Genomic DNA, 283,424 nt, shown 5'->3' with positions numbered 1-283,424 from the left:
GCTCCTTTTACACACAGCAGAGCTGTTTTACACACATGAGAGCTGTTTTACACACATGAGAGCAGTTCTACAGACAGCAGAGCAGTTTTACACACATTAGGGCAGTTTCACACACAGCAGAGCAGTTCTACAGACAGCAGAGCAGTTTTACACACATTAGGGCAGTTTCACACACAGCAGAGCAGTTCTACAGACAGCAGAGCAGTTTTACACACATTAGAGCAGTTTTGCACACAGCAGAGCTGTTTTACACACAGCAGAGCTGTTTTACACACAGCAGAGCACTTTTACACACAGCAGAGCCCCCTGCTTCCAGGGCAAAGCTGCAATTCCCACATGCCCCAGTCTGTAGTGAGTGCCTTGCTGTCTAGGAAGGCTCCCCCAGCCAGATGTTCACCTCCTTACTTGTTGGACAGATCCCTGGCTACTTTCCATCCTTTTCTTCTTGGAGATTGCTGGATTCCAGTGACACACCAGGCTGTCATTTTGAACACTGTAGTTCTTGTTTCCAAGAAGCCAGTAGGTTTTCATTTTCCCTTTGCCCTGGACAAGAAAAGGAGAGAGAAGAAAACAGCTCTTTTCATGCAGTATGAAGCAGAGCAGGGATCACCATGGCCAGAGCTACTCCCTGTCCTGCATTTCTTATCTCTCCTTCTCTCATAAGTGGCTGCTGGTCAGGGAAAGAATTATAATTTATGTGCAGTTTGAGTGCTAATAATCTCTTCTGTTCTGTTCTCACTGCCTTGCTGGTCACTGGCAGGGTTGCTAAGGGTTTAAAACAAGCCTCAAACCCATGTGTCTTTGACTGAGTCCTTACACTTTGGGCCATACTCATGTGGTTCCAGGCAGGTGCAGACACAGCAGCCACGTTTCAAAGCACACAGAACACCTTTTCTTCAACTTTGAGGAGCAATGTGTAGCCACTTCCAACTGAATTAGCAGAAGAGCCTTGGGGACACAAAGTTGATGTGCTCTTCACAGAAGAGCAATGGCCAAACCTATAAGCTCCTCCCTATCCCATTAAATGCCTTTATTGTGATGAAGTTACAGAAAAACTGTTACCTTGACTTCAATTTCTCCTCTCAGCTCAATTTCGTATGCATCATCTGTGCGAAGGGCTTCATATGTAGCAGAACTGATGTGGATCTTCTGTGCTAGGATTCAGAGCAGAGCAGGAATTAATGATTCCCTGAATCCCAGAGAAAACACACCAGCCCTCCTGCATTTATCAGCCCAGTGCTTCCACCTCCTCCTCTGGCATTAAGGGATGTGACTCCACATGCCCATGGCAATCCACAGGAGTTTCTCTTGTCCATTTGGTAACTGGTGCCTGTGCAGGAGCAGTGGGGATGGAAGTGCTGCCCTTCCCTGCCCAGCATCACTCAAGGCTCCCTCCTCCCAGAGCTCTCTGGATTCCCTGGCTGGGGCCTCACAGCAGCTCCACCTGCCCAAGAGGGACCCGAGTGCACACTTTGAAGAAAGGTGCCTTAAAATGAAATTCTCTCCACTGCATTTCTTTCCATGTAATTACTGTGACTGCTGCTTGAAGCTGCTGATCAGGAGCAGCTCCTCTAATGAAAAGCCATGAATAGATGATAATTAGTTCTCTAACTAATTAGTTGGTCCCAGAGTGTGCTCCTTCTCCTCCAGAGACCTCATTTCACACTTGGCTGTGCCTGATGTGAGGGTGTTTGGGGATTTCCTTGCACTCCAGTGCCCCAGGGGTGCAGAGTGCAGCGCGGGCCTGGCTGGGTGCGGGGCACTCACGCAGGCTGGTGGATTCCATGCGGGAGGCTGTGTTCACAGTGTCCCCAAAGAGGCAGTAACGAGGCATTTTGTACCCCACAACTCCAGCTACACAGGCTCCTGAGGAAACACAAGGCAGACAGACCCCAAAAAGAAACAAGCGGTAAGAAGCAGCGAGAAGTGCAGGGCAGTGTCAAATGCCAGTGCCTTTGCCAGCCACTCTATCCCCAGAGAGACGTGGTGGCTGGGAGTCTCTGTGCAGCTGGGGCCTGGCTGGGCAGCGTTTACTGCATGAGAGAAGCCACAGTTTGATTCGTGGCTTCTGGATTGCCAAGCAAATTGTATTCTATTTGCCATCTGTATGGCAGCTGTCTTCTGTTCATTGGGCAGTTGTCCTTATCTCTTCCACACCCACTCCTCCCTCTGGGGAGACACCTGCTGATAGCAGGCTATTGAATGTCACTGCATGGCTGATAAGAACTGCAGCATCCCATTGGGAGAGGCTCTGCCCAGAGGGAGGAGCCAAGCATTCCTACCTGGATATAATCTGAAGGTTCTAGAACACCAGCACAGCTTCTCCACTGGATTCCCAGAGGAGCAGCTGCCTCTTCCACTGGATCTTCAGAGGAAGATTACACCCTTCTCCAGGATCCCTGCTCCAGCAGAACCACCCCTGACACTCCAGGAGGGCTGCAGCCACAATTCCAATGGGACTGCTGCCAGCACCCTGACCCACAGGGTGTCAGGCTGAGTTCTGACTCTGTCACTGTTGTTTTGGTTTACTACATTGTTTATCTTTTTTTTTTTTTTTCCCTACTAAAGAACTGTTATTCCTGCTCCCATATTTTTGCCTGAGTGTCCCTTAATTTCAAATTTATAGCAATTCAGAGGGAGGGGGTTTACATTTTCCATTTCAGGGGAGGCTCCTGCCTTCCTTAGCAGGCACCTTTCTTTCCAAACCAAGACAATTAGCTGTAGCTATCTGGTGGTGACATCACCAATACTAAATTACCTCCCAGACCTTTCCACACTGATACAGGCAAAACTCAGCAAAACTCATTTCACCCCCCTGTTCCTGCTGGAACCAGGAGAAATATTCACCCTGAGGTGCGGGGAGAGGCAGGGGCTCGCACGGAAGTGCAGAATTCCTTTCTCCTCACATAACTGACTGTGCACCATTCTGTTCTTCTGCTGCCCTCCCCTCAGCCCGGGTACCTGTGTGTATCCCTGCCCGCAGCTCCAGCCTGCCCGATGGCATGTGAGGGATCACAACCTGCCGCACTGCTGCCACCAGGTCCAGGGACATTTTGGCAATCTCATCGGCGTGTTTGCTGCCGTTCCTCTCTGGCAGGCCGCTCACCACCATGTAGGCATCCCCAATGGTTTCCACCTGATGGGAAGGGGCACGTGTCACCAAGGGGCAGGCACTGAGCTTGAGAGTAGAGCGATGAAATGTTTCTAAAATCATGGAATGTTCAGGGGAGGTGGAAAGGAAGGATAGGCCTGGTAGGCCCTGGGAAAATGTTAAGGTGGGACCTGGGAAAATGTTAGGCTGCACCTGTATAATCATGCAATGACTATGATGAGTGATAGGATTGTTAGATGGGATGATTGTTTGGTAATTGGATATAATTATTGTTTAATCATAGCAAGAATAATGAGAAACAATATTTGTGTGGTTTGATGGAAATTACAAAAATCCCTGCTTGGATGAAATCAATGTGTACAATAAAACAATACAAGTTTAATAATTAATATGTAGTTATAGAAAGATAAGGGTATAAAAACGTGCTCATCCCAAACCCCTGTTGGGTCAGACTTGGGTCTGTACCCCTGAAACCCAGAGCTCTTCAATAAAAGCACCTGCATATAATCAGGGCACTGTCACATTTTCTGAAAAATCCCTTCGCCAGGATTTCTTCTCCTGGGAAGTTGAGAAGCCTCAGAGAAAAATGCAAATAATAATTATCTGATTCTCTTCTCCTGTGTTTGCTGCTTTGGAGTATGGTCTGGAGGTTGTTTACCAACAGGTCATTATTTCATTGGTTTCATGTGAATTGTTTTTACTTAATGGCCAATCATGGCCAGCTGTGTCGAGGCTCTGAGGAGTCACGAGCTTTCATTATCATTCTTGTTAAGCCTTCTGATGTATCTTTTCTCTCTTTCTTTAGTATTGTTTTAGTACAGCATTCTTTAATATAATATAATATCATAATATAATAAATCAGCCTTCTGAGAACAGGGACTCAGATTCATCTCTTCCCTCATCCTGGGGACCTCACAAAAACCACATAATCATTCTGTGACTATGTGTTCTTGAACACCAACAAGCATTCCTTTGGAAAGAAAATCAGAGTAAAATCTATTTTAGCTCTCCAGCACTTGCCAAAATGTGGTGTAGAGTCCCTGTAGGATGGCAGGTCTTGTATTTCATGGATTTGAACTCCTGGCATGAGGTATTTGATATTCACCAGAAGACAGAGTAAGAAAGATTTCAGCAGCTTGCAGGTTCCTTTCCTGTGGATCTGTACTCACCTTGTACACGTCGTAGGACTCAATCCTGGTGTCAAAGCAGACGTAGAGATTGTTGAGCATCTCAACCACTTGCAAGGGAGTACAGGAGGCAGCAATGCTTGTGAACCCCACGATGTCAGAGAAGAAGATAGTCACCTGTCACAGGGAGAGGGAGAGCCACAGTCTGCACCAGTCTTGCACAGCTCAATAGAAACAATCCTAAATTAACAGGGTCTGACTCTGATTTGTGTTCTACTACTTAGAAAGATAAAATTATTCTTATCTCCAAAGTTTAGCACCTGCACTTCTGTGAATACCTCATGCTAATGGGAGACTGAAAGTCAAATGCTTTGAATCTCGTGAGCAGGGATCAAGAGAATTCTTGTAGAAGTAGGGTCTCATTTTCCTTTAAAAGTGATTTAAACTGTGATAGGGATAAAACTAGGTACCTAACACCCTGTGAAATAAAATCTCAGTTGCTGGCTCTGCTCTTGTTGAATTAGAAAATATTAACTGGGTTTTGTTTCATTTTTAAATGATGTTTGTCATGATCAAGAAATTTACAGAAAAAAAATCACTTTTAAAAAATCAAACTCATAAAAGAAAGAATAGAATTGAGGAAGAGAAATGTGTGTTGCAGCTGTTGGCAAAGAATTTTCTTCTCTGTGCTGTCTGAATTGTGTCAGTGTTTAAACTCAAATCATCCTTGCTAATACCAATTAATCTGGAACCTTTTCACTCTGCCTTGGTTCAGCACTTTTGATGTCATGACTATTGTGGATTATAATTAATTGTGCAATTACAGGTTGTTGTTTTGATAATGATGCCTACAGATTAAATGCAAACATTCAGTGCTGTGTGTCACAGCTGAAAGTAAGGGGGTGGCCAGGGAAAAAGAGAGAATAGAATTGCAATTATTGTAGCATCAGGATTTGGGCTGCGGGCTATGCAGCACAGCTGCTAAATTCAAGCAGCAATTCTTTTATCCTTCATGTTTTACAGGGAGGAGATTGATTTCTTCCTATGAACTCATGATCCAGCGGTGCTGGCTGGCTGTTGTGGGTGGGCTCCTAAACACCAAGACAATTTGCCAGTAGAGGATATTTGATGTTCCAAAGCTATGAATCTGGAAATCTCAGCTCTTCTTCCTTCCCCATCAGCCCAGGTGCTCCGTAGCACACTGCACAGCTCTTTCCAAAAGCCACCAGGAACATTTGGATTTCCATCCACGCTCGACTCCAGGTGCAAACCCAGGATCCCCCAGGCTGTGACAAGGTAGGTGCTATTTTAGGGGAATACTTTTCTCCCCGTTTGCTAACCTGGTCATAGTTTTCTGCCTCAACTTTTTGGCATTTCCTCAGCTGCTTGGCCACAGACTTTGGCAACATCTGGTGCAAGAGGTCCTCAGCTAGGCGCCTCTCCCTTTTCAAGTCCTCTGTCTTTTCCTTGAGGTTCCTGGCATAACTGTGGATCCAGTCTGTCATTTGCTTGAAGGACATCAGTACAATGGGGTAAATGAGACAGGCAACCACCAACAGACTGATCTTGAGGCTTATTGTGGACAGGATTTCCCTGGATTTCCTGTGCAGCTTTTCCTGCCCCTCCTGCAGCAGACAGCTCTGTGCAGAATGCAGTCCTCTCCCCGTGGCTTCCAGGGACACAGAGTCACCCAAGCCCAGGAGTGGGGTGAAGAAAGTGATGCCTTCAGAGCAGGTGAAATGAAGTGACAGATTGACATTATCTGTCCAGCACTTCTGTGCAGTCTCTGAGGAGAAGAGAGCATAGCTCAGAGTGACAAAATGCTGGTGCAGCGTGGTTTGGAGGCTCACAGGTGCTGCCACTGGCTGGGCTTTGAACACAGCTTCTCTGATTTGGAGGAAGAGTTTGAAAGCCACAGTGTCTGCCCAGTCAGGATTGTGCCTCATGGCTTTGAGGTCCTCGTGGGGACTCCTGAAACGCTCCAGCAGCTCAGAGATCGCTCTGGACAGCACCTGCCTGGCTTCAGTAACCCCTGAGACGTTCAGTTTGTGTCTCAGATCAGTTAGGTAAAATCTACAAATGGAGATTTTCTCCTCCTTGCACTGGCAATTCTCACAGTACAGCTCTGCTTCACCTGCCATACAGAGGGAGCTCAAATTCCCCAGGAGCTGAGAATGGAATGAGCTATTCCTCGTGTCTGCTGCCGGGAGCAGCCAGCTGTGCCTCTCCTCCTGCAGCAGAGAGATGAGCTGAGCAGCCCAGAGGTTTTCACAGGAGGCAAGTTCCTGAAGGGCTTTGCCTGTGTTTCTCCATATTTCCAAGCTGTTGCTCAAATCAAAAGAAATGGCCCCAAGGAGGCTGCAGAGGGAGACCATGCATGCTGTCAAAATCCTTTGAACTGTTTTTCTACCACCAGCATTAGAAGAGGGAAAACACCTAAAAAAAATTAAAAAAAAATATTAAAAAACCCAGTGGCATTGTCTGATCCTGAGAGTGTTTCTTCCAGCTCCTGAAACCACAACTGGATCTAGCAGTGATATTTAACAATTCCCATGCATTCTGAGACAAAGCAAAAGGAGCAAGCATGATCTGAATGTTTTTTAAGATACATTTTATTATATTTTGTTCCACCTGATATTAATTTTAAAAGAAAAGCTGTATTTAAGAGACTGCTTCCCTGACACACTCTGATCTGAAAAAAACAGATGAATGATACAGTTTTTCTATGAGAAAAAAAGCTAACATAACCATTTTCTGTAGGTTTTATTCTCTGTGATACTTCTCTCCAAATCTAAAGGAAGGTCATGAAAAGATGGGTTACTTATTCCCCCAGTGATTCCAGTGATCTCAAACTGGAACTCTTGATTTTTTAAAATCAGACTTTGGGAATTTGTTCTTAATAAGCATTTCCATATGGTGAGTAATTTCTGTTGATATGTTCAAACGAGCTCAGACATTTTTTACAGTATTGCCTGTATATTTCAGATGGGAAATTAATCACATTTCTGTTTTCAGTTTTTACTGAAGCATTTGCACATCCAATTTTTATTGTTTGAGCTTCATGATTACCTTTCTGTCTGTCTTTCATCCTGCACATACTGGACATCCATGCTCCATACAGCAAAGGGACCTCTAGTGATTTTAATTTTCAAAACTATTATTCCATTATTTACAATCTTACTCTAAAAATACTCATGAAAAAAACCCCAGGATGTTATGCTGGAGCTGATGACTCCTGAATCACTGGGTAATCCTTATTTCCACTGATAAAGAACAAAGTTCTGCACAGCAAAGCTGATTGAAAAAAGCCTTCCTCAGATCCCCTGCTCTTTCAGATATGGGAAACCACACTTTTAGTCAGGCAAATAAAATCCAATAGAACCTATTATTTCTCAGCAGAGGCTGATATTAAGCAAAACAAATTCTTGCTGGGCAGAATGGTGATCAATGGTTGTAAAGTAGAAGAAAAGTGATAACAATACTGTCCCCAAAGATGATAGACAGCCATGCTTTCTCTTACTAATTTAATACAATTTCTGTTCAATAATATATTTACTTTCAGTCCAAAGGTTAACATCTGCAAAATAGCAAGCTAAAAGGAGCTGCAAGCCTAGAAAGTGTATCTCTGAGGATTTCTGTTCTCACATCAAACTTCCAACCTTTTCCTTACTCTACCTACTGCTACCTTTGGGTCACTTGCCCTCCATTTATAATCACTGCTTTCGCTTTTGGAAACATCTAGAACATGCCAGGGGGAGAGGAAAAACACAACAAAAACCCACCTTGATTTTATACTACCTATCTTCTATAACAAAGTAAGTATTAAGAGGGCCTTTAATTGAGTGCTGAGCTAAAAGTGGGGATTCTGCTTTGCCAAAACCCCACATTTGTGCCAGCGTGGCAGCTGCCAGCGACCACTCTGAGCTGAATGGGTAAAAAAGGAGCAGCAGGGCCATGGAGGAGACAGGTTTGCCCTCAGAGCTGGCCCTTGCCCTTGCTGGCTCCGAGGTGACGGGGTAAAGGCTCTGTGTAAAAGAGCTCAGTGCTCCATGTGCCAGGGGGAGAGGAAAAACACAACAAAAAACCACCTTGGTTTTATACTGCCTATCTTCGACAAGAAAATAACTATTAAGAGGGCCTTCAATTGAGCTAAAAGTGGGGATTCTGCTTTGCCAAAACCCCACGACTGTGCCAGCGTGGCAGCTGCCAGCGACCACTCCGGGCTCTTCACCTGGATGGGTAAAAAAGGAGCAGCAGGGCCATGGGGGAGACAGGTTTGCCCTCAGAGCTGGCCCTTGCACTTGCTGGCTCCGAGGTGACGGGGTAAAGGCTCTGTGTAAAAGAGCTCAGTGCTCCATGTGCCAGGGGGAGAGGAAAAACACAACAAAAACCCACCTTGGTTTTATACTGCCTATCTTCGACAAGAAAATAACTATTAAGAGGGCATTTAATTGAGTGCTGAGCTAAAAGTGGGGATTCTGCTTTGCCAAAACCCCACGACTGTGCCAGCGTGGCAGCTGCCAGCGACCGCTCCGGGCTCTTCACCTGGATGGGTAAAAAAGGAGCAGCAGGGCCATGGGGGAGACAGCTCTGCCCTCAGAGCTGGCCCTTGCCCTTGCTGGCTCCGAGGTGACGGGGTAAAAGCTCTGTGTAAAAGAGCTCAGTGCTCCATGTGCCAGGGGGAGAGGAAAAACACAACAAAAACCCACCTTGGTTTTATACTGCCTATCTTCTACAAGAAAATAACTATTAAGAGGGCCTTCAATTGAGCTAAAAGTGGGGATTCTGCTTTGCCAAAACCCCACATTTGTGCCAGCGTGGCAGCTGCCAGAGACCACTCCGGGCTCTTCCCCTGGATGGGTAAAAAAGGAGCAGCAGGGCCATGGGGGAGACAGGGCTGCCCTCAGGGCTGCTCCTGCTGTAAGAATCCCTGTCTGGACGGGCTGTTTGGGGGGAAAAGGGGAAGACCATGTGGTGATAGGATACAAATCATGTGAACGGTGCAAATTACCAAATACCCAGCGCAAACAACTAAAGAACTCTTTAGTGCAATGCAGCACCTTGCTGGCTCCGGGATGACGGGGGTAGAAGCTCTGTGTGAAAGCATCGCGCAGCGCTCCCGCACTCACCTGCAGGGACCTGCTGCCTCCTCTGCCGCCTCCCCTCCGGCCATGCCCAGCTCCCAGGAGTGCCAGCCTCAGCTCCTGCTCCCTGCCTCCAGCCCCCGGTGCCTCGCTGTGCGCTCCTCCCGAGCCCCGCAGGTGCTGGGTGATGCTCTGACTCTTCCCAGCAGAGCGGGCTCGCACCTTCCCCCGGGACAGGCTGGCAGAGCTCCAGCCCGAGGCAAGGGACAGGGAAAATATCCAGTGTGACCCCCAAATACAGGATCTGGGCTTGCCAACAATCAGGGAAAAGTGACAGACACGTTTTGCTTTTATCTTGCAAAAAATATAGTTTATTTCACTAGTGTTTGGTTTAACGCTTGTGTTGTTGAAAGCGTATTTTCCCAGTTCTTTTTGGTCAAAGGTGTCACGATTATGACTTTATTCAAACTGTTTTGCTTCTTGGCATCTCTCATCCAGGTCTCAGTGGATTAGTTGGTTGCCATAACCTACAAAAATGTAAAACAAATGAAAAATCAGATCATGAGATGCAGGAATTTGTGAACAGTATATGGTGTGTCCAAGTCACAGGATTTAAATAAGTGAAATAAGATTTTTGCTTCTCAGTCAAAGTTTATATTAAATTAAAAGGCGTTTGACGTTCCAGACTTGAGCTGCATGTGCTGCCTTTTAGGATGCAATTGCAACAATCAGTGTATTGATGAATGCAAATTTGAGTACTCACTTCTGAAATATATGGTAAATCTTTATGACTACAATAAAGCTCTAGGATAAAGGGAGAATGCATTCCTATTACCAAGACTTATTTGAATAAGTGAAAAAAAATTGATATTGATTGATAAGAAATTGATACTTTCAATTGGTAATGGTTGAACCAGGAGTGACACAGCTCCCTTAGCAGGGGCAGAAATCCCAGTGAGAGAGCCCCAGCCCAGCCAGGTGTGAGCGTTGTGCAGCAGCAGCTGCTCACCTGCTCGATCCAGCTGTTGTAGGCAGAGACCCGGGTGAACACAGAGGGTTTGTGGTAGAAGTTGCAGCCGAGAGAGGAGCCAAAGCTGACGATGCCGTGCACTTCCCAGCGGCCATCAGCCCCTTGGCAGTTCAGTGGGCCCCCAGAGTCGCCCTGGGAGGAAGGGGAACATTGTCATAGTGTGAGCAGCTCCTCTGTGGGGTTTTTAACCTTTCCTTCCCATCAGGCCTGTTTGTCTTGTGTAGCCACATTTCTCTTCACAGAGAAAAGCAAGGCACAATTCTTCCCAAGAATATTTCTGGGTTTCACATTCTCTGAACCTCAGAGAAAGGAAAAACAATTCTTGTCATTTGCTGTGCCTGTGTTTGTGCTAGAGTAGAATGCAACATGGAGATTGTTTACCCAGAGTGATGGAGTTTTGTTTCCTTGGCCTGTCAGGGCCAGGTGTGTGTGTGTGTGTGTGTGTGTGTGTGTGTGGGGACTGTCGGGACAGCCACGAGATTCTGGGCAGTGTGTGCTGTGGAGTGCTTGGCAGATTCAGTTTAAGATGTAATGTAATATAGTATAGAATAATCTAGTATAATAAAGCAATTAATTAGCCTTCTGATAAGATGGAGTCCTCCTCATCATTCTCTCCCCTCGTCGGGGCTCCCTGCAAATTCAATAACCTAAACCCTGAGAGTGGACTCACATTGCAGCTGGAGATGATTCCATCCCCACCAGCACAAACCATGGTGGGTTTCACTATCTTTCCCCACCAGGAAGGTTTGGAGCAGGTTTCATAATCCACCACCAGCAGAAGGCCTTGCTGCAGGTCATCAGGAAGGGGTCCATTCGCTGAGAGAGAACAGAAACAGAGTCATGGTACCAGCTGGCACTGAAGGGAGAATAAAGCTGCTCTGCTAAATGGTTTCTGGGTACCATCACTCCAGGTAAAACACTCCATAGGGGCTATATTAAAGGAGAAGCTGTTTCAGGTATGAATGTCCCTTAGTTCCATTCTTTCATATACGCCTTAACTTACTAAAAATTAGCATTCCATTAAAAAACATCTCATTGTGAAAGAATAAAGGGCTACTCTATCTTCAGGAGTTTGCAATTTACTCATCCCTCAAGGAATTGCCTCCTGAGCCAAGCTGACACCTCTGCTCAACTCTGAGATTTTCTTCACATCTGTTCCCTTACGTGCCTTCAGCTATTCAGCAGGTGTGTTGGGATGAGCAAATGCACCTGTCTGCACACTATCAACATCTGCATTACAATAGCTCCTAAAAGCTCAATAAAGGCCCCTCGGGTGCATTACCAGCTCTGTTATAAGGAAAATAAATTTCAAAGGGAAAAATCATAATGTGTGAGTGAAGTGGGGCCTGATATAATAAACTACCTCACTACACGGAGTTTTGAGGGGATCTTGAGCACCATGAATAGTCTCTGCCATCAATCTCAGAGGAGAAGGAACTTCTGAAAGGTGGGGTTTTTTTATTTCATGGTTTTGCAAATAGCCAAGTACTCACTCTGCAGTCTTCCCCAGCCAGTCACATAGCAGGCAGTGTTGGAGGCCAGGATGCTCTGGGCAGGGGGCAGGCAGGCCAGCTGGATCTGGTCACTCAAGGTGACGTGCTCAGAGAGTTTGATCATAGCAATGTCGTACCTGTGGTCACATGTGTGGGAATCCGTACAATCAGAGGGTTTTGGGAAAGCTGCAAAAGGCAGGCAGGCCTCAGAGACAGCAGAACTGATTGGAGCTAGTAGCCATAAGATTGACCAGCAGAAAAATTATGTAAGAAGCAGAAAAGTAAGGACAGGTAGAACAATGGTCTGTGTATTAATGCTTGTCTAGAATAACTCCTTAAGCTGCAGAAAAGTATATCTAGTGAGATATTAGAAAGTTTTAAGTTTAATAATGGAGCTCTGTGCATTGTGTTTTAAGGCCTACAAGCAGGTATTGTATTTGAAATAAGCAAGCATTGTTTTAACCAAAGGGATGTGTGCTTGTAGTGGTTGGATGGAACTGCTGTCAGTGTGCTTTTGCTTTGTGTGATTGGTCAAAAAAGTTTTAAAGTTATAACATTAAGTTCTTGGTCTGCTGCCTGGGATGTGAGCTGATGGCATCTTCCCATTGTCATAACCACGTAATGAGGCTGATGCTGGAAAATAAAACAGCTCAAGACATGTTCCTAGCAGTCCTGTCCCATTTGTGATTTGTACACAGCCCCCAGCTGGTGATAAAATGCACACGGTGGGGAGTGGGGAGAGAAAGGGAAGGTGAAAAAGTTTCCAAAATGGATTAAGACACAATAGCCTGGGTACTCAGCAGTTACACAGCACTTGGCCTGCTCCAAAGAGAAGCAGGGGAGCAAAGGCCAGTGCACAAGCAGCAAAGATTCCTGCACCCCAAAGCAATAGGGGAGTTCATGGACTGGAAGGCTGCTCCCTGCAGAACTGCCTGTCTTCCTGATGGAAGAGAGCTGTCTTTTATAGGGTTTTTTTCACCAAAACCAAGCATATTTTAGGACTCACTCCAAGGACTGGGACTGAGGGGGTTTCTTTGTTACTGCCCTCAGCCTGCAGCAGGACACAGGGATGGATGTTAGTGATCCACAGTTCTGTGTCTCTGCTGCTGGTAGGAGGGCTGCAAAGAGTGCTGTACAAAATGCTTCATTCCCTTTCATTGTACAAGAGATATTGCACATAACAGTTTCCAAACCAAGCAAGAACATGCAAAATGGCTTCTGGAAACATTATTAATTAGAAAGGTATCGATTTTGTTAATGGCTTTGTATTCTCTTGAGGGGGAAGGTAGAAACTGGACACTGTAACAGGAGGCTCTAAACATGAATTAATTACCATAACTCCAGATGGGTGGGATTCAGGCAGTTTGACTTTTTACCCTCCACCTAAAAACTGAAAAAATACCTGCCACCAGCTTACCCATTTGCAACATCCTGTGGATTCCAGTTCTTGTGAACAACGATCTTTTCTGGAGGAAGTGCAATTGATCCTTTCTCCTCAGCTGCAAGGTTGTATTTTCCAAGAAGCACTCGATATGTCAAAGAAGAACTGGGCAAGAAAAGGATGGACACTCAGTTATGCAGCTGCCTCTTTGGCTCCTGAGAGATTCTATAATCCCCTTGACTGTTGTCTCTCATCACAGGCAGGGTTTGTCTGGAGCTGAGCCAGTGATTTGCTAAGGGCAAAGATTGTGTTCTAGACTTCATAACCACTTCATCTCTAAGCTGTCCTCTCAACTCCTGCTCAAGGCTTCTTTAACAAACTCAAGGTGCCCCCAATCTTTGCAGGATTCAGCTCTCATTCTCCAATGCAGTAACAATTTGGACTTTTTTTTTGACAGCCATAAATAGCCTCAATAATAAACAACTGTGGGATTAGATATAATATGCAGGATTTATAATAATAACATGCAGCCAATCCTTCGTGTTTCATATTGTGATATTTGCTACAAATTAATGTTACAATAACCATATGCTACCAGAGCAAAAGGGGGCTGCATTTGTGGAAGCAGTTTTGATGATGCAATGATATTGCTGTACCTGATAATTTATTTGTTACACTGCCACGCAGTATGAAGAGTTTACTGAAAATGATTGGTATATTCAAAGTACTTGTGATTATCTCTTCAGGGAGTGGATTGATTAGTTAACTTGTGGATCTCACTGACATATTTTACAGAAACAGGCAACACAGCTGAATTTTAATAGCAACTTGAAAACAGAAAGATGTTTGTAGTTTGTTTATGGAAATGAATTCAGGTAACTGGGTTTTTTCCCCTTTTACATTAAGAAAATAAAAAAATGTCATTCTTCTGACTTTTAATCAAAAGATATGATGCAAAACTCAGATCTTTCAACTGGAGAAGGGAGAACTGGCTCTGGTATGGTTTTCATTCATCTCTTTCTCTCGTGTGCTGCTTCCTGGGGCAGATTTGTCTTCATAACTTACCTGATGCAGTGGGCAGCTGTCAGTACCCAGTTGGTGGCAATGAGGGTTCCCCCACAGGTGTGATACCACTTGCCATTGGAACTGTATTGAAGGGAGGCCTGGGAATCAAGGAACCAAGTGAGGCTCAGGCTTTTAGTTATTCATGTTTCATTATTGTGCTTTGTTCCTGCACCCAGAACACAACTTGCTGATGGTGGAAGGCTTTGAAGTTCCCAACTCCTGGACACAGAAAGGCTTTCCCTCCTCCCATATCATCCAAAGCTTGATTTTTAAAATACATCTTGATTAAATAGCCCAAGTCTACTTGACTTAAAATGAGAGCCTGCATGACTGTCACAGCATGTGCTGCAGTCAGTAGGGCCACAATATAGAGTATCACCATGCAATTTCAGAAGCTTTAAGCCTTCTCCCATACACAGTAGCACCAAACCACATCAGAAGGCTTCAAACATCTGCCCATACACAGCAACATCACACCACACCAGAGAGCTTCAAGCTCTGCCCTTCTTGATCTTTAGCCCAGCCTTTGATACCCCTCATGTTGATGCATTGCACCCCTCTGTTCCCTTTGGTCTTTGGTCAGTACCTGGGCACTCCATGGCTCACTCCCTTCAATGCTGCTTCAATACAATTCTCTATTCTTCAATACTGTTCAATAGGGCTTCAAGCGTGTGCCCAGAGTGACATCATACCACAGCAGAGAGCTTCAAGCATCTGCCCTTCTTGATCTTTAGCCCAACCTTTTATACTCCTTCAAACATCTGCCCTTCTTGATCTTTAGCCCAACCTTTTATACTCCTTCAAACATCTGCCCTTCTTGATCTTTAGCCCAACCTTTTATACTCCTTCAAACATCTGCCCTTCTTGATCTTTAGCCCAACCTTTTATACTCCTTCAAACATCTGCCCTTCTTGATCTTTAGCCCAACCTTCTATACTCCTTCAAGCATCTGACCTTCATGATCTTTAGCCCAACCTTCTATACTTCAAGCATCTGCCCTTCTTGATCTTTAGCCCAGCCTTTGATACCCCTCATGTTGATGCATTGCACCCCTCTGCTCCCTTTGGTCTTTGGTCAGTACCTGGGCACTCCATGGCTCACTCCCTTCAATGCTGTTCACCTGCTTCTCACAGCTGTACCCACCGGGGATGAGGCTCAGCCCCACTCCCAACGACCACAAACTGTGCACCTACACGTTACCAGCAAAATGCAGCACATTCAGAGCTTTTTTAAGAAGACTGGAAACTTTAGGATTGATCAGAGGAGAAGAGTCAAAACAAGTCAGGCAAGATGCATCAGGTGGAATGTTAGAGGTGGTTTTGGTCAGTAGTGCTGTGCAGAGGTGGCACAGCCCCAGCTGTTCCAGGGAAAGCACAGAATGACCAACCTGCCAGGGCCAGCTGTAGGGCCTTGCATTTTCCCCTCCAACAACTCTGGACACAAGAGGTGGGTAGGCAGGAACCCCGCAGCCAAAGGCTAGAAGACATACAAATAGGATGTGTGTTTTGAAAGTAGGTTTAAAAAAGCATCTGTAAGATATCAAATAGCACAGCACCCAGTCACTCTTTTGAGAGACACTCGTCTCTCTGACGAGTGAACATCCTCTGCTGTACATTTCTCTTTGATGCAGATTGTTCAATTTGTCTAAAAAAGGAAAGTTGGTTTTAGATTTTAATTGCCTTGATCTTTTAAAACTGAAGCAGAAGTTGGACACGTACCTGCAGATGCCACAGTTAACACAGCAAAGAGGACTCCAAGCATGGTGCCAGCTCCTGGGTGCTGCAGGCTCAACTCCATGCCATTTTATAGTGTCCTTTATCTCTGCAACACATGACTTTCCATGCAGGGCTATTCCAATACTAATGGAAAACTTATATCACTGTGGGATAATTCTTTATATACATAAGTTGCTAAAAGATCCCCATTTAGGTGGACCTTGGATCCAGGCTATATAAACAACTCAGTTAAAAATAGTTCCAAATTAGTTGCTTATTATCTGTAGCAGCTGTTTGTGTTTCCACTGCCTTGAAATTTCATCACAAAGGTGTTCACAGAAGGAAAATGTTAAATTAATTATTCCAACAGTTGGTGGTAGGTCAGCATTAAGTGTCTGATCTATTGCACAGTGACAGATTCAGATGTGTTGGTGGGGTTGCATTAGTTGATCTCTAGAGGCTTCCCTCCTACCTTAGTTATTGTACAATTATACAATTCCTTGGGATTTTATTTTGGTCTGGGGTCTGCTTTTCTTTTATTTTGTTTTGTGTGTAACTGAACGGTGTCTACCACATTGTACTGACTGGAAACCTGTACCTTCTTTCCCAGATGAAGTTGCATGTGCTTTAGCATGCCAGACTTCTTCAGGAAACCAGACTCCAATCACTTTGAAGTGGAACATGCTTCAAGCCATACAAAGAAGCAGCTGTCCATGATGAAGCAGAAGTCCTGGTATGCTGTGGTGAGTCAGACTCCGTTCCTTTCCTGTTTCCCTTTGTTAGATCAGTAGCCCTGAAGAGAACAGGGTTCCCTGCAGCATTGCAAATGAGCCTGCGTACAGCCCAGAGCAGAGCTGAGCTGTGCTATAACACATTGTGAGCTTGTTAATGAGAAGAGCAAAGCACTTCTACCCACAGGACAAAGCAGGCAAGAGAGGCACTTACACCACTCCAGAGATGCTGCCACAAAAGGAAGTGTCCTAATTCATTACTGGCATTTGAGATCAGTGACCAGATATCAGTGCTTACCCTTGTCTCTTTTTGTCTTTTTATCTTCTACTACAGGAATTTTCCATCCTCTGCCACCTTTCCATCCACCAACCACTGAGAAACTGTGGCTGGTTGTTTGGAAAGCAAACATCTCCATCCCATAAAACAGGACATTCATAGGGAACAAACTTACTAGAATGGAAACAAATATCATAATGCCAGTTTTACAACTTACACAGACAAGGGGTTCAAAAATGCTGAAATAAATCCAATGTCTAATGTCAGCATTAATAAGCAGCAAAATCCCTGATTTCCAGAGCTTCCATTCAGCAGTAGGTACTGTGCTGGATGAAAGATGCCTGGAGCACACACGTGGAAGGCAGAAATATAGAATGCCTTGCTGTTTTATCTGCTTCTCAATAATGTATTTTCTGACCCAGACACTAGCACTTGAGAAAGCTGCATTTTGAATTGCAAATTGCATCAACCAAGCTCTGTTCTGGCATCTTGTATTTATTATCTGACAAAAGCAGAAACCAGGATTAACAGTGCAGGATTGAGATTCTAATTTTTTTCCAATAATTTGTTGGCTCTTTTCTTAGTGTCTGAATTTACAAGCTAAACAACATTATGCTGCTCACTTTAACTTCCATGTCACTATCATTTTCACTGAATTCCAACTAGAAGTATAAATTTGGGATGGTCAGTTACTATTTTAACTTGTTTTGTTTGTTGTGTGCTTGTAAATGTGGAATTTTCTTTAGTTCTTTAAGCATTTCTGCATTTCACAAATAAAACCTTCTGTTCTCTTGCATACTGTAAATAGAGAAACGCGGTTTCTTTTTCCCCTTCTTCATGGAGGAATTCTGAAACAGTTCTTTCGTTATGGAGGAAATTCTCATAGGAATCCTAATATATTTAATGTAAAACACTCTCAAAGCTGTTTTGTTTTTTGGTTCTATTCATGCTTTCTGTGATGGTAGCTTATCCATCTTTTCCAGGCCTAAACAGTCTTCCTTGGACTCCATGGGTGTCACGCTGCTGGCAATTCTGCCAGGAGACATCAAATGGCTCAGCCTGCAGCTGATACCCTGGTGCCTTGGAAACAGCCCCCTGGAAGCTCTTATCATCTTCATGCCAGATGTTTCACAGAAACTAAGCAGCTCATGGAACTTTGGTGAGAAAGAGAAGGAGCTTCTGGTATGTTCTGTTAAAGCAGGATAGCAAATATCTCCTCAATACACAATGTACCTGTGTACCACCTAAAATGGACTCTGCTGTTCCCTGTCTTTATTCCCTTGAAGGGCAGTAACTCTGCTACGCTAATTAGGAAATGGAATTGTCTGCAGAGAAGTTAGACACTGGAATCTGCTTTCCTGAGGGATGTTTTCCATCTGCAACTGGAATCTGCTTTCCTGAGGGATGGTTTCCATCTGCAGCCAGACAATAACCCCTCTGAAAATTTGAAGTTAAATCCTGACCCAGATTTTCCTTGGGACCACCAACTGTGCCAAATTTATTGCTTGCTGGGTGGCTGTTAAATCTGCTGCTTGATGGCTACCTGGGATCGTGTCTGTGTTCTTCAAAGTAAAGCTTGGCCTTCATTCCTCAGGATAGAACAAGGTTATACTGAGCAAGGAAATGGAGATGAGCTTTACCCTGTGTGTTTTTGTCACTTGTTGTGCCTTCCAAATTGTCTTATATCTGGCTTATATCCATTTATATATTATTTTCCACACTGTATTTGCAGTCCATACTGGCCACAGATGTAACAAAGGCTCTGCTTATCTCAACTGGGTGGGGAGCAAGGGCAGGAGAGAACAGAAACAAAACCAACCAAAACCCCAACCACACTTCAGCAATCAGATTAGACTGAAAGATATTTATTTAGAAACAACAGCTTTGGTATTTTAAAACCAAACAACCTGTAAGTCACTAGAAAGTGGGGTGTCTTCCCCCATAGCCAAAACAAGTCAATGCACAAAGTCTCAACAGGCTTAGAACAGGAAACGTGTAGATCAGCATTTCCAAGTGCATACCCAGAAAACAATTTCACTGAATTGATTTTGCACTCTACAGTCATAAAGGCTGAAACACCTGTTATGAGAACTTATCGACAGTTAAGATTGTTAGATATCGACAGTTCAACAGACTGTTACTGAAGTGGAGGAAAAATTAACATACTCCCCCTCCCCCAAGCAATAAATTACAAACTGTATACCAGAAAGGAAGTTACACTCAAGTTTTCTAGTTAACTCTCAGAAGGGAATCATAATCCTTTATTTTTCTGTAGAATTAAAAAAGAAAACCAGATCAAAATATCAAAGGTCTTAATATATCTTCAAGTATTTTCACCAAATGGATTACTCCTAGGGAACTGAACAGCTTACAGGGAAAGGGAACATCTGTTACACAAGCTTCTGGGATAAACAATTGAATCACCACACCTTCCAAGTCTCAGATTCCTGTAATAGCAAGGCACAAAAGGATTGTTGCTTTCAAAGAGTCCTCGTTCTCAGCTGCAGTATTGCCAGGTGTCTTGTGCAAATGGAGGCTGAAAGCAGGACTAAGTTCACTCGGACACGGGGATGTTCCCATTCAATTGATGGAACAGGGTGTTGTTTCAAGACCATCTATCTTGCTTACTGCTACAGATTCTGAGCTTCAGCTGGCTTCCACTTCTTCCCTGTTTCTGGAATCAAGTTCTGCATCACCTTCATTTGAAGTAGGTCCGACTGAGACGAGCAGCAGAGCTGTTTGCTCCGCAGTGCCCAGGAGGATGAGGCGTGGGTCAGCTGCGGCTGGGAGCCTCTGGGCACTTCAGCGGGCAGAGTCGGGGACAGCCACCTGCAGCAATGGTTAACAAGTCACTCGGTAAAAGGCAGAAGGCAAGGCTTGGAGATGACAAAGGCAACTGGATAGACAACAGTGAAAGGACATAATTACATCATTCCAAGGACACATTTCAGGCGCAGCTGTTACACAATTACTGACATCACCTTCTAACCCTCCCTTGCACTGCGGTTCTGATCATGATCAGAGGCTTGTAACTGCAGTTGTCTGATGGACATTTCTAGCCCACCTCTTCCTAGGTCAGTTTGTCTGGCTATGAGCACCTCCCACTCAATCTTTTATTGGATCACAGGTATTCAGACCTGCTTGGGATCAGGCTTGATCTCCAGTGCTCAAAATGACAAAACCAGTGAGCTGACAGGGAAACTTCCAGCTCACCTTAAAGACCCCTTACGTACCAGCTATCAAGTTTAGTTCAATACCTTCTGTTCAGCCTTAGCTATCCAAAACCAAATTTGATTTTATAATTTGGAATGACAGTACAATCTATAGCTAGAACTTTTCCTCTGACAGCTGTTTAACTATCATCTCCTTTTTTTTCTAAAGGAAACCTACATTTACCTCAGTTCAGCCCTCAGGAGGGAAGCCTCTGAACAGCACAACTAGCTCACACAGCAAATCCTGTCTGGTCTTGCATTTCCACTTCATATCAACACACCATCAGGAAGTCCCAGTACTAAGAGCAGAACTCACCATCTACTGTCTATTCTGTGCTAAGTTTTTACAGCAAATAAATTTTCCAAGGCAACTCAAAATAACTTGAAATTCTTTACACCCAGGTAAGATGATCTTGGAGTCTGGCTCCAGAGCTTGGAGCCAGAACCTTCAACTTACAGTAAAAAGCACTCAGTACTTTCCTTAACACAGCTTTGTATTTTGTCTGACTGGGAGAAACACCAATTCAGCATCCTCCCAAAATGATGGTGGTGTGGTTAGATGGAGGGCTGCACAGTGTCTACAATAGGAACATGTACCACAAGCCCCAGCAAGTCAGCACCTTCACCTCCAACAGCAGCCTGCCTTCGGGTGCTGCTGGGTGACACCTCTCACATTCAGAGCAGGCAGGCAGGTGTGCAGGTCTCCACACAGCAGCACAGACACGTACAGCAGCTCTCTCATGTGCTTTCTGGTGCTGAGCAACAAGAAGCAGCATCTCATGACAACTGCTGGCCTAGAAACAAGCCATGTCCTACAGTGATGTGTGGGAAAAGGACAAAGCTGTGTCTGCCTCCACCTGCAGCCTCACAAACGTCTAAGGACAGATGATGAGTTTATCTTTTCTAATGATTTTGAGCCCTACTGCTCCAATCCCTGCCCTAATCCTCCTTGCAAGAAGAGGTCACAGACTGCTTGTTTCAAGAGAGACTGAAAATCCTCACAGTCCAAGAGAGAGCCTGCCCAGGCACAGCTGACACAACATCAGGCTGACAACACTCAGTGGACAGCAGGCAGAAGCAGCAGCCTTATACCTTACTCCTGAAGAGGGGCTTGGCTCCCGGCCCACAATACTCGTTGTAGATGAGTTTGAACAGAAACAAATGAAACAAAGTAATTAAGGAGGCCACACTGAACCAGAACAGGAAGGGTAAGCCTGGGTATTGCTTGGCCATGTGTTCCTCGTGAGCCAGAATCGCTTTTAGGTGGAGTGTGTGTCTTAGGTCCTGCAAGTGGACCAAGTCTGTTGATATATAAAGCAGTGGTGTGATGGGCTGGGTCACCATGACGGGGAAGGTGTGGCCTCGTGCCTCTGAGGTGAGCTCCACAGGCTCGTTCATACAGCCTGCCTCACACGCATACAGTCTGACAGGCTTGTCCTGGAACTTCACGGACACGTGCAGGAAGGGCTTTCCTTCAGCATCCAGGAGAACAGCTAAACTGATCAAGTCCTTATTGTAATGGATGCCACGTAAGGAATAGCTGTTGTGAAGTACGTCAGGGTCGGCCTGAAACTGAAGATGGTTTTCTGTGAACTGCAGACCCCCAAAACTAAGCACCATTCCCTGCATGAGTCCGTGCACTCCAGCTGTCACGAGACCCTTGCATCCCCGTTTCTGGAGAGTCAGCTTCCACAGGTCAGAGAGCTGCAGGATCTGGGTGACACTGGTCAGCCTGGGTGGCCACAGGTTCTCGGCGTGCATGGTGGCGTGGCCGCTGAAGCAGTGGTCGGCATAGTTCAGGCTGGCCTCAATCTTCTCCCTGTCCTCACCAGCAAGGAGCGGGTCCAGCAGCGGGGCTGGCACAGTGGACAGCACGTAGTACAGGGTCATGTTGACAGTCTCACTGGATGGGGTATGTGCATCTGTGATCTTTCTCATTTCAATCCCTGCAGCAAAAGAAAACAACCAACAGTGAGAAATCAACTAGGAGGAAAAGGAGATCAAACATGCACACTGATGTTCAATACGGTGTTCTTTATGGCATTTAAGAAACCCGTGTCCATAAAACACCAAAGTGAAATGTTTCCTTGTGTTTGTCTAAGAAGATACTCTCTCTGCTACTTGGGAGTTTGGAAGCCAAGCTCCCACTAAGACAAAGCTAATTTAATATACAGATGCCTTACAGGCCTGTTGTCATGACTCTGCAAGAATTATCTGCCAAAAGACTGCAATATTTTTATAAAATAACAAGTTCTACATTATCTGGTCAGCTACCCTTTTATGTAAGACATTAAAATCTTAAGAAAAAACATCTTTGTAGAACGGCCCTTAGCCTCCATGCAGAATCTGCCTTTTATGCTATCACTAAAGGTCAACTTCATTTCCAACCGACATGCAGGGCAAACCAGTGAAGTTCCTGAAGCCACCAAAAGCAGCACACGCAGAATAATGATTATAAATGTTCTTCTATCACTTTATAAATATAGTCAGGTGTACTCCACTTTGTAAGGTAAGCTGGGTTCCAAACCAGAAACCCTGTTTTACTGTCCCACAACCTCTCAGGAAGACCAGAGCCTCTGGAGACCTTACAGCAAGCAGGACACTGAGCTTTCAGACACCCTCTAAAGTAACCCCATGAAGCTGAGCATCACTTTCCTCACCTGAAATGAACAAGTCAGACCAGGTCTGCTGGTGCTCCTGGAAAAGATCTTCCACCCCCATCTGCATCACCTCCAGCATCTCTTTCTTGGCTGCCTCCCTCAGCTTGCTGAAGGTCTCCTCCAGCTTGGACACCTCGATGGGCTCCGAGGTGTACACCACGGACAGCACAGTCTCGTCAAAGTGCGACTCGGGCGCGACCTGCACCCGGCTCACGAGTTTCTTGGCGGCTACCACCACCAGCACCACCTTGGGGCTGCCGGCCAGCAGCAGGCGGCCGGAGGAGAGCAGGAACTGCCGCTCCTCCACCTTCTCCAGGCTGGTGGTGAAGCGCCCGCCCAGCGGGGGCGCGGCGGCGGGAGCCGAAACCTCGAAGGCGGCCACCCGCACGGTGGGGTTGGCGATGCGGATGCGCTGCAGGTAGAGGTGCGGGCGGCTCCGGTGGGCCACCACCTCCTCCCGCACCGTCACGCAGTCCCCGGCGCCGGCCCCGGGCCCGGTCTGCACGCAGCGCAGCCTCCGCACGGCCCCGTCCCGCAGCGCCGCCAGCGCCGCCCGCGCCTCGCCGCGCCCGCCCAGCGCCCTCAGCCGCACCAGCGCCGGATACTCGGTGGCGAGAGCCGGGCCCGCGGCGGGCCCCGCGGGCCGCACCCACAGCCGCCCGGCGGACACGTCCAGCAGCAGGAACCCGTTGCCCGCCACCGCCAGCCCCGGGGCCCCGCTGGCCCCGGCCGGCTCCTCAGGCAGCGGCAGCGCATCGCCGCGCTGGGTCTGCTCCCGCCAGGCGCCCGAGGCCGCCTGAAGGCACAGGGCGGCGGGTCCCCAGGGCTCGGCCCCGCGCCCCCCGCCCCGCGCCCGCGCCGCGCCCAGGTACCAGTAGGCGACGAGCAACAGCACCAGCAGCAGCAGCAGGCGCCGCGCCCAGCTGCTGGACAGCAGCCCCGGCAGCCCCTTCAGCCGCTGCTGCAGCCACATGGGCGGCGGCGGCGGGGGAGCCCCGGCCCAGCCCGTCCCGGCCCCGGCCCCGCCGCTCCGGCCCTAGGCCGCCATCGCCGCCGCGCCCCGAGGCGGCTCCGCCGCGACTGGCGGCGCTGTGCAGCGCTTTGCGACTCCGCGCTTTGCGACTCCGCGCTTTGCGACACCCGCGCTCTCCGGCCCTCAGCGGGGGCTTGGCCGGGAGACGCGGCCCGGCCCGCTCGGACCGCCCCGGAACCGCCGGAACCCGGCTCCGAACCGCCCCGGAACCGCCGGGAACCGCGGCTGCCAACACCCGGAACCGCCGGAACCCGGCTCCGAACCGCCCCGGAACCGCCGGAACCCGGCTTCGAACCGCCCCGGAACCGCCGGAACCCGGCTCCGAACCGCCCCGGAACCGCTGGGAACCGCAGCTACCAAACCCCAGAACCGCCGGGAATCCCGGCTGCCAACACCCCCGGAACCCGGCTTCAAACCCCCGACTTGCAAAGCCCGGCTTCCAACCGCCCCGGCTTCCAAACTCCCCCGGCTTCAGGTCCCCGCCGGCTCCTGGCCCCTCCCGTTACCGGGACCCCTCTCGGCTCCGAGCCTCCTCAGCTCTGGGATCCCCGGCCCCGGGATCCCCGGCTTCCAAGCCCCCGTCTCCGGGCCCGCTCCCTCTGCGGTATCCGTGGGTGCCCTGCAGCAGCTCCAGCCCAGGGCTGAGGTTCCGTGTCTCCTCCCCGGGTCACTGCACCGACCGAAAAGGCCCGGAGGGGTTTTCCGTAATTCCCGTGGCAGTTTACTGGCTTACCACCGCAGAGACTATGCGGAAAAGGAAGTTCTTTCTATCAAACTGTGTCCCACTGTGTCGTAAATAGAGGAACAAACTTTCTCACGTGCCTTAGGTGTGCACAGGAAAGCTTTGTATCCGAGGCAGTGCTCGAAAGACAAAACCAGAAACACGGTTTCAAGCAAGTCAGGCAGAAACACTGTGAGTTAAAGTGAAATGTGAAATTCTCCACCGGGTTGAGGCAATGAACCAGCTCAAATAAAGGGAAACAGAGGAGACACGTTAATTTCTTCCTGCGAATGAGCTGCTTGACTGGGGGGTGGGGAGAGCACTGGGATCCCAAACGGTGGGTGAGACCCCATTCCTTGCAGGACTCAGTGGGCTGGTGGTGGCAGCTTTGAGGCTGCTGTAAGAGCAGAGCTCTGACCCTTGCAGCTTTCAGCAGCTCTCAGGAAGCTGCTGCTCTGCCTGGAGCACGTGTTGCACGTACTCACTGGAACATCTGCATTGGCAGCTGGCTCTGTTTAAGAAGACAGGCAGCCGGCTGCAGCCAGCACACAGAGCAGCACAAACACACAAAGAGGGGAAATGTGCTTGCTGGGTTGGCATAGCTGCAGAGTACAAAGCTGTCAAACAGAGACAGCCCGGGTACAGCAGCATAAACAATGAGGCATTCATGATTTGGAGTGTGCAAACCCGCTTTCGTTTTAGACTGGAGAGATTTAACTTCATTAAAATGAGAAACTTGCGGTTTTAAAAATCCATGTTGAGTTGCAGATCTCAGTCTGAGGTCTGAAGGTGAAGGATGGAACATCTATGCTGTGTCTCCTGCCTTAAACTGCTGAAGCTGCTACAGATTTATCACGGGCTTTGTCTGAGCCTGCAAAGTACTGAAGTAATCTAAAGCACTGAAGTATTCCAAAGTGAAAGTATGTTCTTTTTCTTTCTTTGATTTAGGGAAACTGGCAGCTTTGCAAAAGGAAGTTTTCTGAAATCCTCATCTTAGAGAGAACTAGGGCTGTTGGCTGGAGTGCTCATGGCTTCAGCATGACAACTGTTCTGTTTGCCTGTTAATTATGAGGGAATTCCTGCACGGGGCAGAAGGAATGGAAGGAACAGTGCTTTGGACACACTCAAGAATATTCTCAGTGAACAAACAAACAGTAATGGGAATTCTTTGGGATGATGCTGTTATGGATCATGGAGAATATCTGTTAGCTGCAGTGTAACCCTTCTAATGTGCTTGATTTTTTTTTTCCTCCTCATGCCTTCTTCTTTTGTGTTTGTTTGTTTTTAAGCTGAGCCCTGTTATATCTGTGATTTCTGTTAATTTAAAGAGATGATTTACTGACAGGCCTCACACAGGATCTGTGTCAGCAGTAACTCATCTGGAGTCCTGCAGGCTCACAAGGGTTTCCCTACATCTGAAACTTACATCCTCTGCAGTGTAGAAGTGACCATAAGGCAAATGTTAATTTTAAGATGTGTAACTTTCTAAGACAGGATTATTTTGCTTATTCTCAAGGGCAGAATGAAATAGAAAAAGATGCTCAGATAAGTGATCAGGGCTACAGCAAGAAAACCCAGCACAGGGCCACAGAGATTAAGGTAAGACTTGAAGATGTGTATGAGGCCAGAGAAAACCAGCTACCCCAGGAAACAAAACCACTGCAGATTTTGTGTTCACCAAGGAAATATGAGAGGTGACAGGTAGGAAGAAGGTATGAAGAAGGTATTTAATAAGGCTTCCAGTTTCTAGAGCTGTGCATAACATTATAATCCATTTCTGGTTTGCTTTTTATACCTAAATATCCCATAAGTGTCAGCCAGCTGCAGCCCAGCAGTAGCTGAAGCTGGCCAGAGGGTGACTCCTCCTGTACTGGTGTTTGCTCAATGTGGGGGTCCCAGCTGTGGGTTTCTCTGGGTCTGGACTGAAGGCACTTGAGACAGTAGCTCATGTTCAGACCCAGGTGTTTATTATTTCTTATCAGTGAAACAGTCTCACCACTGGGAGTTCAGCAGCTTTGCATTACAAGGCACAAAATGGCCAACAATCTCTTGTTCCAAGGTCTTTGAAGACTAAACTGCCCAATTAAGAGCTGACACCTGGATTATTTTCCCTTTTAAGTGATCCCAAAGAGCCCCAATGTGGGCTTTGCTGCCCAATTACAAAATGCCACCCAAACCCATGGAGAAGGAGGAAGAAGCAGCATGAAGAAGAAACCCAGGATGACACCCTGTGCCCTCCAGCTTGCTCCCATCCACAACACACTAAACATCCCAGAACCTCAATTTCTCCCCAAGTGACACACCTACACTGCTCTCTGTAATCTATTTCACACTTTTGTGGATTCCAGTCTATCTTGCAGTCCAGAAAACTTTCTCCGTGAATGAGGGTCACAGTCAGTGCTCCCCTGGGGGTCAGGGCACCCCAGAGCAGAGAAATATTCCCGGTGCCCTGGGTTTGCACAGCTCAATGCCTGTTTGTCCCTCTGCTCATCCACTGCCGGTGTCCCAGGGCTGTGGGTGCCCCGCAGGCAAGCCCCGCTGGATCCCGCACCCCGGGCAAAGCCGCTGCACCCTGGGAACAAACCCACGAGCTCATCTCCCCGCTCCCTCGCTTTCCACGGGTCTGGGATGAAAACCACGAGCTCATCCCGCTGTCCCCTCGCATTCCACGGGTCTGGGATCAAACCCACGAGCTCATCTCGCCCTTCCCTCGCGTTCCGCGCGGTCCCAGCGCGTCTCCCAGCCCTGGCCCGGCTGCCCTCCCGCCTCTTGCGGGGGCCGGGGCTGCCGGGAGGAGGAGCCACCGCCTCCCCGCTTCCTCCAGGGCGGGTCTGGTGCGTGGCACAGCTCCGGCAGCCCCGGTGCGTCCCGCAGGCGCCGCTGCCGCTCGGTGTCCGGGCAGAAAGTCGCCTCCATGGTGCCTCCGGCGGTGCTGCTGCTCTGGGCGGTGCTGGCGCTGCTCGGGGCGGGGGGTGGCCGTGCCTCGCCGCAGGAAGGTAAGGGGGGAATGCTCGGGGCACGGGGGGCGCCGGCAGCACGGGGAGCCGGGCTGATGGACACGGGGCACGGCCCCCCTGGGTGCCTCCGCTGGCTCCCCAGCCCTGCTCTCGCTGCCCGGCATTGCCCGAGCCCAGCCCACGGCGCAGGGTGAGCCCCTGGGCGGCACCTGGAGCCTGGGGCAGCTCACGGCTCGGAGTTTGGTGAGACAGCATCCTTTCAGCCCGGTGAAGAACTGTCGGTCCCGTGGGTTGCATCCCACCTGGGTCAGCCCCTCCTGCTTTTGAACTTGGGAGGGTCAAGATTTGGGTTACCGGAGAGCGTTTGGTTCCAGACTGGCCGCACTGTGACTCAAGATCAGAGATGCTCCTAAAATAGCATCAGTCTGTCTCCCCCCGTACACAGTCGGTAGAAGCTCTAGAGTAGCTGGTGAACAGCAGAGGATTAGGGCAGCTTCAGAATGTCAGCTGCACTGACAGAGTGGGTCATGCACTGTCACTCTGCCAAGAAGTTTGGATAATTATCTCTGCCTTCATTAGAGGAGCGGTAATTAGGAGGAGATTTCATCTTGTTGCATGTAATATTTCCCTTCACAGTGAGATTCTGGTATAACTGTCTTTATGTACATTACTTAATGCAGTTAGTGTGCATCTATGGGGTGTTGGGAGTTCCTTAGCTGTAGTGGCATAATTAAAACAAAGAATCTCTGTGCTGTCCTGCCTTCCTTGCACATCTCAAATCTTCCATGGTTTTAGTAAGGTTTTAGAATGCATTAGAGATATAAAACTGAGGGCTGGGGAAGAGAATGAGGTAAATTGGTTAGGAAGAGGAATTTGGAATTAGCTGTTTTCTGAACCATCACTTTTGGCATGGCTCAAAGAGAAAATGCTTCATCTTTCCTGCGCCTCAGCTTCCCCAGAGTAATGTGAGCTGAGAGTGATGATACCTGTCTTCTCTCTTGGATGTTCTTTTGTATCTGTGCAAAAGCTCTCAACATAGTTATTTGTAGTTGATAGAATTTTAAAAAAATCCTTTTGTAAATGTAATACAGAGATTATATTATCCACTGTTAAATTGTGCACTGGTTTTTTTTGGGTTTTTTTGTTGCTTTTTTTTCTATTTGATCCCCATATTAATGGTATTTTCTTAGACACTGTCTTAACAGGAAGTGACACAGTAAGGTTTCCCAAATCACAGCCTAAGGATAAATTCATTCCTTGTTCTAAAGTGCAGCTGCAGCTGTGCTTTCCCTGCAGACTTAGGGCAGAAATAAATAACTTTAATTTTTTTGTTACTGAACTCATCTGGTCTCTGATTTTTATTCTGTATAAAAACTTAGTTGTTTACTGAATCATTTCATTGTGATCTTGGTATCAAGGTTCCTGATCCAGTGCTTTGTTCTTACAGAATCCTTTTCATCTGTAGAGCTCTAAAACCTTCACAAAAGAGGTAAATGTCCTCTTCTATCATTCTACAGATGGAAAAACAGGGATAGCAGGATTAGCTCCTTGTTGCATAGCAGAACCAGCACTACAGTCCAGCTCCCCTGGTTCTGAGTCCAGTGCTTGCTTTGTTAACCATCATGTGTTTGTATTTTGCAGCCATGCCATTACTAAATATATTTATACAATTCCCAATTGTTAGTGTGGCCCAGGGAGCCTCTGGGCCCAGGAGGCCTGGCTTAGCAGAACAAGCTGCATTTCTACATGTGGAAATTGACTGTGATATGGGAAACAGGGATGCATCGATCTGTTTAGGGTGTTTTGAAAAGTTTGCATGTGATATTGAAAGTAAGGGAGTTTACTGCTCTGTCCTTGAAAGTATCTGTCAGCTGCTTGAGTGTTCAGCGAAATCTTTGGGAGAGAGAGGAAAGGGTTAAAGCAGAAGGAGTGGAGGCAACATAGCTCAGCACAAACTTCCAGTGCTGGGCTGAAGGAATGTCTCCTGGGATGGAAAGCTATGGCTACTGCGGAGAGTTCTTAGAACAGAAACTGAGCTTAGCGTCTCTCTGTGTCCTGCCCCACAGGGAATCAGTAACTTGGAATTCTGCTGGGGATGAGAGGGGTCTTTGTGCTGGTTTTTCATGCTCCTCTGAGTTCACAAACTGCATGGGGAGAACTTTTCTGTTGTAGAAATAGGACACTGCTTCCTGTTCTGTGTGAGCCTTTAGCACTCATCCTGTCCAGCAAACTTTTGGCAGTCAGGTCATAAACAGTGTGTGGCTTTCTTGGGATGGCTGCACGAAAATGAATTAGTGATTTTTTTGATGTGAGATGCCTGAGATTTTGGGCTGAAATAATTGCATAGCAGTCAGGATCCTTTCTTTCTTTCCTTCTTTCATTCTCTTATCATTATCATATGCTTTCTCCCCTCATGTACTAGAATTTGAGGGTTGTCTACATTCCTCTCTGACAAACCCATGCTTGTCCCCCTCTTCCTTGGCAGTATGATCCTCACCTTCTCAGAATCCATGAGCTCAGGGATCTCCCCAAAGCTGCCATGGCTTTCTGTGTGCCATCATATGGCTAGAAACGTTAATGGTTTTAACATATTCCCTGAGGATATATGTATTTTACTCATTTGTTTTTTTCCTCTGACTGGGCTGGACACAAGGCACTGGAGTGTGCTGGAGGTGCTAGATTAGGAATGCACTTCTTATGTCTAAAAATCTGCCCTTAAAAACTGCACCTATAAGGGATTCATTTTCTTTTATTTATTACTTTGTGCATATGTCTAATAAATACAATTAGGCCTGGCCTATTGATTGTTCTCAATCCCTCTTCTCTTTTTTATTCTGATGCAGGTAAAGGATTTGAGGAATTTCTTTGGTAATATCTTCTTTCTTCCTGACTTGGAGTCTTACACTTATTTTTCACTTTTGCTGCCTTTGTAAGGTCCATCTAAAACTCCAGCTTCTAGATCCTTCCTCTCTAAGACTAGACAGAATATCAGTGTGGGTACATGAGGGAGATACATCTGGTACATCCATTGAAAAAAAATCATTGTTCCAAAAAAAGCCTGCTGAGGCCAAGAAAATGTGCTTTCAGTTTTCCTGGTATTTTCTGATGTTTAAAACGGATGGCCAGAATTTGCATTTAAGCAATGTTGCCAGAGCCTATACAAATTCCTGCTTCAGCAGAACTGTTAAGGTGAGGTATAACATTTCATCATTGCAATGAGCAAAGCAGAACTTCCATGTAAAAATCATATTCCAAGGTACTACAGAAAAACTTCTGAAAGAAATCTTCAGGATTAACTTGTATCATTTTTAAGGGACTGGAAATGAAAAGCAAGTTTGGGAGGAGAATGTAAATTAAAATTATAGCACAATTAAATTCACATTGAATATGTATGAAAAACTGGAACATGCCCCAGGAGTGGAGTAGAAAATTGAAGCAGCCATGGAGAGAGAAAAATAACATTTAGTCTAATTTTGGTTTTTCTACATCCAGTCAATACTGAGTGACAAAAAAGCAGCTCTGTGGGAAACAGAAAGTCAAAACTGCATTAAATTGATGACTTTCAAATGGGCATTTTGTAGTAGTTCTATTTTTTATCTTCAAGTTTAATTTCTTCTGTCCCCTGTGTGAGAGAAGAGAATTGCATCTTTCACTAGCAGGGCAAAAAACCCACTAAATACATTTTATTTTCTTTTTTTAGCTCATACTCGGGCAATGAAATGGTATCTTTACATTATCTCTCATTTTATACCCACAATCAAGTTAGGTGTGGAACAGCAGGTTGTGGAAACCACACAAGTTGAGTATCTGTTGTGCTTTCCCCTCTGTGCAGAGAAACTGCTGGTTCTGACTGTTGCCACCAAGCAGACTGAAGGATTCCAACGGTTCAGAAGATCAGCCCAGTTCTTCAACTACAAAGTCCAGGTGATGTCCAGCAGCTTCCATGGTGGTTGGTTATTGGATTTTCAGGGAAATCCCCGATGAAGGAAGGAATGATGCATCTGACTCCATCTTATCAGAAGGCTAATTAATTACCTTATTATACTCTATTATTCTATACTATATTACACTATATTATATTACATCTAAACTGAATCTGCCAAGCACTCAACCCTGCACACACTGCCCAGAATCTCGTGGCTGTCAGCTGACAGTCCCCACACACACACACACACACACCTGGCCCTGACAGGCCAAGGAAACAAAACTCCATCACTCTGGGTAAACAATCTCCATATTGCATTCTGCTTTGGCACAAACACAGGCACAGCAAATGACAAGAATTGTTTTTCCTTTCTCTGAGGTTCAGAGAATGTGAAAACCAGAAATATTCTTGGGAAGAATTGTGCCCCTTGTTTTTCTCTATGAAGAGAAATGTGGTGACAGTTGGTCAAAGGGAATTTCAAATTGTGGAATGGATCAGACTTGGTGCCACAGTGATTAAATAAAAGCTCAAGGGAGGACGCACATCTTCTTAACTGGTTGAAAAGTACTGTGCCTGGGTCATTTCTGCAGCATCCTGAGTGTTGGCTTGGGGTAAGATCCATAACTCCTGCTCAAGGGAGCCTCATGGCGCTTGTCCATTGCACTGCCAAGACACACAGTGCAGAGCGTGCTCCGTCCCTGTGGCCAGGAGTGCTTTGTCACTGTGTCATGTGGTGACACTGATTGTCCAGCCCAGAGACTGGATCAAAGGCTGCCTAGTCCATTTGTCCTGCAGCTGTTACTTTTGCTGCGATTTGCACTGGGAGTTATCAGGACCACTAAGTTTGTGGGTTCTGGTTCTTTCCTGTGAGCCTTGCTGGGAAAGTGCCCTGTTGAGGTGACCCTGTGTGGCATTCACATTTTCTGAAAAATCCCTTCACCCAGGGTTTTTCTCCTGGGAAGCTGAGAAGCCTCAGAGAGAAAGAAAACAATTGTTGTCTCATTTGCTTCTCCTGTGTTGTCCTCACATGTGGAATGTGTTTGGAGATTGTTTACCACAGGTGATTGTTTCATTGGATTCTGTTGTGAGTTGTTTTGACTCTTTGGCCAACTGGGGCCAAGCTGTGTCAGGGCTCTGGAGAGAGTCACGAGTTTTCATTATTATCTTTTTAGCCTTCTGTAAGTATCCTTTCTGTATTCTTTAGTATAGAGTATAGCATTCTTTAATATAATATAGTATCATACAATAATAAATTAGCCTTCTGAGAACATGAAGTCAGATTCACCATTCCTTCCATTGTCTGGAGGCAATGCAAAGACAATAACCCTGTGCCTGTTGCTGTGTAGGTGCTGGGGCTGGATGAGGAGTGGAGGGGTGGAGATGACCAGCAGCCAGCTGGAGGTGGGCAGAAGGTCCGTCTCCTGAAGTCAGCTCTGAAGCAGTACGGGGATAAGCAGGACTTGATCATCCTTTTCGTAGAAAGGTAATGGCTGCAAAGAGTTTGCCATGAACTGGATCTTACAGTGGTTTGGACAGGTTCTCACTGAGAAGAAATGAACTGTGAAATCCATTTCTTTTGAAAAGTGTGTCCAGATCTCTGTTTTTTTTCCTTGAATGCTCTGTAGTTTTCTGGGAATCGCTCAGAGCTGCATCCGTGGCAGTTGGGAAGGTCTGCTCTGAGTAGGCTGATGCCAATTCCTGCATGAAGTTGATAGTGTTGTACCTGATTCTGCCACCGTGGAATTTGGCTGCCTCTATCTGCAGAGAATGAGCAGACAATTCCTATGGAACTAGGCAGGCCTTTTTACCAGAGTTATTTGTTTTATAAGGTGAGGTAGGCTGCAGCACATCCTGAGAGCCAAGAATTAGTCTCCAGAGAGGTGAAGAGAGAAAAGGATGGGTTGGAGTCTCGGTGTCTTTTCATATGCCCAGCATACAAATAAGACTACACTTTAATTAGTTGCATTACCAAAAATGTAATACTGTTAAAACAGAACTAAAAGAAAGGGATTCCCAAAGAATTAGCTGTTTCTAGAAACCTTTCTCAATGACATGGTTTTCTGACTCCATTCCTTTTGTCCTTTTTTTGTCTGTCTCTCTCCAGCTATGATGTGCTCTTTGCTTCGGGCCCCACAGAGCTGCTGAAGAAGTTCAAACAAGCCAAAAGCAAGGTGGTTTTCTCAGCAGAGAATTACATCTATCCTGACAGAAGGCTGGAAGCCAAGTATCCTCAGGTGCGAGATGGAAAGCGCTTCCTGGGTTCTGGAGGTGAGACACAGAGCTTGCTTTCAGCTTTCTCCTCCTATTTGACCTGTGGGAGAAGTGGCAAAGCAAACTGAAAGTTGATGAGTCTCTGCAGTAGCACAGGGTGTTGTGAGATTTCATGTGAGAGAAGTGAAAGTACATGTATGCAGGGATACTTCTATTTTTTGGTCATCTGGGTTGAAACACCTCTTCATAATTATTCCCACAGGCTTCATAGGTTATGCTCCAAACCTGAAGAAGCTTGTGGAGGAGTGGAAAGGACAGGATGATGACAGTGACCAGCTCTTCTATACAAACATATTCTTGGATCCAGAAAAAAGAGTAGGTGTATCTAGATTCTGGGATTCTGAAAATTTGCATTCTAGCCAGTACCCCCATTTTCTGCTATTAGCAGTTTTTATATTTAAGCATAAAATGTTAATGGGAAGAGAGGTGTCTGAAAACAAGTCCTGCTGGAGGCTCATACCACTATGTGTAGGTGCTGGTGTTTAAAGCCATTGAGTGTGCAGGAACTAACCAGCCTCCTCCCAGGGGATGTGAAACTGCAGAGTGCAGTGCTGACTTAGAGACAGCCAACCTAGCACTGGAGTACATTTTAGGAAAATGCCATGTACCATCCTACAGAAGCCTGGAATGGTCCCTGGAAGCAGCATTGTGATTCCAGCACTGTGTAGTGCACTGGCCAGACTATCCAGCCCACAGGTCATTCTGGTTCTGGTGTCCCTGCCCAGCTGTGCATTACAGAGGCCAGCCTGTCCCTGGGGACAGACCAAATGCATGGAGAGCTCAAACTGTAACAGCAATTGAATCAAGAGGAAACATTTGAAATAGGGAGCTGCTATCAGACTAGAGAGACACTTGCAATTTTTTTGCCAGCAAGGCTGGTAGAAAATTTAGAACAGCTGGACTTTCTTATTTCCCCAAATCTGAGTATGGCCTGTGGTACTTTAACATGGACAGTCCCTTTAATGTTCTCATCTGCAGATCTGGCCCTGTGCCACGCAAAGGCTGAGTAATTCCCCTGACTTGGCACTCAGACAGCGGATGTGAGCACCCTGCTGTCCTTTCCAGTCATCAGTCTTACAGATGCCTGCAGGGACACAGAATTCTGTTTGGTCAGAGCTGCATTTTAGTCCCACTCAGTCAGAGTGTGACTTGCAGGAGGGGATAAAAACAAAGATTGCTCAAGCTGATTTTGCACCTTACTGTCCTCTGGTGTTACCTGGGGTAATGCTCGGGGTCACACTTGCCCTGTGGACAGAAGGCAAGAAACTTTTCATAGCAGATGGTTTTTCTATCTGGTATTCCTGTGTATTAAATGTATTGTGGGGTTTGTATGACTGTGTGTAAGTCTACTGCATTCATATGATGCAGATTTATTGACACCCCCACAGCAGCTTTAAAAGAGGGGGAGAGGAGGTTTGCATAGTCTTGCCTAATAGAATATATTTAACTTGTTCAATAGAATATATTTAACTTGTTCTTGAAAATGGTGAATTGTCCCAGATTTGAATGAAAATTATGATTATCTAGGAATGTTTAAGGCTTCAGAGTTTGGAGAGTTTGCAAATGACTACAGGAATGGGATATATCTTCACTGAGCATAGGGTTATATGTAAAGAATGGATGCCTTTTGTGTTCTAATTAAGGTTGTTTATCTAATTATTTTAAAGGAAAATATCAACATCAGTCTAGACCACAGAAACCGGATCTTCCAAAACCTAAATGGAGCATTAGGTGAGATGGAGGAAAGAAGCTCATTTCTCCTTGGAATGCAACTTGCATGTTGCCACCAGAAATAAATTTCTGGCTGAAGGGATTGTATTTCAGAAATGGCTGTCCCCACAGAAAAAACTTTAGTGAAAGTCTCTGCCAGAGTTCTGGGATTTGTTTGCAATTCCACTGAGACCAAATACGTTCTCATTGCAATTCCTTCTCCACTTCAGGGAATGCAGGTCAGGTTTTTCATCTTACACCTCCTTGCCACTTTGATCTCCAGGCATGTCGGATTGCATTAGCCTTGGGGATTGAAACTGGGAGGGACTTCCAGTGCAAGTAATAACACAGAGCCCTGCCTAGGGCTCGCCTGTCTTTCCGCTTCAGAGCCATGCTGGAATGCCATGGGAGGTGAGAAGCAGCCAGATATGCCTGTGAGCACTCACTGATTGTACCAGGCTTCTGACCTGACCTGCTGATTGATTTTGCTAGTCCTGGCAAGAGGGATTCACTTACTTTCCTGTCAATGCTGCCTAATGTTTTCAGTCTTGCACCATTCCATCTTTATTCTGGTCAAGTAAAATGTGATAATGGCAGAGTAGTTTTTGGCTGCTGTGCTCATTATATCAGTGATACACTGCAGCTTGTATCTGTGCTAGTCTTTTTTCCAAAGGGTTTTGTAGGGTTTTGTATGGTTGTGTTGAGGCAATGTCCTCGATGATCTCTGCCAGGAGGATGGACTTCTGTGAGGGGTGACAAAGAGAGGCATCAGGTGCACAGAACACTTAGGTGAGAAGGGCCTCCCATCAATAGCTGTCCCTGTCATCAGTAGCTGCTCCTCACTGCCAGTTTTGAAAGAACCTTTCAGTATGGCTTCTGCCAACTCCCAGTCATTGTCCAGCTTCCCAGGTATCCTCCTGTTACTTCACAGGCTCATTCTGAATTATTTTTTTCTCCTTTAAAGATTTCATCTGTAGCCCTTAAACTACTTGTGCACGGTTATCCATTGCCCACACTTTTCATCTTTCAGCAGTTTTTCTGTATAAATGAGGCATTGTGCTTCTAATTATCAATAAAAGCCTTAACATGATGATAATGTCATTTCCAGATGAGATAGTCCTGAAGTTTGAAAACTCACGAGTGAGAGCAAGAAACTTGTTATATGACACTCTGCCTGTGGTGATCCATGGAAATGGACCCACCAAGGTAAGTGGACTGTCCTGAGAGAAGGATTTGGTCTGTCTTTGTTGCAAAGTGACCCTTTAGGCTCAATGGATCAGGTTACTGCCTCCACATGTCCTGACTTTCCCTGTGTACATTTACATTTGAGAAACAATAAGCAGTCCAGGCCCATAGCAGCAAGATGGACCTGGTTCAAAGACCCACATGTAGTTGGATGGTCAGGCTGTCCCGTTTTTCAGATTCTTTAGTTCATGGAGAAGGTAAACAAAGTTCAAATGTGACCCCACAGTGGGGGTGCACACAAAGAAACTCCCCTGCCCTGTAATGCATAATCTGGCAAACTTCCTTTTGCAGCTGCAGCTGAACTACCTGGGAAACTACATTCCTCAAACATGGACATTTGAGACTGGCTGCACGGTGTGTGATGAAGGTCTGCGAAGCCTCTCGGGCTTTAAGGTAAGGCTGCTATGTTTATCCAAAGCCTTCAAATCAAGTCTTACAATTGTTATGTGTCTGATGTTAAACATGGCTCACCACTGCTCTCCTCTTGTCCCTGAATGCAGGATGAGGCATTGCCAATGATCCTGATTGGCATTTTCATCGAGCAGCCCACCCCATTCCTCTCCCAGTTTTTCTTGCGGCTTCGTAACCTTCATTACCCACAGCAACGAATCCAGCTCTTCATTCACAACCATGTAAGTGAAGTTGGCTTGTGATGGTCTTAGCAAATGTTGGGAAAATGTACACCTCCTCCTCTATCCTAGGCACTTCTGCGGCCTTGGGCTGCACTTCCAGGCTGTGTAATCACAGTACTTATCTGCAATGGCACCCACAAGATTGCAATCTTATCTGCAGCGACATGCACCCAGCTGTGAACCTGTGGAAGTGGGCTTCAGAGCTGTTGGCAGGCTACTCATTTTCAGGAGCAGGAGGTTGAGTGGCCTTGATGAGCCCATCTTAAGTGTTTTTCCTTACTTTTGGAATAGGAGGAACATCACTTGATGGAGGTGGACTCTTTTGTAGAAGAGCATGGCAAAGAATATCTTGCTGTCAAAGTGATCGGACCAGATGATGAGGTGGAGAATGCTGAGGCACGTAACTTGGGCATGTAAGTGAAGAGGCCATACCTGATAGCTAGCAGAGACAGCCTGTGTCCAAACTAAGACATCTGTTTGTTCTGAGGATCATCCCTGTCAAGTGATTGCTCTTCTTTTCTCAGTCACCCTTTCAGTTTTTCTAGCATTAACTCTGATGCCCTTATATATTGGGAAAAAACCAGCTTCCATACCAGCTCACTTTGTCCAGTTTCAGAAACTAAGTTCTCACTGGTCCTTTGTTCTGACAGAAGGATAGCCCTGTATCTCCTGCCCTCATCTGTATACCCAGTCACAGAGCACAAAGGATATGCACCCCTATCTCTGAAGAGGAGGAGTGCTGTACCAAAACTAAGAATTAGTGGGAGAGATGTCTGTGATCAGGAGTTTGAGCTCAGGTGTGGATTTGGGCCAGCTGTAAATGGGAAACTCTTCAGTTTGAGCTGAAGAAACAGTTTGCTAAATGTGACTTTGGCTGTGTCTCAGTATCTGTTACTGGATACTGAATCTGATGTGCTTGTACTATGCTGGCCCTCTGGGTTGTTACATTAAAGCAAACTTCTCTGAGTGTAGGAATTCTCAGTGCTCTGTCCTTTGTCTTCCTCTGATTTAGGATATGACTTTCCTTTTCTCTGGCTGTAGGGATTTGTGCAGGAAGGATCCTGACTGTGACTATTACTTTAGCCTGGATGCTGAGGTAGTTCTGAAGAACACAGAGACTCTGAGGATCCTGATTGAACAGAACAAGTGAGTTCTTTGGTCTGAGCAATGCTTACTGGTCATCTCACATGAGGAATTCAGTGCACATCCCTGAGATGTTTAGGGAACCAGGAGAGCTCTGCCAGAGATAGGATGTTAGCCAAACACTTCTTATGCGTTTTTGTTGTTGTTGTTGTTTGTTTGTTTGTTTGTTTGTTTTTTCCCCACTGTGGTTGTAATCTGTGGATTTTAGGCAGGGGATGTAGATCATCCTTAGCTTTGTTTTTATATAGTCACTAGAACAAATCAGATTCTAACAGACCTGGTGCAGGGTGTAGTTAGAGAGAAGATTTGGACCATCTTTACCCTATCTTATGTGGCATTTCATTCCAACAGAGTTAACAAAACAGCAACTCTGTAAGTGAGGGTGTGGTGTTTGTGGGATCCCCAGGACTAGGGAAGAGATGAATCTGACTCCATGTTCTCAGAAGGTTGATTTATTTTTTTATCATATTATATTAAAAGAATGCTACACTAAAATTATACTAAAGAAAAAGAGAAAGGATACATCAGAAGGCTTAACAAGAATGAATAATAAAAACTGGTGACTGACTCAGACAGTCTGACACAGCTGGCTTTGGTTGGTCATAAAGTTAAAACAATTCACATGGAACCAATCAAACATGCACCTGTTGGTGAGCAACCTCGAGACCACACTCCAAAGCAGCAAACACAGGAAAAGATAATCAGATAATTATTGTTTTCAATCTTTTCTGAGGCTTCTTAGCTTCTCAGGAGAAAAATCCTGGGCAAAGAGGATTTTTCAGAAAATATCATGGTGACAAGGGAGGAAATCGCTCTTACAGTACTGTGGTTTGTAAATATTTTCCTTTTCTTCCTGTGGTAACATCCTTTTCCTGCAATTCCTTTTTCCTTCATGCTTCCAGGCTGGTGATTGCCCCCCTGGTCAGCCGTCACGAGAAGCTGTGGTCCAATTTCTGGGGAGCACTGAGCCCAGATGGATACTACGCCCGCTCGGAAGATTATGTGGATATTGTTCAGAAGCGGAGAGTGTGAGCGTGCAAAGAGAGCTTTTCACTGATAAAATCCCTCAAATGTAAAGCTTGCTGCAGCACATTATCATCAAACTCGTGTCCAAGAACCAGAGAGTGCAAATGTCTCTGTGTATAGGAAAGGAAAAGAAGTCTCTGCTCCCATTTGGAAGTTGCTTTATATTCTCTCCTGAGCAGAGACAAGAACATACTTGGGGCAGACTTTCTTATGATCAGAGTAAGGGTTTGAGGGTGCTGACTGCTGAAATCATCTCATTTTACTCATGTCATGTTTTCCCACCTGGGGATTATAGTTATACAGTGGGATTATATCCCACTGTAGAATCCTTAAAATCCTATAAAGTGCTGTGTAATCTCTGTCAGATCAATTTTCAGGTGGTCTTTGAATGGAAGATTCCCAAAATTGAGTTGTTGATTCATTCATATTCTTGAGGGACCCTCTTTTTTATAGGCCATTGTATGTGCAGTAAATGCTGGAAATCAGCTTATGCACTTTTGGCTGGTTCAGTTTCTTTAAATCACTGGAAAAAATATGTTGATCTCTCTGGGAAGAGATTCAAGCCACTAATTACGTCCCTAGCAAAAACACACAGTAGCAATTAATTGCTTTCCTGGTGGACTAGCATTTGTGCAGCTTAAAAGCTGTGGGCAACATAAGTGATTTTTTCTGGAATGCCAATCTCTATTGGTATGGTTTTTTCCTGCTGTTCTGAGTTGGCTCATTTAGGCAAGCCTGGCTGCTGCTGCAGTGCTGCCTGTCATCCTGTCAAGTGCAGCAGTATCTGTCTTAGTGCTATTTCAAGTCTCACTTTTCTTCTGCTGTGTTTCAGTGGGCTTTGGAATGTTCCCTACATCAGCAGCGTTTACATGGTTAGAGGCAAGGCTCTGCGCTCGGAGCTGGGCCAGGGAGATCTGTTCCACAGCGGCAGGCTGGATGCTGACATGGCTTTCTGCCACAACATTCGCAATCAGGTCAGTCGAGGAGAGAGCCTGGCACGGGGAGCTGCGTGCCAGGGTGAAGGGTACAGGATTAAGCAGCTTCAAGGCGTTCAGCTCTGCCAGGGCAGAGATAGGGTGAACTTGTACTAGTCAGTACAGTGCAGACTTTGGAACAGCATGGGATTTCTGTCTTGCTGTGAAACCATGTGTAGCCATGGACCACTAAGTGTGGATAACATTTTTGTTCCTAGGCCTTTTCATGACTGCTCTAAATGGGATTGACAGGGTAAGAAGGAAGACCCTAATCTCACAGCTGCTGCTCTCCTCTGCTTCCAGCCCTGGCTGACAGGACATAGAATTACTGTCTCTGTCTGTAACCTTTCAGAGTTTCTCATACTCTGAAAGACAACAGGAGAAAGAATGAGTAAATGAACAGCTTGGAGAACTGTCCAGTGCTTGGTTTCACAGTGGCTCTCAGAAATATGAGGCCTTTATTATTTCTCTGTGTCCTGCAGGGAGTCTTCATGTACCTGACAAACCAGCATCAGTTTGGACACATACTGTCCCTGGAGAATTACCAGACAAGTCACCTCCACAATGACCTCTGGCAAATATTCAGCAATCCCGAGGTGAGATAACCTGCATACTCAGAAGGCACAGCAATGTGGGAAGACCTGATATTAGCTTCATCACTATGGGAAGCCCAGGCTTTGTAATAATGGTGACTCTCAGGTGGGATGAGGAGCACAGGCACAAAATTTCAAGAGAACATGTTTTTGGGATTCATAACACATGGATCTTCAAAGCCTGTGAAATACTGCTTGCACGAGTGCCTGGCCTTTTATTACCTCTTTTAGCAGGGGCCCCACAGAAATTACTGGTTTGCTTGTCTTCTAATTGCAGGACTGGAGAGAAAAGTACATCCATGAAAACTACACGGCAGCTCTGAAAGGGAAATTGGTAGAAATGGTAAGAAAACATCACTCTTATCCATCAGAATGGGAAATGAGCTTTAGGACAAGGCTTTATCATCATTATTGTAATTCTCTGGAATAAGCAGTTGAACATAGGAAACATGGCCTTTAAAGTACTTTTAGAGCCAAATCATCCCAGCTCTCTTAAGTGGGAGTGGGGCACATAAATCAGAAGACAAATTTCTATCCTCAATATTTTAGTTTCCTTCCACTTACTCAGTCTGCACTCATTTTAGCCTTACTTCTTTTGCATCAAGCACCTGTCCTTGTTTCTGCTGTTCTCACCTGTCTGCTATCTGCAGCCCTGCCCAGATGTTTACTGGTTCCCCATATTCACTGACACAGCCTGTGATGAGCTGGTGGAAGAAATGGAACATTATGGCCAGTGGTCCACAGGTGACAACACGGTGAGTAAAAGCAGGAGCTCTTTTGACTTCTGGGCTACACCATTTTCTGTGCATATCTGGTGATAGCAGTGCCTCCTGTGGGAAGGCATTAGATCCTGAATTAAACCAGAAAAGTAGAGACAATATTTTGCTCCTGATTGACTCTGATTTTTCCCTGAGTCCTCTTTAGTGTCCTCTCAAGTTCCAGTATTCAGCCTCTCTGATGGTAATATTGTTTCCCTTAGGGTTTAATTATGGTTTAAAATGAGCTTTCCATCCTGCAAATTCTGATAAACAAACATCATATTTATTTGTAGTTACCAGAAACAAGTACTTTTTCATTCCTGAACTCCAAGGTTCCCATCTTTACAGGTATTTCTGTTGATTCTATTTCAGGACAGCAGGATACAAGGAGGATATGAGAACGTCCCAACTATTGACATACACATGAACCAAATTGGCTTTGAAAGAGAATGGTACAAGTTTCTTCTGGACTATATTGCACCCATCACTGAGAAGCTGTACCCAGGATACTACACCAAGGTGTGTCTGTCATATGCAGGGCACCCCAATGTCTGGGAATGATTGACATCTGACTCCATTGATTCAGAATGTTGAACAATTGCTTCATTAAAACTATATTATATTACATTATACTACAGTATATTAGAGAGATACTATACTAAGAGATACTAAAAGAATACTAAAGAAAAACCCGTGACTGTCTCCAGACAGTCAGGACACAGCTTGGACCTAATAGGCCAATTGATATAAACAACCATCACCAGAATCCAATTACTGAATCCCTTCAGGTAAACAACCTTCCTGACACATTCCACATGTGCAAAAACAGGAGCAGTGAATAGAGATAAGAATTGTTTTCTCTTTTCTTGTCTGTGCTTCTCACTGCCTTCCCAGGAAGAATCCTTGGGAAAGCTTGTGCCTGCTGCTCTCTGTAAAGGGAGCTGAGGCCACAGTATGTCCACCTTAACAGCAAAACTCATGGTCAGCTCAGCACCTCCTCCAGCTGCAGCTTTGTGACAAGAATCCTCCAGCAATACACACACTATTTCCCACTACAGAGGAACTGACCCTGCAGTGTGACCCAAGTATGTGCAGTAGGAGATATGCAATTTCTCAGTGATGCTCTTCTGCCTGATTGTTGCCTTTCTCCTTTAGCAGTGGGATGCAATTTTCAGTGTGACACCCTGCTCTGCAGCTCAGAAGCCACAGACCACTGTAGCCTTCTAACAGAGTGTGCTTTGTTCTTGTCTCTCAGACCCAGTTTGAGTTGGCCTTTGTGGTTCGCTACAAGCCTGACGAGCAGCCATCCCTGATGCCCCACCATGACGCCTCCACCTTCACCATCAACATTGCCTTGAACAGAGTTGGCATCGACTATGAGGTGAGTGTCTGCAGGGCTTCAGGAGTGCAGCACACCCCCGCAGCAGCTGAAAACCCTTCCCCGATCCACATCAGGCTTTTTGCACTAAGGATTACCATTAATGGCTGTAAGAATCCGTGCCTGGCAGGCTGTTGGGGTCCAATCCAGCTAGCTATGGACCCCAGCCCACACGATCTCACACAGGACGAAGGGCAGAAGATGAGAAGCGCTCTTCTTCACGTGGGGACAAAGTCCTATTTTATTTCCTTGATAGGAGACACCAGATCGTCCAGGTGACCCCCCCCAGGTGGAAAAAGAGTGATGCCTCATGGCAGGAGACTTTTCAACCCAGGGGAGTGGGGGGTGGAGGAAGAGGACTATAGTAGATATTTTTGCCCCAGACAAGGGGAGAGAAGATGCATATGACTCCATCTTAGCAGAAGGCTGCTAATTACTTTATTATACTCTATTATTCTATATTATATTACACTGTATTATATTACATCTAAACTGAATCTGCCACTGCGCACAACTGCCCAGAATCTTGTGGCTGTCAGCCGACAGTCCCGACACACACACACACACACACACACACACACACACACTTGGCCCTGACAGGCCAAGGAAACAAAACACCATCACTCCGGGTAAACAATCTCCATATTGCATTCTGCTTTGGCGCAAACACAGGCACAGCAAATGATAAGAATTGTTTTTCCTTTCTCTGAGGTTCAAAGAATGTGAATCTCAGAAATATTCTTGGGAAGAATTGTGCCTTGCTTTTCTCTGTGAAGAGAAATGTGGCAGAACTGCACAGAAGAGAAATGCATCAGAACACAGGAGATTCCCCAAGCACCTTGTCACATTTGCAGAAGGGATGTCAGAAGGCAGGGACCCCTTCCCCGAGGTGCTTTTTCCAAGCTGATGTGTCTCTTGTGCTCCCTCCAGGGAGGAGGCTGCCGGTTCCTGCGCTACAACTGCTCCATCCGAGCTCCGCGGAAAGGCTGGACCCTCATGCACCCAGGCCGCCTGACCCACTACCACGAGGGGCTTCCAACCACCAAAGGAACCCGCTACATCGCAGTGTCCTTCCTGGACCCCTAGAGTTCTGCTTCCCAGGAGGGAGAAGCCCTTTCCCTGGCCCTGCTCACTGCTGACTTTGAGTAGAAACAGGGAATGTTGCTGAAAGTTTTTAACGTGTTGTTCAGAGCTGTTTGGATTCAATTTTTATATGATTTTTAATATTATTTTTAATGATATTCTAAGACTCCACTGCTGGAGGACTTCACTCTCTGATACTGCAGGTAATATCTAGGAATATTGCTGTAGAAGTCCAAAGGAGATTTTGTGCCTTCATTTTTGATTCTGCTCCTCATCCACTATTTCTTGAAAGTGCTATTTACTTGAACTTTCATCAGTGATTCATTGGCTTTAAAAAAATGTTTTTTTTGGAATGGAAATCCAGCTTTTTGGAGGCAAGCTACAAGCTGGAAGCCTGTTCTCATCCACAGCATGTATAGGACTGGATGTTACACAGTAATTCCTGGACATTATTCCAAATATAAACCAATCAGGGAGCTGACTCCAGGAGTCATAACAGTTAAGTGTCACACCAAATGAAACTGAGTTGGAAGAGCCTGAAGATCATCTGATTCCTTACCTCTTTGCTGTCCTTGCAAGCAAATCACAAAGTTCAAAGCAGCAGTGGCAACATAGGTGCTCCTGGTTAGCTGAGGGAAGGTCCTCTGACGATGCTTTACCTCTGGGATTAGACTGAAGAGATAAAAGACCTCCCTACCTTGTGTTTCTCCAGAGCAGCAGGCACACCCACACAAATCCATGCCATGTCAATATGTAGATGAAATCTGAGAAAGGGAAGGCTGTGAACAGCTACATCAGTCAGGAGGGCTTCTCTGCAGAATTGTCTCTTTTCTATACCATGTTACAATAGCCAAAAGCTCTGATCAATCTCTGGATAAAAGCCCAGAGGTCCCAGTGGTCTTTGGTGGCCTCGTTCCATTTGTCAGAGATTGTTTCAATAATTTTCTTTGATGGCCCATTCACATAAGATGGAAAGAGCTGTTCTCTGGCTCTTAGAGGAAATAATTATTCAGTGTTTCTATTATTTGAGATTGAAAACCAAAACACTCCATTGCAGAAACTTCTCCAATGGGGTCCAGGCTGATAGAAAATGAGTGGCTGGGAAGTGCTGAGAGATTGTGGTGAGCCAGTAGTTGCAAAAATCTGTCTTGATTCTAACCTGTGGTTAGAGAGTGAAGGGGGAGAAACCTTTTCTGCCTGTGCCTGTGGGATACCTGCTCTGCTTATCAGACACCATTATGCCAGACTAGTGTGTTTCACAAGCAATAAATTCATAGAGTGATTGTCCTTAGGGGAGAAAAAAATTATGTGCCTTTTAGTTGTTTGTCTCCAGCTTCTGCTGCCTGATTGTCAGAGTAGAGCCCTTCTTCTGGGATGGGTCACTCTAATGAGCAGAACAGCTTTAGACAATGAAGGGGACATAAAACTTTCCTGACTGCTTTCCTTGAGCTTTTTCGGTCTGTTCTGAGGCCATACACCCACCCGCGCCCAGGAGAGAAAAGTCCAGGCAGGGGCAAGCATTTGAGAAGTAAAACTGTACTAAGTCCTGTTACGTGAAATCCAGAACTGCCTGTTACCAAACGAAGGGATTGATCACCAGTCAGAGATGTCCAAAATGTGTATTATGTATTTATTCAGCAGCAGGCTTTTTGTTTGGTTTGGGGACTTTTTGTCTTTTTTTTTTTGGGGGGGGGGGGGGGTTTGTTGTTGTTGTTTTGGGGGGTTTTGTTTTGTTTTGGGTTGTTTGTTTGTTTTGTTGGGTTTTTTGTTTGGTTTTTATGGGTTTTTTTGGTTTTTTTGGTTTTTTTTTTTTTTTTTTTTGGTTGGGGTTTTTTGTGGACTTTTTAATGGTTTTTAGTTTTTTTATTTTCGGGGTTTTTTTGTTATGTTGTTGTGTGTTTCCTCGGGCCGGTTCGGTGGTGGGCGTTAACGAGCTGTACGGTTTGAGCTCGGGATCTCGCATTAAACCCTTTCCCGTGACACGGTCTGTGGGCTCTGTTCTGAGGCGGGCCCGGGCCGCCGCCCGCCATGAGGCCCGGAACTACAACTCCCAGCGTGCCCCGCGCGCGGCGCGCGGCGATGACGCACGCTCTCGCACCTCCCGGGCGACGGCGCCGCGGGGTGACATGGCGGCCGTGCGGGAGCGGCGGTGAAGGTGAGCCACGGGCGGGGCCGGGCCGAGGGGGCCTGGCAGCTGCTCCAGGCCGGCCCAGTCTCTCCGAGGGTCTCCTCCGGAGAGGCAGGGATAAGGGCAGGGACGGGTGAGTGTCGGACGCGCTGGGGCAGGGTCCTGAGGGGCCGCGAGGAGGGCGCTTCCCGCCCTTTTCTCCCGCCCCTAAGGGCTGAGGGGAGGCGGCGTCCGTCCGGAGCGTCAACCCAGGGCATTCTGCGGGCACCGGTATGGTGGGGGAGCAGGGCCCAGAGCATCCCTGAGGCACACCGGGATGGCGGGGGAGCAGGCCCAGAACATCCCTGAGGCACACCGGGATGGCGGGGGAGCAGGCCCAGAGCATCCCTGAGGCACGCAGGGATGGGGGGAGTAGAGCCGGGGGCATTCTCCGGGCACACCGGGATGGCGGGGGAGCAGAGCCGTGGGCATTCTCCGGGCACACCGGGCTGGCGGGGAGCAGAGCCGGGGCCATTCTCCGGGCACACCGGGATAGCGGGGGAGCAGAGCCGGGGCCATTCTCCGGGCACACCGGGCTGGCGGGGGAGCAGAGCCCAGAGCATCCCTGAGCCACACCGGGATGGCGGGGGAGCAGAGCCGGGGCCATTCTCCGGGCACACCGGGCTGGCGGGGGAGCAGAGCCGGGGCCATTCTCCGGGCACACAGGGCTGGCGGGGGAGCAGAGCCGGGGCCATTCTCCGGGCACACCGGGCTGGCGGGGGAGCAGAGCCGGGGCCATTCTCCGGGCACACAGGGCTGGCGGGGGAGCAGAGCCCCTGACGGCGGAGCTCGGTAGCCTGTGTCCATCATCGGTCACTCTGCCACAGGGGTGGAGACCGGCTGGACTCGGCGTCGCTGAAGGAGCTGCGGGACCGAGTGCGGCCGGGGCGAGGGAGAAGGCAGGGAAAACTGCTGCCATTTGTCTTCGAGAGGGCCTCAAGCTGGCCATGCGTGACTTGTGAAAACGTAACTCATCCTGAAAGTAAGCAGAGGATGGGGAGGAGTGATCACTGCGAGCCTGTTTATTGGGAGAAAGAATCTTTTTTCCTGATGCATGAGTTGTATAAAGTGGAACAATTTCTTTATGAAAAGACAGAAGATAGTCCTTGAAATGCATATTTGTCTAGTTCTTGTAAAGATGCTCGTTTGGATCACAGAGTTATGGAATGGTTTGGGTTGGAAGGGACCATAAAGATTATCTAGTTCCACCCCCTGCTATGGGCAGGGCACATTTTACCAGACAGGGTGGATCAAGTTCTGTCCAGCCTGGCCTTGAGCACCTCCAGGGATGGGGCAGCCACAGCTTCTCTGTGAAGCCTCTGCCAGGGCCTCACCATCCTCACAGGGAAGAATTTCTCCCCAATATCCCATCTAACCCTGCCCTCTTTACATGGAAAACCTTTCCCCCTTGTCCTGTAACTACAGCACCTGGATAGGTGGTGACACTTGGTGACACTGCTCTGTGCTGGATTTTCCCTCTAGCGCAATGTCCCTGCTGTTTACTCGTTCCAACTCAATAGTTGCAGTGAAGAAGGATAAAAGACACATGGCTGAGGTAAATGCTTCTCCACTTAAACATTTTGTCACTGCAAAGAAGAAAATCAATGGTATCTTTGAACAGCTGGCTGCCTACATCAACGAGAGCTCCTCGTTCCTAGAAGGTAATTTGAGTTCTTGAACTGTGAGTGTGTAACAGTGCTCTACCTCCGCATGATTTCCCCAAAACACACACCAGCCCCCTCAATCAGTTAAACAGAGCTGTTAAATCAGTGTTTATTTATACATGCCTGTCTGTTTATGCATTCATGTTTGTAAGAAAAAACCGAAAATTATTTTGTTGAATCTGGGTGGAGTTCAGGTTCATGTTGAGAAACTGAGCTAGTTAGGGAGCTGTGCTTGGTTTTTATATTTGGGAGATTTTTAATTAATTACACAACCCCAGTAGGTATTTTTTGCCTATAATCCTTTCAATATTCTTGCCTGAACACATCATTGCTACTGACATGTAACATTCACCAGTAATTGGCTTAAACAGCTTAAGGCACAGACAGATTTTATCTCTAAGGGTGCTGGCCTCTCTGCACTGCTGGCTGTTCTGTTCAAGGCAGTCCCAAGAATGAGCAGTTATGAGATACACACAAGAGTCCATTTGCTAAATCCTGTTGTAAAGTTGCTTCAGGGTGTCACTGCTATGTCAATTTAGCTGTGTGACACAGATAAATATTGACACCATCACAGAGAGGGGTTTCACCCAGGTCTGACCCCGATGGCCTCTGGCATTCAGAGACATGATCTGTTTTGATTTTAGAAACACACAAGAATGCAGAACTTGATCCTGTCACCACAGAAGAGCAGGTTCTGGAAGTCAAAGGCTACCTGTCAAAAGTCAGTGGTATTAGTGAAGTGCTGGCAAGACGACACATGAAAGTTGCTTTTTTTGGGAGGTGAGTCACGTGCTTGTGTTGCCTATGCTCCCCATTCAGCAAAGCTTTTCAGTATTGTAGCCAGTAAAAATATTTATATAAACACCAGTGCTTTAGCTTTTGTTTGTAATGTCTGTGTCCCTGATACAGGTGCTCTTGTAAATTGGAAACAAGTATTGTATCGTGTAATTCTTCAATTTGAAGAACTCTTCAAATAGGGAAATAGAAAAGTCTTTTTGCAGGTTGCCTCTGGCGCCTAAATTGTTAATGGCTCTGATACAGCTTGGCTGTAGAGAACTTGCTTTTGTAACATCAGAATGAGCGCACCTGGCTCTTGGAAGCTGAAACGCTGTCCTTAATCTGGCTGCAGGACAAGCAATGGGAAGAGCACTGTGATAAATGCCATGCTGTGGGACAAAGTTCTGCCTTCAGGAATTGGACACACCACTAATTGCTTCTTGCGCGTGGAAGGGACAGATGGACACGAGGCTTTCCTGCTGACCGAAGGTTCAGAGGAAAAGAAGAGTGTTAAGGTACAATTTTCTCTAGCATGAGGCTAAGGATAAGAGCTCTACAGAAATGGCAGAAAAGGAAAGAAAAAAAAATTCACAGTTAAGGATTTTAATAATTAAAGGAGTGGAGATGAAGAATGAGTCTTTGTTAGATGTAGGAAGTAAGGAATGAAGCAAGCTGCAGGATGGGGACTTGTTCGTTTTATGGAAGAGATGATATGTTGTATTTGTTAGTGACAGCAGGGAACAGTGACTCAGGAAGTTCTGAGCTTTGTATAACTGACAGAATCACAGACTTCCTGGTAATTCCTCAGTATCCTTCCCTGACAGGAAAAATCTCTAATAAACTCTCACTAGCAGTTGCCTTTTTTCTAGGACACTCAGGAAGGTTTTATGTGGAAAACCTTCCAGGGAGAAAATAATTTGAACTTGGGCTTTATCTCAAATTGTCTGTGAACAGCCCTGAAGGGAGGATAATTGTGTTAGTGGGTCTTGGCATACAGGAAATGTTATTTCCATCTTTTCGTAGACCGTAAACCAGCTGGCTCATGCCCTTCATCAGGATGAACATCTGAATGCTGGCAGCCTAGTCAGTGTAATGTGGCCCAATTCCAAATGTTCTCTCTTAAAGGACGACCTGGTGCTGATGGACAGGTGAGAAATAGCTTTCTTTCCTTTCCTGCTTATCACAGACTAATTATGGAAATGTTTTCAGATATATATTTAACAAACCTCAAGGGAATTGACCCTGTTCTATGACAGTGACCAAGGTCCCTTGCTGTAATTAACAGTGCAATTTTCTTGGTCATTACTTCCTTTTAGCCTGTACTCTGTCACCTCAGGGCAGTGTAGCACAGACATGGGAATTTAATGCTCTGAGAAGCTCTTATTAACTTATTAAATTCTGTTTTTGCTGTATTCACAGCACAGTAATAGCTCATTTCTTTTTATTTCTAGCCCTGGCATTGATGTAACCACTGAGCTGGACAGCTGGATTGACAAATTCTGTCTTGATGCTGATGTATTTGTCCTGGTGGCAAATTCTGAATCAACATTGATGCAAACTGTATGTGCAAGTCCACTTCAATGAATTTGGCTAAAGGTTAAACATATTTGACATATTAATTTAAAAAGGTTTTGTTCCTTTTCCTTAGGAGAAGCAGTTCTTTCACAAGGTGAATGAACGTCTATCTCGACCCAATATATTTATTTTAAATAACCGCTGGGATGCATCTGCCTCTGAACCAGAATACATGGAAGAGGTTTGTGATGTGTTTACCTCTCTTTGCATGGATATTATGGAGTCTGTTTTGACTCTGGTCCTTGGGGATACAATCAGTGCTATGTGTGATGGTTTTACAGGTTGGATTTTTATGAGGGAACACAGACTAGTGATCAGGACGTTACCCTTGACATTTCTGAGCAGGAAATCGAGAGTCTCACAGGGGCCCCTTGAAGTTAGATCACTTTAAAAAACCTCTGGAAAATTCCATTAAATAACAAATTTTTTTTTCTCATGTTTTTTTGGTAGCTTAGACCAGCAGAGGGCATTTGGGTGCCTGGTCTGACCTTTAGGAGCTGGATAATGGCTTTAACTGCATGTCTGGTGTTACCCCTCAGGTGCGCCGGCAGCACATGGAGCGCTGCACCAGTTTCCTGGTGGATGAGCTGGGCGTGGTGGATCGAGCCCAGGCAGGAGATCGGATTTTCTTTGTGTCTGCAAAAGAAGTGCTGAATGCCAGGATTCAGAGGGCTCAGGGGATGCCAGAAGGAGGTGAGGAAAGCTAGCAGAAACTTTCCAGTGACTTACAGAGATGAAAATAGAGAGTATCTTGTTTCAAAAAATGTGTAAAATTGGGGTAGGCCAAATTATTAATAAGGCAATCACAACAGAAGGGGTGACTTCATAGCACTTTTACATTGGTTCAGTGTAAAGCAAGAGCATTTTTGATGTCCAACATCTGATTGCTTTCTCAAAATTTAAGTGGTTGTTTTGTGCATTCCTTCTCTCAGGTGGAGCATTGGCAGATGGCTTTCAAGTAAGAATGCTTGAATTTCAAAGCTTCGAGAGGAGGTTTGAGGTGAGCATTATGTGTGCCGACCTTTTGGTTAGATTTTACTCCTGAAAGACTGGCACTTGTGGGGACACATTTTGGAAACAGATCATACAGGAATGAGTTAGTATGGTTCTGCCTGCTGCTAATCTTGGGCTGCCTTTTGTGTACAGGAATGCATCTCACAGTCAGCAGTAAAGACAAAATTTGAGCAGCACACGGTGAGAGCGAAGCAGATAGCGGAAGATGTGCGTCTCATCATGGACTCCGTGCACGTTGCTGCCCAGGAGCAGCGGTGAGAGCTGTGCTGCTGCTTGCATAACTGCAGTTTGTATTGTGGGAGAGATGTAAGGGAACGTGAGTATTTGAAATGCAAAGCAGAATCCAGTATGTTTGAGAGCAGGAAGGACATGTATTGGTGGTCTTGCTTCTAGTGAATCATGCAAGTATTGGGAAAAGGACCTTATTTTTGTCCTGTGCCATGACTGTGTAGTGCGTTGCAGATATTGATATGTTTTGTTACTGGGCGGGAAAATCTGGAATTTATTTCTGGAATTCAAATATATTTATAGATCAAAAATGCATTTATTTGGCATTTTGATGGACAGCGTTTTTTTTCCACCAGAGTTTACTGTCTGGAAATGCGAGAGGAACGTCAGGATCGTCTGGGTTTTATTGACAAACAGCTGGAGCTCCTTACTCAAGACTACAAGCGGAAAATCAAACAGATCACTGAAGAGGTAGAGAGGCAGGTAAGGAGGAGTGTCTGCAGAAAACTTGTCTGAAACGGCTGCCAGCGTGGTGGGGAAAACGCACAGTGCTGACAAAGCTTTGAAGTACTGAAAATGTGGGAGTTACATATGGGAAGAGGAGAAAAGCTTTCAGAATCTCTGTTTTCTCTCCTGTGCCCTTTCTCTAGGTGTCAAATGCAATGGCAGAAGAAATCAGACGGCTCTCTGTGTTGGTAGATGAATACCAAGCAGACTTCCACCCATCTCAAGTAGTTCTTAAAGTGTACAAGAGTGTAAGTGATGTTTGCTTAAGCGATTTAAGAGACCTTTTTTAGCTCTGAGTAATTACATCAGCTCATTGTTAGACATCTCAATCTTCCAACTAGGATATGAGCTAGAGCTTTAGTTTTTTAATCATCTCGGTAATAAATTGATACACGTTATATATCATATTATATAGATTGAACAGAACTTTTCCTGAGCTGAAGAGTCTACATGAGATTTTTTTTAATTTGCCTTTTCATCCTCTTCACTAAAAAATGGGGGGCGGTATGATATTACTGTTAGAACACTGGGCAGACAGATTGTGTGCTCCTGTTTTGCGAGGGTCTTTTTTAACTAGCAAGCATTAGCACCTTCAGCCTGCATCTTAGCTATGTTTATTCTAATCTTAATAACCCTTTCTTTGTTTGTCAGGAGCTGCATAAACACATCGAGGAAGGCCTGGGCCGTAACATGTCAGATCGTTGCTCCAGTGCTATCACAACTTCCCTGCAGTCAGTGCAGCAAGAAATGATAGGTCAGTTCCACAGGCAATACTGCCCTTTCTCTTCCCTTGGATTGCAAGGGAAATAACTAGGTAGATGATCTGGGTTTCTCATTAATCCAATGGCTGATGTGCAGCTGACACCATCGTAGTTCCCATCTTGATGAGTAATGCTGTTGTGTGGAGGACTAGTTCTGTGTCTGAACTTAGGCAGTGATTTCTTAATGAATATGTACAGTCACAGCGCATGACAGAGTGGAACTGTGGCGAAATTCGGGAGATTCTCACACCAAATCCTAATGAAATACAAATTACCTGGAACTAGGTGCCTGTCTGAATATGGTGCCTAAAGAACTGGGTTTCAGATTTTGTTTTCCAAGGTCTTGCTAATCTGTAAACTTCACCAGCTACCTATAAGGATTTTGGAGGGTCCACAGAAAGATTTCCTTCTGCATTGGTCTGAAGAACCAAGAATTGAACAATAATTGATGATCTATCTCTTGCTTTGCAACATGCTTGGCTTATGCAATTTAACATACTAAGAAAACTGACTGTAGAGGATGAAACAAACCATAAGCACCTTGATTATAGAATACAGGACCAGTTAATTCTTGTGAACTCAACAGACGTTTTTTGCATGTTTTTGTTTTCTCTCTGTGTAGATGGTTTAAAACCCCTCCTGCCCGTGTCTGTGCGGGGCCAGATAGACATGTTAATTCCCCGGCAGTGCTTCAGGCTCAGCTATGACCTGAACTGTGACAAGCTTTGTGCCGACTTCCAGGAGGACATAGAATTCCATTTCTCTCTTGGATGGACAATGCTGGTGAACAGATTTTTGGGACCAAAGAATGGTCGTCGGGCCTTGATGGGCTATAATGACCAGGTAGAGTACCTCATTGAGTGACTGAGGTAGATATTAATTATTTCAATGGCTGCTGAAGTTGCTTTGGTAGGAGGAGCAGTAGTTCGCCTCCTATTATTCTCTTCTTTGATTTTGTTTTGTCCCTGCTTTTCTAATTAGGTGCAGCGCCCTTTAACACCAGCAAATCCCAGTCTGCCTCCTTTGCCTCAGGGCTCTATGACCCAGGAAGAGCTCATGGTGTCCATGGTGACTGGACTGGCCTCTTTAACTTCCCGAACTTCCATGGGGATCATCGTGGTTGGTGGTGTGGTATGTGTGCATTCTGGGTAGCATTTTTATAACTTAAGTTGGAGCGCTGATGTAGACAGCACTTGCACTGCTGAATCCTGTCGATATTTGCTAATGACAGACAGGTTTTCTATTTCCCATTGCCCGTTTACTCCTTTGATCTTCCCTTTGAGTGTAGTGAGCTGACTTTGCAATGCTCTGTGCGCCATTGTTGGGAGTGCATATCAGTCTGAGATGATGGTGGTGTAATTTGTTTGTCCTTGTGCTTCTTTAGGTCTGGAAGGCTGTGGGTTGGAGACTGATTGCTCTCTCTTTTGGCCTCTATGGGCTGCTCTACGTGTACGAGCGCCTCACCTGGACCACCAAAGCCAAGGAGAGAGCCTTCAAGCGGCAGTTTGTGGAGTATGCTGGGGAGAAACTGCAGCTCATCGTCAGCTACACGGGCTCCAACTGCAGCCACCAAGTCCAGCAGTGAGTGCCCTGTGTTCAGCTAACACCTTATGGAAATTCTCTTCTTTGGGGTTTTCTTGTGCTATTCCTTGTTAAAAAAATATAACTTCAAGCTGAATTTCAGATTTTAAAAAATTTAATTATACATGTTTTTAAATAATATTACTTTTATTTTGAATATGTATTTGGGCGCTGTTAGGCATTAGTCTTAATATATTTCCATGTCTCAAATCAAAATGCTCTGACATATTCCTGTGCAGAAGTGTAAAGATGAGTGTCTGAGTCATGATACCATTATCCCTACACATCAAAGGGATTTATTCCTTGAATGTGCTGCTTGATGTCACTTTCCAACATTCTCAACTCTTCTTGTTTCACAGAGAGCTTGCTGGAACGTTTGCTCATTTGTGTCAGCAAGTGGATGTCACACGGGAGAATCTTGAGCAAGAAATTTCTGCCATGAATAAAAAAATAGAAGTTTTGGATTCACTGCAGAGCAAAGCAAAACTGCTCAGGTGAGATTTGATCTCAGGTGAGATTTGTTTTTCATGTGATTGCCCCAGGATGTTCATATGACCTGAGCTTAGAGTTCATTCTGTCTGCGTCATAGCACTTGATGTGCAGGTGTCAGCGCTTTTCCCTACCAAGTCATGTTCCCTTTCACTAGGTACTTTCACTAGGGTCATGTTCCCTTTCACTAGGTACTTTCCTATGGACTGTTGAGAGTCATTTAAAGCTTCTGTCTCACAAAGCACCTTTTTCTTCCTGTTTTTTATTTTTTTGGAATTACAGTTCCTTCCCATTTATGAAAACATACAGTCTTCCACTCCTGCAAACTCCTTCAGGCCCTTATAAAATTATGCAAAAAGTCTTGCCTTCACCTTCGTACCCAGTAGTCTGCTGCTTTCTTTACCCTGCAGAGGCTGTTGGGAAGACTTTTTGTAACATTCCTTACCTATACAGTAAGACCAATGTGAAGTGTGTCCAAAATCTCTATTTAAACCTCAAAGGGACTGACAGCAGGCAAGCATTCTTGACCTGCAAAGGAATGGCAGCAGCCTTTTCAAATGAACTTCTGGCACTCCATGCCTTGCTGTGTACTCATTTTTGTTGCACTTCTTTCTGACTGGCTTGAGAAGAGCTGTTTCATTCACCTAACAAAACTTTCTGTCCTTGCAGGAACAAAGCAGGTTGGCTTGACAGCGAGCTCAACATGTTCACACATCAGTATCTGCAGCAAAGCAGATAGTGTGAGAAAAAGAGAAAAACAACACTTTCCCTTCAGTGCTCTCCTAATTACTGCAGAGAACATGGTGGGTGATGGAATTCCTTAAAGGGAATGAGCAAGAGCATATTGCTGTGTTTCCAGTTGTTGTGTGAACAGTAGGATTCTGCTTCCCTGTTCTGTGTCCCACCTCTAAACACTACCTGTTAATAACTCTTCTTTTTCCTTGTGAGACCAGGCTACTTCAGGAGGAGTGTGTGCTTTCTACATTTACGGGGGGCTTTTACTGTACTTCATTTTGCTTTAAACAAATTTAAAGCAATCAAGTAAATGTTTATCAGGTTAAAAGTTATTCTGACACATCTTTATGGAGTCATTTGTTTTACTTCATAAAGACAGAACTTTTGATTTCCAAGCCCCAGGTTGACGTATGTGTGACAAGCAGCTGTTTGATTGAGCACAGATCCCACGCACGCAGACATGGTGGTGGTTTCACAAAGCATTTATAGCCCACACAGGCTTGTCTCTGAGGTTAACATTCCGTTATTCTAGAACATAACAGAAAATCACAATGCCACTGCATAGAAAGGTTTCTTGCTCTCAGGATGCTTAAACCTGTGAACAAAACCCAGTTCTCCTCTGGGGCAAGAGGGATTAAGATTTTGCTTTGGTAAGCTTAGTGAATTTGGAGTTAGTTTCTTCCTCTTAAGAGCTCTTTAATAACACAGTCTGGCCCGTTTCCCATCACGGACAAATAGTTTGCAAAGACAGACCTAGTTCCTGTGAAGGAGATAGTGCTGATCATTTGGCAGCTTGTTGAAGAAGAAAACCAGGAAAGAGAAGCCAGTTGACACAATGTAAAGCACTGCATTATGAGCTCAGTTGATGAATGTGGGGTTTTTTTTGGAAAAGCACAGCTGTCTTTCTGGAAGCAGGCCTGTGGAATTCCATTACCACTAGCTGGCCACAAGAACAGCATGTGGATTACACGCTGTAAGAGATGTTGCTTTATGGAGAGTTCCCACAGCATGTACAGTCTGGGCAGCAATAGGATTTGTTGTTTCTCTTCTGTTAAAAGTATCAGAACATGCTGGCCAGTACAGCTCTTCTGGCGTGGCAGGAGTTGTGGCTCTTGCAGTTCATGCCAGGGCAAGAATGGCTTAAAGCAACATAGTTTTTTAAATACATTCTTTATTTGCAAATACATGAAATTATTTGTTGAGTTTTGTTCTGATGGATTTGGAATATAATATTTGGGAATTGTAAGGACTTGAGTCTCTTCCAGTTGGAATTGGCAGAGAAGAAATTCTGGCTGATTTTAGGAGCTTGAGTAGGATTAAGTTCCTCTTTCAAAGCTTCTTTTCCTCCTTGTGGGTCAGTATTTTGCCATGTGTTGGTTATAATCTTTCCATTGCCTACAAAATATCTGAGGAATCCAGAATCAGATCCTGTAGTTCTGAGGTTAGTGACAACCTATATCTCTTCAGCATCACACACATAGAATATGGGCTGTCTTTGAGCAGGTCCCAGCTGAATTCAGAACCACTGAGCAGTGGGGTGTTTTTCATATTGACAAAGAGACTTTTCCCTTGAAAATGGCTTTAGGATTTCTCATTCATGCTCAGGTGTGAGTATATGTGCCTGTGATAAGTCCCATGTTTTTCATATCATGGAACTTCCAGAAAGAAGCAGCCTATACTTGAGGCAGTAAAAATAGTGAAATGTCAGTAAGTGCTTCTTAGGTAAGGCTGTTCTGAGATTTGCAGAAAGACTTGAGGTATCTTGATTGTGTAGGAGCTGGCAGTGAGACATCCCTAGAATGCAGAAAGGAAACAAACCTTTCCCTTCCAGTAGAAAGCTTTGACTCCAACTCAAACTGAAAAGCTGTTTCTATCAGGTTTTTTGACCTTGACTGGGTTCCTCAGGCATCTACCAGGATGGGAATATAGATTTGATCAAATCTGAGAACGAGCAAGAAAGAAATTCGAGTCCTTGCTTTTGGAAGTGGGTACTCTGAGCTTGGGGTGAAGTACAGTGGAGTAAGTGGAATCATCTAGTCTGACTCTGCTGCAGGTCTTGGTTGAATAAATGTGAATCTTCAGTCTCTCAAGCTGTCACATACACAGCTGTAATAAGCTCTGTTCTGTTGAGTTAAAATGCTAAGCATGTCCCTAATACATGAGGACGTTGTCAATTCCAGGTCGAAGCAGAGGATGATGTTCTCCTGCCTAGCAGCTCATGACTACTTGCTTTTGACGCGGCAGTGTTATCTCTTCAGCAGGCCTTTAGGGGAAATCTGATAAATGAGCTGATCTTTAAGCCAGTGTCTTATCTGTGAAGGGAAAAGAGATTGATGTGTTCTTACAACGCAGTGTCTGGCTGCTGTGTGTGTGATGCTGCTCAGGCCCGGCTGCTGTTGGCATTGACCTACAGAATGGGGGAAAGAACCACTTGAACTTTTTCAGAAGCAAAACTGCCAACATGCATGGGTGTAACCCTTGTCCTGGAAGCCCAAGTGATTGAGAATCAAACTTTTAACAGACAGGCCTATAAGCTGGATTCCTCTGAAACAAATTACAGCTGTACTTCTTTAATTGAGAGTGGTGGAGGAATGAACACTATCATGAGTTTTTTCTCTTCTGATTTTCATAAAGGATGTTAAACTATTCCTTAAAACAGGTAATTCCAGAAACAGTCTTCCCCAAACTCCCATTTAAAGAAGGTCAGCTAAATGCACTTTTATCTTATTGCTGCTACTGTTGCATTATGTTGATGGAGCTCTTCCAAATACTCTTACCAGTGAGTTTTCTCTCTGCTGTATTTAAGGTGATAAATTTGCATGAGTTAGTCCTGTAACAGTGCTGTAAACAATGGAAACCAAAATAAAAAGGAATTGGAAAAACATTTCTCCTGATGTGTCCTGCATGTTGTGATACAGTCTCCAGTGTAAGCATATCAGCTTACATCAGTATGTGTAGCTTTGTTGCTTTGTGTTACTGAATTGCATGTTTGACACTTGTGACCTCTTTCTGTGTTCTTTCTTTGAAAATTAACGAGGAGACCAATGATACTGAATTGTCTGATAGAGAGTTTTAGTGGCACTAAAATTGTCAGTATTGAATCAATGATTTCTTGGGAATATTGTAGGAAATAATAGTGAGCAACAGCTGAGTTGGTGGCCTGAAACTCTGGTGGGTCTGTATCTGTTGGGAAGGATGAAAGTTTGACAAGAAAGTCTCACAGATATGTGTGCTTGGCAGAAAGATTTTTGAATGTAGAATGTGAAGAAGGAATAGAAATGAAAGCAAGTTTTGATATGGAAGAAAAGAATTGCTGAGCCAGTTTTACTGGATAACCAAGGAGGAAAAGGGTATGTTAGTTAGAAGGGGGTTTTTATGACTTAGAGCAAAGGATAAACCCACCTCAAACAAGAAGGTGTTTTTACCAAGTGGAAACATAGCACAAGCAAAGAAGCCTGCCAATGTTGCAAGTGGAAAAAAAGGTCTCAGAATTTTCCACTGCAAGAAAACTGAAAAACAAATTCCAGCTTAAACTGTAATGTACTAACTTTTAGTGATTGGAGAACAGTAGCATGAATATGGTAATTATAGCAGTTATGATAGGCTATAGACAAAAGTTAAGGTCTTAAGATGCTGAGCAAAGAATAGTATATAATGCATTTGTAACCTGAACTAAGGGTCTCCAGGCCTGCCTGCAGCTGGAGCTGACAGCTGTAGGCACAGGCTCTGTCACCCACGACCCTGGACTGCTGTAAGGTCTTGGATACAATAAACTGCACTTTGAAGAGCTGCCTGGAGTCCCACATCCCTCATTTCGGCTCTTACAAGTGTCCTGAGCTGGTAAGTTACAACGGGCGACTGAGAGAAGGCCAGATTTCCCGTGACGAGTATTCAAAACAACTCCTTTGGGCTATGGGGGTGATTGGAGTATGCTTCTCTTCAGACACAGAGCGTTGGGGGCAGGATCGTGCCAGGGCTGTGTCCCGAGGTGTACCCATCCTCCTGCGGCCCGAGCTGTACCCATCCTCCCGCGGCCGGGCAGGCCCCGCAGCACCGGGGCTGTGTCCCGAGGGGCCGGGCAGGCCCCGCAGAGCAGCGCCGGCGCTGTGTCCCGGGGGGCCGGGCAGGCCCCGCAGGCTAGCACCGGGGCTGTGTCCCGAGGGTCCGGGCTGGCCCCGCAGGGTAGCACCGGGGCTGTGTCCCGAGGGGCCGGGCTGGCCCCGCAGCACCGGCGCTGTGTCCCGGGGGGCCGGGCAGGCCCCGCAGAGCAGCACCGGGACTGTGTCCCGAGGGGCCGGGCAGGCCCCGCAGCACCGGGACTGTGTCCCGAGGGGCCGGGCAGGCCCCGCAGAGCAGCACCGGGGCTGTGTCCCGAGGGGCCGGGCAGGCCCCGCAGAGCAGCACCGGGCCTGTGTCCCGGGGGGCCGGGCAGGCCCCGCAGAGCAGCACCGGGCCTGTGTCCCGGGGGGCCGGGCAGGCCCCGCAGAGCAGCACCGGGGCTGTGTCCCGAGCTGCACTCCGCCTCCTGCGGGCCGCGGCCGGGCCGGGCAGGCCCCGCAGAGCAGCACCGGGGCTGTGTCCCGAGGGGCCGGGCAGGCCCCGCAGGGCAGCACCGGGGCTGTGTCCCGAGGGGCCGGGCAGGCCCCGCAGGGCAGCACCGGGCTGTGTCCCGAGCTGCACTCCGCCTCCTGCGGGCCGCGGCCGGGCCGGGCAGGCCCCGCGCATGCCGGGAGCTGTGGGGCGGCCCCGCCCGCCCGAACGGCCGCGCCGGGGCCGCCCGGGGGAATCCCAGCGGCGGCGGGAGCTGGGCGGGCTTCCCCCGGCTCCCGGAGCGGGCGGGCATCCCCCGGAGCGGCGGGGCCGGCGCAGGTGGGGCGCGGAACGCGGGGACTCGGAACGCCTGAGGCGCGGAGCCAGGGCCTGGCCTGCCCGCACTGCCAGGGAGGAGGGAGGGAAGAGTTCGCCGTTCTCTGCCGGCTGCCGGAGCGGCCTCTCGGACGGGAAAGGGGAGTTTTACAATGCTCGGGCTCTCCTCGTGCCCACGGGAGCTCCGAGCCAGCGCATCTGTGCGGAGGCAGCGCGGGGTGTTTAGCAACCGCCCCGCGGGGAGCACGGCTCTCAGCTCCCCAGACAGCCGCTGTTTATTGCCAACTGCGGGAGGCGAGGCTCCTTTTCAGAAAGATTTCAAATTACAGCAGTTTCATAAACCTGAGCCCCCAGGGCTTGACATGCAGGACTTGTAGATTATGCCAAGAGTGGACCTCATCTGGTAAAACCCTTCCAGAAAGTCCCTTGACTGATGTTATTTTCTGAGTATTTGCTTTCTGATGAGCAATGATGAGTGGATGCTCATCAAATCTCTTAGCTTTGTCCTGTGAAGGCTGTGAGAACTACTGCTTTTTTTTCAAATTGTCTCAAATTTAGTGCCTCAACACTGGTATTTCTATTTTATATTTTGTAATGCACCTCTCCCTTATTTTTTGTAACAAAGAGATGTTGTAGTTTGTTGATAGTTAGCACTGCTCTTGATTCCTCCCACTGCTGTTGTATCACATGTGCGTTTGATTCCTCATGTCCAGTTACCAAGGTAGCAGATGCAAAAACAAATTAGATGAGCTTTGCAGAAGGTTTTGGGGATCCTCTAGAACAAAAGGTCCCAGAGAAACGCATGTTCTTGAGAACATAATTTATCAGTCTAGTCAAAAGCTGTGTGGGAGTTTGGGTTTAGGGTTTGCAGCTGTTTTATTTAAATTTCTGCAAATTTAGAGGAGCTTGTGATATCGTAAAGATGTTGAACTTTGTGACAGCCTTTCAGTCAAACTAGGCTTTATTTATTTACTCCTTTTCACCTCCCTCTTCTAATAAAAGGGCATCCCTTTGTGGGATTTGATTTAATTTAATTAATTGGATTGGAATTGGCCTGAACTGTAGTCCTGAGTCATAGTTGAGCCTTTTGGAGCCTTCCTGCCCAGGGAACATGGAAGACAGCTTTGACTCTGTATTTCCTTTGGATGTAACAGATATATTCATGTTAATTAGTTATATTTCTAACTTATGAGCATCCTGGTGTTATCACAATATAAATTTCAATGCTTCAAAAGAACATTACAGCAGAATGGCATAAGTATGTCCTAAATAACAGCCTCTAAAGCAAATGTCTCTTATTTAGCTTTTTGATGTCAATTTTTCATGCTTACTGTTTCCTCTGTCAGAGTTTCTTTGCTCCATTAAGTCAGCTCCCAGTTTCTGAGTGCAAAATATTTGGCAGTATATCCAAGGGGAGAGAAGCACCTCGTGGTGCTGGTTCTGAGCATAAGGAATTTTGAGACTGGCTGATTTCTCAGGAGCAAGAATCAACATTTCAACAGCTGTAAGTAGTTTTTAGGAAAAGTCCCCTTAAAGTGTGTCTGCTTCTTCACTTAATGTAGTGAATTTATGTAGTGCACTCTTCTTCTGGCTTTACATTAAAATGTTTTTGTAGGATGGACTTAGAGCTCCTGAAGAGGCTGCGCCAGGCAAGCCAGGACCTTCTGCAAAGGCTGAGAGTGAAGCAGGAGGAGATCAGAAAAGGACTTCCCAGCAAGCAACTCCTTCCAGCATCTCATCATGGCAGTGCAGCTGCTGAGAGATGGATCCCCTTGTCCAGGAGAGTGGTATGTGCTAGAAACTCAGGGAAGAAAATGGGCTCCTGTGACAGAGAGCAGCTCTGCCTATGGTTTGGTGTGGACAAGGAGACACAAGGACATGAAAGAGCTCTTAGAAAGTGGAATGTGGAATATGGAGTCTGTTAGAAAAGTAGCTGTCCTTTGGTTATCGTTTACTCTGTGGTCTCAGTCTGTTCTGGCAAAGGATTTTGAGATCAGTTCCTGCCTAAGAAAGGCAAGTTTCTTCTTCTAAGATAAGAATGAGCATTGTGGAACAAAATCCCTTTGTGTCTTCTAAGCACAAGGGCTGAGAGTTCCATGATTGCTCAAACTGGGACAAGCTGCATTTAGCTGGAAGTGGATCTCTTTCTTACATTGTCCAGAACATAAGGATTTTTCTTTTTCCCCTGCAGGAGTTTAAAGGAGTGAACAGACTAGAATGAGAGGTTGATTTAGTGAGTGAAATGTTCTTACAAAAGGTATTTGAGGTCTGACTGATGATATGTGTTAAGAGAGTCTGTTCTTACAGAAGGAGAATCAGGCCGATGCAGCAAAATCTACAGCTGGCCCTGGAATAATGGTGTCTGTGGAACCCAGAGCTGGCCCAGCCCTCAGTTCATCTCCTAAACACAGCAGCAGTGCCAGAGGAGTACAGCAACAACAAGCAAAGACACAGGAAGGAGCAGGTTTCAATTCCAACTTTCCTGGGAAAGATAAGAATGTTACGCCAGCGTCTGCGGTCATTACACGTGGCAGAGAAATCTCCAGAGTGGATGGGGGTGGTGGTGCTCAAGGAAGTCCAGAGAAAGAATCCTCCTTCCTGGGACATGGAGAGAACAGAAAACAGTCTGCTCTGCTGCATGCTTTCCATGAGAAAAGTCATCCAGGGCCATCACTGAGCAGAGTGCAAAATAAAGAGACTGGTGAGCAGCACGTGGTCACCAAAGAGCCCCATAGCCCTAAATCAATCTTGCTGATGTCTCAGTCCAAAGAGTTGAAGGTAAATGTTAAACCAATGCTTTTCTTATTTTCCTAAGTCAACAGAATGATGAGGAGGAAGGGCTGGGTGAATGTTACTTCCCCTGTTCCCACTGTGTGAATTGGAAGTTGGGGTCAGAGCTGTTCCCAGCTATAGCAGCCAGGGGCTGTTGGCACTTTGTTCAGGCCCTGCTTTCCTTAGCCAGTGAGCTGAAAGACCAGAAATCTGTAACACTTCACTGTGGAGTGTTGTCTGTCTTGTGCATGTGTCATCCACATGCTGAGGGAGAACAGGCAGGTGCAGTGCTGCTGTTCCACAGATTGTCTCCTTTGGCATGAAGGGCAGGCCCTGGCTGTGATCATCCTCCGTGGCAGCACAGGTTGCCTTCTCTTTGGTGATGTGTGATGCAGCTCAGCATTTTGTTTAAAGCTCTGAAAAATCCTGCCTTTCTTGGGCAAGTCCCTGTCTCCCCTTTCTGTTTTATTTATTGACAGGACAAAGAGCTGGTGAGCAAATTACTGGTAGAGGCATAGATGGAATCCAGCTCAAACTAAGCCACAGCTGTCCCATCTGAACAGCTTCTGGTTGTCTCCTCATCTGTGCCTTTGAATGTCCTGTCAGGTGATTAGGAAGTCGTTAGGAACTGTTTTCTTTCAGAAGGAAGCTCGCCATGTGACTTTTCAGCCTGACCCTGAAGAAGATGCCGTACCTGTCAGCAGCTGGTCTGCCCGTCCTTTGCTGGGCTATGACTGGATTGCAGGTGACTCCTAACTCTGAAGCAAAGCTCTCAGTGAGATGTAGTGATATTTAGAGTTAAAACAAAGTCTATGACCCGTTTGGGGTCTGATGGAACTGCTGTCCTAGGGCCAACGGAGCAGGTCCCAACAAGGGAGCTGCAGCTTTGTCTGGGGCCCCTCTCCAGACTAGAGGTGACCTGTGCTGTCCTGGAGTGGTGAGGTGGCAGTGGTATGGGAATTCAGGCAGCAAATGGCAAAGCCTAGTGAGGTCAGAAGGGACACCAAATACTTGGAATGAATGAATGCAATAAGGGAGCCAAACCACACAGTAAATCTCTGACTTGATATGATGCTCTGCTTTTCTCATTGCCATTATTTTGTTTTGACTGTATCTTGTGAGGCTTGCTTTGGTACTTTCCCAGATTTTGTAAATCATTGAGAATCATGAAATCATTCTCTTTCCTTGGTGTTCTCAGGGCTTCTTGATACAAAGTCTCCAGTAACAGAAAAACCTGAGCAATACTTCGCTGAGCTGCATGAGTTCCGACAGTCCAACAGAGAAACCTGCATTCATCAGCAGCACCTGGAGTAAGGGGAATGGGGAAGGGCTGAAGCAGCAATGTTCAATCCCTTAGTAATCCCCGTAGTAATGATGAGCATAGTCTGATTGGAGCACTTTTTATTTACCTCTCAGTCCTGTGTGCTTGGATGAGGCAGTGCTGTTCAGAGGGCCAGCTCCCCTGGCACCAACTGATTTTCTTGTGTGTTTCTTCAGGCCCGAGGCTCTGGATTGCACAGATTCTGAACAAGAACTGGATTTGATAACTGGTTCTCATAAGTGTAAGATCATATTTCTTCCTAATGCAATTTCTGTGAATAAAGAACTAAGCAATCTTTACCTGTCTTTACCTGAGAGAGCACCACATCATGCAAGACCAGCAAGAATGTGTTGTTTTCAGCTGCAGCTTTTCAACCAGATTCAACATCCTACTCCAAAGATACTTGAGTCTTCTAGGGATCCACTCTCAGTGTCATTTTAATTTGTTAGGGTTTCTTGTAATTGGCTAATGTTCTGTTTCTAAATTGAAGAAGCTGAAGTTTTGGTTTTGCTTTTTAGGAACTTACTTGGGGACAGGAAATGTATAAGATATTTCAGGAAAAGCAGCTCTTTTTATAGAATGCAGATGTGGTGATAGAACACAGCTCTTTTGGCTGGGTTCAGGGACCTTGTGGCAAACAAGAGCTGTGATGAAGGTTTGTTGCTCTGTGCAGGTGTTTACTGCTATGGATTAAACGAGCGCCTCTTTACCGTCCCTGTGCATCCAGAAGCTGCCTGCCCTGTCTGTAAGATCCCACGTAGCCACCAGCCCCCAGGGACACTGGAGGAGCCAACCCATGTCAGGTAGATAAGAATTACTGCTTTGTAATGTGCACAACTCAAGGAAACAATAGAGAAGAAAACCTGATCAGGTGATGGAGAAAAGAGCGTCCCAGCAATTCTGTAGAAGGCTGCTGTTTTCAAGGCAGAGATCTCTTGCTTAAAAACTCCTTACTGATCTTCCCTATAACCTGAAGAGTCTTGAAATCAATGAGAAATGCATGTTTTGTCTGAATTTGGTCCAGAATCTGAATGTACATGTAAAGTGTATACTGCCCTAATCCAAAATGGTCCACTTGGTTCACTTTGGGGTTAGACCCTTGGATTCTGAGTGGGAAGGGATGCAGATTCCCTGTGCCTTGGCAGAGGTGTAGGCAGTAACCTCCCTTGTGTGGTTCCAGGGTCAGCGTTCCCAGGTGTGCCCTTCTGCCAGCCCACAAGTACAAAGCCCATCGCAGGAGGAGCTTTGAGCCAGCAGATGATCTAGCACTGCCCTCGGTAAGTTGCTGCCTTCCTGCTGATGGCACAACCCCAGCTGGTCCTTGCTTTATAGCCAGGAGAAAAGAGAATCTGGGATTCATTCCCTTGGCAGAGTTTCCACTAAAATTTCTGATATGCATCGGTGAGATAGCCAGAACGTCCTTTGGTGTGTTCTGAGTTCATGCCTTTGTGTGAGTGACATAAAGTGCATGACACATTTCCAGTGCTTTACACTGCACAAAAGAAAATGCCATGTGGAGATTTGGCTGACTTGTTCCAGGCATTGGCCTCTCATGATGAACCATAGCTAAGAGTACCTGTGTTTGTTTCCATGGACATTAAGGAGTCTGAAAGGCAAGTGCCTATAAAGTATTTACAAAATCAGTAGTGGCAAGAGTGGATTTAAAACTGTTGTTGTATTGCTGATATTCCAGCCAGTAGTCAATGCTGCAGACACTATTGCTCATTTAACCTAGCCCAGGCCTGGAGATTTTCAGGGAAGAGGTGGGAGGAAGCTTAGTTTTGTGGTTCAGGGAACTGGATGAGTCAGTTGGGACAGGTTCAGAGGGGTCAGGTGCTTGAGTTCACAATGTGGGAAATCAGTTTAGAAATGTGGAAGAGAGGAAAAGTGTTTATTTCTCCTTTATTTGAGATTTCATTTATTTCCTGTTAATCATATAAAACTCCTCAAAAAAATAATAGATTAATTACTCAATTAAACCTCCCTGTGCAGAAGTTACTTCTAAATGATAACAGGCCACAATAGATAAAAAAGGGAAAAGCATTCCCATCTTTTTTCACAGCATTGCCTGGCTGGCTGGGAAAGCATGGTTGCTTCCAGCAGCACCCTGCTCAGCAGTTTGGATCTGAGAGCCTCACTGGAAGAGAAGCCTTCTCCCTGTCCTCACCTGGTAAGCACAGCCTCTGGAGTCCCAGGAGATGCTGGGAATTGCACAAATGGAAATTGCAGCCCCATTTCTAACGGGTGTAATTATTGAGGGATGAGCAAACAAAAATGCCCAGAAGAGTATCTCCTCATCACTACTGGGAAGTGGTTTCCTTCTGCTGATTGGTGTGCACAGAGACAAAAAAGCACATGGAGCTGAGTAAGAGGCAAAAGCCTGTTCAGCTCACCAGTCCTCATCAAAATAGGAAGAGTCAGTTTGGCATTCTTTGATTAATATCCTCTTTATCTGGATTCCAGGACTCAGTGTCCAGTGCCAGGAGAAGCCAGAAGTGACAAGTTTCTACACCTGCCTGACCTGGCACACCTGAGGTTTAGCAGAGCAAACCAGGACACCAGAGAGCAGCCCTCAGTTCAGACACCACTCTCTCAACTCCCCGGATCATGATTGCCCTGGGGAAGGGATGGGCACAGCACGTGGAAACAGCTCAGAAACAAAGCAGTTTGGATAAAAATAAATCTTTGGACAGATATTCCCCAGTTTTCATAGTCATGTGCTTCTGTGAGCAACCAATAGACAGATCTGAGTTTGTACAGTCACTATGTTCACGTTGCACTTTTTGCCTTTTACAGCTTCTGAGAGCAGCGTGAACTGTCCCAGCAAGGGCTGGATAGAGTCTGGATAGAGTCATGTGTGCAGGATCATCAGTGCCTCTGCCCCCTCAGTAACTGAGTCACCTGCTTTAACTCTGAATGCCAGGGTGAGGAATTGGCCTGTGAAGGGCCTGGCTCAGTGGAGTGACACAAATATGTTTATTTCCAAATATTTGAAACATGACACACAGTCTTCTAGCGTGTTAAACTTGAGTTCCTAAGTGATTTGGAAAAATGTTTTAAATTCACTTTATTCTCAGTGCTATGTGTGTAGCTACGGGGTGTAGTACACCAGAGTAACTTTGAATGTGAAAAAAAAGTTAAAGTAAAATGAGATTTTATTCATCAATGATCTAGATAATGCCTTAAAATGGTTGCACGTTTTGCTTACCTCTACTATTCCAAGTTTTCTGGAGATACAAACCAAAAAAGCATTTTAGAATTTTTAAATTGTACCAAGCCAAACTACTTCACACAGTGTGATTTGTTTGAACTTGATAGACTGATCTTACTTTCCATGTCTGAAAACAATAAAACTGATGTTTTATTTTGCTTTAACTTTTCTGAAACAGAATTTCCTGCCTCAAACATATTTGAGAGAATGAATTTGGTTTGTGCAGCCTCTTGGCATTCACTTATTTTATATACAATACATTATTTGTTAAATCAAATGCATGAGCAGACATTTTTAAACAAGGAGAGGAATATTGCAAGCATAACTTAGCATGACTTTAGCTTTGGTTAATGTATCTGTAGGGTCCACTGAATGGAATTGGTCACATAATTTCCATTATTGGAAATACTAATTTCAAAATAAACTAATCCAGTGACTGCAGAACACTAGGTGCCAAATTTTATACCAAATAGGCCAAATTCAACATTTTTACTACCTTGCCTTCAAACTCAAGGCATCCCAAACATTTCCTTAATTTATCCTGAAATAAATGACAGCAGGCCTGTTCCACACTATGAACAGAGGAAAGGTAATGCTGTGGATTGAGTGACCTGGGTTAGATCTCTCTGGTGGAGGCAGGGTGGAACTGATGTTGAATTCCAAAGTCTCTTGGTAGATGGGAATGCACTCAGTCTTTCACACTTGTGAAAGTGTTGGAGGTGTGATTGTGACCCTCCATGAGAAAGAGATGGAAGAAGTTGGTGATGCTGCCCCTGCTCACTCAGGTTTGTCTCTGTGTGTTGCTTCTGGCCTGTGTGATCCTGCCTTCATTTGCCAGCTCAAACAGCTGAAAATGCTCCTGTTTGTGGAGCTTCTCTTCAATTCCTGTCCTCTGCCCCCATGTCCACTGCCTGGCAGCTGCAGTGGTGCAGGTGCAGACCTGCTCAGGTGGCCTTTGAGTGTGGACCCAGGAATGTTTTGCTCTGCAGTAATGAGGTTTGCAGGGTGGTTTGTCCTGCAGCACGTTCCACAGTCCTGGAGAGCACACCCTTCATGCAGCAGAGGGGACAGAGATGTCACCTGGGGGTGCATTGTGAAGGAACACGTCTACTTACTGCTTGAAAACTTGCATTTCAGCCAGTGCTAAATCAGCTTCTGCACTTGGACAGTGGAGTCTGTGCTGGAGCCAGTGCTGGGCTCTGCATTTCCAGGGAGAACAGAGAGTGGGGGGGTGTGTGAGGTTTGTTGGGATCATGGGTTAGGAATACTGAAATGTTTTGAGGCCAAGAGTTTCCTAAGCCTCAAAATAATACAAACACTGCACTTGATTGTGTAGGCACAGAAGTACGGGGTAGCTTGTCTGCTGTTCCTGGAGGTAGGCTTGACCTGGATTTCTATTTTTTCCCATGTTTAGCACTTGGGAACGTGCTGGTTTAGTCTGGGCAGCTGTGTGTGTGCTCATTTGTCAGTTCTCTTCTCCCTGATGTTTTGGTAGTAAAGCTGCTGGTTTAGTTCCCCTTTCTGTCTGTATTGCATATATAGAACACTGATTCATGAGATGGGAAATCCAGCTTTGCTTTATTAGACAAATTAGATGCAGTAAATGATGTATTTGTGATTGTTTTGAAGAGAGCAATGCAGTTCAGCTGTTAGAATACAGCTCCCACCTACTTCTCAGTACCAGTGTTAGAAGGTTTTTAGTGTTTGTTTGCCTTCTCCTATTAAGATAATTTTGTGGTGTCTCAGGATCAGGTGTTTTCTTGCTGCCAGTAAGAATTAATATCAAGAGTTTTCTGATTTATGCATTCTGTTTTGTTATCAGCACATCAAGCAGTGACTCTCCCCAGAACCCCCAGGTGAAACAGCTGCATGTGGCTTGAACTTGCTTTTTGAATCATTTACAAACTTTGGTTTTGGGGGCTTTCATCTCTTTGGAACTTGTGTTTTCAAAGCCCACAAGGCTTTGTTTTCAGAGTGTCTCTAATTTGAAAACACAAGAGAAGTTCTGCCCTTTCTCTTTGGAGTCAAACCCCTCGATTTCACCAGCTCCCTGGGTAATGGCTGACCAAAACTAAGGACTTGGTTTTTTGCCTCCCATTGGTTTCTGCAGAGCAAAACTGCCAGGAAGAGGAAAACAGCCCTGAATTTTTAGGGCTGAGATGCTCAGTAAGTCAAAACGCAGAAGTTTTACAGTCTTTGGAAAAACTCCACCCTGAAAATCTTCCCATTTGATTCTTTCACAAAAATTATTTAATATTTCCCAAGTTTCTTTTGTTTGTGTCGACAAAGGAAAGGTCACCTGGTTTCTGTTATTAGTTAAGCTTTAAAACTCAGCTTTTAGATGAGGAGAACCAGAGTATCAAGGAAGGAGATGAGCCACCCAGAAGGTCTGTGGCACTGTGGGGAACTAATGAGTCCCACTTCTGCGTTTTAACCACTTGGCCAATCTTCCCCAAACTTTTTTATTTTCTATTTGGGACTAAAATGCATAGAATTGGAGCTCTTGGTGCTTTTTCAAATTGCTTTACCAAGAGCTTTTTCTATGGAGAATGACCAAGTGTAGCTATACCACCAGAAGCTGTAGTCAGAATTACTGAAAGTACAGACGTGGTGTGATCTCTCATCTAAGGTCATTTCTCTTTCCCTCCCTCTCCCTCTCTGCCTCTCGCAGCCTGTGGACATAGTAATTCTGTGATATGATTTTGGTTTCTTTCATGGAAGCCCCAGCTTTCTTCAGAGAACTAAGCTCTCTGTCAGCTCTTCTCATTTTTCAGTCTGACTCAAAATGTACTTTGGTTTTGAAGCTACTATGGGGCAGTAAAAGACATTCTATACAGATTTTTTTTGTTACATTAGTTATTTTAATCCCTTTATGTAAGGCAATAGTATTAGTTAAGATAATGAAAACAAAGGTATAAGATTTTTTTGTCCACATAAAATTTATCTAAATGACATGTAAAGGAGTGTAAGTGGAAATTAATACCTGCTATCTTTATTATTAATATGGTAACCTTTTTTTCCCTGATGGTACCCAGTTTTAAGCCATTGCTACATTTTAACAAGTGTGCAGCAAGAGCTTTAAACCATCTGCATTGTTGGTCACAGTGGGCAAATATACTGAGGTGAATTGCTGAATCAAGAGAGCTCTCAGGTCATGTTCTCAAGAGCACCTGCAGTGCATTTATCCAGTAAAGTGACACAATTCAATGGATTGACAAATATTTTATACTAAGAATGAGAAGTGTATGGGTCACCAAATAAATATCAGTGCCAGAGTTGCATAGAGGGACAGAATTTTGTCAATCTGTGGCATAAATGAGGCTCTATTTGTTCCATGTGTGATTTCAAATACTGTGTCAACTAAAGCCAGTTCAAACTCCAAGGACTGGCTGTGTGAGGTATCTCAGTGAGATCCCATTGCACCAGTGCTGCTCTCCCTCCTGTCTGTCCTCTGTGGCTGTGGAAAGATCTACTGAGAAGTTCAGTATGTATATATATATAAAAATTAAATTATATATATATATATATATAAATTTTACATATTATATATATATTAAAATTTTAATATATAAAATATATAAGATATTTTATATATTTATATATAATAGATATTATATATATTTTTTATTTATTTACTGAGAAGTTCAGTATCTATAAAATCATATAGATCCTGTGTGTTGTTACCACAGTGTCCCTGTCCAGGCACAGAGCTCTCCTGTGGCTAAAATGCCTAAATAGATCAAGAAAGGCAGCAAGAAAGTAATTCTTGGCTTTCTTCCTTTCTTCATTTCTTGCTTTCCTTCTTTTAAACATGAGGTTCTCTGCACTTCTCATTGCAGGAAACGCCTTCATTCCTCTTTTTCAATTTGTACCCCAAGGTTTGTAGGGTAATCTCACCCAACCCAGCCTTTAGTACCCCTGGGGCTCCTCATGAAGTTTCAAGCTCTGGCACTGTTTCATCTGGCTAATGGGCAAGAATCTGGTGATTTTTTTGGTCAGCATACTGCTGCCAAAATGCTCCAGGTGCTGTTTCAATGGTCCTAAAAGAACCAGAGAGACAGAGTTGGGTGATGAGAGGGGTTCCCATTGTAAGGATCCTTTATAGGATATACATTTATATACATGTATATATACAGCACACAAAACGCTCGATGGAAAGTGCCAAAGATGCACACGTAGCATCAAGCAGATACAATTTTTATTTGTTTAGCAAATTAGCATAACTGACAAGAATCCCCAATTAGAGGCATAGGTGATGAAGTAACTCCTCCCTGCTTCTAGCCTTTTCTGAAACCCTCCACCCTCTCAGATAGGAACTAAATTTTCTTTATGAAAATGTGTTTCAGAGAGCTGGTTTCAGCCTTGGCTCCCAGAGAGCCTAACCTTGGATCCCTCGGGAATTTATTTTGTCTTTCTGTCTAACAGAGAGGGTAAAATGCTAGCTACAAATACAAAAATAGGCTACACAGCTACAAATGTGTATGTAAAGAATGTAGAGAATATATAAAGGCAAAGATCAATTTGGCATCACTCTGAATAGAAACACTGACAGACACTGAAATACAGATTTTAGACAAGGTATTTTAATATGTATCCTTTTAAATTTCATGGTCTCTTTTATCTGTCAGAAGTTCAGAGATGACACTTCTCTCGGTGGCTTTTTTTTCCATCTTATACACAGCTAGATAGATATTAACTGAACACACATATTTAAAAGCAGAAGAAACCGTGGTAAAAGTACAACATGAGACTAAAATCAGCTATTTCAAAATTAGAAGATGTCATGAGTACTTTTGCTTGAGCACGTGTGTACCAGTGATCCTTCTGGAGTATTCCATTGCTGCTAGGCTCTCACTGTTGGAGCACGGAGAACAGACATTGCTGAGGGGATGTTTTGGGCATGTAGTGGAGGCTTTCCCTTGTGGCTTAGCTGGGTCTCTGCATTCTCTTGCTCCAGGTAGCAGGTGGCATTTGAACAACCCCTGACTTACAGGGTTTTCTGAATGAAAATAGAAAATGCCAAGAAAGCTTGTCTGGGGGCATAGCTTCCTTTAACACCTAAAGCAAAAAGTGATCCAAGTGTCAGAGACAGATATGTGTAATCAAATAAACATCATAAATAATAACAGCATGCTCACAGGGCTTCCCTTTTTGTCCTGACAGAAACTGTCCTTTGATGGAAGACCAGAGAATGAGGGGTTGGTTATTTGCTTCTATTTATTCTGTGGGGTTTTTTCATATTAACATGGGAGGTTATTTTCTAGGAAATAGAGCCACCATGTAGAGAACAGTAGCGTGGGTTTGTTATAAAATGGAGGTGCTTCTTCCAGTTACTGATAGGGCTTCTTTTGGAAAGCCCCTTTTGTTGTACTTGAAATCAAAATACACAAAGTCTGAAAAAAAATGCATTCACTTGGAAATGCACACAGGCTGTGATGTTCCTGTGGAACAACCTCTTCACCCTCTTTATTGATGTTGCTTTTATTGCACACTTGTAATAACATTTTGTCACGTAACAGCCTTTCTGAAAAGCCAGCAGCAACAATAAGCCCTTTCCACTTCCTATCCTTTTAAATACCTAGTTCATCAAGAAAGAGCTTAATGATTAAGAAGTTCAAGGAAGAATGGCAGCTGGGAAGTCCAGTTTCACTTTGGATGTGTAAGTGTGGTTTTTCTTCTCAGAAGCACTGAGGAGCACCCTGGAGCCTTTCCCTCAGTGAGTGCCATGAGCAACTTGTCCCTTTATCCAAGTCATCCTTTCCATGAACCTTGGTAAAACTTAATGGCATTGCCCTCTCGGACAAATTTGAATTAATTTATCCAATGGGCTAAAAATTATTGATACCATTCAGTTAAAAGGAATGAATATAAAAAATGCTCGGTATGCTCGTTTCAGTTTTCCTATGGAAAACAGGCCAGAAAACTCTCCCTGGTGCCAGTTCTGGGAAAGTCTTTAACACACAGATTTTTGTTCTCACATAAGTAATTGTTGCATCAGATACTTTGACTTCAGCAGTGTAACTTCAACCTTCCAGGCTCTCTGTGATGTTGGTGCCTGTCTTTTAGACCTAGAAAAGCTTGGGTAGGGCCTGACCAAAGGGAAAAAACCACAGAGGGGAGGGAAAAATACAAACAGATCTCATCAATTGTCCTGACTACTATATTATTTGAAACTGCATTAATAAATTTGCGTAATTGCCTAATGGCTTATTACTACAGAAGATTAAGGTGTGTTCTAGCCAATTACCTAATTAAATCAAGACTGTAATAATTTGAATTGAAATTCTTAGTTGTCTCTAGACATATAAGGCATATCTACCCCAAGAGCTTCTATAGCTAAGAGAGCTTAGAAACTGAGCAGTGCCCTGGCAGAGTGGAGAGATGCACTGTGTGCCACACACACCATGGGCAGTGTGCTGAAAATGCCTGGGGTTTGTGTGGTGGCATCTGCAGGAAGAAATCGAGGCAGTTGAAATTGTTGCAGCTGTGAGTTGAAAATATTTGCACAGGGTCCCTGTGTCCCTCATCTTCGGTGCTTGGTTGTGATGGCAGTGAGGTTGCTGTGGATCTTTAGTAAAATAATAATTTATCTGACTTTCAGTATTTTCTCATTTCTTTTGTTGTTGTTGATAAGGGCGCAAAGCAAAGAGAAAACAACCCAGAGGTGTGAGAATTCAAATTGTCAAGATTTTCCTGTGTACCTCAGAGGCTTTTCAAGGCACTTTGCCTTTTTGAAGTGGCTAACCTTCACTTTTGACTATACATCTAGGGTAGATAAGGAGGCTTCATGACATCTTCAACCAACTGAAACATTTCCAGGCATCAGAACAAAAACCATCCAGAGTAACAAATGAAAGGGAGTGAAATGATGAGAACAGTCTTAAGGATGATTGTCATCAACAGGAATTAGTTTCTGCTGGGATTGGAGGAAAGGGAAGCTTTCTCAAGGGGAAGGTCTGTAGTAATTTGAAGTGGCAATGTGTAAAGCCCAAATCTTAGAGGAGTCACCAGGGCTGATTGTGAGTCTTCACCCACTCATCCAAACAGGAGTAGAATGACTGTACTGAAAGAATTAAGGTTTCTTACTGGGAACTTCCTTGAGGCTTGCTTGATTGTAACTCTAGAAAAAGTGACTGCTGGATGGGGCAGGGCTTGGACTTGTGCCTGGCCAAGGCTTTGGGGTGGTGAAATGCTCTCAGGGGGCAGCACAGATGACTCGGGAGCCTGTGCACACCCAGCCGTGTGCCTTGGGTGACAATCTTGATCCCCACAACCCACTGGCAGAAACTGACAGCACCAGGACTAGACATTGAGGCAGTTTTGTTTTGTTCTATTTTTACTTTTCTCTTTTGGGGCAGCCCCCCTCCCCCTTCCTTCTAAATTGTTTTCTCAGCTCAACTGAGTCTCAAAGCCTGTCGCCTGCGTGTCTTGAGCAGCTGGAATGTCTGTGGACTGAAGGAACAGGCAAGGAGCATGACTTGGTGGGACTGTGGAAGAGTCTCAGCCTCCAGAAGGGAGAACCCTGTGTCACCTGCAGTGCTGGGAGCCAGGGGCATTTAACACCAGCTCAGATGGCTGCCTGCAGCCTGCCTCTGGGACTGTGGCTCCTGCTGCTTCTCCAGGACGTCCGGACAACCCCACAGGTAAGGCAGGGGCACACCAGGACCCTGCAGCTCCCCAGGAGCCCGCTGAGGTCTGGGGCACCTGGGGCTGCAGAGCCATGCTGCCCTTCAGCTGGGCTGGGGTGGGTGTCCACAGAAGCAGGGCTTGTGCAGCACCCTGGGTTAAAGGTGGTGAGCAGAGCTCTCAGGAGACAGGGGTATAAAGCAGAGCAGCCAGGAGAATCTGCCCTCTCTGGGATCTTTACAGGCAGGAGTGTGGGACATGAGCTGTGCTCTGCATCTTGTTGGCACTGCTCGAGCTGCTGCAGCTCCAGCACATCCCAGCTGGGGGGTGAGGGAAGCTTTCATGGGGTGGGGGCTTTTATTTTTGCCTGTGTGCTTGGTGACAGGCACACTCCTTGCAGAGCTGGGTTCAGAGGGCTGCTGCCCACTCTGCTGCTGCAAGTCAGGAAGGGCAAATTGAAAGGTGTAGAGGCTTAACAATAATAGATCTTTCTCTTTACACCCCCCACCCTACTTCTTCATGAATCCACTACTATTTCTGAATCAAAAATCACTTCAAATAGACACAACCCACTAGCTGTACTCAGCTGATGCTGTAGATGCACACCAGCTCCCTGTTCTGATCGTATCAGCTCTTGTGGGTTTGCTTCCACCCACACACTGCCACTTATCCCCTCCTCCCGTGGCCATGAGCCCTCAGCACCTGGCATAAATCCAGGTGATTTCCCTGACTGACACGTAAAAATTCACATTTAAAAAGTAGAAAGGTCAGGCACAGAGAGACTGCCCAGGTGGAGTCAGGTAGGTGAGTATTTGCATGGAGTGTTGGGTCAGAAATGAGCCATATTCCCTTACAGTGGAAATACAAGCATTTATTAGCCTAAGACACCTGCCAGTACATGGCAACTGAAAAATCCAGCACGTCACTTGGGCTGCCAGATTTTTTACAAGACACTGACCCCAGTTAAATCTTTGAAAATAACCAAGTTCTGTACCCTCTTCATAGACGTTTGAAAAAGATCCCCCTGGCTCTTTTGGTAGGAGTAGGAGTTTGCTCTTGTGTCTTCAGTTGTAAATTCCCCTCCCACGTTGCAAGTTTGGTTTACTTTCCCCATGTTATCTGTCCTGCCACTGTCTCCTTCCTGAGGTACAGAGGGATACGTTTTCTGTGGGATTGGAGTCTGTAGAGGAATGCTTGGGAAGGCATTCAGATAAGCTTGTCCAGTGTGCTGAATGCACACTGCTGTAGGAGGAAAGCCAGTAGAAACAAGAAGATGACACCTTTTCTCTTTGACATCACTTTTGGCGGCCCGTTCACAAAATGAATGGGGCAGAGAGAAAATTTGGTTTTCTGATAGTCATTGTCAATATTCAGACTCGCTGTAAAATGATCACAGACATTGCTGGGATAAGGCACTGGCCTTGCACTGTCCTGCATTGCCTCCCCTGCAGCAATACTTGCTGCTCATGGAGCACAAGTGATACTTTCTAATGTGAGCAAGTCACTGTTTGCTGGTCATATTTTTAAACCATGTTCCATCTTACCTCAGTCCACAGTTTGGGTTTTGTTTCTTTTTATATTCAGAGAACTCTCACTTGTTGATAATGTCTTTACTATCAAGCAAATGAAGCTTGACTGCTTGAAGCTGTAGATGATCAGCTTTTTCTGTGCTGTCAGAATTTGGGTGGAAGCTTGACAGACAGTTAACTGTTTTGCTGCAGTATTAGTCAGTTCTAGAATAGCCACTGCTGGTAGATTTTTTTTCTTTTTACGGTAATATGCTTTCTTCCTGACTTACAGCTCATTTGTAGCCAGCCCCATTTCTTACTCTGCCTCACAGTCGCTTTTTCTCTATGAGTTCAAAAAACGATAAATAAATGAGTCAAACCTTGTCCTGACTGAATTGCAGAGTAGCCACTGAATTCAGCTGCACCTTTACAACCCCATTATTTAAATTGGAATAGCAAACATTTTTGTAGAAATAAGGAAAGCCAGAACAGCTGTAAAAAGCCCATTTTCTAAAACAAATTCTCTCAAGCAAGTGCTGCAAAACCCAAATACTTTTGATCTATGTTTGCTTTATTTAATTGGTCCTTGATCTGCAATGCATTCAGAAAAGAAAAAAAACCCTGTTGACTTGCTGAGTGACTGAAAGCTCTAAACCAGAGCATCCCTGTGCATGCTGTCACAGAGCAGTCCAAGCAGGATAGGAATTGTCATCTTTCCTTTCACAAGATGCATTCCAGCTCCTGCTAAATCCAAAGCCTTTATTTGAAGAGAAAGTCAGAGAGAAGGATAAAGACCTGCTGTCCACCACAGCCACGTGCCTTGCTCCAATACCTGTGTGATCTTCCTCATATGTTAAAGGGATTTTTTATAATACACATATACAAACAGAAGTCTAAATTCTAACGACAATTGCAGATGTTATTGCAATAAAACTGCTGCTTCCTTGACCCCTTAGAGAGTGCTGGGGGCCAACCTTCCTGCTGAGTTAAGAGCAGAACTTGGCATCGTTGTGTGGCTGTTACAGGTCACGTTAGGAGTCAAACAGCTTTGGAATTTGGAGGGGAAAAAATGACAAGAATGGGGGCATGGTGACTGATGCTGAGCATTGACATGAATGTTATTTATCACTGAAAGGATCTATACTAATTTTTATATTCATGAAACATCTCTGCTGAGCAGATGCTGACTTACAGGCATTTTGCTTATGGATTAGAAGTGATGGGCTCTTCAGAAGGTGGTTTCCCAGTCACAGACACCCTGCTGTGATTTGTTAAAATGAATTTCTGTTGTATTAAGGTTTTTTTTTTATTTAGAGATGGGGTAATTGTGAAAAACGCCAATCACTTGTTTTTAGAATTTTAAAAGTTTTATAGTAATAAAATGGTTATAAAAATAGTAATATAATTAGAGTAATAAAAATCTGGACAATTAGGATTTAAGACAGTTCGAGACAATAAAAACAAAGAGTTACAGACAGTCCAGGTACCTCTTTCTGGGCAAAAGAAGCCCAAAAAAAGACCCACATTAACAGAGGATTAACCCTTCAAAGCAACAGCCTGTTGCACATTCATACACCTCATCCATGATGCATCAATTCCATTCAAACAAAGGATTCTGTCTGCTCAGTGTCAGCTTCTTCCTCTGAATCCTGATGTGTTTCCAGGGCTGAGCAAGGCGGGAAGAAGTTAGTTTGTTCTGGTAAGGGAGCAATAAATTCTCTTTCTCTGAATGATTTAGGTGTCCTGTGGCTGCTGTCTCGGTGGGAGTACCTAGTTCCTCTCTTTTAAAAAAAGTATCTTACACAGCCTAGTTTCTATTTTAACATGATGTTATAACCTAAAACTATATTTAACACACTACTTTAAAAAATCAACGCAGTATAACTTTCTAACGTAACACCTATAATATTCACTTTAATATTTGCAAAAAGCCAATCATAAACCACACATTTTTCACAGTAATTGAGAGGTGTTCTTTCACAGCAGAGCACCTTGGGCTTGGCCCAGTCACAGTGCAGGTGGCTGCAAAGCTGTGCTTGCAGCTGGACGCTTGAGAGCAGCATTTGGAGGAGCCAGGGATGAGCTGTGTAATGTGGGTGGCTGCAGTGCAGAGCTGCCCTCCCGTGGAAAGAGGGAAAACGAGCTTGAGTACTCATAATCTGTTAAGTATGCAGCCTACTTCGTGCAGTGATTTATCAGGTACCATTAGGTCCAATTCATAATCAGAATGTGCACTGTTGGGACCAGGAGCAGAATCCAATACTAAACTCCTGATTTTCATATTCTTGGCAAGGTAGCTTTTTAAAAAGCTGTTCTGTCACATTTTTACACAAACACTATTCTTTTATTTAAATCCCAAACCAGACAATTAAATAAGCTGTGAGCTTATGTACTGCATTAGTAATTCAATAATTCAAGGGTTTGTACTCTTGTTTAAAATTCAGCTTCATTTGCAGCCAGAGTTGCTTGCCCAGGAGAACCAGGAAGAAAAAATTAGGTATTTGTGGTGATTTCTCACAGCTCTTGCAGAGAAATCCAGGCTGACTTAGCTACAGCCAGGATGCTATTGTTTTTTAAATTTTCTTTATAGAAAGAGTTAATTCACTAAGTAACTCAGGACTGACCTTTTGTGTGGTGACTGGTCACTTCTGGGAGTGTCTGCGTGGCCAGGGCACCCCTGCACACAGAGGTGAGTGCTGTATTTGTGGGGAGCCCCAGCAAAGGAGGGAATGATGACTCTGACTCCATGCTCTCAGAAGGCTAATTTATTACTTTATGATACTATAGTATATTAAAGAATACTAAACTCTACTAAAGAATACAGAAAGGATGCTTACAGAAGGCTAAAAAGATAATAATGAAAACTTGTGACTCTTTCCAGAGTCCTGACACAGCTTGGCCCTGATTGGCCAAAGAGTGAAAACAACTCACAGCAGAATGCACTGAAACAATCACCTGTGGGTGAACAATCTCCAAACACATTCCAAAGCAGCAAAACACAGGAGAAGCAAATGGGATAGGAATTGTTTTCCTTTTCTCTGCGGCTTCTCAGCTTCCCAGGAGAAAAATCCTGGGTGAAGGGGTTTTTCCAGAGAGTGTGAAAGCCACCTGTGATGAGGAGACACCACTTCCTCCTCCTCCAGTCTCGGGCTTCCTCCTCAGAGCAGGAGGACAGCGGGTGCAGCTTTGTGAGGTGGTTTGAGTCAGGCTGAGCGGGCAGGAACTCTGCTCTGCCTCTCCAGGCAGCTCCACAAGGTGCTTGCAGGGAAGCCCAGGGGCTCCAGTGCAGGGATGTGGCAGTTCTCAGTTCTGTTACTGGACGTGGATGAAATTTAACGGTTTCGATGTGTTTCTATTTCTTGTTCTTCTGTTGATTTCCTCCTTGACTGAAAGCTCCTGTTTTCTGATGGAAGTGAAATCATGTTTCTATTTTGTGTATATTAAATAGGAGAGCAGGCTGTGAAATGAGTTAGGTACTGAGATTCTGCACGGTGCACAAAGGTGACAGCAAGTATTATTTCAAAGACCAGTGGGAAATTCACTGGCAGAAAGTGAGATGTAGAGTTTCTGAAATATTTAACTGCTCTACCAGTATCGTGTGAGAAAATCTCCAGGGGATTTATCAATTCTTAACAAAAAAAACCCCAAATCCCCCCCACAAAAAAATCACTATTCATACCTTCTAGTAAATACTGAAAATGAATTTCAGATGACAACAATGTTAGGGGATTCTTAAGGGAGATGCCAAGTTCAAAAATCAGATTTTCTTATCAGAACACTCGTGGCTCTGTAATTTCCCAGAGCATGTAGTGGCCCAGCCATACAAAAACTAAATCTTATTATGTGCTTCTTGTTACAAATTGTTGCTGGGTCTCATTTTGTAAGCTAATATCAAAACTATTTTATGGGGGTTTTTAAAAAAACTAAATAAATATCGGTTATGTAGTGATGAAAGGTTATTTCTGAAAACCTTCACTCACAACAGAAGTGGGATTAATTATTTGAATAAGGGTTTTGTCATGGGAGTATTTGCAGGATTCTTTTCAAAGCAAAATCTTCTTGCAGGATTTGTCCCTAAATGATAAGTAAAATAATTTATTGGCTTATAATAGACCCTTAGGTTGCTAAATTCAAATAATATGACTGCCTAAGTAACAGAAAACTTGGATGCTGCAAACAGGAATGACCTCTGTGGGTTATGCCAAATCCTTAGCTCCAATTAACATGAAATAATTTTAGGACTTTTTTTTTTTTTTTTAATTTTAGGACAGTAATTTTTTTTTTTTTGCTAACTGCTGCAATGTTTCTAAAGGAAATGCAGACAATAATTTAGTTGCTTTGGGAATACTTGAATTTTCAAAAAACTGTGGGCTTTTCCTTACTGTCTGCAACCACCATTGCTTGAGACAGGCATTGGGATCTGCTCTAGTACAGAATTAACTGATTTCTAATTGTGTCTTTTGTCTCTTTCAATTTCCAGACATCATTAACCCCACCTCATTCCTGTGGTATGAGGGAGAACTGGGTCTATGATGAAACTTCACAAAACTGCTGTTACCAGTGTCCCTCAGGTATGTTTGTTGTTCAGTTTATAATGATATAATTTATATGCAGCCTTTCTCATGGAGACAGGAAGCCTGTGTGTCTGCAGAGTTGTGTTTTGTCCCTGAAGAAAGGGGCAGTTTCATGAATCGCTCTCTAATGTGGCTCCAGATGTGAATCTCTTCTCCACTGTCCTGCTCCTGTGCAGTTTGCATGCAAATGTTATAAATAAGAAGCTTGACTAGGCCAATATTCAAGCAGCAATCAATTTATTAATTAATGTGGTAAAGTATGAGCAAAACAGCGCTGGGTACAGTGGGGGAAGTTTTCCCTCCAGCTGCACACCGATGGTTGGGGTGTACAGATATTTATAGGGGCACACATAAGCTTTTTTTCCAGCAGTTTCTACTCCCAATTTTCACGTCACAATTCTATACACTATTGTGAGTTAGTTTTTCTCAGGATATACCCCAGAAAGGAGTATCCCCAGATGGTGGGGTCCGACTTCCGAAAGAAGAAAGAGGTCTCCCAGCTGGTGTGGTCCAGACTCCAGGTGTGGGCCCACCTTTTAATTGCAAAGACTATAAATCTCATAGCAGTGATGTCCAGCTTCCCTTGGTCGAAGCCATCAATCCTTGGGTTGATGTTCATCTTCCTTTCTCAAGCTGCTTTTTACTGTTTTGCTAAGGTGTTGAGATAAGCATGTTTCCTTTACATATATTCTAAACTTATATTTTCAAAGCTCCTTACTACAAGCAATGTTCTAAAATTCTACTTCAAGAGGTTATTATTGCAAAACTGTTTAATGCTTAGCTATGTGCAAAAAGTTCCTGTCCAGCAGCAACATCCTTAAAGCTTTAATTCGGATGCTATAAAGGTTAATTCCAAACAAAGGATAGGTTCAAAGGCCTTCTTCCATGCTTTACTCCCTCAGTTATTTTTTTTTAATTCATCCTTTAATTGTCCCGTGATCAGTTTCCACACATATCACAATCACAAGCACACACGCTGCCTGTGTGTACCTGACACCAAACACGGCTTTGTATCTCACGCAAACCAGATAAACGTGACAGAATTTTATGGGATTTCATCACTTCACTTGACACTGACATAGCCAGGTCAAAGAATTCATTTCAAACTTGCCCCTGGGTGTGAGTTAGCGCAGGGAAATTAGGCTGAATGAGTTTCTTCTCAGAGATAAAAAGATATAAAATGAAGGTATAGAAAATCTGACATTGTTCTCATAGTCACAACAGTTTAGAAAGTGTCTGACATGAGGGAGGAAACAGGCCCTTGTCAGGGGACACACTGAGCTGTGCTAGAAGCTGGCTGTGACACATCAGGTCAGCAACAGGAAGCACTTTGGTGAGACGAGGGTTCTGGAAGTGTCTGAACCTGCCCCATTGGCCAAGCCCCCTCAGTGGGTGGGTGTTTTGTGATGCTTCAGCACCATCTGTAGCTTCTTGCAGAAGTCTTTTTCTTTCGTTTTCTTAAAGGAAGTTTCTGGCCTGTATTTGTGTTCTGATGATACAGATACAGAGGGCTTTAGTGTTTGATTGCCAGTAGTTGTGTCCAGCTGCATCAGGATTCCCACTGGCACATCCTGTGCTGCTGGGCACAGCACTGGAGTCCTTCAGAGGTTGTATATGTAAATCAGAGCAAGGGATGGAGAAAATGGTCCAATTAAAGGAAAAAATGGATGTGACTTTGACAGTCCCAAGAAGAGCTCTTTTCTTCTTCAAAACCAAAGCTCCTGTCATGAGGGATGCCATAGCAAGGTTGGGGGAGAAGCAGAGATCTGATTTCCACCAGGCTGTGATGAGTTCACCCTTGCTGATTCTATTGCTACATCCCCATGTCAGTCCTGGGCTTCTCCACAATAAAAGTTATAAGAATCCTTTTCCACCTTAATCATCCACTCCTCCTTCAACAATAACCTGTTCATATCTGCTACTAACTCAGCTGCTCACTGCAAAGAAAGAGGAGCTTTTCTGAAGGTCCTTTTAATCAAATGAAGAAAAGAAGGAAACGTGAAACTGGGTTCCCTGGGAACTTGGTAGTGGCAGGACAATGGCCCCCATGGAGATTTGGCTGTCTTTTCTGCCAGCAAATGACTTGTCATCTGCCCTTCCCACAGCAGCCCGTTCCAGCTGGGATTGGGTGCTGGCCCTGTACCTTAACACTTGAATGGGAAAGGCAAAAATGTCCTAGAGAAACCAAATAACTAAGAGAAGACTGTGGTAATGTGTCTAACAGGTAAACAAGCAGACAAGAACATTTCAGGATGGTTTTCTGCCCATTTTGAATAGGTATCTTGTATATTTTGCTTTTTCTTCCTCCAGGCTATGTTAAAAAGACAGCATGTCCTCGGGATCCAGCTGTAGACTGCATGACATGTGGACCTGATCAGTATTTGACAAAGAAATTCCAAAAGCCACAATGTGATGCCTGTGTGTCATGCTCCAAAGGTTTGCTTTTCTCCACACATATCTCACAGTTACATTCTCTCTCTGTATATTTTATTTACGCTTAATTTGTATTTTATTCATTTAGCATTTCCACAGCAAAATTAGCCATCCTTGGTTACTGAGTTAGACAGCAGAATGTTACCTTGCATGTAATCCATGTTACTGCCTGTGTGACCTGGGACTAGCTAAAAATTCTCCCCTCCAATGCTACCCCAGTCTGGTTTCTGCCTTCTGTCTTATATTACAAACTATTATCTAGAGGCTTCTCAAATTATTTATTGTGATCTTTGTTAGGTTTCTAGGACGAGGGAAAAGATTAATCTGACTCCATGTTCTCAGAAGTCTGATTTATTATTATATTATATTATATTGTATTATATTATATTATATTATATTATATTATATTATATTATATTATATTATAGAATACTATACTAACACTATACTAAAGAAATAGAGAAAGGATACTGACAGAAGGCTTAACAAGAATGAATAATAAGGACTCGTGACTCCTCAGAGCCTCCACACAGCTGGCTGGTGATTGGTTATTTAGGTAAAACAATTTATGTGAAACTAATCAAACATTCACCTGTTGGTAAACAATCTGCAGACCACATTCCAAAGCAACAAAACAACGACAAGCAATCAGATCATTGTTGTTATCATTCTTCCCTGAAGCCTCTCAGCTTCCCAGGAGAAGAAATCCTGGCGAAGGGGTTTTTCAGAAAAAAATCACGGTGACAAGTCATAACTTAAATTACCCTCATATGGCTTCAACCTGAAAGAGGGCAGGTTTAGATTAGCTGCTAGGGAGAAATACTTCCCCTTTGAGGGTGCTGAGGCCCTGGCAGAGGTGCCCAGAGCAGCTGGGGCTGCCCCTGGATCCCTGGCAGTGTCCCAGGCCAGGCTGGACAGGGCTTGGAGCAGCCTGGGACAGTGGGAGGTGTCCCTGCCATGGCAGGGGGTGCGATGAGATCAGTGTTAAGCTCATCTTCAACACAAACCAGTCTGTGACCACGAAGAGAGACGGCACCTTTCCCTGCTTCCTGAGCCTTGGAGCTGGTGTTGCTCAGCTTCTGCCCCAGTTTACACTTCCCTTGCAAGGTGCTCCTTTGTCACCGCGTGTGTTCCTTGCCCCCAGAGCTGGACCTCGTGGAGAAGCAGCCGTGCTCCCTCACCTCCAACCGCGTGTGCGAGTGCCGGCCGGGCCTGTTCTGCCAGCTGGTCGTGGTGGACAGCTGCTCCCGCTGCCAGCGCCACTCTGCCTGCAAGCCCGGCTTCGGAGTCAAAACCAGGGGTAGGAGCTCCCACCTGTCCACTTTGCCTTTCCTGGCCCCGGCCATAGGCCCAGACCTGATGCATTTTATTTGGTCAGTCCTCTGTCGCCTCGTTTTTTTAAGATTCTCTAAGCCTTCTGATGCTCACATTCTTGTAACACACTTTCTCACAATGTAAATAACTTATTGTTTTGCATTCTTTTATGGAGGGGGAAAAATGTGATGGACTGTTGGTTTGTCCAGTGTCATTGGAGAGGTGGCACTGTCACCTTCCAAACCACTGTCACTTCTGGAAATCTATAAATGTTAGAGTCAAAAATTAAACACCCTCTTTTTTTGCCTTAGAAAGCAGCGTGTCCGTGTAGTTTTATTTTTTGTCCTATAGTGACAGTCCTCAATCATGATTTTTATTCAGGCACCCCAACAAATGATGTCACTTGTGAAGAGTGCCCTCCTGGGACCTTTTCTGATCAGAACTCCAGCACAGACATCTGCAAACCCCACACCAAGTAAGTCTGTGCTTCTTTAATGGGGCTGGCTAATGGATTGAAATTAATAAAGGCTGAAATAGGGTATGTCACTTCTGGTGCAAAGTACACAAATTCGTCTTAGAAGCAAGGGAATCACTGTGGGCTCCTGTGCAGAGGTTAGAAGGCCTCTCTCAGTACCTGTTGCACAGCTCTGGGGTGGAGGAGCAAGGGAAGGAAGGAATCCTGCTTGCCTCATTTTTAGTTTACTACGTTCAGTGGAATTGCACATCTTTGTGATCAGCAGCTTGGCATCCAGGCCAAGAATTAATGCCACAGGGATGAGAAGAATAATGACTTCTACACAGAAAGCAGTAATTGTGGTTGGCACAAAAATCACCAAGGGGATGTTTGTCACATGGAAAACACGTGTACCTTGTACCTGTTCTTTTTCATACCCAGCTGTGCCACATTGAACAAAGTAACGCTAAGGAAAGGAAATGCTACACACGATCAAGTTTGCCTGGACCAGTTGCCCACTTACCTCACCCCAAGCGCTTTGTCCATGAGATTCAGCAATGAAACAAATAACTTTGACCCGAGGATGTTTAAGGAGAACCTGGTGACCTCTGCTAGTGGTGACTTTCTAAGTGTCACAACAACTGAAAATCCCAGTTCAACTCCTGAGGAGAATGCTCAGGCTCCCACCTCAGCCAAGGGGGACATGACAACAGGAGGTAACAAAGGCACAGCATTTACTCTCTCTAGCACTTTTTATTTGGAAGTGTCCTTGGTAAACACAATTTTCATGTGGGAACTTCCTGCAAATCCCCTCTGACTTGCGAAATGATGTCTATGGCCCTATGTTCAAACACATGGATCTACTCAGGGCTTTCCCTCTGCCTCTTCTCAGCCTGTCCTGTGCTCCCTCCCTGTGCTGTAGGTGTGGTGCTGTGGGCAGTGGTTCTCTCCGTGGCAGTGCTTCTTGGGGCCATGCTGGTGTTTTGGAAGTGGAAGGTCTGCAAGAAGCGGATCCTCGTCCTCAGGAGAAAGCGTGAGTTTTCCCAGCTGTGACACGTGATGTGCAGCTTGGTCTGCCAAACAGCAGATGGGACACTCAAATATGGGGGGATTTGTGGAGGCCATTGGGGAAGAGAATGTTCTCTACGGGCCAGGTAAGGGTTTAAGGCAAGCTGCTCATGTAGGACGTTGGAGAACATGAAAGATGGAAGCAGCTGTGAATTTAGGGAGGGAAGCAGGTGGGTGACCTACAAGAGGGTAAAAGGTAACTAGCTGTTTCTTCTCTCAGCACAGACATCAGTATTAAATGATACCTGAAGTGCTGTGTGAGTAGTTTTTGGTTGTGGGAACAGAATTGGGCTTTAAGCATGAGAGGAAGGGTGATTTTTACTGACAATGACTCCCCATAGCTTTGCCTGGAGTTACATGTGGGGTGTGTCTGCAAAACCACATTCCCTCTTTCATAGAAAGCAGGGCGTGCACGTCGCAGGTTGGTTGTAGATTGTGGGTGTGGTGAAGCTGTTGGAACTTCCATGGTGAGTTGGACTAAATGAAAGGTTTCTTTTATCAGCACACCTGCACTCGGTCATCGCACACAAATACGTGCTCAAATCTCAAGGTGAGTGACTGAGGGGCCAGCAGCGCCATCCTTATGCCTGAAGAATAAGGAGATCGCTTAACGTGGGATTTTATTTTAGAGAATTTCAATTTAAAAAGTGGAAGCTTCTCACGTCACATGTATGTCATGCCAGAGGCCAGTGCTGTTCCTCCTGAGCAGGCAGGGGACGCGCTGGGTGAGAGCAGGTGCCAGCAGATGGCACTTTGTCCCCACTGCTGCTGAGGGCTGGGCGATGCGTCCGTGCTGAAAAATGCCTGACTGATTCCAGGACGGTCAAATATGGGAGATGTGTTCAGAAAAAAAACCTGCCCAGGTCCCATAAAGTGCAAACATTTTACCCATTTAGCTGATCCCCTCTCAGCAATTCCACTGCCACTGTGACAGATCTATTCTCTGTTGTGTCAGATTCTAATCACCACACAGCAGAGCTTTCCATATTCATTCTTTCAGGAGTACAACTTAAAAACTCTTGTGTGCGACTTAATTTTCTCAAAGTGGAATTTTTTCTCCCTCACTTGCCTTGCACAATAGGAACTCTTACTGTGTAGCATTACAGATGCTCTGAAAATAAAGGTGATTGCACATCAGGGTGTAATTAGCCAGTAAGGCTGAGCCCATCGACCTTCATGGTGCTACAGAGTGTTGTACACTCCTTCCTCTCCTCTCTGCCCAGTGTTCCCTGTTAATGGAACTGTGCATAAAATCCCACCCCCTTAATAATCATCTGACAATATGATGAACTGACCAAACTGGTTAATCCAGTAGAAAGTTATTAATTTTTTTTCTTTTTAATAAGCTTGTATTGTTCTTATCTAGACAGTTTCATCAGTTCGTTTTTTCATAAGATGAGTACCAGTTGTGCTGTGGGGACAGTGATGCAAAAAGCTTTGGGGACAGCAGGATACCACAGTCTTGGCAGCAAGCTGTTGCTGGCTCACCTCAGGAGTGTCATTTCAGTGTGCCCTGAGTTTTAAGAAAACCATCATGCATATGGGGTGGGCAGTGGAGTGGTTTAGGAAGAGCATTGCTAGGTTATTGTCTTTGCATTGCCCCCAGACAAAGGCAGGAATGATGAACCTGACTCCATGTTCTCAGAAGGCTAATTTATTATTTTATGATACTATATTGTATTAAAGAATACTGTACTAAAGAATACAGAAAGGATACTTACAGAAGACTAAAAAGATAATAATGAAAACTCGTGACTCTTTCCAGAGCCCCAACACAGCTTGGCCCTGATTGGCCAAAGAGTGAAAACAATTCACATGAAACCAATGAAACAATCACCTGTGGGTAAACAATCTCCAAACAGATTCCAGATGAGCAAAACACAGGAGAAGCAAATGAGATAAGAATTGTTTTCCTTTTTCTGTGAGGCTTCTCAGCTTCCCAGGAGAAAAATCCTGGGCCAAGGGATTTTATCAGAAAATATGATGGTGACACTCGGTGATCTTTCAGAGCATTTATTAACATTCTTGTGATTTTATGAGGTTTCTTCTGATAATGTTTTTACTTTCCATTGCAGGTTCGGATCTTGTGAACAAATGTGCAGTAAGTGTGAACAATATTCCAAACCAGATCACTTTCCATGCCAAAGTAAATAATGTGATTTTCAAATGTCCTGTCTAAAAAGTGTCAGCCTTTTAGTTTGGACTTCCCTCTACAATATGTAATAATTTAGGTGGGATGAGATGTATTAGGACTTGATATTTTCATGTCTTGAGCTGAGGTTAGTGTGGTGTTAAATAATGTGATGCTGCCTGTAGTAGTTGAGACAGTCACAAAACAAAGCAATTTCATTTTCAGAAGGCTTCAAACTGTTTTTATTATAGCATGCATGCTTTTTATGCATTCTTACAAAACTCCTAAGATTACACTTTACTCATTGGTCAGGAAAGACAAAGTGCTCATCAGAACAGGCAGTTGCAGGTTTCTCTAATTTGTCCTTCTTTCTTTCTTGGTTTCTATGTCAATGACCTTGGTAGAAAATTCTTTCAGGGCTGAACATGGATCCTCTTATCAAACTTCTCTCTGGCTCACAGAAGTTGCTGTACAACCTCTTCCACAGCTGCCAGTCTTGCTTGTGAGGGGATTGGGTTTGGTGTGAAGCCATTCGTGGTGCATTCCATGGGACAGGATCTGAAATCACAGGATGAACATGCCTTTTCTTCCTTCTGGGAGAACTTTGTGTGTCAGTCCCATTTCATTTTACCGCTCCAGTCACACAGATGGGGTTTGTGCTTCTCTCCTCTCTCCCTCCACGTCCCCTTCCCTGTGCAGGATTTGGCATGGCTGTGATATGGGTACACAGTGGGTTTGGTTTGCCATTGCTCCAGGACAAGCTCCTGGTGTCACGGTACAGTTTGCAGATGAACAGGACAAACATCAGTCAATATGGCAACAGAAGGCAGTTCCTCAGCTGCTGACATCACCACTGCTTGGTTTGATTTCCCCTCTGTCAGTGAAATACAGCCACTTTCATTCTCTGAGTCTTGTCAGCTTATTAGGCTTTTTATCTTTAAATGTCTAGATCTGCTAAATCACTCTTTAGACTGGTTTTGTTTGTTTGTTTTTAAATGAGTTTGCTTTTAAATGTTGTGTGTCTGCATACACACGATACTGCTTTTCCCAGTCACTCTGTTTGCAATCAGCTGTCATAATTTCAGTGTGTAATTGTTAATTCCTGCATCGTGAGGAGCTTCAATTCTTGCCTCTATAGAGAGTCAGACATGAGCAAGGGTTATAAAGTGCACATTTCAAAATCTTTTTTTTCCTTTCTCAACCTTGTGAAAGCAGAAGAAGATCAGAACCCCCAGAAAATTGTGATGCAGGACCTTTACCCTCTCTCAGATTTTGGTTCCTCTTTTAAAGAAGTGCTTGTAATTAATTCTTCCTGTGTTAGGTACTCTGAGCTTGTTTCTTCTATCTGACATTCTGCTGAGGCAATCACATTTTGAAGTTAAATCAGTTTGGCCTCTGGCTTGTTCTGTTCTTCCATAGGAACATGATAGGTCTTTGCAAAGTCTAAGAGGTAGCTAAAACACATTTCCTTCAGTGGAAATCAGGTACATTCCTGAAAATGTCATCAGAAATCTGTGAATTCAGCTTAGAAACACTATTTTGAAATATGGTCTTGAGTGATGCAGGAGCCTAGTTTGAAGTTCCCATACCTGTGAGGTACTTTGGAACATTTCACTCCCTGTGACAGTGCTGGGAAGGACATTCTGTGACCCTGACTGCCACAGGAGGATTCTGTGGACCTGTTGCAATGCCCAGAGTGTTTTTACACTCCCCCCACTTCTGCTCTCCTGTTTCTATTGGCAGAAGATCATACTGACCACTGACAGTGGGCTAGAAGAGGAGGAGTTAATTGACAGAACCCTTCCTTTGGAAACCAACAATAACTTGGTGTCCAGCACAGAAAAAGCCCAGAGTCCTCCTCGGAGTGTGACTGATGTGATACCAAGCAGTGGGAATGCCCCAGACTGCCCTGTGGAGTCTCGAGTCAGAGACCACACAAATAACAGAATTGGTGAGTCTTGCTTTTTTGCTTTTTTTTTTTTTTTTTTTTTCCCTTTTGTCATCTTCTTTTTTCAAATTTTCAAACATGGCACATCCTGTCATTCCAAGATTATTAGTAAACTTCAGTGTCCAAACCTCCTAACAAAGACTGTGCTGAATCTGCAGCTCTTTGACACAAAAATACCTACTCATTTGAACACAATGCTTTCTTTTTTTCATGTTTGTCTTAGTCACTATGAATTTGACAGAAAGTTCCCTTCTTTCTCCTTTTCATTCTGGAATATGTAGATTTTACAGAGAAATTTGAATATGTCAGCTGGAAGATGATGCTGTCATACTGAATGAGAATTGCACTTAGCTATAATTTTCTTCTCTGGTTTCATAATACTGGCTTGAAATGTATCTCCCACATGTTCCCATAAAGTCTTTGACCATGGCACAGGGTGGAGATAAAGTCAGGCAAGGAGCTCATTCACAGGGAGTGAATTCTTACCTGAGACACCATCTGCATGAGACATTCTGGCAGTGCTCCCAAACCCAATTCTGAGGTTATTTGAAGGTATCATTTTTCATGTCACAAAAACTGACCTTTCCTCACTAAACACCCTCCCTGTTTTTACTGTGAGTGATGGATTGGGATGAATGTGATGATTTGATTTACCATATCCAAATATCTCCAGGCAATTCACCTACAGTGTCTGATGTGCAGCATCCTTCTGAATTCAGTGCAGTGGTGTGAGCCATTGAAAAGGCTCACACCACTTATTTATCCTTATTTATCCTTATTTACCCTTCTGTGAAGGAGTGTGACAACAAGCTGGACCCAAGATTCAGAAAATGTTGTAGTTTAATCTCAGCTAGAAAGAAACTAATTTCTTTGCAGGTCCTAAGAACCCAGAAGTTCTGTGCAGTGCTGATCTTTACCCAAAGGTTTCTTTTACATTGTGCTGTTTCTTGAAACAGCAGGAGCATAAACCTTGGGTTCTTGAGATCCCAATTAGTTGCTTCTTCTAACAGAGTCTTGTGAATATCTTCTGCCTTTTCCACTTTGTCTTTCTCATGTAGTTCCACCTCTAGCTCAGAGGCTTAATCCCATGGAAGCACAATCTACTGATCTGAAATGTCCAGAGTCCTAATAAAAGTGTTGCATGAAAAACATGCTTCATGAAAATGAAAAAAAAAATTGTCTCATGAAAAACAGCCATCTCTGGGGCAGCAGAGACTGCCCACCATGCTCAGCACTACTTTTTTCCTTCCTCAGAAAAACTCTACATCATGAAGGCCGACACTGTTATCGTGGGCTCTGTTTCAGAAGTGCCCAGTGGCAAGAACTGTGCTGTTAAAGGATGTGAAAACAACCTTGATGCCCAGGAAAGCATGGAAGAGGAACTGGAAATGCACTATCCAGAGCAGGAAACAGAGTCTTTTCCAGGGAATGATGTCATGGTTCCTGTGGAAGAGGAGGGAAAGGAATTTCACCACCCCACCACTGCCACTGAGAAGTGACAACCCACAGGGATGGTGTGGGAAGACACAGAATCATCCAGTGTGACACTAAGGCTGAATTTATGGCAAGGGAGGTAAACACAATGTGCCTTAGATTATTGGGAAACTCCTGGAAAACACTGAAACACTAACTCTCAAACAAGGAGAGTTAGAACCTATTTCATCAAACAAAGGAGAGGATCATCCAAACTGCTGGCCTTCGTAGCTGACATCAAATACTTCCACTTCCCTGCCTCCCAGTATCATACTGACAACAAATTTGAATCAAAGCTGCATAATTTAGAGGACATCTGGATGTCAGCTGAAGTTTCAGAGCTTGCTTTCTCAGTCTGAAGGAATGGATTGAAATCTATGTCTGGTTACTTCCCTTAACTGTGAAAATTCTGGCCAAGATTCTGAGTCAAGCTTGAGACTCAGCCGTGTTGTTTCTACTCCAATACATTGAATTTTGTCATATATTTTGCAACATCTGGCATTTACTCAAGGCTTCAACTTTTGATTGAAAATTACAATAATCTCAGTTTTCCCTAGCATAAACATAACTGTCAAGTTTGTGGATTTCATGTTTCTTGAGGAATTAGGCTCTGAAAATAGAAGGCAAATAAAACTAATGGACCTCCACTGTACTTTAGGCCACTCTTTCTAGGTTTTGAAGTCCAATTCATATTTTTTTGACTATATGAAATTATTAGTAAGCATACAAAACAGCCTCTTCTGATGGAAGCCAAACTGGCTGAGCATCTGGCTCTTGGATGAACTATGGGTTAAGCCCAATGTGGAGCCTGTAAAAAGAGAAATGAAGAAAAGAAACTATTTTTCTACTGAAAAAGAGGCACAGCAGTTATTTCCTATAACATTGTTAATATCCACTTGTTTTAGAATTGTTCATAATCATCAGGCTGACACTGATTTGCATATCCTTTAAAAACAAACCTGTCTGGTGGCCAACTGGCCTGTGTTATGCTATTTTTAAACCTTTTGTGCTGCTCATTCAATAACTGTAAATGTAATAGTGCTGACTGTACTTTTGCACAGGACGATGGAAAATGAGCACTGTGACAAAGTGTGTCTCAATAATCAAAAAAAGCAACCACAAAACCCACTGCTTGCTTTGTAGTTCTGTCCTGATCAGAGCACTGCCATAACAGTGGTGCAGGTGCAGTGGCTTCTGTCTTAGAGCAAACTCGAGGGCACAAAAACACCTTCTTGGGCCAGACTGGAGTTTGAGCCCAGCATTTCATCTCTGACAGTCACAGGAAGGGATTAGTTGGGAAGACCATAACTGCTGTTTGCATTCATCACAGTTCTGCAGCTGGCATTGGGTTCAGGATGTCAAAGAGTTTGAGTCAGCCTTTATTATTCTCTTATATCACCACTAGTTTTCCTTCTCTCTTTTGAATTTCCAAGTACAGTCTGCCTCCATAAGCACGTGTGGCTAAAGATTACAGATATCATGCACTGTGTAAAGGACTTTTAGCACTTTAAACCTGGCCTCTTTATTTCAGTGAATGTCACTAGCTGTTGCCTTACAGGAGTCAGTGAATTGCTTCTTATTTTTTCTTTTTCAACCAAGTTGCCTTTGTGATGGATTGTATCTCAGCTTTGATTGAACAAAGCCTCCAGGCTGAGTCCCATCTTTTCATATTACTTATGTAAGTTTGATGCTCCACTGGCTTGGTCACTTTAGTTGACCTTTTCCACACCTACTTTAACTTCACTACATACTTCATTTTAGAGAACACCAATTTGTGAATCCACAAACTGAATAACCCCATTTACCTGGCTGGGATTGTTCGGGGCTGTTCTGCAGCGACTGTAATTGTGTATTTCCACTCTGTATATTAATTAATCCTTTTTACTGGAACAGCTTTCTAAAAGAACCATACGCATTGCAACCTGCTGGATGTGTTACAATTAGTTGGTTTAATAATGCTGTTAATCTCTGAATTAAAAATTACCTGTATTTTAAGCCATGGCCACGCTTTTCCTGTTTGATATGTAAATGGTAAATTGCTGATAATTTCAGTCTCAGAAGAAATATTTTTGCAAGAAAGCCCCTTGAAGCTCACAGAGCTCATAGTGGATTAGAGTTTTTCTCAGGAGCAGGGCTGAATTTATAGTAAAGTCTGTCTGTACCATCCTAGCTGCATGTGGCACATGAGTGACTGGTGTTAATGAGTATTAATGAACGTTGGAATGCTGCAGAGGTAACTTTGTACTGTGGGGGGAAGGAGTTGCACTTTGATGATCCAACTGGGTATTCTCTGGATGGGGCTTGTCAGAAACAACGGCCCACTTTGAAAATTTGAAAAGGTTTATTAAACCTTAACAAAAATACAACCAAGGACTACAAAAGGAAGAATTTGCAGCGCTGGGAAGTGCCCTCGTGGACCCCATGTGGCTGGTTCATCCTCAAGATGGATGCTCAGTCTTTTACACCCCTGGGGCTGCATCAGCCAGCCCTGGCCCTTCCCAAAGTCTGTCAGTCAGCTCTTCTTTGCCTTTATCGATGGAGACTGCTTTGTAACTTGATTGGAGATCAGGTGTTGCCATGCTGCACCAAGCTTTTCCATTCCCAACTGCTCCAGGTAAGGGACAGATGTGCACGCCTTCTTCTCACCTGTCCCGGACAGCCCTGGCTGTCTGATGGTCACAATACAGGGGGGGAAAGGGAACTACGGGGAGAACAGAGGACATCTAAACTACACTAACATAACTATACATCACTAAAGCTTTTCTTAATATTAACACAATAGTTATCTTCTAATTGTGAGAGCTAATCATCTCATTATCCACCTATAACAGGGCTGAAGGGACCCTCCAGACACGCCTAGAGCCGCGTGTGAGCCGCCCCGCGGTCGGGAGCCGCCTGCTCCGCAGCGCGGGGCGGTGTCTGCGGGGGCCGGGCCCGTCCCGGGGCCGCCCCGCTGCGGCCGCACTCCATGGGCGGCGATGGGGCCGCGCCGGGCGCTGCTCCTGGAGCCCATCCCGGCGCTGATCCCGGTGTTGATCCCCGCGCTGATCGGCGTCACGGCCGGGCGGGTGAGCGGGGCCGGGCGGGGCGGGGGCGCTGCTCCCGGGATGCTGGAGCGGGATGCTGCTCCCGGGGTGCTGCTCCCGGGGTGCTGCTCCCGGGGTGCTGCTCCAGGGGTGCTGGAGCGGGATGCTGCTCCAGAGGCGCTGTTCCCGGGATGCTGCTCCAGAGGCGCTGCTCCAGGGGTGTTGCTCCCGGGATGCTGGAGCAGGGCCGGGCGGGGCAAGGGCGCTGCTCCAGAGGCGCTGCTCCCGGGGTGCTGCTCCCGGGATGCTGGAGCGGGGCCGGGCAGGGCAGGGGTGCCGCTCCCGGGATGCTGCTCCAGAGGCGCTGCTCCCGGGATGCTACTCCAGGGGTGCTGCTCCAGGGGCGCTGCTCCCGGGATGCTGCTCCAGAGGCGCTGCTCCAGGGGTGCTGCTCCAGGGGTGCTGCTCCCGGGATGCTGCTCCCGGGGCGCTGCTCCAGGGGCGCTGCTCCCGGGGTGCTGCTCCCGGGATGCTGCTCCAGAGGCGCTGCTCCAGGGGTGCTGCTCCCGGGATGCTGTTCCAGGGGTGTTGCTCCCGGAATGCTGGAGCAGGGCCGGGCGGGGCAAGGGCGCTGCTCCAGGACCGCTGCTCCCGGGGTGCTGCTCCCGGGATGCTGGAGCGGGGCCGGGCAGGGCAGGGGTGCTGCTCCCGGGATGCTGGAGCGGGGCCGGGCAGGGCAGTGGTGCTGCTCCCGGGATGCTGGAGCGGGGCCGGGCAGGGCAGGGATGCTGCTCCCGGGATGCTGGAGCGGGGCCGGGCAGGGCAGGGATGCTGCTCCCGGGATGCTGGAGCGCTGCAAAGCATCCGCCCCGGGGGAAACGCGGGCGGGCATCGCCTGGTGATGCCGCTCTGGAGGCAGCGTCTCACTGCCGTGTGTGCCGTCCATTTGTCACCTGTCCGCCCCTTGTCGCTAGTCTGTCCCTTGTCACCCGTCCCTTGTCTCCTGTCTGTTCCTTGTCACCTCTGCGCCCCTGGGCTTGGGCTGGATTCACCGTGATCTCCACAGCAATCTCAAGTCCCTCTCTTAAAACTTCAAAGCTCAGCCTTTGTCTGTGCTGTTGTTACTTCTTGGCTTCCCAAAGGAATGACTAATAGTTTTTCCTGGATTTTCAGCGGAAATAGTTGATTTTGCAGACTTATTTGAATGTTTGTAAGAACCATGGTGAGCATCCTGGCGAGTGCAGAGTGCAAGCCCATATCTACACGACATTGTTTACGCAGCAAGAACTTGCTGCGCTCCGTTGGTTCCCTAGAACTCTTCGCTGTTTAAAGAGAAAAGCCTTTCCATTTGCAGTGAATATCTGGTGTGCTGCAGCTGTTCCTGTTCCCCTTCACTGCAGCAGTGACTGTCCTGCTCCATACCCAGCTGCTGCAGCGCTGTTGGGCAGTGAGGGTTTGTAACTGTGCCAGCCAAAGAGCTCAGTGGGATCTGTTTCTGTGCAGGTGTATGGACAGCACTTTCCTGTCTGCTTTTGAAATGTTCAGGATTGTGAAGATAAATATGGAAATGTTGCTGTGATGTCCAGGTCACTGTGTTCTTATGGGATATTTATGTTATTTACACGTTTATTTAATCATAGGAATTTAGGCTGGATAAGACAAATCGAAATGAAATCAGGTGAGGATGTCAGAATGTGTATTGAACCTGGAATTACACTGTGGTCTTTTAAGGACTGTGGGGTGCTACAGTGAGCTGATAATATATTAAAATAATCATTTTAACTGTTTCTCACTAATTTTTAATTCAGCTCTGGTTTTAAGGTGAGAGTGTTTTGAACCTGATTTACTGGACAGTGGATGGGATACAGCAGATAGAGAAGGGACAGTCTCAGAACTGCAGCAGAACTTATCACCAGAATTTAAGTTTGTCATGTTTCATGCTGAGCAAGGGGCTTTGGTTCAAAAGGAATTAGCTCTCTTCTCACTCTAAACACGACTGAAACATAATGATGGAAACAATGACAGAAACTTTCAGCATCACTTTTTGCACTGTGAGGAAATAAGGAAAATCTTATATGTAGAGTTAGTAAAACAAACACAGTAGTTTCAGTAATACCACACCTGCCACAGAGCTGGAAAAAAACCCCATGCCTGTTATATCAATTTTTAACAGTGACTTGTTACAGAAAACTTACTTTATTTTTCAGGGAGACAAACTGGCAAAGCAATAGTTCTTGAGTGACACTACTTCTTTGGTTTTTTCTCATTCATCTGGAAGTCTCTGAAAGTTCCCAGCCTCAGTCTCTGTGTTAGACACAGGAACTGGACATTATTTTTGCCATTTTGAACAATTGCATCACCAAGGTTATCAGTAATAGCCTGAAGTTTTTAAAGAGAAGAACTGGTGAAATACATATGTTTTTCCAAATACATATGTAATAAAATATACCTTGTCTTCCTACAAACTTGGACTTCTATAATTTTTGCCTGTTGTGAGCAGCTTCCATATTCTGTGCATCCCCCTGCTTTGTCATTCTGGGAAGATGTTTTCATATTCTGCTGGTGAGTGGCACTGAAGCAGAGCTCCTGGCAGTCAGCACAGACAGTTTTCTCAGAGAGGGGGATGGTGAACTGTGAATCTCTTGGTGTGGGGCTGTGCAAGGACCCCTGCTTTACAGAAGTAAAGTGTGATATAAGATGGGAGAATAATTCACATAATGGACCATAATCTTTGAGAGATGGGCAGCACAGCAGCTTTAAAGAAGCTTTATAGTTTGAGTAAAGTTGGTATGGCCTCAGCTGATACAACTCCAGCTGATTTGGGTGATGTTATCTGGTAACTAAACTTCAATGGAATTTTTTTTTTAATGAGAAGTTTCAATATTTTAGACAGAATTCTGTTTTTTCCTGCCTCCAGTAGGTCTGGTAGCTCAGCAAATAGTGTCTCTGTACCTCAAGTCCTTTCCATAGAAACAGATTTTACAACAGAGACCTCAGTGACTTCATTGTGGTTTCACATGCGTGAGGAACATTGTACACAAATGCAGTTCCTCTTCAGACTCCTCTGACTGACAGCTTGAGTTTGAAGGCAAATGTATGAAAAGGAGATCAATAGAAATGTAGACATGTGAATTAGGATTAAAATACAAAGGAGATCAATAGAAATGTAGACATGTGAATTAGGATTAAAATACGTGCTTATATATCTTTGTTTAAATGCCCTTGAGTGAAAATGAGTGTTATATGAACAGATTTATATAGAATCATCCGTTATATCAACATGTTTTATTTTTATTATTTAAGATACTTAAATTTAATTACACATAAAGCCCTTTCAGTTGGTGTGGAGATTACTGGCAGCCTACTCCTCTCCAGGGACTAATTATGTCACCTGTGTAGTAATATCTGTAGTGCAAACAGGAAAATGATCCAAACAATGCAGGAACTCCAGAGAGTCTGGAGTCACTGACTTTGTGTTTGTAACCTCTTAGTTATTGCTTAATGCAGAGGCATTGCAAAAATCTCCCCAGTGAGTTATGAAGTCAAAGGCAAACATAGTTTACCCATTTCTATGCCAAAATGTATTGCTTAATTTGATATGCAGAGAGCCAGACTAAATTTCATGTTTAAGAGTGTTTGTGCCTCTACTGATAGACAGATGAGCCATTTTATTTCTTCTTGCACGTGTTAAATTAAATGAACTCTTCCAAAGTCTTAATTTTGTCCTTATAAATTTCTTATAAATCAGCTGCCATTAGACTGTGCTACCTAGACTGAGAAGTTCTGAGCATGCAGCATCAGGTTAGTTTCCCTTCACACAATCTGCTTGTGGAACACTGAACCACAGTAAAAACAGGATAAAATAAGCTCTTGTGAGAGATGCAAACACTAACAAAATGCAAAGATTGTGAAACAGAATCTGCCCTCTACTCATCAGTCTTTCCGTCCAAAGCAGCCAATGCATCTGGATGCCAGACAGAGATCTTATATGGCCCAGCTCAGGCTTTAGGATTGGTGACATTGCTAGGAAATTGGGGGCTAAATGAATTGAATAATGACTGAATTAAATGAACTAAATGAATTGAATCCTTCCAGGGCAAACCAAGCTGAGCACGTGTGTGTGGCTGCGCGTGTGTAAATTGTGTCTCAGCCAGTCACAGCTCCCTTTCAGTTTTCCATTATGTTCTTTGAGGACATTTGGGAAGAAATTGTCAATTACAAGTCACTGAGAGCCACAGCTCATCAGATAAAATTTCAGGGAGATTGTATCAGACAGTAGAGAGATTCCTCCAAGCACAACTTCGGAGAAACAGGTGTGAACCCAGCAGCCAACAGGTTTTCCTGTGTCTGCAGCTCACAGGGCAGGATCTACAACAGACAGGGAAGAGCATGACATAAGAACTTTTTTTTTTTGGCCAGGAAGCCTCACCAGCAGGGTTGTTTGTGATGTGGTTTATAGTATTTCTCCTTTTTTCCCCCCATGTCTGCTCTTGCAGTGAAGCCTTATGTTTTGAAAAGGCTCTCAATTGCTTGTTTTAATGAAGTTGATCATAGTGACTACAAAAATGGGATGACAAGTCTTGATCTTTCCTCTTCTAATAAAAAAGTAACTTAATGAAAAAAATTTTTGATGAGAGCAGAGCCCTTTTCTCCTTCAAATTTTAGTGTCAGCTCAAGTTTGCAAACAGGATGACTTATCATTGTCCATCCTATGATATCTAGACTTTTCTCTGTCTTCACATTCTCAGAAAAGGGTTTTTTTTGACACTGACCACTGAGTAGGTTGACAAAATCCTGTTTCTGATTACAGCTAAATAAGAGGTAGACTATTCCAATGAGCTGCATAATAAAATGTTGAATTCCCTTTAAGCAATTGCTGAGGGTGGGAAACATTAATCTCCTTTTGTCAGTAATGTGAAGACACAATAGATACTCAACATGTTTTTCTGTAAGGCGGAAGGATATTTTCATTACCGGCCTCCCAAGAGCTTGTTCCTGTTTTGATTTCTCATTTTAGTAATGATTCCTCTAAATGTGTGTAGATTATGCATGGAGCAATCTCTTCAGGCTGCAATGATGCCTTAAAGCTGAGCAGTGTCACATCCTTTTTTAACAGTGCCTTTTTGGCCTAGCAGGAAACTCCTACGCTTGTCCTACCTAACAGGAGCCTTGTTTAAGTGAGTGCATTTTTCCCTTTGAAAATTGTCAGTAAGTCATCAAATAATTTGACACTTGTTCATTGAAGGCATTGAGCTGTGCTGATCAGTGTGAGCTGAAATTAGGCACCCTGTATTTCATGGTTGTCTCTAATGCATTCAACCTGCATATTTGTCTGCACCTGCTGCTTCTCAGAAGCAGCCGTGCAGCTTTTGGAGACATCATTTTCAAAACATCAAGGCCTTTCTTGCTCAGGAAGGAATCACAGAGTATCTGGAAAGATAAAAGCCTTTTTCCCTTTTCTTTGGAAAGATTGACTGAAGTTTTTGAGCCACTTTGCAGTAAATGTTTCTCCCACAAACTCACAGGTAGGAATTCAGTTTCTCTGGTGTCTTGTCAGGTGTCTGAGCCATGGCAGCTGAGGTTAAGGCACTCAGCCCTTTGGTTTGGGGGATGCAGTAGTGATGGGGTGTGATGGGTGTAAATGTTTCTCCTACAAACCCACAGGCAGGAATTGAGGTTTCTCTGGTGTTTTGTCAGCTGTTGTCTGAGCCATGGCAGCTGAGGATAAGGCACTCAGCCCTTTGGTTTGGGGGATGCAGTAGTGATGGGGTGTGATGCTAATCCATAGTTCCACTGCACTCTTTTGAACCTAAAACCTGGAGAAATCACTTTGTTTGTGGTGGTGGATCTTCGGATACAAAGGAACCTCAAAACAGTCACATGCAGCTCCCTAGCTGTTCATGGCCCTGCAGGCTCTTGGCATCTGCTGTGTGCTGCTTCACTGGAGCTACTCTGGTGCCTTGGAGAGGAAGGTGCTTGTAATTGCACTGGTCTTTAGATACTTGTCTCTTTTGAGTCTCTAATTCAGGATCAGAATGGACTTGTGACTCATGACTTCCCCTTGATTTCTCCTAGGAATACTCATTGCCTTACACACCACAGCTTGCACAATGCAACAATCCCAGCACTGAATTCTATGATGAAGAACTTAATAAATGCTGCAGCCAGTGCCCTCCAGGTAGGTTATAATTCAAACTATTGCTTTACACAGCCAAATTCACTCCGTTTTCAGATGATCATAGTGTATTTTGATTCCTTATACATCTAAAGTGCATCAGATTTTTGCTGTTGTAATGCATTCTTCCTCAACAAAGACTACAAAACACTATGACTGCAAAACACCTGCAAAAGAGACACATTGTCCATCAGAACTGGAATTCTCCTACAAGGTTAATGGGGCTGGGACTCACCAGGAGGTAGGTTCTGAGCTTGTGGAAGCACAGCTCTGCATGAAGTTTTCATTAAAGTAATTAAAGTAATTTTAGTCAACATTGGAGGGGAAGCAACAGCTCACTAAGGGAATTGCAAAAAGTAGGCAACACAGACCCTAGCCCACTAATAAATATATATTGTAAAACAGGACATGAAGTAAGGCTTGGTTTCTGTACTATGATAATATCACTTATCTGAGCTGGCATGTCTTACACTCCAGGGGTGACTATAAGTGACCTGTAGTTAGACAAAGTTTTTGTCAGTGGGCTTTGGTTGTTTTTTTTTGGGGGGGGATAGTAATGTTCTTTGGAGATTTTGGTCATAGCGTTTTTGCAACAAGTTGCAACTATATTATTATATTAGATAAAGAAAAAAACCTGCCTTTTTTTTCTCATTACATGCTGAGCGAAGAAAATTTGTCTCCGTAAATGCTGAGTGTCTGTCAGGTCCGGAAGTTTAAACAGGAAATCAGTATTTGCTGAAACAGCTGCAGTTTCTTGAATAAACTGAAATTATCTAGATAGATCTGCCAAACTTCCTTTGTTCATGACAGATGAAAGATGATAATTCATAAGTAAACCTTTTCAGTTGTGTTATGTTGTGTTCAGTGAATCAGCCTAGATCATTAGCAGGATAGAGGATGCAGAATGTAAAGCTTTAATTAAGTACAGGGAAAAACAAAGTCTTTGGAAGTAATTAATTTGGTGCACCTCCAGGGCCTCTTCTTTTGCAAAACAGACTCTCTAAGCACCTCTAAAAATTTTTCAGTGTAATTCCTGCTTTCTGAGTATGTTTCCCAGGATATTTTTGTAAAGAATATGACACATTGACTTTTATCTTCTTTCTCCTTTCACATGAAAGGGAAATGGCAATTGAAGTGTTTTCTCCAAAATTAATGTTGGAACTCACACTTACCTGCTCCCATCACTGTACTAAATGTAAGGAATAGTACAAACTCTGCTGGTGGAGACAAGCTTTGGAGAAACTAGCTGTGATAGTTTTGACTTTGGAATGCCAGTTATCGTGGTGGGAAGCAGGTGCAGGTCAGAGTTCCACAGCTCTCCTGGAGAAGTGTCCTTCAAAGGGTGTCCTGGTGGCACAGGCACATCTGCACTCTCACTGAGTGACTTCTGCTCGTTGTATGCTCAGGTGACACAGAAGGAGGGACGGAGTGGGGTTCCACGGAGAATCTTTGTCGCCACATTTCTCATCACAGAGAAAAGCAAGGCAAAACTTCCCAAGAAATTTCTGGGTTTCACATTCTCTGAACCTCAGAGAAAGAAAAAACAATTCTTATCTCATTTGCTGCTCCTGTGTTTGTTCACAAGTGGAGTGCATTGTGGAAGATTGTTTACCTGAAGGGAATTGGTAATTGGGTTCTGGTGTGAGTGTTTTGATTCATTGACCAATTGGAACTGGGCAGTTGAGTGCTTGGCATATTCAGTTTAGAGGTAATGTAATATAGTATAGAATAATATAGTGTGATAAAGTAATTAATTAGCCTTCTGATAAGATGGAGTCAGATGCATTATTCTCTCCCCCTTGTCGTGGGCAAAAATATCTACTATAAATCTTTATTAGGCTTCTGCTGTGAAGGAGTCCAGGGATGAGGAGACTCTCACACTCTGGGTGGAAGGGAGGGAGCTCACCCTCTCGATGGAAGGGAGGGAGCTCCAGATTGTCAGAGCTACTGGGTTATAGGGGGAAGGCAGGGGCTGGGGTAGAGCACCAGGATGAATGGGCTCAGGGCACAGGGGTGGAGCAAGGGGGAAGGCCAAGGGGGTGCAGAGAATTTGTTTGTAATGGAAAGGCATGCTGGGGGAAGACTTTTTCCTCCCCATAACAAGGGAGGTTAAAGCCTTAGGGGTTTTCCCTCCAGGGGAGTGTTGTGGACTCCTTCCCCCTTAGCCCATCGGCCTCCACAGCCAGTAGGTTCAGAAATTCCCTGCTTGGCTCTGCTAGGGCTGGCTGGAGAGGTGAGGGAGAAAGAGTGGGCTCGTGGCCCTTTCATAGTGACAAGTGGTGTGTCACTCTTGTGCCAAGAATGACACAGGAACAGGCGAGAGGCAGTGTTGTAGAAAGAGCAAAGAAGGCTTTATTCAAGAGAACCGTGTGGTTTTTATAGAGTGATCCCATACATTCTATTTGATTGGCTAGTGAACAAAAACACCTTCTTCACACACTGTCCTTGAGAAGAACAGAGAGACAAAGTAGAAAAACGCCACCTGCAGATTGTTTGTACTTAACAAGTTATCACATCCTTACAACTCCCTAAAAATTCTCACAAGCCGCTGTGAGAAACGCTTGCTGTTTCTCTCTCTCTGTCCCATGGCACCCACAGTGGTGAAGTTCTAATTCAGGCCTGTTTGTCATGTTACTTGATTTGCCCTCTCCACTCACTGCCTGTGATAGCAGTAAGGGTCTCATCAGGGACATCATTCTGGCATGTGCCTGACTTTGGTTGTGAAACACCTCCATGTGTTCACCCCAAAACAGCTTCTGCCAAGGTAAAATATTTGGCCTTTGTATTGTGGTAGCTGCACCTAAGTATGTGCTGAGGGGGTTTGTTTTGCCTTGTTTTGAATGTGTCTGGAATCCACTGAACTGATTGTAGGAAAAGGGTCAAACATGGATGGACATAAATCAGACTTTACCTGCAGAGACATGCAGTCCTCTACATCAATGTATGGTGTATGATTCCAATCTGATAATGTCATTGAAGGGAAAGGATTCTACACCTCAGAATGAGACTTCATTCCTAGTGATCTTTTCCAGTGAGATGTTTTTCTCTGTTTTGGTTTGGGTTATTTCTCTTTTAACAGGTCAGTATAGGACAGGGAGCTGCAGTCACACCGTGGACACCAAGTGCAGCCCCTGCAGACCCAAAACGTACACAGCCATCTGGAATCATTCTCCACAGTGCTTTGCCTGCTCACCACCCTGCAGGAAAGGTAGGCTTGGATTAGTAAAGAGGCTTGCTCAAAGACTGCCTTGGTTTAACCTTGTCTCTTCTCCCAAGAAACCCAGGAGATTTTGTCAATCTCTTGTATAGTCCTCATGCTTTTGGAATGTGTAAGATTTAGGGATAGGAATCAAGGAAAAATCTTGCAGGGAGCCCTGGCCCTTTTTCTTTTTAAGTCCTGAAAATGAGATACCAATCTTATATTATTAAAAACTAAGGCACTACATCACAAAAATATTCCAAATGCCATCAGTAGAGTAAGCTCCTGCATATAACATCCCATCAAGAGACCTTATGACCTGACTTGGACACGGGTAAATGGATAATTGCATTTCCAGCATCCTGTCATTTCTCATTTTGTCTGCTGAAGTGACAACAGCAAACATGGGTTTATTTTGCAAAATAAACCTTGGTTTATTTTGCAAAGCAGCAGTCAGTGAGAGCACACTGATTCACTGAAGCAGCTTAACAGTACCTAAGGTAGAACATTGTACCAACACCTGTACTTTGGGCTAATAGATCACCTGCATTAATGAACTCATGCTGTTGTCCATCATTTCTAATGGAAACTGGTGTAGAACATTATGTTCTTGATCACTTGATTCACTGAGAAGGAAGTTTTAAGGATACAGTCTAAGTTGAAAGGACCTTTGGTCTCGTCTAAATAGATAATCTTACAAAGCTGGTTAATTACAATATGAAAATATCTGTAGTAAAATCTCCAAACACATTAAATACAGTGATCTGCACAGGCTGAAAATATCAGTGTGGCCCCCAGGTATGGCAGTGGTGAACACAAATGGCCCAGTTTGGGGTTATGACAAAATACAACACAACTGCAGGCACAGAGTTTTAAGTGTTCACTCTGCAGGTGCAAATTTCTCCTTGCCTAGAGAAAGAAAACTCTTCTGAAAATGCAGACATTGGGGCATATAACACATTTGGTTTATGGTGCTATACAAGCCCAAAACTTGTATGTGAACATCACCTCATGTTCACTCGAAACATTGCAGGCTGTGATTTTAAATGTTGTCAATGACATCTTGCTTTATTTTTGTTTTAAAACCAGGGCTTGTACAGAATCAAACGTGCACTAGGTCCCAGGACAGAATCTGTAGCTGCCCACCCCACAAGTACTGTGTTTCCAAGCTGGACGAGTACTGTGAAGTGTGTAGAACACACAAAAAATGCGGCAAAGGTTACCGGGTTTCCAGAAGAGGTAATTTGATTTTGAACACTCCGCTTACTGCACATTTATTCTGGCCTAATTCCCTATGGTTCTGCATTCCTTTTAGGGTTTATTTTTACATTCTTAGCAAGTGGGCACTAACCAGAGTAACAGTATTCTCCAGAGGTATATCCAAAGTGACAACATGTTGCAACTTCTTACTGTCATATATCATAAAGTTCCCAATCCAATTTAATCTTCATTTTGCTCTACTGGGTGATTTATTCTGTACAAGTGACTGAGATCCAAGACCGCTGAATCACTCCTTAAATCCTTGAAAAATGGCTTTAGGTGGAATTTTGGGTACAGTAAATAATGGTGACTCTATGCTGTCCTGCAGAATTGATCTGGTTTTATTAGTTGATGGAATCTACCACCCTGATAATACATCTGTCTCAAAACGATAACTCATTAAAAAATATTCAAAACACTAAACATTTAAAAAAAATTAGAAATCATTTTGAGAAGATGCAGAACTCAACAGTATGGTAGTCAGTCTGGTGAAAAGCTCAGCTTTGTCTGCAGCACCACATTTGAACCTTTAATGGCCCCAAACATACAACTGGGTAATCTTCTCTTTGGGCTGGGTACATCAGGTGAATGTCTTCTGTGACAGTTACACACTGCATTTTTGCACTGCTGCTGTATCACTGCTAGGATCTCCTGCAGACCCTGATTATTCATTGTTTCTCACCGGATAAGTAACTGGAGTTTTCCTCTTTGTTTAAAGGGACAGACAGCACAGACACAGAATGTGAACCTTGTCCTCCTGGCACGTTTTCCCCTGAGGAATCCTACAACACCAGCTGCATACCCCATACCATGTAAGCCAATGTTCTGTCCAACAGCAGCCTTAACTGTGCAGGGCTTTCTGCTGTTCCTAACTTCTATTTTTATCTCTTGCAGTTGTAAATCAGTGGCCATCCCTGGGAACAGCAGGAATGACACTGTTTGCAGTGACTCAGGAACAGCCACAGTTCTGCCTCACACCATTTTGAACCCACTTGTGACCCAAAGCCCAGCCTCCCACAAACCTGAAATAATAACTCAACCTGTCATGTTAAACTCTGTACCTGACCTATCCCACATCACTGGTGAGCTTTAACTCATTTAAAGTCACTTTTGTCTGCTCAGGAATCAAGCTTATATTTAGTTCTCAGTGTCTTTCCTAAACCAGTCACCTGTACCCAAGCAGAACCTCAGAAGAGCTCAATTAATTCAATGTGACACTGCTTGTAGTGAACTGCATTTTTACCTGTGCATCTGCACTACCCCAGTGCGTTCTATGGTCCTTGTAAATCTGGAAATATTTCTAAAAGCCCCCAAACTGGATTATACAAGGCATTTCCTGATAATTGCTGCCATAGCTGGTAGAAAAGGTTGTATCTTAAATTCTGGACTGAGGCAAACCTGAGCTGGTGAAAGGTCTGTGAGTCTTCTGTCAGCTTTTCCTGAGCCAGAAGGTGCTGACAGCATTCCTAGGTGTGGATGTGCTCTCTCCTGTTCACATCCAGATGGCAGAGATGTTTAGGAGCATTTTGAGCTACTTGGCCTTGTATGTGACAAACTCTGGCTTGCCCAGAGAAATACCTTTTGTGACCAAGGCCAAGTCTGTGACAGACCAAGTCTGTCCTCTTTTTCAGGAGAGGAGAATTTTCAGGAGAGGAACTTTTTCAGGAGAGGAGAATTCAGTTTTATGAAGTGGTGGTGACTGAAATGAGACCATGGTGTCTGACAATTGAGGCATCAAGTGTGAATATCAGACATACACAATACTTGTAAATTTAGCTTTTGTAGCAATGCACAGAAACTGCAAAACTATCTAATTTGATCCTTTGTTAGATCAAGCTGCTACATAATTTCTTTTTTTTTTTTTTTATTTTCAGGAGCAGTAGCCGGGCCATTGTTATTGGTCCTGATAATTGCTATTTTGGGGTATTGCTTAGTCTCAAAAAAAAAAGGTAAGATTCATGAAGTGAAAACGAGCAAATCTGTAAAAACTGTGAAGTGTTGCCTTATTTCCCATTAACCTGAGCCTGGTGGTTGACTGAAAGGAGTGTCTTAGAAGATGCCAGCTTTCTTCAAATCTGTCTTGTTCCTCAGATTTTAGGTAATCGTCTAAACACACAACAGCCTTGGAGTTGGACAACTGTGCAACAGTTGTGCTTCTGCTGAAGCTTGTTAACAATCTGGTACTTCATCATTTAAATATTAGACAATTTCAAGTGTTGTAATTAAACAGATATGAACATAGTTTATTGTCATCAATACCTTTATTGTCATCATACCTTTTCTCACTGACACTATACAAGAAGAATAATGAATTAGTGCCAAGGCTTCTCTTTGCTTCCTAGCTAAATTTAAGTCACAAAATTAATACAATACAGGTTTCAATGTGTTCAAACTGTGTAATAAATGTACATTTGAAGTTTATTCCAGGTGCAGGGATCACTCAACCTAGTTTAGGGTGCAGCTGTTGCAAATGGGACATGTTTGGGTGCTAATAAACTGTCTTTGCTCACTGGCAGCCCCTGTGTGCTCTGCAGCAGCTACAGAAGCAGACTTGGTGAGTGACCTCCCTTTCCATCTCTTCCATTTCTTTAAAAGTTATACAGAAATCATAAACTCTCACCTAATTACACGTAGAAGAAAACTGCAGAGCAGCAAGAAAACTGGAGTGAGAACAGGGTGGTTTGGACCCCAAGCTAGGGTGTAAGATGTACCTTATGTACCTTATATATCCCACAAAATGTCCCACCCTCTCTTTATGGGAGGCTGAAAACAGCAGTAAAACCCAGGTGGGCTTTTGATAACTAAATTTGACAGCCTTTGGTCCCTAAGTAGTCAGAGCATTGCTGTGGGTGCCTTCAGGAGATGGGTTCATTATGTTCAACCCCTAATGAGCTGTTATGGACTTTACTTGCAGCCATCACTATGCAAATGTAAATAATTATAGAATGGCTTGGATTGGAAGGGACATTAAAGCTCCTCTAGTTCCAATCATCAGTGGTTTCTTTAGCTGCCAAAATACTGACCAGTTCTTTGCTAGTGGGTTGCTTGGGGTTTTTGTTTGTTTGTTTGTTGGGTTTTTTGTTTTGGTTTGGTTTGGTTTTTAATATTAACATTTTGCATTTCTCTGTAAACGTTCCAGCCTTTTTCCCCTCCAGAAAAACTGTGTGACAAAAAAGTCAGAGATACAGAATTGCAGAACTCCAGGAGCTCAGAACAGGAACAACAGCATCTCTTGGAAACTTCTGGGTCCACCAGTAGTATCCTGAATCCAACTGGATCTGCAACCATCAGTGTAATAAGTAAAAAGAATTATGACAATAACAACTCAGGAGGATTTCAGCAGCAACATTCACCTCCTGAAGGTTGTAAATTCCAGAGTGGAGACAGACACAGCTCTGCAAGTTCAGGTAGTAATGATTCTGAATCATCCAGAACCTCTTGAAATGTATCAATTATGAGTGTTTTTAGCAGAAGTTTAAATGGCAGGATGAAACATCTGAGTCCTGTTCAGCAGAGAGAAAATTTAGTAACTTTTGAAAAGAAAAAATGATTGTTTTAAGTTGCCATCCTGAGACACTGAAGAGGGTTTCCTCAGTGGGCAAACAGGTATTTAGGGGCTAGGGGATCAGGTGGTTGGCACTTACCTGTGAGTTCAGGTAAGTTACCTGGGAGTAGAAGCCAAAGGGAGCAGTTACAAAAGAACATTGTCAAAAGCATTTGAAATGACAACAGGTGGACAAGGAATTGTTTGCAACCCAGGTCTCTGCATTCATTTTGGTAGCCTTTTTATTTCTGGGGAGATACGTGGATTTTATGGTACCAAAATGTCACAGAACCAACTCAACCAGCTTGACTAAATTACGTGAAGCAAAAAGATATTTAGTGTCTGTTTTAACTGTAAGTCAAAGAGCTGGGTAAAGAATCCAGCTGCCCTGTTCTGGTTTCATTCTTCTGTGTTTTGTGTTTATTTGGCAGAACATTCCGGCAGTGGAGGAACGCAGGTGAATGTGACGTGCATTGTTAAATTTTGTAGACCAGACTGCAGCTCCCAGTGCCCCGAGCAGCTCAGTTCACCTAGCAGGGATTGTGGGCACACTCCCAGCTGTTCCCCAGCAGGGGAAGAAACCCTCCTTTCAAAAGAAGAAAATGCCTTGAACAAAGAAACTGAAATTCACATTGCAGTGCAAAATGAGGGCAATTTACTTCAAGACTTACTTCCAGAAGAAAAGAAGGTTCCTCTGGGTATTCAAGATGCTGGGATGAAAACCAGTTAAAGGAAATTACAAATCATACGATGATTGACTGATATCAAACAGCCTCGTGTCCTATAAAACAAACATTATGGTAAATGTAGCTTTCTTACAGAGATTTGAAATTTCACATTAATATAGACACTGATGCTTTCAAGGTTTTTAGTGTCTTCTGTCGCTTTGCAGTTTAAAAGAAAAAGCATCGAGACTTTTAGAAATTGAATGGCCAACTCCTCCCTTTCTTCTGTGATACCCTAACAGGACCTTTATCAGACTTGAAAAGGAGTATTTTTCAAACTTTATGCCGTGAAGTTTTCTCCTGGGACTTCTTGTGCTGATGACTTTTATTCAAGGTCTGCCACGTGTGAAGAACATGGCTGTGACCAGCACTTCTAAGGGACTGGAGTTAAATTATCATTCTTTCAATGCTCAGGAATCATCCATTTGATTTGAATTTTAAAGCTATTGCATTTAGTTTCCTATCCCTTATCGCAGTTGTCATACTTTCCCTCATCTTCCTGGATATTTCTTTTATTATTACAGTTTGTTTTTTTCTCATTATCAGACCAAATTTCTTAAGTACATATAGGATATCAGGAAGTGAAATCTTTTACACAAGCTTTTTTTTACAACTAAAATTACAACTGTTACATCTAAACAACAGCATTTCATTGCCTGTACATAGTTCATTTTGTTTTAGAAGGGAAAACCTAGATTGAACTGCTGTTACCTTGGAGTAGGAAGTTCCTTTTGTTGACAACCTTACAGTTCGTCACCTTTGTGTCCTGGCTGAGGTAACATGTTTCCCCAATTGATCCTGACCTCATTTTTGAGGTAAACCATAAATCCTAAATATTTTCCCTGTGTTCGGTGACTATTAGAGCAGATCCCTGTGATTATCTTTGCCAGATAGCTCATTGCCCTCAGGTGGCACAGCATCATCTGTAATAAATGGAATTTCCTCAAACCTCAGAACCTGAAAATCCTGTTCTCCTTCGCTGCTTGATGATGCTGGAGCTCCAACCACCTCTTACAGAAAATTAGTGGAGGTTCTCCTTGAATGAAGTGGAGTGGAAGCCAATATTTAGGAACCCACTTCCCATAATTATATTTTACATCTGTGACTTAACTGTCAATTGTGGTGGCTGTGTTCAACCAGAATCTGCAATCCAGAGTCTGAATCCCATAGGAGTGAAGTCATACAGTGACACATAACCCTTGTCTTATGCCATAAAAACACGCTTGGACTATGTGATCCCTGAACGATCCTAATCTATCTTAAGACAGACACAGTGCTTATTTCTGAGGCCTGAGATGTAAAAGGATCTTTTGGAATAACATTGCTACAAAGGAGTACTCAAATACAAATTTTAAACTAAACTAAACTAAAAATACAAATTTTAAACTTCCACAAAAGCTATGGTATTATATAAGATGGAATTATTTCTGGGACTGACGAACAGGTCTGTAGTTCTATTATGAAGAAGCTTTTTGCAAATCTGTATTAAACTTCACTTGAAGGTATTTTTCAGGAAATACTTTGAAAATGGGCACTTTGAAACTACTCCAGAACTGAAGGATTTAGGCAAGAACCTAATTTTTCACAGCTCTTTGAACCTCTTGCTCTGGGATATTTCTGTCAGCCAATTTTTTCTCTGCCAGCTCCCACTATTGGGGCCATATTGAAGCAGCAAAGGAAGATTTTTGAAGACCTTTAAAAATATTAAAAAGGAGGATCCTGTTACAGTAGTTAATTTACTGAGTTTTCATATTAAGGAGCTGCCAGAGAGAAAATCCAAGTTTTATGTTGAAGTTGGAAAAATGAGCTTGTATTTGCATATTAAAAAAAAACAACCAAAGAAACCAAAACCAAACAACAAAAAACAGGCCCCAAAAGAAAAACATACATTTTCATAAATTCATGTATTCTCAAGTTTCCTGACCGCTTTATTAAACAAAATTCGGATTTCCAGTGTGGCTCTCTCCCTGCACAGGTAACCTAGCACAGCCCGCCAAGGGCGCTCCGCCAGGCTGGTACTGAGGAGCCGCTGCTCCTGCAGCCTGCGGGGCTCTGCTGAGAGGGGCTTTGCCTGAGAGGGGCTTTGCCTGCCTGCGAGGCTCTGCCTGAGAAGGGCTCTGCCTGCCTGAGAAGGGCCCTGGCTGAGAAGGGCTCTGCCGGCGGGAGGCTCTGCCTGCCTGAGAAGGGCTCTGCCTGCCTGCCTGCGAGGCTCTGCCTGAGAAGGGCTCTGCCTGCCTGCCTGCCTGCGGGGCTCTACCTGCCTGCGGGGCTCTGCCTGAGAAGGGCCCTGGCTGAGAAGGGCTCTGCCGGCGGGAGGCTCTGCCTGCGGGGTCTCTATCTGAGAGGGGCTCTGCCTGCCTGCGGGGTTCTGCCAGAGAGGGGCTCTGCCTCCGGGGTCTCTGCCGCTGCTCCTCTTCAGCCTGGCTGGCCCAAGGCCCCGCGGGGCCTCGAGCGCGTTCCGGCCCCAAACGCGCCCTGTTTGAGCCCATTTCCGTGAGGGGTTTGTCCATCTCCAAACCCGCCCTGTTTGAGCCCGTTTCCGTGAGGGGTTTGTCCATCTCCAAACCCGCCCCGTTTGAGCCCGTTTCCGTGAGGGGATGTCCCGACTCCAAACCCGCCCCGTTTGAGCCCGTTTCCGTGAGGGAATGTTCCAACTCCAAACCCGCCCCGTTTGAGCCCCTTTCCGTGAGGGAATGTCCCGACTCCAAACCCGCCCTGTTTGAGCCTATTTCCGTGAGGGGATGTCCCGACTCCAAACCCGCCCCGTTTGAGCCCGTTTCCGTGAGGGAATGTTCCAACTCCAAACCCGCCCCGTTTGAGCCCGTTTCCGTGAGGGGATGTCCCGACTCCAAACCCGCCCCGTTTGAGCCCGTTTCCGTGAGGGCGGCGCGGAGGCCTCGGTCCGGGCCCACCCCAGGGGCGTTACCGGGCCCCGCCTGCAGCGGGCGGTGCCGCCGCCCCATCGATCACTCGGCGCTCCCGCACTCGGGCGCACCCCCGCGACCGCCCGGCGCGCGCCCGCCGCCCCCCGCTCGCAGCGCAGCGCGGCGCAGGTGAGTCCGGGGCTCCCGGGCGGCTCCCGAGGTGGCCCCGAGGGGGTACGGGGGGAGGACTCGGGGCACCCCCGGCCCCGCCGCCTTTCCCTTCTGCGTCAGCCGCCGCTCCTCTGGTCCGGCTGAGGGGCCCCTCCCTGCCGCACGCCCCTCGCGGCGCCCCGCCCAGCCCCGGGGCGGGTGGGCGAGAGGGGCGTCCCCGGTGCGTCCCGGTGCCCGCGCCCGCCGCGGGGCGCGGAGTGCCGGGCTCCGCCGGGCGCGGGGGTCTGAGCCCGGCGGTGGGGCCTGGGGGTCCCTCAGGGCCTCCCCGCCCGGCGCGGGCCGTTCGCCGCCTCACGCTCCCCGGGGCTGCCGCGGGGTCCCTCCCGCTCCGCCGGGCAAGGTGACCTTTCGCTTCCTCCCGGCACGCGGTGCGAGCCCGCAGGGCTCCGCTGCCGATACACCGAGTCCCCGGAGCTCCTTCCCTCCCGGTTTTGGGTAAAGGGGTGCTGGAAGAGCCCCCCGCCCCTCCGACCGCTCCCGGGCACCTGTCCTGGCCCCCGCGCTCCGGGCCCGCTGTGTCTCCCCCTGCGGAGGATTGCATCCTTCTGTCGCTTTGAGCCGGGGCCTGCTCTGGGCTTTGCTTCTCACCCTGACAGTTCTTGTACTGTGCGAGTTAAGGAAATCCAAACATTGTCATAGAAAAGAAATGCCTTATTTTTCTTCCCAGAGCACAGCAGTGCGCTGGAGAGTTAAAAATATAAAAGCCTTAAAACATTTGAAAGATTTGTGTATGGTTAGTTATGCCTCGCGAGTTTATGTCCCTTAGGTTAAGGGTGTGATGTACTTCATTTACAGTTCTTAGGGTGAGTTCAGGCATGCACCTGAGGGTTTCACTCACTGGGATGCTGAACTCTGCTATGCTTAAATCTTCAAGGTCTTTCCTTTGCTTTGGTTCCAAGCACCTGTAGATTCCGTCTTTTATTACTCCTATATTATTAATTTATATATTATTACTTTTTTTAAATTACAATGTAACAAAGACGACTGAATATACTTTTGTTTGATCTTGAGTTTCTTGTCACTTTTATTAGAATAAAAACCGATAATGTAAGCTGGTGGCCCAAGAGCACACATGCTTAGTCTTTATTATGTGGAACAATAGTATTGTTTTTGAAAATTGTTGAGAAATTTTACAAAGGCAAAACTGTTAAAACACATTTTATAAGAAGTCGTGTGACTGAGTTGAATCCAACTTGCCTGTGCTCTTTTCTGTTTCATTCTCCAGGACAGCACAGTTTCACTTTCAGCCTTTAGAAAAAGCCTTTCATTGCTTGCTTAATTCAGGTTATTCAATTTAACTATTAGTTAAATATTTTCACTGCCTTTTTAAGAAAGAAATAAAAATTTAAATGGGGCTGCCTGAAACCAAGTACACCAAACTCTAAATCTTAATGTAAAGTTTAAAATGTGACTCCTGAAGCCGTTGTTTCCTTCTATTGTCAGCTGTAAATAAAGGATGTATCTTGCTTTTTCTGCTTTGTAGAATTCAGTGGTTTAGGCAGGTGTATGGGATTGGGAGAGTTTTTTAAAACAGAAAGTAGAAACATTTATTCCATTCTAATCTCGAGGAATGGCCTGCATGCTTTTTTCCTTACTGTACCAGGCTTCACCCCGCCCTTGCAGGAGCTATGAGTAGTTCTGTAATTCAGTGGTTAAAAACTTGCACAGGGACTTTGGGATTTTAATACCCTGATTACCACAGAAGTGAAACTGGAGAAGAGTGGAAATGATCTGGAGTGAGACAGTGGTGCTTCTCTAATGTGGCTTTTTCCCTCTTCGGTGCAATAATCTCTGCTGCCACTTTGAAAACCTGTTGCAGTAACTGTTGACGAGCTATTTTTGGGGCTTGTATCTGATTACTTCCCACACACACGCTCTCCCAAAAAGGGGTTTGAGTAGGGTGAGTTGCTTCACAGATGTCGTGTAAGAATTCTACAAAAATACAGAAGGCTTCAGGCTGCTACTTCAGAGCAGGCTGCCAGGCCCAGCATGGTGAAATTGTTGGCAGCAGAGGTCAAGGAGACCAGTGCAAATTTCAGATCAGCGTGGAGTTTTGTCCTTTCCTTTTCTGGAGGAAGATTGTAGAGTCACTGTGTTGATTATTGCGCCAAAAAGTAATGCTTTGGTTAGAAAAGGATGGAAAGATGAACTTTATGTGCAAATCTCTCTGTGAAGCTGATTTGACACCTGAAGGGCATAGGATAAAGCTTTTTTAAGGTAGAAATCAACCTTAGTGCTTTTCCTTCTCTTGAGATAGATCCCAGTAAGAATTGAAGTGACAGCGATGTCAGCTCTGCTGAGAGTGTATATTTCAGACAATAATTTTCTTGTTTTTTTTTCTTTCAGACTGAGAATTATGGAAGAGAAATCCAAAAAATGACAGAAAAGCATTAGTTTTCTTCTTCTAGGACAGTCATGTTGGAAGGATTGGTAGCCTGGGTCCTCAACACCTACCTGGGCAAATATGTCAATAACCTGAACACAGACCAACTTTCAGTGGCACTTCTAAAGGGTGAGGGAGGCTTTGTGGTATCTGCTGTACTGTTTTCATATTGTGATTTAGAAAAGTGTTATTTTTTTTGTGATAACTGGAAGGTGGAATAGAAATAATCACTTAATATTGTGTTTAATATCTATATAAACCCTTTTATATAGATTAAACCTTTTTATCTATAAACCCTTTTATATACCAAACCCAGAGTTTGGTACTACAACCTTATAATGAACAGTAAATGATCTTATGTTCTTTGCTCTTTATCAACACTTTTAAACTAATTTACATAACATTTTCAAAAGTGTGCTTAGCTACCTTAGCATGTTGAATTTGTGTCAATTTTTTTCTTGATACTGTTCAGTAACTTTCCTGTCTAGGGACCACGGCAGGAAGTGTCCTGCAGCCTCTTACCTTTTGGTGCTCATAGGTACTCCCCTGTAGTCTGCTTTGTGTCATGCTTCATCCACGAGTTTTGTACTTTGTACAGAGTCCTCAAATCAATGCTTTCTGTTCACCCTTTGCTGCTGTTATCTGCTGCTTCTGGTGAGAAGGTTTTGTAATACTCCAAGGCTTTTCTGTGTGTGCTTTTCACAATACTAAGAAAATGAGTATCTCTTTTGAAAAGACAATAGGCAGAGGTTGTGTCTGTGGCTACAAGAAGTTCAGTTCTAAAGCCCCATCCAGATTGCCTCTGGATGACATCATGAAATAGTTTGAGCACATGACGTTGGAAAATTAACAAGTGTATTAAGTAACCATTGTGATCTTAACACAACCTGAAGTGATAGGTTGGCTGTTCTTATTAAATCCCATTTAATTTTTGAAAAAACCAATGCCAGTTGTTTTAGGCTTACAGTGTTCAAATTGGCTTTCTTTTATATAGTTTTGTTTAGCAGACTTGTCTTTTTCTTCTGCTTTGTATAGGTGCTGTTGAATTGGAAAACTTGCCACTAAAAAAAGATGCCTTAAAGGAGCTGGAATTACCATTTGAAGTAAAGGCAGGTTTGTATTTTGCTTGTGTGTGCAGGACAGATATTTTCTAAACAGGAAGTATTGCATGTTTTAGAGGACCTGTGAGTCAGAGGCTTGAACAAATGAGGTAGCCTGATTTTTAGGTTATTTCTGTTTTAGCTTGTTTCTTATACCACTTTTTCTTTAGGGATTTTCAAGGTTGATAAAGTAGGCTTTCACAGGAATCTGATAGTGTTTGTGTTTTGTTTATTCAGGTTTCATTGGCAAAATAACACTTCAGATCCCTTTTTATCGTCCACATGTGGATCCATGGGTGATATCTGTTTCAAAACTGCACCTAATTGGTGCACCAGAAAAAAGAGAAGAGTTTGATGAGGAAAGGGAAAAGTTGCAAGAAAGAGAACACAAGAAAGCCCTTCTGCTGGCACTTGAAGAAAAATGGAAGGTGAGTCACAGTTGTGTTTCATGATGAAGAAACCTCCGTGGTGGATGGATTGTATTTAAGTCTCCTAACAAGAGACAGAACAAATGGAGTGAGAATCTGACTTCCACATGCTGACGTAGTGCAGTTTCACCTTCTGTCCTATGTCCCACATATGTCAGAGATACGGAAACATCTTAATTTGTTTAGTTTTTCTTTCTCCCTGTTAACAGTGATTTCAGTGTAACAAAGTATATTGTCTCCTTACCAGGTGTTACAGTGATTAGTAATGCTTATCCCTGTTTCCTCTTTCAGAAAGAACAGCAACAGAAAGGGGAGTCTTACTGGTACTCAGTTACTGCATCTGTAGTCACGAGAATTGTAGAAAACATTGAAGTAAGTCTTTGCTTTTGAGTGCTTGGCAGTTACACATTTGCCTTTAAAATGGAGAATAATTGTAGGATAGCAAAAAAAAGTACAGTGTGTTGTGAAAGTGGCTTGTTTATGGGGAAAAGGGCAGGGACTGCTGGTATCTGGGGAGAAGGTAGAACCAGGGAGTACAAATCAGAAATGAGGAATAGGGTTTCTATTAGGGTGAATATCTGGTAGAAATTTGTTGGAAAATTGCAGAAATTAAATATTAAATTGTTCCAGCATTAGTGAAAATACTGCTGTTTGCTATAATGATGTAAATGGTACATCTCTAGTAATATTTTTTTTCTGTGCAGTTAAAAATCCAGGATGTGCATTTGAGGTTTGAGGATGGTGTCACAAATCCCTCGCAGCCATTTGCATTTGGCATCTGCATCAAAAACGTCTCAATGCACAATGCAGTGTTTGAACCAGTAAGTGCAACTTGTGTGTACAAGAGCAGCTCAGATGGGATGCTGCATTTTATGGGTGCTAGCAAATACACAGAAAAACATTTGGCATTTTAAAAATCCTGTGGTTGTTGTAATAAATTAACTCTGTGCATTTCAGGTTTTTTATTTGGTATGTAGAACTAGAAACTACGTGGCACATGGTGTCTGATTTTGACTCCACTTCTTCTGCTGCAGGTGGAGAAGCTGATGCGGAAAAAACAGATGGATGTTGCTGATTTCAGTGTTTATTGGGATACCAGTTGCACTTTACTGGGTGACCTGCCTCCTGGTCAGCTACAGGTACATGAAAGAGGTTTTGCATATGGAACAGAAGTTGTTGTTAGTCTCCTTTCTGCACTACAGACCTGATTGATGTAGAATTTATTGGATCTGGTCTTTTAAGAGCAAAAGAAGTCTATGGTTTCATGCTTTACTGGTAGGATACATGTGCAACCCACAAAGGCTGTGCTGTGAGATAACTTGTTTTACTTTTGAAGAGAGAGCATGTTCAAGAAGTTTTTCCCAATGGACTGTCCTGCTAATAAAGTACATTCTATACATGAAACCAGTGCATCCAGATGACTGTTGTACACTTGCTTCTTAGAGAATAATTTGCTTGTAACCCCCAGGAAGCAATGGATAGAAGTATGGAGAGTCGTGATCATAACTACATCATGGAGCCTGTCTGCACTTCTGCTCTTCTCAAGAGAAATTGTTCTAAGGAGCCTTTAAGATCCCGGCATACTCCGCGGCTGGAATGTGACATTCAGCTTGAGACGATACCCCTGAAGCTTTCCCAGGTAAATAGCAACCATTTACCTGCCAGGAACTGCAACAGATATCATAACACTGTGCCAGTGTTTGTGACAATTTAAATGCTGTTATTGTAACATAAATATAATACTCTCTGAAAGATTTTGTTTGAGGGGCAGCTCAAAGATATCTATTGAATAAGTTGTTCTAAAGTCAAGCATTCAAAATTATTTATTTTACTGGAACTGATTACTGCAAAAAGAATTAAATTGTTGTTTGTTTATTGTAGTAATAGGAAGGGTGCATGTTGGGGGGGGATTGGTCTGTACAATGTACAAAAGCAGCTGATGTTATGTTGATAACCTGACATGGAAGATTTCATTCTGTGTATTTGTAAATAAAGCTGTAAATGGAATGTCACACATGAACTACTAGTGGCTGGGAGAAGATATGTCACACTGGGGAACAAAATTGTGAATTAACAATAATCTTAATTCTGCACCGTGTACAGGCCATTGCCTCCAGTAAACCAAACCTGTGGTTGGGTTTTTGGCTGGGTTTTTCCTGTCCTCTTTTCTTGAGAAAACACTCCAGTACCACCTCACTGATTGTGTGTTGTTTCATTTAAAGATGCAGTATCAGCAGATCATAGGATTTTTAAAGGAGCTGGACAGAAAGGAACGACAACTTAAATACAGGAAGTGGAAGCCAAAGGTTACAGTAACAGAAAAGTAAGTACATCTCCATATGTGGTGCTGTCAGCTGTATTAGAAAAACTAGAATGAGAGAAATACAAAAACATACATGATAATCATATGTTGGAGATTCAGTTTTCATGTTTTGTTCCCTACCTCAGAAATCAGTTTAAAATATTCAGAAGTAATTCAAATGTAAAATTATCCTTACCTGAGGCTTTCAATCCAGTCTGTGTAACTCTAAATTTTGTTGTCTGTGCCTGATAGGGGGCAGCTGGACTCAGTCCCAGTGGAGTGGTAGGGCCTTGGGGAGCACTGTCCTACCCAGGCTGTAGAACCAGCCAGCCCATCTGTGCTGGCTCCAGGGCTGCTGCTTTTCCTGCCTGCTGGCCCTGCTGCTTTTCCCACTGCTGGCCCTTTCACCACTTGGACATGCACTTGCCTTAGGTTTTTATCCTGAAATACTGGTACTACAGTAATTGAAAATCGTTTCAGCTGCCGGGAATGGTGGATCTTTGCCCTGAATGCAAATCTTTCGGAGATCAGGGAGCAGAGGCAGCGTTCCACCTGGGCATTTGCACTGCACCGGGCCCGGGACGCGGTGTCCTACACGGACATGTACTACAGCAAGCTGAAGGGAGAACCACTGTCTGCTGCAGACCAGGTATTTAGACTTGAGTTTCTTCTACAGTGATGGTTAATGATATTACACTTGGTTTGTTTCATCTTTTTATGTTTAAAACCTGGACAAGTTAAGAAACATCTTCAGTTGTACTGCAGGCCGTTTTCACTGAACTGACTGACTGCTGACTGCAGTTGGGATTTCAGTGATGAGACCTGGGCTTGTGGGAGATGTGTGAGCTGCAGGGTTCACGTGTTTTTGTTTTGCACTGCAAAAAGCTGTCTGGTTTTTGATCTGTAACCAGTGTTCACCAAAAATAGCATTAACTGCTGTAGAACGCCTGTGACAGTTGGTAAAATGCTTTCTTAACTCATGTTCTCTGTAGATCCAAAAGGCATTTAAGTACCAGAAATGTGTCTGCCCATATGCTTGGGTAGATAATTGGGAAAAATTGTGGCTATTCGACAGTTGGGGTTGTTTATTAGTTTTGTTTCTCCAAGTTTATTTGAGGATGAAGAATTTAGTGCCCCTAATAATGAACCTATGACCGACTTCAGAAAGAAAAAAAACCCATGAACTATAATTAGCTGCTTTTTATCTTTAGGTATAGTGGGACTTTTTCTTCAAATCAGTTCAGGGCACCATGTACCACACCTGTGTTAAAGGATTAAAGGAATTCTATTGATACTTTTAAGTTGTATGTAATCCTTTTGCTATTTGAGTATGAACTGTAGGAGTATCTCAATGTACAGGAAATTTTTTAGTGCTTGGCAAAGCCAGGTCTTAGAGAGCACGTGTTGTGTTCAGCGGAGCTGTGAAATGTAGCAAGGGCAATGGCAGTGGACTAGAAAAATGTCTTTTGCTTTGCTGTTTTTTTTAGACTTGGGTGAATCATCAGTTCCCTCAAACAACTTGTTAAGCAGTACAAAGAAGACAGCATGTCTGAGTAACTGACTATGAATACTACATTGTCCTAATTTACCCAGTTCATTTCCTCCACCTTCTTTACTCAAGACAGAAGCTTCTTTTGCTCCTGGCTAAGCAAGGCATTCTCTTCAATCAATTTATTTTCCAAATCAATTTCTTTTCCCTGGTTTAGTTTTTGTGCTGCAAATCTTGCTTCTTGTTTGTAATAGGAGGATACAGTTGTGAATTTTTTTACAGTGCTAAAATAGTGTATTTTGCAATGCAAATAAGCTTTTTTTATAATTCAGGGGAATGTCTACGTTACAATTGCCTACATGACTTTAATTAATTTTCATGTGCTGGGCCACTTGGATATAATTGTTAATGCCATCTTAATTTTTTCTACAAGTCCCTAAATCAGTGCAGGGATACTTGGCATGTTTGTCAACAAGATTCTGTTCTCCTTTAATGCAGGTACTTTACCTTTTTTATCTTTCCAGGCAGAAATGCATCGTATTGAGGATGAGCTGACTTATGAGGAGTTGAAGGTTCTGTATGAGATAGTTCATAATAAATTTCATGACTTAGCTGAGGTGAGAACATTCTCTGTACAGGGTGGTATTTGGAATCTCTAAGTGATTATCTGAGGTATTGTTCTGCTGGAGGGCAGAACATGCATTTCTGTTGATTTAAAAGTGTGGCACTAATGTTAAAATTGCAGAAATGCTCAGTTCACAACAGTTTTTGCTGTTGTGTCACTTGCACAGTGAAATTTTCTCTTGCTATATGATGATGTTCCCCAGCAGGATCCTTGCCAGAATTCCTAGCTCAGGTACTCTCCATTTTAAAAACAGAGAGTGGAAATGAAGGCCTGTGATGAATATTTTCCCAAAATAAACATGTGAGAGAAGTGAGCCTCATGGAAATAGCTCGGGGAATACATTTCATTAAATATGGACTAATTTCTGTAACAACACAAGATAATCTCTTGCAAATACAAATGCTAAAATGTAGAGCCGTGCTTTATGGTGTCAAATGACTTCTTTGGTTTAGTGTTTCTAGACGGAGACTTAAATGGTGACATATGGCTTCATATGTGCAGAGTCACATACATATTTCTATATTCATGTGAATGGGCATGCAGCTGTTTAGTGATGATATGTTTGTTACTTCTTTGCTGCTGCTCTCCTCTGGGCTGAGTGTTGATTGAGACTATCACTGCTGGACTGCTCAGTAACTAGGAGATGAAATTGTGTTTTTATTGTGGTGGTTTTTGTTCACTGGTGATACTGTTTCACTCAGCAGCAGTAACCCTATGTCTTGAATGTTCAAACAGAGTGTTAAGGAGCCCTTGCCTGATTCCATTGGAGGTCCCCCTCCAGCAGAAGCTGCCCGTGACAGCAGCTCTGGGATGCTGCAGTACCTGCAGTCCTGGTTTCCTGGCTGGGGGGGCTGGTATGGATATGCTCAGCAGACATATGAAGGTGAACCTTTTGAAGGGCTGCTGCCAGACCCGAAGGAACAGTGGAATCCAGAAGACATACTGGGTATGGAAACACAGGGTTTGCTCCCGTGCTTTGGTACCTGGTCCAGGTGGGCAGAAAGAGCTCTGGGCTTGTGCTGTTAAAGGATTCTCTGCCAGCTGAGGGACCCGGGCAGCAGAGCCTGCCTAAAGCTGAAGCACCTGGGCAGCATGTCAGTGCCTGGATACCTGCTTACTTCCACAGCAGTACAGGGAATGTGTTTGCTTTCACTGGTACTGTCATTTATGCCAAAGGGCTTTGGGACTTCTTCTGTTCAGGTGCATGTGTGTGTCATCTGGTGGGTGTAATGGGAATAGTACTGGGTTGCTGGGTCTTTGTAAATTCAGGTTTATGTTACCTTGATTGAAATAGAAGAATTTCATGGAATATTCTTTTTTTTTTAAAGGAAAAAGGTCTATCTGCTCTAAATTTTGTTTCTATTTTTACCCCCAAGAGCTAGAGAAATCTTTATTTTCATATTCATAGGAACTTTCTTGTTCTTCAGTAGCTTTCCAGAAACTTAATTTATTTAATGTGTTGGTTTTGTTTTTTATTAGGCACGGATGAATTTTTTGATCCTGCTGCAGATGCTTCCAGCATGAATACCTTTACCAAGAGAGATCATGTTTTTGCTAAATTAAATCTACAGCTGCAGGGTGGCTCTTTCACTCTCTTGCATAGGAAGAAAAAGGTATTGCATGCTGAAGAGACTGCTTTTATGCAGCTGGAGTTTTCAGGTATTAAGCCCATTTCTGTTCTTTCTTAAAAAAAGATGAGAGCTGCCTCACAGTCATTGTACTATATAACAAATTTCCATGTTAAATTTTTTAGTAGAAATAAATATATATAAAGGCTTCAAAAATACTTGTTTGTTGGACAGTATTTTTTATTTGTAAAATTTAAATAAAATATATGCTGTACTAAAAGAAACAAATTAATTTTATGTATTTATATTCCAGGTGTAAAGGTCTTGGCAGAATCCCTTCCTCGCAGAAAGTCTTCCCTTCTCAAAGTTCAGCTTGGTGGGCTTTTCCTGAGGGATTTGGCAACAGAAGGGACCATATTTCCTCTTCTTGTTTTTCCAAATCCTGTAGGTGACAAAACCCCTGTAGGTTACTATGTGGGATGCATAATTGTGTATGAAAATAGTCATACTCCAAAACTCAAAACATTTCTTATCCCAGAAAGGGAAAACAAAAGTCTTGAGGAAAAGTCTCCACCTGTTGAATTTATTTTTTCCCTCTCTTTCCAAATATAATTTGTAGAACTCTTCATTTTTTATTCTGCTTTACTGTATGCTTGTGACTTCAGTCTTTCAGTTATATGTGTTGAGAAGAAGATAATTTGTTGAACAGCATTTGATTTTGGGAACAATCAGCATTGCTGCCTAATCAGTGATTGTTCTTTTCCATAAAGCTGTGTGGCCCAAGTAATGGTTCTGTTTCACCTGTATGCTGGTAAACTAAAAGCACAAATGCATTCTAGAGAAGATTTCAGAGTTCTCTTCTGAGTGAACAAATTTGAGTCTAAAGCCATGAGGATTTCCCATGTATTTTGTACTTTGTACTGGCTGCAAATTGCAGGAGTGGGGAGTGTTTGCTACTTAGCCATATTTCCTTCTTTTGCTTGACCAAGTCAGGGGAAAAAATGCATATAATAATCTCAGACTGTACATATAGTTCAACAGAAAAGACTTCTATGCTTATCGGGTGGCTTGGTTGATTTTATCTAAAGAGTCTTTTTCTTTTAAATTTTTATTAGCAAAAAGAGGTTGGCTGCATGTCTTCCTTTGGACTCCAGAGTTTGTCCTCAGAAATGACTAATCAGAACACTGGTAAAGATTTCATTTTATGTTTGATGAGATAATTCCTACAAACCAGAAATTTTGAAAATAAGTACCTAGAGTTTCAATTAATGCAAATGCTTTCTGCACATGGTAAAGATAAAATCATAGAAGCTTTGTTCAAGATGTAAGGTGCATGCAGGTTGACTTTAAAGAAAGGAAGAAATGATGTGTTTCAAGACAGTAGGAGTGGCACTTACTGTTTATTTTGGTTTAAAAAGAAATAGGAGTTCAACATTAGAACCCAAATTATACAAAGGTTTTTGCATATATAAATTTGTTGAACTCTGCTGGTTGTAGAGGTTGATCATATTACTTCCTTTTCTATTACTGAAGAATTCTTAGACACTTGTACTTTCCCAGTAGTGCCAGTTAAAAATCAATTATTAAATTCTTTGGGAGTTGTTTTTTGTTTTTGTCTTATTTGTTTGTTTTGGGTTTTTTTACAGCTGCTTTTTGTAAGTAATTTTTTATTCTGTTGCAGATCCTGATGCCCCAGTATTTGAGATGCTTTATGAAAGAAATCCAATTCACAGCACTTTTGAGAGGCACCTGGAAGTCAGTACCAGACCACTAAATATTATTTACAATCCACAAGCCATTAAGAAAGTAGCAGATTTCTTCTACAAGGGAAGGGTTCATACCTCAGGTTAACCTTTAATGTGTTTTTTTTGGTGGGGTTGGGGTTTTCTTGGTGGAATGACATCTTTTCTTGTCTTTGATTTTTATTTATTTTCATTCTTAGAAATATAAAGCACTAATCAAAGAATCTTCACTTTAAGTTCAAATTTAACAATTCTCCAAGTCTTGTCTGGAGGGTTTTGTTCCTTGTTTAATTGAATCAGGGATTTTGCTTTGGTAGACTCGTGCAACTTCTCCTTTAAAATTGCAAGTTGATGTTATGCTCCATGGTGGATGTTCATGTCCCCTAAATTAAAATGCATAAATAAGGAGAGGGAACTTGTTCCTGTAATCTGTTCTGGCAATTGATGGAGTTTTTTTGAGAGGGCAGTTAAAAGAGTATTTTCTATAGTAATAATATAGAGAAAATAGTATTCCAATTCCTGTTGTGTTTTTTTTTGCTGATGAGATTAAGGCTGCCCTTTATTACAGCTTCTTGAGATACCTTGATTTTTAGATTTGAACATACTCATTCCTTAAATTTCTAAGCACAAGATTTAGGGCTCTAGTACCTAAGCCTGTAACACTAAAAAGTGGCCACCTTTGCAGTTTTGGTTGTTCAGTTTCTGAAGCGATGAGAAGTGACAGTAAGTAACATTAGGAACATGAAAATGTTCTTGCAATACCAGTTTTTCTGCTGATTATGGTAAATACCAAAAGATACCAGTTACCTGGTGCGTGTGTCATCTTTTCTCACAAGGTGAGAATATTCCTTAAATTTTCAAGTTTAAAACAAACAAACCAATGAAGCAAACAAAAAACCACTGCCTGCGTGTGCACATCTTAATGTTTAGTCAGAATTTCCTCTGTGGCCATACTTAGCACCCTTTCTGCATTACTCAAATTTAATTATTCAGGCTGGAGGTCTGTGAGAGAAAGACCAGAAAATGGATTGGGAAGTACTTTTTTAGGGTGATTATTTGTTTTGTGCTTAAATATTCCATTTTTCTGTGCAGCAGCCTGGTGATTAGGCACAGACAGTGACTTTCACCTGCTATATTTTCCTATTCTGTATTTTACTGCTAAAATTTAAAATAAATATTTTCCCTTTTTGTCTTCCATTTTTTCTTCTGATTCAATGAAGGGTGAACAAAGTTATACCTAGTCAGTTTTCCCTCTCTTGTGCAGGTTTTGGTTATCAGTCTGAGTTAGAGGCAAGAGTGGCTGAAGCTGCCAGAAGACAGTACAACAAGCTGAAAATGCAGACAAAAGCTGAAATCAGACAAACAATCGATCGTTTATTAGTTGGAGACTTCATTGTAAGTTTTTGCCCCCAGAATGTTTATGTAGACTTTTACCCTTTTGGTTTAGGACTTGGAGCTCTAAAGGGTGGGGTTTGTTGTTTGTGTGATGTTCTTTGTGAGCAGGAGGGGAGTTTTCCAGGAGGTGTTCTAGATGCCTTTTGCTGTCAGTCAGTCCAGGCTTGAGGTGCAGGGCATGTTTTCACCTGCTGAAAATGTTTTTTTTTTAATTGACTACAGTGGGAGTCTGTGGTTTAACAAGGTACCAAACCCAAGTGTGGCTGGAGTTCATGACAGTCAGCTCATCAGGAGAAAAAGTGACTGATTAGATGTTTCACATGGCTTTTTTTGCTTTGTTTTCTTGCTATTATGTCTTTCTTCTTAATTTTCAGGAAAACAGCAAAAGCTGGTCCGTGTGCCTTGATATCTCTGCCCCTCAGGTGATCTTTCCCGATGATTTCAAGTTTGTGGATCCCGTGTTAGTAGTTGTAGATCTGGGAAGAATATTACTCACAAATTCTCAAGGTATGATCTAGAATTATTGCAGTGTTCCTTTTCTGTCTTCTTTCAGAAAGTCAGGGCTTAAAAAAGGTAAAAAAAAGTACAGGGAAGTTTTTGGGGATGTTCCTGCTTTGTAAAGTAGAAAAACATCCTTTTCTTAAGATAATAAAATGTAAGTTAATATTAGGCAATAAAGCCAGTTGGACAAAACCTGATGATGATAAAAATACTGCAGTTAAGTAGCTCTTACCTTTCATTTGCTTTTGAGGATCAGAAGAATTGTGTGGGCAGAGCAATGGGTTCTTTTTTTGACATCTTGGTCAAAAGTAAGTCTTGCAGTAAGTGGGTTGAAAATGAGACAATAGTGTATTTTAATAGCTTCTGTCCTACATTGTGACTGACACCTTTGTGAATGTAGAGGTGTAGTAGGTTTCTTGTTGAGGAAAAAGGAGGTGACAGTGGAAGGAGGCAAGGACAGTAGCAGATATGCTTTGTGTTAAAAAAAATAAAACTTCAGACAAGATGATCAGATAATCTTAGGAAACATCTGAGAAGGGAGAAGAATACTTTTGTTTATTTGTTACTGTTTTTTTAATCCACAGAAGATTCTAAGAGGAGTACAGGTGCCATTTCTTCAGAAGTCAATGAATTGAGTGATGAAGAATATAAAACACCTCTTGCAACTCCTCCCAATACTCCACCGCCAGAATCCAGCACCAATAGTGGCATCAAAATGTCTGAATTTACTGGAGTAGAAATAAGTGAAGAGCAGCTGCAGGCACACTTAATGAGTAAAAAAATGTATGAGAGATACACACTTTCTTTTATGGACCTTCAGATCATGGTGGGCCGAGTGAAAGACAACTGGAAACACGTTCAGGATAGTGATGTGGGTCCAACTCATGTGGTAGAAAAATTCAATGTTCACCTGCAGCTGGAGCACAGACTGATATACACATCTGACCCAAAATACCCAGGAGCTGTCTTGTCTGGCAACTTGCCAGACTTGAAAATTCACATCAATGAAGACAAAGTGCTGGCTTTGAGGAACTGTTTGACACAGCTGAGTACGTCTGAAGCTAAGTCTTCAGATGCCCTACATTTAGGGAAAGACAAGATTTTTGCAGAGGTCGACCAGTTTGGCAGTTTGCACGATTCTGTCATGAATCTGACCCAGAGTGTTGTCATGCTCGAGCAGCACACCCGGGAAGTTCTTGTTGAATCCCAGCTGCTTTTGGCCGAGTTCAAAGTAAACTGTATGCAGCTGGGTGTTGAGAGTAATGGGCGATACATTTCTGTGCTCAAGGTTTTTGGCACCAATGCCCATTTTGTGAAAAGGCCTTATGATGCAGAGGTGTCCCTGACTGTCCACGGCCTGTTACTGGTTGATACTATGCAAACATATGGAACAGATTTTGATCTTTTGATGGCTTCTCATAAGAACTTGAGCTTTTGTGTACCAACAGGAAGTCTTCGAGACAGCAGGGCTCAGTCCCCAGTCTCTGGACCACAAGATACACATCCCATCAATGTTGCTGGTTTGGCAGAGAGATGCAGCACACCCTCCAACACCTCACCCAGTAACAATGGAAAAGATCAAGAGTCCTTGATCAAACTGGAGTATCAGTTTGTGAGTGCAGAATGCCCATCGATGAACTTGGATAGCAGTCTGCAGGTGATCTCATTACAAGTGAACAACCTGGATATCATCCTTAACCCAGAGACTATTGTTGAACTGATTGGGTTTCTCCAGAAATCTTTCCCCAAGGAGAAAGAAGATTCTAGTCCTCAGCCTTTAATAGCTGACTTGGAGAGAGATTGGAGGGAACAGGAAACATTCCAGTCTACTTACGCTCAGAACACAGAGGTAGCAGTTGATATTCACTGGTTAAATGTGCTACTCCTCAGGACAGTTGCCATGACAAATGGAGAAAAATATGGCAGAAAAATTGCAACAGCCAGTATTGGTGGCACCAAAGTCAATGTCTCCATGTGTAGCAAACTGGATGTGAATGGCTCTCTTGGATGCCTTCACCTGATGGATCTGGTTGAGGACAATGTAAAGAACCAGTATGTGGTGAGCATAGGGAGCACAGGCAGGTGTGAAAATCTCATTGGCGATGTAAATTTCTTTGAGTCTTTACTCTTTAGGCTTGATGATGGAAATAGCCTTCCAGATGCTTTAAGCTTCACTTTCACAGAAAAGTCAAAGGAGGAGTGTTCTCTCAACCTCAAAATGGCCTCCTTACACTACAACCACTCAGCCAAATTTTTGAAAGAACTGACTTTGACCATGGATGAGCTGGAAGAGAATTTCCGCAGCATGTTGAAAAGTGCAGCTTCAAAAGTTACAACAGTCTTGGCAACTAAAACTGCTGAATACAGTGAAATGGTTTCTTTGTTTGATACCACACCACGATCAAGAGATGTTGCCGGTGCAGACGATAACGAAGGCAGCGCATTTGGATCACAGTCCCTCAAAGCTGATACTATCAAGCTTATATTAAATATAAACATTGAATCCCCAATTGTCTCCATACCTCGAAAGCCTGGTAGCTCTGAACTGCTTGTAGGTCATCTAGGACAAATATCTATTCAGAATTTTGTACCAGGAGAAGATGAGTCTACAAGTGATAGGCTGCAAGTTGAAATTAAAGATATTAAGATGTATTCATTGAACAGTAGTCAATCCACAAACAAGAAGGAGCCTGCAAGTGGGATACCCCGTGGGCCACATTCTTCATCAGCTCCTGCCAGCGTTAACAGCCAGGAAGAATCTCATTTTACTCGTCATGACTTCTTTGAATCATTACATAAAGGTCATGGTATGTTCATCAGAGGAGTCTTAATTATTATAATATGAGTAGTATGTGTGTTAAAAATGTGTATCAATGGTATATTCTGCTTCACCCGTCCTACTAGAGCACATTGGTCAGTTTTATAGTTACTGTACTTATATCCATTTTTGACTCCTAAGCAAAAATGGAATGGTGCCTTTTAAGCAGAAATTGAGCAAAACGTAACCATAGGACCTTAGTCCAGCATTGCTCAGATTCTGAGCAAGTTCAATAGCTACGGTGATATCTCTTCTTTGCTTACTCTAATGTTGTTTTAATTTCACTTTCTCTTAAAGCTTTCCACATTCTGAATAACACCACGATCCAGTTTAAATTGGAAAAGATACCACTAGAGAAAGATTTGGATTTAACTTTTCCTCTGTGTAATGAAGACTTTGGAATATCAAGCATTATGAAAATTGAAGGGAAATTTGTGAACCCTCTTCAGGTACAGAAAAGTAGTATTTCCACTATCAATATAAAAATATTACCCTGCACAGAAGATAAGTATTTGTCAGGCCAGTAGCTTCAGGTTTAACATGTTGGTAGTTTAGAAATCAGATCCTTACAGACATGGTTAGAAGAGACAGTCTTAAGTCATAATAATAATAATGAGCAATATTTAACCTTGTTTGGGGGTATTTTAGACATATTTATGAACTAGTATAACTTCTGCTTATCTTGAACACAGAAGGGAAGGTAAATGTGTCGCTGTCCAAATGATGCTGTCCAAACAAGTTTATTTGCAGTTGTAGTTGAAACTAAGAGTTAATATGCCATTACCTTGAAAAAATCTGTGCAAGAGCAGAGGTTTTAAATAGAGAAAACTGGAACTTCTAACACTTAGGAGACAAACCATGATGGCTACGTAGAACGTTTGTTTCATACATTACTGTGTAAGCTCAGGTGGTGACTTATTTTTAACTAACTCTGTGTGGATGGTTTTTGCCCAGGAATACAAGGTATCCTATTCCAAGGTATCCTATCCCATCCCTTGTGTTTCTGGGTGGTGTCACCTTGCAGACCTCATGCAGAAAAACTGTTTTGCTTCAGTTTTGCATTGTTATTGTTATTATTATGGTTGCTGCTATTATTATTATTGTTATTATTATGGCTGTTATTATTGTTATTATTGTTGTTGTTGTTGTTGTTGTTGTTGTTGTTATTATTATTATCTTGGATGAACTTAAAATTTGTGTGGTTTGAAATTCCACTTAAAAGTTTTAGAATATATGTATTGATTCCATTAACATAGAGAGCTCCCATGTGATGATTTTTCTTTTCTCTGCATTGTAGGTGGTGTTAGCAAAACATGTATATGAACAAGTCCTTCAGACTCTGGATAATTTAATTTACAGTGAAGACTTGAACAAATTTTCAGCCACTTCTGTATCTCCAAGTAGTCTTAGTTCTCCTTCAGCATCACTTCATAGTGCAGGCACAGAATTCCTGAGTGAACGGAAGGAAAATGGCTTATTCAGCCACTCTAGTTTTAATTCTGTTCCAAACAAGCCCTTAGCTATCAGGGAAACAAAATCTTTTACTCAAATTCAAGCAAACTTTCACATCTCAGAGCTCCAGGTTCAGTTAAGCGGTGATCTCACACTTGGGGCACAAGGTCTTGTCAGCCTTAAGTTTCAGGATTTTGATGTTGAGTTTGCCAAAGATCACCCTCAAACCTTGTCCATTCAGATTGCCTTGCGTTCCCTGCTGATGGAAGATCTCTTGGAAAAGAAACCAGACTCTAAGTATAAGAACCTGATGGTGTCCCATGGAGCACCCAAACCATCCAGTTTAGCACATAAGGAGTATCTTTCACAGTCCTGTCCCTCAGTGTCCAATGCAGAGTACCCAGACATGCCACGTTCCCTCCCTTCCCATATGGAAGAAGCACCTAATGTCTTTCAGCTGTACCAAAGACCAGTTTGTGCCTCCCGTAAGAAGCAAAAAGAAGATGCTGCTTCTGAGTATCCTCTGACTCCACCTCCTTCTCCATCAGCAGACAGATCCAAGTTGCCCTGTGGAAAAAGTAACTTTGATGATTCATTAGTTCATATCAATATATTTCTAGTGGATAGGAAACATCCTGAATTTTCTTCTCGCTATAACAAAATTAACCGTAGTGTAGATGTTGATTTTAATTGTCTAGATGTGTTAATAACTTTGCAAACTTGGGTAGTAATATTGGATTTCTTTGGGATTGGATCCACTGCTGATAACCATGCTATGAAGCCGCAGCCTGAAGATACTCAGCAGACAATCAAAGCAGAAATAAATTCCTTGTCAGCTTCTCAAGTCCAAGAGCCTGTAAACACTAAGCTGGATCTAAAGGTATACTTGACATGCAAAACAGTAATTGGATTGTCTGTCATAAAACATCTGGTTTATAGGAGCTTAAGGTGACATTTACATCATGTGTTTTATTTTCTAGTGGGGAATGTACATAAATGCAGAAACAGAACTAAAATGTTAGTAGATGTAGTTTGAAAAAAAAAGGAGTTCTAGAAAAGCAGGAGATTTGCAAAATGCATGGCTCCCTTGCTCTGTGACCCTCTCTTTAATGACGAGGTTGCCCCAATATTAAAGACTTAACATGCTGCAGTTGGCACTGTGTTTTTCTAGGTACTGTGGAGTTTATTTATGCAAAAAGTCTATATTTTATAAATATCTATCCATATATGTTTATGCATCTATATGTATAAACATGTTTTTGAAAAACACATGTTGTATGTGTATATAATACAGTCTCTGCCCAGGGGCCCTGCAGTCTAGCTTACATGTGACAAAAGAGAAGATGAAGGTTACAGTGCTGGGATTTGTTCTTGTTCTGATCATTCTGAACTGCTTGGGAGACCCATTAATGTGCAAACAAGGCAGTAAAAATGTTGCTCTCCTTCAATGTCTCCCAATCAGATAATTGTTTGCCATTCGTGTGTTACAGTGCAATTGTCTTGGATGTTCAAGCTCTGAAGTCATGTTTTTCATACCAATTTGTTCCTGTTTTATTTGACCAGGTCCATTCTTTATCCTTAGTCCTGAATAAGACAACCAGTGAGCTTGCTAAAGCCAGTGTGGCAAAACTTGCAGCTCACTTGGAAGTGATTGGTGAGTAGACAGGTTGTTCTCAGCTTAAAAGAAAATGAGTGCACGGGTAAAATGTGTGCTGGAATTATGATTTTAAGTGTTTTCCTTTTGGTGCTCATTGGGGTTTGTGTGTTTTTTCTGGGCCAAATGAACATCCTTCCACTGCTTCTTCCTTTGCTTTTTTAGGGTTTATTTTAAATCATGACATCCCTCCCAGTTGTCAAACCCTTCATAATTCTAGCTGTGATTGGCTGTGATTTTGATACTTCACTTTCACAGAGTAGAACAGTAGTTTTTATTACTGTTCTAGAGGAAAAAAAGTAGTTGTATCTAAGTTTCACAAATCAAAGTGGTGGGATCACATGATGTGTGTAAAGCCTAGACTAATGTGTGGGTTAATACAATTTTGTAGCAGAAACAGATTATTTTCTTTGAACATGAGGTTTAATGTTTAATTGAATTGATTTATTTAATTACTTGTAGTGAGGCTATCCCACTAATAGAAACGTTTGGGGTTTAGTAACTGATCTGTGTTTGAGGATCCTGATTGTCTGTCCTTTGTTTTCCAGAGGGAGATTTAGCCTTGCAGGGAAGCATTGGAAGTCTGTCCTTAAGTGATCTTACATCTCATGGAGAATTTTACAGAGAACGTTTCACTACAAGTGGTGAAGAGGCACTCATTTTTCAAATCTTTAAGTATGAATTGAAACTTTTTGTTACTCAATATTAGCTTGTTACTTCATTAACTTCCAGCCCCCCCGCAAAAACCCAAAAGTTGAACAAACTCAGAAAATCCAAGCCCACAGCTGTCAGGGCTGCATGATTTTGCTTTGGCCTCTTGGGAGTTAAGTGGGACTTAGAATATTTTCAGTTATCAACTTAAGCTTTTTAACTTATCTCTGTCTTGCAATGTGTGAAGAAACAGAAAAGGAGAGGTGGTTTTTATTTACCTCTAAAGGTGCTCTTGAAAGTACTTACATGATAGTTTGTTCCTAGCAAAAAAAGATCTTTTTAAAATTGGAAGAAGTTTTCAACTGATGAAACGTTGCTTCTTGATTTTGGAATAAGGGGTTTGCTTTTATCATAATGTAAATTTGAATTTCTTTGTTATGTTTTAAGGAATAGGTCTTATTTTGTGATGTTTCCTGTTTTTCCAATTAATCAGATTAGAAATTATCCAAGTAATGTTATGGAATTAATTTCAAGTATGACAGCACACTGATTCAGAATTGAATGGACACATTATCCTGCAGTGGTGTAGTTACCTTAAAAGCCACTGTTCTGATATAAAATCACCACAGGTCTAACTGGTATACAGAGATTAAAGGTACATTCCAAATGCAGAATATTTCTTTTTGCTTAATTAAAACTCAGCAGCACTTTATTGTACAAAATTTAGAAGTAATTAGTACAAAACGAATTTTTCATGTCTGCAACTGAAACAGTGTTAATTGCATGCTGTGAACGTTGGTTAAACCTGTCCTGAGGCCAGGTCAGTCTCAGAATCTGAAGGTCGTGAGTTTGATCCTCACGAGGGGCACCGGTTGTAGGGATCCCAGCTGTGGGTTCCTCTGGGTCTGGACTGAAGGCACTTGAGACAGTAGCTCATGTTCAGACCCAGGTGTTTATTATTTCTTATCAGTGAAACAGTCTCACCACTGGGAGCTCAGCAGCTTTGCATTACAAGGCACAAAATGGCCAACAATCTCTTGTTCCAAGGTCTTTAAACTGTCCAATTAAGAGCTGACACCTGGATTATTTCCCCTTTTAACCCAATAACTGATCCCAAAGAGCCCCAGTGTGGGCTTTGCTGCCCAATTACAAAATGCCACCCAAACCCATGGAGAAGGAGGAAGAAGCAGCATGAAGAAGAAACCCAGGATGACACCCTGTGCCCTGCAGCTTGCTCCCATCCCCAAAACACTAAACATCCCAGAACCTCAATTTCTCCCCAAGTGATGCACCTGCACTGCTCTCTGTAATCTATTTCACACTTTTGTGGATTCCAGTCTATCTTGCAGTCCAGGAAACTTTCTCCATGAATGAGGGAGGGTCAGAGTCAGTGCTGCCCTGGGGGTCAGGGCACCCCAGAGCAGACAGAGAAACATTCCCGGTGCCCTGGGTTTCCACAAAATCCTCTATATTAATATTTTGAATGCAGCAAAGTGTATAGTCCTGCTTCTAAAATGCAGCTAAGATTGGTAAATTGTACTTTCATTCCTTGTCACAGATACGGGAGGCCAGACCCTCTGCTGCAGCGGGAGTGTGACGTCCGTGTCACCCTGCGGATGGCCTCTGTCCAGTACGTGCACACCCAGCGCTTCCAGGCCGAGGTGGTGTCTTTCATCCAGCATTTTACTCAGCTCCAGGATGTCTTGGGGAGGCAGAGAGCAGCAATTGAAGGACAAACAGTATGTCTGGGCCTTTTTTCTATCCTTTCCTTTCCTGTTTTTTGCAGCTGAAATGCAGTATATAATTTATGCTAATGCATCAACTCAAGTGAGTTGAAATGGTGGGAGGTTTTAGGGTTTTGGTGTTGGTAGAGTGTCACAATATGACACGAAATGAATGACACTCTCACGCTGAGATGTCCAAGGCAAAAAAGGCACGTTTATTTCCGGACCTCGATATTTTTGGAATTCCAAAAGTGATCACGGATTGGAGGATGAAATTCCCATCTCTCCAGCCACACTGGTCAAACCAACAGTCCATTAATTCTCTCCTCCTCCAGAAAGGAATGCAAAACAATCTTTATCTACATGAAGAGTGTGTAAGAAACTCCATCACAAAAATGTAAACATCAGAAGGCTTAGCAGAACTTTAGAAGAACAGGGTGACAGTAGAGATTTCTCAGGCTCATCTTGTAGTCAAGAGACCTGAATTAGGACAATCCTGCTGCTGTTTGAAAGTGCAGGATACCACATTTGCACATTCCTTAAAACTTCAGCACCTGGTTTCTGCAGGTTGCACTGGAGAGGAAGGGTCAAGGTGTTACCTTGTCTTATTCTCCACTGTTCATGAGGTAATAATACCTTGTAAGGAATTGGGAGAACCAAGTGAGAAGCTGTGTTCCACTCAGGTGTATGTCTCTGATTTAGTTTGATGGCTGGTAGTCTGAGAAAATCACAACTTCTGTATGGTAGAATGTATGAATATAGAGATTGTAGAGCAAGACACAGTATATCAATATAGAGCATATAGGACATGATAGGATGCTGCAGTAATCAGGGCAGCCAGAGACCACATGACCCAATGTGGGAGTAATTAATACAGTCAATAATCTTCTTTTAAAATAAGCTTCTGATAATTGAAGGAAAGACATTGAATACTTGGAAATTAAAATGCTTCATTGTGCACCAGGTGGGAAGTTTAAATCTGATTTTGAACCATCTCTTCTAAATGATGGGGTTTTGCTTTTTGCAAATATTTTTTCTTAAGTAATTTGTTATGTAGTGAGCTGCATAGTGTCCTGCCTCTTAGTTCAGGGCTGAAAGGGTGTGTCACTCCTGGGTGCTGCACCTCTTTGCACAGGTTTTTACATCATAATACTTTTAATCATAATACATAACGTAATACATTGCATCATAATACTTTTTAAATGACCCTTTATTCTCTGCCTAAAACAAGAGTTTGAGGGGTTTTTGTTGGTTGCTTTGTTGTTGTCTTTGTTTGGTATAAACTCTTACCATACCTTTATTTTGTAAATCAAGGAGTAATGATCCTGAGGTCAGTACTAATCAATGGAAAATAATCACCTGCTTCCTGCAGTTTTTGTCATTATTTTTGAAATGTGTTTTTGCTCTTCCCAGGTGAGAGATAAAGCCCAGCGAGCTTCCCGAGTTCTTCTTGATATTGAGGCTGGGGCTCCTGTTCTGCTTATTCCTGAGAGCTCCAAGTCCAACAGTCTCATTGTAGCTAATCTGGGGAAGCTGAAAGTGAAGAACAGATTCCTGTTTGCAGGAATGCCGGGGACCTTTTCATTAAAGAACAAGGTAGGAACGTTGCTCCTTCATTTAGTATGCAGTTTTGCTAGTTTTTGTATTTCTAAGTCAAAATTTTAAATTATTCTTAAATTTTACTGTATATATTGACTTTATAGTTCTACTAATGAGAGTCTGTGCTAGTGTGCTGGCAAATCTTATAGATATGCCTTGCTGCTGATTGTGCTGTGCTGCCCTTCCCATCTTGAGCTTCCTGAGGCATTGGGCAGAGGGGAGACTGAACTGAGTGTTTGGAGAGAACAGAGGGAATGAAGGAGGCTGAGCTCACTGCAGCTGCTCTGGTGAGGAAGCAGGACCCAACCGGGTGCACACCTGAATGTGGCACCAGGATGGGCTTTCAGCTCACCCCTTTTGGTTACTCCAGCTGTTCACTGCTCAAAATTTCCACAGTGTGAACAGCAGAAAACAGGGGTCTGTGTTGGCTGAGACTTGCTCTAACACACCGGAGAACAGAATTGGGTTTTTCTTCTGCTCTCAGTGAAAACTGAGAGTGTGTAGTTGCTTTGATGAGGTGGAACCATGGGAAAGGTTTCCAGGGCCTGTACATGTGGCAAAGCACAGGACAGGAGTAGCTGGTGCTGCTCTTGAGAGATGCAGCCACAAAATTTGGAAGAAGGAAGGTCCATCTTGGATGACTTTCTATACCTAACCCATTCCACAAAATAGGGGGTTGGCTGGGAACCCTCTAATTCCATTTTGAAGGGGTTAGAAGTTAGATGGTCTAAATTGCTGCAGGGGATTTGTGGTGTGTCTGTTGCCTTCATCTGATTGGTATCTCCCTGTGTCTGCTGTGAGGAAACAGTGCACTGTGAGGTTGGGTTGTTTTCTGTACTGAGGTGTGCTGATATAAGTACAGGTTTGTAAGCAGTAGACACCTAAATTAACATTATAAGTTAAAGAAAGTATGCACAATAATTTTATTTCGGCCTAAAAATACTGTGTTATGTTGCACTGTAGAAATGTAGGTGTTTGAAATGGAATTAGGTGGGGTTTGGCTTTTTTGTGTTGGTTTTGTGTTCATTTTTCCTCTGTCCTATGTTTATTTTTGAGGATCGGATTTTACAAGGCAATGCATACAAGGATCCTGTTTTATTTGAGGTATTTCACACCCTTATGGCAGTGTTCAGGTGCTCCTCATTCATTCTATAAAAAAGAAAGTATTCTTCTGGAATTTAGCACTTCAAAAAGCTACTGCATTTATTAAAAATGATGTTTCTGTTCTAAAGGTTTTGCTGAATTCTATAAGAATTGGATGTAAACTTCTTGTGGTTTGCTCTTTATGCATGTCTGAGGAGCTGCTAATTTGGATTTAATTTCATAAATTCATAGATTTATAGATGATGTGATGATTTTCCTTTGCATGTACTTTTCAGTCTTTTCTTTACAGTATGAAGTTAAATGTTAATGTCCTCAAATTCTTTTTCTTAATATCCTTGGTTGTGTTTACAATTAATTTTTCCAATTTTTTTTCTAATATTTAAAAACCATGTAAGGCAATAAAATATTTACAGTTAAAACCAGAAAGGGAAGTTTATGACAGGGGTTGATGTGACATCAGAAACTGGATACAGAAGGAAGATGGGAAATGATAATAATAATACAGGAGTCAAAGGCAAAGTGAGCAATCTTGGAGTAAGGGCTGAGTAAATCACTAAAGATGAGTGCTACCTGCATGTGGAACACATGGTAATTAATTGAAATGATTGACAGATGAATTCCAAACCTGGCTTTGGCCTATAAAGGGGGTGTGTAAACCTCTTCCACCAGACAAATCCCAGAGTGGTTGGGGCCTTCCATCACAGAAGGCTGTCACATTGGTCAAGCAGGATTTTTGGGAAAAGAAATTTCTAATGTTGATGTGACACTCTTCTTATAGTGAAATTTGCAGGGTTTTGATGCAAGACAGCTCACGGATTTCCACTGGATATGTGGTGGTGGGGAGATGTCTAAAATGTTTTACATCAATAGAAATGAATTTTTCTTTTTTCACCTGTGAGGAATTTAACACTAAGTGTAGAGATTTATCCAACCTTAAACTGCAGGAGAATTTTGGGACACATTTTGGTGTGACAATTGAAGTATTTAAAGGGCATTAAATGTGCATGTGTAGAAGTGTTAGTTCACATATTGTAATAAAAAACAAAGTTGCTGACATGATCTTGCAGAAATAATGGCATTTGTTTTTTTCATCACCTGAAAAACAGCTTTAAATATTTAACAGTCTTTATTCTGCAGAAATGTTTAATACTGTCACAGTCTTCCCCCTCCACTTTGGTATTAATTTCATTTACATGAGAGTTTTTCAGTTTTATGCAAAACCCTCTGCTTTTGAATTAGTTTCTTATTGAAAAGATTCTACAGCTTTTCGAGGAAGGTTGCTAAAATAAACTTGTTTAACAAAGAAAATGTTCTCATCTGCTGCTAAGGCTATAGGAGAAAAGATTGGCCATTTTTCTACAGCGGAGGATTCTGGCATTCCAGTAACATACTTTGTACAGCAGAGGATACTGGCATTCTAGTAATTTCTTGCAGCTTGAACGTTGATGCATTGGTTCCTTAGAATTTAAGTCAAAAATTTCGTGTTGATTACAAAATCTCTTTCATTAGCAGGATTCGGTTCAGTTTTCCTCTCCTGTGGGAACCCCAAAACATGGCATGAAGAAGACAAGTGCTGATGAGTCCAAATTAGGAATAGAAGGATTGGTCATGAAAAAATCATCAGGAGCAAACATTTCTAGGCTGAAGAATGAGCCTGCAGTGAGCACACCGAGTAAGCAGCAGGGGCAGCCATCCAAGCTGCCTGTTGTCCCAAACCCTGAGAGCCCAGGTATGTGAGAGCTGTAGGAACCCCCTGGAGCTTCTTTTGCCTTGTGAAACAATACAGTGACACATTGCTTTGATCTTAGGTGACACTGAAAAGGTGTGAGGCTCTGGGTCTGAAGATTGTAGATTGGAGAATAAATGACTTCTGAGCTCTAAGGCTGATTTTTTGCAGCTTAAAGGATTAGGGAGTTGTAGTTCAGTTTCTGGAAGAACAGTCCTGCAAATGGGGTGTGTTTTGAGATGCATATTGCACACGTGCAAGGAGTGTACTTGAACTCCTAATTAGGAATTTAAATTGACCCGTGAATGAGCTTGGTATCTGCTGGTTACAGATATTGATGAACGTGAATTAAAAAAAAAAAAAGTGGAATAAAATTGAAATTGAAATTAAATTTCTTTTTAAAAGTAGGTTGCATTAGTTTTGCACAGATTCTACTTTTCTTCCCTAATATGTTATCTCCTGTGTTTGCAGAGGATCACATCTGCCTCTTAGACTGCATTGTAGTTGATCTGCAGGACATGGACATCTTTGCTGCTGAAAGATACCAGAGAGAGTATTCCAAGGCTGTGGAAGATACCAGTGCAGATTTAAGCTTTCCATCCTACTTGGTGAGGCAGACAGGAGGGAGCCTGCTGACAGAACCCTTCAGACTGAAGTTAAAAGTAGAAAGAAATTTGGACAAGTGAGTTTAAACAGGGTCACTTTATGCTGTCACCTAGAGCAGTGTTTTAGGTGCCTTTAGTTGTATCCTGAAGATCTTGCCTGCTGTTGGAGCTCCTGGAAACACTGAGGTTTTCTCTTTTTCTCTGTTGCAGAGAGCTGAGTCACGCCGTCGCAGACATTTCAATCCATGGCAACCTGTCCTCAGTGCACTGCTCTCTGGATCTCAACAAGTACAAACTGATCCGTGGGCTGCTGGAGAACAACCTCGGCGAGCCCATCGAGGAGTTCATGCGCCCCTACGACTTGCAGGACCCGAGAATTCTTGTAAGGATCTATGTGCAGCTGAAATTCTCTTGAAATGTCTGGGGGGGGTTGCTGGTTTTGCTGGTGGCAGCAATATTTTAAGGACAAAAAAGCTCTAGAGCAGTACTGTGAAAATGGATTAATGGTCATTCTCAAGTTAAAGGCCGCAGTGAAATGTAACATTTCCCCAGTAATGGTTAATGAAACCATTGATGAAACCATTTGGGTAAGAAGGACACCACACAAAAGCTGTTTACATTTTTCTGAAATACAGGTTAATTCAGAGCTCAAAGTTAAGCAGATGCTCTGAAAAAGAATGTTGGTGTTTTCCACTTTCAGACAGTTTTGAGTGGAGAAGTGTATACTTCCATGTCATTCCTCATTGACATGGTTAATGTGAGCCTGGAACTGATGGATCCAAAGGGGAAAGATGGATGCAGCTCTTTAGCCAGGTATGAATGTTCTTCTCTTACTGAATACCTTGCCCTAAATACTATGCTCATGTGAAAGATACAGGATAAGAATTAAAATAATATGTGGAATTACAATTTAATAATGCAGTGCAATGGAATTTCTTAATTAGAGTACAATCTGAGATTTTAAGCTGCTCTGAAAGAAGAAAGGGAATCACACTGTTCAGAAGATCTGGTCTGTCTTTCCACTTGTCCTTGAAATAACAGTCCAGCAATCAGTACTTGCCCAAAAGAAATAGTATTTTAATTAAGAAAGCAAAACGAGGGAAGGTTAAAAAAGCAGATTTCTGCTATGTTGGCTTGTTGGGTTTTTTTAAAATCCAGAAGGCTTTTTATCAGTGGAAAATATTATTACATTTATTACAGATCTATTTTCTATCTCTATGACATGGGACATGATTGTAGTTGTTTTAGAAAATACCTGAAGGAAATATTTCAGCAGTGTGCCATACTTGTAAAATAAGGGACTCCAAGGAATAAATAGGAATAAATAAACTCTAAGTCTCTTTGGTGTGTTGTTTTGCATTTAATTCTCCCAGGTTTGATTTTAAGAAATCCAAGTTGCTTTTTGAAAGCTCTTCAGATGGAACAAAGTCTGTAAATCTGGTCTCTCATTCCATGATGGCCTTTGACACTCGTTATGCTGGACAGAAATATGCTACAGGCCCCCCAAATGTCTTCAATTGCATCTTTCAGTCATCAAAGAACACCAGTAGCCCAGGAGCAATCCAGATTGAATTGCATTTCAGGTTGGTAATTCTGGGATTTGTTTTTAATTATGACATAATCAGTATTGTCCTGACTTTAATACATCTGTTATTATTGTAGATAAACCTGGGGGCATTGTATTTCAATCTGATGACATTTTTGTTGTGATCAGTGGTACTTGATCGATTGAAATCTGCAGTTATTAATTCTCTGGAAGTTGTTGGATTTTTTTTTCTTTTTCAATTATTGCAATAAAATTTGATTGTGTAATGGATCAGATGAAGGTGTGACCTATTAAAATCAGTAGTGCTTAAAGCTTGGTAAGTCTGGTCTGTCAGCTGTATGTGTGATTTTTAATAGAAGATGCACAAAAGCTGTTTCCCAGCAGGTGTCACACGTGGTTTTCTGAGAGCATCAAATACAGACAGAAACGGCACCTCTTTCAGAAACAACCTCTGTGCTCTCTTCTGTGTTCTCTCCTATCCTGTTTGTTTTTTCTTACCTGTTTTGATCTAATTTAGTATTGAAATTGGGAATATAAATTATGATGTCAGTATTTACCTGGATCAGCATGGTGGTTTTTTGAGGAATGTTAACTGTCAAAAAAAGGGGGTGAAGTGAGATGACTGAAATGTTGCTTTCACTTCTGATCCAATTTGCTGACCAAACTCAGCTTTCTGACTCTCTAAGTGTGATGCCTTCTGGAACAGTTTCAGGAGTAAAAAATGTAGAAAAAAAATGTGGATTATTTTAGTCCAGTAGAAAATTTTAGAGACAGTTTTTCATAAAAACCAGCTAAAGAATCTTGGCAATTGAGAGAATTTTTTTTTTAAGATTTGAATACTGCATTATGGTTTTAAGTACGTAAAAAATGTGTTCAGAAAGAAGCCAACGTTTCAATTTGATTAAAACTAAAATGGGATTTACTAAAAAATACACCCTAAAAAAACCCCAGATGGTTTTCACAGAACTGTTGAGTCAGTAGGCGGCTAGATTAGACACAGTTAGTGAGTTTGCACAGTGCAGCCTAATCTGCTTTATGAGTGAGAGTTTCAGGAATCTTCTTCCAAACTGTTGTGATTTTGAATTTCAGCTGCAGCAGCATGTGGTCTGTTTTTAGTGGTGAGAGCATCCTTGGCAGGAGATGCAAGGGCTGGCAGAGCTCAGTGATGGTGTTGTACTGGCTGGTGCCTCTTGAAATATCCTGGAGAGCCAGGGAGGGTTAATGGCTTTTGCTGTTGGAAGCAGTGCAGGCAGAGCCTGCTCCCCACTAAGGCATCACAGTTCTTTGGAGATTTTATAGTTCACAGTGTGCTGGATTGAATATGTTTCATGGAATTTAAGCGCTTAGATGATTTTCCAGTTAGCATGATCAAATGTAAGTGGTATTCCAGATCACGAAGCCAAACACTTTATCCCTCCTAGCCAGACCCTCAGAAAGGGATGCTGGAAGCTCAGGCAGGCTGACATTTTTTCTGAATGACAAAGCAGCTTCCTGTGCTGCAAAATGGTGTCAGGGTATGAGAGAAAATTCAGGTTGTACCTCTTACCTCAGAGCCAGGTCTGTGTTTTACACACAGAATGTCAGGTTTGATACCCACAGACATAAAAGGATAATAAAAAAAGGCTTTAAAATTTGAGATCTTGAAAATTAATCTTGATAATGTAAGTATGTTAAAGGAGCTTTTATAAATTTCCTGTCATGTAGTTTTTCAATTAATCTCTTGTATCATTATGGCTTGGAATTTGTGCAGTTAAGATCCATTGGGGTTCTGTGGGTACAGCATATTGTTGAATTTCAATCTGTTTAAATATATATATATATAAAAATGTAAATGTATGTATTTGAAAGGCCAGACACTGTAAACCAGGTGTATGCCTATAAAATGCCATATAAGCCTTACTAGACACTGATAGTTGTCAGCATGACTTTAAATATTTTCAGGTTGTAAAGTTCACCTGTGTGATTCTCTCTTCTTAAAAGGTCTACTAAGGATTCCTCCAGTTTCACCGTTGTTCTGAACAATCTTCGTGTGTTCCTGATTTTTGACTGGCTGTTGCTGGTTCATGACTTTTTATGTACTCCTGGAGATGCCAAAAAGAGGGAAAATCCCCTTTCCCGGCAGCGCGCCTGCATCAGTGACACAAGTGTTGTTCCCAAAACTGTCAAGAGTGGAGTGGTTACCAAACGTTCCTCACTCCCTGTGACAGCAGATAAGCAGCTGGAAGTCAAAGTTAATGTGACAGGTAAAGGTGCTCTTCTCTGGTGCTTTTGTAGGAGTTTTCCTCATGACAAGCCGTGTGCTGGTGTAAAGACAGGTCCATGAAAGGAAATTGTGGTATTTTTGGGGTCTCCGGATGGAGGAGGAAGGAAAATGAATCTGACTTCATGTTCTTAGGATGTTAATTTATTATTTTATTATATTATATTATATTAAAGTATGCTATACTAAACTGTACTGAAGAATAGAGAAAGGATACAGACAGAAGGCTAGAAGGAATGATAATGAAAACTCCTGACTCCTTCCAGAGTCCCGACACAGCCTGACCATGATTGGTCATTAAGTCAAAACAATTCACATGAAACCAATCAAACATGCACCTGGTGGTAAACCATGTCCAAACCACATTCCAAAGCAGCAAAACACAGCAGAAGCAAATCAGATCATTCATGTTTTCATTTTTCTCTGAGGCTTCTCAGCTTCCCAGGAAAAGAATCCTGGGCAAAGAGATTGTCCAGAAAATATGGCAGTGACAGGAAATCAAGAAACCCGCTACAAATGCTTAAAGCATCCTAATGATATTGGCAACTGCCCTGTTAGTTATTTGTCCTTTTTTTGGTTAAGGAACTGAATTTGTGGTTGTTGAAGACATGTCCTGCTTTGATACCAATGCAATTATTCTGAAGGGAACGACTGTTCTCACTTACAAGCCCAAGTTGTTAGATCGTCCTTTCTCTGGCAGTTTGTTTGGCATTGAGGTAAGAAAAATGAATTTGCATCTGTATAACATCTAAAATTAGAGGAGTTTGTGAAGATACTTCACTATAAATATATATACAAAAGGAATAGTCCACAGATGCTTTCTCAAGTTTGTTGATTTCTCATCAAATGCTCTCATTTTACAGCAGTTTTGAGAATAGCTTTATACTGTTTTTGTTAAAACATTGTAAGACTTGACTGTAGCCTCAGAATATTGCTAGTTCTTGCCAGGCCTGTTATCTCAGTTGATAATTTTTTTAAAATAATTTGGAATTTTTAGGTGTTTTCGTGCCGGTTAGGAAATGAGCAAGAGACTGCACTGTCAATTATTGATCCAGTACAGATTCATTTGGAACTTATTGGGAATTCTTCCTACCCAAGTGGTTCAGGACTGCTGGATGCTTTCAATAGTGAAGATTTTCCTCCTATTCTAGAGGTAATAGTAAAGACCTGAATAAAACTGTGCTGTAGAGAATACTAGCAGAGATACTTTTATGCCCAAGGATTCAATAGCAGACTTTCAAATGCATAAGAAGAGAGTAAGGTAACTTTTTCCTGAAATGGAAAAGGAAAAGAAGGAAGCATGTAGAAAATGCTCTTAGTGATAATGAAAAAGTGATTTATGGGATATGTTACAGAGATTATTAGTGGGGGAAAGAAATGGGCTGATTATGTAGGCTGATGGTGTTAGATAGTTACTAATAGCTGAAAGGAAATTATATTTTTCTATATTTTCTGTTTCTGATTGTTAGGACATATTAGAGGGGGATTATATTTAAAGACTTTTTTACCACTATATCAAAGTAAAACTTCTTTTCTCTGAGATGTAATGCTTTTGGTTGTTGGTAAATAATAACAAGTTTGATAAATTTATTATTGGATCTTTAAAACAGCATGGTGATAAGATTGTAACACTAAATTTTGTCTTCCTTTGGGAAAAGCTTTATTGATAGCTGAAGTATTTAAGAAAAATGTGTAGGAAAAGCCAAGTGAATCTTACATTCTAACTTTTCATTTAGATTCAGTTGCAAGCACTAGATATCAGACTGTCCTACAATGATGTTCAACTCTTCTTGGCCATTGCAAAGTCAATTCCCCAGCAGACAAGTGCAGCTCTGCCTGACTCAGCTGCCTCAAGTGCTGGCAATGCTGCTGATCCCTCCAGTTCAGCACTGGGCCATGAGAACTCCTTGGCTCATGAAACCAGAGATGGATCCAAACGTGTGCTGGACCCTGTTCTTGGTATGTTTTTCACTGTTGGAGTGAAGCCATTTCTTATATCTAAGGGAGGTCTCTACAAGGTGAAGCTATTCTTTATGCCTAACACAAAAGGTGTTGGTATCTTCATGGTGTGAGACCCTTCTTTGGTTGGAATTACCCAATAATGGCATTGTCCTGGTGATACTGTAAAAAACATAAAAGCAGGGCTGAATCATGTGCTTTTGCTATAGTTGCCATCTTAAATAAACAAGCCCCCATTTTTCATACAGCTGTATCTTGATTTTAGAAATGGAAATAAGTAGATAACTTATTTCAAGTCAAGGATTTATGCCTGGTTGACTGTTCATTCCAGAAGTGCAGCTGGCTCGCCTCCAGGAGCTGGGATTCAGGATGGAAGATTGTCGTAAAGCCCTTTTGATCTGCCAAGGTAACATCAGATATTCTTAGCAGGGGTTTGCACATTGTTCATATTACTTTAATTGCAATTAAGTAAAGCCTTCAGACTGTCAGGTGGCTATGCACAGGCACTGTTTCCTTCTTTAGAACATCTTTGGCTCTGTGCTGGCCTGTAGTCTTAAACATTCTTCTTCCTGTGCTGCTGCTGTGTAAAATCCACCCCCCAAGGATTCTTTCTGCCCTTTGGGATGTCGTGTGTGGGGTGCTTGAGTGTGTTTTTGTTTGGGAGTTTTAGTTGTGTTCAGATTGGTAATTTTTATGGTGCTCCAATTTCTTGCTATTCCACATCTCTTCCTCTTGAGAGAATGTATTTTCATTTCATCTCTCCCTTTTAAAATCATATTTCTCTAGTTCTACATGCAGTACCTGAAAAGAAAACAAAGCTTTACCACAAGTGATTCTTTTTTTTCCTTTAGCACTATCATGGCTCCCACCTTATATATAGGCATGCATAATGTTACAGATTTTTATGACATTTGCAAACCTCAAAACACATTTCCTACTCTTAGGATATAGCAATGTCTTTTTAATCTTCTCATATTTATGTTACAAAATAGAGCATATTCAAGTTCTGCTGAGAATATTTTCTTAAGAGAGAGGGAGTTACTTTTCTTCTATATGATTTTTACTAAGTACATGTCTTTGAGAAAGTGATGATTGATTGGTTGTTTGCTTCTAAGGTGACTTGAAGAAAGCAGCAAGTTGGTTGTTTAAGAATGCTGAACCTTCGAAACCAGTTTCCCAGACTTCTGGTCGAGATAGCCAGGGGATTATGCCTTTCCAGTTCATCTCTGGAGTGGAAATAAAGGCAGAAAGTGTTTGCATCTGCTTTATAGATGACTGCATGGACTGTGACGTTCCCCTGGCTGAGTTAACCTTTTCATGTGAGTATCTGGTTCTGAAATCTGAAATGATTGTCAGTTCTGGGTGTGTTCAGCATCATGTTCTTGTTTGTCAGGATCTGTCAAATTTCAACTGACAGTGTCTTGGTGGTGGTTGTGTGGGATATTGGGAGTTGCTTTTTCTTTATTTCTGTTTGGTTTAAGTTTTGATTTTAAGAAGATTGCAGTCTTTGTAGGGTCAAGATTCTGGTTTTCCCTTTTTACATCACATAACAAATGAAATCTGTCCTGAGCAGAATCCTAGGGAGGCTCTGTATTGTAAGGTGTGGCTGTCTGCAAATGTTATTGGAAGAGTATTATGATAAGCTTTTTGTACCATTTCAGTTTAAAAGACAAGACAAAACCTTCCATTGCTTACTTGACAGTTCACAAAATCAGGAAGCTTGATTGTTTTGCATTAGTTTAAATTTCACTTCTTTTTTTTTTTTCCCCACAGGTTTGAATTTTCTCCAACATTTGAGAACCAGCCCTGAAGGCCACGCTCATTTTACCCTCTCTGGAGATTATTACAACCGTGAGCTTTCAGGTGAAATACCCAGGGGGTTGTTTTCTTATTTCAGTCTAGGAAACAGCCTTTTCTACTACAGGAGCCTGAAGTTTACCCACTGTGAAATGCTTCTAAGGGAATAAAGGATGGTTGACTTTTGGGACTGTGTGTGTGTGAGACAGTGTGATCCTAGAGAAGATATCCTGATTTGAGATTGTTGGAGGGATGTGGAAAGTGGAGATGTGGCTGGTCTGAAAGTGGCACTCAGGTTTTCAAATGGAATTGCATTAAGTGGTTATCCAGCAAAATAACAGTTTTATAACAAGCTGTCTCTGCATTCTCTTCTTTCTTCTCTGTAATAGTTTGGTGGATTCAGTTTATTATGTATTTCAGGAAGGAAAATCATGTGCAGGCAAGGAAAGGAAGGAAAATCATGTGATTAGGCTGAAGACAAAAGATTAACATAAGAAGACCATCACAATTTATGTTTTAGATACAAAAAAGGAAGTTACAGGCCAGATACTGACAAAATAAGTAATCTAGTTGTGTGGGATTTTTTAACTTAGAAACTAAATTTTCTGTTACATCAGTGGTGACAAGCACTCAGGAATTATCTGTCAATAACAAGGGTTTTTATGTTTTAAAAAATACTTTGTTTTTGAAAATATGTAGGATGGTTGTTTAATAGCTTCTAGACCTTTATCTTTTGAGATACTGAATAATCACCAACTTCATGTACAATTGTGTGAAAATCACTGTCAAAGCTACTTGAGAGCTTAATTCCAGCTAGTTTAAATATAGAGCAGTAATTGCCTTCTAGTGCTTTAATTGGAAGTAAGATATTTCTGCAAGACCCTACATACAGGAGTCATATATATATATACATATATATATATATATATATATATATATATATATATATATATATATATATATATATATATATATATACAGGAGTTATGTATAAATATATATATATAATGTCATATACATATGCAGTATGTATACATGGTCTAAATGGAGAAGCTGGCCAAATTTGTATTAGGTAATAAATTAAATCCACAGGCTTGTGACTTCATCTTGAACACAGATTAAAAGGATATAATTATGAAAGTTTCTTTATTAGATATCTACAGGGCACTGCAGTGTGGCCTCTGTGAGTAGCAGGGATGATGGTTTGTGTTTCTCTCAGGTTGGGAGCCATTTATTGAGCCGTGGCCGTGCTCAGTGTCTTGGCAACAAGAAGCTTCGAGCCGCCTGCAGCCTTCCCGCCTGAAGCTGGAGGTGAAGGCCAAACCACGCCTGGATATCAACATCACCTCTGTTCTCATAGGTATGTGGGGGTATTCCCTGAGAGCAGCGCTCTGCAGTCTGGTTTTCACTGCTGAAAATGACAGACATCTCTAATTAAAGTGCTGCTGGCATCCCGTGGAGGAAGTGGGATTGGCCCAAGTCCCTCCATGCTTTCCAGGATGTGGTACCAGGTGTGTGTTTAGGCAGCCTATGTTCTGATGTTGTGAAAATGTAAAGACATGAGCTGCATATGTTAGAGTCTTTCTCTGGTCGTATGAATTCTGTCACATTTGTATGGTATTTGAAATTTATCTTTAAGCAGAAACAGGCTTTCATCTAAAGCTTTCTGTACTTCATAGGGCTTAAAAATATTTTGATAAGTTCATAATTTTTTCAGTACATTGACAGGTGTAGTGGGGAGCTACTCATTTCAGTTCTTCAGTCTCTGAGCACCTGAGCTGTCAATGACCCACCTTTGGAAATCCAAATATTTTGTTCATCAGTAACTCCAATTTCACATGAGCTTCTGCATTGTGGAGCTCCGGTTGTGTGCCTTTCCCAGGAATATTGTTGCTCATTCAGAATTATTTGGTGGGCACAATAAAAAAAAATGCCAGCAGCTGAGCTTGTAGATGTAACAGAAAAGCCTTTGTTGGTGTTTCTCTCCCAAGGAGAACCTGGGGGGTTGGCAGAATGAGGGGGAGCCAAGGTGGCAGGAGGAGAAGCAAATCAACGATTCCTAAGATGGTGCTTTTTAAAAGCAGTGATAATAGGTGCTGAGGCTGGTTTGTGGTTATTACTGTGCCAGAGGACTCAATTGGTGTCTTGATATTTATGCAGGAATGTGTATGTGCCTCTTAAAAATTAAGCAAACCCCAAAACCCCTAGGCAGTACATCTAACATGAAAATATTTAAGGTTAATTGCCTCAGCAGGGAGGGCTCTTAGATTGACATTGGAGTATCTTAAAACCATGAAATTCCACTGACAGTTTTTTTTAAAAAATAAAATCTTAGGGATTTTTTTAAGACACTGCTGTGATTTTATGGGCTGTTGTTTGTCTTTAACTTATGTGACTCAGAGAAAAGGCAGCAAGATGAAACTTCTGCTGTTAAAGTGGAGTAACTTGAGTTTGATGAATTTAACACACTTTTCAATGACTTTGTTTACTGCCACCTTGAAGACATTGGCTGTCTGTGCTTACATTCCTCTAGAGCAATACAGATGTACCAAGCAGTCCTGGATGGAAGATTACTGTAAACAGGACAAAGAAGTGAATGTAATCAGCTCAGAAGATTGGATGGGTTCTTCAGTGGATCCCCCATGTTTTGGGCAGAGTACGTTGGTCATTAATCACACTTTATTTGAAACAGACCTGACACACACAGAGTCATCTGTCTAATGTATTACAAACATAAGTATTTTGACTTCACAGAATACAGTGAATTGTTAGATGTGTTTGGCAAAAAAAAAAATACAAAAAAGCTGTTTTCTGCTCAGTTATGTTCAATTATTTTAAAACAAAAAGCTTTCTGAGTGCTTAGCTTTGAGTAAGAGCTTTGCACTGCTAGTTCTGCTTCCTTTCTGTCTGCCACTCTCAGTTAATCAGTGACTCTCATGTCAAGGATTAAGTCAGAGTGTTGATTTTTGGCTGTGTGCAGTTCAGAGAGGATCTTTTTCTTTCTGCACTCCAAAGACCTAAATAAATTCGTTTCTGGAAAAAAATACTGTTTTCTTTGTGAAGTAAACACCCGAGTAATAGCTCTTGATGTGTGGCAGGTCTTTTCAGCTTATTTTCTCCCAGAGTTCCTTCTGGAAGGAATTTGTTCCTTCTAAAGAAACAAAGTTCCTTCAAATGCCAGCTAAGTGTAAGCAAATGAGTAGAGACTCCTAATTGCATGACGTGTGTCTTCCCTTATGCATGCAGGGGAAGATTTACCTGTATTTGTGTGGATTTTCTTACCTGCTGACTTTGTCTTTCCTGTCTGCCAGGCCTTCCTCTTGTCTACCTTAGAACTAGGAGTACAGCCAGTTTGACTAACCTAGAGCATCAGATCTATGCTAGAGGTACTGTACAGCACCCAGACAACAAAAGGTGGTTTTCTTCTTTGGAAGGCTCTTGCACAATAAATACCGTGCTGTATATGGGACTTGCTGGTAGATTGGCCTCCATATTTAAAAAGAATCAAAACTAAAAAGGCCTGAAACCAAATAATACAACAGCTACTTTTATTTTAGTCTGCTAAATTTAGTATTTCAGCCTGTCCTTCTCTGGGCTCTTCAGGAAAGAGTGGAGAAATATAACCCAATATAAATATATATATAATCCTGTCTTTGTGAGGAAGGTTATGTGAATTGTTGACTATTCAGTGGCCCTCTTCTAGAGGGACAGTACAGTGGGAATAAAAATAGCATAATAATATCACAGTATTTAATTTATATTCTAAAAATATCCACCATTATGTTCAAGATACATATTTATGCTTAATTTAGTATATTTAGGTACTTAAAACTTTCAGATGCTTCAGAAGCACAGGCTGTTTTCAGTAAGCCTTAGGAAGTAAAGCATTCCTAATAAAAAATTTGTTAATTTGTTTGGGTTCTATTTGACAGGACAGGTTTGGGGCAGAACCATGCAGGGTAAAGTAAGATTTTTCATTTTTTGACATTGTAGAAGACAAAAGAGCATACTTCATAAATATGTAGTCTTATAGAAAAGTTAGTGGATGGGAGGACAGAAAACTGTCTAGAAATCTACATGTTTCCTGCTTGAGTGCCATTAGAAATATTTTCTCTGAGTTTAAAGAAAAACAAAACTGAAAATTTTGGATTGATTTTTATGAAATATTTTCTGGGATTTTTTTTCCCCCAAAATCAAACAAGCAGCAAAACATCCAATATTTATTGTTTGGCTTTTAGTATGGATTGCAGCTAAATTACTAAACTAATTATTAAAAAATCCTCCTGGTAATGATAGTCTTTTTTTTTTAGGCAGTAGTCTCAAAATGCAACTTTTACATTTCTTCTGAAAATCAGGCCATAGTCCCAAAAATATTTTTTTTGAAGTCTCAAAGATAAATTGGCAATAGATTAAACACCAGAGTAAAAGTTCATTTGGCTTCTGGTCTGATTTTGTAGAACCTGGGCTAGCCAAAACATTATATAAACTGAAACTCAACACTAAAAATGTGTATTTGCTTTTGGCAAAAATCAGAGTTTTGAATTTCAAGGATTTCATCTTCTTACTATTTAATTGGAACTAACTTTCTCTGTAAGCTTTAGATCAGATTTAAGTCTCCATGGACAATGTGAGGGTGCATAGGGATTTGCTGATCTGACAGAAAGTCATCTGTCATGATCCATAACTCCTTCAAAAACTTTCCTGCCCTCCCCACATCACCCCTGCTTGCCTCTGGAAACCTTTTGGGGTGACTTCAGATCAGGCCTGGGGAAGAGATTTCTGTCTTACCTTTTGCTTAAGCAACTGATTTATTGTGTGTGCCTTCTTTCCACTTCTCTCCTGCTAAAGATGTTGTGTATTGAGGTAGCAGCCATTTGTCTTCCTTTTAAAGTAAATTACTGGACTCTGACAGGGGTTTTTCTGTGTCCAAACTCAGTAAGTGTTTTCACAGATTTCATGCACTGCAGTGTGGAAGATGAGAGTAGCACTTGTGTGCCTGTTAGAAATTTCTGCTGAGAAAAAGTTGAACATGGGAGAAGTACCTTGTTCTGGTGTTTTGCTGTCCCAGCAGTTTAACAAAACCAGATTGCCTTTGTTTGCTCTCAAATTATTTTCCATATTTCAGTAGGCTTTATCCTGGATAGGAATTTTTTTTTGTTCAGGCTTTAAGAATAAAAGTCCCTTTAAAGGGACCCTGTATTTGTCACATTAAATACAGCATAAATTGTGATTATAAGTGAATGTGTGTTTAGTATTTCATGAGCATTTGGATGTACATAAAAGGTTTCTGATTATGCTTGGGTTTTAGTTAGATTTTCTACATGCTAGGTGTAACTGAAGGCATAGTATTTATAAGACTTGATATAAAGAAACAGAAGAAGGTGTAGATTAAGCTCAGTTCCAAGGGGGATTGATGTAGGGGAAGAATGTCTGTTAGTTTTGTACCATTTCTGTAATAGTTACTAATTGTAAAAACTTTGCAGATAATCTGATGTGCTGTTTCTTTGTTTTTAGTTAGTGCAGGCTGTGGCTCTCCAGCCATTGTATCTCATCCCACATAAGCATCTGATGAATGTTTCTCATGGGCATTCAGACAAGTCTGTTCTGTTTTTAGCTGAAATGAAGACCCCAAAGCGCAGGCAGCCGTTCGTCCCCTTTGCTCTGAGGAATCACACTGGCTGCACTCTCTGGTTTGCCACCCTGACTACAACCCCAACCCGGTAAGGAGCTCTTTGGGGATCACTTCAAACATATTTGTCTGACTCGTCTTCCGTGTCAGCCAATCTCTCTTGTTTTCAGTGCTTTTGTTTCACAGACACATGTAGGCAACTCCCAGTTTTACTCAGTTGAGATCCTCTTCTTTGACACAGAGATAGTTTTATTATTAAACAAAAAGGATTTTTTTCTTCAAGAGACCTAGCAGAATGTGGAAACCAGTCAAGTACATTCATGGGGTGAAAGTGTTCACTGCAGGACTGAGGCAGACTTAAAAAGCCCTTGCAGCTTGAAGTAGTTATTGTATTTGTGGGGAATGCCCCAGCGAAGGCAGGAATGATGAATCTGACTCCATGTTGTCAGAAGGTTAATTTATTACTTTGCAATAGTATATTATATTTAAAAATACTATACCAAAGAATGCAGAAAGGATACTTACTGAATGCTAAGAAGATAATAATGAAAACTCCTGACTCTTTCCAGAGTCCCTACACAGCTTGGCCCTGATTGGCCAAAGAGTGAAAACAACTCACAGCAGAATCCAGTGAAACAATCACCTGTGGGTGAACAATCTCCAAACACATTCCACATGAGCACAACACAGGGGAAGCAAATGGGATAGGAATTGTTTTCCTTTTCTCTGAGGCCTCTCAGTGTCCCAGGAGAAAAATCTTGGGCGAAGGGATTTTTCCAGGGAATGTGAATGCCACCAGTAGTCATTTTGTAAAATGCTGTGATTCTCTTCACAGGGCTGCGCTGTCTCATAGTGGGAGTCCAGGTGTTGTTCCTGAGGAAAACGGGACGTTGCTGGGTGATGCCCATAATGTCAGTGAATGGCAAGAGGTTATCACTGGGGAAGAGGTTCCGTTTGAGTTTGAAACCAGAGGGAAACTCAGACACAGGTGAAGGGACCAGGCCATGAGATGTTCTCACACTCTCGTATATGGAACACACAGGTTCACAGCTGTGAGGGCACTGGCAGGTGTCGCATTAAAAGTGGATTTCTGTAAAATGTACTGCTAATGTTTAGTTTCTATTTTTAATACTCTTGTATGGAGTGAAATTATCATTTCTCTGGTAAAGCAGCAACTATTGCTCTTGTAGCAGCCATTCCTATACATGAGTTGGATCATTATAAGCTTTTAGAAGGACTTGGGGGCCTCAGTTACAAATCAATGTCCTTTGTTTTAAAGGACTATTGGGGCAGTGTTGGTTCTTATCAGAGGTAAGAACTAGAGCTTGTTAACAAATATGTAGCATGCCTTTATTTTTGCACCATAGTTATGTGTCTGTGTGTTCCTTAGGAAAGGTGGAGTAATTAAACATAAAATCAGGTCCATTTATCCATGAAATGGGAAAACTCTTGAGATTTTTTAATGCTTCAGTAAGATTCTTTAAATAGAATCCAGAGGATGTTTGTGGTTTTAACTGTTTGGTGTTTAGTTGGTATAATAATGCTTAATAGTAATTTAACTTGATCTAACCTGGCAGGCACACACATGACCTAAGGATTCATCAGCTGCAAGTGAGAGTAAATGGCTGGGAAGAAGTGAGTCCTGTGTCTGTAGACAAAGTTGGAACATTTTTCCGATATGCTGCTCCAGATAAGAATTCCTCCTCTTCTACTGTAAGTTCTGATTTTGAGTGTTTTAAAAGAATATGTAAATTAGAAGTAACGATGTCTGCAAGATTTTGATCTAAAAGCATCTGCTGTATGAGATTGTCCTCCTTCCAGTTAGCCTGGCCTGGGAGAGCCTGGGGATCTGGGTTCCTAACTGTGCAAGCCAAGCACAGCCAGAGCAGTCAGCAGTTAATCTGTGCTTGGCAGGCAGAGCTTCCAGGGACAGGGTGAATGTATTAGTGACAGGCCATGCACTCGTGGAGACTGAGCTTTAAATCAGCCCAGCATTTCAGCAGCTACTTTTATTTCTTTTATTGTAGGAATGCTTTTCATGTATTTAATTTGCTTAAAATAAACAACGCTGGCAATTTCCTGTAAGCCTAGAGATTGGCTTTTAAGTATGTGGCTCTGTAGACAAAATATACTGGTCATGAAGGGAAAATGCAGTTGTAATAATCAGCAGGCTGGCATTTGGGGGAAGCTCACCGATGAAAATGGTTTTGTGGATTTCAAGACTATGTTTTGAGACTAGCTACTGGAAGTTGTTGAGCGCTGGGCAAACAGGAGGTTGAGATCTTCTTGATATAAAGCAGAATTAAATTTGATTTAATACTGCTGACAAGAGCCAGTGATCTCTGACTTGAATTTTCTGATGTTTTTATATTGAAGCATAAAAAGGATCATCTCTCTGTAATTTGAATATTGAATATTTGAATTTGAATATTGAAGGAAAAGGAGATTATGATAAATTAATGAGAACTTCTGTTCAGCAACGTCTCCTGTAGACGTTTTCTTTACAACAAACACTCCTTAAGCTTCATTTTTTTATAAAGCAGTATTATAAACAGGCTTTGCTAATCTAGTTCTGACATGATTCCAAGTTGTACTGAAGATCAGAAACACAAAGTGATGGAAGTTTATTCTTCTGTAGTAAAGTTATGTGTTAAAGTTGAGAGCAGTATCTTAAAAGTTGAACTCCTTTAACCTTCTTGTTTACTTTCCTCTCAGCTTGGAAGCCCAATAAGTAGAACAAATATAATTCATCCACAAGTCTACGTGAGTATATATTTTCATTTTTTTGAGAGCTACTTAAGTAGGAGCAGGGAGCATCTACAAGTGAACTGGCTTTCCCATCCTTCTAGAACCTTTTCAAAAGAAAGGAAAGAAAATTGAAGCAAACAAAATGCACTTACAAATCAGAACAAATATTTATGATTTACCATTCCTCACCAGTATAAATGTTTGAAAAAGGGGTCTTAAATTCCAGTATATGAATTCTAGTATATAAACACATAGTAAATCTTGCTTTCAGGATCAAAGTGGCAATGACTCTGTGTAATGAAGAAAGTAGAGCACCACAGCAGAAGGGGAGCTATGAGTGAACAAAGTATGAATATGTTAAGAAAGCTCCAACTTATTTTTAGTTTTGACAGCTAGGAATGATGAGTGACTGGTAATTATATGAGGCTTAGACTTCAAATTCCATGGATTTCTTAAATAATGTAATAGTGAGATGATGTATAAACTTCTTCTCTTAGCATCTGTATTGCTCTTATTTGAACTTAGATTATTTTGAGAAAGATAATGGAGTTAGTGGTACATGGAATTGCTTTTCCCTAATTTTAGTGTGCTTTGAGGAGGAGGTACAGGATTATAACCACCATTAGGAAACTGTTTATACACCTGATGAGTCGCGCATGGTTGGACTCAGTTGGCAAGTTTTTCCCCAGCAGTTAATGCTTCAAAATGGAGGTGTCCCTCTTCTAGATATATTCATTACCTGAGCTTTTTAATGCTTTTAAATATCTTCCAGTTTTCTTCATTGCCTCCAGTTCGTGTGGTGTTTGAAGTCAGCATGGAGGGGAGCGCCAGGAAGGTGATCACAGTGCGCTCAGCCTTGATGCTGAAGAACAAGCTGGAAATTCCAATGGAGCTGCGACTGGACAGCCCTTCTGCCCCTGACAGTGAGTGCTGTACACTCCTGGGACTCATATTCCTATAGCATTCCTTATGGACAGTGGGGAGGTCAGCTTTCTCCCAAAAAAACCATTACACTGTCTGTAATGCTTCACAGCAGCACAGACCTCCCTGGACCAGGATATGGGTCATGTTAAGAAGAAGACAGTCAACAAGAGAGTCCAGCAGGATTTTCAGTTGTTCAGATAAACAGGGAAACCTGAGACTCTACTGTATAGACTTAATCTTATTTCTGTATGTAGCAAAGTTGTCTCTTTAGCAGCAGTCTAGAGAGTGTGACCATGCAAAGGTTTAGTGTAGTAATTTTGGTGTGACCATGCAAAGGTTTAGTGTAGTAATTTTGGTGTGACCATGCAAGGGTTTAGTGTAGAAATTTTGGTGTTACCATGCAAGGGTTTAGTGTAGAAATTTTGGTGTTACCATGCAGAGGTGTAGTGTAGAAATTTTGGTGTTACCATGCAAAGGTTTAGTGTAGAAATCTAATGATACATTGATAATGTACCCAAAAGGTTTGAAGAATGAGGTTTTTGAAACAAGCATGTTCACTGAAGAATTTGAGTACCAGCAAGCTTTTAGGCTGTTTCAGAATTACACACTGAAATTAGTCTGCTGCCAGATTGTTAATAGAGCTGAAAATAACAGGTTGGGTTTTGAAACATGCATAAAGCAGGAAGTGATTTACGTTAAAATTAAACGTATTGCCTTAAAAATTTGAGACTTACTACTTCAAAATGTTATGGTTTTCAGTAAAGGAGCCTCTTTGATATGTGTGTTTTCTTCTCTGGTTGCAGAGCCTGTAGTCCTTCCAGCAGTTATGCCAGGAGATTCCTTTGCTATTCCATTGCATCTCACATCCTGGCGTTTGCAGGCCAGGCCCAAGGGAATGGGATTCTTCTTCTGTAAGGCTCCTATTCACTGGACTAATGTCCAGAAGGCAGCAGAGGTGTGCAGCAGCAAGAGGGAGTGTCATTCCATGGAGTCTGAAAACAGCCGATTTTTCAGGTAATTAAAGTTCTTTTTTCTGCAAGCTCTGATAAATGAAATCCTGTGAAAGTAAAGGACAGGAAAGAAAATGCTTAGAGATGAAAGCTGCTGCAGTTCAGTGGGGTGTTTTATTGGGTCTGTTGAATAGTGAGAAAGCAGTGAAGTGTAGCTGCTCTGTTCCTGCAGGGCTCCTTGAAGCTCCTCTGGCAGTGCCTGTTAAACCTCTGACAATACAAAGCACACTATGAATATTTACTGTAAATAAAAGAAAATTCAGAAAATAGAATGTGAACTTGCATTAAACTAACTGCTCAGTCTCACTTAGGATAATGAGTGGTTTTCCAAAAGAGTGTTCACAAATATTCATTCTTTGTCCTCAATGTCCTCTGCTCGGTTCTGAAGCCAAAAATGTCTCTGCATAGTGAGGACTTAATGGAATTTTGTAGTTTTTCAATACAATTGATTTAGGGCTGCTCTGAATTTAGGAAATATGAGGATAGGGATTATGGAATTGTGTCAGGAGATTACCTTTGGCCACGATATAGTTATTGCTGTGTGTCAGTTTCATAGTTCATTTCCTAATACGTTGTTTTTTAATGTATCACAGGGAGCAAAATAATCAAATTCTTTAAAATGAAGGCTTACCAACTCAATTTTTCATCTTAACTAATGAAAAACTGAAATGCCAAGTGGTTAGGGCAAGGATATATCTACTGGGAAGAAGGAGACATTCAGCATTTATGTTTAAGAACATGATCATAATTTACTTTAATGGTTAAAAATCTCTTTTTAGTAGCAGTTAAGAAGATGCTTTTGGAACTTGGTGAAAGTTGGTTTTAAAGGTGGTAATCTCTAATAGCCATTTTCTGTTAGGTCTCTGAACAGACCCGTTTTTGGGGAACTAACTTCAGTCTTTGATTAAAATCAGAAAACTCACGTTGTCTTAATGTCAGACATAAATACAAGATACCTTATAATAATCTACAAAGTGATTATGTGGAGAACAACTCTAAATGCTGTTTTTCTTATTAATCCTGAAGTTAGAGCATCTTTGAGGACTTAGTGCAATACAGAAAGACAGGGTTTCATTGTTCTGTCAAACTCATTGACTTCTCACATGTGTCGGCATTCCCAGGTTCTGTGTGGCCATAAAGAAAGAGAATTACCCAGATTACATGCCTTCCAGCATATTCTCTGACAGTGCTAAGCAGATTTTCAGGCAGCCTGGGCATACCATTTATCTCCTGCCAACGGTGGTAATCTGCAACCTGCTGCCTTGTGAGCTGGAGTTCTACGTGAAGGGTTTGCCCATCGGTGGGACACTGAAGCCTGGCAAAGAGGCTGCCTTGCACACGGCTGACACAGCCCAGAACATCGAGCTGGGTAAGGCTCCTGCTCAGGGACCATTTGCTGCCCCTCTCTGTGCCACTGTCGGAACTCAGAATGTCCCACAGACATTCTCGGATGTTCCAGACCCAGGTCAAAAGCATCTGAGACCCTGGCATGCAGCCAGAGACCCCTTTGGCTTTGAATCTGACCCATGGAACAGTTTACCAACTTTGCAGGAAGAACAAGAAGTCACAAAAGTTTAGATATTGTAGTAGAAGTAGTCACAAAGTGAAGGGTAGGATTTCTGAGTGCTGTACAGGGGGGTTTTAAGCCTTGTACGCAGGGGTCCAGGTTTTGTACATGGGGGTCAGGGGATTCTAAGATGGAGGGATTTGGGTGTGCCCTGTCCTCTTTCTTTCTCCTTCCTAACCTCCGTGTCTTTGGTGATGTTGGCACTCACAGATTGGTTTAGAGTAGAAAGTCACTATTCAATATAGATAGTAGGCATTGGGGGAAAAGTATAAACATGTAGTACGTAATATATGATATAAAAGATGGCAGCAGCCCCTGGGAGGGCAGTGTGTGCCTTTGTCTGAGCTGCTGAACAGGCCACAGCAGTTCAGGAGAAGAATCTTTTAGTTAACCAACAATAAACTACCTTGAGAACAGACAACAGAAGACTACTGAGTCTTTCTTCGAAAGCACAGGTTGGAGGAGGGACTTTTCCATCTTTTGGGGTCACCCCAATCCAGGGGTGAAACCCCACAGGCCACCAGGAAACTTGTTCTGCAAGGAGCTAGGGACAGAATGGAAAAATAGCATTTAAATGATTATTTCATTATGTTGCATTACACAGCCCAGAACATCGAGCTGGGTAAGGCTCCTGCTCAGGGACCATTTGCTGCTCCTCTCTGTGCCACCAGGAAACTTGTTCTGCAAGGAACTAGGCACAGAATGGAAAAATGGAAAGCATTTAAATGATTATTTCATTGGGTTGCAGAGCTTCTTATTTTTAGTGAAGTGAATGCATTGGGAAAAAAACCAACCCAGTATTGCCATCATTCCTCCTGGTTTGCCAGCTGTCACTTAGAATGTTCCTTGTTCAGTTCTTGTTTTCCTGAGAGTGGAAACTGGAGAGATCAGTGGTAAAGAGGGGAATAAATCAAATAAGCTCCTAAAATTTTGAGTGGTTTTGCTCTTTTATTTTTGACAGAAATAATTGGTGTTGAGAGTGTATGTGGAGTTACTCAACACAGGCTAGACCTGTAATGCCTAAAGCAATATTTAGCTCTAAGCAGGGTCCCTTAGAGAACTAGTTTTGCTGTTTGTGACTTAAATTGAGGCATTTCTTCATGAGATATGGGCAGATATAAAAATTGATCAGGGTGAGCTTTTTGTAATATTTAGGGAGATCAAGTTGCACCAGCTTAAGTGCTTATCAAAAACTCGTGTTTTTGTGGGTGATGTTTCATTTTGCTCTGCTTTGTTTTGTTTCGTAGGGGTATTGCTAGAAAACTTCCCAGTGTGCAAAGAGCTGCTGATCCCTCCGGGGACACAGAACTACATGGTGCGGATGCGGCTGTACGACGTCAACAAGCGGCTGCTCAACCTCACCATCCGCATCGTGTGTCGTGCTGAGGGCTCCCTGAAAATACTGATTTCAGCTCCGTATTGGTTAATCAACAAAACAGGCAAGTTCTGCTGTAATCATCACGTGGGAAATAAGGATTTCCTGTTGTATTTTGATTTGCTTTCTAGCCAAATAAAGCTTTTAAATGCTACTTAAGAGGAATAAAGGTTGTAAGGATTTATGTTTTTAATGGTGCCAGCAGCTACTGTTTGATGCATGTTACAGCAGATAACTTAGACATTGGGTTGCTATATTACAGACTTTCAAACATGAGCTGCTGTGCCTCTCAGTAAATCAATATAGATTAGATCACTGTTAAAATTTGTGATTTTCAGAGACTGAAATGCCTTGAGAAGGCAACGGTCTGAATTGCAGTGAGTCTGTGTGAACTTCCACTGGCACTTTCAGGTCTGCACGGACCAGTGTCATGACCTGCAGCTGTGAACAGCTGTTTTAAGAAGATTAAGAAGAACTTGAAGGAGAATTCATGCACAGGCTAAAATGGCTAAAATACTACAACAAAAATATCTTGAATTTGAAATTTTTACAGTTCTTGTTTTAATTTGTACAAAGGTGATGTGTAGTTTTACACTCTTTCCTTCTGTGTTCACTTAAAGGATTGCCACTTATCTTCAGACAAGATAATGCAAAAACAGATGCAGCTGGTCAGTTTGAGGAGCATGAGCTTGCTAGAAGCCTCAGCCCACTGCTCTTCTGTTATGCTGATAAAGAACAGCCAAACTTGTAAGTAAGAAGGGCAATCAGGAGGAAATTTACAAAGATGAAAGTATTAAGATGACCTGTGAAATAATTATGTTTTTAATAGTGTGTTGAGCTTGCTGGATTCTTAGACATTTCCTGCTGAAAGCTCCTTGGTTGGCCAATTCTGTTGTGCCTCAATTTATTCAAAATATTAATTTTTTTTTTCATTTCAAAGATAAAAGACACACAGATGTTATCATGATTAATCAGTCTGGAAATTGCCAAGCTTTTTACAGGACATGGCCATTGACTCCTTAGCCCTGTGTTGAAAGGGCTTATGGCAGAAATGCAGAACGAGTCACTCAGTAAGGGATTTATCATGGCTTCAAATGCTTCTGCATCCAGACACAGATGTTCTTTTGCCACCTGGGCATGTGTTTGATACCAGCATCATGGTGCTACCTGATCCTTCATTTAAATGTCTAAACCTTTGTGTTTTCTTCTTCCCCTTAGTTGTACAATGCGTGTTGGAAAAGGAATCCATCCTGATGGCATGCCTGGCTGGTGCCAGGGTTTCTCCCTGGATGGTGGTAGTGGTGTCAGAGCCCTTAAGGTGATCCAGCATGGAAACCGGCCAGGCCTCATCTATAACATTGGTAGGTGGTGATGGGAGCATGGAAAACCCTGTGGAACTCTTGGTGAGATACAATGCCAGTGACACAAGAAACAGAACAATTGCAGCAGGGAAACGGATCTTCTTAAAGGCTTTTGAGGATCCAGAGAAAACCATTTAACAAAAGATAGTGTTCTAAGTATTTTTATATCTTTGTTTTGAACTTTATTAGCTTAAAAATTAGCTTTCAGTTATTTTTAATTTTACATTTCATCATTGAGTGTTGTTAACTACATTGTCAAACTGTTCTGTCAGCTTCTGTGTTTTTGTTCCCCCTGTAAGTTAATTCCAAGTACATTCTCAATCCCATGACAGTACTCTGATTATATTGAGTGCCTGTGTACTGTAACTGTTCAGCCATGTGCTGCTTCTCTGGCTTTTGCTTGGTGGTGCCTGCATAGGCTGATGTGCAGGAGTGCAGCTTCTGGATTCCTTGTGCTCCTGGTGTGCATAAAGTACAAGCAGGTTTTAGTTTTGAATTAAATGAGAGTCTGGAAGTTACTCCACAGTGTTTGTCAAGGAATTTTTCATATGTTTAAAAGTGAAATAATAACTTGCATTGATAAACTTGTGATTGGGAATTGGTTTGGGGTTTTTTATCTTTAGTTGTCTTCAGTATCTAAGTTGTACTTGAGAAATAGAGGGTGACAGATGGCATAAGGTTACATTTACTGTTCAAAATAAAACAATGTTCCAGTGCAAGGCAGTTGTATGGCACAAAGGCTTCATCTCAGGAACCCAAGAAAGAACTTATGTTCTCTGAAATATGCTGTGGGACCTGTCTTTTTCTTTTGTAAATAATACCTATGTTTTCACCTTGTTTTTATTACTAGGTATTGATGTTAAAAAAGGCAGAGGCCGTTACATTGACACCTGCATGGTCACCTTTGCTCCCCGGTACCTGTTGGACAATAAATCAAGCTACAAACTGGCCTTTGTTCAGCGGGAATTTGCCAGAGGTCAGGTAAGAAGCTTCCTGGTTGTGACTCTTTAATACAGTACTGTCCTGGTGTAGGGCAAATTTGGGTGAGAACCTCCAAAGGGGTTCCTCTAGAAAGCAGATTCAAGTGGCTCCTCCATTAATCAGTTCAGGAAAATATTTCCTTGAAGGAAAGTGGAAAAAAAACTCTTTATTTAATAGGCAAAACATTCACCAGCACAAAAAATTAACAGTACTAAACCATAAAACCTCTTGCTGCTCCAAAAGAGATGACAAACTCAGGAAGTGCCCTTGGTGGGCTGCAGCTCAGCTCACTCAGTCTCCTATCAGCCCCTCCAGTGCTGGAAATGCTGCAGCCCAGGCCCGGCCTAGTGGCCACAGGTGAGAGCTGCCAGTGCTCTTCTGGGTGTTCAGTCCAGAGCAAGTTAAACAGGTCCAAAGAAAAAGAAATACTACAGTCTAGGGAACTTCTCTGCCTCAGCTAGCTACCACTAACTAAAAGCAAAGGAGGGCTCTGTCCCGCTGTCTGTCCATCCGCAGACAACACAGTCCAGGAGGAGGAATGTGGAGGAGTCAGAGCAGTGTCTGAAAACAAACTGCATGCTTCTTCTTCCCCCCGCTTTGCTCTCAGAACCAGTCTTTAAGGGTGCAAAACTTATTTCTGGGCTAAGCAGACAAATGGGGATAGGAGCATCATAAAGTCACCCCGGGACTGTACTTGGTCACCGCATCTGCTCACCAAGAAGAGCAGACATTGTTCTTGGAAGTATTGTTGGCTGGTTATGAGGATCTTTCTCATTATTCCAATGGCAGCATCCACCTGACAGAAGAATGGCTGTGTTTGTGTTTTAGAGGTGTATAGGTTAATAGTGGATTTTTCAGTACTGGGATTATTTACCAATTATTTACCAATTTCTGGTCCTAGGGAGCATCCAATCCTGATGGCTACATCTCCACCCTGCCTGGTTCCAGTGTCGTGTTCCACTGGCCACGGAATGATTATGATCAGCTGTTGTGTGTGAGGCTGATGGATGTCCCAAACTGCATTTGGTCCGGGGGCTTTGAGGTCAACAAGAACAACTCGTTCCACATTAATATGAGGTAGCTGTGACCTATAAATCCTCTGCAGCTGCTGAGTTTTGATAGAAGCAGCTGTTTAACACTGCAGATAATGCAGATCAGAAGTTTACATGTCTTGTACTGTGATCTTCTTCAGGGACACCCTGGGAAAATGTTACTTCTTAAGAGTTGAGATCACCCTTCAAGGAGCCACGTACCGCATTGCGTTCAGCGACACCCACCAGCTGCCTCCGCCTTTCCGCATTGACAATTTCTCCAAGGTGAAAGAACCAAACCCCATATTTTTCCTTTTCTCAGTAAAAAAAAAAAAAAGTAATTCTTCTGTATTTGTTAGAAGTGGGAGATTCATTTTATTTCATTATACAAGTAAGTAAAGTCTGTGTATTTGTCTGTAGTAATTGCAATTCTCTGAAGTTCTAGTAAAACTTGGTAGTACACAGCTATGGCATCTTTTTCAAATAACAGTGGTAACATTGTGGCTTTCATGAGTGCTTTAAACGTCTTACAAGGAAGAGAAGTATTCCCAATGAGAGGGACGGTATTTAATCTGTTCTAGTCTCCTAACTTAGATTAGCAGGGTTTGCGATGCTCCATGGGCCTGCAGACATTTTGCAGACATTTCACACAGATGGCAGATAAAAGCAAAGATGATGTTTATCATCCCTTTAAGACTCTCTTTACTTGAGCCCTGAATGGAAGAATATGCATATTGAAATGACTGGGGGGTAGGGGGGAAGAAGTGATCTGAACATGTTTCAGCCATCAACTCCTGGCAAATGAGTAAATGATAGCAAAAAGTCTGTCTGATGAACAATTCCTGTATGAACAAACTCCTCTTTCCTGACTGCTACAGGTCCCAGTTGTGTTTAAGCAGCACGGGGTGGTGGAGCCCAGGCTGTCCACTGACGTGAAGCCCATGACCTCTCTGGATTATGCATGGGATGAGCCCATCCTGCCTCCCTTCATCACGCTGACAGTGAAAGGAGCAGGCTCCTCAGAAGTTGTCTGCTGCATGAATGACTTCCAAGACAGCAAACAGCTTTACTATGAAAACTTCATCTACATTGCTGCTACATATACTTTCTCAGGGTAATTCTTGATATCTTTGATGGAAATACTTTTAATATTCACATTAAGCTTTAATTAATTAATATCAAATTATTATTCTTTTTATGGTTACCATTCAAAAGTTTTTCACATGGAGTTAAACTTTTGTCTACCTTGTAGCTAGCAGAGGAAATGCCAAATTCAGAAGCTGTCTGGCTGTTAGTAATTTGTGTATTTTACCTGATTTGGAGGTAAAATAGCACCTGCTTTAGAGGTGCAGCTTGACAGTTTATTCTGTCACACAGTGAGAAGGATTTAGCATCCAGCATCTGCTGTGACCCCACTGCGTGGTCTTAGAAGAGTTGGGATCCGGAAGAGTTTGGGGTCCCCCTCTGGGGATTTAATGTCTTTTGGCATACAAAGGACACTTTACCACAAGTCACACCTATTTACAACATGCCTGTGAGGTTTAAGCTTGCACTCATTTATATGCTACTGAAAACAGCTCTGGGAGATTGAAAGAGAAAAAAGAAAGAGGCAGGAAACTGTCTTTTAATTCATCTGTTTTGCCTGTGAAGTTCCTAGTTCCAGTGAGAAATCAAAGCCCCTTTTAAGAATGTACTCAAGTTACCAGCTTGCCCTGGTAATTCCTAACAAGAAGGGAAAAACCCCAATATAAATGTTAGTCTGATGGCTGCATTGGAAGTGTAAACTGCCCGTTGAACGTTGATGCAGATCTAATTTGTGCTACAGAAGAAGCTGCTGCTCTGAACACACATGATGCTGATTTCTTGGTTCCAGGTTACAGGAGCCAAGTGTAAGACCAGTTACTTCAAATAAGGATGCTGCAAATGCAGAGCTTGTCCTCGATGTTTCTCCAAAGACTCAACGAGTGTTGCTGAAAAAGAAGGTACCAGGACACATTTGACTATTTTTTAATAATACTGTTGCTATGTGCTGAAGTAAAATCAAATGCTGAGAGTAGGACAACATTAAAAAAAAAAGTTCTAACTTTTAAAGGGTAGAGAAAGACTCCAGACTGATAGGTTATTTTGAATTGTGGTGGTGCTTCTGTATAAGACTTTTATAGGGGTAAAGGTGACAGAAAAGGGAACTGGAATAAAGTGTCAAGGAGGGTTGTAAATGCCTCCTAGACAGCAGAATATGGTATTTGTGTGTTGGATATTCTCATGAAGTTACAAGATAGGACATGCTTCCTTCTCAGGAGCATTGTAAGCCAAGTCATCTGTTTCTGGAGCTCTTAAGAAATAGAAACTGTGTTTAAATATTGCTGAGATTAACAAACAGCTTTAAAATTCAGCTCTTCATCTAGCTGCTGTTGTGTTCATTGAATATCAGAGTTCAATCAGAAGCCTTTATCCAGTCTAGTTCCTAATTCTAATTCAGGGCTCTGAAGTGAAATATATACAAGTTATTCCAGGACTTATAATTCAAAGCCTCTGATAGCAAAACAGAACAAAAATATTTGCTCTGTACTGTATTTAAATGTTGAATTTTTCTGTAACAGGAGCCAGGAAAGCGATCCCAGCTCTGGAGGATGACAGAGTCAGGAATGCTTTGCCATGAAGGTTCTTCAGTTCCTCATAACCCCCACAAGCCTTCTCCTCGCTCCGAGGACTCCAGTATGATTTTGGATATTGCAGGCCTAGCAGCTGTCACAAATAACAGGTATTGAAATCCAGCTCCCAGGAAACTGATGGGGGTTTCTAACAATGCCTTTGAAAACATACTTAATCTGATAGTCTCTGAATACAGAAATTGTTCTGAAGGAATGTGAAAGAGCTGCATTTTGTCTGGTTTTATTAGAAAATCTCACGCTCACCTGTGTGACTTGGAAACACGTGTAAAAGCATGGCTGATGCCTTTTCAGCAGGTAACTCTTGACAGAGCACTTCAGAAGAGAAATTAGGAATATAAACTGGGGCAAAATAAATGTTCAGCATTAACACAAGTGCAGAGTAAAAGTTCCAAGGAGCATCCTCTGAGCACTGAGGCTTCCCCTGCAGGTACGAGCCCCTGATGCTGAGAAGGCCGGATCGGCGGCGCAGCACCACCCAGACGTGGAGCTTTCAGGATGGGAAGCTGACCTGTGGCATCCATGGGCTTGTTGTCCAAGTCAGTACTGATTATCTGTCAAACCTGTTTTGTTTGTTGCTGATGTAGATGACAGAGTCATTTGGGCTTAGTATTGAAGTGAACTAAAAGCTTTGAGACAAGTTCAGAATACAGAGCAAAACAAACTTGTGCAAGCACCTTATGTTTGAAGTTAATATTTGAATGTTCATAATCATTTCAAGTATTTAAAAATCTTGCACTATTAATTAGAAATTAGAAAAGTATTTTTGTTAGTACCAGGATATTGCATTGATCATTTTATTTCAGAGAAGTAAGTTACTACTTGAAGCAACAAAAAAAGCTCTGTATTGTCTTGAGACAGCAATAGGTAAGGATTGACTCAGTCAGGATTTACATTCTCATGTACAGGTCCAGAGTTCATCTTTTAAAAAGCTTCCTATCATTTTGGAAGACCTTTCAGGAAGGACTTTCCAATGTCCCTTGATGATGTGAGAGCTTCAGTTTTAAACGTGGGAATACTTAATTCCCACTTAATTATCGATTATGCGCCTAATTATCAATTACTTAATTATTGATCTTGGCTGCTCCTTTTATCTGCCAACTAATTAAACATGAGTTAGTAAAAACTTTAGTAATATCAAGTAAAATTCTGCTGGACTGCTCTTCTTTTAGTTCTGAAGAATAAGGAGTGGAAAGCTTTAATTTAATATATGTAAAATAGTTATCTGAAGTGTTTTCCTATCGCTTAATTACTTAATTTTCTTTCCTTTTTTTTTCTTCCTCCAGGCAAAGGGAGGAATACAAGGTCTTCATGACGGAGCTGAAGTTGTTCTGGGTCCTGATAATTCACTTGAACTTTTGGGGCCAGTTCCACCTGAACAGCAGTTCACAAACCAAAAGATGAGGCCTGGCTCAGGAGTCCTGGCTGTGAGAGTCATGCCAGATGGGCCAACTAGAGTTCTGCAGGTGACAGTCCTTCATTAACTGCAATCTCGTTACATTCTTTTCTTATGCTGGAAATACTCTTTTTCTGTATTACATCTTTAAATCCTTAGGAAAAGCTGCCTTTATAATGACATGAAGGGGATGGGAATATCATAAACCAGAAGTAGTTAGTACAAAAGTTTCCTTGGCCTTAATTTTTTAAAAAGATAATTTGCTAGGGTAGGACAATTTAATTAATATTATTATATGAAGGAAACCTCAGTTATTGATATATATGAAAGGGATCCTTGTAGTCATTTATTTATCATTTTATTGATATATATGCAAGGGATCCTTGTAGTCATTTATTTATCATTATATTGATATATATGCAAGGGATCATTGTAGTCATTTATTTATCATTTTATTGATATATATGAAAGGGATCATTGTGGTCATTTATTTATCATTATATTGATATATATGAAAGGGATCATTGTGGTCATTTATTATTATATTGATATATATGAAAGAGATCATTGTAGTCATTTATTATTATATTGATATATATGACAGGGATCATTGCAGTCATTTATTTATCATTATATTGATATATATGGAAGGGATCATTGTAATCATTCACTTGTTTTCAGATAACTGATTGTAACCAGCGTAGGAATGATCGTTCCTTCAGTGAAGGAGAGCAGCTTCCAGTCACGGAACAGGATCTGCGCAAGCTGAAAAACCCAGACACGGAGCAGGAATTAGAAGTAAGATATGACAACTAGTACTTGTCTTTTTTAATTTTAATTTTCCTTCCTAGATTTCAGGAGGGGGATGACGGTCAGTAACCTCTCCTAATGATGACTTTGTGTTATGAACTTTAGATTTTCCTGCTGCAGCTTCTCGTTCTTAATATGTCTGTACCCTCTTGAGTGTAAGACTAATTGTGAAAGAGCTGCTCAGTCTCTCTGGAGATGATCCTAAAAAATAATTTCTTTGCAGAAATGTGTATTTGATATCAGGTTTTTTCAGTGCTGGTTTGTTAGTGGTGGGTTTTTTCCCCTTCTTTTCTCAGGTGCTTGTGAAACTGGAAGGTGGAATAGGATTGTCTTTGGTCAACAAAGTCCCTGAAGAGCTTGTGTTTGCAAGCCTCACCAGCATTAATGTCCACTACACTCAGCTCTCGACCGGTCAGGTGCTGGAGCTCAGTGTGCATGATATACAGGTATTTGCCATTTTGAAATAAATTCATTTATTCATGGGTCTGCTTCAGTTTTTTTGAGTTGTAATAGGTTTGAAAAATGTTTAGAGCAATGACTGAGATTTCAATTCCTAAATATCACTGGAGTTTCAGTTCCATTTTCTGTCCATTGTGTAGGTGGACAACCAACTTCTTGGCACCACACAGCCTTTTATGCTCTTTCTGACACCCAAGAGGAGTGAGAATGGGCCCCTGGACCCTGCTCCTGCTGTGCAAGTCAATGCCATGAAATTTCCCAGTAAAAATGCACTGACTGATATATACAAGGTAAACCGCAATGTTTTGTTTGTGTAACATAGGTATTGCTTTGCTTAAATGACCTTTCCTGGTAATTTTTACTTGTAATCTGAATTCAGTGGTTTGTGAAATACACTTTGTTGAATCAGTTCTGAAGCTTAAGGACACAGTGTCCACCTTCTCATGTTCCCAGTGTTTAAAGCTATAGTACAGTGATGAACAGGGTAATAAGTCTGTTTAAAAATGTGACAAATCAATCCAGACCCCTGTCTGTCCATATTTGTGACCTTACTTTTCAAGGCAGTTATTCTCTCCTGAGAACTGTAGCACACTGAACCAGAATATGTGTTTTGCTCTTCAGGAGTTGAATACAAGGTTATAAATTCTCTGTGATAAGCTGTTATCTTGCTTCATAAGCCTGGTTCTGTGCACTGCAGTCATTTGGGGACGTTGGTTGTAAATTTATCCACCAACCGTGGTACGTACTGTGATGGCAAAACTGAGTTGGTTGTCAGGACTTACTTTCTCACTTGGAATCTTCACGTGTGTATTTTGACTCTGTTCTGAAAAGCAGCTGATTTTAGTGTTGGAAATGCAGCTAAGATTTTGAAGTGTTACAATTAGGTAATTAAGCACAACGCCTTCCAGAAAATTGAAGTAATCATCACAAGTTGTAGATTACTTGAAGCGAAGAAAGCTACCACAGACATTTTGAAGGTGGGAGTCTTCCTACAAATCCATGAAAGTGAAAATATTCCATTGAAATAGAGCACGTTGTCCTTTCTAATAGCTTACATGGATTATATATCTGGTGTTAATGCTGTAAACTGAGACTTGTTTATCTCTGTAGCATCTGATGATCACTGCCCGAAAGTTCACAGTTCAAATTGAGGAGAAACTGCTTCTGAAGCTATTGAGTTTCTTTGGCTACGGCCAGTCGGAATCAGGTGTGGTATAAAATTGCACAGCCCACTTTTGCAATGTACAGAAGTATTATGATCTTTGTGTATAAAGTAAGTAGAAAACACCAGCACACTCTTGGCTGTGTGGAACCTCCCACTCTTGAACAGTGCTGGAAATGCCTCAGTGGGCCCTGTGGAGCTCTTCGTGGTGTTGTGCCTGTTGCAGAGCTCAGGTGATGGCCCAAGTACAGCCTGTCTCTGGAGTTCAGTGTTCATTTTCAGTTCCTGTATCTGGATTCATCTGAACTGGGATAAAAGAAATTGTGTTATTGATTTAGCAAGCCACTTTGTTTAGTGACTTGTTTAGTTTGTTTATTTAACCCAGGGCTAGAAGTGGGATCTGTGTTGATTTGTTCCTTGGGCAGTTCCTCTTGCTTCACTGCAAGAAAATTTTGTCTGACCTTTGTTGTGGCATCCATACCCCTGGTTTTAATTGTAATGTAAGTTTTCTTTCATTCACTGAGGCAAGACAGACCTTTTCAATCTTCTGATCTCATAGGTGCTCTTCTAATCCTCCCATTTTAGTGTTTATCTGTGCTTTGGAAACTTTCTGAAATGTTTGTTTTGGAGTGGCAATTGAAAAAGTCACTTCTATTATGCAGTAACCTGTGTACTGTTACATAATAACTGTCACAGGAAAAGAACTATTTTTGGCATGATTCCAAGTGGGGCCAAGCCTACAAGTGATGCTCCAGAGTTCTGTCTTGCTAATCCACAGTATCCTCTGAATTGTCTCTGGAAAAATAACAGTATTGCATTTCACAGAGGACTTTCAAACTTAAATCTCTAGTGATGAGGAAGAAGTACAAATTTTGAGTTTTGCTCTTAGCCTTTTAACTAATCTCCCCTTTGTTCTGGTTTACCCTGTTCCTTTTGCTCTTTTTTTCCCCTTACTTACTGTACATTATCTGTAGTTTATCTGCTGATGTTATGTTATGTTACAGATTCAGACAAAAATAATTTTCCCATTTTTAGTTAGCATGTTTTATTGTTCAGAAGTCAGAGTTCACAAGACTTGGTCATCTTTCATCTTTGCCCTCACACCACCCAGGTGCTCTTACAAATAACATGAGCCTATTAATGTCAACCAAATTTAAGTCACTCTCCATGTAAATTGATTTATTGGATGTCTTCCATGTAGGCCTGTTGGCCATTGTGTAGTGAGTATTTGAAAGCTTGCTTTGTACATTATATTCCTAGTTAAGTGTGTAAGGAATTACAGAGAGAGCAGAGAGAGGATAACAGACTGTAAGAGCACAACTGCACAGTAGGAACATTGCATAATCATGCATTATCTCCTTGTTTCTGTGTGCTGATAAAGAGAAATTAGAAGTGAGATTAAAAGCTCAAATAACAGGTTTTAGAGATGCAGAGAGATCTGACAAAAATTCTTGAGCCTCAGAGGTCAACTTCGTGTCACAAGGCATGAGTAATTTTGCTGGCTCCACCAGCAGTCACACATACTTTTTATTTGTGCAGAGGATTGTTAACTCTTAACAGAGCGTGCATTCCTAACCCCATATTTATTTATCTTGAATTGGTTCTGATTCCTGTGTTTTGTCTGGATGCAGAGGTTGAAAAGTATGATGAAAACCTCCATGAGAAGGTTGTTGAACAAGGCGGAGCACAAAAACGATACTACTTTGAAAATCTGAAAATCAGTGTGCCTCAAATCAAGCTGAGTGTCTTCACTTCCAACAAGCTCCCTCTGGATCTCAAGGTACACCAGTGCATTCCCTGAGTGGGCTTCCAGTAGAGAGGAGGAAAAGGGAACAGGTGCTTTAACTTAACACTCTCAGTTTCCATTTACTCTTGCATTATCCAAGCTAAAAATAATAGAAGTTCCAGCAACTTCTGCCATTTAATTTGCATAATTTCCAGTCTCTTCTGTAATAGTCCTTCATTTTTGTAATTTCAGTTGAAGCACAGCCAACTGGACCTAATGACTCACTGCTTTACAAAGGACCTTAGTTACAATAATGGAAGTGTAAAGAGCTTAAAGGGAATTACTCTCTTAAAATAAGTTATTCAATTTCTTATCCATATACAGGACAAACACAGGACAACTCTGAGTGTTTTCATCCAAAAAATGTTGTTTCATTGGAATTGAAGAATTTGCATGAGGACTGTGCAGTATAGTTGAAAACTAAAGTGAACTGAGATTGAGTATGAATTTAAAATAGGTGGGAAGTCTGGTCTTTTTCATATGGTCATAAATCTGGCAGTTGGGAAGTGAAGCAGGAGTTCCAGATTATGGCCAGAACATAATCTCATCCAGTGTTCCCAAATCGTGTGTTAGGACCTTCCTGGACACAATCAAGTGGCAGCAGTCAGTTGCCACTTCAAAAATTATTAATTTAACATTTCAGTCAGAAATACTTCAGTTCTCTCTGAGCTAATACAACTACTTCCTTCCAAGGTGGGAGAGTTAAAACAAAACCAACCAACCAACCCGTAAAAAACCATCCCCATTGTGGAGGAACTGAGCTGCTGCCTTTTAAAAAAACCAAAACTGAGACACCAGCTGGGCTTTTTTGTCCTTGATATTAAGGACATCATGATGAGTAAGCTTCTAAAGAAGCTTAGTGTTGTGCAATGAACGTCTGTCATGGAGTCTTACCAAGATGATCCAGAAGATCACCAGTTCTTGTGTTCTTTTTACTGAATCCTTGTGCCAAGAGCAGTGCAGTAGCTAGCTGGGGTATTCCTTGGCTGTGATATTCCTAGCTAGAATATTCCTTAGCTGTGGTATTGCTTACTGCTAAATAATAGCAGCCCTGTCCTGAATATGTAGTTGCACTTCAGCTTCAACGTGAATACCCTTGTAATTCCATTAGTTGAAATGCAGACTGAGGAAGCAGAGCTAGAGGTGAGTGCCTTTAAGAACCCAGCACTGTGCACTGTTCTGTTTGGATTTCCTACCACCCTTGGTATAGGATTGCACATGGATCCATCTTGGCTGCGTTCCCAAGAGAAAACTTGGCATATACATTTTTCTCCATAATGCTAACAGTCCCTGCATATTTTGTATATTGACTTTCACAGAAAGAGTTCAATTCAGCTCTGTAGCCCAGGAGAGTTCAGGGTAGGAGGGAGAGAATAATCACAGTAGAGCCTTTGTGGAAGTTTTTTTAACTACCTCTAATGTTTCTGGCTTGGACATGGCTGTCTGGTAATTTGGTGTAGACAGATTATTTTTATTAGGTACCAGTATTAACAAAGTTGTCTTATATAATATCTGATAGTTAAACAGGAAATTGCTTCCTACCCAAGTGAATAATGAGGACTACTCTGGTTGGTCATCCATTTACTGAAAAAATAAATAGCTCTTTTCTTACACACAAACTTAACTCAGACCTGTAACTTGCCTTAATTGCCTGCAGATGGCACAAAAACTCGTGTTCCTTATACCAGGCAGCTTTGGTGGTTAATGTGTAAAGATAAAACATCAGCAAAGCTTCTTGCCTTCTTCAGAGTGTCTGATGTTGGTGAGTGTGCAGATGCCATTATCAAGACCTGAAGAAGAAGGGTCCTCTTCACTCTTAAAAAATTAGTTTTCTTAGAATTTTTTCCGAGTTATTTTATTTACATGTGTCTCTGTTTGGATGTATAGCTTGTCCACCTTAACTGTGGTTTTTTTATGTATAAATTATACAAATTGGCCTATGAACTAATTATAATCTTAGTTTTCTTCCTTGAAAAATAATGGGAAATGGTAGTTTAAAGAATTTCTTTAGACCACATAATGTTAAGAAATGAGCCTGAGGCTTACAGGAAATTATGTATGTTATTCCAGCTCATCCTGACACTTAATCCCTTCACAGAAATTCAGCAGGGTGGAAAATAGCCAGTTTTGTCAGGAAAATTCATTTAGGGTTGGAGTTTAATTGAACATTAGAACAATATAACAAAGTTGTATATAGAATCTTAGACACATTTTGGTTTGAAATACTCCTATCAGGTGTGGGAAGCAGATTGCATTGGGAACTTAGTGACTCTTGAGCTATTGAAGAAATGCAGTGCTAAGAAGCCATCAATGCTTAGAATGGAAAGGTTTGTGGGTGACTGCTCTCTGTATCAAAGTGTCCACACTGCAGTGGTAGAGAACTCCAGCAGCTTCTGAGAATTTTGGTTTGTTACCCATTTAAAGGATGCTGTGTATGAGAAGCAGAGAGAAGAATTACAATGGCAATGTCTTTTATTTTCTCAGGCTTTGAAAAGCACACTGGGGTTCCCTCTGATCCGATTTGAAGATGCTGTGATTAATCTGGATCCTTTCACTCGGGTCCATCCATATGAAACTCAGGAGTTCATCATTAATGACATTCTGAAACACTTCCAGGAGGTCAGTGTGACTGAGGTTATGTTGTGGCAAAGGTTGAACTTCTCTTGGTTGAGGAGTTCTCCACTGAGGATGTGGGAACTCTTTCCTGACTATCAAGTGTTAGTGCTGTGTTGCTTCTTTGGTCTATGGAGAAGTAGTATCCCAGAAGAAATCTAAGAATACACTGCATTTTAAGATGAAACTGTTGTTAATTTTACTGGTATTTATGTGTTGATTTCTCTCATAAACCTGCCTGGGTTGGCATAAGCTTCTCTTGTGGGTGGGATGGGTTTTTTTTCCCCCCTCGATCTTGCTGCTGTAAATGTGATCCATAAGAAATACTTCATTCTTCCTCTTGGTTTTACAGGAGCTGCTGAGCCAGGCAGCAAGCATTCTAGGTTCTGTGGATTTCCTTGGCAACCCTATGGGTCTACTGAATGATGTTTCAGAAGGTGTTACTGGACTTATAAAGTATGGCAATGTGGGTGGTCTCATCAGAAATGTCACTCATGGAGTATCAAACTCTGCTGCAAAGGTAAAACTTGTGATATTAAAGTTTGCTATAACAACAAGCAAAAGATAGTCAAAAAGTCAAATAGAACTATTGACCATGCTTAAATTGCTTTATCCTTCTTTTGTAGAAATGGCATTTGAAGTGTAGATTTTGTTTTTCTTAAATGCTTTCTATACATCCCAGGGATGCCAGAAACAGAAGTCAGTGAACCACTCAAAGCCCTGTTATTGCTGTACAGATACGTGCAAGTTAAATCAACAGCTAACCAAAGTGAGAAATAATTTGCTCCTACATGCAAATGAACAAAGCTGTGTTAAATTATGTATATAATCTACATAGAGAGAGGGCACTAGAGAAAGGTGGAGTATTTAAGGGGTTATTTAGTATAACAGGAGCTGTTAGCTGTTGTTTTTGAAGTGATTAAGCTGATGTGAATAGCAATTATTATGCTGACACTTGAGGTTTGGGGGCTTTTGTGCCACATAGAAACAAACTAAAGAATTTCCAGATTGCTTTGTGTTTATCTGTAGTTTAATTCCAAAGTCTCTACATGGTGAGACTTCTTTTGTCCTTCCTGATAACAGCTGAAAGAATTCAATTGTATCAGTGAAAATAACTGTATTTAGTGCCCAAGAGAGGGATGATGTGAGGCAGGAGTCAGAAAAGGGAAGTAGATTGGATCATGGTTGATGCTGTACTTGGTAGTTAGCAAACAAGTTCTTGAAATGTTTTGTTACATACATGGTGTGCTGGCATGAGTCCCTCCATGGGCACAACTGCAGTAATGCTTTTTTGACACAAGGACATGGTGGTAAGTTTGATTTTGTAAAAATTGTTTACTTTCTATTTTTATCATTTTCCTAACAGGTAACTTTGTGTGTATTGTCATGCTTCACCTTTTAATAACCTTTCCCACTTATTTGTATACAAGGAAATCTGCTTTTCCCCTTCCTTAGTGAAAAAAAGGTAATTCAGAAGATGTGAAATGCAGAGTCTGTATAATTACAGAGAGGTCAAGACTAGCATTCTCAAACCTAGTCCATCACCAAGTGCAGAGCTGGATCTGACCCGGAGAGCTGAGCCATGAGCAAAGATGACATGCACATTCTCTGTCATAATTATCCTGTTTGCAGCCTTAGCCTACTTTGCGCAATTTCAAGAAGCTCAAACAAAATCCTATGTTGATATTCCTGCTTTCATCTCCTAGTAGGTGGTGCTGTAATTCTCAGCACTGCACATACAAGCAGTCTGGTAGAAGACTTGCTGAGCCTCTGGAAGGCAGCTGTATCTGCCTGCAAATGAGTACTTCTGTCCATGCTTTGTCCTCATGGTGTAGTCTCTGGTGACCCATCCACTCCACCCAATCGAGTGTGTTTCTTTAGAGTTTCCTTTCTATCAAGTGGTGTTTCCTCATTGCAGTCACATCTGCAGCAACAGTCTCATAAATCTTCCTTTAAAAGGCACGAGCCTTCCTCTGTTTCCCACAAGGGCAAGGTCATTCTTTGAACTTTGGAGTCATTTGTAACCAAGGGGTTTGTGAAGGAAGATTTTCAAAGGCAGAAGGGCAGTTGGATGCTGAACTCCTTTCAAAATTCAACAGGAGCTGAGTGCCTGCTTCCCATTTATACCTTTGAAAATCACCCCATGTACTATTTATTTGTCTTCACAGGTATTTTTTTCTTTCTCCTTGAAATATCAGAAATGTCTCTGTGATGCAAGTCTCACACAGTTCCCTTTCCAAAGCTTTTTATATGGTTTATGTATTTGTCCTTTTGGAACAAGGAGAGAAATCCGTAATTTAAGAAGGCTTAGTAGTACATTGTGGAGCTCCTTGATTAATCCTCTTTCCAAAGGTTGAATCTTAATTCTGTTGCATAGAAGACAATGGTAAAAAAGGCTCAAATAGGTTGAATTCTTCCTTATGTGTTGCACTGCTTTCAGGCACTTAAATCTGCTCGAAAACTAAGTCAGGAATGTCCATAGGATAAAAAAATTGGCATTTCAAGTTCAGTTTGGGATATGTTATGTTCATGGTACAAGACAGAAATTTGCCTTTTACTTTCTGTTCTACCTTCTTTGTGCCTTATGAGCGTGTCTAGGATATGTGAAGTATTGATAAAGAAAATTAGGTGGAGAGAAAAAACAATTTGAGTTAGTCAAGAGAAACAAAACCGAAACAATAGGTCACTTTCATCTTGCTGTTGGTGCTCCAGGAAGGTATTTTAGAGTACATTTTCACTGCATAAATTTTCACCTGATTCAGCTGTGCCATAGCGGGCTCTTGTCTTTGCAGCTAATTCTGTGGATCTGGTAACTAAAGCAGCCAAAACTAGAGGAGCCTGTGTCCTGCACAGGCACTGAGGGCTGGGAAAAATCTCCATTCTGGTTGTTTGACTTCCTAACTTATGAAGTGTCTAAAATAAAAATCTATCCTAGATTTTAAGATGAGTTAGCTCTTAAGGTGTGAGTAGATAGATAAACAAAGAGTGATACTATAATCATGGCTTTTAAAGTAACACTGCTCAACTGAATCGAGAAGTAAGCTATTGGAGTTGTGTCTGGTTTTGTCATTTTATTGCTTTTCTATTTTATAGTTGTGCTGATTATCCCTGTAATGGCTTTTCCATGCATTTCAGAGCATGCAGTGGGTAATGCCTTCTTTCAAGTGGAGAGCAGCAGTGTATTTAAATTGGCACAAAAGCTTAGGTTAAATAAAGTTCACTACAGACAGTTTTGTAGTTTTTATCCCTTGGAGATTCCAAGTTCTGTATTTTAAAAAGTTCTTTGATCCTAAATATAGACACCAGAGGGAATTACATTCCCTCTGAATGGAGCCTTCTATAGTTGCCATATGCGTAGAAATGTCTCACATTCTTGGCATCCACACTTTTTTTTATTTCCCCCGTTAGGCATGATAGAACTAAATCCTAAATTTCCCCTGTTTCAGATGTGTTTCAATTAGAAATGAATATTGAACACTGAATTAGCAGCTGAACAAAACTGTTCTGTAGCTTGTGTTCTCCAAATGGGAAAGTAAATGTGGTTGTATCTATTACTGGCAAATAGGTGTTGTGCTGACATAGTGAAATTCCTGGTGGTAAAGGATTGAAAAGGTTCACAGCTTGTCAGGACTGTATTTAATGTGTCTGATTTCTTTCTACCTCTACCATAAATTCTCTTATCTTTTAGGAATGATGGGTAAATAGTGGTGTAGCTGTTATGACTCTGTCAGGTCGTAGGATATAGGATGGAAATAATTGGTGTGTACCTCCCTTCCTCTTGAGAAAAAGAATTTAATGAACTTCAGGAAAGAGCTTAATTTTCATATTGAACTTTGAAGTTTCCATTTTAATTAGGCTTTTTAAGGAAAGGTAAGCCAGCAGTCAGAGCTGCATTTCCCTGTTAGGTTTTTGGGAAGCATGCAGGGTTCTGGGAGACAAGTTTCCTTCCAGAAGCAGGCACCTGAGATGCCAAAACTTCCGTAGAGCAGAGTTGCAGCAAATTGCATTTGGGTGTCTATTTTCTTTTATGGCTGATGAACCTTTCTGCCCTGGACTTTCATTCCATCTACTGAGTTCACAGACTGATGGCAGAGGTGCTTAGGTGCTTAACAGAGGTAGGAAAAGAAGTGAGGTGTTAGAACCAGATAAGAAAACTTTAAGACTAGTAAGGATGCTGCAGGTGAGTGTTTGGCCTGGAGGCATTTGTAGAACAGGAGCATGAAAGCAACACAAAGGGAAATGGAAGTTTTTACCCTCCTTGTAAGATAAATCAAAGCAGAATCTGAAGTGGTTGGCAGTGACGGGAAGATAAAGATAACTGAATGGAAAATAAAGAGGAAGTAATAAAGGGATTATTTAAAAACAAATCTTGAACAAGTGTTTGACTTGTGTGAATGTTAACTTTAACAAAGTTGGCCGTAAATACCATGAGAAGTGGCTGTACCAGAGCACATAAGGAAGGTGCATTTTGAGCAGGCTTTAGCCAAAAACAGACAGAAAGGTTTCTAAAACAATCAAAGCTGATGGCTCTCTCTTGTTAAAGTTTCTTAGTTCACTTAACCAATCACTCTTCTTTGATAACATTCAGAAGCAAGAACAACTATCATTCTCCCATCTTGGGACTAACTGCAGTTAAGCTCTAGCAACATCAAAATGCCAAGGAAATAGCTGAAAATAAAATCATATCTTGGTGTCAGGGAACTTCTAACAGAAGCCTTTGTACATGAAGCCTGAGAAAAAAATACATGGTGGTGTTTTCCTCAGAAGAGTCTTGAACAGAATCATCAAGTGGTGCTGTAGAAAGGTCATGGTGGTGTTCGAGTTCTGAGTTTGCTGAGTTCCTACTGCTCTATATTTTCATGATGTTTGTTTGATTCCTTGCTCTTTTCCTTAACTCCTAAGAGCAGAATGTGTGTGGGTTAGTGTCAGTCTCACTGGATAAAGGTGAGGAAGGCCAGAATACATGTCCTCTTCCTGGGCAGCCTTACAGATTAGAATTGGTCTTTTCCTTCAGGAAAGCTGGCAGTCATCCCTTACAAAGGGTAGTTGAGGTATTGAAATAGTGGGATTTACTATAATTTTTTTCTATTCCAGCCGTGATTTAGACAGTTTGGGTCAAATGTAGCTTTTCTGTGTTTTCTTCTGTGTAATCTTTATCTTTCCCAGTGTACCAGAGAGACTCCTGCAGCCTGTCCAGATCATCTTCCATTTAACTTGCATTTCGTCCACAGATTTGCAGGTTCACATGAGCAGTAAGAATCCGTATCAAAATGTGTAGATTATGAGGTGGAAAGCAATTGAAATTCCCAGGCAGAAATGCTGAGTACATGAGGGATATTACAGATGAGGCCATTTCCCCATTTCCTGCCAGTTTGAAAAGACAGCAAGTTTTATGACCAATTAGTGGCAATCAAAAGCTGTGGAAAGTGTCAGTTTTAATGTGCAGAACATCTGGTATCTGTAACTAGTATCTTTGAAAGAGGTTTTGGGATAAAGGATCATCTTTGAGAAGTTTGAAGTATTTCTTCCTGGTTTTCATTTGTACCATGGGATAAAACGTGTGTGGCCAGCATCTAGGTTAAAAGTTTTCTTCTCAATTTGGTTTAAATTCAGCCTTTCTTTTACAAAGCTTCTTTGCACAAAGTGAACACACTTTACTCCAGTGCATTTTTATGTGGAGAAAGGGGTATAGGTAGATTGAACAGAAATGGTGATATATTCTGTGGGAAGAACTGGTTTAACGTGGACTTAATGTCCTAAATGTACCCCATTCAAAAGCAAACTACACATTGGTGGCAGCTTTGGATGAGCCTTACCCAGGAGAAATTGCTCAATTGACCGTGAGAGTCCTGTAACAATGCAGCAACTGCATACATGGAGATGCATAGCTGGATAGAGGAATGTACAGGTGACCATTGGACAACTGGAAAAAAGAGAGATTAGACAGCTTTAGCTTTTACACCAGCTCTAGAGCTTCATTTCAGAGGGGTTTACTAACTGATTTTCCTGTAAAATAAAATGCACTGTTCCTGTTTTGCTGACTCATTGGAGAATTCAGTGAGCTGAGGAGAATTTAAAATGAGGATTGGAAGGAGTTGCCAAGTCATAAACTGTGACATGGAAATAAGCATTTATCATAGATGAAATTAAATTTAGTTTTACCCGGCAGTTTTTGAGTGGTTACATGTCAGGCAGACAGGCACATCTATCCCATATATCACCATTAGCATCTGAAGGAGAAAAAATGGGGTGTGGGTTTGAAATTCATCATTTCAGTCTTTATAAATGGCTGACTGCACTTCCCTACTGTGTATTTAAAGTTGTAGAGTTGAGTAGAATATTAAATGGTACAGACTTAAAATTGTTATGTTTATCTAACACAGCTCCTTAGCTGTGTATCCATGAGGAGTGGAAATAGTGTTTCTATGTCCAGGGGAGAAGGCCAAGCTGTACCAGGAGATCCAAACAGCTCAGAGCTGTTCACTATTTATACACACACATATGATGGCAGGTCCAGTTAACGTGCTTGCATGGGCTTTCCTTCAAAATATCTAGTAGAACATGGAAAGCCTGTTAGTTTTTAAACAGGAGGTTCTTTCAGATCCCAAGTGTGGTCACAGGTGGTCACGGCAGAAAAAGAAATTGTCTGGTAAGAGCCTAAGTGCTGCAGTTAGTGCAGATGGAAATGCTTTTGGAAATGAAAATCAAGAGAGCTGGTAAAGATGATGTTAAAACCAAACCTAATGTGGTCTCTCTTTGTTGTTACCTATTTACTCAAGGTACTGGATCTCTTGAGGCTTTTTCTCTGATTTTCAGTATATTGAGGGGTTTAAGGAGGGGGGGTGAAGGAGGGCAAATAATTCCATTCCCAAAAAATAAACAAACATGAAGACCTTCAGGTTTGGTAAGAGTTAAGGCCGGGGGGAGGGGAATTATCTGTTAAGAGTATTAGTTGTTTAATAAAGCACAGTTGTCCTCCAGATGAACCCGCCAGTGACTCCGCAATTGGGGTCATTCCAAGTTCATGCTGTGGACTTTTGACTGCCTTCTGTGTCTGTGAAAACAGCCGGCGGTTCCTGCAGGGATCACTCATTCAGCCCTGTAACACTAAACTATTGCCAGCGGGCACCTGCTGGTGCGGCTTCCCGGGAGGTGCCGGGGGACGCGCCCCCGCTGCCGGGGCACGGCGGGCTGCGAGCGGCGGGGCTCCCCCGGGACAGCCGGCTCATCGGGCTCCGCACGGCCCGCCAGGGCTTCCCCGGCCGCCAGCAGCCCTTGTCAGCATGCATTAGGAAGCTCGGTTAACGATGGGATGTGAGCTAATTAAAGCTCCTTTACTTTGGGCGTATGACATAAATAGGGGTGGGGAGTGCTGCAGGGAATCTCAAGGAACGTGTTTGTTCAGTAGGAAAAGCCGTCGGCTCCTCGTGGTTGTCAGTAATTTGGAGAGGGTCAAAGTTTATGTTGCTCTGAAAATGAGAAGCTGATTATCGCTTTTTGCTGATTTAGTATTTTCTAAATTAAGAGTGTGTTGGTGCTGTTCAGAGTGCCAGGACTCGTTTCTCTCTGCACAGCTTGGCTGGGTTATAAATGCCTTGGAGGCTCAGCCTGAACTGTCCTTTCTGCTTAGGACTGGGTTGAAGAGTTGACTTGGTCTGTCTTGATGTGTGAAGGAAAGTGTAAAAGTCTAGAGCATAACTAGTGTAAAAGTCTTCAGCATAACTGAATTCACAACCTTCCCTGCTAAAATGCCCCAAGTCATTCTTAAGAGACTGACCAAAGACATGGCAAAAGTACTTTGGGGAACAGCTTCATCTGAAACCTGACAAACAAACACCTGTTGTATTTTCAAATAAAGGTATTTTACTTTTTAGTCCCACACCATTGACCACAGTGATAGGAAGGGAGGAAGCTGTGTTTTCTGTGCCTACTGATGGCCAATTTGTAAAATTAAGTATATGCTGCTTCCACTCCATGACAATGTGTGTACTGATGAGCAAAGAAGATACTCTGAAAGTAATTTTTATGGTGAGTCCAGAAATATATTACATATCAATCCTGAGACATTGCAGTAAAAGCAGAGAAATTTAGGCTGCAGAATTTACTGGACGACTTTATCTGTCCCACTGCACCCAGTCCTTGTGTATATCCGAGAATCTGGCAGGGGTTTTTGATTTTTGCACTTTCCAAAGAATAGCAGCAAGATTAGAGGATGACCTTTTTTAACCACAAATCCTAACAGCATATATATATATATATATATATATATATATATATGTCTCCTTAGCCTGGAACATGTACATTATGAGGATTTTTGCCTCCGTAGGCAAATGCTTGATTTGTAACTGTTGTAATTTATCAGATGTCAGCATAAAAACAGACATCAGCATAAAAATTGACTTCCTTAAAATACCTTTAACAGGTTGTAGAGTTGTAGGAATAAAGGTGATTTTTAATGATGTTGCTACAATGCAAGTGACCATGAAGAATTTAACTCCTTTCTAAATGAGTTCTGCAAAGCACAGATCAGAACCAAATAAACCCTTTGGTTTCTGATTTAAACACAGTTCATTGTGAGGTTTGCACAGAAATTTTAAGTGACCTGTATTTAATTTCATCACTTTCTCCCTTAACATTCCATCTTGGAATGTTCTGCTTTGCTCAGTCAATAATATTTGTAGATGTACCATTCTCTGATGCTAGAATTACAATGGAATGTTTGGACTCAGGTCATAATTGTGTATTTATCCTTTTGGGATGTCCTTAGAGAACCAGGCAGTGCCAAGAGCTTAAAAAGACTTTAAAAGATTACTTAAAACTTATTTCCATGCTGTGTGCTTCATGCATCTGCTTAGAGGGAACAAGCAGTCCAAAGCTGAGTTTTCATTTGCTTTGAATTCTTTTTGTGCCCCATAAGCCTTAATTGTTTGGCACCAGCTTTGGTTCACAAACACTGTATATGGGTGGTTTTGTTTTTCTTCTATTGCTTGAAACAGCAAGGGATATGTAGTCAGTGGTAAAAGGTTTTTGTGGTAAAACTTCCTTAATTTTTGTGCCTTTAAAAAAAAAACAAAAGACCAAATAACCCCAAACATGAATAAATCAGTTTCTTGTACAGATAGTATTTCATCTGCCTTTGCAGATCTTGGTGAATAGTTAGTATTGATTGTTGACACTGTGTAAGTGTAAAACAAGAAATGATGAATCATGGATTTACTTGAGTCTGCAGAGGAGGAGGCAGAGCCCAGCATGCCCCAGGCTTGCAGAAGTGCAATAACATCTTCAATGATTGTGGAGGGTGAGAGTGGTTAGCATGCTCACCCAAAGATAGTGTGTGTGCACAGTAGCATAATGTCCTGGGATTTGGAGGAAAATGTCAGATTTCACCCTCCTCGGGAGGATGAGTTTATGTTACAGCAGCTTGGCTGAAGTGCAGTGGGGGTTGTTTTCTGCTTGCTGTATGTTACCAGTCAGTAGCTTCATGGTGTGGGACAAAAACCAGGGATTCAAGTGTCTTTAGAGTGTGGATCTGGAAGAAGAGATCAGTGTCCCTCTGTAGAAGGAAAGTGCAGGAAGAACCATCTGCTCTGGGGACAAAAAGGGTGAGAGGAGGCAGAGGGTTATCTTGTGAATGAAGGCGGACAAATGCTCAGCTGCCTGGGGCTTTTAGGAGGGGCTCTCCTGTCCAGGTAAAATGGATAAGGCAAAGCATTAAACAATACATACTGATGATAAGTTGAAATATTTTTAAGTACATGAAATGACAGAGCTTTTAATGAGTAGTCTGGAAGGCTCCTGTTCCCCTCTGTTTGGAGAGGCCGAGTTGACAAGTTAAATACCCAATTCTGTGTGTGCCTTGTACAGAGTGGCTTCATCCAGAAACATCAGGAGCCTTTTGGTCTGGAAGCAGGTAACTTCCCTTAGCTAAACTAATGTATTATGTTGCAGTTCTGTTTCAAGGCAAAAGATGTCTGAAATGGGAAGAATGCAGAGATAAATTACCAAGTGACTAATTTTTATTATTTTTTTATATCAGCAAATAGACAAAGAACTCATGAAAATTAGGGTAGAGGGAGCTGGTTTTTACAAGTCCCTTGATTAGTTTCATGTTTGTTCCACAGACTGTTGTGTTTAGTTATGTTTGCATTTGGTCTTGAGTAGGCTTTGAAGTTACCAGGTCACACCTTATTAACAAAAGCTGAGGAAGACAAGGGTGGGTCACACTTTTGGTGTCACCTTTGTTTATCTGGAGCCTATTTACTGTGTGACTGTGTTAACAGCTCAATGAGGCACCATCTCTGCTCTTTCACAAGTTTTAAAACCTCAACCTCAGCAGCTGATATTGCACTCCCCAAAGGAGGCATCTGTAGGGGGCAAAGGTAAGTGTGTTTTTGTGCTTCAGCTTGTTCAAATCTCCCTTCAGAGTTTAAGCTGGACTTAAACTCCTTAAATTTCTAATGCTTGCTTAGGTTTCTGATCATGAGGTAACGGCTGAGGAACTTGTTCTCAGTACAGTGATTATAACCTAGATAGACTGGGCAGGAGGTGTTGTGCAGGTGTTTCGTTAGTTGTGGGTTTTTAATGTTAGAAATCTTTAATTTCCTTATTGCATAGGTAGATATAATCCTGTTAACTGCAACAGATTTCAAAAACCATTTCAGGGTAAGAATTTCTGAGGTGCACAGAGAAGTTAGAAAGAAGTGTCGAGTTGTGATCCCCAGCAGGTATTTCACTCAGGTGGTTTTACCTGTAGTGGGTGATAAGGAAGGATGTAGGTGTGATTCAGATCAGCAGTCAGGGTAACTCTGACACCACAGTCTGAGCCTTTATTCAAACACGAGTCTAAACCTCACAGAAAGGGTGAGTTGCCCCATTGCCTGGCAGCCCTTCCAAGTGCCTGTGGAACATCCCCTTGTTTCATCCTCCCTGCCATTTCAGAGATTGGCAAACTCTGCCCTGCAGAGCAGGAAGGGGCTGGTCCCAGCTGGAAATGACTCAGGAGGGACCCACTCACCGTGCTGAGGAAAGCCCTTGGTTTGCAAATGGTGCACATGCTGACAAAGGCTTGGCTGCAGTCTGTATTAGATGAGGCCAGGAAACAAACAGTCCCAGGGCAGGGGGGAGAAGGAGCCAACTCAAAAAGTAATTCAACATGAAGTTCGTGTTTTGCTGCTAACGTGTGCTAAGATTTTGTCACCTGCACAGAATAGAATAGGGCAAAATAGAAACATTTCATGGTATGTTTTGTGCGTTAAAATCCTTAAATTGTTTTGCTTACAGCCATAATTTAATGCTATTTTCTAAATAACACAAACAAAAATGTCCCTGTTTAACTTTGGGTTTGCAGCTAATGGAGTTTGACTTTTAAACTATGTGCGTGGGATTTTTTTTTCTTTTTGCTCCTTACTAAGAAAAATACACCATTACATTAAAATTCTGTCTACATGTAAACAGGATTACTATTGACAATGAGGTGTCAGATTTTGTGTAATGAAGGAAGGGATATTTGAGGAAAGACTGGATTGTATTCACAGGCATACCCCATTCACATGGGATATTGGAGCTGGAAAGTGTGGGTGCAGGTGGGGGGAAAGCTGTAAAGAGAGATTACCAATTCTCATCAATAAGTTGGTTTATTCCTTCTGCCTGATTGTCCAGTCATGCACTACTGTACCTTCCAAAACATGTTCTTGAAAAAGCATTTTCAGGTCTTGGTTCTGTAATGAGGTTTGAATTTTGAAGACCTGTTGAGCCTTTCAATCTTTATAGCAACTGCTCTAATCCACATAAGCAAAGTATTTTTCCAGAAAAAACCCCAACCTTAAACAGGGTTCATAGATAGCTTCAGGTCAGTTTGTAGTTCTAGGCTAATTTTTTTTTTTTTTTAAATAACATCTGCATTAAGTTCATAGCAAGGTCAGAAGTAACTCAGTCCATGATCACTGTTTAGTCTCCATATGATGAAGTCACAAGAAAGGTCATGGGATTTCATTTTCATCCCTGTTGTTAAAATCTATTTGTTTAGATAATTGGAGCCACTGGACTGGTTTGTCTTTAAGCTGAAAAGGAGTGTTTCAGACCAGGACATTGTGTCATTACTGAAAAAGAAACACAGCCTTAGAAGAAACAGCAGAAAAAGGAGTGGAGTGTCATTGTGGCACTGGGCCCATAAGTGAACTGTTTGTCTGGTTCTTTTTTAATATTCAGTGTATCAGGGTTTCACACCAGGTCTCAGTTGTCCTCTGGGGCACACCTGAGCCACAGAGGGGTTTTACTGTAGCTGCTGTGGGTGCAGAGGAGATGGTCCATGAGACATAGGCTGGTCCTCTACACAGGAGTGTCCTTATCCTGGAAGAGCTGTTGACATGCAGGACACCGGGGACCTCAGCACCCTGAGTGACATTCCTGTGGCACCTGCTCCAATCCCCAGTCCCACTCGAAGGCACGACAAAGCTTTAAATGATCTTTCCTTCCACAGGGGTGGAAAGGGTGAAGTTTGTTAATTTCTTGAAACAATTATTATTTTTTAACAAATGCTGATAGTAGTTGATAGTGGTACAGGAGGTGTCCAACTACAGTTGATAGTGGTACAGGAGGTGTCCATCTTTCACAGACTTGGTATTTTTTGGCTTGGCCACAGTAGTTGTGGCACCTCCTTGTCACCTCAGGATTCCAGTTGCACCTGTTGATAAAATTCTGAGCTTTCTCCGTGGCAAAAGGACTGGACAGATTCTGTTACGCATCAAGATGAGTTGTATAATTGTGCATTTCACAAGTAGGATCTAGGAATTTTCTGCAGTGAATCTACTTAGGAGAAGCAGCTGCTGTTCTTCCAGTAACAGAAAGGGTCTTCTCTTGCAGTTTGCTGGGACTTTGTCGGATGGTTTGGGGAAGATGATGGATAACAGACACCAGACAGAGCGGGAGTACATCCGATATCATGCTGCAACCAGTGGAGAGCACCTTGTAGCTGGAATCCATGGACTTGCACATGGTAACCCTTAGCTGTAATTTTAACTCATTTCTCTCTTGAAAGGGATGATCAGATTGCAAAGAACAGTGGGTGTGACTGCTAGAAACCTGGGCAGTGGAGCTATCAGAGGCTTTGTGCTTGAATTTCAGTGCTGGCAGGTCAGGGTGGGGGCACTGTTTGGTCTTCAACAGAAACTATATTTAATAATCAGCATTTTTCACATGTAACTGCAAGCAAAAGCTTTTTTTGCTGATTAAAATGAAAATTACAAAGAAAGTTCATCCAAAACATCAATTTCTTTGTAAAGGCATGAAATACCCACAGAAACAGTTTTCCTGAGGCCAGACATTAAAAAAAATTAGTATGGCTGGGTTATAGCTTTCTTATATTTGCTTTTAGTTCCAGAAACCTGAGTTTCCTTGGAATCAGTACATCAGTTTAAAGTTACATTTCACCAGTTGGGTTATTTTGTGGGTTTTTTCAGTGTACTAAGAACTAGAGACATTTATTTGTGTAAAGGGTAGTGGACTAGTTTTAATTTGGCCAGAACTTCACATCGATTTAGTTCATGATTTATCTGTTGAAGAAGGTTAAATCAATACAAGCCAAGTTTAAATCAAATATTTATATTTTGCATCATCTTGGCTCAGTTATTTAAATGTTAAATGTAACTGCTGCAGCCTGTGCAAAGCTGATTTGGCTTTGACTAAAAGAGGATCTTTTCTATGCTGAGAAAAGTCCTCTTGCTTTGGTCGCACAGAGACACTGTGTAGGTGTGAAATGAATCATGAAAGGTTCCTCTCACACTAACGTGCTGAACAGTCTGCCATAAATTGGTGGAAACACAGGAAATCCAGATTATATGAATCTCTGCTGAAAAGTCCATTATAAAAGCACTTCCCTGTGTTGTATTATCCAGTAATTAGTGTGACTCTTCTAAGTCTGTGGCATTTTTAAATGCTTCCCATTCAGTTTTTTAAAAAATAAAGGAACTGCTAATTACCACATTTCAACAGACAGGATTTAATCATAAACTATAGTTACTCAAGAGGAGAGATTTAAATACTTTGTGCTTCCTGAGTTTGGCAGTTTAGATCTGCCTGGTCTGTACTTGACTTACAGACCTCAGAGGAGCCCTGGGCTGCTGGAAGCTGGGCAGGTGAGTGCTTGAGCCAGGGCACTAGGAACTGATATTTTAATCATGGAGATGTGAAATCTCCAAAGTGTGTTCTCAGATAATGTGAACTGTTCCAAGTCTTTTGAACCCTCAGTAGTGCTTGATTTCTCAGAGCATTGAAGCTCTCTGGAAGGGAAATGTGCACAAAAATGTCTGTCAGCAGCATCACAGTTAAAGTCACTTAAACTGACTTTAAAGACATTTAAAGTGCCAGTTTAAATTAATTAACTTCATCCAGTGGAGAAATGCACACTGTTTTCTGTCTCAAATTGTACCAGCTTTTGTGGTGATGGAATTTTATCACATCCTAAGTAACCACTTGAACTGAGCAATAGATGAGGACTCTTGGTGTAAGTGCAGCTGGAAATGAACCAGTATAGAAACACTTTTAAATGCACATATTTAATGACTAATTAAATATTTTTCTGTGGGATAATATGGTCTGTACATATGCATATGTATACTACATATACAAAGGATAAAGTTATTGGTTAATGTAATTGAGTTGGAAAGTTTGTGTATTAAATTGTATACACAATAAACCGTGTAGGCAGAGTGTCACATTGACATTTTCTGAAAAATCCCTTTGCCCAGGATTTTTCCTCTGGGAAGCTGAGAAGCCTCAGAGAAAAAGGAAAACAATTCTTATCTCATTTGCTTCTCCTGTGTTTTGCTGCTTTGGAATGTGTTTGGAGATTGTTTACACACAGGTGATTGTTTCATTGGTTTCATGTGAGTTGTTTTCACTCTTTGGCCAATTGGGGCCAAGCTGTGTCGGGACTGTGGAAAGAGTCACGAGTTTTCATTATTATCTTTTTAGCATTCAGTAAGTATCCTTTCTGTATTCTTTAGTATAGTTAGTATAGTAGTCTTTAATATAATATAGTATCATAAAATAATAAATTAGCCTTCTGAGAGCATGGAGTCAGATTCATCATTCCTGCCTTCATCAGGGCCCCCCCCGAATACAATAGCAGAGAGCATCAGGTGGATGAGGTTCTGTAAGTGCTAGAGCCAGTAATTTTGGACTTCTCTGCTGCCCTTGTCTTTGCCAGGTATCGTTGGAGGATTGACGAGTGTCATAACATCGACGGTGGAAGGTGTGAAAACGGAAGGAGGGGTCAGTGGTTTCATATCTGGCCTGGGCAAGGGGCTGGTGGGCACTGTCACCAAACCCGTGGCGGGAGCGCTGGACTTCGCGTCGGAAACCGCGCAGGCACTGAGGGACACCACGACCCTGAGCAGCCCCAGGTCAGCCACCAGCTGGTATTTCTAATCAATAACGCTCTAAAACTCTGTATTAATGCCTGCTGCAACTTCTGAACTGGTTATCTTTCCTCAGGCAAAGCACCAATAAGCAAAGTTAACATGAGCTCTTCTCAGCCCATTGCATTCCATTTGCTTTTTGTTTAATAGATGGCATTTGTTGATAATTTAACAAGAGTGGAATTTGCCTGGAAAAGCTGCAACATAAAGTAGGAATTGTTAACCTGCACCATTAGATGAAGCAAAATTTTAGAAAGGCTGTATGTAGTAAAATTAAACTTCTACCACTGAATCCTTACAGTGTTGAAATGATGTTCTCCCTGCTCTACTTCCAGCTTCCATTTTACTGTAGAAAAACAGTTACTGAAAGGTTCGAAGAGTTCTGTCATCAATATAGTGCCACTGTGTTTTAATTTTTATTCAGTGCAAAGTTCTCAGTTATGAAAGGGGGTGGCTGTGTGCCCTTATGTGCATGTGCCCGTACTCCTGTGGCTGTGAGGTGTCAGCACATCAGGACAGATGCTTTGGCTTCTTCCTGTGGTCAGTTACTGTTTTAATGTGGGCTCAGCAAAGTAATGATGGTTTTGCTTAGAATAAATAAGTACCATTAGCACTGACTGCGAGTGTGGCTGAGGGAAAGGACCAATTTCTGAAAGGGCTTCTCTGAGAGAAGAGTCTTTCTGCTCTTTGTGGCCAAGAGTTTGCTTTTTATTACTGTACCAAGAAGTCCTCTTGCATGTACATGAGACCTGTGTGCTGAAGTGAAAGAAAGCCCTAAGTAGGTGTCATTGTCAGAAAGCTTGGAGAAAAATGACTGAAAAATGTTGGGTTTTCTGCTTGTTTTGTCTTCCCATTTGGCTTTTCCATTTCCTGTGTTTTATTATGCCACTCTTGGAATTCTGAAGGGTCTACATCAGGGTTTCAGTAAACAATAAGTCTGATGAAGTGTGAGTGAGGTGCAGGAAGCCTGAAGAATTACCCTAGGTGGGCTTTGTTCTGAAAATGGAAGTTTGTACATGTGTGTCTTACATATTTGGGACTTACCCTGCTTTGTAAAACTAAGAGGTCAAGGATTGAAATTTAGTTAGTGTATTTGCATGCACAAAATTAAATGAGAAATCAAAGTGCATCCCTGGGAAAATTCAGTGTTTCGCTTGTGCATGTCTTAATTTTGTGACTGTGCAGGTTGACTGATTCATGTAAAGGTGGGGAGAAGCACACCTGTCTATGCTGTTAGCTGGATTTCTGGTTGAGCTGTGTGTCTATTGTAATTTGTTTCAAGAAACATATATTCTTAAAATTCATGTTTTGACATATTTCTGTGTGATGCAGCCTGTACACAGTAGGTGTTTGCAGCAGTTGCAAACTGGACAGCAGCTGGGGGAGAGAGGGCAAGAAGATCTCCAGCCAGCCTGATCTTGGGCTTGTGTTCCCTTTGGGAAATACTTCTCTTTGCCTTGGTAACTGTCAGTTAAGAGGTTAAGACAGATGAGCTGAACCATGTTTTTGCTTCCCCTAGATTTTGAAATCCTGTTGTCACAGATGAGTATTGTGAAATGGTTTTAGTGTCTGCACACAGTCTGTTAAGCTTCTGACCCAACAACCTTTTACAAGATGAAAGAAAAGAAAAATGGGGAAAAAGCCCCAACCTTTCTCAGGTTACTCAGTTACTACAGTTCTCCGGTCCACAAAAGTCTGATCAAAACTTTTTTTAGCTGAACAAATGTACTTGAGAATATGTAGACAGTGTAAGGGGTGTGGGGGGAGATGGGACCAAAATGCCACCTCCATCTGTAAGCACCCTTGCATTCATGTCTTGTTTGGTGCGTGGGGTTTATGTGCTCGTCTAATGAAGGAGCCAAATTGTTCTTTTGGGGGTTTAAAAAGCCCCACAGGACAGAGGGTTTGTCTTTGTCTGTTTCCTGGGCTGCCGTGTCCCGCTGTCCCCCGCGGCGTTTGTCACCGCTCAAGTATGTGTGGTTTGGAATGGCGGGAGAGCGGCGTTCCAGGCGCGGGCTGCTGGCTCTGCTCGGAGCCTGCTGGGCCATGGAGGCTCCTCCGAGCTCAGCACACAAGAGCAGCCTGCCCTGATGGATGGGCCTGGAAACGCATGGCAGGAGCTGAGCTCCAGTGTAGTTTTGAATGCCTGAGGATTGAGTTCATGAGTGTGACAAGAGCTGGTTGACCTTACCCTGTGCACGTTCCTGGTGCTGCTGCAAAGCTGACGCAGCCATTTAATTGCAAGTTGCATTTAAATAGCAGGATACGTAACTGTAAATTATAGGCCCCTTGCAATTCTCTAATTACATGGTTGAATTTTAAAAAAAGCTCTGAATTTCAGCTGCTTGACTTCAACCATTGGATCAGGTTTGAGTGGGATGAAGAATTTTAATTGAGGCTGTTGGCTTTCCTAAAAGACGTAGTCTAATTCCAGCAAATCCACTTCATCAAATTCTTGAATGGAATGGAACAGTCTGCAGCCTGTGTTCCTGTGATCAGGCTACATGGACATGAGCATTTTTTGTCTTCAAATGTGTTGATCTGTTTGGGACTCCTACATCACATGCCATATGTTGGGAACATGGAGCCAGAGCAGTGTGGCTGAGGCACAGGTGAAGGCTTTAGACCTTAAGGGCGTAGTTTCAAAGCTGATTGGTTTAAAGGGCAAGAAAATATTGTTTTAATCTGACTTTAGGCTGGACTTTTTCAAGGCTAATCTTATAAACTTATCATTTAATCATAAAGATGCCCTACTACTTCTAAATTTAATGCAGAAGAGAGCATAAAGCAGTTGGTGAAAGTACAGCATACATGTAATTTATAAACAGTTAATGCCTGTGATTCGATACCTTTATTGAGAGGGTTTTATGTGTTCCAAGTACTCCAGTGTCACATACAACAGTTCTGATTATTTCCATATTTTTCATATACTGCCAAAAGTTTTAAAGCCCAGTTCAAAACAGGAAAGCTGTTATGTCTCTGGACATGCTTGGAGAGCTCTTGCCTAGAAACGTGTTTTACGTCCTGGTGCAGCACAAGTAAAGAACATTTATATTTAGATGTGTGTCTAACCTAACAAGTAGTGCAGGAAAGTGCCTTTATGGCTTTCTCTCAGGCTTCTGCCAGATCAGTGCAAGTTTAAGATTATTCCTGGACTCTTGCTGCAGGAGTTCGTGTTCTTTTCTGAGTCACAATGTGAAAATTAGAAGTAGATAATTCATAACTCCGTGACCTCCCCAATTATGGTGAATTCTGTCCATGAACTAGACTGTTATTAGTAAAGAATAGTTTGAGATTGGAAAGCCATTAATGATCAGAGAAAATTGTTATGTAAATGTTTGATTCTTTGAAATGTACTTCATGTGGAAAGCAGCAGCCTGTGCTGGTTGTTCCTTTGCTCATCACTGGGAGTTGTACAGTGAGCTTGCAAAGTTTGATGCAATGTTAAAAGCAGATGATTATAACTCAGGCTTTTTTTGCCTTTTTGCATCCATCTCTCTGTTAGCTGTGATTGCATTGTGAGGTCAGAAGCAGTGTGGTTGAGAGCATGAATATCAGTGACACTTGTAATAGGAAATACATACCTAATTGTCTGGAGACCAGCTCAGCCAACATACTGCCATGAGGTTCTCAGGTTTACCAGATCAATATTGGTTGAACCTTTACACTTCTGTATGTGCTCCAGACTTGTCCTGACCTTGGACTTGATCTAGATCTGACTTTACAAGTCTTTACAATAATGTCAGTCATGTATGGGCCCTTCTGGTCAAGGGGATGTTGCTATTATCCTGGTAAGCCCTTCCTAAGATTTTCCTAGAAGCCAGAGAGAAAATGTATTTATCAGTCTAATCAATAAATTACTTGAGCAGTGTGATTTTCTTCATATCCTTTCTTCTTTTTCCCAGTGAGATAACAGGTCTTCATGATAATCTGTTTCTTTGAGCAGATTTGTCCATCCCTCTCCCTGTTGCACAGCTGCAGCCGTGGGCTTTTCCTCATTGTCAGCCCAACCTCCTGTGCTCAGTCACTGTCCAACTGGATTTTGTGGTTTACATTCCTCTTTCATTAGCTGATGTCCAGCAGATTGTTGCCCTGCTTTGTGGAGGTGCTTTGGAATCCCTCACCTGCAGGTTCCCATCCGTGTGGGGTGAAAAGGGCCCAGCATCCCTCTGCTCTGGGACCAGCTGTGCTCTGCAGCCACCCAGAATTGTCTTGGTTGGTTTTACTGCCGTATCCCATTGCAAACTGATGCCCATTTTTCTGCTTGCTCTTCTGCCCCCAGAGGTTTTTAGTTTTGTTTGATATTATTGCTTTGCAGGTATCTCCTTGTCATTTCACATTTGCGTTCTGGATTATTTTTCCCCAGAAATGCAATGTTGTAGGTTGAATCCCATCTAGTTTCCTGTCATATTTCTGGCCTCTTCAGGTCCTTCAGTACTTCAGTGTCCTCACTGGTGTTTTAAATGATTCTTGATTTGTCCTCCAAACAGTTTTAAATCACTAGATCCTTGTAGTTAAGCAAACCTATGTTTGTGTGTACACATTTTGCAGCACCTCAAGTAGATGCTTCTTTTTCTGTGACCAGTCTCACCCGCTTGGTGTTCTCCTGTTAGGTTTTATTTTATCCCTGGTAGCTTTCTGTAGTTCATTTGGACATCTTGGCACTGTTCTTGAAGTGTCTGCTCTTGCTTGTTGCATAAGTAAATGTGGATGTCCTTGTGGGAGAAGCAGTTCCCCTAATGCAGCCCTGTTTCTCTTCAGTGTGTCTGATTTAATCTCAAAACCTTAATTTCTTCCTGGAAATGCATCTCAGCTAATTTAGTTTCTTAACTAGAAAGATACAATAATCCACCATCTCAGACCTCAAATGGTTTCTAAGTAAGTGAAACTGCCTTTAGAATGACTAGAAAGTGGTTCTCTGTTCCTTTTTCTATTCAAGGAGTGCTTCTTTCTTCATAAGATGCTTCTGGCTTCTAGTTGGTTCTTTTTTCTACAGCTCTCTTGTAAGGATATGTTGTCTTCTTGTTTCTACTCAGATTTTATTTTGCAAAGTCCCTTGTTGTGCATCAATAAACTAGCAGTGCTTTTTGTCAGTCAAGTACTGATGATGTTTGCCTGGGAGTGGAATCTGTCATGATTGCTTTGCATGTTCACTCTTCCTAAGGGGAAAGTCAGCTTCCCCTTAAAGCTCTCTGGAAGGAGTTCAAGCAGCTGAGGCTTGTGGTGACTGTTCTGGAGTGCCCAGGGTCAGGAGAACTGAGGATGGACTGCAGTGCCATCCCACATTTCTGCACTTTTGAAACTCAATGTACTCATACAGTGGCTGATAAAACTTAGTATTTCAAGAAATAAAAATAAAATTTTCAAAGTGGTACAACTTTAGAAATAAAGTGAAGTCAAGCCTGAGTATCTCTGTGTGAGAATGAAATACAGGGGTCACTTTTCTTCCCTTTTTTTTGTGCTCTCCTCCAGCATTGACAGGCTGGGCATCTCACAGTTTGTTCCCTTTGCCTTCCTCCCTGGAACAGAGAGCTGAAGGACAATTTCTTGGGACTACAGGCTCTGTTCTTCACAACAAAGCAGGATTTGCTATGCATGACTGAAGAAATGATGCATGTAGTTAGATTTCATTGGGTTTCTTTTGTAACCCACAGGATACAGTAAAAGCAAGATGGAGTTTTAAAACATTGAGTTTCCTTAATCATATTTTATTACAGAGTCCATAACCCTAGAGTCTCATGTATAAACATGTCACAGTTTCTAGAACACTGCATTGTCCATTGTTTGTCCCAGCAGAAGTCCAGATGATTTGGAGAATCCAGACTGCCCTGACACATCTCCCATTCCTCTTTAGAGGGTTGAGTGGGATTGGTGCCCAAACTCTTGACACATTTTTGTTCATTATTGCAAATACCCCCTGTATGTGTGAATAATGCTTCCAGGAGGCTGTTCCTAGGGCTCAGTACTACTAAATACCATTTATGTCTAGAATGCTCAGTTGTCTGTAGTCAGTTGTCATTGTCCTCCTTTCTGAACTTTATTCAGTTTGTAAGGAATGGAAGTAAAACCCATGGTGTTTGGACCTAGAGAAGCAACACACTCCTACATTAATATTATATAGATGTGGTTCCTTTTACATCTACCTATAGGAATATTTTTATGTAATAGGAGAAATTGGAAAATGGGCTTGCATTAGGCAATGTTTAATCACACAGGTCTCACACTTAACACATGTTACCTTGATTAGTCTCTGGGGCTTACAGGTTGGACTTGGAGCAGCAGGGTCTGAGACAGGAAAACCCCAAAACAACCCCCTTACCTGTTTGTAAAAAGACATTTTTTCAAGCCCAAGGATTTAAGTTGCTGAGGCTGTTCAGCTCCCTCACATTGTCCTTCTGGGGTTTTATGCACCTTGCATTTAAGGAAGAAGCTGTAGATGGTTTAAATTCCAGCAAGGAGGGCTAAAGCTTTAAGACTGTGTAACTTTTTGTGTTTAAGCCTTTTTGCTTTGCCGTGACAGAATGTATTAAACTGAACAAAAACCTGGCTTAAGAAATGGTGCAGGCACTGGGTTCTCCAGTGGTGACATGTCTGCTGGCATTAAACAGGGAGCCTTTGTGAGGGGCTGGCTGTCATTCTAAATCCCAGCATCTACTCTGTGAGTAAGAATGATTTCCCACTAAAACATTAGCTTGAAAAACTCGAGTTAGGGAAAACATGACATTTGAGGGCAGAAAGATACCCTGGATGCTTTTAGACTCTGGTCAAGGGATAGAAGCACTGGAAGGGAGTGTGGCAAGGGGAGGGCAGACAGTGAAAATGGGAAACATTGAAATGAGCAATGCTGAGGAGTTACCTGAGCATAAAATGTGACACTGTCTTCTTCTTCAGATGTCCATTCATTAATAGCAATAAATAATTTCAAAAGGATGAATGAGTGCAGAGTTCCTACTGCAGTGGCCTCCACAACCCCCAGATATTTACCAGGGCCATGATGTTACAAGTAAGGGCAGGTGCATTTCCATCCCTGGTGAAAGGTGCTGCATCCAGTGAGCCATGCCCAGCTCCTGTTAAGCTGCTGCCTGGGCTGGGTTCAGTGCAGAAATCTGCGTTCAGATTCAGCTGGGTGTTGCTGTGTGCAGTAACTGGTCTGGAAAAGGTGCAAGTTAATGAGGGAAATGCATTGTGTGCCATGAGTCTGGTCAGGTATGGAAGGAGAGCTGGCTGAAAACAGACACTGTGGGTACAGAACTTGCTCCCTTTCCAGTGCAGCACTTCTGGAGGCCATGGGAAAGTTTCTTGGGGCACACAGATATTTGTAGTAGGTGACTAATGTTTTCCAATTCAGTTAAATCCAGGACACTGTAACGTTGGCCTGGCATAGTCCATCAGAAATAGAAGCAATTATGAACTTCCTTCTGAAAAGAGCAGATAAATCCTTTGTTGGATTTACCACAGATTTATTCTACTACTTAAGTTTTGTGTGACATGAAATATTTGCTTCACAAAGTGGAATTCTTATTCTGTGTGCCCACTTCACAATATTTAGATTTAGCAGTTAACTTGAATGCAGCTAGACAGGGAGAAAGTTTTATGTCTTCTGGAAATAGTTGTATTTCTAGAGCCTGCATGTTCTGTCTTAACTATCTTCTATTTCACCCAAAGCTCTAGGACACAAAGGCCAAAAAATAAAAGGAACACTTCTTAGTTTTACGTGTTTCCCGTTTTCTGGCATTACTGTGATTTTTAGGTCACAGCATCTCTGCTAAAGGATACTGCTGTCCTGGTGTATTCTGTGTAATGCTTGCCTTGGGTGGGAACAGTTCCAGAGAGCTGCAGATTTAATTAGTCTGCATTGGTGCCTCCTAGAATAGAATTGGAGAGTCTTTGGAAAAGAAGAAATTATATTCATGCATGACCATCGGCAGAACCAACTAAAAGTCATCGGAGATTGGGCCATAAAGTGTTTGCAGTTCCAGTTCACAGATGTGCCTGCTCAGAATGAGGTGGGATAAGTTGGGAGCATCTGCCCAGCAGGAAGGAACAAAGGCTTTATTCAAGCCAGCCGTGTCTGCTGCAGTGTACCAGGACAGCCTGCAGGCTGTGGCCAGCGTAGGGCTCAGGCCCCAGCACTGACAAACATCTCATCCACATTCTGTGAGTTTTCTCCATCTCTCCTGGTCCTTTTTCTAGGATTTTCACTCCATAAAAATAGCAGGAAAGTGTGGGGTCCCAGCTGTGGGTTTCTCTGGGTCTGGACTGAAGGCACTTGAGACAGTAGCTCATGTTCAGACTCAGGTGTTCATTATTTCTTATCAGTGAAACAGTCTCACCACTGGGAGTTCAGCAGCTTTGCATCAGAAAGCACAAAATGGCCAACAATCTCTTGTTCCAAGGTCTTTTAACACTAAACTGTCCAATGAAGAGCTGACACCTGGATTATTTCCCCTTTTAACCCAATAACTGATCCCAAAGAGCCCCAATGTGGGCTTTGCTGCCCAATTACAAAATGCCACCCAAACCCACAGAGAAGGAGGAAGAAGCAGCATGAAGAAGAAACCCAGGATGACACCCTGTGCCCTCCAGCTTGCTCCCATCCTCAACACACTAAACATCCCAGAACCTCAATTTCTCCCCAAGTGATGCACCTACACTGCTCTCTGTAATCCATTTCACACTTCTGTGGATTCCAGTCTATCTTGCAGTCCAGGAAACTTTCTCCATGAATGAGGGTCACAGTCAGTGCTGCCCTGGGGGTCAGGGCACCCCAGAGCAGACAGAGAAACATTCCCAGTGCCCTGGGTTTGCACAGGAAAGATGAAACTGGTGTAGTGCAATAGGAGTGTAGGGCTTGTTTATGTACTTATTTTTAAGGCACAAATGGCAGGAGCTGCTCACCGGTGTGGTGGCTGTGTGTCCTGCTGGCCTGAGACAGCTGTGCTGGTGCCACAGGGGTGAAGTCTGGTACAGCAGGTTTGGGGTGGCTTCTTGGGCATGTCTTAATAGTGATGAAGGCAAACATGGATATTTTGCATGCTGAAGAAAGAGTTCACAGGAATCTTCTATTTCCTGAACAACCACTGAGAGTCCTTGGGGTTTTCTGTGTATGTATTTGCTTCTCTTGTGTGGATTTGGAATAGTCTTTCCATTTGCCTTCACTCCTGGTGCTTTTGCCTTGAGATCACACTAGATGTTTCTTAGTTCGTGATCTTGCCCTGGTTTCAGCTAGTATACAGCTATTTTTTTTTTTTTTGGTAGCTATTACAGTGCTGTGTTTTGGATTTGAAATGAGAATGGTGTCAGGAGTGGGATCAAGAAGTGCCCTTTATATACAACAGGAAAATAAAAGCTCAAATAAAGCTTTGAGTAGAGAGCGTCTGAGCATACCCAGTGGTGGTTTTTTTTCATCCTCAGACCAAGTATAAAGATGTAGGAAATGCCCATTTTAGACAAAATAACAAATTTCTCTCTGTACTCTAGTCCAGTAATTTTGTGTCCTATTAGAATTTCTTGTTACATCATAAATACGGGGTTCTCTGAGGCTACTCCATGTGTTTAAAGTGATGGAAATACTAAACCGTGTGGCTGTTTGCACTGATATTTTCAAACAAAGAGACACAGCACTGCTTTAAAGCTAATACCACTTTTAAGCAGTGTTTTAAGACAGCTTAGTCAAGGTTCAAATTTATGTAAAAAATTCCATAATTGCAGTCAGGCTTGCCTGAAAGCAGGCGAGCTGGAGGTGCTGCTCAGGTGCAGCTGGATACCTGGTACCAGACAGGCTTTCCCCTTTGTCATCAACATCAGGTTTTGTGTTCAGTCCCAGGCCGGAGCGGTAGATGGGAGCCCAGGGCCTGCTGGGATGGGGTTTTACACTTGTGCTGTCCTTTTGCCCTTCCCCTGAACTCTTTTCATTTCAGTCATGAGCAAACAGTCAGTGCCTGAACTAACAACCCCGCAATCCTCCAAAGCACGCTCCTTACAGTACCAAACAAAGGGAGGCCCGCGTGGGCCGGCCCAGGCCAAGGAATGCAGCTTCGGGGTTCTGCTCCATAAATTTAACCAGCACGACAAAAAGGAGATAATGTGAGCCTTCGTGATGATCTGAAAGGGGGAGGTTTGTGTCCCATTGATTGCGGTCTGGCGCAGCGCCAGCCCCGAGCCTGACCGACAGTTGAACCATATCGTTAAGGCGTGTAATACAGCTCGAGTCTTGTACAGCAGCCAATGAGTACATATCCAGAGGGCAAAAGTTTATAAAGAGTCGAGGCTGTCCTGTTTAACCCTCTCACACTGCCTGTAATATACACGGCTGCCATTCACAAATAGGCACTTTGCTATTAAAATGTAAACCTTCAGCTTTCTGTACTTGGAAAATGTACATGTGTGGCTGATTTCTAACGTGCAGCAGATTTATAAAGTGATCGTGGAAAAATATGTAAAACTGATCTTTTTTTTTTTCCACCGGAAAAAAAAAAATCCAACCCACTTTTATTTCAGCACTACTTCATCCATAGTTACTTTTTTTGGTCAGAGATGTCTTCTGGGTTGTTCTGCAAACTCTTTCATACAGATGGAGCTATTTATTGCCTTGATGTCACCTCATTTAGCATGTGGCTGGTATTTTTATAGATAATTTTTTCACCTAATGTTGCTGTTAACATGTGGAATGCTCTTTATCAGTTTTGTAAGTACAGCCAGTTGATCTGAATTGTTCTTGCAACTGCAAACTTTAAAAATCAAAACAAACCTCATGAGTAGCTTTTTGTTGGGTGAGGTTTGTGCTAGAGCACTTTGCTGTGCCTGTTGCAGCCCCAGTTGTAGTAACTGAGAAATATAAAAGGAGGGTTGGAAAGAGAAGAAACGTCCAGACATTAGAGTTGATTGACACAGTCCCTCATGCACAGCCAGGGTCACTGTCCTGTTGCTGGGCAGGGCCCCTGGTTTGGTTTTTTTTCCCCCAAGTAGATTTTCTTTCCCAGAAAGGCAGGAATACAATGTGGAAGCATTTCTGTTAGACTGAAGTATTTTACACTTCAAGTGACCATGTTTGTGTTTGCCACAACTGGATATTTCTTGACCAGCATTGATGGGACCATAATAAATGTGACTCCCCATTCCTGGCAGTGTCCAAGGCCAGCTTGGACTGGACTTGGAGCACCCTGGAACAGTGGGAGATGTCCCTGCCCATGGCAGGGGATGGGACAGGATGAGCTTTAAGGGCCCAGATCAGTCTGGGATTCCATGGGCACAGACATAAGAGCAATGCTCCATCTGCTATAGGCCCTGCCTGGCAGCAGACAGTGTTTAACATTTAAACTCTCACACAGTGCCCTGAGGCTGAGCAGTGTTCTGGTCCTGGGCACTTTGGTTTCACTAAGGCATGTTCAGCTCCTGTCCTCAGTCAGGTGTTTGCAGGAAATCCCTGCTGAGAACCATATTTTGCACTGAGTCAGGAGGTGAATGGAGCATTTTTCAACACATTGGTTTGACAAGAAACCTTTAAGGTGACAGCTGCTTTCATCCCTGTAATCAGTATAGGAGGAGTCTGGGGGAGATTGGAAGCTGGGATGGCAGTGTTATGTTTTGTCAACTTCTTAAGCTTGATGTTACCAAAGTGCTTGAGAAAGTGTGAGTTCTGCTGCACAGCTGTTGCAGGCACAGGTGGGGCAAGTGCCAGAAGTTAATGCCCAGAGCGCAGCTGGTGTCAGTGCTCTGTCTATGCTGCAAGCTCATACACCTTGTCCAGATGCTGGATTTGTAATATGGATGTCATAATTAAGTTGTCTTAATTAATCTCTTCTCAATTCCTTTTGAACTTGGAGCCTGATGAGGTTGTGTACAATTGCAAACCCCGGGAATAATTCTTAATTTTGTTTTTATCTGGTGTACAAAAGAAAAGGCAAGGGGGAGAAAAGCTCTATCTCCAAGAAACTGGCAGGAACAACTTCCATGATAAACAGTTGCTCCTTGAGCATGCTGTACTCTCCTAAAGGCATGTCGGGTCAGCTAAAGGTCTGCAGCATCTGAGCTGGGAGATCCCTCCAAAGAGGAGGGATTTAACTGTAAGTGGGAGGTTTTAACCCTAGGCACCATTTATTTGCATGTTTCTGCCTGAAACTAGCATTTTGGGAACACGTTTAACAAGCACAATATATTCCATGCGTTTGCTGGAATCAACGGCGCATATGAGCTTCCTCAGATCTGCAGTCAGCAGGGAGCTGTCTGGCCCGTGATTTTACACATTCTTGCATCTAACTGAGACGTTCTGATGCCAAATCCAGCACTCAACTGACTGCACCATGTGTGCATTTTAACACACCTTAACAGCATCTGTGCTGGAACCAGCCAGTGAATCCATGGCGGAGCTTTGCCGGATCTCTGGGATCAGTGACCTGCCTGTTGGGAGCTGCACCCCAAAGTGCAGCACAGGATGGGAGGCAACTGCACTGACCTCTTGAAACAGAGCACCAGTAGAATCACCAGGGAACAGGGAATCTAGATTGCCACATGTTTTCCTGAAATTAGGCCCAAGGCATTAAATGTTCTCAGGCGCTGAGAACTGGCACATCAAAAACCTGCTGTCTCTGCCCTTCTGTTCAGCAAATTCTGGGAATATTCCTGCTCATCACATGGGTTCAGCACGTGAAACAAAGTGAAGTGCATCAGCGAGGAAAGAATCGTGGAAATAGTGGGTTTTTAGTGCTGTGCAGAGGTGCAGTGTGCACTACAGACCCCATTGCAAGTGGCACACGTGTGTTTCCATTTGTCCTCCAGTGCTGCTGTGGCTGCAGCATTGAGTTTGTCTCTGTGATGGCTGAGTTTTCAGCTCCATTTTTAAGGCCTACATTGCAGCATTTAATTGGTTCTGGTACTCCCAAGTGTGCTTTGCACAGTGTCCTCCCATCATGTCTGTGGCAGAAACCCTGTCCTCATTCTGCATTTCATGGAAATCATGTGCATGGGATGGTGATCCTCATGGAAGGCTGCAGGTCCCAGTCAGTCTGGAACTCAAACAAGTGTACCAGGTATTTTAGTTGTGTATTTTATGGTAGAAGATAAAGGTTATTCCTCCCTTAATTTACCAGATCATGTCACTTTTAATGTCTGAAATGCACTGAAGCCTCCTCAGGCAAAGCACTCCCTGTATTTAGGAAGCAGACTTTCTTCAGAGCCAGTAATAGTTTGATTTTATTATTTTTTTGAATTGTGTCTTACATTACCTGCCATTTTCCTTTGTTTGAATTGAAATAGTTTTATAATTATTTCAAGGGGATAAAAATCATTGCCAGGCTGAAAGTCTTTGTGCCAAGCTACAGCCCAGAGCAGGCACGAAATTCTATGCAAACCTGAAAAAAAAAAAAAGAGTTTATAATGGAAACCCTGAATTTTATCTGTACTAAAACCAGCAAGTTACTGCTTAACTGGGCTGGGATAACGAGCTGGTGAGACTGGACCTTTGGTGGTGAGAGTTGCTGAAGTTTTGGCAGCAGGAACTGGGTCTGGCTAAAGGAAATGATTCCTAGAGAGTTTTGGGGGGAGCCCTGGGGCTGAAGGATCCCTTGGGAGGGAGCCCGTGGCCAGGAGCACCCCAGGGGTGGCCATGGGGCTTGGCTGGCAGGCAGCTGCTGCAGCAGGTCAGGTCTGTGAGCAGCCTGGTCCATTCAACACTGGTTCCAGGTGCCAGAATTCCATCTCCTCGCACTTAGAGCTGTTGTTTGTGCAGGATTTGGGTTGTGCATGCTCAGGCTGGCTTTTTGTGCAGATCTGTGGTTGCCACTGCTGTTCCCTTACTCAGATGAGAAATCCCCCAGATACACATTTTACATGAAATCCAGTGATTACTGTGTTGGTCATGGGGTTTTGTTCATGTTGTTTTTTCTCAGAAGTTGCTACATTTCCTAAAGTTGTAATGTGATGAATATTTATTCTGGGTGTGATACTGAGGAAACTGAGAGATGTAAATTTGTAAATAATTTCTAAATCATTTTAGAATAGGGATGGTTTGTTTTAGCAGAACAACATCTTTTGATATACAAAGTTTGAGGCCTTCTAAATTTTATTTTTTAATGTTTTTGTCAAGGTACTCAGGGAAACTTTTTAGGTCCAAGAGACCATCAGAGATAAGTAACAGTTCTCAAAACCACAGTGTATTTATGCACCTCTGCAGGAATCACAGATCCTGATCTATGATCTGCAGAGCTGATGATCTGCAGGATTACAGACCTGAGGGTAGGAACCTGCTGGGGTGGGTGACAGGGGTGAACATGGAGTGAGGGAGCAAGGACAGGTGATTCTGGAAAGCATGTGATGTCTCTTGGAGAGTTTTCTCAGCCTAAGTTGGTCAATAATCATCCCCATTAATATCTGACCACTTCCTTCATCAGGTTGGTGATGTGTTTGACGACAAAACTCCTGGCTTAGAACTGGCCAGCCGAATTCCGAGGATTCTGTGAGCTGCTCAGCAAATGCCAAGCAGTTAATGCCATGCACTGCTTGCAGTGAGCAGAGTCAGCTGCAGTGAGAGCTGCAGTGCTCAGCTGGGAGCAGGGCAGGGCTGCCGTGTTCATCTCAGCCTCCCAACAGCCTCTCCCAGCCCTTTGTGCCTCCATCCAGCAGCACCGTTCCCTGCTGTGCCGGGCAGACGTGAGGGCATTCCTGCCTTGGATTGCTTTTGTGTGCTTATTAAAAAGGAATCAGCAGATCTGCTGAGTGCCTGGGTAATGGAACCCAGATGTGGGCACTGCCGCCCGCTCTGCTTGACAAATCTGCAGCTTTTGGGATTTCACCGGGGTTGCTTATTATTTACAGAACGTAACTTGAGACAGTAGAACAAATTTTTAGATTAAAAAAATCAAGTGGTGTGGAATGTTTTTAGCTGTGCAGACCAAACAAAGCAGTTTGCCAAGGGGGTGATGGACTAAATCCATGCAGTTTAGGCCCAGCACCAGTGGCACTGGGTTGGAGAACTGCTGGCCTTATCACCAAGAAGGGAATGATCTGTTATCACCAGGATCAGGGTCTGAGCATGGAGGGCACAGTGAGCACTGAACTTGTACTCTGAAGTGCTTCTTCCATTTAAAAACAAAACCAAAACATAAAACCTTGGTTCAGAAATTGCCAAACCTTCAGAAATCCATTATGGTGCCCTTTGTAGCAGTGGTACTTTTTCTCTGGCCTGCTTAGAGCCAAACATTAGAAACCAGTGCTCCCTGAAGTTACAGTGTCTGTGGGATTAAAAGGCCCTGTTTTATCCCACTGCCATTAGGGTAGTCTTACTTGCAGTGCTTCAGATCCCTCTTCTCAAGGAACTAAAAATATTAGAGGGGCTGGTGTGTTGAATATTGCAGAATTACAGAATATTAGAGGGGCTGGTGTGTTGAATATTACAGAATTACAGAATATTAGAGGGGCTGGTGTGTTGAATATTACAGAATTACAGAACATTAGAGGGGCTGGTGTGTTGAATATTACAGAATTACAGATTAGAGGGGCTGGTGTGTTGAATATTACAGAATTACAGAATATTAGAGGGGCTGGTGTGTTGAATATTACAGAATTACAGAATATTAGGGGGCTGGTGTGTTGAATATTACAGAATATTAGAGGGGCTGGTGTGTTGAATATTACAGAACTACAGAACATTAGAGAGGCTGGCACAGGGGAGTGTTTGTCTGAAGGATGGTTCATGTAAAACCCACTGCACAAGGTTAGAGAGGTCTCTCTCTCTCTAACCCTCAGGGAGTGTACACTGGTGCAGCTGCTCTGTCCCAGTTATCCATCTTCCTGAATGCAAGATGGAAAGTCTCAGCAAAACATTACTGATTGGGCAGTGTTAATTAAAACCCACCTAAGGCTGCAGGCAGTAGCTCTTTGAACTTGTCAGTAGGTGCCATAGGGAGCTTTAAGAGCCAGCAGGGGCTTCTTTGATTAGTGGTCTTTTGCCATTTTCCTGCTTTTGGAAGTTAGAAAGTAGAACAAGCAGCAAGGTGTGAATTATACTGGTTGGAATCCTTTAATTTCTCTGAGTTCTTTAAGTTCTGAGGAACTTCTGTCTCAGTATTTTGCATTCATGGAGGCAAAAGTTTCTGTTTATTGCTTTGTAAGACTCTAATAGGTAAAAGCAGGCATGTGTTGCTCACCTCTTGTGTAGGTTTAGAAAGACAGGAATGCTGTACCTGGTGCAGGTGAATCCTGGGTGTATCTAAGGAATTTAAGGGGCAGGAGAGGTGACTTGCTCTAGAGCACTAGTACTTCAATAGCACAGCTCTAACCACTGCATTAAGAGTTGTCAAAAACTTGAAGGAAAACAAATTTTAAAAGGGTGCCCAGGCTTCAGGTGGGGGTCAGGGCTGCTGAGGGGGAAAGGTGACAAGGAAATGAGGCTCCAGAGAAAACATCTGCAGAGCATGGGCACCAGCAGGTGAGTGCTCTCTCCTGGTGGTGGGCAGCTTGAAAAGCAAAGGTAATGCTCCATGGGACATTCCTCCTATCCCTGGATCAGAAAGGCTGGAGTTCCTTGTGCAGGGTTTTACAGAGAGTCAGGATGGGAAGGGAGAGCACTAATCCAAAATGGTGCATTTGGCTGGGAAATTTGTAACAGCAGTAGCCTGGAAGAGCTGTGAAATACCATGGAGCAGCCCCAGAGTGATGCTGCTGGGAAGGGACAGGGAATGAAGCAGGGCTCAGCAGCCTGTAACACAATTCTTCAGGGGCAGGGCGTTCCAGGAGCTTGAAGGAATTCAGAGTATTATTTTTTGACAAAATTCTGCTAAGGGAGGAACCGAGCCTGCAGTTCTGCAGTGCTGTGGCCAATATCAACCTCTGATGGCTGTCAGCCCACAAGTGTGTGTCCTTCTTACTGTCATTTCTAATAGACACACAGAAGGGTAAAGTATGTTAAACCCTGCTATGGGGATCCTAATTAATGAGGATTTTTCTGCTGTCTTAATTTAACTGCATGTTCTATTTCCATAACCATAGAGTTTGCAGTCTCCTGGCACTGTCCATCACTGAGAGCTCTCTCTAGGTTTTTGCACTCTTACTTTCTTTAGAGCAGTGAGAAGAAATGGTCAAATCAGTAAAACTGCTGATAAATACATCCCAAAACCTTCAGAGAGTATACACTGCTTAGGTCACTTCTTCCTACTAATTTAGCTACTTTCCCCTTCATTGTAGCCAAAGTTCTTCTGGTTTTATTACTGTATGGTTCTGTGTCTCACAGAAATGTGTGAGTAGACACCACATCTTCCAGCCTTCCAGGATCTGCACAGCGTGTTTGTGAAGACCTGGGATTTTTGAAGCTTTGTATTTCAGAAAGCCTAGATCCCAGAGTGCAGGCAGGTGTCAGTGGAGGAAAGGCTGCCCCAGGTGATCTCTGTGTGTCTCTTGCTCAGGACCAAGGCGGAGCGAGTGCGGAAGCCCCGGTGCTGCAGGGGACCCCAGGGGCTCCTGCCCCGCTACCTGGAGAGCCAAGCAGAGGGACAGGAGCAGCTCTTCAAACTCACAGACAACATCCAGGATGAGTTGTGAGTACACAGCCACTTCCACAGCTACTCTGAGTACTTCTGTTCTGTTTGCTGCCATTGTGTCTTCGTGTCCAAACCTGCTTCACACACAGACACATGTTCAGTTCTGGGCCCTCACCACTGCAAGGACATTGAGGGGCTGGAGTGTGTTCAGGGAAGGGAATGGAGCTGGGGAGGGGTCTGGAGCACCAGGAGTGTCTGAGGGAGCTGGGGAAGCTCAGCCTGGAGGAAAGGAGGCTCATGGTGGACCTTCTGGCTCTCCACAGCTCCCTGACAGAAGGGTGTGGCCAGTCACGCTCTGCTCCCACAGAACAGGGAACAGGAACAAGAGACAGGATAAAAGGAATGGCCTGAACTTGCACCAGGGGAGGTTCAGGTTGGATATTGGGGTAAATTTATCCATGGAAAGTCATAAATCCCTGGCACAGCTCCCCAGGACAGTGGTGCTGTCGCCATCCCAGGAGGGATTTAAAAGCCATGTGGATGTGGCACCTGGGGACATGGGTTTGTGTTGGCCTGGACAGTGGTGGGATGGTCTCAGATGGCTTTTTCAACCCAAATTATTCTGTGATTCTACAGGGGGAATATCAGTTTGTTGGATTGGGGTCTAAATGCAGAATTCATCACTTGCCTGATCTCCACCACAGTTACTGATCAGCTGTGTCAGGGGAGGGTGTTAGATGCTGTGTCTGTCACCCATCAGAGCATCTGCCAAGGCAGAGGGTCAGAATTGCTGATGGTGGAGCTGGCAGAGGGAGGTACAGGTTCAGCAGGGTCACTTGGTGTCACCAGTGTCACTGGGCAGGTTCCATGTGCCACTCCAGGTTGTGCCTGAGGAAGAGATTGCAATCTGCCACTTACTTGTTGCACTGTGAGTTCACATTTGGGGTATCCTGTTTCCATCTCCTTTCAGGATCTTTGTGCCTATTCAGGATGGCTCTTGAGCAGGGAGATTGGAAAGAGCAATTTGTGACCAAAAAAAATCACTGGTGTAGCCCATAGCAGTGCAGTGGCCTTTGTCATCGAGTCACACTGTTCATTCACTGTGACTCTCACTATTAGAAACATCATTCAGCAGGAACACAGTGTTTCTTGTCATGGAAAATAAATACAAAATTATGCCTCTGACTTTTATCCTAGTATCATAATCAGAAACACATTTGAAGACCTGATTATTTGCATATTTTCCTTCAGAGTTAAATCCATAAAAGGGGGTTTAATACCTTGCTCTACTGTTCTAACTAAATGTTTCCACATTTTTTTCCAGTTAGGCTCGCTGTTTCACTTCTGGAAAATATTGTGTAATTACTTCCTGATGTTGTTAAGAACCCCACAAATTCTCCAGAGATCTGGTTGCTTCTACTTTGTTCTACTGGATCATGTTTCATTTAATTTTTCATTTTATTAATTTGAGATATTTTTAATAGTGTAGATGTATGGGTATTAAACAAAAAAAAAAAAAGTTGTATCTTGCAGTAATATCTGAAAAGGTTAAAAATACCCATTTTAAGAACTTTACACTGAGAAAAAAGAAGCAGCTGGCAAGAGCAAAGGTAGTGGTGCATGACTCAAACTTAGAACAAAATGTAGAGCCTGAACTACAAATTAGCTAATGTTTCTGGGCTTCTCCATTAACTCGCTGACCTCTGTTTCCATTCCTCAGAATATATACATGCCACCAGTAAAAGTCTTTTAAGGAGAAGTGTGTGCATCATGTGTGGCTCTTACAGAGCAAATGCAGCCCGTGGTCAGTGCCCGAGTGCGTGCCCTGGACTTGGGAGCAGCTGTCAGTGCCCCATCTGTCCCCGTGGATGTCCTGGTGTCCCTGGTGGTCCTGACCCAGTTGGATCTGTGCCTCCCTCAAACACTTGTGTTTGATGTGCCTGCCCAGGGCATCAGGCTGTTCTTCTGCAGCTGTACTGCTGCTCTGGGTTTAAATTAAGTTTTCTGTGACACTTCATAAAAAATGTCACTCTCCATCCTGTTTAACTAATTTCAAAGGCAGAACCTTACCCTGAAGTGTTTGAACTCTGATGGAAAACTGCAGGGCAGGTGCTGATTTCTGGAACTCTGTTAATGTTGTCTTTCACCTGGGTTCCTCTAAGCCATTTTGTTTTACTTAAAGGAACACCGGTTTTTTATCCCCTCCTGGAGCTTCGTCCAAGGTTAGAGCTGGGCAAAGCATGTCACAGGCCCTGCTTAATGAGGCTGTGTCCTTCTCAGCACATGACAGTGTGGGGACAGTGGGGGTTGGAGTTGGTGTGTGCACCTTGCCCAGTGTGAGGGCAGGGACACAGCACAGAGGGAAAGGCAAGTTCAGTGCAGAGCAGTGTCTTTGAGAGGACTGGGAATACAGAATTACTGGAGTTATCCTTTCATACCACAAAAAGAAACTATGGCCTGACCTTTTGCCGTATTTTTGGCTATTAACATATCTTTTATAGCTCTGGGTTTATTTAACTACAGATCAGAGTAGCTTGTGTGCAGTGATATTTAACTGGTAGAGCCAAGGGTGCATTTGGAGATTTGGGAACTTTTCTGTTTACCAGAAACACTGAGTTAGTGACAAAGGGCAGTGATTTCTAAGCCAGTGGAGGATTCTGCAGGATGTGAGGACAGCAGGCAGGTTTATATGAGCAGTGGCTCAGAGGGCAGCAATTGGGAACCTGCCTGACAGCAGCAGAATCCTCCTTTACAGAAGCTTGTCGACCCTGGGGGCTGTTGGCAGAGCTTTTTTACTCTATTACTCTCTCAGCTATGATTCCACATTCAAGTTGTTGAATTTTTCAGCTTTTTAAAAGCCCCACTAATGAGGTTCATTTCAGTAGTAAACCAGAAGTGGGGGAGAAACTTTTGTGCCTTCAACTTCCATTTCACTTTTGCACCTTACAATTATTCTTTTACACACCAGCCTTTTGAGCCATCATAACTCTCAATATTCCTAACTCACTCTTCTCTCCCTCTTCCTATTCATCACTCAGCCTAATCTCCCTGGGGAAACCTGCTTGCTGCTTAACCTCTCACCCCTTGTTAAACAGCTAATTTCTCTTTTCTGCTACTGATCCTGGCAGCAGGTTCAACTTGATTCTGGTTTTGAAGGCAGGGAGGTGTGGGGAGCAGAAGAGCACAGGAGAATTACAGGATAGCTCTTGTCATAAACGTCTGCAAACCTTTCACGTACTGGCTCTGGAACTGAAATGAGTTGCAATTAGCTTCAGCATTAGGACTTGCAGTGCTCCAGAGCAAGGAAATTACTGTTCCTAAGTCCTTGTCAAAGGACATTTTTATGTGTACTTGTAATGCCCAAAGCTGGTGGCCAGGCAGGCAGCACTGATATTTGATTTACAGCATGATCTTTTCATAAATAGGTGAGTGTCCTTCATTAGTTCTATTTCTAAACAGTTTCAGTTAAATACAGAGGAATCGTATTTGTTGCACTACTAAATTTTCTGATGGACTTCTGGAGGTCACAGAACAGGTGGTGGCACTGGTTCATTTGCTGGTTTTAGCTTTAAGCTAATATTGCTGTCTCCTTTGGTGCAGTTTCATCGCCGTAGAGAACATCGACAGCTACTGCGTGCTCATCTCCTCCAAGGCCGTGTATTTCCTGAAGAGTGGAGACTTCATGGACAGGGATTGTATATTCCTGGAGGTCAGGTATGATGACCTGTACCACTGCCTGGTGTCCAAGGACCACGGGAATGTCTACATCCAGCTCACCAAGAAGGCTGTGAACACGAGCAGCGGGCTGGCCATGCCGGGCCCCTCCCAGCAGCGGCCCATGGTGAGCAGCTGGCACCCCTTTCCCCTGGGGCTCCCCTCGTGAGCAAAGGGCTTTAGGCACAGGCTTTGTTCTGGCAGCACTGAAAACAGCTGCTGCCCAGCTTTCGGTGGCTGTAGAAGTGGCTCCCTAAACTCTTGAGAAAGCTGAAGAAAGGCAAACACTAAAATATTCCCACAGGCTGAAAAGTAACAGGAAGAAACGTGTATTTACCTGTGAAAGGCTTTTAGCTTTTAACCACATGAATGCAGCTTGGGTGCTCTGCTGTCTGTTTAATCTTCTCCTACGTGTAGCAGTTTTCACTGTGAGGTCTCTAACGCTGGGACCAGTGTTTATGTTTTGTGCCATTACAGTAGCTGCTCAGGGGCTGTTTTACAGGCACAGCTACCAGCTCACCCCTGACCCAAGGCAGCTCACATTCCAAACAGAACAGCCAGATAAAAGGTGGGAGGGGAGGCAAAGGAAATAAGCTCAGATATGGCACTGTGTTCCTGCTCTCACCCTTGAATATCTGTGTGTGTACCTGGTGCCTCCTCAGGCTTCTTCCTTGCTCCAGCCTAAGTGCTGAGAAGGAAGCTCCACTGAAACCTTTCTGTCCCCTACCTCCAATCTGAAATCTATTCTGTTTTAGCTGACAGCAGGAGCACATTAAGAAAAATCCCCTTTCTTTCTGCAGGTGAAAGTGAAATCAGAAGCTCTGGCAGTAAAGGTGTCCCAAGAAATCAACTATGCAAAGAGCCTTTATTATGAGCAGCAGCTGATGCTGAGACTTAGTGAAAATCAAGAGCATCTCGAGCTGGACTCTTGAAAATCCACTTCCTCACTGCCAGAAAGAGCTGCAAGTACCAGGCTGGAGCCAGGACTGTGTGACTAGAGAAGGAAAAAAATATAATTTTAGTATTTAGAGAAAACAAAAGAGGTGGCTTTTCTTTTTTAAGCACTAGTTGTGTACCAGAGGTGTAGCTGACACAGCTTTGGGTCTGGGAGAAGCCCTGTATTTTGCTAACATGTATATATGTACAAGTGTCCATGTAAATATGACAGGCAGCGGGTGTTGGTATAAATATGAGTCTGTTTACTGTGTAAAGAAATTAAAGGAGCTCTACTGAGTCATACTGCACTACCTGACAGAAGCCCTTCTCTCTCTCTGTCTTTTTTTTTCCCTCGAGAAAACTGATTTTCACAGTACAGGAATGTAGATAAACCTTTAAAAAATAAAATCAAGAATTAATTTCAGCTTTTGGAGCACAGGTGTCCTGTGGTTTAGAGCTTTAACACCGTGAATAGGGTGCATTAACACTGTGATGAGGGGGCACTGGTTGGGTTCTTTGGTGGGCTTTTTGTTGGTTTTTTTTTTCTCTTAACTCACTAATACAGGAAAATACAGGAGACCTGGTCTTGCACTGAAATGTCAGCCTCTTTTTTAACAAAAAAAATGTATTTTGGTAAATAATACAGGGAGGATTCAGTTTTATATTCACAGTCTGCATCTCAAAGCCTCTTTTCTGACTTGTTTTTGAAGTAGTTGAAGTGAGCAGCCTTGGAAATTGAACATTTAACTTCAGATTTTTCCTTCCCTCAGGTGGAGGAAGGGTGGGGGGAGAGGAGATTGCCAGCTTGTTGGACTTCACAATATCTTGAGAAGTAAACTTCTAAATAAAAAAACAACCATTTTTTCCCCGATGTTGTACACCACATTGGTATTTGTCTCATTAACTGTGACCACACTGAAGAGGGAGGAATGAGTGCTCTGAAACACCTTGACCCACAGAACTGGAACCCTCAGTGTCACATTTACTCCCTGGAGGTGCCAGGCTTGGGTGTGAACACACAACTCTCCAGATCTGCTGAGTAACCTGCATTTTAAAGTGTGACTCCATAAACCTTTAGATTCAGTGTAAGCAGACCTTTTAAAAGGTAAAGCCATTTGAAGGTCAAGTCCTTCCATGAGCACACATGGGGATATTTTGATGCTGAAGGTTAGAATGGAACTCTTCTGAGCTTTTGTGAAATACTGGGCTGCTGAAGGTGGGGAGGGAGAACAGGGAGTGGCTGTCACTGCTGTGTTGAGCACTCCAGGGGAGGGATGGAGTCTGTTCTTGGGGTCTGTAACCATCCCTGAGGAGATGGGGTGCAAGCACCGGCGCAGTCACTGAACAGTGGCACCCTCGGGGTGCCCTCAACTCAGAGAGCTGTTTGTAAAAAAACCTGTCCAGCTGCAAGGTGTAATAAAGAGTAGATGAAATAACACCTCAGCAGGGGCAGGAAGGAAGAGCTGTCTCTGACTGGTGAAGAGACCCACACAGCGTGGAAATGACACCTTTCTGTGCCTTCCTTCTCTGCTCTCCTCCCCTTTCCTTCCTGTTTTCCCAGTCCTCTCATCCCCTTTACCCCTGTCACATCCTTTCCCGTCCTTCCTTTTCCCATCCTTTCCTCCTCTTTACGTCCTCCCCCTTTCCCTGCCCTCCCCTTTATTCCTCTTTTCTCCCCTTTACTATCCTGCACTCTCCTCCTGTCCTCTCCTCCCTTGCCCTTTTCCCTGGCCCACAGTTTCACTCCAGTGCTCCTGCAAAGAAATCCGGGGGCTGTGTCCCCACTGTCCCTGCTGCAAACAGCCCCACCCCACCCCACCCTGTCACCAGGTCTGCCTCCAGGACACAGGCATCACTTGTCTGCCCTCTCCTGAGCCAGGGAATGGCTTCACTCTCTCAAGGCATGAAGGTAACTGGAAAAAAAGAAACTCAAATTTAGACTCCAGAGCCAGGGCTGAAGTTCTGTGTGTCCTGCACCTGTGGCGTGTGCACACTGCAAACCCCTTTTCCTTGCCATCACTGCTCGATGATGAATGGTCCTGTTCCCAACAGCTCCTACAGCTCGGGGGGTCCCTGCAGTGATGGGAGCACGGGGCAAACGTTAACAACACCCTTCCCTCCCCTCTGCTCCTGACAGAGTCCCAGGAGCTCGGCGTGATGGTCCAGCAGAGCAGCTCCAGTCCCAAGGGCTGCTCTCCAAGGCAGTGCAGTGTTTACATTTTTGTGGGGAGAAGCTAAGTGGCTGAATGGGCCCCATCTCAAACCAGAGCAATAACCAGACATCTCCCAGTGACAGGGACCTTTTGATCTCTTCACTGTCTCATTTCCTAAACTGCACGATGCTTTTCAACATTTATCTCTTTTCTTTTCAATAAAATACTTTGTAACATCTTAGCCCAACTAGATATATTATTTAAACTTCTTTTTCTCTCTCCAACACTGTTTAGGACAGACCTGCTTCCTCCAGTGCACAACCCACTGGGCTGACAAACCCTCTCAGACTTGCTCTGTTTTCCTTCTCAGAGGAGCCCTCTGAGATTTGCTGCTCACTAGGACGGCACCTCGGGTACCTCACACTGAACAAGCAGCTTTCAGTCAATATATTCTCTTTAGGTTACAGGTTGTTGCACAGATATTAAAAAAAAAGAACAACAAAGCCAAATCAAAGCACATTTGAATTAAGAGTTGCTCAAAATGCAATTATACAAATTTTCATCTGACAATAACACTGAGCACGTGGATGCATCTGTACTACTTCTTTAAATACATACACCCACCCCCAAATGTACATATACCTCAAAATTCTCTTGAAAAGCAAAAGCTGTGTTCCAAACTCCTCCATTCCAGCCTCCTGAAGGCAGGGCTGTTGCAAAGAAAGAACAACTTCAACTTTCTGAAAACAAATACAATAAAGCAAAATAAAATAATAAAAAACAATACAAAAAAATAAAAATAATACAAATAAAATAATAACATAATAATATAATAAACTTCAGACTCCAGCTTGGATTGCTGCAGCATTCCAGCTTGACAGCACACTCTTACTCCACATTATGTTGCTTAATTTTATCAAATGCAGGACTGGGACAAAGCACTTCCAGCTCCCTTTGTGTTACAGGTTTGACTTTCCTGCAGCCCATTTCTTCCAGCTGCTGGTGGCTCCCAGCTGCTCCGAGAGCTTTGACAGAGGGCTCAGGGCAGCACAAACCCATCTGCTCTCCCCTGCCACAACCATCCCTGGCCGAGGAAATGTTTTGTGAACAGCACTGGGAGCAGTTTGAGTGAACCGTGGAGTTGCTGTGGTTCTCCAGAGCAGATTTTCTGCAGTGGGAGATTGGGAACTGAGAACTGGAATTGGGAACTCAACCCAGCTGGGTCTGTGACCAGCCCTGCCCGTGCCTCGGTGCAGGAGAGGGCAGAATCTGACGAGGATTCCTGCCAGAAAGAAAAGGTTACTCATTAACCACTGACAAACACTGGGGGAAAAGAGTCACACTGTTTTGCTTAGTAGAACCACGGCACATTTCTGGCCAGAAATACAAATGCTGTGGGTGCAAACTGCAGTTCCCTTCGAGGGGTCAGCTCTGCTCAGGGCCTGGGGGCACTCAAGGTGAACAGAGCATCAGAATCCCAGACTGCTTTGGGTGGGAAGGGACCTTAAAGACCAACCCATCCTCCCTCTGCCAGGAAGGGACACCTTCCACTGCCCCAGGCTGCTCCAAGCTCTGTCCAGCCTGGCCTGGGGCATTTCCAAGGATGAGGCAGCCACAGCTGCTCTGGCATTGTCAGCCAGAGCAGGTACTGGCATTATCTGTGCCAGGAATTCTCACCCAGCAGTGTCCAGGGGCCGGCTGGTGTGTGTGTGTTTGGGTTTTTGGGGTTTCTTCCCTGTAGCTGACTCTCCACTGCCCGACCCTGGGCTGAGCACAAAGCAGCCCTGCACCTCAGGCCTGCTCTGGGCTGACTCAAAAGCACTGAAAGGCCATGGGCCAAGTAAACAGCTTCCATGTGCATTTCCATTTTGGATAAATGGCTGGGTCACCCAGAGGACAAGGGCTGTGGATGGGAGCTGCGGAACAATGGGTTCTGATAATGCCAGCAAAAAAAAAAAAAATCCCCTGCATGCTGCAGCTGCAGAGGAATTCTAATAAATAAAGGAGAAATCCATCATACCAGCTATCCCTCAGCCCTCCAGACACCACAAAAGCAAACATTTGCTCTGCCCCAGGAGGGTGACTCACCATTCCTGAGCACTGCTGCTCCGAGGCCTTTGGCAAACAACTGACATCCAGCCCTACAAACCACTGGGTATCAAAATAATGATGTAGCAAAAAAAACCTGTGCCTGCATGCAGGTTTAACGGGAGGAAAAAAGAAAATAATTGTTACAAGTAACCCACTATTTGCATGGCCAGACTCCCCCCAACCTTCTCTTGGCAAGGCAAGGCCCCTGCAGCAGGTCCAGCAGCAGGAGCATCACCCCTGGGGTCTCCCCTCTGCCAGTAAGCAACTCTAGGCCCTTCCATTGATCCTTTTCTGGATTTCTTTGAATCTCAAAGTATGAAGGAAACAGTGTTTGAGGTAAACATCCCAGAAATGGGAAGATTCTATTCAGCACTGCCTTCTGTGCCAGAACATATCTTTATTTGTGGTATGACAGCACTTTCATGATCCTTCAAAGGATTATCCAGAGACAGCATCCTTATTCCCCAGTTCAGACAGGCAAATGTTCTAGAATTTTGTGTATAAATGGGTACAATAATTTTTTCTGGCCTGGCTCAGTACAAAGCTGACTCCAATCATGCAATTTATAGTCACAGAATTGTTTGGCTTGGATCTTTCCATGGATCTGCCACTGCTCTGGGCAACCTGTGACTGTGCCTCATCTTCATTGCAACATTTTCTTCCTTATATCCGGTCTGAGTCTACTCCCCTTCCCTTTAAGACCACTTTCCCTCCTCCTACAGCTGCAGGCCCTGCTAAAGATTTATCCCCATCTTTCTAGCAAGGCCTCTTGAATTAATGGAAGGGGCTCTAAGGTCTCCCTGGAGCCCTCTCTCCTCCAGGCTGGTAACCTCCAGCTCTCCCAGCCTGGCTCCAGACAGCTCCAGCCTTTGGAGCATCTCTGTGGCCTCCTCTGGATCTGTTCATGTCTTTCCTCTGCTGAGGGCTCCAGACCTGGACACATTTCCTTCCTCTCTGTGTTGGGTGCCTCTAATCTGTACCAACCTCAGTAGACAATAAGATGCCACCTTCACAGGGGACCTCCTTGTTTTGTGGCAGTTGTCATTCCTTGATCTTATTACTCATACACTTTGCTTCATTAACTCTAATCCCAACTGCTGATCCTGTCCATAAAAAAAAATATTCTTTAAATCAGACCAGTATCTACCTGGAGAAAGTCTGGGCTGCTGATAAAACCTTGTGAGCAAAAATAAACAGCTGCCAAGGTCATAATCACAGTGAGATCACACCAGAGCTGACATTTATAAGCAGGTTTAAGAGCCAACTCCCCCACTTTCAGCTTCCTGATTTCTAACAGTAAAAATCCACATTACACGGCACAGCTTCACTCACCCTTCTTCCCACAGACACCTTTTCCCCTCTCCTTTGAGCACACACCAGAGGGAAATCAACGTGCAGAAGAACATGTATTTATACATCACCCAGAACACCTCTCAGGGCATCCAGGAATCCCCCAGCAGTGCTGGGAGCTCTCCCAGCCCCAAAGGGCCATTGTCAGGGCAGAGCCCAGGGCTCTGAGCCCCACTGTCAGTGACAGCTCAGCGCTGCTCCCGTGCCTCAGCCTCATGGCTGTATGCCCCCCAAGATTATCCAGGGTCGATTTGCTGTGGGCTCCAGTGGAAATAACCCCCAGAGCCCAGGGCTCCACACCCACACCCCGGGCACACAGAGCAGGGCAGCACTGCTGCGGCTGAGAGAGGTTTCACTGCAGCTGAGAGAGGTTTCACTGCAGCTGAGAGAGGTTTCACTGCAGCTTCCCACACAATCACTGGCCCAGGCACCGCTTCTGACAGAAAACCCCTCACTGGGTGACCGTGGGCACAACCCCGGGGCTGAGCATCCACAGAAGCCACATCCACACCTCGCTCAGGGTGCAGCCAGCGAGGAGCCTCCCAGCTCCCTTGAGCACATCCAGAGGAGGCACCGAGGCTGGAGAGGGGCTGGGAACACAAACCCTGTGAGGAACCACTGAGGGAGCTGGGGGTGTTCAGCCTGGAGAAAAGGAGACTCAGAGGTGACCTTGTCACTCTCTACAGCTCCCTGAAAGGTGGCTGTAGCCAGCTGGGGTTGGGCTCTTTCTCCAGGCAGCACTGACAGAACCAGAGGTCACAGTCTCAAGCTGCACCAAGGGAAATAGAGGCTGGATATTAGGAAAAGTTTTTTATAGAAAGAGTGATAAAGTACTGGAATGGCTGCCCAGGGAGGTGGTGCAGTCACCATCCCTGGGTGTGTTCAACACAGCCTGGATGTGGCACTGGGTGCCAGGGTTTAGTTGAGCTGTTGGGGCTGGGTTGGATTCGATGATCTTGAAGGTCTCTTCCAAACCAGTGATTCTGTGAATTCTGTGATTTGCTGATTTGCTGACTCTGTGATTTGGTGATCCTGTGATTTGCTGATTTGGTGATCCTGTGATTTGATGATCCTGTGATTTGCTGATTTGGTGATTCTGTGATTTGCAGACTCTGTGATTTGGTGATCCTGTGACTCTGTGATTTGATGATCCTGTGATTTGGTGATTTGGTGGTTCTGTGATTTGCAGACTCTGTGATTTGGTGGTTCTGTGATTCTGTGAGTCTGTGATTCTGTGATTTGGTGGTTTGGTGGTTCTGTGATCCTGTGAGTCTGTGCTCACAGCCAGCCTTGGGGACAGGTTTCCAGCACACAACACCGGAGCAGCCTCGGAGCTCCACGAGGAGCAGGGAGCATTTCTGGAGGCCTGGCTGCCGTTCAGAACAGAAATATTTCCCTTGGCTTGTGCGAGTTGCCGGGCTGGAGCGCGGGGCGAGGCTGCAGGAGCCAGTTTTCCATTCCCCCTGCCATTACTCTTTTTGATTGGCACTTTAATGAGGGCGCCGGGGGTCGCCCCCCTGCCAGGGGGCCGGTTCATGCCCCGTTTATCTCACAGTCCATGTAAGACTAAAATAACACGCCAGGCTGAGTTTCACTGCCTTGCGATCCCCCAGCCCACCGTGATGGATTGAGTGACTGCAGCAAGCTGGCAGCTGAAGTGTGTTGTAACAGTATCTTTCTGTCAGCGCAACACAATGGATTTGCTGATTCCCGGCCTTTTCCCAGTGTTCCCAAAGTTCATTTTCCAGGGGACTGCAAAGTGTTAATAAATAACACGGCAAAGGTTGTGCCAAGCTGCTCTTCCCCTCGGCTGCCCTGCTGCTGACGCAGAGGGGCTGCAGTGCCAGCCCAGCCGCTTGCACAAGAGCAGCCAGAAATCCCCTGCAGAAAGGAGGAAAGGCTCTCTGCTGCTCTTTTGGGGCAGCTCGTTCTGCTGAGCCAACACGTGTGGCACAGGCCTGTTGTCTTGATTCTTTAAGATTTTCTAAGCCTTCTGATGTTTACATTCTTAGGACAAACTTTCTCACACACTTTACATAAATAACTCATTGCTTTGCCTTCTTTTATAGAAGAAAATAAATTTGATGGGCTGTTGGTTTGTCCAGTGTCATTGGAGAGGTGGCACTGTCACCCTCCAAACCACTGCCACTTTTAAAAATCTATTAATATTGAAGTCAGAAATTAAAAAGCTCTTTTACCTTGAAAGAGCAGCGTGTCCACATCATGTTATTCCGTGTCCTATAGTGACACAGGGCTTCTCCCCCAAAGGGAACAGGGCACAGCCCCAGGGCTTCCCAAGTGCCCTCCAGATGAAAACTCCCTGGGGCTGAACTTCAGAATCAGGACCAGCAAGCCACAGGTCTCGTCATCATCCTGTTTATTTGCACCAATATGACCCACAAATTCACTAGACTATCTGGGAATCCCGTGTGAATCTGGATTATATGACAGATGCCTTTCTTTAGTATTCTAAACATTCAATATCTTCATGTCTCCTCTATAGGAAAACCTCAAACAAAGGGGTTTTTTCCTTTAAAAAACTGGAGTCTAGGAAATGAACCAAATGTTTTTAGTCATCCAAAGTGGTCCTCTACTAACTGAGACCTTGTCTCTGTGTCCTGTTTCCTCAATATCTCTTCATTCTCCTTGTCACTGTCGGCAAAGTAAAGAATTTCCCTCAAATGCTGGGGAGAACCCTCTGAGTTTTGGTTCTTGCCCTCCCAGCCCCTCCCAGCAAGAGTGAGCTAATGAGCTTCACAACAGAAGGGGCTCTTTACTTCCTGGATAAGAATTTTTGACACCACAAATTTCAAACTAATGACTCTCCCACGCCCCAGTAACCAGCAGCCAGACCAAAAACCCACCCTGGGGCTGATGAATAGGAAGGGTGAAGGCTGTTTCCCTTGTTGGGACAGCTCTGTAGATCTGTATAGCCACAGTTTCTTTAAGGCCTTGCACAAGGCAGTAACACAGCTGAAAATAGCTCCAAAATCAGCTTTAGAGGTTCAGCTGCCACAATACCAGCGTGTTCTCAAATACTTCATTGTGGATACCTAGAACCCTTTTGCATCACTGGGCTCTGGATCCATCTCACCCTGGGTGAAAACAAGTTGAGAATACAGCTGTTGAAGGGACTCAAAGATCAAGGGAAAATGCACCAGGATAAAACAGAGAAGATGATGAGGAAAAGGAGCCAGACTGAGGAGCTGGCTGAAACACTGCTCTGAATGGCAGCTGTTTGTATGCACCACACAAATCACTGCGTGGTGCAGATTTCACCTCACAGCGCTGCAGAAACGAGCTCACGAGCTGAGGAACTTCATTTGTGAGAGAAGAGACAACCCCAGCCCCACCTGGAGCAGCAGGAACAGCTCAAGCAGCAAGAGCAGCCCAGGCTGCTCCTGGTGGGAGCCTCGGCAGAGCAGGGAGCTGTGCAAAGTGCCCAGAGATCCCAGCCTGGCCCTGTGACCCCAGCTCTGCAGCACATCCAGCGCTCAGCCAGCTTTGAAGCGGCCAGCCCAGAGCCTGCCAGCACAGCACGGGGCTCAGGGATGTGCCACCAACGCCGTGGCGAGCTGCCCTGGAGCTGCCAGGGGTCCCTGTCCCTCCAAGCTGCAGCAGCCAAGCCCTGGATGCTCCTCTGGGGAGAGCAGACACTTACACCTTAACACAGAAGAGGGCACAGTGAGCCCACAGGCAGAAAGGCTGGGAAATATCAGGGAAAACGAGTGGGTGGGGGAGCTCAAGGGACCAGTGGGAGGATGCGGGAAATCAGTAACACGGATCTGAATAACTGGTAACAATTATTAGATCTTTTCTGGTATGAATCATCTCGGAGACTCATCATTTAAATGATGTCACTCAAGGGGCAGTAAAAAATCCAGTAGAAGCCGCCAGCCTGCCACGACAGGGGTTTGGAGCCACAGTGTGATTGGCCAAACAGGTCTGGGAAACTTCACCAGCACAGCAAAAAGCGAGCAGGTTTTGTGGAGAATACACTCTCTGACAGATCAGAGAGGCAAATTTGTCTTTGGCAAGATTATGATGTTACTTAGAGCTCTGGTGGATCCGCCTGAACTGCTGGAGAAGGAGTAGCCTCACTTATCTGATGACCTTGTCCTTGCCCTGTGCCCTCCCCAAGGGTGGAATTTGTGTTTGAAGCTACAGGTTGTAAAATCAGCCAGCCAGAACCATCCTGAGGGAACAAACCCAAACCAGAAGAACACCACGACAGCCCAAACCAAGCAAACAGAGTGAGTTTGAACAGAATCCATTCTCTGGGTTCATCAAACCCACCCAAGAGCTCCCATCCTTGCAGGGGAAGGGCAGCAGAGGTGGTGCTGCCTTGTGCACATCTCAACTCCTTTTACCTTCTGAAACAGCTGCAGGAGAAGGGAAAAACTCTTCAATCAACAACCATCAGCAGGCTCAGGAATTCAACAGTAACCACATCACAGTCCTTATCCCTTTCTCCACACCTTCCACATGACACACCCCCTTTTCCCAAGCTGCACAGCCATGGCCATTTTCTGCCAACACAAAACACCTCCATCACCCAGCCCATGCTTGCTTCTCACCTGTGGGCAAAATACTGCATGCTGCCAGGGCTCCTTTGCAGCAGTCACCTAAACCCGGCCGTGGCTGAGGAGCTGGGCGTGAGCAGACATTTACAGGGAGCTCAGGGAACTTCCCGGATCCAAAATGGGGATGGAAACCGTCCCTGTGTGAGGAACAGAGCAGGAGGCAAAGCTGGAATTACTCACTGCTCCAGGAGGGCTCTTAGCTTCCTGAAGTCAGGGATTATCTCCAGGTTGCTCTTCCCTTTTCAGACACACAGCTCCCAGCATCTGCCACCCAGAAGTGCACTGCCTGAAGGAGTTTCTTGAGAGGGGTCTACAACCATTTTTTTTTACTTTTTGGACTTTTATGGAATTTAAGCACACAGAGAAAAATACAGGACCTGGCTCCTGGAAATACTGTGCATTAGAGAGCTGCTCTTGGTTTCAGACCTTCCTCACCTAGGATGAGAGAAAAGGGAAAAGGAAGATTAGAGAACCCCGGAGTTCCAATTTCAACACGGTGGTTTTCAACCCAAGACTGAAGCACACAAGGCACTGCTCTCCAACAGACCTGGCAAACCAGAGATATGGGCTAAGAAAGAAGATAAAAACCTTCAGGCCTCACCAGTGCACACTGATTGTGATGGAGCAACTACTTAAACCCCAGGAACTTTAATTTGTTTGGAGCTTTCTGGGGAGGGGGGAGTGGAGACCATGGGGATTTAGGGAAGGGTCAAGAGAAGAAGTCCAGCACTTGGTTCCACACATGCATCTGGAGCAGAGCCCACTTCAACAAGGTAATGTGAGTTTGAGCCAAGTACACCATGTTGAGTTATCAGTATCTATTATTAACCTAAAAAAATTAACCTCCATGGTTAGCAAAATGCTCTGTTTTTACAACATCTGTCAGCAATTATTTGTATTTACTTGTGCTGCAAATGCAGAAGAAAAGTCAGAGAAATAAACACCAGAATTCCCACCAGCCTTGTGTTTTCCCACAAAGAATCTCTAATCATTGCTTTTAGACACTCACATTTGTTCCTTGCCCTCTCCAATATGGAATTCTTCCCAATCCTCTGTGACCAGCAATCATCAGTCCTCATTCCCCCCGCAGCAAACAGGGACTAACCCCTCTGCAGTAATGGTGTGAACTTCAGGGCTCTCATACCACAGATCAGAGCTGTGATATTCCTGGGATTCAGAGCAGCTCCTGCTCTCCCCTTGGCCATGCCTCACCCCAGCAAGAAGGGAGAAAGGGGGAGCAAGGCTTGTGCTCCAGTGGCACTCCACCTGTGCAAGGCAGGGTGAGGAACAGGTTAGCTGGGTGAAAAGTTCACTGCAAGCTGAGCTGTCTGTTTCTCTTGCTTAATTTATCCGATATTTGGCTAACCTTGCTCTGAACCCAGCCCCCAAGACCCCCTTCCTCTCATCCCTCCCCAGCGGGCTGGTGTCAGCCAAAGACACCGCCTTCAATTCCCTTCTCCCTGACCCTGCCCAGGGGAGCGGGGGTGGGACACAGGGCCAAGCACAGAGCAGAGCCTGAGCACGGCTCAGATAATCATTATTTATGCTCTAAACTTCATCGAGAGCAAGCACAAAAGCCCCACAGTCAGCAACATTGCCTGACACGGTGTTGCAGCTCATCAGCCTTCCCGAGGCTGGATGGCACCCCCTGCACCCCCACCCTGCACCCGCTGCACCTCCTGCTCTTCTGAGGATGCAACACTTCCTAAAGTGGCTTATGATGGATCCCTGACCCCCCCGGCAGCCCTTGCTAGGGGACTGGCACCCAGCTGCCACCTCCACAGCCCCAAGATGCCAGTGAGCCCACTGTGCCCATCACCTCATCGCTGCAGCTCCAGATCCTCAAAAGGAACGCGACAGACGAATTTCAATTTTGCAAAGCAGAGAGCAGCAGCTGCAGTGACACAGAACATGAGCAGGGGGACCCTGAAGGGCTTTTCTCCCCCAAATCCCATAAAGTCAGTAGAGGAAAGGCTGGAGAGTACCAAGATGTGCTACTGCTGCTCTTTGGAGAACAGGATTCCCTGATCCACAGACCTTTATGCATCCACAAGCTACTCACTGCAGAATGCAGCCAAAGTTTGTTCAGAAGCTGCTGTGCAGTTTCCCTTTCCCTGGTAATCCACAGCTTCCCCCCATCCTGCCTCTTGCCCAAAAAATGGGTGACAAGAACCCCTGCCATCCCCTGAAGTGCAGGGCAGTGCTCTGTGAACGCCCTCCCAGCACCTCCTGGCTCCCCACGTCAGAGCTCAGCGCTGGTGATGCAAACTGCAGCAGAAGCTGCCCGGGACACGCGCTCCTGGCAGGCTCCTCTTGCTTTCCTGCTGTGCTCAGGACTGTTCCCAACACTCCTCAGGGCAACACAAAGTGCGTTTGACAGGCTTCTCAATGAACTGGGCACAGCTTCAGAGCAAGGCACAAACCAAACCTGCTGAGCTGTCCCTGCTCCACTGAGCAGCTGCTGCTCCCTTTGGTGTTTAACCTCAGGCTCCCCAGAATCCACACTGCCATTCCCACTGCTGGCACCCTGCTCCCCAGAATCCACACTGCCATTCCCACTGCTGGCACTCCCCAGAATCCACACTGCCATTCCCACTGCTGGCACCTCAGGCTCCCCAGAATCCACACTGCCATTCCCACTGCTGGCACCTCAGGCTCCCCAGAATCCACACTGCCATTCCCACTGCTGGCACCTCAGGCTCCCCAGAATCCACACTGCCATTCCCACTGCTGGCACCCTGCTCCCCAGAATCCACACTGCCATTCCCACTGCTGGCACCTCAGGCTCCCCAGAATCCACACTGCCATTCCCACTGCTGGCACCTCAGGCTCCCCAGAATCCACACTGCCATTCCCACTGCTGGCACCTCAGGCTCCCCAGAATCCACACTGCCATTCCCACTGCTGGCACCCTGCTCCCCAGAATCCACACTGCCATTCCCACTGCTGGCACCTCAGGTACCCAGAATCCACACTGCCATTCCCACTGCTGGCACCTCAGGTACCCAGAATCCACACTGCCATTCCCACCGCTGGCACCTCAGGCTCCCCAGAATCCACACTGCCATTCCCACTGCTGGCACTCCCCAGAATCCACACTGCCATTCCCACTGCTGGCACCCTGCTCCCCAGAATCCACACTGCCATTCCCACTGCTGGCACCTCAGGTACCCAGAATCCACACTGCCATTCCCACCGCTGGCACCTCACGCTCCCCAGAATCCACACTGCCATTCCCACCTGCTGGCACCCTGCTCCCCAGAATCCACACTGCCATTCCCACTGCTGGCACCTCAGGTCCCCAGAATCCACACTGCCATTCCCACTGCTGGCACTCCCCAGAATCCACACTGCCATTCCCACTGCTGGCACCCTGCTCCCCAGAATCCACACTGCCATTCCCACTGCTGGCACCCTGCTCCCCAGAATCCACACTGCCATTCCCACCTGCTGGCACCCTGCTCCCCAGAATCCACACTGCCATTCCCACTGCTGGCACCCTGCTCCCCAGAATCCACACTGCCATTCCCACTGCTGGCACCCTGCTCCCCAGAATCCACACTGCCATTCCCACCTGCTGGCACTCCCCAGAATCCACACTGCCATTCCCACCTGCTGGCACTCCCCAGAATCCACACTGCCATTCCCACCTGCTGACACCCTGCTCCCCAGAATCCACACTGCCATTCCCACCTGCTGACACCCTGCTCCCACCTCCCTGCCTCTGTGGGAGGGTGACTTAGGGTGTGCCTAAGATTCTGTGAATGGAGCAGAACAAATGCTTCCTGTAAATATTATCATTTTTGACCTGACAAAAGAACCTCAGAGCTGTGCTATGGCTTTGGTACACCTGAGCTGCCTCAGGTCCAAGAGAGACTCACAGACAGCTTCTTCTTCTTCTTCTTCTTCTTCTTCTTCTTCTTCTTCTTCTTCTTCTTCTTCTTCTTCTTCTTCTTTTTATTTCTATTTTTATTTTTATTTTTATTTTTACAGTCTGCGTCATCAGAGTGCCCAAAACTCCATTACAGTGTGTCTGGACACACAAAGTTCCCGTGCCACTGACAGGGAGGGCAGAAGCAGTCTGACAGCTTTACAATAAGTGGAAATTATTATTAGAGCAATATTACACTTTTTCTCAAGGCAGATGACCTTGCCTTGACACACGGTTTTGTTTCTCTGCAAGCAGTGAAGACTGGCCTTGTTCTGATGTGGTCACTAATTTAGTGACAGCATCCATTCCAAACTTCACCACTCCCACACCAAAGCAGCAAAATACCAGTTTACAAAGAGTACTTTGACATAAAAACCCCAGGCTGCTGCCAAAGCTCATGATCCAGCACCACCCTCCCCATCCAACGCTCCACGTGCTCAAGGCATGAAAGCTGCAGAGAAGAGCCAAGTAAGGTTGTCAGGAAGACATGAAACTTCAAACTGCTGCATGAGTAAACTGAGGAGCCACAAAAACCCCTCAGCCCACATGGCACCACTCCCCTGGTACCTGAGTTCCTCAGCAGCAGGGCCAGCACTGGAACTCACCACTGCCTCAACGTAATTAATGTATAAAATAACCAACAATGTATCGTTTCCATACAAGGAATCCTTTGTGCAAACTTTGTCATGGATTTTAATGCCTCTTCAAAACTGCTGGAATTAGTGGGTGGGGAAAAAGGAACAGGGTTGTTCCAACAGGTGAGAGAGAAAGTCAATCAGGGCCACAGATCCCTGTTTGCTCCTTCCAGCCACGGCACAGAAAAGCAAAACTACTTCAAAAGATGCCATTCCAGCATAATTAAAGACAAGCTGAATGCAATGCAGCTCAAATTGTTTACAGGTGCAGCTTAAGAATCACCTAATTTGAAAAAAAGGACTGCACATAGTGGATGCAGCCATTTTAATAATTCAACCCAAAACCCCAAGTTTGTTCATGACAGAAAAGAGCTTGTGAAAACTTGGAGAGACACAACTTTCACTTTAAAAATACAGGAGGGCAATTAACAGGTCAAACTTCAAAGCTATGTCCTCTTCTCCATGTATCCAACCTAGAGGCTTCTGTTTGTGAGGAAAAATCCCAAACAAAACCAAGAAAAACCCACAACAAACATGCAAACCCCAAAAACTCCCTCCCCTGCTCCCAAAAAACCATCCCACATCATACAAATGTAAGAGGGCAGCAATCAGAAATTCACCCTTTCAGCCTCTGGGGCAGGTTGCTCAGCTCCTGAGCCTCGCAGACTCCTCAGGCTCCTGGGGAAGAGTTTTGCCCCCCATGACTGCAGCCAGGCCCCCGCAGACACAGCGCTCCCCTCCAGGCACTCAGGGCACAATTCCAGTGGCTGCTGCTGCCAGAACAGGCTCAGACACAGCCCCTGCACCCCAGGGACTGTGTGACACCAAGAGATGCAGGAATGATGCTTAAAACAAGGGAACAAGTGAGATCAGCCCAGCGCGGTGCTGCTAACACCAAAGCTGTGGCTCCAACCCCTGTACAGGCCATTCAAGAGTTGGACTCAATGGAGGACCCCCTCTGGGATCCCTTCCTATCCAAAATAGTCTGGGATCCTAAATTAAAGCCAAGGACAGGGAAACCCATGACCCTGACAGCCTTTGGTGAGCTGGTGAGGATCACTTGGGGTTCTGGGGTTTCTCTACGACCTGCCCCTTCCCACAGCTCTGAAGGGTTCCCCTCGAGCCCCAGCCCAGCCCTGGGATGCAGAATCCCAGGAAATCAATGACTGTGTGTCACACACTGGGAGCAGGGGGGCCGTGGAGCCAGCCAAGGGCTGTTGTTGCAAGCAGGGATTGTTGTTGATGACAAACAAGGATTGTTGTTGATAACACTCCGTGAGAGAGAACAAGATGTGGCTGGAGAAGGGCCCGTGGGGAGGGAGGGCAGCATTTTCCTGGGACAAACATCCTTGCTCAAGCTCCTGGAGATAAGCACAGCACAAGCACAGGAATGAGGCTGGAAGTGGGCAGGGACTCTGAGGGGGGGTCAAGATCACCAGAGACCCACAAAGCCTCTGACCCATTTCCAGAAAGCTCTGAAAGAACATCTGTGACACCTGGTCTGCATAGAAAGTGAGAAAACAATCCTGACAATGGGAAACCCTGGCCACAAAAGGGCACCCCCCAAAGCCTGGGTGGCGTCCCCAGGATCCTGGACATCCCATCAGCTGGATCCATGCTGAAACCAAGAATGACATCCCAGCAGCTGGGTCAGTCCTGGATCCAGGACTGGTGATCCTTTCCCTTTCCCCTTCCCTTTCCCTTTCCCTTTCCCCTTCCCTTTCCCTTTCCCTTTCCCTTTCCCTTTCCCTTTCCCTTTCCCTTTCCCTTTCCCTTTCCCTTTCCCTTTCCCCTTTCCCTTTCCCCTTCCCTTTCCCTTTCCCCTTTCCCTTTCCCCTTCCCTTTCCCTTTCCCCTTTCCCTTTCCCCTTCCCTTTCCCTTTCCCCTTTCCCTTTCCCTTTCCCTTTCCCTTTCCCCTTCCCTTTCCCTTTCCCTTTCCCTTTCCCCTTCCCTTTCCCTTTCCCTTTCCCTTTCCCCTTCCCTTTCCCTTTCCCTTTCCCTTTCCCTTTCCCTTTCCCCTTCCCTTTCCCTTTCCCTTTCCCTTTCCCTTTCCCTTTCCCTTTCGCTTTCCCTTCCCCTTCCCCTTCCCTTTCCCTTTCCCTGTCCCTGCTGTGCCCATTCATGACCCTGAGGTGCTCCCTTGCCCTGCAGAGATGTCCTGCAGGCCCTGAGCAGCCCCAGGGGCTCAGCCAGCCAGCCAGCCAGCCAGCCAGCCAGCCAGACAGACAGACAGACAGACAGTGGTCCTGGCGTGGCTGGACAGTGAGCTCAGCACCAGCAGGAGGACAGCAGCAGCCAGCAGTGGGTCCCTTGGCCAGGCACTCCAGGGGCCCAGAGCCAGCACCAGCCATCCCCAGGCAGGTCCAGCACCTCCAGAGCAACCAGAGCATGAGCAGCCCCTGACATGTGGGATCCATTAGGGCATTTCCAAGGAATTCACGTTCATTGTTCCCCTTGAAATATAAAGGTTATAAAACTTAATGGCCACATGACAAGGAAACTATATGAAACACTCCGAGATTTACAGAGTGACTGCTCAGCTCTCGGGGCATGTGGCTGGAAATTGCTGGGCAAAAGCCAATGAGCCCCATGGTCTGAGCTTTTGGGCAGTTTTCTTATTTCTTCCTTTCTTTTCCTGACCTTGCAGACTGGTATTCGGTTACCACAGCAGCTCCGAAGTCAAACAGAAACACAGCTTGTATCTTCTTTCAAGTATTTATTTCTTTTGTCCTGTTAACACCGAGCAATGAAAGGAATTGTAAGGATTTTTAAGGGGGGGGAAGGAATGAAAGCAGGAGAAAGGAAAAAAAAATATGGACATAGTGGCTTAATTTCTCACAGCATGTGCAGCAAAAATGAACAGTAAACAAATCCCAGGGAAAAATGCAAACAAAGGCTACGTTTGCTCAAAGTTCCAAGAAAAAAGCCAATAGTGAGTGCCACTGAGCAAACATTTCTGTGAGTAAACCCTCAGAGCCTCTGTGTTCAGCACAGCAGGCACCTTCCCCCTTCTCCCAGAACATCCCTGCAGCAGCAGCCACAGGGCTGGGTTTCCAAGCCTTGTTTTGGTTTAAGGCATGGAAATGTTGTAATTATGGCTTTAAGAGGAAGCAGCAATCTAATCCAATGAGTCAAGGGCAAGTGTGAAAATCCACTCAGAGATTTGCCACGAGGGTTTGTCTATACAGAGGGAAATAATCAAGCAACAGATCATGAACAAATACTGTATTTTGTTGGGATTTCTGACCCAGATTTTGGCAGTCCCAGCCAGGTGAGAAACTCATGATGTCAGCTGCCACCAAAGGGTCTCTGGGTGACCCTAAGGGTTGTACCAGCAATACAATTTATTATTGTACAACCAATAATAAATAACCAATTTATTATTGGTTGTCCCAATAATAAATTATCTCATTGTGTGACACCAGGTGAGACTGTACCATTTGCTGTGTCACCTTTCCTATGTCTGTAACAAATGGAAGTGCTCTGGCAGGGCCAAGCTGGCACAGGTGAGAGTCAAACAGTGTGCAGTGCTTTTCCTGCCTTTTCTTACTTCCCAAACCTCAGTGCAGCACAACTCTAGACCTCGGTATTTTCTTAATGAACCAGGGGTGAATATGCAGCAACACAAATCCCAAAACACCATCATGCCATTCCCCTCGTGTGGAAATATGTCATGCCCTGATGTTGGGAGTCACTCTTATTTTAATGAACTCTTTGCAGGATTTCCAGTGTGATTATTTTTCCCTTGATGATCTGAGGCTGAGGAGCAAATCCAGTGAAGGAAACAAAACCAAACTGTGAAAATTTTCTGCTGCAAGTAAAGGCAAATGCACTTTTGACAGTGTCCCAAGTTAGGGGCTGAAAACGTCTATAGGCACGTTTTTGATCACAGGATTGGAAATATGTCATGAGAACACACTCGAATATGCATTTGCATTAACACTGCTGCCAGAAGCCATCTCACAGTCATCACCAGACATCCTGGAGCCCCTAGAAAGCTTTCTGTGGGATTGGAAGGCATCCAGCCAGGAGAAAGCAAAGCCACCATGTGATTGGGATGGCCAATTCCACAGGAAAACTGCACATTAATGAATGGCAAGCACTCAAAGGGGGAGTTATGGTGAGGAGCTTGCAAGGAAATCACTGGCTGAGAACCATCATGTGCATAAAATATCTGATAAATGAAAATCTGAAGGAAATCTATGTAAAAATGATCCATTGAAAGAAAACAGGCTGATTTTACAGCAAGAATTGCCCATGTAAAGCAGGGCTGCTGGCTGTAATCAAGATCACTGGAATACAAGTTGCTCCTCCAGCCTTAAAGGATGTGTACCTTAGACTGCAAAAGGACACTCTGAAGCATCATGGAAATAATCTATTTTATTATTTGTGTGTGAAATTGTCAGAAGAAATCAAACAGCAGTGCTGGGTATTGGGGCTTGCACCGTGTTTCTATTTTCCAACAGATGACTTTTACCTTATGATTCCCCCTGCAACCACAGAGTGAGGTTCTGGCCACCCACTCCCTCCCAGTCCTTCCCAGTTCAAATTCAGATCATGTAGGTGTTAAACAGAATGTGCAGTTATGAACAGCACTAGCAGCTCTCTGGGGTTCAGCTGCTCCTCATGCTTCAGAGGAACAATCCTGGAGACATTCAGGGCAGTTTGCAGAGTTAATGTCTGAGGAGGGGTGCACAGGGCTCAGGTGAGGCACTGCCTGGGGGAGGGAGCAGAGATGAATCTGCAGGCACAGCATTCTGGCTCAGGAGCTCTCCAAACACAGCCCTCTCCAACGAGAACAATTGGAAGAGACAGATGAAATGATGAAAAATGAAGGGATCAGCAGAAATCAGACCTAATATAAACCCAACTAAAATAAACTCAGCATGGCTCCTGTGGCTCAGTCAAAAGCAGCTCTTCTCCAGTGAACTCAGGTCAGGGGAAGGATGGACTAGAACTTCTGCTCTGTGCCTTTAGGAGCCACTGGCAACTCCGACTGGCAAGGGGAAGAGGTTTTTAAAGAGAAATGCTGAAGATTGCAACTCTACCTCCTACGTTGCATCACAGGAAATGTGACATCTCCAGCCAGAAAGTGTAACTGCTCCAAAATCCTGAGCTTCAGAATTTGAAAGAATTAACATTATTTTCATAATTGATGTGAGGTCAGAGCTGTGTGTGCTTGCCTGAATTCAAAGCCAAGCAGTAGTTTTTACATAAGAAAACTTACAAGTCTGTCATTTATTTTTAAAACTGGAATGAAGATGCTTTGACTCTGCATGTGTAAAACAGAATGAGAGCAGGAGGCTCAGTGCTGTATCCCTGGGATGATGGCAGCACAGCATTCCACTGCACAATTAAACTGAGTCGTTTTTAAGTTATTTATGTGCTTTTTCACATATGTAGAAACTTTTGCTACAGGACATCAACATTGGGGTTTCTATTTTTCTACATCAGCATCAGATCACTTCTAGAGAAATTCAAGGCTATATTTGATTATTTGATTAACATGCTTGTTAAACCTCAGCTAAAACAACAGGACAACAGAGGAACTGAATGTGGTTTAGGATTCAAAAATATTGTAATAGTTGATCTGGGTGAAGAAGGTTTTTTGGCTACAGCAGACAATTGAGAAACATGTCAGATTGCTTCTACTGAATAGTCAAAAATATCAGAATATTGGAAGTTACAGACTATTCAGCCACCAAATCACACATGATAGTGCTTGCTCGTGTTTCTCTCCACTGTTTTTTCACAGTCCTTGGAACAGGAGTAAAACATTGCCTGGCTCCACAAGTGTTCTCCATGAATTTGCAGCTCTGATGGGAGCTCAGAAAAGAACATAAGGTATTTTACTGGGGGGAAGAAGAGAGCCAAGCTGATCTGGGATTCTATTTAATCCCATGGCTGAATTGAGCCAAACATATTCCTCCACATTTATTACCATTAACAAGGGGAGATGTGGCCCAAGACCTCAAGGAATCAGGTAGGAGCTGCTGTGGCTTCTTTTTTTTTCTGGTAGCTGAGAGACTCCTCCATTCTCTAAGGCTGACACTGACCCAAAGAATTGCTTTCTTCTCCCATGGATGGATTTTTTTTTACCACCTATTTTGCTGCATTTAACAGTTGAGAGAGCAGAGATCATGAGCTTGTCACCTCTGCTGCCACTTGTAGTAGGCAGAGTTGAAGGAGGTGTAAGACTGTGGAGTGAACTGACTTCTGTGTGGCATTCTGCAGGGAATCAGTGTTCCCAGCAGGCTCTGGGAACAGGAATTATGTGTTTGGATATCACTTGTTCTCCATGATTGCTATTTCTATCTTCTGCTAGCATTCCTCTGACATGAGCCCTTTTTCTCTTATCCCCTATGACAGCAGTTTTCATGCCACCAAAACACCCCAGCAAGCTGATCACCCTGCACTTACCTCAGTGCTCTCTGCAAAAAGGCACTAATAGTGGAGTTTCCTGGAAAAGAGAGCAAGGAATTGCCTCCTTATCTTACAGCTGAAGTTAATGCTGCCATGTGCCAGCCCAGGTCTGGGAACACTGATCAGATCAACAGTGATGCCCAAGGACAGCTGGTGGCCACACCCCAAAGTGTCTGACCCTAAAAAGATAAGGAAGGTCTCAATTCACACTCCTGATGCCCAGGGTTTGCAGATGGTGGTCCAAGGCTCCAGCCAGGGATCAGATCTGAGGCAGGAGGTGGGAGCTGTGCCCTGAGCTCTCTGGCACCTGTGACAAGCAGAGCCCTCCCCAGAGCTCAGGTCTGCACTGGTTACCTGATGTCACCTCCTTCTTTAGCCTGGATTTCTCAAGAGTGTGCTGTGGCACCAGAAGTTTAAATCCATCTGCTCAGAGTTTGTATGTGCAGTCTTGACTCTACTAGTGCACTGTGATAGTGACCTGCCCAGGAAACCAAATTCAGTGCCAAATGCCCCAGGGACCTGCCAGAAGACAATTTTGGAAGCCAGGATCATTTTCAGACAGAAGCCAGCAGGCTTCTGAGATTTAAGGCATAGATATGCCTTGATTTAAGGCATAGATTTTCCAACAGGGTTCCTCTCCTTAGTTCTACATGGCTTGGGGAATGAAGACATCCAATGGGAACTCTTCACTTCTGTATTCTTCTCATGATCATTTGATTAACATAGATGGGAACCTCCATGTCTAGGATGCCTGTCTGTGAAAAGCCTGTACAATACAGAGGCAACTAACTCAGATAAAGAAAAATCACATCTAAAAAATGCTTTTGCTTAAGAAAAAAGGAGGAAATGGAACCACATCTACCTAGTAGCACCAGGTCAGGATGGTTAGTGACACAAGCCAGAGAACCAGGTCCTTGTAATACCTACACATGATGGATGGCCCTTGCAGCTGGAGAAAGTGAGTAGGGAGTCAAACTGACCCTTGTTTTTACATGTTTGGGCTGCTTTCCCTCCCTGAAAAAAACAAGAGTCAGCGAGCAGTTACCAGCATATTGGAATTTCCAAGCCAGCAAGCTGCAAGATTGACTGATTGCTTTTTAGGGCATGGTGACCCCCTGGAATGAGCAGGAGCGACAACGGGCTTCTTTTATAGACTCTGCATTTGGCTGGAAATCACACGCCTCTGTTATTATATAACTTCAGGGATGCAAGGTGGCATCTTGCCTCTGTCTGTTTAGGGCCATCACACTCCCCCTGAGACTGCATCTTATCTATTTTGTATTCTCATGTACTTTTCAGTCACTCTCCAATCACACTGCTTTCTTCCCTCATTTAAGGAGGAATTGTTCTAGTTTTATGCAGGAAAAAATCATTATATGATGCATAAAAAATCATCACACATCTGCCTTCATTTTTTTCTGTGCCTGTGTTATTATATAACTTCAGGGATGCAAGGTGGCATCTTGCCTCTGTTTAGGGCCATCACACTCCCCCTAAGATTGCATCTCATCTTCTATTTTCTATTCTCATATACTTTTCAATCACTCTCCAACTCCAATCACACTGCTTTCTTCCCTCATTTAAGGAGGAATTGTTCTAGTTTAATGCAGAAAAAAACCATTATATGATGCATACAAAAATCATCACACATCTGCCTTCATTTTTTCCGTGCTAATGTCACAGTGCCCATAGCAAAGGTGAACATAAGGACTAGTAAGCTTGGACTCTTTGGGAAGGTGTGAAGATATAAATTGTCTCAGAGGTTTGTGCCTTCAGTCCAGGGCAGGCAGGCTGGGTCAGTGTGTGTCTCTGCTCACAGGATGTTACAGGAACAAGAGAAGGTGTGATGTGGAAAGCAAAGATGACAGGAAAGGGCAGGGACTCACTGCCTTCGATGGTCCAGGGGACAATCAGGTGTGACCTGTGTCCTGTGTCTTCCACCTCTGCTCTGCAGCTGGGGCAGCTCAGCCCCTGGAGCAGCCTCTGTCTGCTCTCCCACTCAGCTGCTGATCCAACTCTCTGGGAGACACACAGGGGGTTTGTGCTGAAGCTTCAGCTTCCTGAGGGTAGTGAAGGAAGGTGCTGAGGTGACCTCAGGAGAACAGAGGTGGTAAAGGGGGCAGGAAGTATCTGAATTGCCATCTTCCCACAGGCAACATGGGAGAGAAGAGAATGAGCTGCAGGGAGCAGGTGAAGTTCTGTTTTTCCTCTTGTCTTTCTCTAAGTCCCTGAATCTGTGGCTGCCACTACTCACAGCTCAACATCTCCTTCAGAAAAGCATGAGGTCAAAGAGGATTCAGTTCCCCAGAGAATGCAACTGCTGCTGGTGACTGACAGGTTTGCTCAGACTCCGAACACACCAGGATCTTAGTGCTGGGGAGGTGAGAGCTGCAAACAGTGCAGAATATTCTCATTCTCAGGGCTGGTGGTTGGTAAAAAATGCAAAATGCTGCATTTGACACAATCTTGCTCTACCCCAAACTTAGGAACCAATACTGTCAGAAAAGTGGCTGTCACCTAGATTAAATTTATTAAATCCAAGCGAAGAAATAAAACCAAAAGAGATGAGCCAAGGATCACCTTGTATTCTTTTCTCAACAGTTGCATTTCAGCTCGAGGAAGGCACTAGGCCACATTAATGTCTGCTCCAAGCAGATGTGTTCTCTTTGAAATCCATGCACCCACTTATGCTCTGCCTGCATTAAGTCTGTTACTGGGTTTTTAGGAGCTTTGGCAAGTGCTATCTGTTAATATCTGAAGGTGGGAGTGTTCAGGGAGTTGTCGGAAAGGCTTGCAAGACTAGATCTGATCATACCCACCCACACTAATTAACACATTACATAAAAGTACAACAAGTTTCTCTTTGCAAACATCAGAATCACTTGCCCAGGCACTTTCTGTGCAGTTCTAGAAGAACTTTAGGGACAGACTCTATTGCTTTTTAATCTCAAGGGAACAATGGGTGACTGGGGAGGGTACAGCTCCCACTTTCAGGGCCCACTCCCCTTTTTGTCATGCTGTTAAAAACATGCCATTGGCAGGGACATGGCTGGAACAACCTTTTTAAAGTTCACCAAGGGTGCACGAGGGGGAATTTTTTCTCATGAAAAAGGACAATTTCTCAGCAAAATCAAAAAGGAAATATTGAACATGAGGGATCAGATTCCTATACAAAGGACTCCTCCTCTCCCTGCCCTGCCTTGCTGATTCTGAAAATCCCTTAGTATAAACAGCAGCCCTTGGAGCCACCTTGAGCTGAAAAATCCTCCCATTTAAATTTGCCTTTTTTTTTTTTTTTTTGTGAAGGGAACGTCCCAGCTCAGCTCATGTTTTTCTATCATTCAAATTTTAAACCAGCAGCAATCTCCTGTATGAGAGCCATAGGGAGGACTCTTTCACTTCTTCAGAGTTTGCAGCAAGTAAAACGAATTTCCCATGAAACTCCTGTGACCTGCTCCTGCAGCTTCACCTGGATCCCTCCAGCAGGATAACAAACGAATACCCCAACCTCGATTCACTCCAGACTCTTGTATGACATCTGGCTTCAAGATGGTGGCACAGAAAAGTGCAGTGATGACATAGGAAAACAGAAGGAAAAAAATAATTGTGCAGTGGAGTGCAGGAGGCAGCAGAGAGAGCGGGGAAAATCAAAATTAAAGTAAATCAAAGGGCGGAAATTCCTCGGAGAAGGCCTTAGGCTTCAACAAAGCTTGTCCACATTTGCAGCACTTCAAGATTACCCAACACTAGCCTTATGTGGGAAGGTCCCAGCAGACCTCAGCAGGCATTCCAGAGGAGCCTTTCTATTAAAAAGAAGACTTCAGTGTCTCCGTGCACGTTTGCAGGCGCTGCTCGGTGGAGACCGTCCTGTCTCAGCCCTCACCAGGGAAGGGTGTCTCTTACCCAACTCTGCCCTGCTATCTGAAAAGCAAAGTTAATGTTTTCCTCATTATTTTCTGTTTGCTGCAACCCTCTCCCCCAATGTGACTGCTGTTTGACCTGCTGTCCGCTCCGGGACCCCGAGGGAAGACAGAGGGAGTTCTGTGTGTTCGAGAGCAGAGATGATGAGCCTCAGCTACCCCTGACTTGTTTATATTCATCAGAGAGAAATCAACACTTACACTCAGCGTGTAAGGCAGCTCTGGAGACAGGCAACACCTTCTGTGTGCTGCAGGGAAAGAGCAGATCTATTTAAGGGGCAGGATGTGGGGATGGAGGGGGGTTCCAGTGTGTGTTTTTACCTCACTTTTGCATTAGGAAGTGATCAATGAACAGAATCTCAGCACAAAGGTTGAATTTCAAGGGGACACTGCTCTTTCAGCACAGTTGATTGCACTTGCAGCTCCAAGCCTGGCACACCCAGCTGGGATTAATGAGAAACTGGAATGGATCAGAGAGCACAAGGGGAAGTTGGTGTCACCATATCTTCCTCTCCCAAACCTCTCCTGATAAACCTGGTACCTTCAGTATTCCAGGCAGATCCTGGAAGGGTTCATCCCTCATGGCAATTGACTTTTCAGTGAGATGGGCTTCTCAAAAAAATTGACAAAAAATAAAGCTGGAAGCATCTATTAGGGTGGGCCTCAAAATCAGAGAGATTGATGTTTCTTTTCATCCTCTCCAGAGAGCCTCAGATATCCAGGAATTCCAAGGAAAATTGCATTTTAAGAAACATGTTCAGAGGTGTCACAGTGCTCCAGGTTACAGTTCTGCACTGGCTCAGGCAGGAGAGCCCCTCCAAACACTCACCCAGGCACAGGGACTCCAGCAGTGGCACTTCTGGCAGCATCTTCCTCTTGGAGAGCTCCAGAAAGGAGAAATCCAATGGTCTACAGTAAGGGCAGACCTGATTTTAACATTCACACCTTTGCATCCCAGAAGCAGGTCTCCATTCTACGTGGCAGAGCCAAAGGAGTGTTTTAAACACAGCCCACAGCTTTTCTGCTGCACCTCAGAAGTCTTTTAGCAGATGATATATTGTGGCACATGGGTTTTTTTCCTCATCTAAATTTTTGTATAGAACCTCCTGGTCTATGAACAAATACTGCTTTTCCTTTCTATAACATGTTGCATTTGAATTTGCTGAGCTTTTGACAGACATTTAGGTAGACTTGCAATTTTGAGGTAGGGAAACACTAGAAATATCTGCTTTGCAGGTCAGGGTGCTCCTTCAGATGATGCATTTTGCCCCAAGCCATACAGGACATCTACAGAAAAGCTTGAAATTCGAGTCAAGAGCCCTAAATTCACTCCTTTAATCACACATCCATCCTTGAGGCACTTCATTCAGGTGTCTCCAGTTGGACTTGCTACTTCCTGTATTGCAATTACATTAATTTCTCTGCTAGTAGTGCTCCAATGTGCTGCTCACTGCACTTTGCACAGGAATGCAGTGTTGCCCTTCCTAGGCTGTCAAAGAGAATATTCCACTACAAAATAAATAACGTCTAGCTGCTTCTGGCACCTCAGTCCAAGCATATTTATCACTTTTGGCTGATCAGTGCCTGATTCAATGTCCCTAAAGCACAATGGGTTTATTCCCAGATGAATTCAAAATGCATTTAATCAGGTCTTTGCTAAATGTGCTCCCAAATTTCCCATCTCATGAGCCCAACAGTACTGTCTCTTAGAGCATTATTCCACTTCACTGGGCAGATTGATACAATGGATTTTCCTCTGCATGGATTATGTCAGTGAATGTATGTTTGTACAAGCAGGCTCTAGTTTTAGTCCTAGGTTTAGTTCATCCCCAATGTGCTGCTGCCTACATGTGTGGCAATCTGGGATTAACACTAAAAATATATTTATATTTTATCAGAAATTAACAAAAAAAAATCAAAATGACAATTTCACATATGAGTTCAGTGACAGAATCTTCCAGTATTTAAACTCTCAGCTCTGCTGTCTGAGCCTTCCTGTCCAGCCTCCACAGGGGAAGTACAACAGGTTTTTTGGGCCCAGAAAGAGAAGTCCTGGGTGGCCTTTAGCAAAGAAAACATTGCTTCATGGTTTGCTCCTTCCCCAGAGCGTGCTGGGAACAGCTTCACCATGGGATGGAAAGTGAAGAAAGAGAAGGAAGCGTCCATTAAATGTCCACATCTTTTAGTTCTTCCAAGTAATTTTGAGTTTCCCATTCAAAAAGCTGAAGTGAAACCAGTGGCAGTTCCTCTGGAGAGAGGGCACAAAGTGTGTTTGGGGTGGGATGTGCTGCCTCTCCACCGAGACAGCCCACAGACACTCAAGAAACAAAAATCACATCTTAAAACTATGAGTAGATTTAACAATTGAACTCTAAAGAATTAAACATCATAGAAACATTTCACACTTTCTGTTTTTCTTTCCAAGGGTCCACAGTCCACTCACTCAATCCTGTGCAAAGGTCATGTTACTATGGATATGACCTGCAAGAAATGTGTTGCCTCAGAGCAGCACAAGTCACATGAACAGGCTGAAAGCCAAGACTTGCTGATTCCCTGTAGGATTTTCATGCTTGTGCTGGGTTCACTGCAGAACAGTCCTGGTGCCAGCCTATGTTCGTCCTTTGAAAGTGTTCATGCAGGTGTAGCTCCCAGAGAACTTGTGGATTTCTTCAAGTGCTGCCTGGGGGAGAATGCTGGAGTAGAAGCAGAAAGAAAAGGAGCAGATGAGACAAACCCCTCAACCTGCTCTAATGAGAGATATGTAAATATGCATTTATGGACATAAATACACAAATGTTCAAAAACCAGCTAGTGAGAGACACAGACAAAACTGGCATCAGTTTCCTGCTGTGAGGAGGCTTACAGGGAGAAAGTTCCATCCAGTCACTCTTTCCCTACAGAAATATTTATCAAAAAAAGTCTGTAAAAGCTGTGACTTGGAAGATACCATTAAGTTTTATTCCTTCTAAATACTATACTTTGATATATACAGATTTAACCTGAATTCTCTGGTAAACGTGCCATCTGGTTGTGCAAGGCATGTGGCCTCCTTATCCTAAGGTATGGAGAGAGACCTGATTTCCTGACAGCTACTGTAATGGAAAGTAACCTATTAATTCTTAAAATAAAATGGAACAGACCTTTTTCTTGTTGACAGAATTTCTGGGAACTTTTACTCCAAATTTTACATTCAGAGCAAAGCATTTACTGAGAATTATTTTTTCTTGTTTGAAATGCAATACTGAAATTATTTTCCACAGAAGTCTTCTTGCCTTGTTTCAGTTCCTGACTGCAGCAGCTTTTCCAAAGGCTTCAGTGCAAACTGTCCTGGAAACACAAGGGTGAATGGCCTTTCTCTGTGCTTGTTCCAGGACATGAAGTTATGGGTTTTTTTCCCTAGAAACCTTAAAATTTCAGTCCTGATCATACACAAAAATATTGATTTAATAGTTTCTCTGATGTAACACAGGCAATGCTCTCTAAATGCAGGCGGGATGTCCAGGCCTTACGGTTCAGAAATCCTGCACAACAAAAAGCCTGGAGTCCAACAAGTGACTTAATAAATCCCAACTGACTCAATTACCTGTGTAAATTAATTATTATGAAATTCCCTAGACAAAAATCCAGTTTACACCTCAGGAACCCAAATTTTGGGAACGAAACTGGTTTCATAAGGGGTTATACAAAGAGAAAACGTGTCCAAAGGGAATCTCAGGAAGTGTCTCCCTTTTGCTTCCATGACTGTCTTTCAAGGGAAGAGATGAGAGAGCAGTTCCAGTCAGCCTGAGCTTTGCCTCAGGGAGCAGACACAGAGCCAACCTTCCCCATGTGGCCAGGCCATTGCTGGGCAAAGGAAACGCTCACCTTTTTAGGATGACAAGAACATGCATTGTCCATGGAAGGAGCAGGAAGGCTTGATTCATCTGAACAGCTTCTACCGTCCTCCTCGCCACTGTCTCTGGCTTGAGAGGAGGAAAAAGACTAGGGAACCTGAACAAAGAAAATAAAAAAAATTACAGGTGAACCAAGATCCTTCTTTAAGATGTCACTGTCCAAGTCCTGTTACTCTCAGTTCTTGCTGGTAACTGGCCTTCAAACATGCCCAGGACAGGCTGTGTCTCTAAGAGGCAGAAAATTCCAGTTCTGGCCAAAAAGCCCAAAAGCAGAAAGCCCAGTTCCAAGTAGTACTACTGGGGTAGCTAAACAGTTAAGAATGTACATGTTGGTGCCCTCAGGGAGAAGTGGCAGAGAGTAATCAGAGCCCTGATTCAGGGTTTTTCTTAATTTGAATGCAAACCAATACCAAATGCTGCCTTTTCAGTGATGGTGTTTTTCCTTTTACTCTCTGTTCCTCTTTGCTTGATTCAAATCCTTGACAGGTGAAAGACAAATATTTTCCTCCACTGCTTTTAATACCAAACATAAGGCTTTTCCCAGCTCCTGCAATAGCTTGACACTGCAGATTTTCTTGACTAAGAGAGCACAATCTGTATTAAAGGTTATTTTACCCACTGTAAAAGATTAATTTGGACAGCCATTACTTGTTCTCTTGGACAGGGGTAAAAAGGAGGTACTGATAGTCTCACTTCAGTAACTGGCTGTCATTCCTTTCAGTGGGAAAGGATTCAGTATTCCAGTGAATAAAGAAGGAACTTGTACTGTTAATTCACAAGTAATTTGTAGATTTGATTGCAGATGGCTTCCCCTCCCTCTCTGGTATGGCTTGAACACATGCAGGGAAAACCAGCTTCCAGCTCTCTCAGCAGCAGTCAATGTCTCCCCGAGCACAGGGTGGTGCAGGAATATCCCAGCACACCGAGGGAACCAGTCTGATGGGTCCCAGGTGGCCTAAAGTGACCCTCTGTTCCCAGGCAGCCAAATGAGACATCAAATTCTCTTAACTAAATGAAGCATTAATTAGGAGTGTATTCTGATGATTCATTTAAAATGAGATGCTTTATTCTAGTTCCCCTGGACTGACCTGATTCTCATGCCCTGGAACATCTCTGTGCTGGTGTGGAAGGGCAGGACTGTGGTGGCATTCACTCCAGGACAGTCCAGCAGCCCCAGGGTCAGGCTCTCCATGAAAGCAAAGGATGAGGCTTTGGAGGTGCAATAGTCAATGGCACCAGGGATGGCTGACAAGGCCAGGACAGAGTTCAGGCAAACAATGTGCCCATTCTGGAGCTCCAGCATCCTTGGCAGGAATGCTTTGGTGGTCTGAAGAATAAGAGAGTTAAAAGAAGAAAAGAAAAGAAAAAAAAATTGCTTAGCAGTGATACAACAAAACCAGCACTGACTGAAAAAATAAGGTGACACAGACACAACAATCCCAAGTGTTCCTGTTCATTATGTAAGGAAAGGAGTGGCAGAGGACCTTGTTGTTTTGTTATTTTCTGATATTCTAAGTGGGCAAAGTTTGTGTAGAAGCACAACAAAAGTCTTTCCTAGCACATATATAAGCAGTCCCCCCAGATACAGGCCATGAACAACAGAGTGCCTCCTATGCTTAAGATCTTTTATGGGATAAAGTCTTCAACGAAGTGATGAAATCACAAGAAGTTCTTTTTCATTTCTATTGTCTGATTCAAAATGGACCGAGTTTCACAGCTCCCTTCCCTGTAGTCCCACACTCCTCTGATGTTCCCTTCACATCACCATACAGGAAACTCCTCTGTGAGCTCAGGCTTTGACAAAGACATCAAATGTTTTACTGGAAATCACAGAACGGGAATAAAGAGCATCAAATACTGAGTACTAAAAAATTATGTTTATTTTTGACCTCCTTCCTCCGGCCTTTGCCCCTCACATTGTTTTTTCTCTCTTGTTTTCAAGACAGACTGGTTTTACCAAGCATCCCTTAGAGAGACCTACTGACTGTAATCTGTCACTCTCCCTCCCAGCTCTGACTACGTGTGACACAAGAGCTTATCTCACCCAGAACTGTCCCAGGGTGTTTATGTGCTGGGATTTGAGCAGGGCATCATCATCACTGTCCATCAGGCTCTTCCCATGAACCACAGCAGCATTGTTCACCAGGATGGTGATGTCACCCACCTGCAAAAAAAAACCTTGTGACAAACGGTATCTCTCCTCACAAATCAGCCATTTCCATTAGAGCTGAATAGCCATTATTGCCCAAATACATCATTATTTTCACAGTTTTTGATATTCTTGCCTCTGGGCCTTGTAATCCTTTGTATCACCTCATATAGGTAGCTGGACTTTGCACAATCTGATCTGCATGGTCACCCTTCCTTTTTCCAAATATATTTTTTTCTCATCAAATACTGAATCACAGAATTGTTAAGGTTGGAAAAGACCTTTGAGATCATCGAGTCCAACCATCAACCCAGCTCCACCACTGTGTTCAGCACTAACCCATGTCCCCAGGTGCCACAGCCACATGGTTTTTGAACACTTCCAGGGATGGTGCCTCCACTACTGCCCTGGGCAGCCTGTTCTGATGCTTTACAAACTTTTCCATGAAAATGTTTTCACTAATATCCAATCTAAAACCTCCCTTGGTGCAACTTGAGGCCATTTCCTCTTATCCTGTCCCTTGTTCCCTGGGAGCAGAGCCGGACTCCCCTGGCTGCACCCTCCTGTCAGGGAGCTGTGCAGAGCCAGAAGGGCATGGCACTACTTAAAGTGAAAGTACTTTGATTTGGAAGAGGCAAGGATGAAGGAGAAGGCTAATGATGGAAGTTTCTAAATGCAGCTGATATCTTAGCACCCTGTGTCTTTCCTGCTGTCCTTCATTTACTCTCCTGGTGCTCTCTCCTCTTTTAATGCTCTGTTGTTCTCCCCCCTGTGAGCAAAGTGCTGCTGAGAGTAACTGGGGTGGCTGAGCTTGATCCATTTACTGCCTATGGATAGAGAGGGGGCTGTTATTTAACACTGAAATGTGTGAAATGATCCACGAAACCTCCAGGCAGAACTATGCTAAGGGGCAGACTTTCAAAATCTGTGGATTATACCCTACAATACATATATATATATATATTGTATATAATGAGTCTCCTTCTCCTGAGTCTCCTTTTCTTCAGAGTGAGGTCCCCAGCTCCTTCAGCCCCTCCCAAGTAGTGCTCTCCCAGACCCTATATACATTACAAATATTATATATAATGTATATATACATATATATAATCTATAATGTGTGTATATACATTATACATACACACATATATATTTATAATGTATACATATATATATCATATATAATGAGTCTCCCCCTGCTGAGTCTCCTTTCTCTCAGAAGTCCTCAGCTCTTCAGCCCCTCCCAAGCAGAGCTCTCCTAGACCTTATATATATATATAAATAAAATATATAAAAATATATAAATGTTTCTATAAAATACATATATAATACATATATATACATATATATAATACAATGTATATATAAAATACATACATACATATATACATATATATAATGAATCTCCCCCTGCTGAGTGTTCTTTCCCTCAGAGGGAGCCCCCAGCTCTTCAGCCCCTCCCAAGGAGAGCTCTCCCAGGCCTTATATTTACATATATATATATATATATTTCTATAAAATACATATATAATACATATATATATATACACACATATAATACAATGTATCTATAAAATACATATATATAATACAAGGTATCTATAAAATACATATATACATGAATATATATATTATATATAGTGAGTCTCCCCTGCTGAGTGTCCTTCCCCTCAGAGGGAGCCCCCAGCTCTTCAGCCCCTCCCAGCCAGAGCCAGCTCTCCCAGACCTTTTCCCGCACGGCCTTGGCTTGCCGATAGACTTCCTCTCGGTTTCCCACATCACAGATGAAGTAGTGGCACTCTGTCCCCATCATCCTGATCTCCTCCGTGGTCTCCTTCAGGCATTTCTCAGTCCGACCCCACAGGATGATCTGTGGCAAGAAACTTTTGTTAGAGTGGAACAGCTTCTGTTTCATATCTGAAATAATTAAAACATGTTTCTGACTTCAGCAGTTTGATGGAAATCTTTGATGTGTTTTCTCTGCCAGGGCTGTTGTTTTGCTTCATTTAAGAAAAGCAATGACTTTCTGTTACATGGGGAGTATCACGTGGGACCTGTGCTCCACTGCTGATCCTCTGTTTACAGATCCTTTACAAGCAACACAAGCTAAAACAAAAACTCTGATCTGAAGCCCAATGTGACTGGTATATAGAACGTTTGGAAATTTTTCTGCTTCCTGTCATTTCAAATCTCTCCCTGTTTTTGCTGTACACACGGACAGAATGACAAACTTATCCTAAAACCACAGACCTTCCTGAATACCTGGTGTGTTCTCTACTTCTTGTTTTATGTATGGAGATAAAATCTGCTTTGTAGTAAAATGTATTCCTTCAGCCTAGTAATAACTTGAAATGCTGACTGCAGGCTGGTGTCTCGGGTGCATTTCAAACAAGTGTTCATCCTACAACAGACTTCTAAAGGGAGAAATTTCAAGCATGAACTTATTTTGCAGCTCCTATATGCAGGACTTCACTTTCCACTGCCTTTTAACACAATAAAAATTAAACACTGCTTCTCGAACAAAGAAAATTTGGAATATTTATAGAATAAACATTCAAATAATGGAGCATGGATCTGATTTACAATGAGACATAACCAGCCAACCCTATCTGCATTTCTACACCATCAGTGAGGTCAGAAATAGAAATAACATGAAAAGTCACCAGGTTCATTAACTCTCAGCATGGGGCTTTGTCCAGTACAATTCTTTCTAGTGAGGCAAAACCATCAAGTTTGAGATGAGGCTTCCACCACTGTCCTTCAAACATTAATCTGCAGCTAAGCAGATGTAACCACAGTATTTTTTTCTGAGTACACAACCTTATTTGCTATTTCTTTAAAGGCTACTGGAAGGAATAGAATTTCATCTCTGTCACTTAAGATATCTATGAATGAATTGATCTATGGTTTTTGCTCTTCAACTAAGTCTTCTTAGCACTCATCATGTTATAAATGGTGAGTCACTGCTGTTCTGCAAAATATAAATTACTGAATGGAGCATGTTACTGCAATCAGCTGACTGTTCTGTGACTGCAAGAGCAAGATCCAAAAGAGAGAGAAGAAATGGTTGCTACACTGAAAATACAAAATTATGGTGCTATTTATCCGGAATTATAGTTCCTTCTCACACTACTGTGTACTGAGTCTGTATGAATCTGGCCAGTATAATGATTTTTAATGGTTAAAAATAAGCACACTTACACTTCAAAGATTAAAGAATCTTTGAGTTTTCCAAAACTTGAAATAACAGGAAGAAAAAGGTCTGAATTGCATCACTGCTTACAGCTCAATCCCTGCAATTAACTTAATAACAGCAAGATAAGCACAAAAAATTATGTGTGCAGTATTCTTACCCCACAACAAATCTCTGGCAGGGAGCTTTAACATGCTTATTTTTTAAGGACTAGCTAAGCTTATCTCATAACTGGTACTAAAACTAATCTCTGGCAGGGTCAAAGAGCTCTTTAGTGTGCCCGAGCAAGGCTAAAATGCAGAAATACCCAAATCCTCAACCACTTCCTAAACAAGTTACATTTACAATTAATCCCATTTCCATGTCATTGGCACATCTGTGAACACAAACACACCCAGACTGATAAGATTTATATCCTCAAATTCTCCAGAGCACTAGCAAATCTGGTTAACCAGAAACTTTAGAGTGTGTATAAATATGCCAGAGCCATTTCATGGGAAATCTTATCTCAGGGGAAGTAATTTTCAAGGAAAAAGCTGTGATCACACTTAAAAACTATAAGAAAGCATATGGCTGAAATTGCAGCTTGTGCACTGGCCTGGCTTCTAAAGTCTCAGCGTATCACCCTTGGCCATCAGGGCTTGGCATCTCCTCAAAGCTTGTAAAACTGATGGCTATTTACTCACTTCTGATCCCAGGGCTAGACCGAGGAATATTTTTCATGTGTACACTGCAGACTTGAAGGGAAATCAAGAACATGTGAGAAATTTCACAAGCTCTCAGGAAGTATTTACAAAATACTGTTCAGCTGCGAGCACATGCACACTTGCTCTCCCTTTCACAACCCACATGGAAAGGGGAGGAAAAAACCACCACAAAATGTCAACTGCAAACATCGAGTCTGATGCCCACAGAGTTTTGCATCCGGGTGAACTTCACCCTCTTGGCAGGGTTGGATTAGTCAATGTACACACTAAAAAATGAAGTGACTTGTTGAAGAGTGATGGAAGGTAGGACAGGAAGAGGAGAGAAACAGAAGTAAGGTGTCAGACAGGGAGAGTGTAAGGCAGGAAACTGTGCTCACATATCTAAGCAGTGCTTCACACTGCTATTGCTAAATAAAAAGTAGATCACTCACTCTTCACTTCAATCTATTTCAAACATCCATGTAGCCTCCTATTCCCAGGAGCTACCCCTGGTGCATTGAATGTCAGGAAACATACACGGAAGAATAGTTAAGCAAAGGATGACCTGTCAAAGGAACATCTGTCTGTGATGCAACTCTTGGATATGCTATTTTTTTATGCCCCAACAGTTTCATGGAGACCTTTAATATCCTATAGGCAAGTCTTGCAAGGTGACCCCGTTAAAATCTGGGCCATCTGGGGAAGGCAGAATTTGCTGCTTATCCTGCTGACAACATGAATTTCAACACTGACTTCTTTCCATGAGAAGTTTTCGTGTCTTTGATACTGTCCACACTCAGGTGAAGGCTTCAGCCTGTGTAAGAGAAAGGCAGTAAATAAGAGACCATTCTTTTGTGAGAGGTCCCTGATGACCCAGTGGGAAGTGAGGGCTCCTGCCGTCATTTCTGCTACTTTTTACAGATGGATAAAACTCAGAACTCAATACAATGTGCTTTTGGTCCAAATTCAAGCCTGACTGCTCCTATGAGATCATATGAGACTTTAAATTTCTCTCTTACATCTGGCCAGACTGAATTGGCACAGGCTTCCCCCCAGCCTCCCAGGACATCAGATCTTACAGCGAGGCAAGTCTGGAGTTGCTGCATTTGTCTCACAGTTGAGGCTTCTGTTGCTGCTGAACATCTTTAGGAAGGGCTCGGTTTATAGTCTTTCTGCATAGGCAATACAGCAGTTTTCTGATATTTCTGATGTTTTCTGGGTCCTTACTCTCCTACTGCCTCCTGAGATTTGCTACAAACTCCTCAGTTCTCTGCCCTCCTGCATTCACCCTCTTCTGCAGAATGTGCCATTAGTGATGATCATCCAGTGCTCCTGAGCAAACCCCTCTGCTCCCTGGTGACCCGATGAGCCACTGTGGGCCTGGGGCTGCTCGCTGACCATCCAGTGCTCCTGAGCAAACCCCCTCTGCTCCCTGCTGAGCCACTGTGGGCCTGGGGCTGTTCGCTGACCATCCAGTGCTCCTGAGCAAACCCCTCTGCTCCCTGCTGAGCCACTGTGGGCCTGGGGCTGTTTGCTGACCATCCAGTGCTCCTGAGCAAACCCCTCTGCTCCCTGCTGAGCCACTGTGGGCCTGGGGCTGTTTGCTGCTGCCCCGTGAGCTCCAGTTACCCAAACACTTGGCTCTTCACTTCCCTTAGGATGCAATCCTTGGGACAAAGGAGTATTACTCTGCTCAGTAAACACCAAGAGAGGCATCACTTCACCCTGCCCCAGCTGGGATTCGAGGGCTCTGCATTCATGAGGAGCCCAGAGCTGTGGTTTCAGAAATCATCCATTTTATTAGGAAGCACAATTTTTCAAATGTAGACATAGGGCTCAGAGTCTGGTCTGTCTCCTCTTTCCTTTCTAAGTGCAAGTCTAAATTGGCAATAAGTGTATCCCAAATGGAAGCTGAGAATGACTCCAACAGACACAGAAGTTCCTGTCTGGACAGAGGAAAATGAGAAGGAATAAGGAGAGGCACAGTGTTCATGATTTCCCAGCCTGTCAGGATGCTGCACAGCCACCCATTCACCATAACTGAGTGGTGGACAGAGGAATATTTAATTTGCATTTTGGATAAATTTCTTGGACAGACAGTTCTCCATCCTGGAAAGAATCCAGCCCTTGTTTCTTCCCTCTCTTCATCTCTCGCGATCCTCTCCTGCCTGCCCGTTCCTGCTGCACCAGACAGGCTCTCCTTTCACAGAGTTACTGACCAGAAAATTGGGAGGGCAGGTGCCCGGGGAGGTGGATAATCCCGCTCCAAGGCTTCCTGCCCGCATTTACCCCGGCGTGACCCTGGGCTGGCAGCAGCCAGGGCGGCAGGTGGGATGGGAAAGCCATCCCTGACACTCCAGGCAGGGCAGGATCCCACCACTGGACACAGGGAAGAAGAGATTTATGATCTCTACATTCCCTTTAGGAACTCTATGGGTCCTCCTCCCCTTAATGAACTTCAAAGTAGGCAGGGGCTGTGACATCACACTTGGTGCAGATTTTCCCAGGATTTATTAATGGATCTTTGCAAAACAAACCTTATCTATCCATCTGGAGTCACAGAACTCCTTATCTGACCTGAGGAAAATCCTTTCAGCTGGAGGGGCAGGCACTGCATCCTCTGCTCCCAGAGGATTAACTCTGGATCCTTTAACTCTGGATTTAATCTGCTAATGAGGCCTGTCCCAGGTCGGAGGGGAGTCAGGGGGAAGGGTTTGCTGCTGTTGGACTAAGGCAAGGCTGTCTAACAGAGACCTGCACTGGCTTCCTGCCAAAAGCCCCAATCCTGACTGCAGGGCCAAAGCCTGACTTTCACCATAACACAAGAAGAGTTATGCTTCTGACCACCGCAAAATCAGATAAAGCCACTAATTTATATAAACTGGTCTAGACTGAAGCTGCTATCAACCACAATATAAACATGTGATCAATGCTTCCAGAGACTGAAGGCTATTACTAGTGCAGGACACAGGGTCAGAGCTAACCTTACATCATTTACAAGGCTAGTTAACTTGTTCAGTCTGATTTTACTGCTCGCACAATTCAAGAATGGCAGCAAAGGAATGTTGCCCTTTTACATCGTCAATTATTTTGGCACAGTATCTTCAGCAAACCCGCTGTGCTAGAATTTCTGCCTCCAGTGAGCTGGAGCAGCACTGGGAAGGTGTCCTGCCACAATTGCCACTACCGGGTTGTATTTGAGTAAAGAACTGCTCACTCTTGGTCTGTTACAGCACATTGTGGGTTGTGATTAGCAGATATAACTTCCATTCTGAAAGTTTCTCCATTTTACGATTCATGAAGCAATTCTGTGATACAATCTGAAGACACTGAAAGACTAAAGTGCTGCAGAGAGACACAAATGCCCTTCCTGCCTGATCTCATTATTGCTGCCTCCACAAATCAACCACAGCTCCCAGCCCCAGATCAGCAGCGATAGGAAGTAGTTGGTAGGTCAACACATTTCATTCCCCCTTTCAACCTCCTTCCTAGTCCAGGGGAACAAAAGTTGCTCTGTGTGAGCTGGTATCTGTAATTGCACAGACCTTTGTTCAAACACAGAAAGCCTTTCTGCGCCCAACACTCAAGAGTTCCTGCATACTTTTAGGAAGTACAAAGTGTAGATAATCCACTGAAGTATGCCAGCCTTATCCCCCTATATTCACAACGCCTGGTAGTACTAACTCACAGTCTGTCCTCGGAAAAAATGCATTCCAGTGTGTCCCATAATCCTGGCAGAGTTTTGCATATCGTGAGAAAGGGAGGCTAAATCCCACAGCCTCAAAAGCTCCGCTTTGCCTGTCAATGGCAGAAGAGTTCTCTCCTCCACCCCTTCCCCTCTCTTGGCCCCAGGCAAAGGCAGACAAGTTCTTTCAGGAGCTCTCCATGGGAGAGGCAGCTAAAGGCTGATTACTGGAAGAGGGAAAGGTGTGGCCCTGCAGTGTGAAAAGCCAATCTTTGCTTTAGAAAGGAAAAAAAGAACCTTGTGATGCCTGAAGTAGGTCAAAATACTTAACCCAGCCCCTTAGTGACACTTCTGTGAAGGTAAGCAAACAAAACAGGCCAGTGGAGAATTTCTCTCAGTTCCCACAGTGAATATCAAAGCTGCAAAGGACAGGTATGAGAAAAGTTGCATGTTAACGTGGAGAGTCAAGAGAATAAGCCTCTGTATCTATTTCACATGCAAGCTTCTCAACTTTACTATTTAGCAGTTGTAAAGCCTGTAAGAATTGAATTTAAATTTAATCTGCCACCCTGGTAAACACAAACCACAGACTTTATTATAAACTGGTTTAAGTCCAGGAGTAACATATAGTAACGAGATTAAAAGGTAGGGCTAAAGAGACTTCAGAAGGTGACTAAAGGAGTGAATTCCAATCATTTTAGTCTGGAGTCAGAACTTTTATTAGTTTATATGTTGACTTAGCACTCAATGGGATTAACATGATTCACCTAAACAACAGTCAATTCCAGATGTACCCCTTTTTCCCTCTTAAAGAAACCAAACAGCACCTAAAAAAAATCACAGAGGAATATGTCAACACCTGCCTGCTGTTCAACAGAGGCCTTCCTTGGAAAGAAAATGTGTGATTTTCTGTGTGCACACAGGCATTTAAGAGCAGCTCCCTCTGAAGAAGGGAACAAATGCCCACTGTTCTCACAGTCAGGACTATGTAAGGACAGGTGGCCCCACGCTGAATTTTTTTTTTTTCCGGGGATTTTTTTTCCAATTGCTTTCGTCTGCAGCACTCCAGACTGCCTTGGGAGCAACTCTTCGCAGCTCTGCTCGGAGCAGAGGAGGAAGGGCAAGGGTGAGGGTTGTTTGCAAGGAGAGGTCAGGCAGGAGTCAGCCTTTACAATTCCATTAACGCTGGGACAGGGTCAAACCGAGTGCACGCTCCAACAAAACGCACCAAGTGGCCACAAGCTGTCACCCTGGAAGGTCCCTGCAAGCATCTGTGGGGCAAAAAAGGACAGATTTGTGATGGTGAACGGCTTGCCACCCCATGTGTGAGATCAGGCTGCTGCTGCAGGCATCCGAAGCGCACACACAGAAATATCCCGCAGGAAGAGGCTCTGGCTGCAGAGCAGGGAGAAGTGGAGAATCTGGGGGTGGGGAGAGGGGTTAGAAAAGGTCTGTATTTGAGGTAAGGCTCTGGAGACACCCACCAATAGAAATATAATACTCCACCCTGCAAAAATAACTGGTGTGCTGCTGCCGCCTCCGTTTGCTTGGCATGGCATCCCTATAATCCAGATTCCTATAAAAGCGTCCTCAGATCTCAGGAAATTGTGGGGAGGGGAAATTTGCAGGTGCAGAAAGCACTTTTGTCCTGCAAGCACAGCAGACAAGATAGAAAGTCAGTAAATAACATTTCAAAGGGGAAAAAGAAATTACTGTGATGGTCTGACAGGACATTTCAGCATCACTGAAGTTTAGCTGTGTGCACATTCTTCTTCCAAAAATGCTGCATTATTATTTTTACTTACTGCATATAACTCTGGGTAAAGAACCTGTGGCAGGTTAAATGTTCATGTTAGAGAATTAGACAATTACTACAATGCAATGTCTACACTGAACAGTAACTGTTCTTGGAAAGCTAAAAAAATCCAAAAGTTAGATTACGAGGTAATGTTAGGAGAAGAGGACATGTGGAATTAAAAAGTAGCTCCAACACAGCGTTATTTCACCTGACTGGGCAAAACTGCCCACAAATTGCCTCTTCAACCAACTGAAAAGTCTGCTACTTCTTAACTAACAAAATGGAAAAGCCTGACAATATAAATGTATGTAAAAGAAGAATTAAAGAGCTACAAACTGGGTGCCAGTCAAAGTGGATTCTTCTGTAGAGTTTGCCTTTCTATTTCTGAGATGAATTCTGGAGCAGAGCAACCTAACCTTGAAATGCTGGGTGGTTTTAACTTCCAGGGTGGAGGGATGGCCACTGCATCCCCCAGGGACAGCACTGACTCCTAGGCTAGACCCTGCATGGCTTATAAAAGCATTAGTTATGCTGCATTACCAGTTTAAAGAATTGTCATCTTTATTTCAGAACACCTTCAGTTTTGCTCCAAGCTAAATCATGATGAGCAATTCGCCAGCACTTCACTTATTTTGGGGAATATATAAAAAATTCTCTACAAGCTCTATAAAAATAAAAAATACAGACTTATCGATTTGATGCTATACTCAAAACATCACTGAAAAGTAAAACTACGGAAGGGTTTAAATTTGTTAAGCTGGGAGAAGGTTTGCAACAAAAATAGCCATAGAAACCTAAGGGTGAATAATGTTCCCAATGCTGTCATTATAAACTGCCCTCCAGAAAGGGCTAAAATATGCTCCAGATCATCCATGTGCATAATAGGATGCAGCTCTTGACTGAAAAAATAACTTCTCCCGTGAGGTTACTGGAGAAGTATTGGAGTTAAAATAGCCTGCCTTAAATCTGTGTATAAACTGAACACCAGCAACTGCTCCAGACAAGCTCCCCTACAAGCCTTTCTCTGCCTCTAGAAAAAGAGAGCTGCTACCATTTTCAAACCATAGAAAAGCTGTCAAAAGGTGCCTTTCTTATAAGAATTTTAGTTGAAGAAATAAAGGACGCTGCTTAGAAGAAAGCTTCAATGTTGAAATGCTTAACTGGTTGCCTATCTTTTCATGTGCTTTTCAAAATGTTATTTTTTAATGGTGGCTGTTGCTATGCAACAGAGCAGAATCTCTAAAATCTATTCATGAGTTGTACAAATGGCAGTTTTCAGGACATATTTAACTCTCTCAGTCTATTAAGTCAAAGGAGGAGGATGGGAATCAGAGGACTGTAAGCTCCCAGAGCACGACCCCCACCCAGGGGTACAGCATGGCTTGAGAAGGGTCTTTCACTGATTATACTTTTTTTTTTTTCAATACACTGTTAAGATGAAGTGGCTACCTTGCTTTCAAAAAATGTGAAAAACAGCGCAGCTCTGTAAAATAAAATATCTAAAGGTAAAAATAAAAGTTATATACATGTTCATTACTTTTACCCAGAAAAGATCAAAGCAATTCAAATTCAGATTCTGCCACAATGGTATTTATTTAAACAAGAGGTGCTGGTCAGGCAGTCACAAATCCAGCTTTGGCATGCTCCTAACTTACAGCTGTCTGGAAGTTACCATCTTTTGGATGTGACTGCATGCTTTTCAGGCCACTGCAGTGCAAAATGAAGTTAATTCACTTCAATGTGAACATAAAATCAATTAAGTTATCACAGAACGAGACAAACCTGACTTTCCAATAAAACAAACTACATAAAGTAACCTGGTCAGTAACTGGGATTTAACTGAGGGGCAGAAATAGAATATTGAGGCACAATAATTCTCAGCATGTTCAAAGGTAGTCACAAGCCCAGCTCTTTGCCTGAAGGGTTCCCTCCCTGCCAGCAGCTTCAGAGCATTGGGGATCTGGAAACTGCTCCAAGAAAGTGTGTGAAATTTAGCCCTAAAAAAACAGGCCTATTTTTGGTTGACTCACATTCACTTTTTGCTTCCACTGAAATATAAGTGATAAACCCAACTGAAGTAATGGCCTGAAGGACAGCAATCCCCACGTGCAGCAGTGATGGATTGTCAGTGCTGGAATTGCACTTAGAAACCTGGATTCTCAAACAAATATCACTACTTGGCCTAAATCTGGGACTCAAATGCAAACCAAAAGTGTTTTAACTGTTTTTATTGATTCCAGTGGCTAAAGAAACCATTCTAACTTCATCCCAAACATATCAACTCGCTCTGAGATGGATCTTTTTTCAGTCTATAACCAGCATTTTGATTATTTAGTGCATTTACAATTTCAACAACAACCTGAAAATGTGTAGTTTATAATTTTATATAATTTATTTTATAAACATAATTTACTTTCAGGGATTAAGAATTTTCTATTCTTATTGTCCCTTTCAAGTCAGCAAGGAAGAGAAACTAAAATCCCTTTATAAATGTAAGATGCTCTTGTAAATTTCTGGTTTTGCACAAATGCTGGACTGAGATGGGACAGTGTCAGCGGTCAAAGGCACCAGGAAAGCTCAGGGAGAGCTGTAAACAAGTGCAGTGATGTCAGGAGGAGCTGGCTGACCCACTGCTGAACTCTGGCTCTGAAGGACACACAAAGTGCCAGATCCCTTTCCCACACATGTGTGCATGCTCACCCCACCCCCCCTTCCACCAGAAAAGGTGTCACAGAACAATCTGCCACAGTTGCACATCATCATCCAGGGAAATAAACCCTGAGACCCCTTTTGATGGCTGAAGACTTTGCTTTTGAGGAGACCAAGCTACTTCCATAAGCACATCACACATAAACAGCACGGCCAGCGGTCTCTGAGGGGCCTGGATTACAACCCAGTAACAAGCAGCAGAAAGCTACAGCATTGCACAACCAGCACATCCCAAACCCAGAATCAAACGGCTCAGTTCAGCGAGGCAGGACTCCTGCATTTCCCAGGGGCCTTGGAAATATTCTGACATAATTCCTGACAGCTCCCCGTGGCCAGAGCCAGCCCTGAACTGTTACCATTTGGGAAAGAAGCACTTGTACCAGCTGGATGCCTTTAATATCCCACTTGGAAGCATGACCTCCTCTCCTTAAGGCTGACTTTGTCCTCACTGGGAAGGTTTTTTTAGGAGCTGGGTACAGGGAATTTGAGGTTGTAGTCAACATCAAACCAAGCTGCTGACAGGGGATGTCAGGATTTTCCATTCCCTCTCCACCAAGCTTTGCCCAGGGAAGTGCTGATCAGAGACAAGCTGTCTGTGTTTGCTGCCAGCAAGGAGACTGAAATGACAGATCGAAGACAAACACTAATTTAATGTTCATGTAGAAAATATCTGACTGCCCACTGCTATTGCTGATCCATTCTGTTGAAGAGCATGGAAAGACAAACTGCTCAGTGTCTGTACAGCAACACTCTTTACTCCCACAATTTAGGGTTGGCATATTTGAGATTTTTCTTGAGGTCCAGTAAAAAGATTACCTAAGAATTTCTGCCTTCAGGTAAAATGGTGCAAGTTTGTCAGCTCTTCAGACACAAAGAAAATCTCGGGTGAATCTGGTGATTCAAAGGGCAAACAGAACAAACCCCAATTATAAGCACATAAAAGATCATGGATTTTTAAGTGGTGACTTCTGTCTTCTAAATGTAGGCCTGGCCATAAAGGAGACATTTACTCCTTAGTGAAGCTTCCAAGAAACACTGAAGTAAGATCTTCAATGCCTGAAGTATGACTTTCTGCTACAGGCCAGCACTCACAGGAGTTCAGACAGCAGGATTCTAATCCAGGACTTACTGGGAAACAGGACCTACCAAAGTGACAAAGAGTACCCATGGGTGCACCTGTACTGCTCCAGAGAAGGGAGGATGACTGAGTGAAAACTCCATCTGCACCTATTTTAAATGGCTCTTTCACTGAGATAAGGGAAGAAATACATTATTAGCCAAGTCACACCAATGCTACCCCACCTTTATACAGACTCTTTCTAATCTGTAGCTAAAACTGTGTCATACTACAGGATAATCACAGACATAGTCTTTCCAGGCATCCTTTTTGTACCACCTCAAAATATGTACAATTTTATGTTGGTTAAGTGTACTCTGAGGTACAACTGTCACTGGTTACACACTGAGAGCCTGGTTTACCTGACAGGCACACACCTAAAGCACAACTGATTCAGCAGAGCTGCATTTGTGCTTTCAAACATGATTTTATTGCCCTAAATGGAGCACTGACACATTTGCTCAGGCAGTGTAAGACAACAGAAATCCCTATGTTAACCAAAACAAATAAGCTCTGCAGCACTGCAGTCAGTAAATTGTAATTAAGAAGGTGGCAACATAAGGGCAGCTGTCCACAAAATCCCATTGTAATTATGCATAGTTTATGGCTAAACTAATGGGATGAACAATTTAAATTAATTACAAACTCTGCCAAGGTACCCATCTATTCCCAAGTCTATTAATTAGAATCAATTTAATCCCCACTGGGATAAAGGTCAAACAACATGTATTTGACCCTTTTCTCCTGGCGTCAGTGTTATCAGCCAATGGATCTGGCAGTGCCTGGGTCTGACTTGTTCGACTCTTCAGGATGTTGACAGGATGCTTTGAAGTACAGAGTCTCAGCCCAGCTAAAAGAATCTCTAATAATTTCTGCTTTATATTCCTGATAAACATGGGTTTAAAGAGGCCAGAGCGTATTCTCTCTCGGTGGTCAGCTCTGAGGCTGTTGTTCTCTGTCTTGAAGGTTTTTCTTTTCAGTCTCCCTCTCCTGCAGAAAACCTTGAAGCAGCAACTGTGTTAGATTTGTGTCTTCAATTTGGGACAGGAATCAAAGTGACAGTGAACACAACACTAACTAGCATTTATTATTGGATTTGAAAACAAATACTCAAACTTACACTCAATACTTAAACTTAAATACTCAATAATCGTTAGCTGACATTTTCAAACTGCTCAGAGGGAAAGATACCAAATTTCTAGACCCTTGTCCAATTTTATGGGAAGGCAATCAAGAGAACTGTTACTTTTTTTTCTTCTCCCCATCACTCCTGCAGAATGAATTAACCAGCTTCTTCTGTGAACCTCATCTATTATTATCTATTTGTCCTAATTCTTTGGCTTTTTTGGTTTTTTGTTTTGTTTTTGTTTTTTTTACTTGCCTTTATACTTTCATTCCTCTCAGGTTACTGTCAGGCAAGTTCCTGGTATTTGCTCTGCCAGTTTGATGTAAAACCAGAGAGTTCTTGATTTGCCACTCTGAATGTTGCTGATCTCTTTGAGAAATGGAATTCAGAGTGTATTTAGAGTTTTCCAAGTTCATCCTTTGTAATTTTACTATCCATTGCACAGTATCACTCTAGTAAAGCAGGTTTCCCCAGCAGCCTTACGAATAATAAAATCTTTGATTCCTTTAAAATGTTTTAGTCAAATGCTTAGGACTGTATGCATGGATTATGGTCACTCTTAAAGCAAATTGCTGTGCCTGGCTAATTAAATCAGACATTAGCTCAACAGCATGTTTGATTCTTTTATAATGCAGTAAAAACTACCTACAGTGCTTCAGATGGAAACAGTTCTACAAGCCTGAGACTTTTTCTAGCCTGTGCCAGAGCCATGACATAAATGCAACACAAATACTCAGCAGCACTTTTACAAGTCACTGTAGGTGATGAGACTACGCAAATAAAATAGGGATGAATCACTTCAGATAAGTGGCCTGAAACATCATGGCCCAAAACCTTCCTGTCAGCCCTGAAGTTCACAAAAATCTGCCTCTTTCCTTCCTCTGGTACAAATGAGATGGAGAATCATGGAATCAGACTGTGGCTGAGGCTCAGGACCTCTGCATGTCCTCTGCTCCAACCTCCTGCTCAAGATCAAGCACCTCCTCTACTGCTTTGACCAGGTCAGCTCATTTTGAATTTCACTGCCTCCTCCTCCAGCTTGCCAGATCTGAGTCTCTGTTTTCACTTTCAAGGTATTCACTTTCACTCTACCCATACTCCCTTTGCCTTCCATTTAGCATTAGGTTTACTGCAGCCTTTACCTCCCAGCATTAATTTTTAAAACAACCTGTCTGTTTTCTACCACATTTTCTGGACCTCTCTAAACATTCTTCAAAACTCTTCACTGCTACTTTTCAAACCCCACCTTAAAACTTCCATTGTTTAGATGCCTCTTCCAAAACCTTAAACTGGCTCAACAAGTGGAGCTGCAGTCTCTGGCTTTCATCAGCAGAGAGTTCTGTGTTGGTACTCATTGTCACCTTTTGGTTTTTATCTCCACTGTCACATTTATTTATTTTATCCCTGCCAACCCTGAGGTCAGCATCATCTTTTGCTGTTGTTCTCATAGAGCACATTTAGCATCTTTATGCTAAACAGTCTTTGCTGTGAAGTCAGTTTTTGAGGCACTGCAATGACATTAATATATAACCTCATCTTTAAAACCGTAAGAATTTTTACAGCATTGGCACAGTCCTTGTATTTAGTGGGAAGCCTCATTTAACTGCCTTGGTGCCAGACCTTCAGCATGTTAAAAAGTGCTGGATCTTGGTGTGCCAACTCAGCATGGTCTCAATTGGGACAGTATTTTCTCATTACATCACTGCATCTTGATGAGAGATGACAAGACTGTAACTCTGCAAGTACCACTTCTTGTTAACATTATTTATTCTCCTTACAACATACCCAGCAACAAAAGACAGGTATGTTCCAAATTATAAGTTAAAACAGCTCCAGCCCGAGCTGCTTCACAGACACCAAAGATCCGAGAGCTGATAAATTCTGGTGGTGCCTGCCAGGCAGAGACACTCATTCAGCATGTTATTCCAACTGCTGGCCTTGGCACCAGCCCCCAGCACAGGCTCCATGCCACGGCAGCTTGGGACTCCAAACAAGGGCTCTTCTGCCCATCCTTAAATCCAATCAACAAAGTAGGGAGCTGCCAACAGGAAGCCATTAAATAAAGCTGCCATCAGGATGTAATCTTTGGAGAAATAAAGCTTTTCTGGAGAACCATAAAGCCACCCAATCAGATCTGTGCTCTCATACTTCACCAAAAGTTTAAAATTAATGTATTATTTTGCATGACATGGAAAAACATTCACTCCCCAGCTCCTCTCATGTACTGGTTGCTGATAAGTTGTGACACGCTCTCCTAGTTCACTGTAAGATTAAGTGCTTAAATTTAAGGAAGATTAAAGTAACCATCATTTAACAGATCCCTGAAGCTGCTGCATTCCTATGGTGGTTTCTTTCCAACCACACACACAACAGGAGAGATTAATCACTTACAATCTCATATTTGCACTACAGGTAAATATTCTCATGACACTAAAATATCTACAGCATAGAAAATTTCCTTTTAGATTACATTAGTGCATTTTCCTTTTAGATTACGTTATCCTTTTCACACAAGGTCAGATTGCCTTTTCCAAATGGACACTTTTTTGCATTTCAAAATGACTGCACAGAAATCCATTAGACACATGGGCTGTATGTCATTGTGGTACCACCACAGGGCAGGAAAAGCATTCAGAATGGGGACAGATGCTCACCTGGCAACAGTTTCTTAGCACTGAAATCTAAATATACATATAAATTTTACACTGAGTCTTTTGAAACCAAGCCACCTTAAATGCAGTGCACCACACTGGCATATTGCACTGGGTAATGTACATCAGAACTGTGTCCATTTCTTTTATAAACCTAAGTTTAAAGGCTTTCTAATTTCATTATGTGAAGTCATGGTGCCTGTTAAAAACAAGTACATGGTAACTAATCAGATTCTGAGGAAAATCAGGTCCTCTCAGCTCTGAAAGAGTGTCATTTTAAACCAGCTCTTTTCCTTCTATCAGGACTAATATTCTCTGGGGTGGCCAGATCAGGTCTAGTCATGTTCTGAGCTGAGAAGGAATGAATGTGTCAGAAATCAGTTATTACTTGCAGAACAAAAGTGTCTCCTTGACAACTGGCCCAGCACATGGGATTTTAAAGCTGGCAGAAGCAGAAGGGTTCCTAGGGCTCCTGCAGGGATCTCATGCCTTCCCACCCCTTCCCCACTCCCCCAGCACAGTCAGGAATTCTACACCTCTGAACATTACAAAAGAAAGGGTTCCAGATTTGGAACACTGCAGTGCATCTGGATGAAGTCTGGGGCATATTCCCATTCCAGTGCACCAGGAATTTGATGCCAGGCAAGAGATACTCTCCAGTGCAGCTTAGCAAGACTCTTCTACAAGCTCTGAAAGTGCAACCAGAGATGAATGTTTGAGAGTGACCGATATTTTAAGACATTTTGGAATAAGAACTCTCACTGAATCCATGGGAGACACTCATGGCTTTTGTCCTGAGCCTCAAAAAACTCACAGCTCTGAAACAACAGCAGTGGATGTCTTTTGCCCTGACTTCAGGAGATTGGTATTAATTTAAGATCCAGCTCTAGTCACAGTGCAGTTAATCCTTGATCATACAGCATTGGTATGTGCTATAAAGTAGCTTTTAGAAGGTATATACCAATTCATACAAATCAGGACAATAATATATGGCCATTCACTTAAGAGTTGGACTCGATAATCCTTGTAGGGTCTCTTCCAACTCAGAGTATTCTGTGAAATCTGTGAACTAATATGTCAATGTGATTCAAAAAGACCAAAGTGAAATATTCATAGACCTACAGATACAATTTGTGTGGGAGGAGCATGCCATTGATAAATTCATCTCAAAACTTGCCAAATTTTCCATTACTGGGAATACAAGGCTAAATTCTAAGACCTGATACCATTTTTTTTTTACATAACCTCTCGCCAATACTCTCAGCCTAAACACAAAATAGCCCCAAACCTTACTCAGCTAAACCCCTCCAGTTATACAAGACTTTCAAGCACTTGTAATTCCTCTGAGGTTTTCAGTTCTGTCAGAGAAAGTGAAACACTGAGGGGAACTCCAGGTTCCAGCAGCAGTGTGGGTTTGCACAGCTCTCATCCATCCCTTTCTTGGTGCTACTTCCTTCCTCAACTTCTTCCCATCCCAACTGTGACTGAACTGAAAGAGGACAGCACAACCAAACAGCACGAAATCTTCCAAAATGCAGACACTGAGGTCTGACTTTGAAGAATGCTGTGAAAACACCGATGGAAAGAACAGCTGAGATTGCAGGGCTGTTGGGTTTTTCTGGAAAGGCCCAAGAAACTCTTCCAAAGTCACTGTCAGATAAACAAGAATGCTAAATTACATACCAGAGCTGGGGCATCTGTTTCAGTCCTATTATTAACATCTTTTTCAGTTACTTTTACTAGGTTTTGTTGACACTTAACAATGCAGAATGCCTAACAACCAAGCATCCCTTTCCCATTCAATCACACCTCAAATGAGATAATCTCTGAACAAATTAAATTAAAACGACAAGGAAAATTTTTAGAGATCACAGTTTTCTAAAAGAAAACCTAACAAAGATCAAGACGTACAAAAGACATAGGAATCAAAACTTCTGCACTAGAGACTATCAAAACCAGGGCTGACAACTTCCTGGCAAAGGCACTATAATGAAACTTCTGTAGGAAAAGCAAATTGCTTTGAGGAAACCAGGCACAGTTTCCCACTCTACTGAGCAGTGAATGAACCCATTCAGCCCCTACACCCCCTGACTGCTCACATCTGCAGAGGGCTGTTCTCCAACACAAGAAATACTGTTCAAAGGGGCCAGTCTTTCCAATATTAACTGGATTATACAGTACAGTCTTTGCAAAACACCATTAGGCTTTGGAAGTGGATTTTTATTTCATAGGCATTAAATCATAAACTCATAAAAGTCTCTCCTTCTCCCATTTCATTAACACAGACATTCTCTGCCATTTTGGCTCACCAGAGTATCAACAGCTATGAGCCTTGACAGAGCTACCAGTGTGTGAGGCTGAGGCAGAGGTGATACTTCATTGACCAAATACTTTCAAGGTACAGGCAAGTTCTCAAGAGTTAAAGCAAGCAACAGTGAGGATTTTGAATTTTGCAAGCAGGCAAGAAGGGACTGAAAGCAGAAAGTTAATTTCTCCAGCAATCCAGCCACAGCAAAGCAGCTTCTCAGCCGGCACTTATGAATCTGGACACATCTCTGGGAAGTTGGATTACAACACTTGAACAGTTCCGGAGAAAAGTCACTGCTGTTCATCCCTCATAATAACACTAACATGTCCTGGATCATCTGTAAGCACTTCATCCCTGCATACAGCTCATTTACATGCTCTTGGCTGTTTCCAGAAGTGCTCCAGGAAGCATTTCAATACACAGCGCCTCCCAGGACCAAGTAGTTCTTGACAACTACTTGAAATTACAAACGGAGTATGGATCCTTTGACCTCTCAGGGTACACTTGAATTGGAATTATCTGATGATTAAAGTTTTTCATTGCCTAAAAATTGCTGTCAGTCTTAATTGAAAAATACCAGAACATACACTTGTGAAACTGCAAACAGAACTGGCACTGCTTTGTGCCCTTATTGGCTATTTCTTCAGAGAGGCCAATGAACAACTTTGAGAAAAGAAACATTACCTGAGAAGGAAATGTCTCCTAGACATTTATCTAAGTCACATTTGAGGCACAGTGGCAGAGCAATGGGGGTAAAGAATGGGAATCAGGATGGATTTACAAGATCATGCCCAAGAGGCTTCCATTCCATTAGACTGAGAACTTGAGTCTCCACTCATCAATCAAGCACAAGACATTGTATTTCTATTTGCATAAACCCTTCCGGGATTTATTTCTTGTCATCTTCATAACTTTAAATGCAAGATCAAGTTTTACAGTAGAGGAGTTGCAGATGTGACAATTCATAATCTTGTGAAATGCAACATTCGCCACCTTGCTGGAAAATGGCTCCGCTGCATCTCACTTGTGAGCAACAAAACCAGCCTCTGAAACAGAGTGCAAGATGAAATCCCATCCACTCTAATTACCAGAGAAGTTTCATAGCCTCACAGTCCCAACTAACTTATCTTTCTGAAGATTCTAATCTCAAAAATATGGTTATATATCGCCGCCTACCTCCAAAACCCCGCCACTATGTGTGTGTGCGCAGGCGCTGGGAGCACTTGGTCAGGACACACTGCACACCCTCCACCAGAACCTGAACCCATGGCACTGCTGCCAACCACCTCCATGGCACGCTGGGCTTGGCCCCAGAACTCCATGCCTTCGCTGGAAGTCTTTTTCTGAACTTGGAATATGGTGACTACACCATCTGATAATCAGAATCTGTTCCAAGTTATTAATTATGATCAGTAATTCAAGCTTTGCGTGCTACCGTAAGCCAGTTAACAGTGTAAAAAGAGAAAAACAGTCAGTTTTCACAAGCCTTATCAAAAGATGACTTGCTAGACACTCCAAGGCTTTTTCATTTCTTTTTGATTGTCAAATGCAAAGCGTAAAATTGCAGAGGAGTGCCAAGCAGAAGGTTGTGCATGGTACATGGCGACTGCACAAAATCCACAAATTTCGGGTTGAGCACAGAAGCAGGAAAGAAATGAAATCTCATAGCAAAGGGAATGGAAACTACCACACTTAGGTAAAATTAGCATTAGAACTACTAGGGAGATTAAGCCAACTTTGCTGTTCTCACCACAGGCTGGCAGGCAGTGCCATTAACTGGGGGATCAGACCTGCTGAGTGCCATATCTGACTGACTGGACACCATGATATAACTGAAAAAAAATCCAACTCAAATTGAGTCAATGCAAAGACAAACATGAAACGAGTACAAAGATTCCCAATAATTATTCTCATGTATTCTGTATTCTTTCCTCGTACAATACATAGAGATTTTGTAGATAGGACATACAGATAGAATACAGTCTGTGTCTGTTTACAGTAATTCCATCCTCAGCTCTCTCTCAAACAGCCCAGGCTCCTTTTGGCCCCTGTCCCCTGGCTCCTCAGGGCCATTGTTCAGCTCCCAGCTCAACTGCAGCAAAACAGCTCTTAAATGTGCTGTAGAAATGGTAGCACTTTAATGCCAGCATTCAGCATAGCAACCAACCGCTCTAAATAAATAAATAATGGAGCTTGGTATTCCAACAGATAATATAAATACACCTTCAGCAAATTTCTTGGGTCCAAAGGTCAATCAACTTGTTTGCTCTGACTCCCAGAATGTGTAAATCTCAACATGATGTTTAAACACAAACACAGACAAACACCAAAGTTCAATGCTGACATATTTTACACCTCAGTGTTACATGCCAGAATAGCTCTGTACCACACAGAGAAAACTGTAATGCATGTGGAAGGAAGTGATAAAACCCTATCCTGAACTAAATCCAAATTTTTTTCTTTAAATAGCCTCTCATTCTGTATTTTTCCTCTTCTTTATTCTCTATTTATTCTCATTCATCCGAAGTATTTATGCAGCTGTCTGATTTCACCAGTCCTCCCCTTAATTACCAATAAATGGGGAGATGAAACTTTCCATCCTAAGAGTCATTTCAGGGATGTGTGTTTCTGTATCCCTGACTGATTCACACACAGGAGCATACCTGTATTTACAAAACCACGACATTTCTAGGTAAACCACCAGTTCCTGAGCAAGAGAATGGACCCACCAGCTACACTGGCACCTCTGGGCTGCTGTGCAGACCAGCCACTCTCCTAAAGGAAACGTGCAAATAATCCCACAACTTCCACTCAAGCCATGCTCTTCTTGCTGGTTTTTCATTCATTTTCCTCTTGAACAGCTCTGGGCTGTCCAAAAATTAAATACAAGGGACTTCAGGAAGCACAAGAAATTAATTTCACGAATGGAAAGCCAGCAGGGTGAAAGGGAACTCTTCTCCCCACTGTCCCAGAGCCACCTGCCCCTCTCCTCTGGGGTGATACCATCCTGATAGATGAGGGCACCATACATGATCCCCATGCCCAGCAGTGCCAGGAAACAGCAATGGAAGTGAGCACTGGCTCCATGCATTGCTCAGCTCTCCTTCCCCTGCCACAGGCAACCTGGGCTGAGGCAAAACCCTCTCCTTTGCCAGCAGAGGGGATTCACGAGGGGGATCTTCCTCACAATCGCGTTTTCACGGATGGGATGGGGAAAGGCAGGACGCAGTGAAGGACGAGTGGGCAACTTCTGAAATGTAATTGATGCAACAACTCAGCTCTGCAAAACGAGAGCTTCTCTCACCTCTTCCAAGCCATCCCACCAATCCCACTTAGAGGTGGGGCAGCAGGGCTCGCTGGCAGAGCAGCAGGTGGGCGCTCCCCTCCTCTCCCTGCTCACCTTCCTGGCTCCCCATCATTCCCTGCTCACCTTCCTGGCTCCCCTCCTCACCTTCCTGGCTCCCTTCCTCTCCCTCCTCGCCTTCCCGGCTCCCCTCCTCTCCCTGCTCACCTTTCTGGCTCCCCATCCTTCCCTCCTCACCTTCCTGCCTCCCCATCCTTCCCCGCTCACCTTCCTGGCTCCCCTTCTCTCCCTGCTCACCTTCCCGGCTCCCCATCCTTCCCTGCTCACCTTCCCGGCTCCCCTCATCTCCCTGCTCACCCTCCTGGCTCCCCATCCTTCCCTGCTCACCTTCCCGGCTCCCTCCCTCTCCCTGCTCACCCTCCTGGCTCCCCATCCTTCCTGCTCCCCATCCCTCCCCGCTCACCTTCCTGGCTCCTCTCCTGGCGAACTCCCGGGCCAGGTGCCGGCCGATGCCGCGGCCCCCGCCGGTGACCAGCACGTTCTCCCGGGACAGGTCTCGCAGCTTGGGCGGCAGCACCAGGCACACGGCAGCTTTCACCACCAGATACACCATCTGCACCGGGAACAGCAGCAGGGCGCCCAGCCACTTCCAGATCATCCTCTTCTCCCAGGCAAAGTTCTCTTCCAAACCTCCACAAAACCAAGGTGACAGAGAAAGAAAAGCAATACCCTTCATGCACCCCCAGATGGGTGACAATTCTTCAACCCCCTTCCAAAACTTGGGGGCAAGAGGTTCTTGATCTGGAAAAATCCTTCCCTCCCCCTAAAAAAATGGGGGTAGGAGTAAAGTAGTGTAGAAGACCAAGTCACTCCCCTGTTTCTTGATCGGTGTCCTCTGGGATTGTCACACGCAGGTAAAACAGCTTCCTTGCTTTTTAACTGGAAAGCTTTTTATTTTTTCAATTAAAAAACAGGGGGGAAAAAAGTAGAATTAAAAGTAACCATACATCCCTCTGCTGTAGAGACCCACATGAAAATCCAGTATCCAAGCGAAAGGTTTTTCTATTTAGAAAAATAAAATAAAGCAGCCTATGTCTCCAAATTTCAGCCTGCAGTGCCTTCCAGGCAGCTCATTTCTATTCTTAGACTCAGGAAATTGCTTAAATAAGATAGAATTGCCAGGACCTTCTTTTTAAGAAAGGCTCTATTCAGGGTGAGGTTGTTGTTTTTGTTTTAGTATCTATAAATATCTATAGACGATCTGTCCGGAGCCGGTTGCAAAGGCTGAGCCGGTCACTGCCTCTCTCTGCCCCCTCTCCCGGTTTTTTCACTTGGAGTGTCTGATCACAGAGCAGGAATTACGCCGTGCACTACTTCAGCCCTGGCTCTTACTCATTTCTGCCTATTGCCGTCTCTGCCGCTCAGGGCCGCGGCGCTGGGGAGGTTTTATACCCCATTAATCCTGATTGACAGTTAAAGTGTCGGGGCGATTTCACTACTGTTCCTGGGAGTGGCTGCTGCTCTGCCCTCCCCCGCCGGCCGCCGCCGCGCCACCGACTCGCTGCGGCTGGGCCGGCGCTGCCAGCGCGGCCGGCAGGGCCACCTGCGGGCACCCCGGGCTTGCTGCGGGCAGCAGGGCCACCTGCGGGCACCCCGGGCTTGCTGCGGGCACCCCGGGCTTGCTGCGGGCACCCCGGGCCACCTGCGGGCGGCAGGGCCACCTGCGGGCACCCCGGGCTTGCTGCGGGCAGCAGGGCCACCTGCGGGCAACCCGGGCTTCTTGCGGGCAGCAGGGCCACCTGCGGGCACCCCGGGCCACCTGCGGGCAGCAGGGCCACCTGCGGGCACCCCGGGCCACCTGCGGGCACCCCGGGCTTGCTGCGGGCACCCTGGGCCACCTGCGGGCACCCTGGGCTCCCTGCGGCGGGCAGGGCCACCTGCGGGCACCCCGGGCTTGCTGCGGGCACCCTGGGCCACCTGCGGGCACCCCGGGCTTGCTGCGGCCGGCAGGGCCAGCTGCGGCCACCCTGGGCTTGCTGCGGGCACCCCGGGCTTGCTGCGGGCACCCTGGGCTTCCTGCAGCCGGCAGGGCCACCTGCGGGCACCCCGGGCTTGCTGTGGGTTCTGTGGCCTTCCTGCGGGCAGCAGGGCCAGCTGCGGGCACCCTGGGCTTTCCGCAGGCACTGTTCCACCTGCGGCCACCCTGGGCCAGCAGCAGGCCAGCAGGGCCACCTACGGCACCCTGGGCTTCCTGTGGCCACCCTGGGCCAGCTGCGGGCACTCTGGGCTTACTGTGGGTACCCTGGGCATGCTGCAGAGACCTTGGGCCAGCTGGAGGCACCCTGGGCTTGGTGTTGGCACCCTGGGCTTGCTATGGGCACCCTGGGCCAGCTGGGTGAACCCTGAGCCAGCTGCAGGCACCCTGCTTTGCCTGCTGGATCCCTGGGCATGCTGTGAGCACACTGGGTTTGCTGCAGGCACACTGGGCATCCTGCAGCTGCCAAAGTCAAAGAGGTTTAAATACTACACCCTGGGCCACCTGTGGGCATGGGGGCCAAGCTGCGGGCACACAGGGCTTGCTGTGGGCATGCTGGGCTCATGCCATACTGGGCTTGCTCCACGTTGCCCTGGGCTCTGTTATGCATGCCACGCTGGGCTCTGTGCAGGAACTGAAGTAATCTGTCACTAAGTCAGGCAGCCCCTGCCTCCTCCCTCACCTACGTGCACCACAGAGGTGCCCTGGTCTGGCCTGAGCCCAGGGAAAAGCAGGTCCAGGAAGAATCAGGGCTAAGGCTGAGTTAAGGGAGCCATCTCTGCCACAGGGAGCTTTGAGAGGGAGCTGCTTGCCCCAGATCAGCTGGTGTGTGGGGGGCAAAGCTGCTTGCAGCCCTGGATTACCAGCTGAACCCAGCCTAGGCTGATAATCATCAATATCCAGTACCACTGACCAGTGTTTTTCTGGATAACACGGTACCTCATGGATTTTCCATGCTGGAAGATGCTTGCATTGCTGAAAACTGGAGATTTAGCAGTGGGCAGTGAAAAAGGCAGGCTCTGAATGACAGAGGGAGACTCACCCTTCAAAAAAGGTGCTTTCTTCCAAGACTTTTTTTTTGTCTGGTGATAAGGGCATACCCAGAGCACTTCACACTCCACAGCGCTTCAAACTCTGCTGTAATAGGGGAAAGGGCAGAGTGTATTGCTGTTTTCACTATCAAGCATTAGGTAAGTTATAATTTTGGTTGTATAGATGAAGCTTTTCTGAGGAGGCTGTAACTGCACATTCATGCCCAGCCAGGAGCTGTGGCAGCAATCAGAATTAACGTGAAATCCAAAGCTTTGAGGAAATCAAAAGATCTCAAAGATATCAGACCTCACAGTGTTGTCTTCACAGCTGGGCTGGAAAGAAATTCGGGTTTATATCTGCAGGTATCACTAGGATTCTTCAAAATGAATCCAGTGCACACGTTCACTCAGCTCTGGAGCCAGATGCACTATCCTGGGAAGCCATCTAGAGGTAAACACTGGAATGAAGGGAAAACTGCACTTTAAAACATTCTCAAACTTCTTCACATCTCTACTAAAACACCACCTCAATGGACATCCAAATCTAAGCATCTGTGAGAGAGAGAGGTGAGTTTGGATGCCAAATCCCTTGAAAAATGAACTCATTCTTTGGAATCAAACAGGTATTTTTGAAAGCAGACATTCAAGGTGGCCATGTGGGAACAGAGTGTTCAGGGGTTTTTTGTTGGCAAAACGAAAGGCAGCCAAGTTTCTGGTGCCCCCCACATTCAACAGCTCTATCACACACAGATTTTTTGATTAAAAAAAAAAGAAAAATACCTAAGTCCTTGAATTTCAGCTCTGTTAAAAGTTCCACAAAAGTTTTAAGGGAAGGAAAAAAGGAAATAAAATTGAGAAGAGAAACTCACACAACTTTTACCTTTAACTGGCAGGTTACCTCATATGAAATAAGCCATATGACTGTCACTGCATAATCATAGTGTCAGGAGAGGGTTTTGAAGAGAAGATGAAGCATCCTAACTGGAAACTCTCTGTACAGACTGTCAGAACCAGTGAGTGTTCCCAAATTCAGCTGCATCTGAAACAACCAGAGAATTTCCAGGGCCTGTTGGCAGCATTTAGCACCTTGGTGTGTTTTTACAGTAATACCTCTAGAAATGCAGCTTGGGGAGGCACCTGGCATTACACTTTTCCTCTCAGTCCAACAGCTCTGGAGGGGAGAGAGAAATTACCCAGAGAACCCAGTGTCTGGCTTAGACAGGAATGACTCAGTGTCTGGACTGGGAACAAATATAACAACTTTCTGCAGCGGAAATAAGGAGCAGTGTTGAAAATGAAAGGATATGAACTCCGTCGAAGTATATTTGGCTTTTTTGGTTCCTGAGTTCAGTCTCTTTGTGCTTAAAGCACCACAGACACACTAAAAATAGAAAACTCATCAATATTGCAGAGTTAACTTGTTTCGATTTAAAAGAAAATTAATTATTAATGTAAAACATTTGCAGGTCCTTTGAAGCCAGGAGGAATGGAATAATCTTGTGGGCATTTATTTCATGTGTCTATTTCCAGCTTGAATAATAATCTAAATGTGTTTGAAGAGATATTTTTATTCATTATGATTTTGACCTATGTACAAAGTTGTACCAAATTTGGATTGGGAGTTAAGAAACGGTTCTAGATATATAACATTTTCCTAACCTGCTCTTCAAATTTCATTGAAGTATGAACTATTTTACTTCTTTACTGCTTTAGATTTACCTTGAAGTACTGAAAACTAGTAGATGCTACATTGTACAAACCTACGAAAACAAGAAGCAAAAGCAGATTTATGTATAACTGAATGTAGTAAATAAAAACTATGTGCAAGTTACTTTAAAATTCACGTCATTCAACCAAAAAGTCAAATAGCTTTTAATACTACACATACTATATGTGAGAGCATTAGAACTTTACAGGTATTGTCCTTTTAATTGCAGTTCTACTCTGAAAAGGAAAAAAAAAAAGGAATATTCTGGAATTTCTGATTTTTGTACAGCAACCACTGCACTCTTTCTTGGCAAGAGGTCTTTTTCCAAACTGTCACCTTTACAAAACCAACATGAACTTTTATTCACCAAGTGGATCTCTGTTAGTGAGACTGCCTAAAGTACACTTTCATGTAGGGCTGATTATCCAAGGTGTTTTCAATACTGCTGGTACAAACAGACACGCAGCACATTCCTTTGTGAGGGTAACAAGGATCTGTCCCATCACAGCCATTCTCTCTAATTATCAGTCCCAAATTGTCCCAAAGTGAATCCTCTCCATGTTTCCACTCAGAAGTCCTGAACCAGTGCCCTGAAACAATCCATAAGCAGGCCTGTTAATTCTGTGAAATTGCATCATCTTCAGAATTAATTTTGCATTTTCAGCAGTTTTTTCCTACACAGACACTCACAACAAAGTATAAACTGAAAAAGCAACCAACACAACAACCTTTTTTAAGCCATTTTCATGGCACTTTTAACTATGTTTATTCCAGTTTACGAGAGCAAGAAGGTAGTCAGGCTGTCTGGAATAGAGTGGGATTCTTTGGGTGGTCCTGTGCAGGCTTTGATGATCCTTGTGGATGTGTACCAACTTGGGATATTCTATATAATGTATTTCAGTGGTAACTCAAGCCAGTTTTGGCTTCCATTTGTTGGTTTAGGTTTCTGGGTTTGTACTTGTGTAGCTTTTGGACTGTACTTAGTGTAGATTTACTCATATCCTCAATAAGAACCATAGAAACTGATTTTGTCTGACTTGTGGTGGCTTGAAGGAAAAAACAGCAGCAAAAAGCACATTTACCTCCAAAACAAGTTGATACACTCTGTATACACATCATTACATGACAAAGCTCCATTTTTGCAGAATGGTGTTACCTGGATCTATGAAGAGGCTCAGGCAGTGTCTGAATGCTCACACTTCATGTTACACCTGTATTTGTAGGCAGAACTGTGTTCACAGAGCCTTTGCAGCCAAGTTTCTACCAGCCTTGGAAGGCTGTTTGTACAAATGAGGTTGCTAATCAGCAAGAACTTTTTAAAGGAAAATGAGCTGGAAATTAAAACTATGCTTGAGGCATGTCTGAAAGCCCTTTGGGCTAACAATTCTGTGTTTTTAACTTAAACCCCCCCCACTCAGATATATACAGTACAAACCTGGGAACACAGAGCAGCAGTTCCACAATAGAAAGGCTGTGTGACTGTGGTGTCAAGTCACACAGTAATACCATTTTTCAAGTAATACTATTTTTTATACGTCAGTGCAGGGGTTTTGATCATAGACAATCTATCATGATCACAGAATAAAACCTAAAGCTCTTTTAAAAAAGGAAAACCTTTTGCCAAGCTGATCTGGTTTTTGTTAGATGAAGTACTGCTGTCAGATTTGGATAAATCAAGAACTAAATTTTTGTGCTTCTTGATTTCATTCTTCCCTCGTGTTCACATTTTCCATTTGAAATGTGTCCCAGTGGTTCTGTGATTTCACACTGTCCTTCTATATGCTATTAAGAGTCTGATACTGTTGTCTTCTAAGTTCTGCCATGGACTAAGCTCAAAGGAACTGGGTTTCTGGTTAACATCCAGCCTGACAGCAAAGACTGCATCAGGTCTTTTACAAAAAGCTGCATTTTGATGCCTTAGGGCTTTTCCAGGGTCTTATAACAAAGCAATGTCATGAGTAAAGATATAAAAATCTCTTCCTGAGTAATTCTAAATTCTAGGTAACATCCCTTTCTAGATTCAGTTGTAAAAATAATTTTCTTTATAGGCAGAAGTTTACACAGTGCTCAGAGGGGCTCTCTAGAAATCAAAGGGATGCAATCTCACCTGTGTGCTACTTGTTCCACCTGCTGAGTTGTTTTCATACATGTTAGAATTTGTCATTTGTTGTAACCGTGCTTGGTTTGCCTCACCTATCTGTGATTAGAAGCCAGATCTCTCAACATCTTAGGCTGCTTCAAGGGAGAACCATGCAAAAATACCCCATGTGAACAGGAATGGAGTGATCATTTTGTCAATCTGATTGACTTGTTTTACCTTCTTTTTGGTGCCTTTACTGACTTTTAGGCCAGTGAATATTTACCCATTCCTTCTGACTAGCTCCTCAGTCCTGACAAAACTTCTAAGACGTAGAAGGAACTGGGGAAACAGAAGAATTATGTCTTTAAGGCTCTTAAAATTAGAGAAAAGTCCTGAAATCCTACTAAACCAACGTGACATCAGTTTTGACACAAACTGAACAGCAAGCTAATGCCTGGAACAAGTTTGCACTGGAAACTTGTAAACTAGCTTAGAAAGGAAATCTCAGGAGAAAATATTCCCTGAATTCCTTCTAACAATGTATTTTTAAAAGAATTCCTTACATGCAGCTGTAACTTCTTTTCAGAGGGAGAGGTTCACTAATACGTACTGAGATGAAATAATTCAGGGCCTCTGACTGTCTGAAGTTTCTTCAATCTTGACAGTTTTACAAAGGATATCAAAAAGAAGAGGAATGTTAGGAAGAGAATGGTGGTGTCAAAGGCAAACAATTTTGACTGGGAGGCTAGGATAGGTCAGGTGCATGAACTGATGTGGGGAGATAAGATCACACCAAAATCAATAAACCCCAACCTAGATATTACCTCACAGAATATAAAAGCAGCATTAATTTTTGCTGTAGTTGATGCTGTTTTGTTTTTTAAAAATCACTCAAGTTAGTGTACCCCCACAGGTCTGGATGGAGTAGGGTTGGGAGGGGCTCAGTGAAGTGTCCTGCACCTCAGCAATGGAAGAGATCATTTATTCCCCAGCTTAGTCAGTTCATTTGCATCAGAATTGGAAAGATGACTGTGATGACAAGGTCCAGGCCTGCTGAATTAAGCTGAGAATTCCATGTTATTACTTAAATGGATTTCATGATCTTCTTATCCTTAACACCTTATCTATCTATCTATCTATCTATCTATCTATCTATCTATCTATCTATCTATCTCTATCTGTCTATCTTAGTTTTAAACCACATAATTCAATCATCTGTACTTACTGATCTCCACTGAAGTTAAGGATTAGACCTTTTATCTTAAGAATCCAGTCTGGTCACTCATCATCTGGTATTTTATCTCTAATGACTCATCTTGTTTACTCATTCCACACAGCTAAATATTTTTTTAACCCACTGACTAGTTCACATTGAAGTTTCTTGCTCTTTGCTGTAACACATATTTTGTATAAATGGGATTTTTCTAAGCAGATATATTTTGTCTGCTTTTTTAAACTGTGCAAGAAAACATAGAAAGGACTCAGCTTTTTCAGTGAAGATCTCTCTGAGGGAATACACTGTAGGTTGGTTAGCCAAATGCAGAATCCTGTGGCTCATAACAAGGAGTACTTCTCTCTATGGCCATGATTACAAGCTGTTATAAGGATTTTTAAATGAAGTATTGGGGAGATTAGTGGGGATAAAGAAATGTTTCAGTGTTCAGAGGATAAGCACAGGTTGTATTGCTTATGTCAAGCTGAGCTAATGCTTGTTTGCTTTTTAATGTTACCCAAACAAGTTTTGTCCAGCCACATGGTGGACAGAAACACACAAAGTTACACTTGGTGACTCATTCCTGCACTGTCATCACCTCCTTTGGTGCAAGCTTTTGGATACCATGTGCTCTGATCACACCTGAATTACAACCATGGATAACACAGAGTCGTCTTGGAAAACACAGCAAAATACGGAGTTGTAAAGATATCCAAATATTTTCTTTAGAAAGAATCAGCACAGAGGGTTAGGGCCCAAATTCTCCAAGCCAGGGAGAAGTTTCCCTGTGCTAGCATGGCACCATTGGTGAGCCCAGAGCCCCTTGCTGCACACTCAGGCTGGCAAATAACTGAGAGGTCTACGTGGATCTGCAAAAGGAAAATTCTTTGAGACTGAGTTCAGAATGCCCGTTCTAACTGTTCTGGCCAGCTGTCTGCCTCAGCAAGTGAGCAGGGGAAAAGATCAGCTAGCAAAAAGCCTTGGAATCATCCTTCAGACCTATTCCAAGAGCAGAACCACTACAATTCCTGACCATGGAGACTGGAGTCCAGCACGGCCACTCTTCATGGGCTCTGAGACACTCACTGGTACACTTGCAAAACATCCCAGAGAGCTTTTCAGGCCCATCAAGCAGATAAAAAATAAACTTATTTGCAATTTTGTAATATATTGTATTTGAAAGGTGTTTCCTGGAAGTGACTGTGCTATGTATGAGCTTGAATCATGCCAAGTGCAGTTGTCACAGCCGGATGTTTGCAGGCTTCCAGCACCTGCCAACCCTGTCTAAAGGAGAAGGGCGGGGGAACTTGGTATGCAAAAGATATGCAAATGGCTTCCCTGTGGAATCAGTCTGAAGGATATAAATACTGACAGAATCATATCAAACAGTGTCTAATTATTCCCACCAAAGAACAATGGAATCCTATTATATTCTGGTTTTAATAGCAGGAATTTTAGTTGCTTTTGTATTGCTGGTTTTAATTGCAACTGATCATAATTTCTTCAAGGGAGAGATTCCTTCTGATGTTGACCAGCCAGCAAAGCTCCGCCTTTATCTCTGTATGTACACTCTGATGGAAATTCTGGTGAGTTTATCATGCTCTGGGATGCTGGGATTTTCAGAAAAGGAAAGACCTGAGTATGAAGATATGCATCTAAATACTGCAACTACATGTAATGGGAAGCATACAGCAACACAGATTTAAAGGCCAAAGGTTGATTTGGTTTCTGTTACCACATATAAAGCAGCCAGGATGAGGTGAGTTCTTTCAATACTGAGAAATCCAGTCTTATGCTGCAATTGTGTATTTCCATAATGAAATGACTGGTCCTGTGGATGACAGGAGGGCTGTTCATAATTTACATGAATAAGAATAACCCAAATTGCTATGTCTAAATGCACTATGAGATATGTAAGGCAATTTCCTAAATTCTGAGCTATTTGCAGTAATTTTATTACCCTTGTTTCTGTTCTTATTCTGCAGTGACTGAATTACAGAATACTAGTTAAATACCATAGAATCAGGTAGGGTGGAAGACACCTCCAGAAGTCATCTAATTGAACCTCCTGCCAGAGCAGGTTTAGGCCTGTTATCACCTATTATCAAAGTACCTGTAAGCCAGACTCACTGTGCTGTGGGCTTTGCCATCACAGAAAGAAACAGCTTTCACCCAAAAAGCTTTCAAAGTAGGCAACAGGAGTATGTAGAAGCAGCCTAAGCCCTGTCATGTCTGGCACGTAACACGTCAAAAGAAAGCCTGCAGGAAAATCGGAGTGGTTTCTTTGATGTTTGTATGAAGCTCACCTCAATTCTCTAATCCCCAGTTATACAGAAAGAACACGGGAACTTGGGCCCACATCCTGAGAGGTGATTTGGGCCATTACAATCTATTAAAGACTTAAGAGGGTTGCTTGAACTTACACAGCAACATTCACCAAATCCAGTGGTTGTCCCTGATTCTTCAGTGGTACTTTTCTGCCTTGTCTGCCATGAGAAAAGAGGCTGCTGTCCTTGCATATCTCATACTGCTCTTTGTATTATGTTATATATAAACTTAATACAATAATATGACAGTAATTGTAATAGGACAATGTTATTAAATTCTCTAATTTCACTACTTGCTGGCTGAAAAGATTCTTTCAGGTGATACTTTTAACCCATTTATACGGCTTTTAAATATCTGCTAGGGCATAAGTGCATATGCTCTCTTCATTGATAATACATTCCCTAAATTTCAGCATCTGTTTTCTGAATAGGTTTTAAAATGCATTTCACCACTTGCTATGCACTGAATCAGTCCACTCACTTATTTTTCTTTCAAAAGCCTTTAGGCATCTACTGGTACTTTGGGTGTTCCTGGTTTATGTTTTTGCTCAGAGGAGCAGCCCTCACAGTAAGGACTTCACAGGTTTCTGTTTAAGTGCATAATGCTTTGTGTATGACATGTGTGCAATTAACTTCTCCTGCTCATCCTGATGAATGCTGCTCTTCCTGTGCCATAGAGCTGTGCCACTGCTGTGCCAGTGATGTGCCTGTACTGTATGCTCCCGTAAAAACCTCTTTTTCCACAAAACAAAACAGTCTTTTCCTCTCTTCTTCCACCCTACTTGCAATGTCTTAGAAAAGCTGCAGCACCAGATAAGTGTGCACCTTCAAGCAGAGGGTACATAAATGATGCTCCTGCTGCATCTGTCCACATCCCCTGTCAGGAAGAGATCACTGACCATGTAAAATGGGAGAGTTGAGAGGAAGCCTCCTGGCTTTTGTTTTAAACTGCTCAGACAGATCTATGTTCAGACTAACTGTGCATTGCCCTGTGATATGAAGCTTTGATGATAATTACTGTGGTTGGAAAAGCACACGTCAGAGTGACTGACAGGAAGACTTGTCTGATGTAGTCCTAAAGTCCATGAAGTGGACTTTCAAATTGGGTGGGTTTTGCTGCTTTTCATATGTGATTTTGTAATTATTTTAAAGTAAAATTCTGGTCCCCATATGGTCTTCCTTATAAAAAACCAGTTTGTATCAGAATTTAAGTGTTCCAGCAAATAGTTTTTCAATGACCATGTTTCACAAGAAAAGCTGATATGCTCTTTTTCATACACATATTAACATTTTAGGACCTGGTTTATGTAATACATTTCACCTACTAACACGATCACATCTGTCTAGAAATAGTTAAACCTTTCAGGTTCTGAATGTATTGCCATAGGTTCTGAAGTATTTCCTAATTATTGATTAAGAAGTTTCTCGATGGAGTATATACCAAATTCCCTCTTCTCCTTCATGACTGTGTTTCCCCTGAATTTGGAGATGCCTCTGTGTTGTCAGGAACTCCCAAGACAAGGCAAGGAAAGATGATATGTAGATAGGACGCTCTGATAACAAGTTTATAATATATATTACTGTCATCTGAAAGCTCTAAAAAACCTCAAAGATGTTAGAAAATACAAATGAGATTAAATGGCAATTCTGCCAACTTCAAACATTCCAAAACCATAACTCTGACAGAAGGACTGACTTAAGAGTTATAAGAGTTTTGAAAATTGCTGTTTGGAGAAGATTAGATTCACCCTGTGGTTTCTGCCACCATTGCACTGGGTCTTACAGTAGCTTTCCCCTTTGCCATGATACTTTAAAATGTCCTTTTTCAAATGCAAGGCAAGAAGTGTGGCCAGCCATTTGGTTCTTAAACTACCCTAAGCACTCCTGGCATTGGTGGCAGAGTGTTATGAAAAAACTCCAGATAATCTTTGGACCGTTGTTTCTAACTGATTTTCTCCCTCTTCCATGCCTCATGGTGATTTCTTTTATTACTCCTCACCCAACTTGTTTATTGCAGACGGGTTTAGATTATTAGGAAGAAAGAATCTGTGATACACAGGTTGAAAAATACAATTTACACAAGCAGAGCTGGTCTTCAGTTTGGAAGGAATTGATACAGAGACTTCTGTGACTTAGAAAAGAACAGCAGTACAATTTGCAAATGGGTTGTGATGACCATCATCAAGAATTAATTGCAGTAGTTCAGGAGGGCATTTAAGCCACTCTGTAATAGGAAGGGAAATGTTGTTCAAACAGGAAATAAATCGATTACAACATGTGTTCAAAGGAGGATTTCAGTGTGATCTTTAGACTGTCTTAATTATCAGCAGTTGACTGGCCTTGGATAAGGCCATTTAACAAACTTTCCTTGTCTTCAGAATATTTGGTTTATTGCTGATTACATGTAAAAACTGACTGCAGGGTCATTTATGAATAGCTGTGAGATCTTGAAAAAGGCAGTGGTTTCACTAATGGAGGAGGAGATGAGGTTCAGAACCATTTTCATCAGTTCCTCCCTTGGGCCAGCAGCCCCTCAGTAATGATCAGACACAATGGTTTTCTTCCAGCTTGTTCTCACTGACCCCATGGAGGGAGATGACCCAACACCGTGAAGCCAGCCAGTCCTGCCCACAGATTGGCCTGTGGTTTTTTCCCCCAGTATAATAATCCTGTCATGAGAGGGACATTTTCATCTCACCTAACCTTAAATATTTTAACTGAGGCATCTGAAGTACAGTTTATCATGGAGATGAACAGACACCTCCAGAGCATGATTTAACACACCCAGAATTGGAACCATCCCCAAGAAATGCCTCTTTCAATTCACTCATTAGGAAAGGAGCCTCGGGCCTCCCAGCTTCCACACCTGAGCAAATGCCTGTTCTTACTTGTGGTAAATTCAGATCACAGGAACTAGAGGGTATTTATATGACACATTTAATGGAACAAGTATTACAACATTCTTCCCACAAGAACGAAGATGTAAATTTTCATCTTCTTAACCAAAATCCCAAAGACAGTTATTTGTGGGAGTCCTAAAAACTAGAAAATAACCAACCCAATTATGCTAAAGACAGTGTAGGAAAAAGTAGCTTGTGGCCTTTACAGAGTGGGAAGACTTGTATTCCCTATAGTAATTTCTCATTTTTCCTGTTTTATCTATCTAGGCAAAGAATTTAAACCACTTGGGTATCATCAAAGAGCACATATTTATCAGGCTGATCACAGATGGCCTCCCAGCATGGCAGGATTCCCAGCTCTTCATTAAAGATCTGCATTTTGATGGGGTACCCATAAGGATTTACCTCCCAAGAGAACCATCTGCCAGCAAACGGAGAGGAGTTGTCTTCTTCCATGGAGGATGTGGCATTTTCGGAAGCATCAGTAAGGAACTGAAAGAGAAAATGTGACAATTTCGATTTTTTAACTGCCTGTTCTTAAAAACCCCTGACCCTAAGAAGTGACTGAAGCTTAGTTTGAGAGATTGGAGATAGAAAGCACTTAGTGCTTATTTTTAATTTTTAAACTCTCTAATCTGCACTTATTTGGTATTTAAATTATTTCTTTATGGGATATAGCACTCTTTATCATAGAACCATTGGGATCAAAAAATGGTTTGGGTGGAGGTGACCTTAAATACAATCTTCATCCAGCTCCTGCCATGGGCAGGGACATCTTTCCCTATCCCAGGTTGCTCCAAGCCACATCAATCCTGGCCTTGGACACTCTCAGGGGTGGGAAAACCACAGATTCTCCAGGAAACCTATGCCAGGGCCTCACCACCCTCATAATAAAAATGTGTTCCTTACATGGAAACAAATTCTATCCTCCCTCAGTTTAAAACCACTGCCCATTTTCTAATAGCAAAAATAATAATAATTCCTTATTTTCCACAAAAATCAATGATCTGTCTAAATGTATGAATTATACTGCAAGTCCTGATGACCAAAATCTAGATTATTTTTATCCTAAAGAAAATCTGGGTACTCATTAAATAGGCAAGAGACCAACAAGATATTGTGGTAATATGTCACAAAAATATAAGGGACAATATTGACTGAAGGTTTCTGAGATGTTAATTACATCAACAACATTTGTGCTTCAGGAAGTTATGAAAGAATATGCCGGTACATAGCCAGAAAATCTGATTCAGTGGTTGTGTCTGTTGGGTAAGTGAAATTCAACCAGTGGTAATCCCAGAATTAGAGAACTCTGCTGCTTTCCTCCTCCCTCCCACATACCCCTGAACTTACTTTTTTTGAATATAAGACAAGAAACTGAGCTCTAGTGCTCTCTTCCCCACACTGCTGTTATGTGGGAGCAAGCATGTGCCATGGAATGGCAATGGAAATACCTGAGCCAGGGTTAGAGTCACAGGTTTGGTCATTGTACATCACCATCAGCACAGAAATCATTACCTTTGTTTGATAATAAGAAATTATAACCCAAATATCAGATTTTAATATGTATTTAATATATTAAAATATAGTACATATTTTAATATTTAATGTTTTTATTTAAAATAACCTGGGATGATTTTGAAGAGTAAGTAATGAGTCTCAAATTTAGTATTTTTAAAACCAGCATGGACCACTGTTTCCTACAAAGATGTTTTGATTATGGAAAATACATGATGGTATACAGAAACCTTAATTTCCAACAGATTTTTCCTTGAAAAAGTTTACTATTAAGGGATTTTATTAAATTGGGAGGAATTGGTTTTGAGAAGGAAAGGGAGGAAAGGTTATTCTGGTTTGCTTCAGCATGTAAAAACTTTAGATAGAATTAATGGTGGACTTAATATTGGTTTGGGGGAGTTTTTGCATGGGATGTATTTCAGATGAGACACTCAGAAGGTGTAACACCAGCTGCTTTTTCTACCTCTCAGGTATCACTTAGCACCTGAGCACAAGTACCCAGCCCAAACTCTGGAATGCCTCACTGCTACCGTGCACTTCCTGAAGACTGCAGACACCTACGGGGTGGACCCCGCTCGGATTATTGTTTGTGGGGACAGTGCAGGGGGCACGTTCACTGCCAGTGTTTGCCAAGAACTAGGGCACAGGACAGATATCCCAAAGATTCGTGCCCAGCTGCTGATCTATCCATTTCTGCAAGCACTGAACTTCAATCTGCCGTCTCACCAGAAAAACGCTGCCGTTGCCTTCCTGTCCCGGGAGCGCACAGTCCATTTTCTTCTCAAATACCTGAATAAGGATTGCTCCCTGAAGGAACCAATTCTGGCCGGTTCTCATGTTCCTGAGAGTATAAATTTGAAATATAGGAAATGGATAAATCCAGATCTTATTCCAGACGAGTTAAAACTGGGCTATAAACCACCACTCCCCACTTTGTTTTTACCTCAAGTCCATGAAGAAGTGCAAGAGCTGCTTGAACCCTGGATCTCCCCGCTGCTGGCAGAGGATGCTGTTGTTTGTGGTCTCCCTGACACCTGTCTTATCACCTGTGAGCACGATGTGCTCAGGGATGATGGGCTGTTGTACAAGAAACGCTTAGAGGACAACAACGTGCACGTGACCTGGCACCACGTGGAGAAAGGCTTTCACGCTGCCCTGGGGTTTTTTGGATATGGCATTTTCTCTTTCCCATCATCAAGTATTGTGATGAACCATGCTGTAGACTTTATAAAAGGCTATTAAATCATTTTCTTGCATACAGTGCACTGGTATTTAGAAAGTGATTCAATTAAATGATTCAATGAAGTACTTGCTAGCTATTTGCCCATTAGAATCAAGGCAAGAACTTATGACATTAGCATGGTCTGCTGAATTCTGATTTTTACTTGCTATTACTTAGGAATGTGATGTTTAGAGGTTTTTTGTAAGCTTGCTTTGATGCTCTCTTCTTGCATTGTAAGAATTTTTTTTTCTTTTCGTATGTCAAAGAATAAAAACTCATTGTAACAAAAACCATTCCAAATGTGTAAGCTAAAAACCCATGCAGTGTGTGAGTAATTAGCTATGTGCACACACATGCACACCTAGTGGCCCCAAAATCAGCATGGCAATACCTGTGGAGAGTGGGGATTCCTTCCCTACTTCAGGGATGAGTAGTAATTACCATCAGAGTGATTACAAACAATAGCTTTGATTTATGTTTAAAACTTGAAGGAAGGAATTGGGTGTACTTACAAACCTGATTTTAAAGGGAAATGGGGGACAGGCAGGTTGGTACAGTCCACATGGTGCATGAGATGGGTACCAGGAGGTACCTGAGACTGCAACAGAGAGGAAGTGAGGGAGAACTGCTCAAAAATAACTGAAC

General features: G+C 43.4%; 10 protein-coding genes and 1 long non-coding RNA gene across 16 annotated transcripts; 7 read left to right on the top strand and 4 right to left on the bottom strand.

Moving 5' to 3' along the window:
* Positions 1–9,665: 9,665 nt before the first annotated feature.
* LOC119710559 (chymotrypsin-like elastase family member 2A) lies at positions 9,666–16,085 on the bottom strand. Its single transcript, XM_038159780.1, has 8 exons — positions 16,011–16,085; positions 15,680–15,768; positions 14,293–14,390; positions 13,264–13,392; positions 11,847–11,983; positions 11,024–11,169; positions 10,333–10,485; positions 9,666–9,850 (listed from the first exon to the last, which is right to left on the bottom strand). Exons 1-8 carry the CDS (start codon positions 16,051–16,053, stop codon positions 9,833–9,835), a joined length of 813 nt encoding a protein of 270 aa, XP_038015708.1. The 5' UTR covers positions 16,054–16,085; the 3' UTR covers positions 9,666–9,832.
* Positions 16,086–18,859: 2,774 nt separating this feature from the next.
* KIAA2013 (KIAA2013 ortholog) lies at positions 18,860–24,147 on the bottom strand. Its single transcript, XM_038159732.1, has 3 exons — positions 22,888–24,147; positions 21,320–22,173; positions 18,860–19,844 (listed from the first exon to the last, which is right to left on the bottom strand). The coding sequence occupies exons 1-3, from the start codon at positions 23,858–23,860 to the stop codon at positions 19,818–19,820; spliced, it is 1,854 nt and encodes a 617-aa protein (XP_038015660.1). The 5' UTR covers positions 23,861–24,147; the 3' UTR covers positions 18,860–19,817.
* A 3,311-nt stretch (positions 24,148–27,458) lies between these two features.
* Positions 27,459–46,047, top strand: PLOD1 (procollagen-lysine,2-oxoglutarate 5-dioxygenase 1). Its single transcript, XM_038159725.1, has 19 exons — positions 27,459–27,637; positions 31,431–31,522; positions 32,870–33,006; positions 33,628–33,791; positions 33,997–34,109; positions 35,462–35,525; positions 36,613–36,710; positions 37,041–37,142; positions 37,250–37,381; positions 37,673–37,794; positions 38,423–38,527; positions 39,427–39,552; positions 40,383–40,524; positions 41,007–41,120; positions 41,395–41,460; positions 41,768–41,872; positions 42,248–42,394; positions 43,131–43,256; positions 44,184–46,047. Exons 1-19 carry the CDS (start codon positions 27,556–27,558, stop codon positions 44,337–44,339), a joined length of 2,193 nt encoding a protein of 730 aa, XP_038015653.1. The 5' UTR covers positions 27,459–27,555; the 3' UTR covers positions 44,340–46,047.
* Positions 46,048–46,385: 338 nt separating this feature from the next.
* Positions 46,386–57,787, top strand: MFN2 (mitofusin 2). The gene is made up of 19 exons (XM_038159724.1): positions 46,386–46,491; positions 47,331–47,485; positions 47,986–48,164; positions 48,812–48,947; positions 49,297–49,459; positions 49,968–50,092; positions 50,396–50,504; positions 50,593–50,700; positions 51,059–51,212; positions 51,452–51,519; positions 51,666–51,787; positions 52,118–52,244; positions 52,412–52,516; positions 52,920–53,022; positions 53,652–53,872; positions 54,011–54,160; positions 54,414–54,610; positions 54,970–55,104; positions 55,769–57,787. The coding sequence occupies exons 3-19, from the start codon at positions 47,990–47,992 to the stop codon at positions 55,836–55,838; spliced, it is 2,268 nt and encodes a 755-aa protein (XP_038015652.1). The 5' UTR covers positions 46,386–46,491; positions 47,331–47,485; positions 47,986–47,989; the 3' UTR covers positions 55,839–57,787.
* Positions 57,788–60,180: 2,393 nt separating this feature from the next.
* LOC119710542 (migration and invasion inhibitory protein) lies at positions 60,181–68,168 on the top strand. 4 transcript variants are annotated; one of them, XM_038159749.1, is made up of 11 exons: positions 60,181–60,385; positions 60,549–60,703; positions 62,316–62,487; positions 63,008–63,478; positions 64,118–64,217; positions 64,671–64,782; positions 64,970–65,034; positions 65,467–65,596; positions 65,974–66,070; positions 66,856–66,963; positions 67,257–68,168. In XM_038159749.1, exons 2-11 carry the CDS (start codon positions 60,558–60,560, stop codon positions 67,290–67,292), a joined length of 1,437 nt encoding a protein of 478 aa, XP_038015677.1. In that variant the 5' UTR covers positions 60,181–60,385; positions 60,549–60,557; the 3' UTR covers positions 67,293–68,168. The 4 variants fall into 4 exon arrangements, with proteins under 4 accessions (XP_038015677.1, XP_038015675.1, XP_038015676.1 ...); XM_038159747.1 differs by having other exon boundaries at positions 60,184–60,385; positions 64,115–64,217; XM_038159748.1 differs by having other exon boundaries at positions 60,185–60,385; positions 63,011–63,478; positions 64,115–64,217.
* Positions 68,169–73,869: 5,701 nt separating this feature from the next.
* TNFRSF8 (TNF receptor superfamily member 8) lies at positions 73,870–94,529 on the top strand. Of its 2 annotated transcripts, XM_038159745.1 has the most exons (12): positions 73,870–74,958; positions 75,441–75,647; positions 81,619–81,709; positions 84,023–84,148; positions 85,290–85,445; positions 85,841–85,934; positions 86,355–86,629; positions 86,836–86,946; positions 87,484–87,531; positions 89,057–89,127; positions 90,856–91,063; positions 92,315–94,529. In XM_038159745.1, the coding sequence occupies exons 2-12, from the start codon at positions 75,576–75,578 to the stop codon at positions 92,557–92,559; spliced, it is 1,497 nt and encodes a 498-aa protein (XP_038015673.1). In that variant the 5' UTR covers positions 73,870–74,958; positions 75,441–75,575; the 3' UTR covers positions 92,560–94,529. The 2 variants fall into 2 exon arrangements, with proteins under 2 accessions (XP_038015673.1, XP_038015674.1); XM_038159746.1 differs by lacking the exon at positions 73,870–74,958 and having other exon boundaries at positions 74,992–75,647; positions 89,057–89,082.
* A 982-nt stretch (positions 94,530–95,511) lies between these two features.
* LOC119710543 (tumor necrosis factor receptor superfamily member 1B-like) lies at positions 95,512–112,415 on the top strand. The gene is made up of 10 exons (XM_038159752.1): positions 95,512–95,601; positions 101,635–101,737; positions 104,814–104,942; positions 106,023–106,172; positions 106,912–107,005; positions 107,088–107,275; positions 108,068–108,142; positions 108,710–108,747; positions 109,333–109,600; positions 110,169–112,415. Exons 1-10 carry the CDS (start codon positions 95,512–95,514, stop codon positions 110,465–110,467), a joined length of 1,434 nt encoding a protein of 477 aa, XP_038015680.1. The 3' UTR covers positions 110,468–112,415.
* Positions 112,416–113,369: 954 nt separating this feature from the next.
* Positions 113,370–213,914, top strand: VPS13D (vacuolar protein sorting 13 homolog D). The gene is made up of 70 exons (XM_038159798.1): positions 113,370–113,515; positions 115,904–116,069; positions 116,976–117,053; positions 117,278–117,468; positions 117,760–117,840; positions 118,173–118,289; positions 118,503–118,607; positions 118,937–119,107; positions 119,691–119,791; positions 120,251–120,419; positions 121,784–121,876; positions 122,620–122,830; positions 123,364–123,543; positions 123,766–123,896; positions 124,568–124,640; positions 125,134–125,298; positions 126,459–126,589; positions 126,964–127,096; positions 127,675–129,897; positions 130,206–130,357; positions 131,206–132,240; positions 132,924–133,014; positions 133,563–133,689; positions 135,224–135,404; positions 136,803–136,985; positions 139,605–139,821; positions 140,290–140,500; positions 140,634–140,805; positions 141,124–141,236; positions 141,797–142,006; positions 143,950–144,212; positions 144,812–144,945; positions 145,227–145,382; positions 145,966–146,188; positions 146,520–146,594; positions 147,304–147,507; positions 147,962–148,051; positions 149,205–149,345; positions 150,519–150,641; positions 151,297–151,371; positions 153,600–153,705; positions 154,450–154,602; positions 155,192–155,327; positions 156,330–156,377; positions 157,135–157,285; positions 158,090–158,300; positions 159,418–159,665; positions 161,111–161,302; positions 161,859–161,985; positions 162,457–162,599; positions 163,450–163,580; positions 164,482–164,657; positions 164,773–164,896; positions 165,490–165,725; positions 166,485–166,593; positions 167,212–167,372; positions 167,711–167,819; positions 168,567–168,746; positions 169,358–169,474; positions 169,783–169,932; positions 170,086–170,235; positions 171,056–171,152; positions 172,739–172,887; positions 175,378–175,512; positions 175,859–176,026; positions 188,368–188,500; positions 190,712–190,907; positions 208,319–208,450; positions 211,994–212,234; positions 212,908–213,914. The coding sequence occupies exons 2-70, from the start codon at positions 115,973–115,975 to the stop codon at positions 213,037–213,039; spliced, it is 13,167 nt and encodes a 4,388-aa protein (XP_038015726.1). The 5' UTR covers positions 113,370–113,515; positions 115,904–115,972; the 3' UTR covers positions 213,040–213,914.
* Positions 213,915–215,821: 1,907 nt separating this feature from the next.
* Positions 215,822–224,747, bottom strand: LOC119710574. Of its 2 annotated transcripts, none has more exons than XR_005259573.1 (3): positions 224,230–224,747; positions 223,215–223,357; positions 215,822–215,906 (listed from the first exon to the last, which is right to left on the bottom strand). It is a non-coding gene; the product is annotated as an uncharacterized LOC119710574 (long non-coding RNA). The 2 variants fall into 2 exon arrangements; XR_005259572.1 differs by lacking the exon at positions 215,822–215,906 and adding an exon at positions 217,287–217,387.
* An 11,973-nt stretch (positions 224,748–236,720) lies between these two features.
* Positions 236,721–268,197, bottom strand: DHRS3 (dehydrogenase/reductase 3). Its single transcript, XM_038159776.1, has 6 exons — positions 267,209–268,197; positions 245,895–246,038; positions 244,067–244,186; positions 243,111–243,349; positions 241,994–242,119; positions 236,721–240,822 (listed from the first exon to the last, which is right to left on the bottom strand). Exons 1-6 carry the CDS (start codon positions 267,479–267,481, stop codon positions 240,738–240,740), a joined length of 987 nt encoding a protein of 328 aa, XP_038015704.1. The 5' UTR covers positions 267,482–268,197; the 3' UTR covers positions 236,721–240,737.
* Positions 268,198–276,227: 8,030 nt separating this feature from the next.
* Positions 276,228–282,840, top strand: LOC119710550 (arylacetamide deacetylase-like 4). Its single transcript, XM_038159766.1, has 4 exons — positions 276,228–276,398; positions 280,307–280,523; positions 281,245–281,308; positions 282,028–282,840. The coding sequence occupies exons 1-4, from the start codon at positions 276,228–276,230 to the stop codon at positions 282,797–282,799; spliced, it is 1,224 nt and encodes a 407-aa protein (XP_038015694.1). The 3' UTR covers positions 282,800–282,840.
* Positions 282,841–283,424: the final 584 nt, after the last annotated feature.

The sequence above is a fragment of the Motacilla alba genome, chromosome 21 (genome assembly GCF_015832195.1).
Source record: "Motacilla alba alba isolate MOTALB_02 chromosome 21, Motacilla_alba_V1.0_pri, whole genome shotgun sequence".
In the NCBI taxonomy this organism is placed as follows: Eukaryota; Metazoa; Chordata; class Aves; order Passeriformes; family Motacillidae; genus Motacilla; species Motacilla alba.
The sequence above is the reverse complement of the archived record's forward strand: the minus strand, read 5'-3'. Positions and strand labels throughout refer to the sequence as shown.

Excerpts from the sequence above, each read along its gene's own strand:
- LOC119710559 (XM_038159780.1), bottom strand. The coding sequence starts at position 16,053 with ATGCTTGGAGTCCTCTTTGCTGTGTTAACTGTGGCATCTGCAG. Across the intron at positions 14,391-15,679 it reads CCTACAGCTGGCCCTGGCAG|GCCTCCCTTCAATACAGTTC; the intron begins GTTGGTCATTCT and ends CTTGATTCCCAG. Across the intron at positions 11,984-13,263 it reads CCACAGGATGTTGCAAATGG|GTACGACATTGCTATGATCA; the intron begins GTAAGCTGGTGG and ends ATGTGACCACAG.
- KIAA2013 (XM_038159732.1), bottom strand. The coding sequence starts at position 23,860 with ATGTGGCTGCAGCAGCGGCTGAAGGGGCTGCCGGGGCTGCTGTCCAGC. Across the intron at positions 22,174-22,887 it reads GTCTGACTTGTTCATTTCAG|GGATTGAAATGAGAAAGATC; the intron begins GTGAGGAAAGTG and ends CTTTTGCTGCAG. Across the intron at positions 19,845-21,319 it reads AGCCCCTCTTCAGGAGTAAG|GTGGCTGTCCCCGACTCTGC; the intron begins GTATAAGGCTGC and ends CCATTGCTGCAG.
- PLOD1 (XM_038159725.1), top strand. The coding sequence starts at position 27,556 with ATGGTGCCTCCGGCGGTGCTGCTGCTCTGGGCGGTGCTGGCGCTGCTC. Across the intron at positions 33,007-33,627 it reads ATCATCCTTTTCGTAGAAAG|CTATGATGTGCTCTTTGCTT; the intron begins GTAATGGCTGCA and ends GTCTCTCTCCAG. Across the intron at positions 36,711-37,040 it reads ATGGAAATGGACCCACCAAG|CTGCAGCTGAACTACCTGGG; the intron begins GTAAGTGGACTG and ends TTCCTTTTGCAG.
- MFN2 (XM_038159724.1), top strand. The coding sequence starts at position 47,990 with ATGTCCCTGCTGTTTACTCGTTCCAACTCAATAGTTGCAGTGAAGAAG. Across the intron at positions 51,213-51,451 it reads TCAGGGGATGCCAGAAGGAG|GTGGAGCATTGGCAGATGGC; the intron begins GTGAGGAAAGCT and ends TCCTTCTCTCAG. Across the intron at positions 52,517-52,919 it reads TTCTTAAAGTGTACAAGAGT|GAGCTGCATAAACACATCGA; the intron begins GTAAGTGATGTT and ends TTTGTTTGTCAG.
- LOC119710542 (XM_038159747.1), top strand. The coding sequence starts at position 60,558 with ATGCCGGGAGCTGTGGGGCGGCCCCGCCCGCCCGAACGGCCGCGCCGG. Across the intron at positions 62,488-63,007 it reads TCCCCTTGTCCAGGAGAGTG|AAGGAGAATCAGGCCGATGC; the intron begins GTATGTGCTAGA and ends CTGTTCTTACAG. Across the intron at positions 66,071-66,855 it reads ATGATCTAGCACTGCCCTCG|CATTGCCTGGCTGGCTGGGA; the intron begins GTAAGTTGCTGC and ends CTTTTTTCACAG.
- TNFRSF8 (XM_038159745.1), top strand. The coding sequence starts at position 75,576 with ATGGCTGCCTGCAGCCTGCCTCTGGGACTGTGGCTCCTGCTGCTTCTC. Across the intron at positions 75,648-81,618 it reads ACGTCCGGACAACCCCACAG|ACATCATTAACCCCACCTCA; the intron begins GTAAGGCAGGGG and ends TTCAATTTCCAG. Across the intron at positions 86,630-86,835 it reads GGGGGACATGACAACAGGAG|GTGTGGTGCTGTGGGCAGTG; the intron begins GTAACAAAGGCA and ends CCTGTGCTGTAG.
- LOC119710543 (XM_038159752.1), top strand. The coding sequence starts at position 95,512 with ATGGGGCCGCGCCGGGCGCTGCTCCTGGAGCCCATCCCGGCGCTGATC. Across the intron at positions 108,143-108,709 it reads CTTAGTCTCAAAAAAAAAAG|CCCCTGTGTGCTCTGCAGCA; the intron begins GTAAGATTCATG and ends GCTCACTGGCAG. Across the intron at positions 108,748-109,332 it reads CAGCTACAGAAGCAGACTTG|CCTTTTTCCCCTCCAGAAAA; the intron begins GTGAGTGACCTC and ends TAAACGTTCCAG.
- VPS13D (XM_038159798.1), top strand. The coding sequence starts at position 115,973 with ATGTTGGAAGGATTGGTAGCCTGGGTCCTCAACACCTACCTGGGCAAA. Across the intron at positions 167,373-167,710 it reads GCAGCTGTCACAAATAACAG|GTACGAGCCCCTGATGCTGA; the intron begins GTATTGAAATCC and ends CTTCCCCTGCAG. Across the intron at positions 169,475-169,782 it reads ACACGGAGCAGGAATTAGAA|GTGCTTGTGAAACTGGAAGG; the intron begins GTAAGATATGAC and ends TTCTTTTCTCAG.
- DHRS3 (XM_038159776.1), bottom strand. The coding sequence starts at position 267,481 with ATGAAGGGTATTGCTTTTCTTTCTCTGTCACCTTGGTTTTGTGGAGGT. Across the intron at positions 242,120-243,110 it reads TTCCAGGGCATGAGAATCAG|GTTCCCTAGTCTTTTTCCTC; the intron begins GTCAGTCCAGGG and ends TTCTTTGTTCAG. Across the intron at positions 240,823-241,993 it reads GTTCTTGTCATCCTAAAAAG|CATTCTCCCCCAGGCAGCAC; the intron begins GTGAGCGTTTCC and ends CTTCTACTCCAG.
- LOC119710550 (XM_038159766.1), top strand. The coding sequence starts at position 276,228 with ATGGAATCCTATTATATTCTGGTTTTAATAGCAGGAATTTTAGTTGCT. Across the intron at positions 280,524-281,244 it reads TGGCATTTTCGGAAGCATCA|GAAGTTATGAAAGAATATGC; the intron begins GTAAGGAACTGA and ends TTTGTGCTTCAG. Across the intron at positions 281,309-282,027 it reads TCAGTGGTTGTGTCTGTTGG|GTATCACTTAGCACCTGAGC; the intron begins GTAAGTGAAATT and ends TCTACCTCTCAG.